Raw genomic sequence first — 282,436 nt, forward strand, 5'->3', positions numbered from 1 at the left:
TCCCCATCCCCATCCCCATCCCCATCCCCATCCCCATCCCCATCCCATCCATCCCACCCCATCCCTTCCCATCCCATCCCTTCCCATCCCATCCCCTCCCCATCCCATCCCCTCCCCCTCCCATCCCCTCCCCATCCCCATCCCCATCCCCATCCCCATCCCCATCCCCATCCCATCCATCCCATCCCATCCCATCCCATCCCATCCCATCCCATCCCATCCCACCTCATCCCATCCCATCCCATTCCCATCCCATCCCATCCCCTCCCCTCCCATCCCATCCCATCCCATCCCATCCCATCCCATCCCATCCCATCCCATCCCATCCCATCCCCATCCCACCCCACCCCCATCCCCATCCCATCCCCATCCCATCCCATCCCATCCCCATCCCATCCCATCCCATTCCACCCCACCCCACCCCGCCCCCATCCCAGTCCCAGCTGCCTGCTCTCTCCCTAGGAAACCCGCTTAAAAACCCGGGATAAACCCTGCATAACCCATTGGGAGGTGGCTGGGGTTGTGTCCCTTCCACCCCAGGGACCCCCTGAGTCTCACAGACCCCTGTGCTGCCCTAGCAGGAGGGGTGGCGGGGCCTCTGAAAATGTACTTTCCATATTTTCTTGGTGTGGAAAACTGGCTGTTCTCCAGGAGCATCCTACTGCTCCCTCCGGGGCTGGGACTGTTCCTTATCCCCAGGCAGGTGACTGAGCAGGTGACAGGCAGGTGACAGGCAGGTTGGGCTGAGCTGGGGGTGGTTCACAAGCCCTCTCTCACCAAGCAACTTCATGAGTCAACAAGCAGAGTCAGCTCTAGGGCTTTTCTCACCTCCCCTGTGAGCTCTGTGTCACCTCTGTAGCTCCCCTGTGACCTCCCTCAGCTCCCCCGAGCTTCCAGAGTGGCTGCAGTCAAACCCTTCCAACTGGGAACACCACATGTTGGGCTTAGTAAATGCATTGGGAAATTTGGGGTTGAATTAAGTAAACAGCCTGGAAAATGCATGCAGCACGTATTACACACAGTGGCAAAGAAATCATTCGGATGTGTGGGGCTTCTGCACATTCATTTTGGCTGGGAGGGATCTTTAGCTACAGATTATTGAGAAGGGCATGACTGGTGGGACTTCCCAGGTGCCAGATCCTCTTGAAACCAGCCTTCTGATACGGGAGATCACCAACAGACCTAAAACTTCCCAGAGGAAAGGTTTTAACCCCTTACTGGGCACAGCCCTGGGGCTGGCGGAGAGCAAGGCTTGTGCCAGAGGAATCCTTGGGAGACACGTGGTCCAGTGTGGTGGCCGGAGGTCCAAATTTCTGCTTGCCCCCACTTTTCCTCCCCCAAAAGGGTCAGCTTGACCATTTCTGCCTCCTCCTTTGCCTGCAGCTGGAGGAAAGTCTCCAGCTGCCCCTCAGCTCCTCTGTCAGCCCCTCAAGGCCCTGCTCAGTCCCTCACGGCTCAGCCACTCACGGCCCCTTGGGCCCATCATGACCCCCCTGAGCTTGGCCCTTTTTGGGCCCTCCAGCCCCTTTCTGCCCCTCTTAGCCCCTCATGGCCCCTTTGGCTCCTTATGCTCCCACTCAACCCTGCCTGGCCCGTCACGGCTTGGGCCCCTCTTTCCAAATTCAGTCTCCCCTTATACACCAACAAAATCACATCCTCCTGCTCTTCAGTCTGCCTGCATTTAATACAACATCCTATTACTCCATAGGCAGAGCAACACCTTTTGAGTGGTTTCTTATCCTCCTTTTCTAATGCTAGCACTATTGGATCTCTAGGTACATGCATAAATCATTCCTTCCACAAACCAGGATTATTCTGCAAATCGAAACATAAATCAGCACAGAGAGCTTTGGTCTGTTTTCCTTCCCTCCTACAAAATGGCATTAGTTGTAGAATGTACTATAATTTACAGTCCCATTAACAGGCCACTTTTTGAGGTCATTAAGCTTATACATCAGCCACCAAGAATTACAATATTCAACCAGTTGGTTTTGCATCAGGGCACTGCCCCCCAGCTTTTACCTGTTCCTTAAAATACAACCTGCAGGGGAACTTTTTTGGGTCTCTTCTCTTGGGAATTGTGAAGATAGACCCCCTCCCATGTTTAACACCTCAGGCAAAACCACCCTTTCAGCATATTTCCCAACATTTCTCAACCTTTCTCAATGCTGAGATTTCATGGGTGTTCCGTAAACAACACACAATCTTGCCCGAGCCCGCAAATTTTAATCTGTTTTTCTAACAAATGCACATCCTCCCGAACTTGTCCATCATCCATTGTCTATCTCACTGACTAAATCTCTTCCCAACAGTTTCTCCTCACTGCTGCATGGGCTCCTTTTTTTCAAGCAATAGAACTTGTTCCGTAACAGGCCCAGTCCTGTTTGATATTTTTATTGGGGATCTGCATGAGGGGATTGAGTCTTCCATGAGCAAATTGGCAGAGGACCCCAAGCTGGCTTGCAGTGTGGATGTGCTGGAGGGCAGGAAGGCTCTGCAGAGGGACCTGGACAGGCTGGACCCCTTGCCTGAGACCATGGGCATGAGGTTGAAGAGAGCCTTTGGTGCCTTTGGTGCCTCTGGCCACAAGAACCCCCTGCAGCTCCAGGCCGGGGGCAGAGGAGCTGCAAAGGGTCCCCGTGGGAGAGGCCTTGGGGGTGCTGGTGGACAGAGGCTGAACCTGAGCCAGCGGGTGCCCGGGTGGGCAAGAAGGCCAAGGGCAGGCTGGCCTGGATCAGAAAGAGTGTGGCAGCAGGAGCAGGGCAGGGATTCTTCTGCTGGACTGGGCACTGGTGAGGCCACCCCTGGAGTGCTGTGTCCATTCTGGGCCCCTCAGTTCAGAAAGAACGTTGAGGGGCTGGAGTGGGTGGAGAGCAGGGCAATGGAGCTGGGCAAGGGTCTGCAGTGCATGGCCTGTGAGGAGCAGCTGAGGGAGCTGGGCTTCTCCAGCCTGGAGAAGAGGAGGCTCGGGGCTGACCTTCTCCCTGTCCTGACAGGACACACAGCTTCCTGACAGGAGGGTGCAGCCAGGTGGGGGTCAGCCTCTTCTCCAAGGCGATAGGCCATAGGACAAGAGGACATGAGGACCTGCCAGTCAGGGGGTGTTTGTCAGGGACAGGAGCAGGACTTTTGAACATAAACAGAGATTAGGTATTGAAATGGGCTGCCCAGGGAGGAAGCAAACAATAGTCCTTCCACCAAGGAAAGCAAGCCCTTAGCCTTGGCCTCTCATGTGCAGTTTGTGGGCTCTACATGCATAGCCAGAGCTTTCCATCGTAGCTCCTGCTGTCTGGGCAGAATCATCATCTGCATTCAATTTTGGGAGTCGGACTGGCAAGTTCAGCGCAGGACTCCTGCAAGGGAATGACTGCCCTTCCACCCAGGGCAGAAAGCCCTTACACTCAGACTCTCATGTGCAGTGTGTGGGCCACTCTTGGCACTGCATGGACACACAGAGCTTCCTGTGCTGGCACCTCTTGTCTGGGAGGAATCTTCGTCCGTATGGAATTTTGGGACTCGGACTGCCAATTCCTGCACAGGGCTCCTGCAAGAGAATGACTGCGTTTCCACCCTGGAAAGAAAGCCCTTACCATCCGTCTCTCATGTGCAGTTGGTGGGCCAGCCTGGGCACTCCATGGGCAGCAAGAGTTTTCTGTCCTGGAACCTTTGGTGTGGGAGGAATCTTCGTCCGTATGGAATTCTGGGAGTGGGACTGGCAGTTTAAGGGCAGGGCTGAAAAAGTGAACAATAACCCTTATCCCCAGTAAAGAAAGACTGGAAGCTTTGGGTTTCAGGTGCAGTTATTGGGCCAACCTGGGCACTCCATGGGCAGCAAGAGCTTTCTGCTGTGGCATCTTCTCTCTGGGAGGAATCTTCCTCCGTATGCAATTTTGGGAGTCAGACTGCCAGTTCCAGAGCATTGTTCCTGCAAGCGAATGACAGCGTTTCCAGCCAGGAAAGAAAGCCCTTACCCTCCATCTCTCATGTGCAGTGTGTGGGCACTCCTGGCACTCCACGGACACACAGAGCTTTCTGTGCTGGCACCTTTTGTCTGGGAGGAATCTTCCTCTGTATTCAGTTGTGGGAGTCAGAATGGAAATTTCAGCACAGCTTGTGCTGGAGCAATCCTTGGGAGACATATGGTCCATCATGGAGGTCCAAATTCCTGCTTGCCCCCACCTTTCCTCCCCAAACAGTTCACTGGCCATGAACCCACTCTGACCCCCACCATCACTTCCACCACCAGTCATTTCAGCCTGATCTGATGAAGGGAAAGATGTGCAATTACACATCTACACTTAGATGCTGTTTAATTAAAACAATGTGAAAGAGAGAAATGGATAAACTCCACCACCACCCCCTCCCTCCAGGACTAGTCTCCCAACAGGATGTTCATCTGTTCTCACCACTGACTTCTGCTCACTCTGACCCCTCCCAAACCACCTCAGAGCTGGGAGCTTTTGGGCCCCAAAACACACCACTGGGCACAAGGCAGGCAGCAAACCTCATTATCCTATTTTTTTTGTGGGATGTGCTCCCCCCTTTCCCCAGGCATTGCTGCTCTGCCCCAGGACTCATGGAAAGCCAAGTTACTTGCCCTGTGTCTCGGAGCTGACATCCCACCCTGCCCACCTGCCCTCAGGGGTTTCTCTGCTCAGCACCTCAGAATTAAGAGGATTTGCCTAAATGCCAGCAAAATTTTTATAGGGTTTACAAATTAAGGTTTTTGTAGAGCGAAAATGCAAAATAATGATCGAGCCCACCTGCCTGTGTGGTGTGGATCCCACTAGTCCCACTGCTGGTGCCTCTGGCTCCCTGGGTGTGGACATGGCACTCCTTGGTGGGATGGGATCCACCTCTTTGGAGACGAACTCCTAATCCCAGAAAGCTTCAGCACTGGCAGCAAAATGGTTTTGGAGAAAGGGGAGGTTATTCCTAGCCTTTTATTCTGCTCTTTCAAGATACAACTCATGGAAATATTTCCATGCACAGCCCAGCAAAGGGTAGAGCCACTGTGACTCCAGCCTCTTCCATGGAGTATTCCCAGCATTCCTGGTTATGTAGCAAAACCCCAAAGCTCTCCCAGGCCAGAGTGAGCTCATGGTTTTTCATCAAGGGAATTCTCAGTAGTTTGGATGTTGTTGAGGTTGGTTTTGTGGCTCCTGGGAGAAAGCATCTGCAGCTGGGGAAGTGTCCATGCATGGAGCATCCCACAAGGACAGACCTGGCTGTTGCTGCTGGGAGTCAGGGGGGCTGTGGGCAGCCATCACAATGCTGCTGGTTTTCAGCTGATAACTCACACTGATTTGCATAGTCGTCAGCCCCAGGCTGACAGGAAGGAAGATCAGCGAGACCCACAGTGCAGGAAGGAGCGAGGAAAGAACGGAAAGAAGAAAAGCCACTGGGCTGGAACTGGCAGAGGGTGGTGGGGAACCCAGACCCACCTTCCCTGGGTGCTGCCCCAAGCATTGCCCCGGCCACTGGGTCCCACCGGCTCCACGTGTCCCCAGGGACCATCAGCTGGAGGGGCTTCCACTTTCTACCTTGACCTTGAGCATCCCCTGAGGAGGAAGCAAAGTTTGGAGGATAAAGAGCCGAGCAGGGCACGGAGGGGTTGCATCCTCCCGCTGCCACGAGGATGCCCTTCCCATGCTCCTGCTCCCACGTGGAGCTGGGGAAGGCAGCACAAGGCCAAGGTAAGGGTTTGGGAGGGCTTTGGAGGGGTATGGGGAGAAGGGGAGGTATCACTTGGTTCTCTCGTGTGGGGGGACAAGAGCTCTTGCTGTGATGGCCACGTGAAATGGAGTCACTGGGCCAACGTGGCAGGGCCAGGAGCTGTTTGGGGAGAGGTTCCTGGGATGGGCAACATATAGTTAACTGCCAGCAGCACCCAGTAGGGCAGCCTGGCATGGCATGGTCATGGGTGCCTGGCAAGAGCAGGTGGAGACCTGTGGCATGGTGCCAAATTGCACCAAAGAGCGAGGCAGGGTCTAGGAGCAGGTTGGGGAGCTGGAGCTCGGTGGGGACACATGGCCCTGCACCCAGGTTGGCACAGAGCCTGGGCACGCTGGGCTGCCTAAGGGCATTAGGCTTAATCCTGCCCTTGTTTGAGCACTCTGAAGTTGTTATAGGCACTGCACATCCCATGAATACAGAACTGCTGGAGAGAAGGACCAGCTGGAGCATGGGCTGGGTGCTGTCACCCACTGGGATGTCACGAGCACCAGGGCTTTGGCCCAGCACATGGAAGGGTTTGCCAAGGCCAGCCATGATTTGTTCAGGGCCTGGGAACAGCTGGCACAAAAACTGCCCATGTTGCATGAAAATTTCTTTCTGAGGCTGCTTTTTGGGATGCTCTGTAACCCAGAAAGCTGGGGCTGACCCTGAGCAGCAGAGCCCAGAGGGTGCTGAGGCAGGTACCACATCTGTCAGCCTCCCTGCAGCCCCAGGGCCAGCAGCTGTGATGGGGGCAGGCTGGCAGCAGCCTCTTCCCAATTTTCACGATGACATCCTGAGATCCTGTGGGCGAGAAGGGCAGAAGCTGTTTGCTGGGAGGATCTGCTTTTCAATCAGCATATCCATGGAACAATGTTTGAGGGGCACAGCCAGGTCAGTCCAGGCACAGCCAGTCCTTCATTCTGCAGCCTGTGAGGTACAGCAGAGCCCTGCAAGGGACCTCCTCTCTGAAATTAGCTTTTTAGTTGCTTGGAATCACCCGTAGATGGATTTTTTGCTTTTTCTTCTGGTGAGATTTGAGGTTGGCACTGCTGACATCCAGCCCAGGGGCCCTTCACAGCTCCTCACCTCCACGACTCACCATTCAACCCCTGCTGTGTCTGGGCCCTGTTACTGGGGTTGGGGTTCAGGGAAACAAAAACCAAACCTCGCAGAGGTTAGATTTGACATAAAACAGATTTAGCAATGAATTTTGCTGGCATTGAATCCAGATCAAAAAAAATGAGGCTGCATCTGAAAGTCATATATAAACCTAGATAACCAAGTTACCTGCAAGTCTGCAAGTGTCATAATTGGGTATAATGCTGAAGATACTTTATTGCTTCATTTAATTAATAGAAATTAATGATGTGAGATCTCTTCGATTCTGCCAAAAGGTGGCAGCCTGCATCCTGGCATCGGGATTTGCTCTGCTCAGAAGGAATGGCTGGAGATGCTGGCTTGGGGAGTGTTTTCATGTATCTCACTGACCTCTGAAATGGGATCAGTTCAGGGTGGATATGTGGCAGTAAAAATAAATAAAAGCTCCGAAGGTGTGTTGGTAAAGGACTCTGAGATTCGCTGGAGGAAATCCACTGTACCAGGAAGTGGTGGAAAGGTCTGGCAGGGCTGGTTTCTCTCCATCCCTGAGTCTGGAGGAGGCAGAGCAGTGCTGAGAAGGGGCTGTGCTGCCGAGGCTCCCGTCACCCCAAACTGGAGAGCTTTGCTGCACAGACAAACCCTGCAGTGATGGGTCAGGAGAAGGCAACAACCAGGGTGAGGTTTCGTGTGTGTTGGGGGCACAGAGCTGAACTGGAGTGGGTGCTTCCCTGCTCCTGCAGGTGCTGGTTAATGATGCAATTTTTAGCTCATATAAAAAGCTTTTAAGCTTATTTCAGTACTGTAGATCTGCCCATTTTCTGATGTTTTCTGTATGTGGGTCCCTGCAGCCATCCAGGGACTCTTGCCCAGCACTTTGGTGCCTGTCTAGTCTTGCCACCACTCAGCCCTTCCCCAGCCCACTGCAGCAGGTCAGGTCTTCCAGGCTCTGTGAGCTGGTGCTTGAGGTGCCAACCACTGTCCCCTGATGCTGCAGGTGAATCTGCTTACGAGTCCCTGGGAGGTGTCAACCACAGATTTCCGACTGCTGGGTGTCACAGCCTGATGCAGTCCAGGTGCTGCTGGCAGCTGCTGTGACAGCTCCTGGCATGGCATGGTCCCGAGTCCTCAGCAGATTCCCACAGGACAGAATGATGGATCTGTCTGAGGGGAATGTCTGCAGGAAGGTCTGAGAGGCCAGGTAGAGCAGAGAGGCAGTAAATACCTGTTGTCTCCAGACAGCTTCCTGCTGTGGCCACCTCCAAAGTGTCCCTTCATCTCAGATCCCACGGTGAGCTGCTTTAGTCATGTTGGACTTCCAGGAGAGAAACTGTGTGTACATAATTAGAGCCAGAGATGAGCTGCTTCTAGGTCTGTATTCTTTGGTGTCGATGCCAGGCAGTTTGAATCCTGGAACAAGATGGACACAGTGAAAAGCACAGAGGCTGTTTGGGAGATAATTGTCTGTGCTGGAGGTCAGAGACCTGCCAGTATGGTGGTTGTGGCTCCCAGGAACTGACTGTTTTTGGGCAGGGACACTCTGCTAACAGGTGTGGTGGGATGTGAGGATGGTGGGATGCGGGTTTGAAGCTGCTGGAAGATCAGTGTTGACTGGACAGTCCTAGACAGAGGGATTATCCCCTGGGCTGGGCTTTGGGACCACACCAGGCAAAAAAAAAAAGGGTTAATGCCAAGTTCTTGCCAAGAAAATCCCCCTTTTCCCTCCCTGGGCCTTGCAGGTGCCAGTCATCAGTTTGACTGGGCAGCCTCTCACCCTCCAGCCTCTTGTCCCGGTGTCCTTGGGCACACAGGCAAGGCAGGGCAGACACAAGACATTGCTGGATCACTGCTCCTCCAGCTGCTGGTGGGACACTTGTCCCTGCTTGATCCTGGCCAAGTGGTAGCTACACTACCAGGCTGAGATGCACGAGTGCAGGATTGACTTCTGAGGCACAGAGGAGTGTGGCAGAACATGACTCATGCCAGCAACCTTGGAATGAGCTGGGTCATTCTGGAAACCCCTGCAGGGGTTATAAAGCCTGGCTTTGGCTGGCCCTTACTCTTCAGACAGCTCTTGTGAGAGCTGATTATGTCCTTCACCCCCGTAGGATGCAGCCTCCAGCATCCCTGTGTGGTCCCGGAGCTGCACCTGAAACTTTGCTACTGGAACCAGAAAAAAAATGGCAGCACCTGTATTATTTCTTCTGCTGCTTTGTCTTCTGCTGCTGTCATTCTCCTGGTGAGATGCCTCTGCATGAGTTGGCCCATGGCTGCTGGTTTTTGATGTAGCCCTGGAGGACACCGTTGAATATTCCCTGGTGTTACGGCAGGTTTCCCCCATCAAAGGGCTTTTTCTTGCCAGCCACGTTTCAGAGGAAGGGCTGCAGGGAACATCCCTGCAGGCAGCAAACCCCCTTTCATTCTGGTTGTGCTCTGGACTGCATGGCAAAGAGGAGAGACCTGGGCACTGCAAAGACTTAATTGAATTTTCCAGGCTGGTTAGAGGCAAGAAGACATAAAAGGGTGAACATTTTGCTGTGAATTGCTCACTGAGCTCCTTTAATTGATGGCATCTTAATTGACTGGGCCACTGCCTGGGGGGTGAAAAGCAAGAGCAGCTGTCAAAGCCCTGCTCCTCCCTGTATGGAGAAAAGGCCTTTGCTGTGGGATCACCACCATGCCAGGGGCATGTGGAGCTCTGACACTGTAGAGTCAGGGCTGGGCAGCCAGGGAAGAGCAGAAGGACTGGGGTTTCCCTCCTGGAGAGGAAAACTGTGAGAGAAAAGCTCAAACTGTGAGAGACAAGCTCAGACCCAGCTCCGACGGCACCTCCCACCCCTATGAGGGCTTGTCCAGGAACCACTGGGGCAGGTGGGGATGGGCTGGTGCTTTGTCACCCAGCACCTCTCTGTCACTCACCTCATCCCATGGGATGCACCTCAAAACAGCCTCAGTGAGAGATCCAGCCAGTGGGGTTGTGAGGGACTCGGCCCTGGGAGATGCTGTGCCTGGTCCCCTCCTGCTCCATCCGCACAGCTGGGCTCGCATTCCTGGTGGGAGAAGTAGATCTCTGCATGCACACCCAGGCAGGAGGGTGAACAGAAGGAGTTCTGTTCCAAGCACCTCGACCTTACACCACGGACCAGAAACTCTACCAAGCTACATCTGTATTTTCTCCCTGGGAGAGGTTGAGTTTGACCCAAGGAAACGAGTGTTACCTGTACCTGCTGTCGAGGCTGCACCAAAGCCCCCACGGTGTCCACATCTCCCTCAGGAGTGGGTTTGGCAAAGGTAATGCCTGTGGGCAGGGACCCCCTTGAAATGCCTCTGACTGGCCTGCATGGAGGTGTTCACGTGGATCTAGAGCATCCTGGGAGCTCTAGGATGGAGGGGAGGACAGGATGCTGTGCCAGGACACAGGAACACTGTGTGTGCATCACTGATGTGATCAGACATCCTCTGGGGCTGAGAAGTTCCCACCTGGACACAGCCAGCAGCTGGAGATGGCTTTGGGGGCTGGTGGAGATGTCCCAGCACAGTGCCACCTGCTAACACAGGTGAAGCTTGGAGCACTCTCAGGCATTGAGGCATTGCCCTTTCCACCTCTGCTCGAAGAACAACAGGACTCTGAGCAGATACACTTCTTAAAAATAAAACACCAAGCCCCCAGCGTGGTTTGGCAGCAGCTGAGCAGGGGGAGCAAGTAAATGCTCCTTCCCTGGCTGATGATTCACCAGTGCTGATGAAAGTGGAGCAAATTCAGAGCTCTGCAACAGGATGTGGTGTGAGCCACCCTCAGCAGGCCCAGACAGAGGCTCTGGGCGGCAGCAAGGTGAGTTTGAAACCAAAACAGGCCCTTCATCGCCCTGCCTGCTGCCCCACAACTTCCTCCACGACACAGAGAAGGATGCACGAGCAGTTCACAGCCCTCCATCACTCTGCCTGAGGAGGGTTCTGCCAAAAGCAGTGGTGGTAAAGGCACCAATCTGTGGCACATGAGGTCTGCCAGAGATGCTGCAGCAGGATGGCACAGTCTCTGCCCCTGCCAGGCCCACAGGGGACTCTGGTTTTACCAAAAGCTGATGAATGGACCCTTGGTGCAACCACAGCCAGCACCAAACTGGCTTCTGATGCTCCTGATGCTTTTCCTCTTCTTTCTCCAGGAACACGGATAAGGGCTGAGAGGCTGCAGGTGATGCTGTGAGCTGGTCAGGGGTGTGGGATGGTCCATGGGACAGCCACGCTGCTCCACAGCACTGCTCGCCTGGGGATCACCCATGTCACGGGAGGCCTCTGATGGAAGGTGAGCTGTGGATGGGCAGCCAGAGATCCATCATCTCTGGGGAGTTCCAGTCTCAAAAATGGGACAAGCTGGGGCACCCAGACATGAGGGTTGGCAGCAGTTCCTAGTCCAAGGGCTTGGGGAGTGCTGTGCTGGCACAGGTGGAACAGCTGTCTCTGAAGAGAAATTGTCTTGCTCAGACTTTTTTCTCTGCATGGGCTTGGTTTCCCAGGAGGAAATGCCTTTTCATGATTGTGTTCTTCGGTCTCTTTCAATAACTGCTGCCTTGACCCAGCAGCTCCTAACAAAACACCCTCACACTTTGGCTTCGAGATGGCATCATCCCAAGGAGGACTTGGCAGGTAGCTCTGGAGGGCTCCAGTTTACTCCCTGTTACCTTCAGAGTCAGAGGGAGCTTTCCACTGCTGCCCTTCCCTGTCACCCATCAGCAACATGCCCGGGGCTTGCCAAGACCCAACTGTGCCACTCTCCTCTCCTGCAGAGGTTTGGATCCACCGGTACCACAAGCAGCTGGTGAGGTCCATCTCGCCGCAGTTCCTGGAGGAGATCATCTGCCACCTGGGGAGGCTGGAGCTCCTGACAGCAGAGGAGGCCAGCCAGGCACGGCAGGAGGGCTCCCTGCCCGAGCAGGTGAGGGCCCTGGTGGATGTCCTGGCCAGCAAGGGCAGCCACGCCTGCCAGACCCTGCAGACCTTCATCAAGAACACCAACTCCCAGCTCTACCTCCACATCACTGTCTATGGTAGGCAGCACACTGTGCACCCAGCCAGGGGGGTCTGCACATGTGGCCTGGCTGTGGGCACTGGCTGGAGCACCCCAAGATGTGCACGGAGCTGGGTGGCATTGGCAGATCCACTGGGGGCATCTGTGGATGCAATGGTGCCATTGCAGGGTCTCTGCTGGGGAAGGACACGGCTGAGGGTGACAAGGGCTCTCTGCCAGGTCTGAGGGACCCTCCTCCAGTGCTCTCGCTGCCCTCAGCACACCTCTCTGGGCAGCCTGAGGGGCCTTTAAGGTCCTCAGTGCCCAGATCATATCAGTCAGTCCCAACAGCTGGGCTGGGAACAGGGGGGTGGCAGGAGGATGGCTGGGCATCCCTGACCACATCCACTGGTGGCTGCCCAAACTTCAGGCTCTCTTTGCAACCCTCTTGTTAGGAGAGGTTTCCCTTGTTTCCCTCCTGCTGGGGAGGCTCCAACCTTGGCTGGTGTCCACTCTGAATCTCTTGCAGCATCATTCCCTGCTTGTCCAGTCTTTGCTGGAGGGTTTAATTTCACTGTACCAGTGCTGTGATACCTTAGCCAGGTGAGCAGGACAGGTCCAGGTGGTCACCAGGTTCAGCCAGGAGTCCAGCTCTCAAACAAGTCCATGCTGATGAGGCAGGACTGAGGTCAAGCCATGAAGTCAATCCAGAGGTCAGGATCAGGTCCAGCAAGGGAACCAGGTTTAGACACAGTCCAGTGATCACCAAGCAAGGGCAGAGTGATGAGGTCCAAGACCAGGGTCCAGATCAGGAAGGTCCACCACAGCAAAGGCATGATGGGGCTGTAGCCAAGTGCTCCTACAGTGTAGCTTAGTCAGGGGCTGAAGGCCCAGACCTGAGCTTCAATGGGCTCCTGGAATAATGGCTGAGGCTGTTCAGGGCCATTTAAGCCTTTTAGTGCCCTCTGAGCCCTGTCATGTACCTTCCTGCCCAGATGTAAAACCATGAGGTTTCCCCTCTGCATGGGCATGGCAAAAATGTGAAGCAGCTTCTCTCATTTGTATCTGTGACTACCATCCTCCACCTTCTCCTCACCCCCCTTTTTCATTTCTCTGTGCAGAGCCCATGGTGCAGAAGCACCTGGAGAGCCTCCAAAGCTGCTATGGGAACGGCTTGGAGACAGGTGCCCTGCAGCGACTCACCAACCTGCTGCTGGTGGAAGGACTGACCGATATCCAGCAGCAGGAGCACGACATCCTGCAGATTGAAACCACCAAAGGCCTACCAAACACATCCAAGAGCATCCCTCTGGAGAAGCTCTTCCTGCCTCTCTCCAAGGTCAGCATCCCACCACGGATCTCTGTCACCATTGGAGTGGCTGGGATTGGCAAAAGCACGCTGGTGAAGCTGTTTGTCTGCACCTGGGCAAAGGGGGAGATCAACAGGGACATCATGTTTGTGCTGCCCCTCACCTTCCGGGAGCTCAACACCCACGAGAAGCTCTCTGCCGAGAGGCTCATCTGCTCAGCCTTCCCTCACATCACGGAGCCCAGCTGCATCCTGGCAGGGGCTGCCAGGACCCTGCTCATCCTCGAGGGCTTGGATGAGTTCAAGACTCCTCTGGATTTTTCCAATGCAGTGGTGTGCACTGATCCCAAAAAGGAGATCCCAGTGGACAACCTGATCACCAACATCATACGGGGCAACCTGCTGCAGGAGGCTTCTGTCTGGGTCACGTCGCGGCCGACGGCAGCCAGGCAAATCCCTGCAGGGCTGGTGGACAGGATGACGGAAATACGAGGGTTTGGGGCTGCAGAGATAAAGGACTTCCTGGACCAGATGTTCCTTGATGACAGAGACCTGTCCAGCCAAGTCCTGCAGCACATCAGAGCTAACAGGTCGTTACACGTCCTGTGCACTGTTCCTGGCTTTTGCTGGATTTCTGGCTCCTCAGTTGCCTATTACCTAAAAACCAGCGTGGGTCAACGCCAAGAAACAACCGTTGTCCCCAGGACCCTGTCAGAAATCTACTCCTATTATTTTAAAATGGCTCTGGTGGGCAGTGACTGGCCAGAAAAGCCAAGAGAAACCCTCAGGATCGAGCAGGCTGTGAGCAACAGCAAGAAGATAGTGTGCAGCCTGGGCAGACTGGCCTTCTACGGGCTGCTCAGGAAGAGACACGTGTTTTACGAGCAGGACATGAAGGCACACGGCATCGACCTCTCCCTGCTGCAGAGCAGCCTGTGCACTCGCCTCTTGCTCAAGGAGGAGATGCAGACCTCCACAGCCTATTACTTCTCCCACTTAACCATACAGGAGTTCCTGGCAGCTCTTTATTACTACACGGCGGCCAAGCGGGCGATATTCGACCTCTTCACGGAGAGCGGGATGTCCTGGCCCAAGCTGGGCTTCCTCAGCCACTTCAGGAGCGCCGTGCAGAGATCGCTGCAGGCAGAGGACAGGCAGCTGGACGTCTTTGTTCGTTTCCTCTCCGGGCTCCTCTCTCCCCAGGTGAACAAGCTGCTCTCCGGGTGGCTCCTGGTGAAGGACGAGCAGAACGGCTTCAGGAGCCAAGCGACCACCTTCCTGCAGGGCTGCCTGAACACCGACTACGCCATCTCCCTGCGCACGGTGAACACCGTGCGCTGCCTGCACGAAATCCAGCACATGGAGATCCCCAGGGCTGTGGAGGAAGCCATGAAGAACCAGAGCCTGGCCGGGATGCTCACCCCTGTGAACTGCTCTGCCCTGGCTTATCTCCTGCAGGCCTCTGACGTCTGCGTGGAGGAGACAAACCTGTCCAACTGCCTCACCTACAATGTCTGTAAGAGCCTGCTCTCCCAGCTCCTCTTCTGCCACAACCTCAGGTGAGCCCTGGTGGGGTTGCACTGGGAAAAGCAAGCAGGGATGCTGGGCTGTGACTCATAATCACAGAATGGTTTGGGTTGGAAGGGACCTTAAAGATGATCTCATTCCAATCCCCTGCCACGGGCAGGGACACCTTCCACTAGACCAGGTTGCTCTCTTGTCCAGCCTGGCCTTGAACACTTCCAGGGATGGGACAGCCCCAACTCTGGGCAATCTGTGCCAGGGCCTCACCATCCTCAGAGGGAAGAATTTCTTCCTAACTTCTAATCTAAATCTCTCCTCTCTTAGTTTAAAACCACTCTTCCTTCTCCTATCACCATCTGCCCATGTAAAAAGTTGCTCTCCCTCTTTTTTATAAGCTCTGTTTAAGTCCTGGAAGGCTCCCCCCTGACTCAAATGTGACTCCAGGGTCTCAACTGAGACATGGGCCCACCAACAACCACTGAGTCAGCTCTGCTTCTGTCCTGGAGTTTCTCCACCTGTGATGGGTAGTTGTCATGGAAGGGTTGTCTTTCTCTGCTTTTTTCTCCTGTCTTCTCCAGGCTGGACAATAATCAGTTTAAGGACAATGTGATGGAGCTGCTGGGCAGTGTGCTGAGTGTGAAGGACTGCCAGATCCAGAAGCTCAGGTAGGACCTGGCCCAGGGCAGACTGATTGTCCTGGGGATGCAGTGTGGACTTGGGGACACCTCATACCAGTGTGAGGGTCCTCCAGGAGTGTCTCCCCACTGGCTCCCTGGGTGTCTGCTGACAAGGACAGCCCCACATAATCTCCTGCACCAAGGCATAGTGACCTTACCCCATGTCTTCATGGTGGCTGGGCAGGTTGTTTTGTCCAGCCTTCCTGAAGCTTCTGCCTCCTCAGGCTATCCCAACAAACTGCTTCCTGAGGTCACAGCAGTTTGCTGGACACCTGAGGCTCTGCAGGGAGGATCTGATGTATGGAGGGGACAGGCTCCTGACCCCCATGCAGGAAGATCCCTTGTACTGGACAGAGGGGTCCCCACTTTCTTCACCTCCCTGCCCTTCCTCATGGCTGCACAGAGTCCCCCATGCTGCAATCTGAGCTCCATTTCATGACACAGATTAATTTTAAGTCTAGAAACTCCCTTTCTACTCTGTCCTTGCAGTCCTCTGCCTGGTGTTCACTCCAGAGAGCAGACATCAGAGCACCCACAACTTTGGCTGTACCATGGGCCAAACGTTCCACATGGCTTTCCTCTGCTCACACATCCCAGTTGCACCCTGGGATATGCCAGAAGCAGTGAAAGTCTCTTTCTCCTCCAGAAAAACACCTGATTTTTCTTTTTCTGGGCAGCTTGGCAGAAAATCAGATCAGCAACAAGGGAGCAAAAGCACTGGCCAGGTCGCTGCTGGTGAACAGAAGCCTGATGGCACTGGAGTAAGTGTTCCCCCTGCACCAGCTCCTGCCATGCACATGTTCCCCACTGAGAACCATTCCCATGGCTGCACTGGGGCTGGATCCCACCCAGCCTGACTGAGCTTGGAGGGCTCTTCAGCCCCTAAAGCCACCAGCACTCAGAGGTGAAGGTAACCCTCGTGAGCTGCCAGCCTGATGTTCCACCTCAGCAGTGCTACAGGAGGGCATCTGGCTCAGACAGTGTGTGCCCCTGCCTTTGCTAACCTTGGCTTCTCTGCCTGTCCTGCCCCAGCCTGAGGAGCAACTCCATCGGCCCCCCCGGAGCAAAGGCACTGGCTGATGCACTGAAAAAGAACCAAATCCTGCTCTCCCTGAAGTAAGTCCCAACTTCTGGGAACAAAACCCCAGGATAAGCCTCCTTTCATCCCTCATCAGTCCCACTGAGGTTTTCCCAGCCTCCAAGGGCCAGGATGTGGGGAGGCCCTGGACGTAACCTGGTTCTGTTATGCTGGGCAATAGCATAAGTGCAGGGGGCTGAGGAGGTGACCAGGCCAGTCCTGGGCCAGAGATTTTGGGATTCTCCTGCCTCTCTGCCTCAGTGGGCCTGGGCTGAGGTTGAGCTTGAGGTTGAAGCTGAGATCCAGGTCAAGGTCCATCCCTCTCATGGGAGCTCACAGAGTGCTGCTGCATGGATGGAGGCATCTCCCAGGGGAGGGGAGGGAGGGAGACTCCTGGGCAGGGATGATTGGGGACCAGACCCTTTCTCATGCCAGGGACCAGGGCAAGCAAACACCAGGGCTGGTGGCCACTGCCCCACAGCCCTGCATGGCCCCTCGCCCCGCTGCAGAATCATCTGTACACGGCTCCATTCCTGTCTCCCTGCAGCCTTCAGCACAACACCATCAAGGAGGACGGGGCCACCTTCCTGGCCGAGGCCCTGCTGACCAACCACCGGCTGGTGACCCTGCAGTAAGTGACCAGGACCTCCTGTCCCCCCGCTGGCCACCCAGCAGACCGAGGTGGCACTGACGGGGACGCGGCACCTGCCGCTCACAGGTGCCCTCCTCCCCTCTGCAGCCTGCAGAAAAACGCCATCGGAGCCCGGGGCGCCGGGAAGATCGCGGAGGCGCTGAAGCAGAACTGCAGCCTGAGGGAGCTGACGTGAGCACAGCTCGGGGCACGGGGGGGGGATACCAACACCACATCCCCCGGGATCTGCGGGCAGGACGGGCAGGAAGGGGGCTGGGCCGTGGATGGACAGGATGGACACTGCTGGCTCTGCCCAGGGCGGTTGGTGTGGGTGAAGGGGGCAGGGACTGCAGTGCTGCCTGTGGAGATGCTCTCCCTATCTCTAGGGATGCAGGGAGACGTAAAGAACAGAGAAGCCAAGCCTTCCCTCTGGCAGAGGCAAGCAGCAGGGCTCCAGGCCCTGTGGGAACATTAAAAGCTATTTCAGCTCCAACCAGCCACAAGAACAGAGGTGTAAATAGGTTGGGAACGAGATGACAGCAAGTTCATGCTCATTGCTGGAGCAGGGAGAGCCTGGGGGAGGTGAATCCCTTGCTGGCAGATCCAAGGGTGGTAACACCAGCTCTTCCTCTTCTATCTTAGACTCTCCAGCAACTCAGTGGGAGACAATGGTTCCATTGCCTTGGCCGAAGCTCTGAGGGTGAACCACAGTCTGCAAAGCCTTGAGTAAGTTTCCCCTCCATGCTTGGACTCCTTTTCTAACAGAGCTCACCCTCCTCCCTCCAGCTACACCTCCCACCCCTCAAGGCCCTCGGACTGCTCCAGACTCTCCCCATGTCTCTCCCAGTCCACATCCCCTGGAGGGGCACAGGGCTGTGGATGCTCCATGCAGGCTGGAGCACCTTGTGGAAACTCCAGCAGCAGCCAGGCTGGCCCTGCCTTCACCAGGAGAGCACTGACAAAGACCTCAACCCAGGGAGGATTTTTTTTTCTGCTTTGGAGGATATTAGTAGCTTTGAGTCTTCTTTCTCTCTAAAATGATGGGAATTGGCTAAGGAGGAAGTTATCAGGCCAGAGCCTGGCAGAGTCAGAGTTGGATGGTGCAACCTTCATTCCCCTTGGGATCAGCAGCCAGAGACCTCTCCTGCCTGGCCTGCTGGCTCCTGGTGATGAGTGGCTGTGCTCTGGGTCTGTCTGTGGCTTCCCACAGTGTGGTAAGGACACCAAAACTGCAGGAAAGCACTTGCCCAGCTGAGCTGGCAGCTGTGGTAAGAGCCAGGTGGGGACAAGGCTGCCCCTAAGTGCTGGCAAACCCCATCACCTCTGCTCAGTGGGGCCAGTGCTGCTGTGGTCAGCAGGAGATGCTGAACCTGCCCTGACTGTTCCCAGTGTTGGTCCTTCTGCCTTGGCTCCCCCACCTCCTGTAGCTGGGAGATGCTCATTTCTCAGTGAAATGGGCACTTTTCCCCCCAAACATAACCCCACAGCTTACCTGTGATGCCAAGGCTGTCCTGTCCTCACACCTTCTCTGTTTGTCTCAGTCTCCAGAGCAACTCCATCAGCAGCACAGGGGTCACAGCACTGACAGCAGCTCTCTGTTCCAACAAGGGACTCATCAGCCTCAAGTAAGTGAGTCTTTTGAGCCACCCTGGCCAAAAGCTGCTGCTGGGATGTGGGAACCTTTTGTCATTCTGGCTTGTGCCTGTTTTTTTCCACAAGTGCTCTGGGATGCTAAAAGCAGCTTCTGTCCCTCCTCCTGCTCTGAGGATCTTCTCTCCATCATTAGCTTTCCCCCCTTGGGACAGTATCTGTTCAGCCATGTCTTGGAATGAAGTGATGGCAGCAGGGATGGGAGACTGGGAAAAAGCCCTGATGGGCCACCAGTGTCCACGGGATACACAGGGAATGGAGATGCAGGGAACGAAGGTGCTGATGCTAATGGAGTTTCAAGTCAGACAGACACACCTCAAAATAGGTGGTGTCAGCCCCAGAGCAGGGGGCCAAGGGGGCTGTGAGGGAGCAGCTCCTGCTTCTGCTGCTCCTCCCAGCCCCACGTCTTCCCCCAGCCTTCGTGAGAACTCCATCAGCAAGGAGGGGGGCCCTGCCATCGCTCGCGCCCTGCGGACCAACAGCACCCTCAGGAGGCTGGAGTAAGTCCCGTGGGCCCCAGGAGGGCACCCAGGCTGCTGCACGGTGCCCCTGGAGTTGCCCCAAACACTGTGTGTGTGACCTGTGTCCTCTGTCCCTGTCTCCAGCTTGGCAGCAAACCTGCTGTGTGACGAAGGCGGCAAAGCCATCGCTTTGGCCATCGGAGAGAACAGGGCACTCACATCCCTCCAGTGAGTCTCCCCCTGGACCTGGCCTGGTTTGAAGCCCCTTGCGTGGCCACAGAGCAGGGACACTGCTCCTGGCCCTCAGCCCCTCAAGGCTGTGGGAGTGGCACTCCTGGGTCACCCTCGGTGGGAGGTGTGCTCTGCCATCCCGGACAGACCCACGGGGTCATGCCCAGGGGTCACATCCCAGCCTCTGCTGTGCTGGGTGGGTGCAGAGGGGTGGGGAGCCTGGAGGGATCAGGGCACGCTCACAGCTCCAGGCTTCACCTCCCACTTTCTCCTGTTTGCAGCTTGCAGTGGAATTTCATCCAGGCAAAAGCTGCCATGGCCCTGGCACAAGCACTACAGTCCAACAGCAGCCTGGCCACTCTCGAGTAAGTGGGGACACGGGCAGATGGGTCCTGGGCAGCACTTTCCTGCTGGAAGGGCCCTTGAAGATCATCTCATTCCACCCCCCTGACATGGGCAGGGACACCTTCCACTAGCCCAGGTTGCTCCAAGCCCCGTCCAACCTGGCCTTGGACACTTCCAGGGATGGAGCAGCCACAGCTTCTCTGGGGAACCTGTGCCAGGGCCTCCCCACCCTCACAGGGAGGAATTTCTTCCTAATATCCCATCTAACCCTGCTCTCTGGATGTGGGAAGCTGTTCCCCCTTGTCCTGTCCCTCCATGTCCTTGTCAAAAGTCTCTTAGAGCCCCTTTAGGTACTGGAAGGCTTCTGTGCCACCACTGTTTGTGCCTGTCTGGGTCTGCTCCGAGTGCCTGGTGGCCTGGGGTCCCCCAGGGCATTTGGGAATGGTGGGCACACTGTGCCCTGTGCTCGCTGTCCCTCTCCCTGCTCCTGGGTGCAGAGGCCACGGGCAGAGGCAGCACTTGGGTGTCTCAGCTTGCAGGAAAATGCCATTGGAGACGAGGGAATGGCTGCCCTCTCTGATGCACTGAAGGTCAACACGACCCTGGCAGATCTCCAGTGAGTATCCAGACTGCGGCGGGGCCCTGGAGCTGCAGCCTAATTAGCTTGTGTAATTAGCACACCACGTCCACCTCACAAGGTGTGCTGAAGGGTCCCTGTTCCCTTGCAGCCTGCAAATGGCTTCGGTTGGGACGGCTGGTGCCCAAGCCCTGGCAGAAGCTTTGATGGTCAACAAGAGCCTGCAGATCCTGGAGTAAGTGCTCAGGGGGGCCATCAGTCCCCACGGCTGTGACACTGATCCCTGGGGTGTCTGAGATCCTGGTCCTTACCTCAGCACCACTTCCACCCTTGCATCCTGTCCAGACTTGGCTTGCTCATCCCTTGGCTCGCTGGTGTGGGACCACCTCTCCCACCTCCTCCCACCTGGGGTCATCCCAGGCTGTCCTTCCTCACCTCCTGCCTTTCTCCTCAGCTTGCGGGGGAACTCCATCGGCGTGGCAGGGGCCAAGGCCATGGCCAACGCCCTCAGGGTGAACAGCAGCCTCCGCCGCCTCAAGTGAGTATCCCTCTCCCTGGGGTGAGCCAGGAGGAGCCTTTCCAGACCTTCCTGGAGGGAGCAGCGAGGGAATGGCCAAGCCAATGGTTCTCAGCGGGGCAAACCCCTGAGGGGGTGGCTTTTCACAATGTCCGAGCCACGCATTCCCTCCTGGTGGCCACTTCTCCCTGGCTGGTGCTTTCTGACCCTCCTGCCTTCCTCAGCCTGCAGGAAAACTCCCTGGGCATGGATGGAGCCATTTGCATTGCCACCGCCCTGAAGGGCAACCACGGCCTCACCTACGTGAAGTAAGTGGCTGCTGCACTGGATGGTGAAAGCAGAGATGGGGGAGACCATGGGAACCATCCAGGACTTTCTCCACCCGGCACTGCCCATTCCTGGCTGTCCCACAGGGACCTCCCCAACAGGGCAGGGGCATCCCATGCTCCTCCAGGCACGAGAGCCACAATACCCACACTGCTCCTCTTCAGGGATGCCTCTGTGGCAAAGAACCACCTCAAAAGCCACACACTCCCCAAAATATCACAAGGGAGAAGTGGCTCAGCCCCTCCAGCTCCCCAGGGCTTTCCTCCAGCTCCTCACCTTGGCCCCAGCCTTCAGGCTCTCAAACTCAGAGTCTCCTGGAAGTGGAGTCCCAGAAGAGCTTCTGGATGGGGTGGGGAGGGTGCAGGTGATGCTGGTGCAAAGCTGGGGAGCATCTCTCGTGCCCACCAAGGATGCTGCTTGATCCAAGCCTGAGCTCCTCTTGCCTTTGCTCCCAGCCTGCAGGGGAATCGGATCGGCCAGTCGGGAGCCAAGATGATCTCCGACACCATCCGGACAAACGCTCCCAACTGCGTCGTGGACGTGTGAGGGTGCCTGGCTGCAGTGAGGAGTGTGGCCAGTGTGACCACACAGGGAGCTGCTTGGTCCCCATCTCAGGGAAGAGAGCTGGGGCAAGGAGAGCTCCTGAGCTCCCTGGCGTGGCCCAGGAGGACCGAGGGTGTCCAGATCAGCAGTGCAGGAGGGTCGAGACTCGCTGGCGTTGAAAGCTGAGGGATGTGTGCCTGTGTCCCTGTTCATCCAGGCTCTGGGGGAGCTTCAAGGAATGAGCAAAACACAAAAAGGAGGGAGGAGGGGGCAGACCCCACATGCCAGACCTTGGTTTCATGGGTGATTTATCCTCAGGCAGCAGCAACCCCTCCTGTGATCTCCACAGGGTTACAGTGCTGTGCTTGGACCCTGACTCAGACAAGATGCATCCTGGACCTCTGCTCTGTCCCAGCCCAAGTCACTGTGGGCAAATGTTGCAATACCCCTGATGGGGCTCCAGGGCTCTGCTCCCAGTGCCAGCTCTTCTCTGTCTTCTGCTTCTGGCAAAGATCCCAGAAGAACTGGGTGAAAAGCAGACAGGGTTCACAGCAGCCCCTTCTCACCTGGTTAAATCCAGCCTGGTCCTGCAGGCTCCCCTTGAAATGCCATAAGGACACAGGAGGTTTGCTGATTCCTTGCTTGGACGAGGACAGTGCTGTGGACCTGGGCACTCACAGCAGGATCCTGGGCTGTTGCTGTGCCCTCAGTAACAGGTTGGTGCTGATCAGACATGCCTGAAGGGTTTGGTAGAGCTGTTCTCTAGTGAAGAGACAGGCAACTCAAGGCATAGGAGCAGAACCATCTAGAAAGACCTTTGGAAATTAAAAGTCCTCAGGAAAATGGGAGGAGTAGGAGGGTAAACGTGAGAGGACCAGCACTGCAGGATGAGCTGTCTCCAGCACAGTGTCTGGGTGCTACACCAGGACTGCCTTAGCTCCCTGCCCCTCCAGCTCAGGCTGCAGTTCTTGGGTCTCCTGCTGTTGCCATCAGTGACAAGTTCTGTGGCCTTGGGATGTGTCCTCCCCATGTCCCAGCTGTAGGCAAGGTCTGCCCCAGCAGGTCACCTTTTGGGCAGGCTGCTGAAAGCAGAGGTGCCAGGTGATGCCTTAGTGTGCATGGCACAGTGGCTCTCCAGAAGGTGCCAGGTTTGCAGGTGAACCAGTAGCCAAACCATGAACCTCCCAGAGCCCCCTCCAGCCACTGCCCCCCTCCCCACTCCAGCCCAGCCAGAGCCCACTCTGAGATGCTGCCACACTCGGGGCAGTGACTGCTGCAGGGACCTCGGGGCTGACCCCAGGAACGCTGGGCTGAGCTGAGGGTATGTACATACTTGGAAATAAACTGGTTCCCAGATGAGAAGATGCTTTGTGCAGCCTTCCCCTTGCATTGCACGACACAGGGGGTGAGCTGTGCTCCACTGCCCCGGCTGCAGATCCTGAGCTGGAAGCTCAGTTCACTGGCACAGGGGTGGCTGCTGATGGTGCTGCTGTTCTGGCCTGGCACAAGGAGCTGCAACACAAACTGTGGCCTCCCTAAACCTGGCTGGCCATGCTGGAAGGCTAGGTGGCAGTGCTGCCTGAAGACAGGCTCTGGCTCCGTGCACACAAGGTATGAAGTCTCTTTTTTACTCGGGCCTATAATATAGGAAATAAACACAGAAAACTGTAACTCTAAAACTGCAGCCCAGACTGGGAGACTGGGCCCTGTCTCGTAGGATGTCATTCCCATGGGTCAGATACATCACAGAATCCCAGAATGTTTTGGGTTGGAAGGTTAAAGCCCATCTCATTCCACCCCCTGCCATGGGCAGGGACACCTTCCACTAGCCCAGGCTGCTCCAAGCCCCATCCAAGGTGGCCTTGGACACTTCCAGGGCTGGGGCAACCACAGCTTCCGTGGGCAACCTGTGCCAGGGCCTCACCACCCTCACAGCCAAGAATTTCTTTCCAATATCCCATCTAGCCCTTCTCTCTGGCAGTGGGAAGCCATTCCCCCTTGTCCTGTCCCTTCATCCCTTGTTCCAAGTCCTCTCCAGCTCTCTTGGAGCTTCTTCAGGTACTGGAAGGGGCTCTCAGGTCTCCCTGGAACCTTGTCTTTTCCAAGCTGAACAGCACACATGGAGGACCAGAGTGGATTCCCTGCATAACATGGGAAAACATTGTGGGAATGGGTCCTAAAATCAGCACCTTCCCACTCTTTGGGAGAGGGATGTGTTAAGCACATACACCTTCACCCTGGCTGTCACAGGACCACCCTAGTGGCTCTGAAGTAGGTGTTTGCCATCTTCTGTATCTGCCTTCTTTGAAATAAGCTGCAAAAAGCCAACTAAGAGGTACAAGGAAGCATCCAAACTGTCAGCCAGTCAGCTCAGCACATCACTGCACCCACACACACCCCATTACCACCCAAAAACGGGCTGTATTTACCTGTCAGCTTTTCTCCCAGCTTGACAAGACATTTCAAGCTCTGGGCTCTGCTGGTGGGGCACTTCTTTGGGTGTGACAGTTCCACCCTTGGGGTCAGAGATGAAAAACCTCTCAGTTTTTCAAGTAACTTCTGTGCACTCCTTCCTTCATTAATGGAGAGACTGGACCCAAGTGCAGACTTCAGAAGGGGTTGAAAGCAAAGTACCTGCTGGTGTAAAAAGGTGAAGGGCAGGAGCACAGCCAGGGCTCTGACTGCCCTGATGAACACACACCCCAATGAACTCTTCTCATCAAGCACTGATTCCTGCTCCTCTGAAGACAAACTGTGATGCTAAAGCAGAGCTAAAAGAAAAGAGATAGCCCCCAGACAAATCTGAACACACCTTCACTGATGGCATCAGCACTATGTACTGAACAAAAGCCCAGATTTTGGCCCATCTGAATGCCTAAAATCTGAGCCTACCCCAGTAGCCCCAGTATAATGAAAGGGTTAATTTAATATGGATTTGGTTACAGCACATCTCTCAGGCTGCTCTCAGGGCACTCAAGCTCAGCCCACTGAAGTTTGAGACAATTCCCACTGACACAGCTGAAATACCCTTGGTGGTATTTGAGGACCTCTTCACTTGTTTCCCAGTTTTAACTTCAGTCCTTCAGTCTAATTGGAGCTGCTCTTAGCAGAGACAAGACCTTGATTAGGTAAAGGATATGTTTAGGATAAATAGATTTAAGCCAGATTTAAAATCAATTGAAATGCATTCCCAGAGTAGCTTTTAATCCAGTTTTATTAAGCAAAAAAAACCTGTTTGGACATAATAAAATGCAGGGAAATCAGGTACACAGTGCTCACTGGAGTGAGACTTCTGGCACTGCAGTGCACGAGAGCCAGTTTAGTGCAATTATGGAAATAACATCACATTACTGTGATTGTCATTATGGATAAACTGCTCATGCTTCGAGAGTCACAAGCCTGGCAATCCGAGTTTAATTTTTAAGTTTAATGACCATTATTCACCAACTCCTAAATTCATGCTGACACACTTTTCAGATGGCAGGATATTTGCTCCTGGCCTGCATTCTCTCCAAAGTTCCTGTTTCAAGATGCCTCCTGCTCCTGAAGAGTCAGAAGTCATTATCACTTTGCTCCAGTGGCTCTGGCTTCCTTGCTCGGTGGCTGGATTTGCGTGGGGAGATTTCCATGCTGTCATCTTCCAGATCATCCTCCTCCTCCTCATCATCTTCATCCAGGTCAATCTCACTATCCCCCGAGTCCTCCTGAAGGAAAGGAAACAAGAGGACCAGCTGTCCCATGGCAAGGCCTCTTTGCCAGCTCAGCAGGAGGGGATGGCAGTGCTGGCTCCCTCCCTGCACTCCCAGCTGACTGTAAACCTCCCTCCCCACCCCACAGAGCTGACAAACGTGAACTCCTTGACTTCTGCTGGATCTGGGGTATTAAAAACCTGGCAGGGTGTTTAACTTTAAAGTGATACCTTGTGAGAATCAAGGTGAAGTGGAAGAAGATGAACTGCAGGAGAGGAACCCACCTGTGCCTTGGTGGTGACCTTGTGCGAGCCTGGCCGTGCTGGGGCAGGTGTCCCCTTGGAGAACCAGAGTGGAAGGAACAAGAGAGGCAGAGCAGGGAAAAAAAATGTACAAGAACATAAAAGAAAACAGAAAGTAACCCAGGTGGGAGCAGGGGAGAAGGCAGCAAAGGCAGGCACAGCTCTGGCATCATGCACCACACCAGCAAGGGACAGAGGCTCTGGGGCAGGCTGAAGCCTGCTCTCTTCCCAACTGCCTAACTCCATGAACTCCTTGAGGGGTTCAAACCAGCCTCATTAGTTTCCTTCCCTCATCTTGGACACACAGAAGCCTGTGAGGGTTCCTGAGTGAGCCTCTCAGCCCCTGGGCCTCCTGAGAAGATGATTCCAAGAGCAGAGCCATGAGACAATCGCAGCTGAGGGGCTCCAGCTGAGGGCAACTGGAGGCTGAAGGCCTTGGCTTTCCACACCTGGATACAATGGAGCTGTGCCAACAGGGAGAAAGCTGTGAACAGGAAAGTCTAAAGGGAAGAGAAGCAACACAGGATGACTATCCAAATCTGTCATGAACATGGTCAAGGACAATAAGGTGACATCTTTACACACAGCACAGGCATTCCTGACCCTCCCAGAAACAGGTCAGAATGCCAAGGGCATAAATCATTCCCCAGGAGGCAACAACAGCCTTGACTACACCCAGTCTTGCAGGAGCAAAGAGCAGAGCAGGGGCTGCAAGTTACTCTCCAGAGACAAGGTGAGGGTGCCCAAGGAAGCTGTGGCTGCCCCATCCCTCCAAGTGTCCAAGGCCAGGCTGGACAGGGCTTGGAGCAACCTGGGCTAGTGGAAGGTGTCCCTGCCCATGGCAGGGGGTGGAATGAGATGAGCTTTAAGGTCCCTTTTAACCCAAACCATTCTGGGATTCAAAGAGATGTCTGAACTGCCCTCCTCGAGCCAGGCAGCACTGCAGGGGTATCTGCTGGACAGGGAGACAGGAAGGCTCCATCCACACCAGGAATTAACAGCAGCACAGGTTCAAACACAAGGCCACAATCATCATAGCTGTACTATCTTCTAGCACAGTTTTGGCCTGTGCCAACTAGCACTCTTCAAAACAATATTCCACCACCATGAGGAGAACAGGACAGCCCCACTGCTCCCAGGATGCCAGCAGGTTTTTGGGAAGATGGAAAGAGCTTCCTGTATGGATGCAAATCACACCACAGCAGCTGGCTTCAGCTGCCTAGTGCAGATGTAGCCACTCAGGTGTGCCCAGAGGCACAGAGAAGTTGTCCACAGATGCCAAGGGCTGGGCACAGACACAGAACTAGTGCCTCCTGTACAAACCTGTGTGTGCCTTTTAGACTCTGCCTGCTCACCACATAAACCACAACCAGATGCAAAGCCAGGAGCCCTGGGACAGCAGGAATCCCAAGGGATAAAGCTCACAGTCCTGCTCTCATCCCTGTCCCATCATCTGGGTGACTGATGCCTGATGCTGCCACTACAGGCCATGGAGAGGTCCCAGGCATGTGTTTTTAGAGCAACAAAAGGGGATTTATGTCCATGTACCTAACCCCTGCTGCCCTGCACTGATCCCTCTTGCCAGCACTCTGCCCCCACAGCTCACCAAAACAGCATTCCTGCAGCCTGTGTGCCACGAGTTGTGCACTGCAGGACAAGGTGAAAGCACACAGAGCACACAGGAGCAAAGGAAAAATAGGGAATCTGTGTCTATGCTGATGAGAGAGCACAGTTAAAGGAAAGGAGGGGAAAAGCAGGCCTGGGGCATGAGGATGCAGTAGATAAAAGGTGTTTCTCTAGCTGAGGAGAGGGCTGGCACTCTGAAGCACTGTCAGGGAAGCTCTACAGGCACATGGGATGGTTACTCACATCTTCCTCCGTGTCTCCACCTTGCATTGTTCCCACGATCCGTGTGCCAGCTCTTCCTGCAAGAGCAAAGAGAGTCACCATAAAGCCTGGCTCATGGTTACAGGGAGGCAGAAGGAAGGACAAAGCTCAGAGTTTACATTTTAAGGACAAGTCAAACAGCAGTGAGAGGATGAGATCCCAGTGCACTTGAGGTCCCCCCTTGTTAAGCCTTCAGAGCTCAGGAGACGGTAGAAGAGGATATGTCTGACAGTAATTCCAGTCAGGATGATAATTCCAGAGCTACCTTATAACAGTTCTGACAGGACAAGAGGTGAGAGACACATTAAGAAACAGGAAATTCTGTCTGAACAAAAGACATCACTTTTGTTTTACTGTGAGGGTGGTCAAACATGGAGACAAAGTTGCCTAGAGAAGTTGTGGAGTTATTCATGGAGATACTCAAAACCCAACTGGGTGTGGTCCTGGAAAACCAGCTCAAACCTCCTGTTTGAGCAGAGGGGTTGGACTCCATGATCTGGAGAGGTCCCTTCCCCAAAAATCTGTGAATTGACATATTCCTTCCTCTGCTTTGGTAGACAGAGAACAAAAGCCTGGTTTTTTGCATGTGATAAGCCTCCTGTCCTTTAGAAAGCTCAGATCCTTTCTGATATTCCAGGAGGGACTGACTGACACCTCACAGGAATTCCTGGCAGTGCCAAGGCAAACCTCAAGAATTTCCTGTTGAGAGTTTGATGTGTAAGTCTGAAGGGGGAGGTGGAGATCTCAGGCTTGCAGGGAGCTCACTGAAAAGGGAGACCACACTTGTGCTTTGCTGTTTTTGGCAATGCAGAGGCCATAGGAAATGGGGAAGATGCTACCAAGGTCTCCTTTGCTAGGAAGGGAGCCTGGAAGGTGTTGGGAAAGGGGAAATGCTGTGTGTGGGATGCCTGGGTGATTCAGCCCTGCTCCTGCAGCCCCCAGGACGCCCTCAACACTGACCAGATCCTATTTACAGCCGTGCTGTGACCATCCCATTTCACCATCTGCCATCACCAGCTTCCTCTATGTTCCAATCTAGACAATCTAATCCTTACTGTTTTTAGCATGAAAACAAAGCAGCTTTAAAATATATCCTGGCCAACCTCTTTTGTACCTCCCAAGGCACAAAAGATGACAGGTCCCTTCTGTCCCACGCAGATTGATCTGAGTTAGTGGCAGGAAAAAGCTGCCTAACTCATCCACAACTCACCAAAAAACCTTTGTTGCATCAAGGTAGATAATTTAAAGGATTTTATGTCTTTAGATAAAAAGCAATGTCCTCTACTGACTGGACAGGGGAGATGGAACTGTAAGATTTCCAGACAGAAGATCTGCCTTCAAGCTTTTTGGAGATTTTTGCTCTAATTTATGCAAGACTAAACCATATAAATTTGAAGCTGATTACAACTCACATCATTAGACAACAACAGAATCCTCTTTTTGCCCAGCCTACAGACGGCTCTGAGAGTTGCAAAACTGAAATTCTGCTCTGTAGAAGGCTCAGCATGAAGTGTAAAATTGGGAATTATTGCCTCAAAAGGAGAAAGCTGCAGGGAGCTCCTAAAATAAGACAAAGCTGAGAGAGATCCCGAACATAAAAGAAAATCAAGATATCACATAAGGAGAGTTGATGGAATAGGACAATTCCAAATGCCATGGGAAGAGCTCAGAGATTCCTCACAGGTCTGGAGGATGCTGCTCTTCCAGGACATCCTGTGTGCATCTAACTCCTTACACCTGGAGGAACAGGAGAATCAGGTGCTGCCCAGACTTGGATCCCTCCATTGTTTAAGCCAGGAGCACCTCTCTGAACCAGGGACTGTGGGACTGGCAGGATTAGATCCTGCAGGCACAACCCTGGGACTCTCCCAGAAGAGACCCCAGGATGCAGAAGGGCTGGAGTACAACCCTGGGACACTCCTAGGAGAGACTGCAGGATGCAGAGGGGCTGGGGCTTCCCCTGTGCACCCAGCTGTGAAGAGGACAGCAAGCAGATTTTCCACGCTATTTTAACTTTCACATCACAAACCCCCAAGTTTGTGGGAGCACAGACAGGCAGATGGCCACGGAATTTCCATGTGTGCTGGAGGAGAGGCAGGAAAGAGAGGAGTCCCGTGCAGGGGGCAGGGAGGGCTGGGGAAGCTGCCACTTGATTTCCTGGGTTCAGCTTGGCTGGGCTGGGCTCCCAGCGCCCTCAGAGCCGTGTCACTCCGGCCACGGGAGCTCCTGCAGCTCCCAGGGGGGTGGGAGCCTGTTGTGTTTGCTCACACATAATGTGGCTCCAGCTGGGACAGGCTGCACCAAGGGATAATTAGGGAAAATGCTCGTAACGACCAGACTGTAATTCACTGCAGCTTCGGAGTCAAATCTAATCTCCAGGCAGCACCACAGTTCACAGCCACCAAGCATCCATGATTTGAAGCCTGTGAGCATTTGCCCTTTTCCCTCTGTGTGATATATGCCATTGCACCAGCCTGTGCAGCTTCCTACAACGGAGCCACAGGACTGGAATGATTTCCAGCTTCTCACTGGGCAGTGGGTACACATTACCCCTGTGTCTGACAGCAAGAAGAGATGTACAACCTGTGGGGTCCAGCCAGCCTATGGGGAGGGGAGGGTGGATTTGCAGCTGAAACATTTTGCTCTCAGTCTGCAGATCTGAAAGGCCAGAGCTTCATGCAAATTCACAGCAGGAGCTTGGAGAAGACACTTCCCTCCACAGCACATCCCCTTCCACACCGAGAAAACTGGGATAAACCTCTGGCCTGAACTTTCTAATCTGTGTGTGCTTTGGGCACTGTGTTCTTAATCACAGAATCATGGAATGCCCTGAGCTGGAAGGGACCCACAAGGACCATCGAGTCCAACTCCTGGCCCTGCCCAGGACACCCCAACAATCCCACCCTGTCCCTGAGAGCATTGTCCAAACGCTCCTGGAGCTCTGGCAGCCTTGGGGCTGTGCCCACTGCCCTGGGGAGCCTGTTCAGTGCCAACCACCCTCTGGGGGAAGAACCTTTTCCTGATACCCAACCTAACCCTGCCCTGGCACAGCTCCAGCCCTTCCCTGGGTCCTGTCACTGCTCACAGCTCGGAGCTGCCCCTCCACTGCCCCCGTGAGGAAGCTGCAGACGCTGTTGAGGTCTGACCTCAGTCTCCTCTTCTCCAGACTGAACAGACCAAGAGCCCTGAGCCACTTCTCAGATCCTTCCCCATCCTTGTGTCCCTCCCTTGGACACTCTCCAACACCTTTAGATCCTTCTGATATGATGGTGTCCAGAACAGCCCCAGGAGCTGAGGTGAGGGCACTTCGGGGCAGAGCAGAGCAGGACAATCCCCTCCCTTAGCACAAGGCTCTGATCTCAGCAACATCTTCCAGGCACTGCCAAAATACAGGGGCTCTTTAAGCTCACCACAGGGGAGCTGTGGTGCTGCCCAGGGGAGCACACTTTACCTTATTTCTTACACCTCCATGGAAAGGAAATCCACTTGGAAGTGAGGGACCTGTCTCCCACCATTTAAGAGCTACAGCCCCTCCCTCCTCCTTCTCCACCAGGTCCAGTGTCATGATGGCCTGGCTGACAGTGCACAGCAACACCTCCTTCCTCCAGGAAGCACCTCCTGACACAAAACCTACAGCCAACGACACCTCTGCAGGGAGCAGATGCCAAGGAGGAGGAAAAAAGTTCAATTTAAGACAAATTAATTTCTCCGAATTCCAAACACGGCCCCTTTTCAGTGTTCCCAAACACACCTGACTGCCCCCTTTCCCCAGCTACATGAGCCTAGTAATATTGCCCAACAGCTGCCATATCAGGGAACTAAAGTCTGCAAAGACTCTTATCTGGGGGACAGGAATCTGCAGAGATCCACACAGAAATACAGGAAAATAAGTGCAGCTGCACCAGCCTTCTGGGTTGGTTTCCTCAGAGCACTGACAATCAGATCTGTGGCTCAAACAGTTTTTCTCTCCCATTTGACCTGAAGAGGCAAGGAATAAGAGACTAATCTGACTGCCCAAAATGTTTTTATAAGGTTTACAATTAGGACTTGGTTTGGTTTACCAGAAAAGTATATTCCCTCCAGGAGCACAGCCACAAGAACCCACACATGCCATGTGCACAAAGCCCCAGTCAGAGTAAAATTGCCCTTGAGGAAGTTCACAAGGAAGGAATTTATTTTTAAGTTCTAAAAGCAGGATCAGTTTGGTGGAGTCCTCTGAGGTGTTCTGAGCAGGTGCACTTTTGCAATTTTCCCCCTTGATTTCATGTATCACCTTCAAACAGCTGGAGAACCTGAACCCTGCCAATGCATGGCCAGACCCACTCCCTGTGCCTCAGCCTTCTCCCTCTGCCACCACCACGGAGTGTGTGAAAGCCAGACCCTTTCACCTCACTTCCCCAGACTCTGGATTAAGGCAAACACGTGCCAGGAGATGCCTGCAAACACCAGGGCTCCTCAGGAGCCATCAAGAAGAGAGTGGCTGGCCAGGGCAGAGGAGATTTTGTTGTTGCTCTGTACTTTTTGATAACTGCCAAGAAATCAGGCAGGGATTTTCAGAGAAGCTCTGGGGTTACAAACAACATTCCCAAATCCCTGATGGACTGGAAAGGTAAGAATTCAGTGCCCAGTAGAGCCTGTCTCACAGCTGCTGTTCCTGACTCACCTCTGCCCACCTGGTGCCAGGCGGGGTCTAAAGCTCTCCCTTCTGTGAGGATACCCAAATCTAATTTGGCCTCTGAAAAAGCACCTGCAAGCCCCACTGCAGATTCCTGATGTTTTTAAGACTCAGGCCTTGCCATGCTGGCCCTGCTGGGACACCAGGAGGACACCTGAGTCTGTGGCAGACGTTTACATGTGCAGCACCCTTGGCAAATCCTCCTTGGAGGCACTTTAGCGTGGCATGACTCTGAACAAGACATTTTCTTCTGTTCTTTTTCAAAAACACAAGCTCCAGGCACTCTGCAGCAGTGGGCAGAACCTGATGGCTGTTTCTCAAGGGTTTCTGAACAGACTGTTGGGGGGAAAGACTTGGGAAGGGAGACAACATCCTGCACTCAGCTGTGTGCTGGTGAGAGGCAGCTGTCCCTGTGATGAATCTGAGAGATCAGGGATGGGATCACACAGCATCTGAGTGATGCCCACACAGCTGCAGTGGGCTTCAGATTATTTTTTTTAAAATAAACACTCATTTCCACAACAGAGAGGAACGCAACATTTTGAGAAAACCTGCAGATTTGTTGCCACCCTGTATTTGTAAAGATAAATGTACTTGCATATGTCTCTTGGTCTTGGGCTCAGAGATATAACTTCCTTTAGGAACCAGAGGGAAGGAGAAAATAGACTATTATTTAACATGTGGCTTTAAAAATTAGGCAGGTGACAGCCACGGGAACTCAATGTGAACAAGTTATCCATCAAGAAGCAGGCAGCTGTTGCACATTCCCAATTGAATCCCTCCACTCTCCTGTGTATCAGTCTCACACCTCTGGTTCCTACACACCTAGGGGAGTTAAAAGGGAAGGAAAACAGTCTAGAAATTCTGTGGCAGAAATGTGAACACGGCCACAAGCTGGAGAAAGAATTTGCACAAGTGGAGTCTGACAATTTCCACTGAGAGCAGGACTTTCCTGCTTTTCAGCAGGAGGGGCTTGGAAACAGGGCTGTGTAGGCTCACCTGAGAAGACTTCTATGTCAAAGCTTCCATCTTCCCTAAAGGATTTAAAAAAAAAGAGGGGTAATTCAGCCTCTGCAGCCTTCCCCCAGCATCCAGGGTACCACAGGCATTCAGTGCCCTCACTGCCCAGCTCCTCAGCACATCATCATCACACTGATTCCCTGGGTCAGGGCTGCCAAAGCAAGAGGCTGCAAGAGAGCTGCTCTCACTGTGTGGCTTTGGACTGATTGTCTGCTTAAAAATAGAGTTTAGCAAAGCTGTCTTCTTACAGTAAAGACACAAAAAAGGCTGAAGTTGTTCCTGTCTCAGTGGTGAAATGGTCTCTGTGGTCTGGACGGGACAAAAATTCCCCTTAACACCAACATTATAAAAGTAAACAAGAGCTGAAGCATTCAGATAATTGGTTTACAGGAGCTGAAGGACCCTGGCAGTGTGGAATAGAGGGTGATTTACTACAGACAGGCACAGTTCTACAGACCTGCAAGGGCACACTATTCCAGCTTCATTCTGTAGCACTGCCCTGTGTGCCAGCTTGTGTGTCCCAGTCTGGCACTGCTGCCACTGGGAAGGGGAGAGATCCTCATGATGCCAAAATGCATTTCAGACTGGTCCAAGAGGCTGCAAAGATGGGTCTGCACACATAATCACAACATCACTTCAAAATCTGCCACTTCTGATAGTATTGATGACAAAAATCCAGTTAGTTCAAGGGGAGACTGGACAGGTTCTTAGGAGAAAATAAATCTGCTGAGGGTTAGATTAAATTTGTGGAAGCCACATCTGGCTCAGGAAATACTCATGGAGGTTGAAACAGATTGAGAGCAGGAGGGAACCTGAGGGAAGTTCCTACACTCTTCCCTAGACATTTTCTTTCAGACAGTGGTGGGGAGAGAAGATCAGGCTGGATGGACCCTCTACCTGATTCAGCACAGCAGGTTCTGCATTCCCAGGGCAAGACTTTGCACTGGTGCTTCTTCTGGTCCTGTCCCTTGTTCCCTGGGAGAACAGCCTGACCCCCACCTGGCTCCACTCTCCTGTCAGGGACTTGTAGAGAGCAACAGCAAGTCAAGAGGATAATTATCTGCCAGTAGTAGTTTACTAAACACCAGAAGGAGACCCAGAGGAGCACAGAAATCAATCTAAACAGCACAGCAGAGAAAACATCTCATAGATTTGAACTGCTTAAGTCTGACAAGCTCATTTTGAGTCTCCATTAAGTGTAATTAATGATAACAAAGCTCTTCCTAGAAAAAATTCTACTTGTCAAAAAATCTCCAACTTTTGTAATAAAGCTTTTTACTCTTAAAACTGGTATTAAGAGATGGCTGACATTGCCAGGGTATGGTGCCCTCTGAAGTTACAGACAGTTACACACTCACTTCCAAAGCTCTAAAATCCGTGTACAAACCTTTCCCTGAGAAATGGCAATGTAAAAATCCTTAGGGAATATCAGTGTTTCTAGCACTTATCAAGATTTCTCTATTTTTATGAAAAACAGTGGAAAGGAGGATAAAAATGCTGGAATTACATTGACTTGAGAGTGTCAGCTTCTTCCTCTGGTCTCATAGAGGGGAGAGAATTCCACTCAGAAAAACTCCACATATTTGCAGTTTATCTAAGGAACAGGTTCCAGAAGAAGTGGTGGCACATGAAACTCCCTACACAGGCACTTCCTACAGACCCCAGAGAGGCTTTGGCTGGCAGTTCAGGATCCCTCACTGCTAACACAGACCACTAACCTGATTTCCTGGGTGCATTTTGCTTGACTCCAGACTAAGCAGAGCAATTCTTTTCCCACATCAGTGAAACACAGACCCCCCCCCAGTAATTCCTCTAAGACCAGGACCTGTAACTCTTCTGAGCAGGGCTCCAGTGGGATCACACCAGAGGCTGCAATTCCACTCCACATGAGCTAGGATAGAAGCCAGACATCCCTCCCTGAAAGCAGCAGCTCAGGTGTGTTACCCCTGTGCCCATATCAGTGCAGGTGGCTTTATGGACTCACTGAAGGTCTCCTTTTGAAAAAGACTCTGCCAGAACAAGTGCCAACAGCTAAAGGGAAATAAATGCTTTGCAATGAGAAATGGCATTGCTTTCCTGAGGCTTTGTATGAAGCCACTTCAATAATCTCTAAGACAATACCAAGGCAGGTTTTTTCTCACACAGTGATTTTTTCCCCCACTAAATAATCCTTAATTTGCTCCCCCAAAACCACTGTTTTCTCCACAAGGCTTTATCCTTCTCCAGCTCCTGAGAACTGAGTGGTGCCAACGTCCTGAACTCCAACAGGGTCTTCTCACATCTGAAGTGACTCAGGTAATTCCAGCATATCCTTCTGAATAAAGGCAAGGAAGGGTGGGTTAGGATACCTTGCAGCAGAGCTTCTGTGCTGGTGTGCTGCTTCATGATCTGCCCTTCCAGTTCACTGTCAGATCCTTCATCCTCCGGAATGTCGATGTCAGAATCATCATTACCTGGTTAAAAACACAACCAGTTGGTTAATATCACTAAACCAACCCCTGACTCAGAGCAGCAGCTGGACACAGGAGATACCAGCAGTCTCTACCTTTGTTCAAGCCCAACATTAATTAAAAATGCAGCTGCAGAGAGCATTGGCTCTACTGAAGAGTACAGGAAAATAGCCAATGTCCACATCCTAAGGAGAAATCCTTCTGCATGTAAGTGCCAAAGCAGCACACACTATAAACAACTGTCTTGGGACAATCCCAGATTGTACCATAAATGTACAGTCAGAAGGTGCTATTTCAGCAACTGATTTAAAGATAAAACTCTTTTAAAAGTTTTTGGGAAGTTATTAACACATCTGGTCTTTACCCTGGCACAAACAATATCAAAACCTGTCCCCTTAGTCTCTGCCTTTCATTTAATCATAGGTTAGAAAAGCACAGGGAGACATCCCCAGATATAAGAATGCAGCTACAGCCAAAACCAAGATGCCTGGAGAGACAGGAAAGCTTCCCAAGATGCAGGAACTTCTTCAAATATTTCCATCTTCTGCCTTTGTTTCCTTCTCCCTATCCCAAGTAAAGCCTATTTAGTCCCTTAGTCCCAGGTCCTCTGTCACCAAACTAAAGGAATTGTATTAAATTGTCCTTCAGATGTTTCAAAAGATGACAGAAGTTTTCAGACACTTAGAAGTGCCTGCAAGGACAAGAGCAAGACTCTTCTCCAGGTCAGTCCCACCTTAAGGTCCACATGCATAGCCAACCAAACTGATCCCCCTCAGAGCCTGGTCTGCAATAAAACAGTGGATGGAAAGTTGGTGCAGAAATGTGGGGAAAGTTTGGAGCAGGCTCTGCTCCACTGAAATCTTCTATCCATGAGCTTCTTCCCTCTCTCCTTGCTCATGCCAGCCTGCCTGTGCAAGCTCCTGCTCACCAAGACCAGCTACTGCCACTTGTGATTTACCTCCCCCTTCAATCATTCCACTGACGTGCTGGACCCTCATCTCCCCTCACATCTTGAACTGTCCTCACTCGTGTGGAGATCAGGAAATCATGGAAGGAACTCACAAGGACCTTTAAGTCCAACTCCTGACTGCCCAGGACACCCCAACAATCCCACCATGTCCCTGAGAGCATTGTCCAAACCCTCTCTGAGCTCTGGCAGCCCTGGGGCTGTGCCCACTGCCCTGGGGAGCCTGGTCAGTGCCAACCACCCTCTGGGGGAAGAACCTTTCCCTGAGATCCAACCTGACCCTCCCCTGACAAAGACAAGTCCCTCCACACCAGCTGATCCTACACCCCAGTGCTGCAGGAGCTCATGGAATTACCAGTGCCAGCCCAAACCCAACAGGATCCCATGGGAGGACCCAGCACAGCAACATTTGCTGCTGATTAGTTAGAGAAAATAGGCAATTCTTTCCCAGGTACATTTAATTACACACATGTCTGAGATGAAAATGGAAATAACTACTTTAATTAGGATTAGTAAAGAGCTGACACATCTTTGCAATATTTAATTATCAAATATTAGACATCTTTCCATCATGTTTTTCATATTCAATATTAAGTTAATGACAAAATAATAATGGCAAGGGAAGTATTTGATAGCCTGGTAAGATTACAAGGCTCCAGCAGTCTCAGCTACAATTTCTATTTGTATTGCACTTTATTTTTTGGCAAGTGGGGGAATCACTCACTGCTGTGTGACCTCAATGCTGCTTCTGTTTACCTGGCATTTAAGAAAATGAGGTTTTGTTCAGCCCTTGCACAGGCAAACTCCCTGGGAAGAGCCATGAGGATTCAGGTTCATGCTCTGTATATGAAATAATGAGTTTATTACACCTGTGATGGCTCTTACTGCTACTAAAGTGCTCTCATTCTTGTTTTTTTTTTTTTTTTAATTTTTCTTTTTTTAGGAGCAATTTCTCCCTTCCAGGCTTTGTCATTTGTGCTCCTGTTAGCCAGCCCCGCTGGCCAGAGCTTTTTTCTCCTCGCTGGGACCTCCTGAGCATGAACTGCCAGCTGAGCTGGGACTAATGGCTTCCCTCTGCCAGAGGGCAGAGTTAGATGGAACAGTGGGAAGAAATTCTTCCCTGTGAGGGTGGTGAGGCCCTGGCACAGGTTGCCCAGAGAAGCTGTGGCTGCCCCATCCCTGGAAGTGTCCAAGGCCAGGTTGGACGGGGCTTGGAGCAACCTGGGCTGGTGGAAGGTGTCCCTGCCCTTGGCAGGGGGTGGAATGAGATGACTTTTAAGGTCCTTCCAACCCAAATAATTCCCTGATTCTACAACAATGCAGCCAGAGCTCTTTGCTGACAACCCAAGTGGCAAACCCAGCTAACACCCCTCTGGGGACAGGACTGGGACAAGGGCACAGCTTAGGCTGGGGCACAGCTGGAACAACATGGAGCTTAAATTTTACTTTCATGGAGCTTCACCTTTCTGAAAACCCTCTTTTTTTTAACCTTTTTTTGTCTCAGACTCTCAGGTATAACATGTCTCTTGACTGTAGAACTTGTAGTCAGTAACAATAAGGTTGAGTGCCTGTGGATCAGAATCAGGGGGAAGGCTGTGACTTTGAAACAAATCCTGTTACGGATCTATGGCAAGAGTTTGGATTTTCCTTGAACAGTCAGGCTGAAATCCTGAGGCACAGACCCCACCTGGAGCATCACTACACTGAACTCAGGGCAGGGGGTCAGGAAGGTGCCAGCTGCAAATACAAATACAGCAATAGCAAAATTCCTGCCTCCTGCTCACTCCTGCAAAGACATTGAGCACCTTTTTCACTTACAAAAAAAAATATATTGCTCTAATCCAGCCCAATGGCTGCTATCACCTAACCCATATAAAATCTGAGTTATCAGCTCAACAGAATCATGCTGAGCCAAAATCCCAAGGACACAGAACCAGAACACAGAGCTAAAAAATTAATTAAATACACAAGGTACATCAGACCAGTCCAATGCTGTGTGTGACCCACCCCAGCTAGAACACTGCAGGGTTCACCATCCAAATTGTACATGCCCAGCGTGCCCAGTTTTCACCAAAATATTCAGGGTATTGATAAAAAGGTAAGAATTCAGAAAGTTTTGTACAACAACAGATACAGAGAAGCTACTTGTTGCCCTAGAAGAAGCCACAATCTCATCAGTGTAACACTGCATACAGAATCTACAACCACTTCTGGGGAGACAGGAACATTCCTTATGGAGAAAACACAGATTTTTCTTAGGACCAACATACAGCAATGAAGATAATAAAACATACTGTCACAAACTGCCATGTGCTAGTACATGGAGTGTAAAACCCACTCCAGTGGAGCTGGCTTATAAGATTTATATGGTTTTAAGGAGGATTATTTGAATTTTCACAACAAACTTATTTATTATTATTCAGCAATCCATGTACCCAGATTTAGGGCAAGCTGGCTGCCTGCAGAAGCTTCAGGCTGGGGTTTTAAGAAGCTCCTGTATTTTCATCATGAAAAGGTAATCAGCAGAACAACTCTGTAAATTGTGTTTGGCCCATGTCCCCACTGCTGTGATTGACTCTACTGCTCAGAGAACACTCTCAAAATATCAGCCCAGCTGAGAGAGAACATACTGGGATTATAAACCCCACTTGCCTTTCATTTCTATTTCATAAGGGTGGGTTTCAGTCAACTCAATTAGTTTCCTTTAAAGCTGTCCAGGGACAAAAAGTACATCCTGGTTCCACTGCAAAGCTCTCCCAAGTGGGTTATTTGTTCCAAAGCACACCTACTGCTTCCACAAAAAGCCAGAGCTGATACCTGGACAGACAACACTATATTTAAATGATTTAATTTTTGGTAATTTGCAACACTTGAAGAAAAACCAGCATGATTTAATAACTTAGCAGTGATTTCATTACACAGTGGGTAGTTTGCATCAATATTCAAGTAAATGTATCCAGCTGCAAAATAAGAAGCTACTGTGGTGAAGGCAATGAGCACAGACAACACTGTTTATTGATATGCTTTGGAATTAGATGTCAGTGCTGTTCAGCATGTTCAATTTGATAACAAAAACCACTGCTTTGAAAACACAGGCAACTGGCTCTGCAGCAATTACTGGATTCAGCAGGATATTCATTTTGGTGAGAAAAATCAAGTGGGCAACTGACAGCCACTTGATCCAAAATAAACCCCAGTTAATAAAAAGCAGGAAGTAATGGAACAGGAAAAAACAATGGGGGTGGCTCAAGAGAGAAAGAAGCTCAATACCCACTTGAAAGCCTCAGTTCTACCAAATCCATACTCTTGTCCCACCGAAGTCAAGAGCTTCAGGCTCTGCATCAGCCTGAACACTCATACACCCACAGCTCTGCAATTTGAAGGGAAAGATATAGAAATTCCAGGAGGGTATATCCTTTGTCCTTAGCACAAAACTGAGATGTGTCATCTGATCTCCAGGAAAAAATCATCCTGGTACTGAGAGCTACTGACAGAGGTCTGGAAAGCCTGGATATTCAGCCCTGTGCATAGAAAAACTGGGTAGTAATGGCAACAAACAGCAACCAGGAGGTTGCAGAGGTTGGTCCAAGTGACATTTTTGACCTTGCTTGGTCATTTTAACCTCACAGAATCTCAGAATAGTTTGGGTTCAAAGGGACCTTAAAGCTCATCTCGTTCCACCCCCTGTCATGGGCAGGGACACCTTCCAGTGGACCAGTTTGCTCCAAGCCCTGTCCAGCCTGGTCTATCCCATTTTAGGAAGGATGATTAACCACTGCCTGGAAAAGCAATAGAGCTCTCTCACTTGAAAGAATTAAAATTAACTCCTGATGACAAGCTCCATTTAAACTGGGATGTGCAATCTTGGCACAGGAATAAGTAGTTATTTTCTGACCAATTTTATCAAGAGGGCATACTTGGTGACCATAATATTTCTAACAAGCCAAGAACCCATCAAAGTACTATTAAATTAGAACGTGAATTTGCAATTATCTGACAAGCACAACACAAGAACTCCTGTGGACTAGTTCCAAGTGTCTGTTACAGGAAGATGGATGATCTGAGCACCCTGCAGTGACAATGCTGAACATCAGCAATATCATCCAGGAACTACCCAGTGATCCACAGCTACACCTCAAATCCCACAGCTGCTGCAATGGGGCTTTTTGTTTTCTGCTGTCAGATTTTAAAGCACCAAACCTGGAGCACAAAGGGTGGACCCAGGAGCATCAGTTAATCCCATGGCTATGGCTGAACAAGACTGAAGTAGTGCAGGTTTCCAAATTCTGTGGAACATGGATGTTTATCCATTCTACACACCAAGCAAGAGGATGCAGGGTGGGCTGACTGGAGCAGCATAACAGAAAGTGGCATAGTCAGTGAAAAATTTAGTTTTACAGCAAATACTTTTGCAAATTAAAATCAATCCTGGGCACAGCACTAGCCAAAAGAAAGAAAGGAAATATTTTGAAAAATTCAAAGAGGTTTTTTTTTTTAAGATTTTCAAAATAAAATATTTTACTTATTTAAAAATATAGTTTATAGAGAAAAAACAGAGAGCTGGAGAGGAACTTTGCACAAGGGCCTGGAGGGGCAGGACAAGAGGGAATGGCTTCCTGCTGCCAGAGGGCAGAGTTAGATGGGATGCTGGGAAGAAATTCTTCCCTGTGAGGGTGGTGAGGCCCTGGCACAGGTTGCCCAGAGAAGCTGTGGCTGCCCCATCCCTGGAAGTGTCCAAGGCCAGGTTGGACAGGGCTTGGATTCACCTGATCTAGTGGAAGGTGTTCCTACACATGGCAGGGGTGGAACTGGATGGGCTTTAAGGTCCCTCCAACCCAAACCATTCTGGGATCCTGTGATTCTACACTGTCTGCTTTTAAATTGGAAAAAACCCCAAACCTCTTAAAGAATGTGAGAAAATGCATGTGAAAATATGTGTAAAAAAGTGAGGAAAAAAAAGATCTGTAAATGTAATAATTTGATTATTCTGGAAAACTGTATTTCAGTCTAGTAACATTCACACTTGTTCCTTTTTGCTCAACAAACATGTTTTCCAAACTTGGGTGAGCCTGAGAAAACATCCTGAAATTTTGCTGTGGTCAGTGACCTTCCTTGCCCCTTCTCTCACACAATCTGGTGTCAGGGCATCCAGTAACCACACCTGAACTGGTTCTGCCACCACCCTGCACAGTGCTCACCCCAGCACTGTCTAATACAATGTTTGAAGAGTCACTTCACCATTAACTGCAAGGAAACCAAGCCCTGAGTTTCAGGCAATTGGATTTTTTTATTTGGCACCAGCCCTGGATGTGGCACACGGGCAGCAGGTGTGTGAGACACCACATCCTGTCTCAGCTTCTCTGAGAGCAAAGATTAGAAAAATAACAGCAATTTCCTTACTGCTCAGCACAAAAGACACTTCTACACTGCTGCAAATACTTAAATGTGTATGTTTTCATCATGCAGGTAATACTCAAAGCTTGATCTGCATTTAGAGTTCAAAATCTTTATGTCATTTTCATATTTTTCATATAATTTAGTGTTGGCTTTTTTTGTTTTTTTGTGCAGTGGTTTTATCGAGATGCTCAGTCAGAAATCAAAGCTGATTTGCAATGCATGCTAGCAAAAGAAAAAAAAGAACCAGACTGTTTATCAATTATCCTAAACATTTTTGCCCATTTTATGTGATGCCATGACATATCCCTGGACTTTTTACATCCTTAACACAGACCTGCACAACTCAACCTGCATTCCACAGCTCTTCTAGATGACAAACATGGTTTAGGCTTCTCTGCTGTTAGTTCAGCCTGAAACTCTGTAACACAGAGCTTCCAGGATTCCTGCAGCTGTACTGCACAGAGAAATGAACTGTTGATTTGGAACCCTTGCTACCAAATTAGCAGGAGATAAGGTCAGGGGATGCAGACAATACAAGAACTGCATCAATTAGCAGGCAGGCAAAGAGTTCTTACAGGGGCAGGATGGATACTGACTTTTATCAGTTAATGGCAACAAATTTATCACCAGGTGCCAGCCCAGGCAGTTAGAAGAACCTCATTAAGTGTTTTGCAGCTCTCAGGGGTGAAGTGTAATGAGAGAGAGAGAACCTTCCCTTTCCCTTGCAGAAGGTGCTGGCCTGTGCTACCCCTCTGGGTAGGAAATCAGTGAATTTGTGCAAACGAAATTCATTTCACCACCCTGGACCAAGATTCAGCCAGAGAATCCTAGGACACTGGGAGATGCCAAACCAGCCTGCCCACCCTGCAGTGAGCAGAGCAGATGCTCATCCCTCCAGCTCCAGAACCTGCTGCAAGAGCAAGACAGAGTCAGAGCAGGGTCCACTTCAGCTGTCCTGTGAACAGGCACAGTGTCTTTGTTGGGCTGAAGGCCCAGACAGAAAAAGTCTTAAGTTTCTCAACAAACTAAAGATGGAAGAAAATTCAGGATAAAAGCACTTTGCTTCATGTGGGAGGCATTACTCAAAACTCCAAGTGGAATAATGAAGTATTTAGCAGGGTCTATTGCAACAGGACAAGGGGTGATGGTTTAAAACTGAAAAAAGGTCAGTTTAGACAAGATATTGGGAAGAAATTCTTCCCTGGGAGGGTGGGGAGGGCCTGGCACAGGTTGCCCAGAGAAGCTGTGGCTGCCCCTGGATCCCTGGAAGTGTCCAAGGCCAGGTTGGATGGGGCTTGGAGCAACCTGGGCTGGTGGAAGGTGTCCCTGCCCATGGAAAGGGGATGGAATGTCCCTGCCCATGGCAGGTGAAGCTCTAAGGTCCCTTCCAACCCAAACCAGTCTGTGATTCCATGATTCTGTGAAGTAATTTCCCCTCCCAAAACCTACTTTAGAAAGATGTTTCTGACAGTGAAGAAAAGCCCTTTTTTAATATTCCCTGTGACTGGCTCGATACAGGGTATGTCCTGTCTCAGGAGGAGGATGTAGCACTCAAAATCCAAACAGAACTCAAAGAAGGTTTAAGTGCTCATGTATGTAGCACTTCATACCACTTCCTCCCATGTTCCCAGTCCTCTTGATAAAATCACTGCCACATCAGGCTGTAGGTCTCCTGTGAATCCTCTCCAGCAGAAATTCCATCTCGCTGCTTCCTATTTTTGGAGTGCATTGCACTATTAACCTTGGGAGAGGCTGGACAAGCAAAGCTGCTCAGTGATGCTGCAGTGATTCTGCTGCTCTTTGTCTTGTGCAAAACAGGTATTTTTCTTGTGATTAGGATCCTGGGATTAACACAGCTCTTCTGTAAACATATCCCTAATAGGACACTGTGCCACTTAAGACACTAACCTCTGCATTCTCTTAGCAGGGCAAATCCCTTGGGTTTGAACTGTATAAAGGGTATCATTTAACTAATAATGAGAACAGAGTGGGGTTTGGCCTTCTAAGTAATTTTTTTGAATTCTTTCCACTGCCCTGGTGTTTCTGGGGACACCTGTGTACCTTACTTTACATACCTGACTGTTCCATGTGGTCTCAGGGAGCTTTACAACCTCCCATAAATTACCCTCCATGCTCATGACTGGGAAACAGCATCCAAGAGCCAAATTTACTGTCTCAGTTACAACTCTGCAAACTCCCACAGCCTGTGCAGACAAAGGTAGGCTGGAGCTGACAGAGATGACTCGATTGGCCAAGGCTATGGGACAGTCAATAAATGAGCCAGCTCTGGAAAACAGGTTCCTGGTGCTCTTTATCACTAAAATGAATACTCATTATGACAATTAAGTACTTGAATAAAGATGTGTTATTGTAATATTTTCAGCTCATTGGAAGTCATAATCACGTTCTGAGGTGGCAGTTAAATCATTCACTAAAAGGTAAAGTTCCTTTTATTTCAGAGCTGCAAAATGACAGAATAGTTTTCCAAGTAAAATCCACAGACAAAGAGAAAGGAGTTTGGCAAACTTTCACTTTATACTTCACACTGCCAATTACTGAGGACTGATGACAGAGTCCTCTTAAACCTACTTACCTTGGAGACTATCAGACAGCAGGACCTGAACTTTTTCACTCAAGTGAATCCTTGACACAATTCCACATTCTTGTAATTTATATTACAAATCCTATATTTCAGCTGAGATGTCTTCACCTTTCACCTCATTGATATGAGATCAAAGATGGGCAAAAATGAGTGAAATTCCTCTTTCATAAGCCTGCTCTGAAAATCTCAGCCACCAAGGAAACTGTGAAGCACAATTTTTATATCTTTACTCAGTGTCAGCTTCTGTGAACTCTCCCTCTGATCCTGAGAATTAACCTTCCTTCTAGTTTCTCCCACTATCAAGTAAAAGTGCACAGACTGCAATATTAAATTCACAGGGGCAATCAAGGAGGAAGTTTTTGCTGATGTTTAGCTCAAAAAGAGCAAAATCTTGTTTGTGAGCTTTCTACAGAACCTCAAGAGTTTGTTACTCCCTTCTGATCCTCAGCTAGAATTCTAATTAATTAAGAGTAAGTCTGGGGGGAAAAAAAACCAAACAACTAAACTTCTCTACTGCCACCAGAGGTGAAGAAATGCCACTTACCTCCACTCTTTAGCAGGTGTTGCTCCTCTTCCTTCAGCCTGTTCTGCATAAGACGTAACATGTTTGCTGCTTCCTGCAAGAGGAAACAACAACTGGATTGGAAAAGCTGCCACACTCAAGGAGCCAAGTGGATGATCCCACCACAACAGTTAAGGGCACTCACAATGAGACTACAAAATGTCAGCATTGAATAAATTTTATGTAAAAAAGGTCTTGTTTGAAACGTGGCAGCTCCTACCTTGACTGTGAGGGTCAGGATATAAAGTGTGTACCCAGGTCAAATAAAGCACTGAAAGGCAACTACACATTCCCACTGGGTGAAACATCACTTATTGCATGGAAAATGAGTTCATTTGTCTTTATCCCACTGAAAACTACTGCTCTTACAGCAGGCAAGTGGCTTTCTTTGGAAAGCAGGCTTTGGCACCTGTTTTCAGCCAATACTCCATTAAAAACCAGAAGTGGTTTGTGAAATGACTGCAGCTTCCTAACACACATCCAAACCAGAATGAATTCACACATTTCCAAGCATGCAAACAAAATTGGAGCAAATAACCCTTTCAATAAGCTGGAAAAGTACAGTCATGTATTATACCACACTGTAGTATTTAGGTGCAAAGGAGAACCTTCAAATGAAGGTCAATGACATGAGAAAATCACACTATTCCAATTGCAGCATCAGACAGAAAAATGTATTTTTAATGACCTCTAGCTTAAATTTAAATTTTGAATAGCAAACTAAACATGAAACAGCAGGTAAGATATGAATGCACAGAATTAGGTGCAGATAAACCTACAATACTAAACAGGTGGCAAGAGCTGATTGAAGCCACAAATTTTCCTAATTTTAATCTCTTCAATTCCAGTCAGGCAAAGGAAAGCTAATTAACTGTGGACTGAAGTAAGATTTTTCTGAGCCTTTGATTTTTCTGTGCAAAACACCAGTTGCTTTGACATGATCACACCTCCACACTTACAGTGCACTTGAGGAAAGGAAAACATGGGCTCATCTAGAATATCCATGGGACAGAGGCAGGAAAGCAAGAAGAGCATCTGGAAGTGGTTGAATTGAGCACAACCTTTGTACACTTTCAGGTGGAAATGTGTCTCCATGGAAGCTGGGAAAGGAACCTTCAAGGCCCATCCAGCACATGAGGAAGTTGCTGGAAACAGAGGTCTGGGGACAGACTGGCATGAGACATCACAACTTGGCATAAATATCTGACTTGGGGGTTGATATTCATGCTGGAAAAGCCTGTAGAGAAGATGTTTACAGGTGGTAAGAAGAAGTGAGATGTCACCTGTGCCTGGTGAGAAACCAGCTCGCTGCCTCTCTCAAGGGAATAAATTCTGATCCAAAAATCTGCTTTGGACAACGACACAAATTGTCTGCTCTACAAACTCTCCAATGCTAATACAGACATCCATGGATGCTGGGAAGGCTGCTAATGAATCCTCTGGACCTGCAAAACTGAAGCAGGTGTGACAGTGCCCAGGGTGACAAAGCTGAAAGGACAGGATGCCCAATCACATGGAATGAGACACTCCAGCACAACCCACATCAATATAAATCACTGAAACCTCCAAACTGATGGGAAAATATTCTGCAAGGAGAAGCTAATTCCATCTGCAGGAACAAGGAAGGAAAAGACACAAGCATGTTGAAACATTCTATTGAGGACACTGTTCTTTATGAGTTCCTTTGTAAAGGAACAAGTGACAGTGAGGACAGAAGAATGGGGCCAAAGATTAAAAGAGAGGGAAGGTGCAGGGATGCTGAGGATGGTGTGATTATGGCAAGTGGGCCAATAAAGGTTCCTGTCTCCTTGATCCAGGCTGCTGACCATGGTACAGGTGACCTCCTTTCAAGGCCAGGTTGGGTGGGGCTTGGAGCAACCTGGGCTAGTGGAAGGTGTCCCTGCCATGGCAGGGGGTGGAATGAGATGAGCTTTAAGGTCCCTTTGAACCCAAACTATTCTGGGATTCTGTGATTGCACGACACAGCAGCCACACACCTGCACAGCTCAGTTCCACTGAGAAGGGTAACCACCACCAAGGTCTCCTTTGGTCTCCATGAACATGCCCAGTCCAAGGCCTCCCTCTGTAACAGTGGGTCACAACATTTCCTGACTGAGCCTCACAGTTGCTCTCTTCTTTCCCTATCTCTTCCTCCCAGTCAGTCACAAGATTTAAAGATGGCCAGTGATTTAAACCAGTCTTGCCCCTGCCCCAGCAAACATTCCCAGTGCAGCCTCCCCACTGCTGTGTCTTTGGGACAAATGCATTTGTGAGGAATCAGTCACCCATCTGAATCCCAACCCCACTGGTTGTTGCAGTTTACACAGTGCATATGGCAGAGAAAGGAAAAAAAGGGGACAGAAAGAAAAGGACATTTCCCAAATGTCATGGGGACAAAGTCATGAACCCAGAAAACACATTTAGAATGTTCACAGCCCAGTGAAATAATGGGCACAGAAACAACCATTGCCTGATACTGTAATTCCTGGCACACATTTAGACAGCTGAAGCTGGCAATTCCAGTTCAGACAAATAAGCAGCCTCCCTGCTCTGCTTCCTGCTCCTTCCCTTCTACCATTCCTGCTCTGGGGCAGCACTTGTGCAGTGACACAAAAGAAACCTGGTGAAAACTAATCCATCCAAACAAAATTAAGCCAGGCAAATTCTCCACTCCAGCTCAGTATGTGTCTACCCAAACTCCTGACTGGCAAGAGGGAGGATGGGGTGCTGCAGTTGTGGGGAGAACAGCAGGGCTAAGAAGATGGGGCTTATGAACTCGAAAAACAAGAGAAATGAAGGCTAAAAGAATGTTTCACCATACAGATGAGCCCTTCTCCCCCTTTCCTCCAGCCTCTTACTTGTGCTGCTGCCAGTAGCTGAGCTGATCTCATCACAAGCCAGTACAGGGACTAGATGGCAGGAAAAAATGTTGATTTTCTGCCAGTTTAGATTTCTGAATAACTTGATGCATGGCCAGTCAAATGCCACTGTCAGCCCAAGGGAGCTGCTGAGCCTGTACATCATCCCTTCCAACAGCTCCACCACTGCCAGGCTACACCCTGCAAAACCTTACTAAAAACTGCAGCAACAAAACCTGGTTTAAAAGGGAAGCCCTGAACCCCTCAGAACCAGGACAGCATCAGCCAACTACTGGTTACTGTCCTTAACAAGTGAGATCTTCAAAGAGGGCAGAAGGGATGGCAGATCAAAAATCTAGAAAGTAAACAGAATTTATCACTTAATTTTTTAAAGGTTTTGAATGCCTGCAATTATCAAAGCTGCATTTTTTGGCCTGATCAGCTTCCACCTTCAACACAGACACCACTCCCCACACATCACACTGTTTTAACAGATGTGATTTATATCAGCTCAGCAAAACCAAGACTGTGACAGTCAGAGATGTTTTTCTGTTTTAGGCTTGGCACTTCTGTGTGATCCAGGGCTGCTGAGATGTGACAGGGCAGAAGATCCAGGGGGGTGATGGACTGGAATGCTGCAGATGCTCTTCCAACACACAACACTGTCCACGGGTCCAGCCCCACTCTCTGTGCAGGGACAGAGTGACAGCCCTGCAGAAAAAGAGACGTGGCCTGGACTGCCTGGAGCTCCTGCAGGAACCATCTGGCTACCTCAGGATGCTGGATGAGCAGGAGCCAATATTTAAGCCCCCCTGTTCAGCCTCTCCAGTGCACAAGCAGGACTGAAATGCAGCAGGGAAACACTCTGTGGATCTTACTCTACAGGTGAATTTTACCCAAAGGAAGTGGCAGCTTACACTGTGGACTCACAGTGGCAAATTAATATAATTTAAATACCAATTAACACAAAATCTGAACAGATCTGCCCCCCCAGAGGGGACTCCCAGGCCTTTCAGGGTACTAGAGATCAATGCTGCTTTAGGGGCAGACAGATCTCTGCTGAGATGGAAATTCTCCTCTGCCTCATACATTTTGCAGCCTCCCCAAGGTCTAAATCTGCCCAAAGGAATAATCAGAACAATCCCTTTGCAAACAGCCAAGGGAAATGGGCAGCAAGGCAGGATTTGCTGCCAACAGAGAGCACCAGAATGACTCCAGCTGCAGGGGACCTTCAGAAGTCCCAGCCCAACCTCCTGCTCCAGGCAGGACCAGCAACAGAATCAGATCACAGTGCTCAGGGCTGGAGTTGGATCATCAGTCCCTCCAAGGGAGAGACTGATCAGCCTGTCTGGGCAACCTGTTCTAATGGATGACTACCCAAAGGGTGAAAAAGTTTCCTTATATCAAGTCAGAACTACTTTTTATTCCCAGAGATTTGTCCATGGCCTTCAGCACCAGGTTGAGATCTCCTTAGTCACCAGCCCTTGTCTGGTGACACATCAACAGCCCAGACACAGTAAATAGCAACAGGAATTACAGAGCCTTTCTGGTGACATACAGAGGCTTTCAAAACAAGTAAGTCTGGGGTTTTTTTCATCCCCCTTTCTGTTGTTAAAGAAACGTTACCTGTCTCTGCAGCACACTGAATGCACTCAGGACAAATGTCTGCTTTTTGTAGATTGGAATTTGAATAAGGCAATACAGATATTCTGTGCCTCAATCTTCTTTAACTAGCAAAAGTACATGACTGAAGACAACTCTGCCCCTGCAGAGAGCAAAGCAGTAAAGCTCAAACTGAATAAGAATAAAAATGATGCATTATTTGATCCTTCAAAACAGCTCAGAGGTTTTGTTTTAAGTTCACTTCTAAGTTTTCTTGGAAATGGTGTGGGGAAAACACCCAAGTACAAAGAATTTATGCCCTGCAGCCAGCTGGCAGACCTGGTTACCACTAAGTAGGAAGAAAAGGGAAAGAAGTGGGTGAAGTAAGAAGGGGATAAGTCTAAAAGCACAGGACAACTGAAGCTCATTGATTTTCTGCGCTTGGATTCAAGCATTTCAATTTTTGCCTAAGCTACTCCTTCTGTCTCATATTCTCCCAATACCAGAAGTCTTCTAGACATCTCTATGTCTAAAGTTTTCATCTTAGCAAGGGAAAACAATGTTTCTTTCTGTTTTTTTCTCTAGTGATTTGCTAGAGAACAGTGGTGTTCCTACTGCCCTGCCCTACACTTGGGGCAAATCAATTTGCTGCTGGACTGAAAGCCTGGCCCTCACCTTGACTATTCATGTTGACAGCTGCTCCTGCTTTGTTACAGAACAAAGCAGCTGAGATTGGCTCCTGCCACACTTACACAATGGCAGCTGTTTTTCATAAGAGGGTGTTGTCATTCCTTCAGGAGGAGTGAGATACAAGGACAAGGAGAAACCCTGGGGAATGTGAGAGCAAACCTGCCAGGGACAACAGACAGGGGAGGGACTGAGTTCATGGAAGCACCAAGTACCAACCTACCTGGAGCTGTTCTTTCTTAGATGTTGAGCTACTGTTAAACACCTCATCCTAAATTCATGTCCAGTTTTAAGTTCTGAATTGGAACGTGGCTGTAGTTACACTTGACTAGACATGACTGCATTGCTCCGGGGTTTGTTCCTTTTTATTCCATTGAGGAATGAAGACTGGGGGAGAGAGGGAAGATCCACCTAATCTTCTGGGGCAGAAGAACCTTTAGCATCAGGCTTGCTGACCTGTGAGGGGGGCTTCAAACAAGGTCTGTCAGGCAGTGATGATGATGATGGTGATGATCAGCCTGACAAGAAATGGGGCACTGTGAACACTGAAAGGGAGGCTCTGGAACGTTCCCTGTGAAGGCAGCACAAGCAGGATCCCACCTCAAGTGCCTGACCATAAGTTCATAGAATTATAGAATCATAGAATCAGCTGGGTTGGAAGGGACTTCTGAGATCATCCAGTCCAACCCTTGATCCAACCCCGCTGTGGTTCCCAGCCCATGGCACTGATGCCACATCCAGTCTGTCCTTAAACACCTCCAGGGATGGAGAATCCACCCCCTCCCTGGGCAGCCCATTCCAATGGCTGAGCACCCTCTCTGTAAAGAATTTCTTCCTGATATCTAACCTAAACCTCCCCTGGCACAGCTTAAGACCCAGCCCTCTTGTCTTACTGATCGCTGCCTGGGAGTTCATCCATCGTAGGAAACAAAACAAGGAATTAAGAGTGCACAGAGCTGTGATCCCACTGGGATTACAGAATTGTTCCCACGTTTGGAGGGTTGCTCTCAATGGATACAGACATCCTAGAGAGGACAGGCTGGGAGGTGAGAAGGAGTGAGTGCTCCCTCTACAGAGGAGCAGCCTGAATGCCCTGAACATTCCCTTCTGAGGAGGGAGGAGCCACTGAGTTTTGGTTTTTTTAATCATAGAACAGTTTGGGTTGGAAAGGACCTTAAAGCTCATGAACAAGATGAGCTCTAAGGTCCCTCCCAACCCAAACTGTTCTGTGATGTAAGAAATACTGCTGAACAACACAGGAACCACAGGTCAGAGCCAAGCAAGCAGAACATCAGAGACAACACAGCACTGAACTCTGTGCTGAGGATTTATGTGACTGCCCACGGCACAGCCCAGCTCAAGAGGACTGAGAGACAGGATTGGGAAGGCACTGGCAGAGACTGCAACATAAGACCAGTGGAGATGACAGGCCTTTAAATCACCTGCCAGCACTGAGAAAAATCTAAACAGAACTAAGAAAAAAAGAAGAAGGGGGAAAAAAAAGACCAGACTAACATTTTTTGCCCACAATTTTCAAGTCAAAATCCTTCTGAGAAGGTTCAAGTCAGCAATAACACTGACAAATTCCCAACTGCCTAAAATAACCTGACAGAGGAGGACTTTATCCTGTGAATCAAATGTGTTCTGTATTCATTATTACATAAAATGCAAATTTACCATAATGACGACTCTCCATTTTTCCTATTTGCTTTTGTGGAAGAGATGAATTATAATGACTCAATAACAGCTCATTAAACATTCCCTTCAAGGATTACATTTTTATTGTAGCGAGCTCACAAGTGATATTGTTTGGATGTGTAATTTATTTGAATTAGTGCATGATCCTTTAATGTAAACCTGAGGTCAGTTTGCAGTGTCTGAAGAAATCATCATCCAAATTAATATTGATTGGAAGGTGGTAGCTGCAGTGGTGTCTTGCTCACCACCACAAAGCAGCCACTGCCATGTCCCTGCTAGAATGTGACACCTGAATTATCCTCTCCCTCTGTCAGAGGTAGCACAAAGCCTCAAGGCTCGAAGGAGGGTCAGGATTAGTCACTCTTTTCAAGGAGAGTGTTTATTATATTAAAGAGCAGTTGTTCTTGGTGAACTTGGCAGTTCCAGGAACTGATAATGGAATCTGCTGCCTTCTATCTTGAGATCAATTAGCTCAATACAGCACACATTTCTTGCAGCAAAGAACCTCTTCAACAGGTGGCTGATGCACACTTCAGTCCATTTCTTATTTCTCACCCAAATTAAATGGCAGCACCATCAAGCCCCTCTCTGTGACTTCTCAGAGCCCAAGCATAGGAACTACAGACCTGTTTTTAACAACTTCTCCAGCCTGAAAACGTTTGCTCTCCTAATTTCTGCTCACCAGGACAGTGCTCTAGTTAATCCTCAGATGACTGGGATAAAGCTATTTTAAAGTATCTCATTGTGGTGGGTTAGAGAAGGAGGAAGTGCAGATGACTAATGATGCAGACAAATCTCTTTTGAAAGGGGATGACAAGCACTGTTTCCAGGATTGTTCATGCACCAGGCTCTGATTCTTTAACACAAAAGGAGCAGGTGATCATCTTTGGGCCACCAGCAGCTACAACACCACCAGGTTTCACCTCACCCATCCTGCTTCTCTAGTTTCCATAACTCTGTGTTCTTCTCCATGTAATAGCAGGGACACTGCTTCATTCCAGTTTACTCTATACAGATTCAGAAACAGGAGCTGTTGGCTTAAATATTCTTGTGGCTGAGTAGGAAGAGAGATGCAGGATGCACTGTCTGAAGTTTCCTCATTACACAAGGGCTGGCAGCAGGTACTTACAGGGAATGCTGCACTGCCAAGGGGAGTCAGACCCTGATTAACAGGCCAGGCTCTGACCAGGTCAAACCACCACACCAGGTCAGGTTTCTCCTCAGTCCTCTCAAAGGTGGAACAAAGCTTGAGAAGGAGACAGGCACACAGCTCTCCAGGTCAGCAAATGTAAAAAAAGAGGGTCTCAGAGTGCAGTGGCCTCCACTGGAGGTTTCCACTGATTTCAGGACTACATCACACTCAAGAGAGGCCCAAGTGGGAATGGAAGTGGATTTCCAGCAAAATAAATATGACTCACAGCCCCAGGCCAGAAAGGTGTACAGTCTGTCCTGGGATTTCTTACTTTTCCTTGTTCCCAACGTTTGACCTGCTGCAATTCTTCTGAAATGCACAGTTTGGCCCACTGGTCATTCCAACACCCAAATCCTCTGCAAAGGATTCCAGCAATGTCCTGGAGCTCTCAGAGAGGGCAGTGTCCGTGCACAGAGCAGTAACTCACACTGCCAGGCCCTGCCAAGGCTCTGCCAGGACATTTATCCAAGCACACACTTGTTCCACTTTCTTATGTGTCACAGAACTCAACTAGAAATTGCTTTCACACAGCCAGAAAACTGAGAACTATTTTACTATTTAAAACTCAGCTCTTACTGTTTTGCCCCTGATGGGATTATGCACGTTTGTGCACACGAAAATGCCAATCTCACAGCTTCTCTTTTCCACTAAGCACCAGCAGCAGAGCATAAAGCTCCTCAATTTCACAGACATCATTTTAACATTACCTACTTATGTCATTTGGTGCAAAGCACCAAACATCAGTCCCAAATTAAGAGTTATTTCAGCTTTTTCTTTCAAACAATCGCCCCATTTAAATGTTTCTCAATGATTTAAACGTCGATCTCTGAGGAGGAAACATAAATTGACCTGTTCAATCAGTGTTGCTGCAAGTGATCTGATTGTCTCCTATTCCCAGGGAATTTCAAGTGGTTTCTGTTACATAATTCAGACATTTAAAGTCTTTGTGAATATTCAAAAGGATTATGCAGGTTGGCAAGGAAGGCAGAAAGACCATAACATGTACAAGACACTTATTCATCTTCTTACAAAATGAAGCTTGATAAAGAGAATATGTAAGACTTAAAGGTAGTACATTCAGAATGCACTGATGGTTTTTCTTCTGGAGTGGAGTCACTGCACAAGAAATTCAGTGAGACAAGCTAAAAACTGAATTCATTAGAGATCAGATCGTCGGGTGAGTTTCTGTGTCACAACAAAGAAACCTGCCTGACTGCAAAACTCAGTAGATCCTTTCCCTGTCTTCCTTACCCAACTGCAGAGTATTTAATTTATAAAAGAATTAGCACAGATTTACAACAGCAGCAAGAAAGAACTAGACTGAGTAGCCTGTGCAGGGGGTTCATATCCAACCACAGCACTAAGCCCAGAGGCACAAGGAACCTCTTTCCCTCTCCATGGGCTGCTGGAGGCAGGATGTGAAGATGTGAATCTTTCCATTGCTCAGAAAAACTTGTGATTAGGGTTTCAATAATTTCTTGTCTGATCTCCAGCTCATGATAAAGTAAGTTCTAGAGTCTGTCAGACATGAACTTGAAGCTGTGAGTAAAATGACTCCAAATCTGGGATCCTATGACAAGTTTGTCACCCACCTGGCACATCAGATGTCAAGATATTCCAGACGAGTACACAGATCTTTGAGCACTGAGGGGATTGATCTGATTGAGGTAAACAGAACTCATCTCAACTCCTTTCATTTCCCAGGAAGCCTTCCTGTAGCTTTACTGGGAGACAGCACCAACACAGCACCAGGAGCAGGTAGGCACACACCTGTCCAGGGCATCCAGAGGCTCCTCTGGGAGCCTGCAGCCAGTTGCCATGGCATTGCTGGGGGACTGCAGGTTTTTGCTTCACTGAAATGAGTGCACACAGCAACATTTCCATCTTCCCCAACACGCTCTCCACACGCCCTCCCACCTTCTCTGTATCTCCAGCTTCTCCTTTTAGTGATCACCATTTCTCTGCCAATAATTTCTCTTGTCCTTTTCTCCTGTGCTCCCCTGCCCCTACTCCCTCTCTGTGCGTTGCCTTCTCCCTCCTCTATTTTTTTTCCCACATTTCTCCATTATGGGATTTGTGTGCCTCAGTGCACCAATACTGTGATCCTTGTACACTGGACTAAAGGTCAAAATAGAAGCAATCAACAACTCACATGCCTGTGCTCACTTTTACATCTGATATTCAACACAATTCAGCAACACTGGAGCAGCAGTGCTCTCCTGGCACACCTAAAAATGTTTAAACCACTCATAACTCAAATGTACATTAGTTAGAACATTAAAGACTGTAAACAACCGGTTTTCATATTAACCTTCTGCTGGTTATTTCAATAAACAGTAGTTTATTGAATTATTCATGCAGTGGGAATGCTGAATCCAATATTCTAAGTGGGACAGCTCAGTGCCAAAAACAAGAACCAAGGGGTATCTCAGATACCCCTGCTATGTGCATATTCAGAAGCTCTGATATCAGAACTCTGAAAAAATTTAATGAAGAGGGGAGTTTATTTGGAGAGGGTGGGTTGCAAAGGGAAAGTCACAATACAGTCTCTTTATTTGGCTTTTCCTTGTTTAGTCATGAAGCACTGTTTACTGAGAGCCACATCATGGAATCAATCATGGAATGGTTTGGGTTGGAGGGACCTTAAAGCTCATCTCATTCCACCCCCTGCCATGGGCAGGGACACCTTCCACTAGCCCAGGTTGCTCCAAGCCCTGTCCAACCTGGCCTTGGACACTTCCAGGGCTGGGGTAGCCACAGCTTCTCTGGGCAACCTGTGCCAGGGCCTCACCACCCTCACAGGGAAGGATTTCTTCCTAATATCCACTCTAAATCTCTCAAGTTTCAATTTAAAGCCATTCCCCCTTGTTCTATCACTACACAGCCTTGCAAAATACCACCATGATGAAAAGAAAAATGGTTTAAGCAATCCCAAACCAAAGATAACAACTGAGTGGCTCAGAACATCCTCATCCCTGTGTCCACCACCTCATGGTGGTCCCTAGTTGAGATTTCACAGTACCAGCATAAAAGCAGCCTGAAAACACCTTAGAAGAAAGCAGCTGTAGAAGAAAGTACTTCAGGGGTGTCCTCTGAGAAGCACTAGAAAGAATAAGCATGTTCTCTCTAGGGAAAAGGCAAATGCTAAAGGATATTGCCAAGTTATTCTGGCATGACACAAACTAATTCCAAAAACACCTTTTTGAACTGTATTGTTCTTTAAAAGAGAGGCATTCATTTAAAATCCAGAGACAAGTTCAATACCCAAATCTGAAAACCCCTGAAAATTGTTTTTTTTTTTCAGAACAGCTAAAGTTCTAATAGCTTTTGTGTCTAAACATCCAAAACTATTTCATCTTGGAAATGGTAAAAGTGAACCAAGTGTGCTGAATCCTTTTACAAAGCAGAAAAATAAGTGCAAATCTTTGAGGAGACATGGCACATAAATCCCTGCCTCAGCACAGAGCTGCAGGAAGATGGAGTAATTCCACAAAACAACAGAGGCAGAATAAAAGAGGTGGCTGGAAGTAAAAAAAGGTGAAGGAAACTGCAAAGACAAAAGGCCCTTGTTCAAATTCCTCGGATCCAAGAATAAGTATGACATGACCACTTGTCAATAAGTGTGAGAAACTCACTCTAAAGAGGAGTCATGTGAGGATTTCTGCCATCTCCAGTTGATAATGGACAAGTAATTAAATATTTTTCATAAATTTCAAAGGGCTCCTACATCAGAGGTGCTCTGCAGGAGTGAATTTCATCAAATCAACTGTTTGGTTCACTCAACACCTTTAAGTTCCTTTGAACACAGAGAGTTTCTCAGCCCAGTGCCTGGCAGGAGACTCCCACCAATGGCCCTCCAACCAGCACTCCTTATGAGCAGGAGGCAAAGGAGCACCAGGAGCTACAAGGCTCTGCTCTCCATGTGACTGAGCACCCACAGCACGAAAAACAACCCTAAGGAATCCACACCAACCGCCAGCACTGCAGGCTGGAAGGGCTCAGTGTCACTTAATTAAAACTGTGTGCCTGGGTACAATCTTTAAATCACTTTTTCTAATTAGGAAATGCACTTTGGCCCAGCTCATCAGCTGTGTGACAACAGCAGGGTGCCCAACCAGGTCTGAGTCCAGCTGCAGGGGAGATTAATCTCATTATTCAGAAGGGTCTCTCAATCAGAACAAAAATTCCTCCTCAAAACGTGCACCAAGTCAAGGAGAGGGGTCCAGGAATCAGTTCTCAGGGCAGCACAGGGAGTGCTGGATTAATCTAATTACACTGCCGTTGCTTTTTGCTGGCAAGCTATTTAGCAAAATGCAGAGAGAGGATAAAAGAATTGCCTCACACTGATTCTGCAGAAGATAATTAAGATTTGTTTGGTGGAACAAAACACAAATCAGGGTTGGGTTAAAAATCAACATAATTTTCAGTGTTTTCTGACAGCTGAGAGAGCGTGTACTAAAATGGATTAAATGTAATTATCCTCATTACTTTTTCCCATGTTGATGCTGAAAATGACACAAGATTATAAACTTTAGGACAACATTCAGCATCGTTTTGGAGCAAATTGTTCTTTTTTTTCAAGCAAGTAATAAACAACCCACAGTTTTGCTTCACCAACAAGTAGCTACAGAAGTGAAGCATCACCTGAAAAGCAGATTGAGACTGACAGAAGTGAGAGATCTACCATTGTGTTCCAGGCTGGCAACAGACTAATCCAAAATGGATTAAACAATGCATTATCTTTCAAAAATAAAAATAGCAGAGTCCCCTCACTGGTTTGGAAACAGCAGTGCACCAGCAAGTGATTTAGCTGGGACCCAGATTAGAATCATAGAATGATGGAATGGTTTGGGTTGGAAAGGACTTTAAAGCTCATCCCATTCCACCCCCTGCCATGGGCAGGGACACCTTCCAATAGACCAGGTTGCTCCAAGCCCCGTCCAACCTGGCCTTGGACACTTCCAGGGATCCAGGGACAGCCACAGCTTCTCTGGGCAACCTGTGCCAGGCCCTCACCACCCTGACAGCCAAGAATTCCTTCCCAATTTCCCATCTAACATTCCTTCCCACTATCCCTCTGGCAGTGGGAAGCCATTCCCTGTGTCCTGTCCCTCCAGGGCCTTGTCCAAAGTCCCTCTCCAGCATTCCTGGAGCCCCTTCAGACACTGGAAGGGGCTCTACAGTCTCTCCAGAGCCTTCTCTTCTTCAGGCTGAAATTCTTCATCCTCTTTCAGTTCCCAAGTCCTGGAGTTTGATTTTGAGGACTGACATCTCATAATGACTTCAAGTAACAGTTTAGACTCCAGCACTCCTGAAAGTCTGGCTGTAAGAGACACACACAACCTCCTCTCCTACCAAACCTCCTCTCCTACCAAAGCAAGAGCTTCTACAGCAGAGCAGTTGTGGCTGCCTGAGTCACTGTGTTGCTGCTCACAAAAAGCTGGTCAGAGTTTCATCATTTATATATTAGAAGTATTTTTAGGCACAGGTAACAGAAGTGCGCAGAGAAAAACCACATCTTTTTGCCCCAAGCTTTTACACTCTTTAATTCTGTATCATGCTGCAGCGCTGTTTCCGTGCTTATCCCAGGAAATGAAAAGCCAAACCATATGGGATTCCCAGGTGCCTCACAGAAAGAAGGAGAAAAAGGAAAATAAAAAATGTTTTCCATATTCTAAGCATGGCACAGCCCTGAATGACAAAGGCTTTTTCCTTGTCTTATTATCTTTTAACAAAAATCCCCCAAAGAGCCACCAACTCATTAACAAACTTCTGAACATGAATTTATAACCAGTTTCAGGTAGCTCAGTTCAAAGCATTTCTCCTTTGGCTATTAAGTCTCAATGGCATTTGAAAAGAAGGGAAAAATCAGATTTTAGGCTTCATTTCAAGATTATGATTTAATTGATGACTTATCTTTTTGGGGGGGCTAAGGATACGGACAAGAACTAGAAGATTATAAAACAAGACGTGAAAATACCAGGCTGACTACAGATATAAGGTGGAAAAATATCTCCAGAGACAGTGCTTATAAAAAGGGGGGGGCTAATGGGAAACTGGTTCACAGGGATTAACAAATTGTCAAATGCCCATGTCACCTTTGAAAAGGTAAGTTATTTTATCCCTCAAGCCAATAATGAAGCAAAATATCTGAGACTTCTCAACAGGACACAGCATGGCCTTCCCTGTGACCAAAGGGTGATGGAGGAAAGAGGAAGCATTGGTTAACAACTGGTTAACTGGTTGCACTGCTGAGGCAACTCCAATCCTGGGATCAGTTCTGGGCCCCTCACAAGAAAGACATTGAGGGGCTGGAGAGTGTGCAGGGAAGGGAACGGAGCTGGGGAAGGGGCTGGAGCAGCAGGAGTGGCTGAGGGAGCTGGGGGGGCTCAGCCTGGAGAAAAGGAGGCTCAGGGGGGACCTTCTGGCTCTGCAACCCCCTGACAGGAGGGGGGAGCTGGGGGGAGTTGGGCTCTGCTCCCAGGGAACAAGGGACAGGACAAGAGGAAACGGCCTCCAGCTGTGCCAGGGGAGGTTTAGGTTGGACATCAGGAAGAATTTCTTCATGGAAAGGGTTAAGTACTGGAATGTGCTGCCCAGGGAGGTGGTGGAGTCCCCATCCCTGGAGGTGTTTATAAGGAAGGACTGGACGTGGCACTCAGTGCTCTGCTCTGCTTGACAAGCTGGGGATGGGGCACAGGTTGGACTCAATGATCTCAGAGGTCTCTTCCAACCTAAACGATTCTGTGATTCTGTAACTCCAGGTGTAGCACACCCACCACACCCACCAGCATTGAGGTCCAAGGAGACAGGTCACTGAAACAGGTTTTCAACGAAGAACAGAACATACACAGGGTAATGACTCTGAGAAGGATGAAAAGCCAGACAACAAAACATGAAGTTACAGGAAGTTGAAGCAAAGACTGGCTGAAAGCATTGCAGTCCAGTAAACACCCAAAGAGAAGTCTGGAGCAAGAGAAGACACAGATGTAGATCACCCAGCTGGAGAATCCCACTGAACTGATGCAACTCAGCAAGCTGACAGAAAACAGAATTTCTACCAAACAAAACTGAATTCCACAGGGGAGGATCCCAGCACAAATGATCTCCTCACTGATGCTCTTTGCTGTTTCCTTTGCTACTATGAGGAAATGGAAGAGCCTTGTGATGAGAAACCCTTATATAAGTTGTTGGTAGACAGTAAAAATAAGCACCCAATATCTCTTAGCACATACACTGTATGTATGCACATGCATTGATTAATGTAGGGTAAGCAAAGACTAGAAATGCTGAGAACCTTCTTCATGTACAAAAAAACATCAACTGAAAACAACTCAGTGGGTCAGAGACTGACAAGGGCCTTAATTACACTGGTTTAACTTCTCTAACTCAGAAAATAAAGCTGTGCTGTCATGTTTGGCCAAGAGCTGGAACACCCACTGGGCTGTCCAGCACCTGCCATCACTCAGAGCTGGATCTACAAACAGTGATGTTGTTTTTGTGAAGGGGCACTGAAACATTTTCTGTTCTAAGGACAAGCACTAGAGGCTCTACAGTCCTGCTGACCGTTTCTGAGCTGTCTTACCTCAAACATCTCTTGCTCTGCCCGTCGATGATCATCCAGGAGTTGCTCCATGTAGGTCAGATTACGGAATTTTTCCAGGTAACTACTGTATTGTTTCTGCAGCTGCTCCTCAATCTTCTCGTACTCATCCATAAAAGCAGGACTGGGGAGAACAAGCACAAGCTGCTCAGTGAAATCTGCCTGGAGAACCTGTAGCTGCCCCATCCCTGGAAGTGTCCAAGGCCAGGCTGGACAGGGAAGGTCAAGTGGAAGGTGTCCCTGCCCCTGGCAGGGGGTGGAATGAGACAGGCTTTAAGGTTCCTTCCAACCCAAACCTGGGGGGTTGGGCTGGGCTGGAACCACCCAAGTTCTGTGATTCTCTGATTCTATAAATATTGCCCTGCATATGCAGAATTCTGAAATACACTTTTGGTTTTGCAGCTTCCTTTCCAAGTCTGCTAAACCAGCCTCAAAGGCCCTTTGGTTTGTAAGGTTTTACATTGCTTCAGAGACCAAAAGCTCACTAAACCATCATGCAGAAACTACATAAAGCAAAAGGAAGGTTATTGTGCACCCACTACCATGACCTTTCACACAGGCACAAAGGCAGCATTTTGACCCCTTTAGCAGGTAAATTTAAGTTAATTATGCTGTTGTTCCACAACTCCAAAAAATCAGTGTGTAGTGTGGCTGGTAAATCACATACTTTGCTGGGCACTTCCTTGCCACAAAAGTGTCCTGTGTCATTACAGGCAGAGACTTGTGTGATGAAGTGATGATGTCCTTAATACCACACAGCTAAATACTGCACCCTCAAAACCACTGCTGCTTGATGCTTCACACCTACCCAATACACCTCCTCCAACACTGACCCAAAGGTGTGTGTGAAACAATCTCATTCCTTCCACTGCTGATTTTTCTAGTATTTCCCCTTGGTTTTTTATATTAGGTCAGATTGTAGCTTGTATAAACCTGCAGCCTAATTAAGGGCAAGAAATCAACCCAAACTGTGAACCTGAATACCTTGATACCTCCAGTATCTGAAGGGGCCTACGAGGAAGCCAGAAAGGGATTCTTCATCAGGAGCTGTAGTGATAGGACAAGGAGTAATAGGTTCAAACTGAAAGAGGGGAAATTTAGGTTGGATATATGGAAGAAACTCTTCTCTGTGAGGATGGGGAGGCCCTGGCACAGGGTGCCCAGAGAAGCTGTGGCTGCCCCATCCCTGGAAGTGTTCAAGGCCAGGTTGGATGGGGTTTGGAGCAACCTGGGCTAGTGGAAGGTGTCCCTGCCATGGGCAGGCGTTGGAATGAGATGAACTTTAAAGTCCTTTCCAACCCAAACCAGTCTGGGATTCTATGATCCTAGAGATTTTATGTCAGGATCAGAGGAACTGATCCCAACAAGGGATGCAGAATGAATTTTTTAACTGGTAGTTAAACTGGTGGTTTAACTGATGGTAGAAGCCTCTGGGAACAGTTCCACCCTTTATGCTAAAACTCATTTATGCAACAGATAATCAGCTCCTAATCTTTACCGAACACTTTGGAGAGTCTGTAGCCTCTTCTGGCTTCTTTCCAGTTCCAGTTTTCGTTTTTCAATCTTGGCTTCCAAATTGCTTTCATCCAAAGCCACATTATTCAACATGTCTTTAGTCTTTCGGACTTGTTCCTAAAAGAGAAGGATGGTGAACCATGGCTGGCCCTGGAACACTTAGAATTATCTTTCAGATGCTGAACATCATTCTGTATAATCTCATCTGTGTTTATTCAAGTAGGCAATGGAAATTAAAAAGTTCTTTGTGACCAGGAGATAGTGAACTAACTGGACACTTCTAAATTTAAAATACCTTATTTTTTTCAGACATTTTTAAAGAAGAAAATGAAAAAAAAACCCCACAGCTTTAATTTTCCTTCTCACTGAAAAAGCAGTAAAAGATAGGTAGAAGCCTGTCTTTCGGAATCATTAAGATCTTTTTGAAATCTGTCTTAATGGAATCATTAAGGTTGTTTCCAACCTTAGTGATTCCATGATTCTATCTGCATAAACACAGATGACAAATGCATTTATTTTTGGTTTCTGTAACTTTTTTTTCCTTTTCAAGGTAAAGGTCGCTTTTGTAAAGAACTTACTCTATCTGAATATCTTCATCCTTTTCTAAATCTTGCTTTATCTGTTTTTTCAAACTATAGGAGGCATCCTGAACATTAACACAGGTGCTACAGGAGGGGGAAATGGGAATATTCCAGCTCATGAGGATGAGCTGAGTACAGTCAGTGTGCTCATGCTCATGGAAACCAGGAGCATCTTTTGAGGAAGAGAGAGAGAACTTCAGACTCACTGAAATTCCAGCAGCAACTGTTGGTGCTGCTCAACTCGAGCAGGTCACTTAATTAACTGGGCCAGAATTAATTAGCTGAGGTACATGTTGTTGGAAGCCAATCAGTTTACTATGGAGCTTTTAGTTCATCAGTGCTACTGCTAGAATGCAAAGGGCATGTTAACAACCTTTAATATTCAGAGAGACTGTGACCAGGAGCAGAGACATAAGATCACCTGGAATATCTACTGATTGGGCACTGGCTGTTTAAAGCTGCAACTCCACTCCTTGTAAGTCCACACTTGGACTGGATACAGTCTGCAGTTAACTAACTGATAGTAATCACTAGGATTTGATTAACCCCCCTCCTCACACAGCGCAGCAAAAGGTTTGGAAATTCAGGAACCCAAGCACTGGAGCAAGGACAGAGCTGCCATGACTGGGACAGACAGAAGTTCCTCCAAAATGAGAGCCACAACAATGCCCTGGCAGCGCACTGATCAGCAGAGTGCTACTGATTAGTGCTGATTAGCTCTTCTTACCCTTTAGCTCAGCTATCCTGCTTCCAGAGCCCAGCTTCCCAACTCCAGAGGTACCAGCATATTTTGGGTCACCAAGGTCACTCCCTGACTCTGCACAGTTTACACAGCTTAGACAAGGTGGGGGGATGTAGATTTCTGTGCTGATTTAGGCCATTTTTATCCCTTCTGTCCAGCTTTTGGGGCAAAGCTCCTAAGAGAGGCAGAGAATATGACTAAAATGTGTTTTCTCCCAAGAGAGAGGCCAAGTGCAGCTATTTGATGAGGGAATGTTTCTGCACATTAAACCAGCAGTTACATAGTGTGACAGTGCAGCAAAGAGGATCTTAACATCTTCTAGGTGCTGCTGCTAGATTTGTTCACCCTTTCTGCTGCAGGTGTGATTTCTGCCAGCTCATAGCCATCACTGTGCCCTACCTCATTCACTGTTGATAAAAAGAGCTACATCCTTCTTGCAGCAGAGAAATTATAATTTTTCAATGAAATAAATATAATTTTGCTTACCAGAACACTGTCAATGGCAATTTTCATCACCTTCTCAGCCTCATTTATCTCCAAAGGTCTGGCAATAGATTCTGTTCTTGCTTCCTACGAAATAAAAATACACCACTATATTTCAGCATTGCAGCCCAATGTCCTTAAAACCATCTCACATTGGAAAAACATTTGGTAACATGTGGATAAAGATGGAAAAAGCACCTCTCTAGAAAACAGTCGACTAAGAACCTAAAAATGCTTTATACACATTACAACAGGCAAACCCATGTGATAAATAAATAATTGTGATTCGTGAAACAAATGGGTGATTACATCAAAATAAAACAAACGGATTGTAAAACTTAATTACACCCCCATAAAGAAATAAAACAGACCCTTACAAGGTCAAGGGGCACTGAAACCTCCCTATATCCTAAGAATAAAATATGGTAGAACTTTAAATCTTTTAGGCACCTGTTTGTCCAAGAATGTGTGAATTATGACCGGTTGTAGAGATAAACATTTAGCTTTAGCTGTAAAAAAACCCATATATTAAATGCTTAGCAAAAAACTGTAGAATGTATATGTATATGATATAATTAATATGCATGAAGTAGCTAAGATAAATGCCAAATGTACACTGGAGTAGGGGTGCAGATTTGGGAAATTTGTCCCCATTTCTGTCACCCAGCCAGCTGCTTGTTTTTACCATGTAATAAACTCCTGTTCAAAAACTTACAGAAACAAGGCTTTGTTTATCACACTCCAGAATGAATTCTGGAAGTAGATACAACAACTTTGCTAAAACCATGCCAGACACTCCAGACTGCACAGGGGCAGAGCCTGCTCCCTCCCCACCAAGTCAAGTCCAAGAAACTGCAGGGTGAACCCAACCTGGGAGCTCATCCAGCCAAAAAAAACCCACCAAAACAAAATAGCTTTTTGTGCTGAGCATATTCCTCTGCTGGACCAAGTCTCTGAGCAATCCAACCACATGCTGCACAAAGGCTTTTTTCCCTGGCACAAGAAGTAGAAATATTATGTTGGAGAGAGTGACAGGAGTTACATCTGTTGGTGGCAGTGACAGCTTACACTGCCTGAAGTGCTTGTGAACATCCCTCTGTCCACTGAGAAATGCAAACTCCTAAGCAGGAGGTTAATTTGCATGAAAACAAGATACAAATAAGACACAAAGTCCTGAATAATTCCATAGGTAGATGTTTTTTGGAGGAAGAATAATGTAGCTGAGGAGCTATTCTGGACACAGGGCCCTGCACTGGGGGGTCAGGGCAGGGGACTGATGGTTTTACAGAAACTTCTGAGGATCTGCCCTTTAAAGTTGGAATAATTTGTGCAAGTTTAATCTTCTGCCTTCCCTCAGTTTCCTGTGACGTTTCCTGTACAGACACCACAGTCTTTGTCCAAAAATCCACATAATTTCCTACAACAGGGTTCAGTTCTACAGTCACAACTGCTTGGAAAAACCTGTTAGGGCATCCCAGAACAGGGGAAAGGCTGGAATTTGTATTTTCAGACTGTGGAATCGGGGTTAAAGTGGAAAATCACAAGGTCAGGGCAATTAACCCCCTCACACCCCAAGAGACAGAGAGGAGAATCCTCTGGACACCCAGCTTGCCCCTAAAACTCTGCCTTCAAATGCACATTTTCCACTTCACTGGTACAAACAGTAGCATTAACCTGACTTTGACTCTTCGGAGGAATAAGCTTAAGTGGAAAAGATATTCAATATAACGGAAAAAATATTAATATATAATGAAAATATAATGGAAAAATAAATCTATTTTGAGACTATCAAAGCTGTGAACAGATTTTTTTTGTGGATGTTTGTCACTGCTTCCCTAGGTACCCCTCACTGGGCTATTTCTTGTTATCCCATGAACACTCTCAAAGAGAAAACTTTTAGTTTTAATATCTCTTTTCAAGAAGGACCCTGCAACTGGCCATATAGAAGAGGATTAAAAGGAAGGTAGCTCACATTAACAAGCCTGGATAAACATCCCACAAAGATCAGGAGGATGTTGGGAAAAGCATTTATTCTCAAATAGCAAAGCTGGTCAGTTTAAACATTGTAAGGCCATCAGCAAATTAAATAAAATGAATTTAACACAACCACTGTGACTATCTCTGACTTCCTGCATGAGCAAATAAAATATATTCTTCTTTCAGCCCAACTCATCCTCAGTGGTATCTCCTACCCAATATAAATACACAGAAAAATGACAACTGGGATTTTTAAAAGCCTGGCTTTCCACAAAGGCACATCTGTTCTTGCTTAAATCTGTTGATACAAATAGGCTTTACCTGAAGGCAAACCCAATTTTCTGAATTTATCCGAACACCGGGTATTTCATCACCACTGGCTGCACTCACAATTCCTTGTGTTCAAAAAAAAAAAAGGTGTGCAAATCAAAAATACAGCCTCGTTCATCTAATGTACTCTTTGTAATTAGGTGTACTCATCAGAATACACATTATGATACTCCAGAGGCTTCCTTTAAATTGACTGTTAAAAATAAGAGTTCTCAGGAGAGATCAAAAATACAGAAAAAATATTAAGGCAGTGATGGAATAAGCCTGGTAATTCCAACTGCAGAAAGCAAACCTCCATGAAACCAGAGGTATTCATGAACAAGGGGACTGTTTATCACTTCCCAGAGCTTCTGTTCCAAGTGTCCAGGAGCTCCCTGGCTACAGCTTTATCTGATAAATACTGACTAAAAATCAGGGAAGCATGTGTAATATTATTTGTGATGAACTAATTAAAGAAAATACATGAAAGTACACAAAAGACACCATTGGTGGTGTTGGTTATCCTCCCTGGTTGGACTATTTGGTGCTGCATGGAAAAGCTGAGACTAATTCCTCAAGTTTTGAATCTTAATTTGGACAAAGCCACTTGGAAGTATATACAAATTATTGATTGGTTTAGACTCAAAACCTCTGTTTTCTTCGTAAATGAAAATTTGATTACAAAGCAAGATTTCTAATAAAAAATTAGCTGACTGCTCAACACAGCAGCCCAGAGCCTGGCCTGTCAGGACATTCCCACGGGACATGGAGAGTTCACACAGAAGCCAGTTCTGCACAGATTGCACCAGTTTGGGCATCAAAAGTGAAATTTCCTTCAAGCAAAAGGGAACTGCAGCCATTTCAGGAAATAACACTGATCTTAAGGCCTTCAAAACTCCATCTGTATAAAGCATTTACTCATCTCTTTTGCTGTGTCCCCACCGAGTGATGAACCCTGGGCTCACACACCGGTGAGGGACAAGGCCACAGCAGATTTGGGGAGCAGGAGCCCAAGGTTGTGTCTCGAGATATCAGATGAGCAGCCAGACTTGAGGCAGAGGCCAGGAGCTGAGGTCCTGGGGTTTGCTGCAGCCCCAGCCCAGCCCAGGACCACAAGTCACCATCACCACACTCGGGTGGGTGTTGCAGCACAGCTTCCAGTTGCGAACAGCTAACGAAGCCACTGGTTCATCTAACCAGGAATTCAATCTCACCCAGCAAACAACCATCCTGGAGGACACAAATATAGAGCTAGTGACCTTATCAAATACCTTATCAAACCCTCCTGCAGCTTCACTGCCAGACATCCAGCTGGCTCCAACTGAAAATGCAGGGAAGCAGGATTGCCTTTCCTGGCACTAAAGAACCATTCCACTGCAGCCTGAAGTTTTCTGAATGTGGAAACACAAGGACCTCTCTGCCCCTCCAGGATCCTTAGGGAATACCTATCCTTTACTGGAAGTATAAATCCTTTTAGTGTGTGTATCCTGGGCTGCATCCAAAGCTACAAGAGAGCTGTGGCTGCCCCTGGATCCCTGGAAGTGTCCAAGGCCAGGTTGGACGGGGTTTGGAGCAACCTGGGCTGGTGGAAGGTGTCCCTGCCCATGGCAGGGGTGGAACTGGATGGGCTGCACAGGAATGTCACAGGCAGGAGGATGCTTCCACCTCTGCAAATGCACCCACCACTTCCCCTGCAGGGAATTTTCCCCCAGGAGCCTGGTACTCAGTTAACAACGAAGAGCCACTGCTGCAAAACCCGTTCTGCAAATACACCCACTGAGATATTTTCAACTGGTGATGGACCAAAAATTTATAAATCCCCTTCCTGCTTGCTTCATAAATGGATGGAATTCCAACCTGCAGGAAGGAACCAAGGCAGGTAATTAGGCATGACCAGCACACAAGTGGCTGATGACAAATGTGGTGCGATAAACGTATGTACTGATGTGCTCAAGGTCTAGCAGAGGTTTCTAAACACCTTTTTTGTGGTGAAGACCAGAAATAAAAGCTTTTTTCTAACACACTGGTCTTGCACCACAGAGAATTTGTGCCCCATCCCTGGAAGTGTTCAGTGCTGGGTTGGATGGGGTTTGGAGCAACCTGGGCTAGTGGAAGGTGTCCCTGCCCACGGCAGGGGGTGGAATGGGATGAGCTTTAAGGTCCCTTCCAACCCCAACCAGTCTGTGATTCTTTCTATGGGTTTTTGACCACAGGTACAATTCTTCTTTGTTTTTCAGAAATTCTAAGCCTGATGAATGCAGAAGTGACACTGCCACTGTTCCCTTCAGCCTGAATCCAGACAGCATTACAGCCCCTGCTCCCTGCAAACAGGTTTGCCAACTCCAGCTGTCCAGGCAGGCCATAAAGCTCTCCTTTTGAAGAGTTTATTGTTCAGGGAGTTCACTAACACACACTGGGATCATATTTGGCCAACACAGGGAATGGATAATTAGGCATCATTATATAGGAACAGGAAGTCTCGTGAGGGACATTAAAAACAATCCAGAGCTTCTGAAGGAATCTGACCCTTCCCAAAACCCTGTTTTCCCCCTCAAGAAATTAAAGGTACTGATCATTGAGAATTTTGCTGCTTCCAGGCTATGCTGCTTGCTTTCATGCTCATCTCAGCAGTCCTCAAAGGGAATCCATGGAGACATCTCCCTACTCAGCAATGCAGGGTCTCGGTCACGGTGCCCAAAGCCCCGGCTATCCCAACAGGTAAGAACCACGTCACAAGGAGATCTGAGAGAAATGACAGGAAAACATCATTTTCCTGTGAACCAAAAGAACCAGAAAGCCTGCCCAGACAGATCAGAAGTCATCTGCACATGTGGTTCTGCTGAGGCAGGAAAAGGAACTTTAAAGTTTCGTGGCAGGCACCAAGTTACACTGCTCTGGTCCCTCCCCACGCACTCCACCAGGTCTCTTCTGGGTCAAGAGCTGATACCACTGATTCACCCTCAGCTCACAAACTCCAGCATGTGCTTCCTGTGACCTTCCTACACCCTCAAAATCCTCACCTTCAATTTACTTAGTGTAAGGATTGATGACACGCTGCAGTGGTATAGTTTGGATTAGTCCTCAGCACTACCAGGTGTCACTTCATGGGTCCTTAACCAGGTTTGCGGTGTCTCCTCCAGAGTATGGGAAGATGACAATGAAGACCTCTCTTCTAGAAGAGCAGAAGTGAAGCCTATGAGTGGAATTCCTAATAAAAACAGATAGAAATGGCCTTGGGCAGCATGGGCAGAGGGAGATTTGCTGGTTGTCTTCTAAAGGAAAAAAGAGGAGGGGTCACCAAGAGAACAAAACACCCAGTCAGGCAAAAATCTTTTCAGCTTCTCCTTCTTATCCACAATCTTCTGCAACAATATTAGAAATGGAATTTCCTTACCTTATATAAAAAAACTTCAGGAAGGGTTATGATTTTCTTAGAGGGAAAAAAAAAACAACAAAAAGGAGTGTATTTTTCAGGAGCATCTTTCAGACCTCAAGGACACATAAAGACATCATAGAAAGCTGCAGCAAAGGTGGCAGCAAGAACTGTCCCCCAAAGACAAAGGGTAAACTTTTCCTACAGCAAGCACTGCCATACAACTTGGGTTTCCATTCCTAGGAAAGCTCAACCAGTGGAGTGGCTGTTGTTTTCATGGAATCCTGGGATCACAGAGTGGTTTGGGTTGGAAGGGAACTTAAAGCCCATCTCGCTCCAACCCACACCTTCCACTAGACCAGGTTCTGTTTGCAGCAACAGAAATATCGGGCGGATCACTTCGGGCAGGAAAAAAGGCATTTTAAAGAGCTAAAAATACCTAAAATCATTGTCCTTATGTTTAAGTCAGCACATTTTCCTCTTCTGGAATTAAAATTTTGACATGGCTATCCTCTGTGTCTCATGAATAGCAATAATGAACAACCAAAACCTCACCAGATATTCAGAAGACAGTGTTCCTGATTTAGCTTAATTAAGTGGAACTTCTTGTAGGCTCACACAGGTTTTGACAAATGCTGTGACATAAAAAAGATGGTTCAGATGAGATTTTCTTCCTTGCCAAACCAGAATGGCTTTTTGAAACAGTCTAGAACTGAGCTATAAGAATTCAGATCTTCCAACTACCACTGCATTGACACAGCTGGTCCCCAAACCAGCAGGAGAAATGTTCCACCCATCAGTTTACAGCTGATGCCATGTCTTCAAGCTGAATACTCCTGGGAAGTTCACACAAAACCATTTCTTATATAAAATACACCCATGTAGCACACGACCATGGTTATGGACAAAGCAATCCATAGCACAGTATTAATCCAATTTTATATTAAGGGTTAATTTCCAACAAGCCCTACTCCTCATATTGATAGGTTAGGTTTGGGTTAGAAGCAGGACAGTTCAAAAATTCTGAAGTAAGCCAGGTGATTCTCCAGAGTTCTGGCAATTTCAAGACACAAATTTCCACTAGAAATCCTTCTCGTGGCAGTTTCATAACCAGAGCCCAGGAAACGAGAGAAATTAGTTTATCAGCCTCCCCCAGGCAGTGTCTGGTACCCAGAAGCAACATTTGGCAGACGGAAAAACGTTCCCAACATTCCAAATAAAATAATCCTCTCTCAGCTCAGCTCCCAAGAGCTGGGAACGGCGCAGCCACCTCCCAAATCACATCTCCCTCTCCCCCGAGTGGGCGTCCAACCGCAGCGGGAGGGGAGGGCAGGGAGGAAGGGCTCTCTTCAATCAGAAAGCTGGGAATAAAGAGATCCAAGTTAAATGTCCTCAGTGACAGCTCTCTGTGCTGTAACTAACCCTGTCTCAGCTCTGCAGCTGGATCTGAGTGCCTTTGGCTCTCCAAAGAGTTTAATTCCAGCATTTCACGGCTGGAGTCAGCAACGAGAGTCCCGGTGACTTGCATCAGTTTTGGAACAAGCTGTGGCATCCATAAAAATAACACTGGGAGCAGTGCCCTGTTCTTCCTTCAAAATTCATCCTCCAGAGACCGGGAAACACTTTATCTGGCTGTTAAAAGCTTTAATCTACAAAACTCAGAAATTACTTTATTTACATGAGTGGATGCAGAGAATAAGCACTTTGTTCAAGGTCACAGATGGAAAAAGGGCCAAGAGGAGCATTAGAAAACAAACCCTCTGCATTGCCCGTCCTCAGCACAAGCTACACACCCTAAAAAAAAAAAGATTATTTTCATTTTTCTTCAGTTTTACGGGGCTTAGAGCTAATTAAGTAAAATGCAAACAACCTCGAGGTCAGAAATCTTTCTGCCTGCCACCAGCACAAAGGCAGTTTTCTTCTGGAATTTTTTTGCTTCATTATCTTCCTTATTGTCCAATAATTCAGCAAGTCTAAGCAGAGCAGCTTCCTGACAGGCTCCTGCTAATGTGGCCACAGGAGCTCTGGCAGATGCAGGGTGGGAAGCACTCAGAGTCAGGCCAGGGTTAGAAATAGCCAGGAATTTTTCCTCTTGGATGGCCAATGTAGGATAACTCAGGAGCACCCTGAAAAGGCTCATTACTGGTTTTTTTTGGAGCTAAGGAATTATTGGGATCACCTCATCACCCCTCCTTCCCCCCAGAGGTTAATCTGGCCATTTCCCCCACTTTGCCATTTTTTTAGGATATAGAGGACCACTGGCTTTTTCAACATCTTTGTCCATGTCCAGGATGGCAGCACTCAGCTGTGGAGGTCCCAAAATCCAAAGTGAATCCATAGGGAAGCAGTGCTGCATTTTGCCCAAGTACTGACATTAATTCTCTTGCTGCTTTCCTTGATTTTGGGCTTGGCAGCCTTAATCACAGACTATTTTCAACTTCATTTTCTTCATTCATTTAGTACAGTGCAGGAAGACAGAGAAAGAAACCCAAACAAAATTTCCCATCTCCACCTCAAATCCAAATCAACCTCCACCTTCCCCATCCCCCCAAAAAAGCAGAAAACATATTACAGAAAACCAGAACTCAACATGCCTGGTTACTCTTCCAAAGCTAGATGGAAATATTCTGAAAATTAAGGTTACACAGCAATGCAATGCAGACAAAGTGCCCCTGGCAGGAAAGGAAACAATGAAGACCAAGACATATTTCTCTGTACATGGAATTTGCTTTTCATGTAGGGATCTCACAGTGTGGTACCAAAACTCATCCATCAGCTCCACTACACCCTACCAATCCTACCTGCAACTTCTGTGCTCCAAGACCTGGACCAGCAAGACTGGAAACTGAAAATTACCTTCCAAATGTAAGGTTTAAATGCATTTTAAAATAAAAATTCTGTGTTTCCTGCACTGCACTGCCACAGGACACCAATAACCTGCACTGTGCTCATTCACAGCTGGGCTGGAAACACACAGCTCCCATGGAATTCAGTAATTATATTGTGATTTTCATCTGATGAGAAGACTATAATTTGGGGGTTTGATTTGTTTTTTGTTTTCCCAAAAAATTTAACATCATAGTCTGAATTCAGAAAAAAACCTGTAGGATTTGTTTCTTCCTCTGTCCTTAATTAAATGTCCTTTTTTTACACTATAAATTAACTTTGGAAGCAGTTTGCACATACAGAAGAACTATCTATTCAGTCAGGGAATAATGTATTTGCAAAGGCATCAGAAAGGCAGAGAACCACATTTCCAAGAAAACAAAAACAGACTTAAACTCTTCCCCAAAAATATGCACATACATTTACAGCACTATCTATCTCCAATACATCTAAAAGAACCATTCCCTTAAACTCTTCTCTAGCTGAAATCTGTTTTCATTCAGAAAGTAATTTATTTTAAAAAAGTGTTTCATGACTTGAAGCAATGGAATTTATTTAATGTATAAACCCTTTCTACACAGTTCCTACACAAATTATGTGCAAAAAGACTCCAACAGAGAAGGTAAAGGTTGTTGCACAAATTAGAGTCAACATTTCTAAAGGAAATAATGAGTTTTACTTCACTTTTCCCCAATGATCCTTCCCCAAAAGCTGTTCAGACTACAAAAACAGACCTAGACAACCCATTAGTGCCAAATGCTGGCATTTCCTTCATAGTTCCTGGAAAATGAAGCCATCCTCACTTAGGATAGAAACAACATACATCATCAGCCCGTGCAAGCCTAGGTAGGAAGAGCCTTCATTTAAATATCTGCAAATGAATGGACTGGAAAAAGAAAGAAAAAAGAGGTTTGGGGAACATAAATCTCCCATGTTTTCAAATTCATGTAAATGCTATCACAGCTGTTGATGCATTTTAGTCCATGCAACAGGTACCAGGACATAAAATGGAATGAAAAAATAAACCATACTGTTCTAAACCCTTTTAACAGTACAAACCCTCTGCCAGTGCCATTTACTGTGAGCATTAATTAGCCATGCAGTGCCAAAAGAAAATAACCAGTGGAAATCAGTAATCTGCACATTAAAAAAGAATAAAAGTAACCTTAGATTAATGGCAATTAATTTGATATTGCCAGCAGAGCTCTAATTCCCTACACAAAGCCAGAATTAACTGCAGTTCTCCTACTGCCCACCTGGAAGCAGGTGGGAAGGGCAGGCAGAAGATGCCATCCCTGAGATCTTCTGAGCACCTCAGCAACCCTATGAAGGATCCAGGGAAGATGTGGCAGATGTGGGAGGGCAATTCCTTACTGCCCCCAGCACTGGCTCTGTGACAAGAAGCCCAGGCCCAACAGTGGTGGAAGAAAACAGCAGCAATGGGCTCTAAGCCTCTCCTGTGAGGAGCAATTCTCACCCTTCAAGTGAAAGGCAGAGTTGGGGGGGTTATAATTAAAGAAGGAAAACTGGAAAAATTCCATTGAAAAACTGGTTAGTGCAGCATCAGGGCTTTTTACTTGAAAGCTGTTGACTTTTTTCCAGGCTCAAGTCCCAAATTTGTCACATGCTTATATACCAAACTTGACAATTTAACACACCAGCCCAAAGTGGGTCCTTCAGGTTTAACAAATCACTGAAGAAGGTTGGAACCAGCCACAAATCACAAGAAACAGAGCATGAAAGCCTCTTCTGCTGCTCTCTGGAGGTTCTCACCACGCTGTGTCACCTTTAGCCTTCAGGAGATACACTCAGAGCTAATGACACAGAAGCAAAGGTCATCTTTCCCAGGACAGGACTTCTTAAGGACTAGTCCTGTCTGTCAAACCTTTGTGCAGAATACCTGCACAGGATTAGTTGTACTCAGCCCTTGTGCCACAAGAAACACGTGCTCACTGCTCTGTCTAAGAAACACCATCCTTTTAGAAATGGTACCTTTGAAGATTTATTAATGCACCCAGTGAAAAGTGGCTGCACTTCAGGACTTCCTCATCTCCTGATTTTTCATCCCACCCTTTCAGCACGCTGCTCTTGTGCCTGTCCCTTTGCCAGGGCCCAGTTCTAAAGGCAGTTTCCTAAAAGCCATGATTTAAAGTGGCTAAACAATGCCCAATTCCAAACCAATGCTGGAGTATTTTTTTAAAAATGATGCCTTATACTGACCTATATTTGACTTTTGAGAGGAGTTATAAGGACACTGTACCCAGAACAAAAAAGTTCAATGCTCCATAGCAAATATTAACACATCATGTACCATTTGTGTGAAAATTAAAGAATTAAGTAAAGAATACAAGATGAGAAGTAACAGTTTTGTGATAATTGTGTACACTGAATTAAACTGGCTTATCCCTTCTGTCTGTTGAAATATTAATGTCCTTTACACAGTGGCATTATCATGTACAGATCCAGCAGAAAAGGCAGTGTTCCATGGATAATCTTCCCAGTGTTATCCCCCACCATTTGAAACACTTGTACTCCGTTAGACAAGGATCTGGGAGCATTAATAGTGAAGGCTCACAGTTTACAGCTCTAAAGGGTGCACTTCCTGCAGCTCAGATACTGCAGATCTGACCATTCCCAACAACGTGCAGGGTTTCTCTTTTTCAAATGTCCATTTTCAGAAAATGAATAACCCCCAGCACTGCAGATAAGTGCACTAAAGAAAATAACTGCAAGATTTATTGGCAGTGTTTCAGGACACTTCCCTGACTTCATGCACCAGCTTGTGATCTCCCAGCTAAGCTGAAGAACATCTACCCTACAGACCTTCAGCTACTGACTCGGGAATAATGAGTCTTACCCTTGGAAAACTAAGGGCATTAATCATTTATCTTTATGAATATATCCCTCCCCACCACTACAATGTGCACATGAAGTTAGTATTTCCAAACAGTTCAACAGAGAGTATTTCAGTTTCCTGCTAAAGAGAAAATGCCAAACCCTTCTCTCAGGCTTTCTGCAATCCAGGCATGAATATAAGTGGGAAGGAAATGCAAACTGTCAGACCCATTCCTTCAAAGTCACCCAATATTCATGGCAGATGCAGCCATTAAGGATCACTGATATTTTTTTAACCTTTTCCTTTGCAGCAGTCAGTGAACACAAGTTTTTCCACACTCTCCAGTGTGTACTTACCCTTAGCTCCATTTCTTTGCCAAGTAAGTCATACAGAACTGCTCCTTTGGAGGTGATTTCAGAAGCAAGCTGTCTAGCTGCCTTCAGGTCAGCAACCTGGGAACACAACAACAGCACTGGATAGCAAGAGAATTCCCAGTGTCACAAAGAAAACCCACAACATTTATCAAGGTCAAAAAAAGCAAGAGAATTCCCAGTATCACAAAGAAAATCCACAACATTTATCAAGGTCAAAAAAAGCAAGAGAATTCCCAGTATCACAAAGAAAATCCACAACATTTATCAAGGTCAAAAAAAGCAAGAGAATTCCCAGTATCACAAAGAAAATCCACAACACTTAACCAAGGTCAAAAAACTTCCACAGTATTGAAGAAGTTGTGCAGTGGAATCTGAGTGAACCAGTCTCTTGGCTTTAAAATAGTCCAGATAAGGCACCATTCAGATATAGGTTTTGGGGTGAAACATAAGCCACTTTAGGTCAACAAAAAACCCCCAACAACTCTCCTTACAACTGTGACTCAGGCAATTGTTGGCTCATGTGCTGCCCAGGACAAAGGAAACATCACCTTTTTCATATGCAAAAGTAAAAAGTTTATATACCAAAAGGTCTGTGACCAGCATGTAGCATAAGTAATGAATATTGATCATCTACAAGTGGTTTATTTTTCCAGAGAGACACATCAGACTTACACAGAGGAAGAATCAGCTGAAGGTCTGACATCTTCTCAAGAATCACAGGATCATGGAATCATGGAACAGTTTGTGTGGAAGGGACCTTAAAGTTCATCTCATTCCACACCCTGCCATGGGCAGGGACACCTTCCACTAGCCCAGGTTGCTCCAAGCCCCATCCAAGGTGGCCTTGGACACTTCCAGGGATGGGGCAGCCACAGCTTCTCTGGGCAACCTGTGCCAGGGCCTCACCACCCTCTGAGCAAAGAATTCCTTCCTAACAGGCAAGCATGACATAGTACAGCTACAAAAAAATCAAAACCTAAATACATTAGAATATAAAAGAGGTGCCAAAGCTAACAGAAAACAGTAACAAGAATTCCTCTTATTTAGCAAAGTGTTGGGTTGTTGTTTTTAATATCTAGAGAGGCTGTTTCTTAAATATCTAGAAATGGCATTTATTTTGAGGGCTTGAACAGCATTGATGTCTGTTAGGGTAACATGAAGATTTCCCTTTCCTTCAATGCAAATGGGCTGAAAACTAACTTGCAGCCAGTATTTTGCAAGCTCCTCCTGCTGCAACAAGGTTAGTAGGGAGAAAATACTCTTTATTCCGGCCTACTCCAACATTTCTATGATTTCAACAGCAGTGGAAACCAAACAGGATAAATTCTGTGCCACTGCTGCATTGTATTATGCTTCTGGTTGAGAATGCAAATCATAAAATCCCAAAACCTCAACTACTGAAACTGAGCTCAAACCACACCTACTGCCTTCCAGAACATGCCCCACCGAAGTTCCAGCTAGAAAATGGGTTTGTTTTTCCCTGCCCAGAACAGGAGTAAGAGCAGGTTTTCCTTACCTTTGAGCCCAGGTCCAACTTGAACTTGGCCGAGTCGTCCTCCCTGAGCTCTGCCCGCTGCACGCCCTGGGTGTGCATGGCCCCGTAGAGCACCGAGGTGACCTTCAGCAGCTCCTTCACCGCGTACCCGTCGGCCTGGTACAGCTTCTTGGTGTTGAGCTTGATGTGAGCTTTGGTGGCCTTTGGGGAGGAGGGAGTGAATTCATCATCCACAGGAACAAAATCCTCCTTTACCCCTTCACTCCAAAGCTCTCTGCGGGGTCACCACCCCCGGACACGCAGAGACAAACCCTCCTGTCTGGACACACCTCGTCACGAGCCTGATGTTTCCAGAAGAAATTTTTCTGAAACCTGCACGTCAGAACACCTGCAGAAAAAACTCAAACTATCCATTATTTCTCCCCTGCACTAAGAGAAGCGAAAAACCTGTGCACCGCTTAAACTCAAATTGAGTTTAAGTGGAAAGTAAGTGCTGCCCAGGTCTTGTGATGATGCTGTAGAGAGGTAAATCTCACCCTTGATGAGTTGCAAGAATAAGATCAATTATCCTAATTTAACTGTCTTCTCTTCCAGCAGCACCTTCAAAATATTGTATTGCTTCTCTCAAATTTTTCCCTGCTATGATATGGGTAATTTTATTCCCTTGTCTTCCATCTCTGAAAAGTACAGACAGACCAGTATGGAAAAAAAAAACATTAAAAGTTACAATCTTATTTTTTTATATTTCAAAATAATAAAGGGGAAAAAAGAGCATCTGTCACAGAAAGGACACAAATGTTGCTCTTGAAATTCCTGACTAATTTATATTATAAATGGTCACAAGGAGCCAACACAAATTTCAAGGAGTCCTCCTGGTGGCATAATTAAAAAAGGAAGCAAATGAAAAGTTGATCACCAGTTACGAATACAAAAATTAAGCTTAAAAATGACACATTAAGCATAAAAATGGCTTACCATCTTCTTTTTGGTATGTTTTTAAGATTAAAGTTCTGGTAAAATGTTTATCCTATGGAATATCCCACTCAGTGGCAGAATGAATCTATCCATGAGTCACTCATGGGATTATACAGCTTTGGTATTACGGTGTTTCTGGAAGTAATTCACACTCCCCTTGGGCTCTGACAGACCAGAACCTTCAACCTGGGGGTGAGAGGCTCAAATATTACAATATTTGGCACAAGTTTTGCCCATGAGCTTCACCTTACAAGGTTCTGCACTGAGCTTCACTGAATAACAGGCTGCAGGAAAGAATTCCTGTGAAAATAAAGAGAGAAAGGGCCACATCTCAAACCATGGATTTAGCTCCAGCTTTTCAAAGGACCTGAGGGAATGGCTGGAGCTGTGCCAGAAATAAAAACAGAGGGTAGTTGGGCACTGGACAGGCTCCCCAGGGCAGGGGTCATGGCCCCAAGGTTCCCAGAGCTCAAGGTTCCAACTCAAGATCTTCTGGGATTCTGAGATTCCTGAAAACTGAAGTCCAAACTTCCAGAACAGGTTACTGGTGTTGTACACCCTCAGCTAGGGGAATATAAGACTCACAGGACAAAGATACCTAATTGAAATTTTTGATCAGAATGACCTCAAATGAGCCAACACACAAAGTGGAAAGCCAGGTGAGTTCAACTGCATTCCCTTTCAGCAGGAGAAATCTAAAAAACTCATGGTAGAAACAACAGGTATTAAATTTTAAGAGAAATGTATCATTAAATTGATATACTCTATTAAACACCCCCTGTGCAAACATAACTGATGCCCTAAATCATAAAGGACGTTGCTAAAGGCAGAAATTCTGATTTCAGCTCCACTCGAAATTCAGCTCTCCCAAGACAGAAAAATCAATGTCTAGTAAGAGGAAAAAAAATGGTTTTTCACTCAAACACTACTTAAAAAATAAAAAGAGAAAAAAAAAAAGAGAAAAAAAATAAATGGCCAAGTATGTATATTTTTCAGACTGGCACAGTGGCACTGCTTAGTCAAGAAGGTAACTTCATATTTGGAAAGCTCAAAACACTCACCTTTTTTATAACAATTCTATTTTTAAAGAATAATGAAAATTCACCTCTACTTGTTCTGATGATCAGATTATTAAAATGCAATAGAAAATATAAACATGCAGCAAGAATGGCATCAACAGCCAGAATTTCTCTCACCTTTACAAGCTGTTTTATTATTATCAGAGAGCCAAATTCTGACTGGGATGCCTGACTCTTCCAAAAAAATTTGGTACCTTGGTTTGCTAAGTATGTTTTCATGAATGTATCTCCATGAGATAAACTCATCAGTGGCTTTTTGTTGCACTCTACTTCAAGTTTGGATCCAAGGGGGCTTGAGCAGGAGCCAAGTACTGAGCCCCACTAACTAACGCTGGGGAAATGATTAAAAACCCACCTAAGACAGCCCTGCAGACACTTCAGGAACTTTTGGGTCTGGAAAGGAGACATTGGGTAAGTTCCCACCATTTGTGTGGAAAATTAACATCTCTTTGGGTCTTGTTCAGCAAAGGAGAGCAAAGCCCCAGCTGTATTCCACGATGATGAATCTACCCTGGTATTCTCTTCTCAGACAAATCTGTCTCCGTCAAATCTCACATCTGCCTCCAGATGCATAAAGCTATTAACTCCTGGGGAAGAGAACTCTGAATTCCATGGGCAGTGAATTATGAAAGAAATGATTAAAAGCTTTTCTCAACCTGAAAATGCTGAAAATCTACAATAACCCCCACGTTAACTTGTAAAATTAACTGAGTGCAGCATGATTAAAGAAATTTCCATTAGTTTCATTTTCTGAACCATAATATGTAATTCTCCAAAACCCTTGGGATTTCTTGCATTAAATCAGCTATTAAAAGGCAAATGTATGCTTGACATTAATTCTGAGTCCATACTTGTCCCTTGTTAAATGTCCTTGACTTGAATTTTCCTATAATTCCAAACAAAATAGATCTGATGGTGCTCCAGGCCTCAAAAGTGCATTCTGATATATACAGGAAAGTACCATGCTCTGAATACAACAAAATTAAGAATTAAGAGAATTTATGGTGCACACTCTTCACAAACGAGAAGGAAAATATGGTTACAATGTAATCTTACTGTATTTTAAAAAAATCTAAGAATTACAATGAATCTCTGGTATTAGCATAAAGACTTCCATTGCTTCACCTGCAACCCCAGTAAGTTCATTTTACATAATTAAGAATGTTATCTAAGTGTGTGATAACAGCAAAGGCTCACGGTGCACCAAAATAACACGAATTATATGAAGAACAATGTTATTTTACTCCCTGAGACTAAAAAATTTGATGGCCCAATTCAAGTATAATTCATGCATAAAAGGTTTGAGCTGAGAAAAACATGTGCTTTGATCCATGAGAAGGCTCATAGGACATATACCAATACATGATTCTATACCACAATGAAGGTACCAGAGGTTATGACTATTCAAGCACAAAAAAAGAATCAGGCACCCAAAGTTAGCAATAAATATGATGGGATCTCTTCTAAAACAATTTAAATGGCTTCAAAACATTTCCTATCTTCTGCTACCTTTTTATAATAGCAAGAGATAAGGATATTTTTCTAGCTTTGCAGGGAAAGTGTAAGGGGTTAAGAGAGAAAGCACTAAAGCTGACATGGAACCAGGATTTCAGATATTCATATTTTTAGGATTTCAGGCTGTTCCTGAGCAGACTCACCATGAACTGAGCCACAGCCTTAATGAAGAAAACCCGGTCTTGTTCTGTCTCCACATCAGCAGGAATATCAGTCTGAGGTTCATACCTGCAGAAAGAAGGGGGTGTAGATTCTGACAAGAAATACACGTGCAATGTTAATGAGACTGGTCCATTTGTGAGGCAAAAATCAAACAAAACAAGCATGGACAAGACTGGTAAACAAATGTTTAGTTCCTGCTGCAGAATGGGGACCTGGGAATGCACATGGTGGGTGTGGGTACAAACTGCAAAATCTGTAAAACCTGACACACCACCCCAGTTCACACTCAGACATCATTTCAAACACGTTACTTTCGCAAACAAAACTTGCAAAAAAGCAAACTGAAAGACTGTAAAATGTTTTAAAAACACCACGAGTGAAATGCAGAAAGTCTCCAGCCTAAAGGAACAAGGGAGGAATAAAAGCAAATTCAGAATTTGGACCCTCAGGGTAACATCAGCATTTTAAAGACTATTTAGGTAACTTAATGCGAGTCATTTTGAATGGTTCTAAATATTTCCCTATTTTGTTACAACAGTATTCAGCAAATTTCAAACAGCTTGCTAATTAAACTTAATGGATACTAATGAGTAGGATGAACCCAGGCCAAAAAATAGCAATCAGGCAAAGGGTTGTGTCACTGTTGTGTTTTCAACTGCAATATTCTACCTTATGAGGAGCTTTAAAAAAAATAGCAGGGGAGAGAAAATAATGTATAATTTGATTAACATGTCAAGATTCAGAAATATTTAGCTGAAGTCTGTCAATGGGTTAAGTGGGTGTAAAACTACAAGTGGGCAGTAGTAGATTAGGATGGAATCATTTTATTTCTTTTAAACATGTTGTGGATGTGGGACAATACCAGGCTGAACCAATAGTTGTAGCAAAAAGGCAAGAACTGGCTGTATCTTGGGAAGTTCTCACTACAGATTACCCTGTTTGGGTACATGGGCAGGATGGTGATGGAGTCTGAAGAATACAGGAGAGAGATACAGATACTTTTGAATCAGTGCTCCCACTTTCTGGGTGAAACCAGCACTGAGTCATCAGATTTTCTACTCCAGGCTCTACAATTAAACTAAAAACCTGCTAACTACCACACTTCTACCTGCTATTTAGAAGAGTAGAGCTCAAAGAGTGAGTACATGTCATTATATTTCACAGCAAACCATCAGCTCCAAGGCCACCCTCCACATCCCAGCATCAGCCCCAGCATCTGTCGGCCTCATCACCAACCTTTTCACCAGCCACAGGAGCACTTCTGACACCAGCATGAAGTTTGGGGTGTGGAAATTCTCCATGGATATGAGTCGGGGATACCCCAGCGCCCTCATCATCTCAGTAAAATCTGAAAAACAAGCAAGGGATTCCTTCTAAATATCAGACTGGGGCTTTGCCAGGAGCTCCATCTCCCACAGCGTGCTGCTCGGTTACCGTGAGATCTGCCCCGTGAAGAGCACTGCTCAAAAAATAAACCTGAATAACTAAAATAATATAATTTCAACAGAAAACACGGCTGAGTGAAAAGGTTTTTAACGAGAGTCACCGGGCTGAAACGATGCTGAACTGCTTGTCTTTACAAAACACACTTTAAGCGACGGGCTGGGGGCCCCCCCAGTGCAGGGCTGTGCTTCCCCCCCCAGCGGGGACCCTCCCAGAGAAGGCTCAACCCCCCCCCCCCGGGGCACCGCGACCCTCCCGCCCGCCCGCAGCTCCGTGTGCGGCCCGGAGGAGCCGCGGGGCCCGCTGGGGCCGTGGCAGGGGTGCCCATCCCGGCCCATCCCGGCCCATCCCGGCCCATCCCGGCCCTCGGCCGCGCTCACTGCGGAGGTCGCGGAACGACATGGCCGGGCCGGGACCCGCGGCCAACGCGGCTCCGGGGCAACGCGGCTACGGCGGCGCGGCGGGGCCAAACCCCGCGGGAAGCGAAGCGCGGCGGGTGGGCCCGGGAATCGCGGAATGCCGGAATCGCGGAATGCCGGAATCGCTCAGGTGGAAAAGACCTCTCTGCCTCCTGACATCATCGATTCCAGCCGACGGCCCGGCACCAGCATGGCAGGCAGACCGTGGCACCAAGGGCCGTGTCCAGTCTTTCCTTCAACGCCTCCGGAGACGCTGCCTCCACCACCTCCCTGGGCAGCACAGTCCGATATCTAACCACCCTTTCTGGGAAGGAATTCCTCCTTGTGAGAAATAGAAACCCAATCGGGCAATTTCCAATCAGAATTTATTATGTGATAAAAGCAAACTCAGCGCTGGGTGATCAGGGAAGGGGTTCAGCAACTCCCAACGCCTGTCACACCCAAAGAAGACATTTGTTCTACATTTATTTCCAGCTACTACATGAATATTCATTATACATAAGTATAAACATTACACATTGTCAGGTACATGAGTTTAAACATTACACATTGCTAAATCAGACTTTCAGCAGATGTTCGCTTGTTATCTATACAAAGTTATAAATTTTAAGAAAGGTGCTATTACCTAGCTAACTAAACAAAATTCTCTCACTACAAATCCTACACAAGGTAAAAGGGAGGTAACTTGTTTTATCTCTTTATAGGGGCCCAATTAAGTTTTACGACTTGTTTTTCTTTTCTCTCCAGATCATATTGACCTTACACTGTTTTCTCTTAATTAGCTCGAATCATTTTCTCAGTTTATCACACTCCTAATGGCCAAACTAAACCTCTCCTGGCACAACTTGAGGCTGTTCCCTCTCCTCCTGTCCCTTGTTCCCTGGGAGCAGAGCCCAGCCCCCCCTCATATCCCCCCTCCTGTCAGGGAGTTGCAGAGCCAGAAGGTCCCCCCTGAGCCTCCTTTTCTCCAGGCTGAGCCCCCCCAGCTCCCTCAGCTGCTCCTGCTGCTCCAGCCCCTTCCCCAGCTCCGTTCCCTTCCCTGCACACTCTCCAACTCCTCAATATCTCGGTCCTGTTGGAGTCAGGGCATCTGCCTTCCACATGCTCTGCATGGGAGAAGAAGGATCTCTCCAAGTGCAGGAGCCTGGTGTTTGTGCAGCAAAAATCAAACAAAACAAACGTGTACGAGAGTGGAAAATAAATCTCTAACTCCTCCTGCAGACTGGAGTATCCGGAATCTGGAATGCACACCACGGGTTTGTGTACAAACCCTAAAAAGTGTGAGACCTGAGACACTTCTCTGGCTCAAATTGCTTCTGTGGGGTCCTGAAGACATCTTTTCAGCCAGTTTGGATAAGGAGCAAAATTTAGCTGGCTCAGTCAAGGCTGTGAAATACCGATTTTCAGAAGGAGATGAAAAAATAGCTGCAGGAAGGTCAACTAACAGCATCCAAGATCCTCATGGGTGTCTTTCCCACTGTCACACACACGCCATAAACACAAAACACAAAATTCCTCACCCTGCTGCAATGTTCAATGTATATTCTCTCAGGTTGCTATGGTCAGGCCTCCATTTCTCTCCCAGGCTTCCCTCTTTGCTCACACCAACACTCAAGCTGAGTGCTGCTCTGCCTCATCCTTGACTCAGAACTCTTCAAGTTCTTTAGAATTAAAGTCAGTTAAAACGGACACGTATCTTTTTATGGGAAGAACCGGGAATACCAATACTGGAAATGTTTTATTGACTACTTCTTCAAATTATCTTTTGCTCTGTTACTGTCTATATTGTGCCAGGAGGGGATAGCCAGGTGGGGGTCGGCCTCTTATCCCAGGTAACCAGAGAAAGAGGAGGAGGACACAGTCTTAAGCTGTGCCAGGGGAGGTTTAGGTTGGCTATTAGGAGAAATTTCTTCCCAGAAAGGGTGATTAGATATTGGAATAGGCTGCCCAGGGAGGTGGTGGAGTCACCCAGAAGGTGCTTACACGACCCTGGCCCACCAGGGAAGGGGCAGGAGCACCCCTGGGGTTCTCCAAGAGACACACAGAAGCACTGCTCTTGCTGGTGGGCAGAAATACCCACAGAAAACAATATCCCAAGGCCAACCAACACGTCTTTTTGTGACCTCCCAGCTCTTAACCACAACTGATGCCAACTGATCCTGTCAGCAGCTCCGTAACAAACTTCTTCAAGGCTCTCAGTGTCCCAGCTTTGCCCCTACAGACATAACCCAGGGCAGTTTTCATGTTGGTGCTCCAAATAAGAACAGCTTGACAGTTTCTGTGCTGGCAGTGGTGATGACAGATGGACAGAGGAACAGGAGCTGTGACCACGAGGCTCTGCAGGAACACTGGATGAAGCACCTGCAGCTCTTCCTGACAGGGTCACCTCAGGGTGGAAGAAGTTGAAAATAATCTCGATGTCAGGCTGATCTGTGGGTGTCTCAGGACATTTTCAGAGCAATCCACAGTTTTTCAGTTCTAACTGCCTGTAGTTATGAGACACACAGACATGGACTCTGTACTGAGCAGTGCCCATCCACCTGATTGAAACAGTAATCAAAAGCAAGAAAACAGCAATAAATCGTGGAAGAATCAATATTGAAATGAAGTAGTTACATTAGAAAATATGAGATGTGATTAGAGACTGCAAACCTTGAATAATTCACTACTTCAAGAGTGTATCAGACCTCCAAAAACTTGTTCAGGGGCATCAAAGAGGGAAGGAAACATTCCCCTGCTCTGCTCCTGGGTTATGTTGACCAGCAGGTGGGATGAAATATGTGGGGAAAAGCCAAAGCTGTAAAAGAAATTAAATAAATTGAAGAGCTGAGATAAACACTACACTGGCACTTTATAATATAGAAATATTAATTAGGTTCATAATGTTAGGTGGCACAAATGTGGAAGTGTGTTGGATGTAGCTCTGAACTAAACAGGGACCCAGAGAGGAGCAAACTGCATCCATACAAACCAGGGTGGGATCTCAGACCACATCCATGAAAAATAAACCTTTCTCCCTGTCCCCTTCCCATCTCTAGCAACCCACACCTCTGCTTATTCCCTAGACACATAAACCCTCCATGGAAAAAGCTCCCCATTCCTCATCCCACACTTGAGAGATGGGTTATTTTGCCCTGCTTTATCGCTGCAAAAGTGGAAATTTTTCTGGAAAGGAAAGAAAACTGGGAGTTTTGGTGCAAGTTTCTGTGGCAGTGGGTGAGCCATCAGCTGACACTGCAGGCTTTGGGTGCAGGTGGTCATATCTTCCCTGCACATCAGCAGTGCCTTGTCTCCATCCAAACCTCGAATTTAATTTAGATGAAATTTCTCTTCTTTAGGGCTGTAGGAAGCCACAGCTGCTGCAGGGGTCCTGGCAGAGGTGTAGGAAGAACCCAGTTGGGGATGGTAACACCATCCAAGGGTGTGCAGACATCCAGCAGCACTAACAGGCTGGTTTCTAGCAGAAGGGGGTGACCCCACTTTGCAGCCTGAGCATTCCCAGCCCTGTGTTTGCTCTGAAACACAGCTGGGGATGACAGAATCAACAGCTGCTATTTTCTAGAATCACAGAATTGTTAAGGTTGGAAAAGCCCTCAAAGATCACCCAAGGCCACCACTAAACTGTGCCCCCAGGTGCCACATCCTTTTAAATCCCTCCAGGGATGGAGATTCCACCACTGCCCTGGGCAGCCTATTCCAATCCTGACCACCCTTTCTATGAATAAATTTTCCCTAATGTCCAACCTAAAAACCTTGTCTGGTACAACCTGAGGCCATTTTCTCTCATCCTGTTGCTTGTTACCCGGTGGAAGAGACCAACCCCCATCTGGCTCCACCCTTCTGTCAGGGAGTTGTAGTTTAACACCTCATGGAAAATAATACCCTCTACCAGTTTCCTGTGCTGTACATGTGGATTTGGGGGCTCCCTGCATCACTTTAGGGCTAACAATCCCTCTGCATGTTGCAAGTGGTGCCAGGCAAACCCTTCCACGTGCAGGCTGTTGGCATCATCCTATTTATGGCCTCCACTCTGGTTTCAGGACCCTTTTAGTCCCTCTGGCTCCCATCCCTCCCCAAATACACGACTGAAGTCACCCTTTGCTTCATGAGCATCCATTAATCAAAGGTTTCACTGAGGAACAATTGACCTGGGCAGTTGAACATCACTGACATGCCATGGGGACCCTTTTGGCTGAGAAGAGAAGGCTCTGGGGAGACCTGAGAGCCCCTTCCAGGGCCTAAAGGGGCTCCAAGAGAGCTGGAGAGGGACTTGGGACAAGGATCTGGAGGGACAGGACAAGGGGCAATGGTTTCCCACTGCCAGAGGGCAGGGTTAGATGGGATATTGGGAAGGAATTCTTCCCTGTGAGGATGGTGAGGCCCTGGCACAGGTTGCCCAGAGAAGCTGTGGCTGTCCCATCCCTGGAAGTGTCCAAGGCCAGGTTGGATGGGGCTTGGAACAATCCTTCTGCAAAATGGACTGCAAAGCAAAGAAAAAGAGCTTCAGGATTTTCCTGCTCTTTTTCTGATGTTGTCTTACCTGGTTATTCTCACACTTCAAATTCCACCCTCAGTCCCAGGAATGGCAGGGCTGTAGCTCTTGGCTGGGCTGGGACAAAATGTGCTGTTGAAAATATGATCAAGTGAGAAAGCAAGTAATTTTTAACCTGATTTCTCTAATGTTTTTTAAAGTAGGAATAAAAAAATTGAGTCGAACAGGCATTCTTCAGAATCTTCAGGCACAAAAATCAGAAAACAGTCATCTGTGCCCTCCCTGTTGGGGAAAAAAAAAAGGGTTATAAGTCCTCAGGTTTCTTTTGCATCCCAGGAAAACCCTCATGTGAATCTTCTGTACACTTCAATATATTCCAGGTCACCTTTTACATACTGTGAAAAAAATGAGAGTGGTCACAATGGTGGAGATAATATGACCTGTTTCTGCTGGGTTGTTTCCCAAGTTGCCTGTTAGAAGAGATATCAGCTTTGCAAATAGCTTGAGAGATTGGGAAGGGAATCTCACAGAGCCATTTGCTCGGGGGGGGGTCGGTGCAAAAAAAAAAAGACAGGGTAGGAAATGATGAGGTTTTAATTTGGTTGGTACATGAAGTTGTCATACACCTTTTTGCATCCCTGTCTGGCTTTTACTTGCAAGGTGGGCACCAATTTTTTGCTCTTCCAATCTGAGCCTCCCCTATTTCCCATCTGGGATGGATTAATTTTCACCAAAAATCTATTTTCATCCCTGGCCTGCACCATTTGTTTCCTCATCCACAGGACCTGAGGTTCTGTTTGCTGCTGAAGGGCTGGCTCAGCTTGGAGATTCCTTGGTCTTTGGAGAGTTTTGGAAACAAACTTCTTCCTTCCCACTGTATTTAACATTATTTAACATTAACCTCATCAAGCCCAGAAATGAGGAAGGGAAAACAACAGCTCCCAGGAGGAGGGGAAATGGCTGGGGATCCTTAGGGGAAGGTGAAGTGCTGTTTGTGCTGAGGAAACTGGGGAAATCTGAAGGTCTGGGGAAGCAAAATATCCAGGATATATCCAGGATAATTCCCTGTAATTACATTGCAGAGCAACACTCTCTGTTAAAGAGGTGGCATTTGAGAAGAGCTGGTACCCAGGATAAGCCACAGCCCATGTATCAAGCAGAAGGGGTAATAAATCAACAGCTGCCCTTTAATCACTGAGCAGAGAGGCAAGAGAAGCTACTTAAGATGAAAAAGCACCCCCAAGCAAGTAGATTTCCAGATCCATCTCAGTCTGTGTCTGACAAGTCAGAGGAGATTGGGTTCTCACTTATATGCAGTGAAAAACAAGATTATATTCCCAGCCTCCACTAGCTCCCTGCAAAGCAAAGCACCATTTGATCCACCCAAAGCCAGCACTAAGTGCTGATTTCCCTGAATCTGCCTAATTTCTGGGTGTTCCATTTCAGTGGCATAGCACAGATTGGTTTATAGCCAGCACAGCCCTCCTGGTGTCCTTGGGAGCACAAAGTCCAGCACATCTTCATTATGATGCAAAAGGATCCAAAAATCACTGTTTTCTTATTGCATATCCTGAGTTGGAAGGGACCCACATGGATCATGAGATGGTGTGGGGTGTTTTTCACCAACATTTTGATTCTTGGCCTACCTGGAGGGAAAGGTACAGAGAGCAACAAGCCAAGGTGACAAGGATAGAGTCAAAGCAGGCTTGGAAGGACACTGTCACAGTCACCCAATTTTACCCTTTTTGCTAAGGATCACCAAGAGAATGTTGCTGTCCTGGGTGAGGAGCTCAAGCCCTGCACAGCACGAGGGTGAGTCAAGCTCTCCTGGGCAAGGTTCTCTTCTCCAGGCTCCAATCTTGGCCCAGCCCCCTTATTTAACTAATTGCAATCACAGGATCATAAGGGTGAAAAAGCCCTCTAAGATCATTGACTCCAACCATTCCCCCAGCACTGCCAAGGCCACCACTAAACCATGTCCCCAAGTGCCACGTCCACTGCATGAAAATGGATAGGCTTAAGTACAACTCCAGAGGATTTCCCCCCCATTGTTAGATGTTTTAAATATTTATATTGATTATAATCAGCATTTGGGCACCACCATCAAAACTAGGGACATAAATGATACCTCTTCCAGGATTATCCCTAATAATGCCTTATCTTTGCCTAGTTTTCAGCCCTCTCTGAGTCTCAGCTCTCAGGGGGAGTGGGAGTCTTGGATAAACAGATTTTGGGGCTGGGCCAGTCTGGGAATTTTATGTCTCTGTGCTGACAGAAACCTGTGATCTCAGCAGCAGAATTAAGTGTTGCTCTGTTAAAAGGTGAGGGGAGTTGGTTTGTGTTCAAAACACCTAAAAATAGGCTTGTGTCAAGGAAATGTTTGGAGTGGAAGTGATGGAGGGGCTTTGGGCAGGGACTGGGTGTTTTCAGCCAAGCTTGTGGCATCTATTGACAGCTTTAGATACAACACACAAACCCCCATGTTTTTGTGAAGATTTTGTACACACAGAGAAAACTGATGCCAGGAAGAGCCCAGAACTACAGGGTGTGCTGAGGCCCTGGCACAGGTTGCCCAGAGAAGCTGTGGTTGCCCCATCCCTGGAAGTGTCCAAGGCCAGGTTGGACGGGGCTTGGAGCAACCTGGGCTGGTGGAAGGTGTCCCTGCCCATGGCAGGGGGTGGAAGGAGATGAGCTTCAAAGTCCCTTCCAACCCAAACCATTCCATGATTCTGTCACTCCTGTTTGAGCCTCCAAGGAGAGCTGTGTCTGAGCAGAGAAGCATCTCCCTGCAAACACCATGAGAACAGCAGCAGCTGCTCTGCTACCTCCAGGCTGCCACCCAGCCTCAGATCCTCCTGCTCCACCAGCTAGTTAGGAAGCTCCTACTGGAACACATGCAAGGAGCTAAGAAACCAGGGAGTTGCTTTTTCCCCAAAGTGAGGGGGAGGAGGGAGCTTTCCCAGCAAGCTGAAGGTAAACAGCTAAGAGTACAGCACCTCCCAAACTTGTGGGCTTTGGGCAATTCCCATGAAATAATGCTGGAGAAGCTGCATCCTGACATCTCCTCCTGTGGGTGGGCTTCCAGCATCCTTCAGTCCCGCCTGGAACGTCCTGCCCCGTGACAGAGCACAGCACTTGCACTCTTGATGCCTCCTTTTTCCCACCTCTAAGCCATGTTACCACGAGAGGGGTTGGAAGCCTCAGAGTAGTTTTTTCAGAGCCTTTTCAGATGTGCTGACAAGAGGGAAATGCAGAGCACGTCTCTCCCCTGGCAGATCCGAGCAACTCGAACGCTTTGCTGAGCACAACAGAGCCCCAACAATTGCAGTCCAGGGTAAAAATACATTTTCATCCATCACACAGTGCCATAAGGTGGCAAACATCCAACATTTGGGACAGCTGGAAGGCTGGGAAGGACCCACAACCCACTGCAGGACAAGGCAACTTCTTAATCCCTCGGTTTTACAGAACAGGATGTCAAAGGTACAGGAAATATGTCTGTTCTCAGAAGAGCTGGAGAGCACCCCAGTTTTGGGGCACACAAAAGTTCTCCTGCCACAAACCCCACAGAGGATGTTCCCCTTCTCTCCTCTGCTTGCACAGGGGTGGAGATGCCCCCAGGCTGGGAGGAGCTGGGATGCAGCAGCGTGGGCTGAGCATTCACAGGCAGGACTGAACCCTTTCTTCCTCAGAGCAACTTTAAATGTGTTTTGGCAAGTAGCAGAGGAGATCTTCCAGGCTGCCCAGCTTCCCCTTGGAAATCTTAGGGACCAACCTCCCTCCTCCCCAAACTGTGAGCACATAAATAGCCAGTGGGAGGCTCTGATGAAGCTGCCCTTCAGTGATTTACACCTGGGGTTAACCCTGACTGTGCACACTTTAATGGTGATTAAGCTAAATTATTTATTGGTTTATTTTTTATATGTTTATTTATACTATTTATATTATATATTATATTTATATTATATTTATTTATGTTTATATATATTCTATTTATATTAAATATGTATTATAAATATACATTTTATATAAATATATAAAATATATGTTTATACTAATATTATCAATATATATTTTTTATTTATTTATATGTTTATTTATATTATTATTTATAGGTGTGTATATATATATATCTATAATTATTATTCATTTTTTATATGGAGGTGAAGATACAGGTCATTGCCCAAGCCCCGTGGTGGCTGCAGGGGACAGTCCCTGCCAAATATTTTATTGAGTATCGATTCATTGGGAGGAAACTTCTGGGTTCATTTTTCCTGGGATAAGTCATCTTCAGGGCTGTGTTTCAGCTTTGGAAAGTCATCTGGAGTTCCACCACGGGGCTGTAAATGCAGCTGGGTGCAAAACAAAGCACAGCTCCATCCCCATTCCCACCCTCATCCCCATCCCCTCATCCATCACCCCCTGCAGGAAGGTGTTGGCCACCCTTGTTTCCACACCAGCAGGTGAGATGCTGATGTGGCTGAGCCAGCCAGTCTGGGCAGGAAAAAAAGACAGGCAATGGATAGATCACCAAATCCCAGGCTGGTTTGGGCTGGAAGGGACCTTAAAGACCATCCAGTCCCACCCCCTGCCATGGGCAGGGACACCTTCCACTAGCCCAGGTTGCTCCAAGCCCTGTCCAACCTGGCCTTGGACACTTCCAGAGATGAGGCAGCCACAGCTTCTCTGGGCAACCTGTGCCAGGGCCTCACCACCCTCACAAACAACAATTCCTTCCCAATATCCCATCTAACCCTGCCCTCTGGCAGAGGGAAGCCATTCCCCCTTGACCTATCCCTCCATCCCTTGTCCCCAGTCCCTCTCCAGCTCTCCTGGAGCCCCTTTAGGCCCTGGAAGGGGCTCTCAGGTCTCCCTGGAGCCTTCTCTTCTCCAGGTGAACACCCCCAGCTCTCCCAGCCTGGCTCCAGAGCAGAGGGGCTCCAGCCCTTGGAACATCTCCTTGGCCTCCTCTGGACTCATTCCAGCAGCTCCAGCCTGGTTTTTCTTGTGCTGGGGGCCCCAGAGCTGGATACAGATAAAGCCAAAATCTTCTTAAATAGGTGGTAACAGAATAAGTTTCAACCAGGCTCCTCATAGGCAGGGAGGACATAAAAGATGCATCCCTTTATTTGCCCTTGAATTCCAGGTCCCAGGGTTATATGGATGCTGTACTGCCTGCCAAGGCTTTACATATGGAAGAAGGGAAGCTGTGCCCTTCAGCAGAGTGTGGGTACAAAGAGTCCAGCCCTGGGGCAGGATGTGAATATAGATGATGTTCAGAGAAGCTCTTGATCTTATCATTTAAGCCTTCCAGCTTGAATTAGGTGAGGATCCCCCAGTGGAAACCAAAGAGACTTTGAATGCAGACTCACAGCCCTTGTGCCCAGGGGCTCACTGGAGGGCCAGCAGCTGCTGAGTCAGTGCCAAATCCAGTGTGCCATTATGAGCTGGGAACAGTCATTGATCACAGGGAACAGCAGCTTGGAAGTGCCCTTTGCTATGGAGCAGTGTGATGGAGTGGGGTCCCTGGCTGTCATCTCCTGAGGGGATGGAAACAGGATGGAAATAGGATGGAAATGGAATGGAAATGGATGCTCCTATCCTGCAAACATTGTGCAAAACCCCAAGCTCAGAGCTCTAGGTCTTGTACAATCCCTGCAAGGTGCTGGCTGGGGCCACCCTCCAAGGCACCTCCTGGGATGTGACTTGCAAGCTTTTTCTTTTTTGACTCAAAACAGCATCTCTCTCTGTCCCTCTGAAGCCCTTTGTCTCTCAGTATCTCCTAAAAACCAACATTTTTCGGGACTAAATGTCCAAGCAGCTGATTCCCTACAAAATCCAACTGGTCACATTGGGTAGGCTGGCAGCAGTGGTTGCCTGGTTTCTGGCTATGTTGACATTGTCATGACAGGTTGACTTTATAATCATATTGTGGTCATCAAGACAACTGCTCAGTCACATAATGGAACACTCAACATTACATTCCTCATGGTCTTTACAGGAATAACCTCAAAGCAGAAATCTAGAGGTGAGATGGGGTGGTCCAGCCCCACAGTGATGCTGGAGTGACTCAGTGTCCCCCAGAAGGTGATGTCCCTGTCACTCTGTCTCAGGAGACAGACTCATCCCAACTCTCTGCCCTGCAGAAATAGGAAGCACTTTGTGGCTGGGCACAGCTTGAGGTCATTTTTCTCCTGCATCAGAGAGGTTCCAAGCAGGAAACAGATTTTTCTGAGTTGCAGGGAGCAGCTTCCAAAAAGAGGAAATCCCAGGGCAAACAGCTCCGTGCTCCCGTGGGTCTGCATCTCATCAGGCTGCACTTTTGCAGTAACCTTAAACAGCACCATCTGCTGATATTAAATATATTAAAAACACTTCGTTTTTTAGCATCTCCACAAGTCTTTGTTGCCCTTGACCTCCCAGCAGCCTCTCGGTGGATCAGAAAGTGTTGCTGAATCGATCAGCAGCGCTGAGCCCTGCCCCTCCTCACGCTGGTGCCGGGGCATTCACATGCTGATGGATTTCTCTACCTGGTAACTGCTCAGACAGGCTTTTCTGAGAAGTTCACTGAATAATTGCAGGTCAGGATGTGTTGTTGATGAGCGTTTCCGTTCTGCGAATTGCTTCTGTACGGGGAGAAAAGCAGCTTGATTAGCAGAGCCTGCAGTAATACTCACGGATGGATTTCCCCATTAATAATGGATAGATAAAGTGAAATCTGCCTTCAGGAGGTGTTTCTGCTAGTAATGGTCCTTCGAGGAAGGGATTTAGCCCTGTGGGGTTGTCTGGTTCAATGTCTAGCCCATGGTGACACTGACTTTTCTCCCAGGCAACAGGTGACAGGACCAGAGAAAACAGCCTCAAATTGTGCCAGGAAAGGTTTAGATTGGATATTTAAGAAAATTTCTTCACTGAAAAGGTGGTCAGGCACTGGCACAGGCTCACCAGAGCAGTGATGGGGTCCCCATCCCTGGGAGTGTTCAAAAAACAAGTAGATGTGGCACTTGGTTTAGTGGTGGCCTTGGCACTGCTGAGTTAACAGTTGGACTCGGTGACCTTAGAGGGCTTTTCCAACCTAAACAATTCCATGATTCCATGCTGGAGGACCCTGGAAGATGCTCTTCCCTTCCTGAGCACCCCTGCAGCTCTCAAGTTGCCTAAGAGGCACCAACACCTTCAATGCATGAGACCATTCTGGGGTGATTTTCCCACACCCTACACCTACACCTTTAACACAGAAATTTGTCACTTGTGCCTCCTCAGTGTCAGCTGTGTCCCAAACCCACCCTGGCAGAAGAGCAGCTCCTGGAGCACAGAGGGCTGTCCCAGTCCCCTCCCATACTCACAGCTGGCTCTGCAGCACCCCAGGGATCAGGATTTGGCCCCAGCTGAGCTGCAAGTGCTGCAGTCACTATGGAGACCCTGCCTGAGGTTCATCAATGTGGAGAGGAACAGCTCGTTCCTCATGTCCCCATTCGAAGGACCAGTGAGAAAATCCCACCCAGATGGACCCTCTGCCCTGGTGCTGTTTGGGAGGGTGGTGTCTGGAGGACTGTGATCCCTCCCTTGGGAATTGCATCCACATGCTGCAGCCCTGGGCTGTCCTCCAAATCCAGCATCCCTGTGAGATGAGCCCACCCCATGCTCCTGCTGGTATTAGATGAATTCACATCTAACATGAGCACAGGGATTTCTTTAGGGTGAAGATGTAGGATGTCTGGGTCTGGGAAGGGGGACATGGCTGGAATCATCCTCCACAGGTGCCACAGGACAAAGTTATTATAGAATCATGGAATGGTTTGGGTTGGAAGGGACCTCAAAGCTCATCTCATTCCACCCCCTGCCATGGGCAGGGACACCTTCCACCAGCCCAGGTTGCTCCAAACCCTGTCCAACCTGGCCTTGGACACTTCCAGGGATCCAGGGGCAGCCACAGCTTCTGTGGACAACCTGTGCCAGGGCCTCCCCACCCTCACAGGGAAGAATTTTTTCCCAATATCCCATCCCTGCTCTGTGTCAGTGGGAAGCCATTCCCTTTTGTCCCCTTCCCAGGCCCTTGTCCCAAGTCCATAATCTGGTAATGAGCAAACACCCCAGTGCTGGCTTGTGCTGAAGGAGGTACCTGAGGGCTTGTTTTCCCCCAAAACAGCAAATCATTACCCTGGGCTGCTCCAAAATGCGTTATTTGTCACTTGGAGTAACCAGACAACGCTTGCATGGCTGGAGCAACAGATGTGACTCCTCATCCATCTGACTCATGTGTCTGCTCTGAGCCCACTGCAGCAGTTTTGAGGCAAAGAGCATTATTTTTGCAAAATAAATGCTTTTTTTCTGATGCATTCAGACAGTTTTGAGGTATGAACGTGGCATTCTGCTGCAGGGCAGGGCCAGCACCAGCGTGCAGGGGTGGAGGGGAGCATGGCTGCACTGGTGGGAAGGTGGGAGCCCAGAGGGGCTGCTGGTATTTGGGGGTCTCCAGAGCAATCTCCCCCACCTGTTCCACTGAGGGAAAACCACCTTCCCCAGCTCTGCCTGTGGTGGTGGGTCAGCAGAGACCCACTCCCTCCCCACTGCCAGGACATGACCAGGGCCACCAGGCTTGTCCCATGGCTTGTCCCTGCCCTTGAGGTTTCCCTGGATGGATGATGGGAGCCATGGGCTGTGCTGGATCCAGTATTGTCCCCAGAGCCTCTTGGTCCCCGGGAGAGCGTGGCCCCAGCAGCCCACCCTGCCTGCACAGGGGATGTCACTGTGCCAGCACCACACAGTACTCTGTGAGGGAGAACACAGAGTTCCCTGTCCCAGGGAACAGCCAGAGGGGCAGCAAGTCCGGAAGGTGAAGGACCCCCGTGACTCTCCCTGGGGCTGCACGATGGGGAGGACAGGGCTCTGGGGGAGACTGGAGGAGTCCGGACCCTTGGGCTGATCCCTGTGACCCATCGTTTGAGGGCTGGACCCCCATCCCTGTCCCCATATCATGCAAATAGGAACCCTCAGCTGGGCTGGACCTGGACCCCCATCCCTGTTCTCCTGTCACTCTGCTGGGGACTCGGGATGGGGCTGGACCTGGATCCCTGTCCCCGTTCCTGTGCGATGCACGGGGCGCTCCGTGGGTCGGTGCCGGAGCTCCGTAGGTGCGGGGGCAGCGGCACCGGGACCCCGCGGATCCCCTCGGGGCGGCCCGAGCCCCCGGGGGCGGTGCCGCCCCCAAACTCCCCCCTAAACCCCCCGAAGCCCCCCCCGAAACTCCCCCTGCGGTCGGGGCACGGCGCTGGCAGGAGGTGGCTCCGCCGCAGACACCGCTCGGTCACCGCCGCGCTCACCTCGCGGAGCGGGGTCTGCTCCGAACACCGGGAACACCGGGAACACCGGGAATACCGGGAATACCGGGAACACCGGGAACACCGGGAATACCGGGAACACCGGGAATACCGGGAACAACGGGAACACCGGGAATACCGGGAATACCGGGAACAACGGGAACACCGGGAACGCTGGGGCTGCAGGGCTGCCAGAAACACCGGGAACGTCGGGAATACCGGGAACAACGGGAACACCGGGAACGCTGGGGCTGCAGGGCTGCCAGAAACACCGGGAACACCGGTGCTGTCGGTAATACCGGGAACACCGTACCAGCTGCCGGTAACCCTGGGAATACCGTGACACCGGGACTGCCCGGGCTGCCGGTACCGCGGAGTCGGGTAAGCGGGCGGAGGAAGCGGCGCAGCCCCGGCGGAGCATCGGGACCCGCATCGGGACCCCCGCGGACACCGAGCGGGACCTGATGGGGATCCTCAGGGGGACGCGGACCGGCGGGGCCGTGCTGGAAGCGGGGGCCCGGGCTGGGGTCGTCCAGCCTGGAGCGATGGGGAGGACGAGGGAGTCCCGGGGGGGACTGTGCTCCTCCTGTCCCCGAACCCCCCGGCTGGGCTGCGAGGGGTCTCTGCGAGCAGGATCGGGGCGGGAGGGGATGGGGAGCAGCTGGTTTGGGCCGTCCCATCCTCTGGCCGGCAGCGGGGCAAGGGTGTCCCGGGGAACCCCTGGAGAGGACTCCCTGCCTCCTGGCCCTGGAGCCATGGCCCCTTCCCGGGTCACCCAGTGCCACCTGCTGGGGTGGCAGCGGTGGCACTGGGGCTGTCACGGTGGCTTTTGCTCCCCCGCGGTTTCACCGTCGCAGCCCGGGGCCGGCAGTGATGGGTAGAAGCTGGCAAGGCTCATCCAAGAGGTGTGATCCAGTTACAGCCCGGCTACTCTGCCTGGCACTCCCCGAGGTTTTGTCTCCAGCAGGGAAGTGATCCGGGGCTGTGGCAGCCCAGGACATGCCCAGGATCTTCTCTGCTGCCTGAGGAGAAGCACGTCTCCTCCTCCACACTGGTGTGGGTGGCCGGCAGAGCCGAGCCATGCTCATTCCTCCACCTCTTCCCCAGGATCCGGGTCCCCAGCTCAGCCTGAGATGCACCTCGGCACTGGGAGCACTGGTTGCAGGCTGGTGGGAGCAGCCATGAGGGACATGCTTGGATCTGGATGCCTTGGGAGCCTTGTCCAGCTCGCCTGGATGTGCCTGTTCTCCGTGCCGGTGAGGGCCGAGCTGGGGCCACGGGGCAGCAGGGTTGGCACTGCCAGCCTCTGACCCATGGCCAGCAGGCTCCATCCTGGCTCTGTCCTGTGTCCCTGCCCATCCCGAGGATGCAGCACACAGTAGTTTGCCAGGGGGATGCAGGTGGTGGGGCAGGAGGCTCTGACTCAGCTCTGGACTTGCAGCACGGCGGGGCCAAGGTGTTGGAGAAGACCTTTGAGGAGTGGCTGCGGTACCGTGACGAGTGTCTGAGGAGGATGGCGAGCGAGCCCTACCCTGCAGGTACCCAGCTGTGCCCAGCTCAGCATCAGACACAGGGGACACAGAGCCAGGGCTGGGCTTTATCCCTCCTCCAGCATCCTCTGTGCTGGTCGCCCTCATGAGCAGGAGGACTGACAAGGATCTCCATATCTCAGATGGGATGCCCAGGGCTGGAATGCCCAGGGGAGTCCAAGGCTGGTGTGGGGTGGGGTACCACGGCCCCTTCAGGGTGACACCAGCCCCTCAGAGGTGCTGGGATGGCAGGGCTGGATGTGGCCGTGCTGGCAGCATGTGACAATCAGCTTTTTCCCCCTCACTGTCATTGCAAGGGCTGTTCTGCAACCGGACATTCGACATGTATGCCTGCTGGCCCGACGGGAGCCCTGGCACCGCTGTGAACGTCTCCTGCCCCTTCTACCTGCCCTGGTTTGAGAAAGGTGAGGATCCCCTTCTGCCATCCCACTGCTGGGAGCCAGAGCAGAGCCGTGCTGGGGGGGAGAGGCTCTCAGGGTTCCCCTCCTGCCTGATGATGGGGGGAGAGAGACCCACAAGCACACCTGGAGTAAGGGGACACTTGGGGCACAGAGCACAGAGCACAGCCAGCTTATGCCCTGCTCATGCCTGCCCTGGAAGAGGGCCTTTGAGGCTGAGCAGGGTGTGACCTATCATCCCAGGAGAGGGGTTTGGGGGAGCCCAAGGGGAACGTGCTGGTGCTTTGTGTCCGCAGTGAAACACGGGCTGGTGAGTCGCCGGTGCGGCGCCGACGGGCAGTGGGTGATGATGAATGGCAGCCAGCCCTGGAGGGACTACTCACAGTGCGAGGAGGAGATGGAGGTCACCGCTGAGGAGGTGGGGCCCTGGCCCAGGCACTGGGCAGAGGTGGACAGGGCACCCTGGCCAGGGAGGGACAGGCACCCCAACCACTCGGCAGGTGCTGCCCACCCGGCTCAGGGTGCTGTGCTCCCTGCAGGAGGGTGCCCGCAGGCTGATGGTGAGCTTCAAGGTGCTCTACACCGTGGGCTACTCGCTGTCACTCCTCACCCTCATCTCTGCCCTGCTCGTCCTCACCGTCTTCAGGTGGGAGAGCTGGGGGGGACACGGCCCTGGTCCCTGCTAGCTGGTGACAGCTGAGCCCAGGGGTGCCCTGCCTGACCCCTGGCGCTCGGCAGGAACCTCCGCTGCACCAGGAATTACATCCATGCCAACCTTTTCGCCTCCTTTGGCCTGCGGGCGACCTCGGTGATGGTGAAGGACGCGCTGCTGGAGCGGCGCTGGGGCGTGGAGCTGCTGCAGGTGGCTGACTGGGAGAACCTGCTGAGCCACGAGGCAAGTGCTGCCCCGGGGGGACCCTGATCAGTGCTGGGCTGGAGGTGGGGTGGGGATCCTACCCCTGGGGAGGGGGAGCAGGGGGTGTCAGTGTCTGTGCAGCCCTGTGTTGGTGGGTGAGCCCTTGGGGTGCTGGTGCTGGGTCTTGGGGTCTTGGGATACCTGTGTGTGTGGGTAGGCAAGTTCTTGGGTGCTCATACACCCAGTGGACAGGCTTCTGGGGGGCCTGTGCTGCCCATGCCCCCGTGGGTACCCCTTGGGGTACCTGTGCACCTGATGAGAGAGCTCTGGGCCTGTGCAGCGCCCTGCTCCTGAGGGATGAGCTCTTGAGGTGACTGTGCACCCAGTGGCTGAGCTCTCAGAGAGCTTGGGGTGCCTGTGCAGCACCTGAGGGATGAGCTCTCAGGGTGCCCATACAGCCTCTGGGTGAGCTCAGGGCACCTGTGCTCCCGTGGGTGAGCTCTTGGGGTGTCTGTGTAAGACCACACACCTGATGGATGAGATTCTGAGGTGCTCACACACCCTCGGGTGAGCCCAAGGGTGCCTGTGCCTGTGTGGGTGAGCACCTGGGGTGCCTGTGTAACACTGTGCACCTGATGGAAAACATTTTGGGGTGCCTGTGCATTCCATGGGGGAGCTCTCGGGGTGCCCGTGGTGCTGTGGGTGGGCACTCAGCCAGCCCCACGGGGGCTCTCCTGTGGCAGGCTGCGCTGGGGTGCCGGGTGGCGCAGGTGCTGATGCAGTACTGCATCCTGGCCAACCACTACTGGTTCCTGGTGGAAGCCATCTACCTCTACAAGCTGCTCATCGGGGCCGTGTTCTCCGAGAAGAATTACTACAGGCTCTACCTCTACCTGGGCTGGGGTAGGGGCCACCTGGGTGTGTGGTGGGGAGGGCACAGTACCCAGTGCTGAGGGGCACCATGGTCCAAACCAGCCCCGGGAGGGTGTGGGGTGGGGGCCCTGCTGACCCTGGGTGTCCCCACGGTGCCCCTGCCCTGGGACTGGTTTCTAATCTCAGGAGGGTGCTTGGTTTTACAGGGTTTGCTGTGTGACTTGCAGGGACCCCCGTGGTGTTCGTGGTGCCCTGGGTGGCTGCCAAGTACTTGAAGGAGAATGCAGAGTGAGTGAGGATGGGTGGGGGTTCCTCGGGGATGCTCAGCCCCAGGCTGGGACTGGACAGAGGCTGCTCAAGGTCCCTGAGCCACCTGGCTGGGGCTGGAAAGCTCTTGGCCTCATCCTGCACCCCTGGCATGGGCTGATGGTGCTGCTCTCCGTGTCTCCCCGGGTAGGTGCTGGGCACTGAACGAGAACATGGCTTACTGGTGGATCATCCGCATCCCCATCCTGCTTGCCTCCCTGGTAGGGGACACCTGCTACCCCTGTGCCTTTTTGGACAACAGCAGCTCAGCCCCTGGCTCCCAGCCCTGGGCAGGGCTGTGATCCCTTGGGGGAGCTCCCAGCAGAGTGCAGGAAGGTGGATTGGCCTCCAGGGATCAGGGAAATGGACACGGGGTTGATTTTTTACCAGCAAATTGCCAACCCCCAGGCTCTGTGCAGGAAGCAGAGTGTTTAACTCCAGAGAAAGGGACTGAGGGTGGTCCCTGATGCTTCCTGGTCAGGATTTTGGGACGGCAGGAAGGGAGGAAGGGCAGCAGCAGCCTTGGCAGCACAGGATGTGCCATCTGCTGCAGGCCCTGAGGGTGCATCTCATGGCCAGGGTGGGCTGTGAGGGGTGGGGGTGCTGGGCTCTGTGTGCCCCTGCACTGTCTCCCCCTCCCCAGATCAACCTGCTCATTTTCATGCGGATCCTCAAGGTGATCCTGGCCAAGCTCCGAGCCAACCAGAAGGGCTATGCTGACTACAAGCTGCGGTGAGCTGGGAAGGAGGGAGGGGGTGGCCACTGGCTCATCCCTGGGCCCGGGGTAACACCACATCCCCCTCCCCCTCCCCATCCATCTCCACCCTGCTCCTCCACCCTTCACGTCCTTAACTGACCACCCTGACTTTAACTAGAAGATTTAGGATCCCTTTACACTCTTCCAGGCTGGCCAAAGCCACCCTCACCCTCATCCCTCTCTTCGGTATCCACGAGGTTGTCTTCATCTTCGCCACCGACGAGCAAACCACGGGCATCCTGCGCTACATCAAGGTGTTCTTCACCCTCTTCCTCAACTCCTTCCAGGTGAGGCACGAGTGTGACACGTCCTTGCTCTGAGCACATAATGGAGCAAAGAACTCGGGGGGCCTCTTCCAGCTTGCTCTCCCCGTGGTGCCTCCATGGGGTGGGGGACCCCATCTCTCTCACCCCCTGCCCCGGTGCCTCCTGTGCTCTCTGGGGCAGCGGTGGCAGAGGGACCTCAGCCCTAAAAGCACCCAGAAATGGTCTGGGGGGAGTCTAAGCTCACCCCAGCCCCAGGAGAGGGATGGCAGTGGGGTCTCACTCCCTGCTCTCCCTGCAGGGTTTCCTGGTGGCCGTGCTGTACTGCTTTGCCAACAAAGAGGTACGTACCTGTACCTGCCACAGCGTCTCCTGCCTGCCTTACCCATCCCATCCTCTGCCTGCGGGGAGGGCGTGGCCAGGGACGAGCCCCCCTTCTCCCCTCCGTGTCAGGTGAAGTCTGAGATGAAGAAGAAGTGGCAGCTCTGGAAACTCGACTACCCAGTGCTCTGCTGTGCCCAGTGATGCAGTGACTGCCCGCAGAGCCAGGGCACAGGGGCTGCTGTTCACAGCGGGCACGAGGGCCCAGCTGGAGGGTGGGGGGCTGTGGGGAGCTGTGCTGGGCAGTGCCCACCTGGGATGTCCAGGCTGGGACCAGCCTTTGGCTGTGCCACACTGGAGCTGCTGGAAGGGACATCCCCCCACTGTGGTCCAAGGGGGAGATGGGCACCCCAGACATTGCCAGGCATCGTTGCCTCCTTGGGGGCCTCACCTTGCCTGGGCTTGGGGGCTGCGTGGGCAGCAGGAACTGCTTCCTACCACCCCCTGTGCACCATCAGCAACCCCTGCCAGCACCCACCAGCCGTGTGCAGGGGAACCCCCTGCCCACCCACACCGCCCAGGCACATGTGGGAGGGGATCACGGCAGCTGGAGGGAGCCTGACCCTCAGCAGTGGGAATGGGAGACTTTGTTCAGCCTGGCACTGCCTCATGGACCTGCTGCCCCTCTGCCCAAACCCTCCTGTGGCACCAACACATCAGGACAGGCATCCCTGTCCTCCCCTCCTTGTCCTACCCAAGGACCATCTCACCAGTCCCCTGACAGCTCCCAGACATCCACAGTCATCTTGTGAAGCTCTTCACAGTGAGGTGCTGCTTCTGCACCTTCTCTCCATCCTCATCACAGACACAGAACGTGGCTCCAGCACCCACCTCCTCCTCGCTGCTCTTCAGCTGCACACACTGCTTGGTTCCTCCTCTCCAAGCCCCTTCTGCAGCAGGTCCCCCCTGCTGTGGGCAGAGCCAAGGATGGAGCCTCAAAGTCACAAGGGGGTGAAGGATTTGAGAGCAGCAGCTTGCTGGAGCTGGAGCCAAGCCCAACCTTCTGCATCCCAGGTCCAGCATCCAGCCCAACCACCCCCTCCTCTGCTGGGGGAGAGCTGGGCAGACCCAGACAGGAGCCACGCCCTGTTTTGGTGGCAAAAGGCTGACTCAGGGAGTTCACTTTCCTGTGAGGTGCCAAAGCATCAGCCCACCCTCTCCAAGCAGCCTGTGAAGCCCAGGAAGCTCAGGAGCACTGACACCTCTGCCTTGGCAAGGGAGGCATCTGAGGCAGAGTGATTTGAGTGGGGCTGCAGGTATCTGGCTTCCAGCTCCTGTCCTGGTTCTTTGTTCTCCTGGAAGAGCCAGGAGCAGCCACAGTCACCACCATCACCTTGGGTCCTTGCTGTTACCCTCAGGAGCAGGACAGACATGCTCCCAAGTACTTGTTCCTAACCAGGTTCCTTCCTTTCTCTTGCAAAAAAGGCCCCTCCAGGCTGGAGGAAGCAGCTGGGACTCTCCAGCACATGCACATGGACACAGAAGGTTCTCCAGCTCCTGCCCCTTCCCTGACAGGCTGGGGGAGCCTCTTGCAGTGTCTCACAGAGAGGCTGACTCAAGCACACCAACAAAAGAGGTTGTGCCATGCTGGAGTCACACAGGAGTTGTCCTGGATTGATGTAGCCCCCATGAGACCATTTTACACATTAACTCTCTTTTCAGATGTAAATAAATGTTTATTTCTCAGCAAGCAGAGCCTGCTGCTTCTGTCTGCTCTGAGGGAGGGAGGGACACAGCTCTTGGGCACCCGGAGCTGAATCCCAGAATGGTTTGGGTTGGAAGGGACCTTAAAGACCATCCAGTCCCACCCACTGCCATGGGCAGGGACACCTTCCACTAGCCCAGGTTGCTCCAAGCCCTGTCCAACCTGCCCTTGGATAATTCCAGGGATCCAGGGGCAGCCACAGCTTCTCTGGGCAACCTGTGCCAGGGCCTCACCACCCTCACAGCCAAGAATCTCTTCCCAATATCCCATCTAACTCTGCCCTCTGGCAGAGGGAAGCCATTCCCCCTTGTCCTGTCTCTCCAGACCCTTGTCCCAAGTCCCTCTCCAGCTCTCCTGGAGCCCCTTTAGGCCCTGGAAGGGGCTCTCAGGTCTCCCTGGAGCCTTCTCTTCTCCAGGTGAACCCCCCCAGCTCTCCCAGCCTGGCTCCAGAGCAGAGGAGCTCCAAGTCTCAGAGCATTTCCATGGTCTCTTCTGGACTCATTCCAGCAGCTCCACAGGTCATTCCAGCTGCTCTTTGGTGGGTGCTTTGGGGTCCCAAGGGATTCCCACATCCCCCACCCAGGTAGTGCTGCAAGGATGGCACCTCTGAGAGGAGCCAGGGCAGGGCTGGGAAGCCAGGGATGAGGCATTCCCAGTCCCTTGAGCCTGCAACCACCTGGGAGAGGAAGCTGGAAAGCACTGTATGTATTACCCACTGCCCCAAATAAATCAGGAAACTAATTCATGATTCCACAGTCCAGCACCCTCCAGAGAAACCCACACACCACAAATAGGTTCTCAGTTTTTATTCTTTTATCCCAAGTTAGCAATTACTATTTTCCTCAGACAGCTTGCCTTAGGGTAGCACCAGGCTCCCTGCTGCCTGCACAGCCCCCCTGGCAGAAAGGAATGCTGGTTAACATCCTCTTTAAGGAATTGCCTCCTCAGGGAAACACTGTTCTAGAAAATTCCCACCCCAGTGTCCCCTTTACTGCTTTCACACCCCTTGAAGCCTTTACCCCTGGGCTCCTGCAGCACCTTTTCTGGGGCCTCTCCTTTTCCTTCACTCACACACTGCCCCATCTTTCCCCTTTTCCCAGGCTCCCAAGCCTGGATGTACCATCTTAACCCCTCCAAACCCATGTTTTCCACTCTTAAGACTGAGCAAAGCCAGACCTAAACCTGTGTAGTCTCCTTCCAGCCGTGTCCTGCAAAGCCCACCCAGTTCTAAGGCACTGCTGAGCCAGAGCTTCCCTTGCTCTCCAGGTGCTCCCAGGCCCCTTCCCTGAGTTTTTTGAGGTGGTTTTGCCTTAAATTCAAGGGACACAGTATTGATAAATCTGCATAATGCAGCTAGAGGCACTGCCAAGGCTAAGGAGGCCCCATTCCTCCACTGACAGGGAATGAGAGACAAAGCACAGAATACTCTTCCCAGCACAACCTCCTGAAATTCTGAGGAATTTCCAGGGATGCTGCCTTAGGAGAATTAGCTCCACCTCATCAAAATTCTTCAGGATGAAGCTCCTGCAGCCTTGTCCTGCAGCTGGCACTGGGTGCCATGTGCACTATGGCATTTGCTAAAAATGACAAAATAGTGTGTTGTGATGAATTTAAGAGTTAAATGTGAGCAGAAAGCAGCAGCACCCCCAGCACACAGGAGCTGCCAGTGGGGCAGGGGCACAGCAGAGAGGGCCACACCTGCCTGGTTTGGGACAGTGGGTGCCCCGAGGCTGTCCCAGGAGGCAGAGACCCCCCAGTCAGAGCAGATGTCCTTGTTACACAGGCAGACCAGCTCTCAGCTCTGCCTAAGGGGACTCCTGAGGCAGCTCATCAGAAGGGGTGACCAGCTCAAAGGATGGAGCCAGAATGGATTTTTGTATTTTGGCATTATTTTTGGACCAAGGTCCAAAAATCAGAGGAACAGTTTCATCCTCTTCCCCAAGAGACTTTTCTCAACTCATCAAGGCCATCACTCACAAACCTCGGGTTTTCATTGTTGTTTTTCCCCCCCTCAAAAGACTCGGTAATAAATGGGAACAGAGTTGCTGGAAACCATGTTACACCAAAGTCCCTGTCACCAGAGCCCCTGTGGTCACTCTCAGCTCCCACAGGAGGGACCTTTTCCTGCACTGCCTGTCCTTTGAAAATGCCCTGCCAGAACTATTTCAATGAAAGGCAGGCAGTGGTGAGGACCAAAGCTTTGCACCACAGCTCCATCTGGGATGTGGTTTCTTGTGCCCATCTCCCATGGGGGACAGAGCCATCCCTCAGTTCCTGCTCTGCTGCCCTGGCATTCTGCTGCTTGCTCAACAGTCCTGAGCTCTTCCTTCTCTCTCATGCACTTCCAGGGGAACATCTGCCTTGCAGCCACTTCCAGTGCTGGGATCTTGGCATGGACAAACCTGACCAACAGCCTCTGCTGCAAAGTGGCTACAAAGCATTTACCACAAAAACAGGCTTCTGGGGATGGAATAACCAGGACAGGGTTAATTTTTAGAGTAGCCAGGAGGGGCATGACCAGGACCAGGAAGTTATTCTGTACTACCTCCTGCCACACAGAGGGGCTGGGGGAAAGGGGTGCCTTTCAGTCAGGGGGGTAAGAATTGTTCACCTCTCTTGTACCATCTGTTGTTAATATTGTTGCTGTTACTATTTGTTTTCTTATCTCATTGCTGTTCCCAGTAAATTGTTCTTATCTCAACTCTTGATCTGTACCCTTTGTGCCTCCAGTTCTCTTCTCCATCCCACCACAGGGGGAGGGAATGACCATGGTTGGGAGTGTTTCAGGGGGAGCAGTAAATTGGGGAATTCCATTCCTAAACTACAACATGTGATCCCAAACAACCCCTGAGGAGGGCAAGAATCTGAAGAGAACCAGGGTGGGCTGGCTGAAGGAAGAGGTTTTGAAGCCCAGATCTGGGATGGCAGTAGAGCAGACTTTCCAACTAGGAACAGAGCTTCACTGCAGCTCAAAGAGCCAAACTTTATGAACTTCACTCCTCCACAACAACCCGTCTTCCTTATGGCCTCAGATACATCCTCTGTGCCAATCCACGTGGCACGGGAGGAGCCAAGGACACGTTTCAGAGATGGTGAGGAGGTTGGGATGCATAAAAGGATAATTAATTGATTGCTGTGTGTAACTGCCAACTTTCTAACACCACACAGACCTGAACAACAAGGGCTGCAGGAATCTTAAGGCAGGTAAAATCTCTGAGCTCAGAGCTTCTCCTCCTAACCCAAACCTTCCGGCGTGAACAAGGATCCTGGGAACCCAGGCAGCACTCAGGCCCAGGATGCTGCTGGCTGTCGTCTTCTGCTGCCCCTTGTCCTCCCACGTGTGTTCTCTGGTGGCCCAGCCCTCCTGCCAGGCCCCCTGGCCGTGGTGGTGCCCGGCAGAGCCGCGGTGCTGGCACAGCTCCCGTGCTCCTGGCACAGCTCCCGCGCTCCTTCAGCTTCCGGGTGGAACAGTCACCCGACGTCGGTGTTCCTGCGGCCCCCGGGAAAGAGAGGACAGTCACCCCTTGGTGGGACAGAGACGAGGGGACTGAGGGCTTTCCAAAGGGAAAACCAACCAGAGGGCACGTAAGGACTAGTTAGAGCCCAGCCCTGGTGTGTGTGCCCTGGTTGGGACTGGCAGCGAGGGGTGATGTCCCTCAGTGCCACAGCCTGTCCCTGTGGATGGATGGCAGTAATTCCCACTCACCCTCCTGCTTTGTTATGGCTCCAGCCAGCTCGGCTCGCTCTGCCCCGGGGCTTGGAGCCTTTGGAGGTTTTGAGTCACAGTCTGCAGAGCTTTTCCTGAGGACAAACCAAAGGGAAAAATCAGCGTTAGGAACAGGGAAAACCAGGCTGCACTCAGCCACTGCTGTGCTGTCTTCCTGCTGCCTGCTCCCCTGCAGCTTCCAGCATCCCAAAAAGAGGGTGTCTCTCTGTCTGTGGCTGGGACAAGTTCCTGTCATCAGGAGAACAGGACACAGGCTTTGGGAACCACTTCCCAAGCAGCTCTGACCACTGAGCAGGAGATGCAGGAGCCATCTCTCAGCCTGGGCCTCTCAGCAGAGGATGAGGCAGAGCCCCAGATCCGCAGTGAGAAGATGCACGAGAAAATGCCTGCACCAACCTCAGAGCCTGGAGCCTTCCCTGAATGAGGAGGGATTGTTGGGTCCCTCTCAATTACCATTCCAAGCCATCAGAAACCCAGCCAGCCAGGCCTTCCCTTGGCACAACAGCCCCTTCACCTGCCCAGAGTCCTTCCCTCCTTACCCATCTCTTCCACACATTCCTCCAGCACAGCTGACAGCTCAGGCAAGCTCAGGGACTTCAGGGAAGGTGGCCACCCTTCCAGCACTGCAAGGACAGAAGCCACACAGTTATTCCATCTGCATGCTCTCTGTGACAGAGCAGAGACAAAGGGCTGGTGTTGTTGGGAAGCATCCACACCCAAAGTGGCTCCAGTTTGGAATTTTGAGTCACATGGGAAGAGTGCTGGAACTGCCCGTGCCAAACTGAGGGGGTTTTCTGACAATTCTACCACTTTGGAATTTAGGTTTTTATACTGTCTGGGTCATATTAAAAATCTCAGAGATTAAGTGGACAGAATTCAACAGGATCTCTGTCTCACTTTTAAAACAGGAAGCAAAGAGCAGAAAGAAGCATGTCATGGGCAGCAGGATCACAGATTCACAGACTGGTTTGGATTGGAAGGGACCTTAAAGACCATCTCCCTTAAGGGACCTTAAAGACTCCACCCCCCTGCCATGAGCAGGGACACCTTCCACTAGATCAGGCTGCTCTAACCCCAGCCAACCTGGCCTTGAACATTGTCAGGGATGATTTGCTAACTCCTTGCAATAAGGAGCTGCTAGCCAGGCCTACCCAGAGGTGTACAAGTGTTTGCCCCACAAACTGAATGGGACAATCCCCCAAACTGGGATAGGGAACCAACCACAGTTTCTGATTGAGCCCCTGCTCCAGTGCACAGTGCAGTGACACACCCAAGGTGCAGCCAGAGGCCCAAGAAGCAAGGTTGTCAAAGAACACCTGTCTTAGACCTCTGCATTTCTACCCACAAGCACTTGCCAGACCCCTAAACTTCCCACTTGCTGAGAACCAAAAGTTGCTGTGAAACTGCTGCAGTCAAACTCCCAACACCCCGAGTGCTTTAAACGCTTCTTCCCCTGAGCATGTTTTACATTCAGTGCAAGGGTTTGGCTGCTCATCCATTTCCAACTCTCTGACTTCATCCTTTCATCAAGGAAAGACAAGCACGAGGCTGGCTCTGGGGCCTCCTGTTCCCCCCTCCTTGCACCCATCTCTGCAGTGTGGGGTGCTCCTCACCTGGGCGCTCGCCGGGCCGCCGACTCTCTCCAGTGTCGGGCACTGCGCTGCCCGCCCGCTCCGGGGCGAGCCGGGAGGACAGCTCTGCCTGACAGCTCCTGCCAAACAACACACAGCCCATCAGCAGGGCACAGGGACTCTCCTGGCAACAACGCTCTGTGTGCTCCTGCAGCCTGCGTGGGGTGCCCAGGGACAGCCTCTAAGGCCCTGGGTTACAAACTGCTCCTTGCTCCTTCCTGGGAAGAGGAAGATGTGCCCCAGCCAAAGCTTGGGGTGCTCATCACTGTGCCCCATCTCCACCCACAGCAATCTCTGCCTCATTCATAGAGGAGCTGAGGGGGGACAAGAGAAGGAGGGGCTGGGGTGAGCAGGAGGAAGCCCAAGCCAGGGGCTGTGCCTGGTTGGTGTGAGAATCAAGACTGATCCAAGGTTTTTAATGGGCGAAGGAAGCGACCTTCGGACAGGCATCAGAAAGGCACAGAAGTTCTCTGGCTGTCATCACCATCCCATCAATTCAAGCAGTGTATCCTCAGAGCATGGCAAGGCCCTTCTACAAGGGAGCCTCAGCTCCTCAGTCAGGGAAAAAGCCATGCTCTGCCTCTTGCAGCTGGGAATATTGCTCTGCTGTCCTTCTGGATCCAACCCCAGCTCAGTGAGCACACCCTACTCCCTGCTGGGATACAGTTCATAAGCAGCAGGATTAATGCCACTTCCAAGGATGTGCCTGATCTACCAGTGGACAGAACAGGGCCTGTGACAGGAGTCCAACTGGGGCTGAGAGAAAAGCACCACAAAGTCAATAAAAAGGTGTCTCAAGAGGTGGGGGTGAATGGACAGGGCAGGATTTTCTGCTGGTTGTCAGACTTGCAAGGAAAGTGTTCTTCACTAGCCAGGGCAGGACACTGTGAGTCCTCTGAAAGGGTTTGGAAGTTAACTCCTTTCTGCATTCACCTGATCACCAAGGTATACCCTGGGTAAGCACAAAGCCCTCAGCCTTTTGGTTCCTTCTAGTTGAAACAGGAGCACCCAGCACTCCCCAAAAGTCAGGCCACTTACAGCTCGTACATCTGACTAGGGCTTTCACATCTGCTCCCATGGCTGTGGCTTTCCACTAGGGAAAGTCAGGCAGGATCCAAAATGGGTTCAGGTTCCATTCCAGGTGAGCTCTCCTGCCTTACCCTAAACATCACCTGTAAGACTGCCAATATGACCCCAAACCCCATTTCCCAGTAGCCTCAGTGTCATTTCCTGGGAATCACTTACTTGATCTGATCCAGCAGCACTCCAGCATCCTTGGTCATGGCCTGAGCCTCTCTGAGCTGGCACTGGATGGCATTCCAGGTCTCATCCCGCTCCATCAAGCAGCTCTCAGCCACTGCACGCAGCTTCTGCTCCTGGCACACCTGGCCCTTCATCACCTCCACCTCTTCACACCTCTGCAGCAGAGCAGACCAGGGGATTAGGCTGGGATTACTGCACATCACTCTCATTCCTGCCACTCTGGCATGGCTCTGAAGTCATTTGAATGGTTTAGGCAACCAGATGGTTCCTTTCCAGTGGGAAAGGAAGCTGGATAAAGCTTGTACACTGAGTACAGGTTCTCTCCACACCAAGCCCAGCCCCAATTCCACCTTCCTCTCCATTTACAAATATATTCATTAGGGCAAATTTCCCAAACCAACACAAGTCTGTTCATTGATGGCTGCACAACTTCACCATAAAAATGACATTGCTTGAAAAGAGCAGGGATTCATTTCCTGCCCCAGTTCCTATGGTTCTCAGTTGGATGGGAAGCAGATACAAAGGCTTCACAAGCATGGAGCACAGAGGATAAGGAGGACCTGAGGAAATAGCCTGAAGTTATGTCAGGGGAGGTTTCAGTTGGATATTAGAAAAAGGTTCTTCCCTCAGAGGGTGGTTGGGCACTGAACAGGTTCCCCAGGGCAGTGGTCATGGCCCCAAGGTTGCCAGAGCTCAAGAAGTATTTGGACAATGCTCTCAGGGACAGGGTGGGATTGTTGGGGTGTCCTGGGCAGGAGCAGGAGTTGGACTCAATGATCCTGATGGGTCCCTTCCAACTCAGCATATTCCATGAGTTGATAAGCTGTACCTGACCAACTGTTATCTGACCAACTCGACACAAAGCGTGTCCACTAAAAGTTATGGCCTGGGGTAAGGGAAAAGACATTAGAGGCACAACACAAAAACACACCACCGATCACGTTTTGCAGCGTGTGAGGCCCTGCTCAGGTCCCAGCAGGCTCACCTTGTGCAGCTGAATGGCCAGTTCCTGCATCTCGGCCTCCAGCCGATCGGCGTAGGCCAGCTCCAGGGCATCGCTGGGCGGCCGAGCGCTGCTGTGCCACCGGGCGATGGCAGAGGTCATCTTCCTCTTGGGTCCAAACAGCCTGGGGGGACAGGGCAAACCCTCAGCGACCAAGCCCTGCACCATCTGTCTCTAGGCCAAAAGGGAGACCGAGGGGAGACCTCACTGCAGGCACAACTTCCTCGTGAGGGGAAGAGGAGGGGTGGGCACTGATTTCTTCCCTGTGGGGACCAGTGACAGGACTTGAGGGAATGGCCTGAAGTTGTGTCAGGGGAGGTTTAGGTTGGACATTAGAATGAGGTTCTTCACCCAGATGGTGGTTGCTCACTGGAAGTTTAGGTTGGATATTAGAATGAGGTTCTTCACCCAGACAGTGGTTGGTCACTGGAACCGGCTCCCCAGGGCAGTGGTCACAGCACCAAGGCTGAGTTCAGGAAGTGTTTGGATGATACTCTCAGGCACACGTGCAACTGTCCTGGGATGGTCCTGTGCTGGGCTAAGGGTTGGACTGAATGATGCTTGTGGGTCCCTTCCAACTTGGCATATTCTGTGGTTCTGTGAATAGCAGGAGTGTGCTACAGCCAAGAACTAGGGGGTATCAAAATTGTGTAGAGGCAGCCAGAAGAGAGCAGCACTCACTAGCTAAACTTTCCTGACCAGGTTGTGCATGGTTTGTAAGGGTAAGATGAGAACACCATGACAGACACTCACGTGATGCCTATTTCCTTCAGATCACTCTCTGTGAGGGTCAGGAAGATCCGCAGGTCAACGTCTTGCTCCTCAAACACTTGCAGATACTTCAGGCACCCAATCTGCTCAAGGAATGTTGCCAGGTCCTGCAGTCCATCCAAACCAAACTTATTCATACCCTCACAAACAACAAGTATTACCATTTCTCTTAATCATAAGTATCTGCTTCCTCGTGCTGTTGTAACACCTTCCTGGGTTCCAGCAGCAAACACAGCTTCCCCTGGTTCCCTGCCCTTTTACACAACAGGGCAAGATTGGACCCTCTGCTGCAGCCATGGCCTCTTCTAGCAAGTGCAGAGAAAAATGACACACTAACAGCTACCCCAGCCCACACCACTGCTAGGCTTGGTAGCACACCCACAGGCCTGAAAGGTCTAGAAAGCCCCTCCAAGCAAAAGTAACACCTAAGTAAAAAGTTTCACAAGCATTTAAGTTTGGGCAGAGGTTTGGAATCAAAGGTGTTTTGGTGACAACTTCCCTTTTATCCAAGAGAGCAGCTTAGGCAACGTTGGAAAAGCCTCCCAGGCCTGTTACAGTGACACAGGCTGTATGACTGACTGTGTGCAGTTACCTGGGGCCCTGTGTAGGCAGGGGGCTCAGGAAGGACCACGTGCTGAGCAGAGCCCCCAGCCTTCCCTGAGCAGTGGCTCCACTGGCTGTCACTGTTGCTATAGCGGTTCTTGACCTTAAAGCTCTTGGCTTGTTTCCGACTTGGGGGACTGTTTGCATGGTCAGAGTCCTGGAAAGAGAAAACACCCACAGAACATAAAGGCCAAGGAGGAGTGTGCACAGATGTCAGGATCACTAGTACAGACTCCTTCAAGACCTAAGGGCACTTCTATACATCAGCCCCAGAGCTGCATGTGAGCTGTGAGTTTAAACTATGGAATAACCTCCAACCTCTTCCCCTTCCTTAGTTTTCTTGTCCCTGTAGTAGTACCTTTCCTCACCTCCCATGGAAGTAGAGTCACAGCAGGCTGTGTAAGGGTGACAGCACTGGCCAAGCTGAAGGCAGAGAGAGGATATTTGAAGACCCTACCTCATTGCTTTCCAAGGAGCCTTCACTGCTGACTCCCAGGGCTCTGGTCAGGCATTCGCTGCTGCTGCTGCTGCTCCTGATGGTTCCCAAGTTGTTGTTGGAGAAAACATTATCCTCTGTAAAGGAATAGGAAAAAAATGTTTAAGGTCAGCTTCAACTTCTTAAATTCTGTTTTTGCTACACAATTGCCAGCAGAACCTCCTGGAGGTGTAAAGGAAGGAGAAATCCAGAGCAAGGTTTCACATGCAGCACTCATCACACAAGACAATCCTGAGGCAGAAATATCACATCTGATCCCAGATGTTAATCTTTCCCCAAGTCTGTTTAGTACCACAGACACCACTGGACAAAGCCTTGCTCCATCTCCTTCACACCTCCTTTAGATTATGTGTACAAATTGATGAGATCCCCACACTGAGCTTTGTCTTCTGTAGCTAAACCATCCCAGCTTTCTCAGCCTTCCCTCAGGAGAGATACTGCAATTTCAACATCTCAGTGGGAAAGGAACATGCAAGGCAAGGGCTGGACTCACATCCAGGTGTGCACTGCAAGCTGGCCCATTTTCTCAGACAGTGACCTACCCCGGCTGCTGCTGCTCTCCACATCCTGCTCGTTGATCGGAGAGGTGACGTCCCGGTTCCGGATGTCACCTCCTTCGCAGCTGCCATCGTCACTGAAGGTCACGTAGCCCTGAGGGGGGACCTGCTCTGTGTGCAAGAGGAAGGGAGAACACACTAAGATTAGGATACAGGTTAGCAGGGAGGCTCCAGCAGAAAATACAACCACTCAGGGAATTCAAAACAAGAGGCTGTTTTCTCAACTGGCAGGTTTCATTCTGAAAGGCACAGAGAAAACCTGAGAAATGCAGGTGCTCCCTCACACAACCCCATAGAAGCTGTACTTCCATAGTTGCATTGAAAAGAAGTCAGAGGAAACAGTCTCATAACAGAGATGCACCTTAGATAGCAGCTTAAATAAATAACCCTCTTCACACCCAAATTATCAAAGGGCAAAAACATCTGCTCAAGAGAGCAAGGTGACAACTGTGTCCCATCCCCAGCCCAGCACACCCTGCAAAACCAACCCTTTTGCAACTGTGCTAAAACACCAGGAGCATCCCACTGCCATTTAAGAAGCTCACAGTATCATTTTGATACAGACAGTGCCTGTGGGATAATACATATCTGTTTTTGAGAGAAGGAACTGATCTCTGAACATCCTTTTGAAGTCCATATCCTTTGTTATTTCAACCAGGTAATCGACCTGACAAATACCTATGACACAGGAATACAAACTTTATACCACTGCATCCAGGGATTGAAGCCTGAGTTGGTATTGTCTGTCTCTTGGCCTATTGCAAAGGTTTTGTAATCTCATTTTTAGCAGTATTTCAAGCATCAGGGAAGGTAAAAAACCTGACAGGTCCAGGAGCAGCAAGTTCACTTTCATGATCAATGATTTTCTGGCCTGTGTGACCACTCCCTCTGTCATCAGCTTGAGAAGAACTCCAGCTTTTGAGCCTGCCTCAAAAAGGGAAGCTGGGAGGGGAGCAGTCATTGAGGTAGGAGCAGGGAAGTGTCCCACTCATCAATATCCAGCCTTGACAAAAGAATTCAAGGGGTTTTCTTTCTAAACCAGAGATTGGATAGCCTTGTATGATGGCGTTTACTGCCTCTGTTCTGTACAAAACACACACGAATCCCAAACGAAGAGAAAAAGAATTGCTGGCCCAGAAAGACCTCAGAGGACTCTCAGTCAGGCTCCTAACTCTTCTCACCATAGCAAGACAGCTTCTTGCACCCGATCCCAACTGCTGTGATCTTTGCCAAAGCCTGGGGCCCATCATGGATGCTGGGACCCTTCATCCTACGAGCAGGTCTCTGTCTCTGGGGAGTAGAACATGATTCATCTGAGGAACTCAGCTCTTCATATTTTCCTGTAGTTCAAACACATGTTGTTAGCAGCACAGTAAGTAATTTACCTACTTAATTTGCTACTGGTCCTGAAAACGCAGCTGAAAGAAAAAGGAAAATGTTAAAGAGGGAGGGTGAAACAACTAAACTAGGTCAGAAAAGGGACAGCAGACAAAAATTGTTGGATTCATGACTCTTTCATCCTCAGAAATGCTGGAATTTCCAGGATAGACCAACTAGCACTACCCCTTATACACAGTAATATGCTTTCAAAACATCAAACACCTCACTTCAGGTTCCATCTCAAAATGAACAAGGTAAAACATCTGTTACCTGGACCCCTGCAGAAGACCTTGGGCACTGGGGCTGCATGCAAATCTATCAGTCCCACAATCTTTGGATGTCCATACTTCATGGCCAGTGTCCGTGCTGTGGCTCCAGTGTTATCTCTGACATCTGCCTTCACTCCCTGCAGAAAAAATACCTGTTTAAATGCACATAGCAGAAGGCACTATATAAAAAAACCCCAAGGACTGTCTTGGTTCCTCCATCAGAAATACAGGCTCACCTTTGACAGATAATTCAAGCTTCACTGATACACTGATGCCTTTCTATTCATCCACAGTGTCCCCAATCCCTGAATGCCAAATAGCCCAGGTATATAGATCTTGTGCATGAGGAACTTGTTTATCTGAGAAGTGTTTTGTATTGCTGCCTCCTTCTGGTGGGAAGCTGGACAACTTAAATGGGATGTTAAAACCAAATTGTTTAAGAGGCATGCATGCTAATAAAGTTTTGGAGGCAGAAGATGCCCACTAGCCTGAGCATGCAAGTCTTTAAACACAGTAGAAAAACTACAGCTTTAGTTGTTTCCTAATTCAGTCATTATTCAATTAAATCTACAATCAGGCCTCGCTCCTGTTCTTGCAAGGCCAGTGTAAAATCACAGTACTAGTCTGCAGAAAACAGATGCTTTGAAAGCAATCCTGGAAGTCTGAGACTTCTGACTGTCATCAAGGATCAAACATAACACTGCAAAAAAAGGTTGGTGTCAAACTTGTGGTTCTTCCTCTGAGGGCTGGAGGCAGAGACTTTCAGCTTTACAGAGAACTGTCACAACACTTACATGATTGAGAAGGTACTGAACAATTATCTCATGGCCAGAAGCAGCTGCTTCCATCAGAGGTGTATATCCATACACTGGCTCCCTAGAGAGAGAACAAACACATGGACTGGGATAATCACAGCTGGACTGTGCTGCAGTTATTGCCATACCCTGACAGAACATCTCCATCCCTCAATCTTTGCTGATCATAAACTGTCAAATACTGGTTGTTCTACTGCACTCTGGTCTATCCCAGAAAAACTCCCCGTGAGATTCAGTGTTACTTGACTGGCTGCACAGCAACAGATGACTCTTCCAGCTGCAGATCTGCCTTCCAGAGGCAAAATCAGTTTTGCAGGAGCTAATAAAGCACGAATGTCTTGTTGACCTCAAGCAATTCCATGTGCATTAATGTACAGCAGTTCCCAAGGCACAGGAATGCACTGCACACTTCAAAAATCAAACTGCACTCTGAGTATATAGAGAATTCAACAGGAACACTTGCAAAGTGCACTTGTGTTCAGAAGGCGTTGCACCTTTTGCTTTCAGAGTTCAGCTCATAATTAAACAAGCAGTAAATATAATTTCTCTTGATCTTAGTAATAAATAAACAGTGACAACATGGGCAGATAACCATTCAGTGTAAGTTTGTCCTTGTATCAGCTCTGCCACACGTCCTAAGGTACAGAGGAAGACAAAAGTCTGTGTTGGAGTATTTTTATGGGCCAACTGCAGCTTTCACATCTGAATGAGAAATGACAATAAAATGACAGATTCCTCCTTACTTGCAGTTGGCGTTTGCCCCATTCTCCAGTAAGAACTTGACCATCTGCTGGTGCCCAGCACTGGTGCAGTGGAACAAGGCAGTCCAGCCATGGATGTCCTTCATCTCCAGCTCTGCACCTTGCTTCAAGAGAAGAGACAATGTCCTTTACTGTGCCCCCTCTGCTCGGGCTTTTACTACCCCTCTGTGCTGGGATACCAAGAGTTTAAATCCCTGCACAGAGCTGAACTCACAACACAACACAACATGGCAGCTTGTGGACAATCCTGCCCCGAGCATTTAAACCACGTGCCCTGGCTTTACCTGTTTATCCTGGGACACACACCTGCAGAAGGAAGTAAGCCACGCTCTCGTTCCCACAGCTGGAGGCCAGCATGAGCGGGGTCTGGCCCTCCGGGGTTGGGATGTTCACGTTCACTCCTGCTTCCAGCAGCAGGTGCACGATGTTGTCATGGCCAATGTAGGAGGCATACATGAGTGGAGTCCAGCCCCCATGGTTCCTCTGGTTTAAATCCAGGTCTCCACTAGATAACAGAGGAAAGAAATCAGCTCCTCTTGCTACCATCGTTGCACTGAAAAAAATTCTAGCACTGAAGCCTGCATGGAATTCCTTCCAGCTCTAGCACAACTTCCACCAAACCACAGATTCATGGAGCGGTTTGGGTTGGAAGGGACTTTAAAGACCATCTTGTTCCACCCCGCTGCCATGGGCAGGGACACCTTCTGCTAAATTACTAAGGAAATAATTTTAATCAGCAGACTTGCCCCTGAAACTTTGTGCCCCAGAACCCTTTGGGAGTGCCAGGGACGTGTCCCTGCTGCACTGACCGGTGTGGCAGCCAGGGAGAACCACACCTGGCAGAGGTAACCCCAGAGTTGTGCCCACCCCAGCCCCTCTCACCGCTGAATACACTCCTGCACCACTTCATACTGCCCAACAGAGGAGGCTGTGTGCAAGTCCAGAGGGACATCCAGCTCTTCCCGACAGATCATCCCGACCCCGTGCCACATGGACAGACTGCGGCTCAGCAGCTCCGACTCGCTGGCTTCGTCACTCAGCTCCGACATCCCGCCCTCAGGAACCAAAGCAAAGCACAACATTTAGCTCCTGACCCCCATTTTCCATAGATCAAGGCATCACCCACTGGAGCTACAGCTCCAAGGTGCCACAGGCATGGAAGGTGAGGTCAGCTCAGAGCTGCGGGGTTTCAAATTCCTACCTCTTCTCTGATCCACTCCTCAGCCCGAGGCAAGAACAGCTGCTGAGATTTTGCTGAAAGTTCTCTCTTGCTGCAGGGGACTCTGGGATTTGAATACACTGGAAAAATAAAAGGCAATAATGCTAAACTCCACATCTTTCAAATCCTATATTAAGATTTCAGAAGCACTGGCTTTATTTCCTTCCCTTCTAATCCGAACATGCCTAAGGCAGCTTTGGATACCCTCATCAAGACAAGACTAAACACCTATTTAAGATGCTTAGTGTTATACAAAAGGATGTAACTCTTGCTCTGCATGTTTTATAATGCAAAGAGAGAATTAAGAATGCATGTGTCAGACATTCCTGGGTTTTTTCCAACTGTCTTATGTTACAGGATGGCCCTGCTTAAATTAAGACACAGTCACTAATAATGACGACTGCCCACTGCTCCCAAAGTGGTTCATGTCACCTAAATAGGGCTCACACTTCACTGTCATCAGGTTGTAAGGAGAATGTTTCTACCATTTATTGTTTCAGCTCTTCAGATGCAGCTCAGCCCTGTCTCTGTGAATCCTGGAAACTGCTGAAACACTTGGAGCAGCAGCACCTGCCCATTCATTATGGGAGCATGCCCACCATTCTGCAGCCATAACCTAATTACACAGTTCCTCCAGTTCCAGCACTGCCTGCAAGGTTGATTCCCAGCCTTAGGGAGCAATCACAGATTAATCACTATAACCACTATAACCACTCACAGGAGTGCTCTTGCTTGGCACTTCATAAAGAGCTGTTCAACACAGCTGCATCCATCAGCTGAGGGCTTCAGCTGCAGCTCCAGGCACAGAATCCTGGAATGGTTCAGGTTGGAAGGGACCACTGGAAATCATCTCACCCAACCTCCCTGCTCAAGCAGGGTCCCCCTGAGCACATTACTCAGGGCCATGTCCAGTGGGTTTTGAATATCTGCAGGGAAGGAGATTCCACATCCTCCCTGGGCAGCTTGTTCCAGTCAATCCCATGGAAGAGCTTTCCCCTCCCTGTAGCATTTCTGGGCTTTGCTTGGTCCCACTACATGTTCTGCTGGGCAGCTAAGCCAACGTAAAGAGGTCTTTCTTCTTCCTGATAATTTCTTGACAATTTAATTCCTCAGATTGATTCATTCTGGGGTCAGGCAAATGCCAAATCTGGCATTGGGGAGGAATAAAAGAGAGTAGAAACAGGCTTTTCAGGAGCAGTTGCTCTTTAGATTCCCTCAGCTGTAACATTTCAGAACCATATTTATATTTTCTGATCAACTGTGAGTCTTTGTCTTGGAAACACCAAGAAACATAAGAAACCACCTTTAATTCCTACCTCTTCACTCCCCACCCAGATCCTTTCTCTCACACATTCCTTTTCTTCCCCTCCTTCAGCTTGTTAAGACTACAAAAGCACCATCTATTCTACTTAATCAGCTGGTGATAAACATTTCCTTCCTTAAGATATGTGCAAAAGCACTTATTTTACTTAATAGCAGCAGTTTGTATTACGCTGGGCAACCCAGAGCTCCCAGGCAAGAATATGCAGGGCAGAGCACAAATGAAAGGCCTGAACACCTCAAAACCAAAATATGAAGAGATAGAAGTGGATTTAAGTTGCTCATAAGGAGGAAAATAGAAATGTTTCTTACTACAACAGATTAAAGCTGCTCCTAGAAGGCAAAAAGGCATGAGAAAGGAGGTAAAATCCAGGGAGGTTTGCAGAAGCATATTCAGATGCAAGTGAAGCTCATTGTCTCTGCAGCCCTGCTTATTAATTGGATACATTAATTATAAACCACAGAGGTGTTTGGTGTTTGTCAGAATCAGCCCCACACAGGTACAAGTTACCAACACAGCCTTGGTGAGGTGATCACAGTCAACAGGGCAATACTGACAGGACAGACAGGTTATGATGGACTTCAGAATATTCAGGGCACTCAGCCTCACTCCTACCACCTGCACTGTGCCCTGCCTCCATCTCTGCTTTTTTATTGTTTTTAAACTCTGAGATTTCACCTCAAGACTGAACTGGAGCATGATGTCAGCTCTGTAAGCACCTGAGGACAGTGGAGCACAATCTACAGAACAACAAAAGTGATCAGAGCCCTCAGGGCTGAAATGAAAAACCTGGGTGAAATAAAATCAAGGTTGTCTGGTCTGAAAAGGAGATGCCTGGAGGGGACATGTGACACCAGCCTCAAATACACAACTGGCTGCTGCAGAGTGGATGGCAGCAATAATCCATTCTTTGTGGCCAGGGTGAATATCATGGAATCACCAAATGGTTTGAGCTGGAAAGGACATTAAAGCTCATCTCCTTCCACCCCCTGCCATGGGCAGGGACACCTTCCACCAGCCCAGGTTGCTCCAAGCCCTGTCCAACCTGGCCTTGGACACTTCCAGGGATGGGGCAGCCACAGAAAGACTCAAGTCATAGCATGGAAGATTTCAGTTAAAACCCACAAAAATCCTTGTAAAAGTACACTCAAGAGTACTGAGGGAGATTCAGTTACTAAGAATAAGCTTGACAAAGACCTCCTGAACATTTACAGGCTGTTCTTTTGCTTTGGGGCAGAATAACCAAGGCAATGTTTGTTAGAGACCTTCCCCAACCCTGTTATCCTAGTTTCAGCTGGAACACAGTTCATTTTCTTCCCAGCAGCTGATGCAGGGCTGTGTTTCAGATGCAGGATGAGAATAATGCTGGTAACATACTGATGTTTTTGTTGTTGCTGAGCAGTGCTTACCCTAAATCAAGGCCTTCCCAGTTTCCCATGCTCTGCCAGCAAGGTTCCAGAGAAGCCAGGAGGGAGCATGGCCAGGAGAGCTGAGCTGAACTGGCCTGAGGGATATTCCATACCACAGGACATCATTCCCAATATATGAACTGGGGAGGTTGGCTGGGAGGGGCCAGTATTGCTTGGATATGGGATAGGCATCAGCCATCAGGTGGTAAGCAACTCTGTTGTGCATCACTTGTTTCTGTTGGATTTATTTTTTCATTATAATTACTATTATCATTATATTTTACTTTGCTTCAATTATTAAATTGTTCTTATCTCAAGCCATCAGGTTTTTTTCTTTCTTTTCTGATTCTTCTCCCCATCCCACTGAGATGGGGAAGGGAAGAGCAGCAGCCTTGAGCTTATTCACCAGTTGGAATAAGCCATGACACCTGTGAGGCTGCTTAAATTATTATTAAATTTACTCCATCAACACCCAGTTATTTATCAGGATCAGAACTCTACAGAGCTGAGGCTCAGAGCAGGCAGCAAACCCCACACTGACCTACATTCAGAGATTGCTGCTTGAGCAAAAAGGAAGGCAGAAAGAAACCCTAAACAATATAAACTTAGTACTTAATGCACCTTTTTGGAGGATAAGCCTAAGGAACATGAGACAGTAGATGGAAAGTGATGGAAGAGCCACAATAAAATAAATGAGAGGTGATTTGAGAAGCAACTGAGGCAACCACTCCCCAGCACAGAACAAATCCAACTCTGCTCATCAATCAGCCCTCACCAGTTCAGCTGCACTGGTTCTGCTCAATTCTTTCTCTCACATGCCCTTCCACAAGCACAATGACACCCACATGGGTCTTTCTGTCACAAAACACACATGACTCTCAAGACAGCACAAGTGTGGAGGCTGTTGGAGCTTCCAACTGAGCCATCAAGCTGATAACAGAGAATCATGGAATCTCATGAGCTGGAAGGGACCCACAAGGAGCATCAAGTCCAACCCCTGGCTGTGCACAGACTCCCCAACAATCCCACCCTGTCCCTGAGAGCATTGTCCAAATGCTCCTGGAGCTCTGGCAGCCTTGGGGCTGTGCCCACTGCCCTGGGGAGCCTGGTCAGTGCCCAACCACCCTCTGGGGGAAGAACCTTTTCCTGAGATCCAACTTGACCCTGCCCTGACACAGCTCCAGCTGTTCCCTGGGGTCTGGTCACTTGTCACAGGGAGCAGAGATTGGAGCTGCCCCTCCCACTGCCCCTCATAAGGAAGCTGCAGACCCCAATGAGGTCTGACCTCAGTCTCCTCTTCTCCAACTGATCACACCAACTGCCCTGAGCTGCTCCTCAGACCCTTCACCATCCTCACATCCCTCCTTTGGACACTCTCCAACAGCTTTAGAACCTTGGCACACAGAACTGCTCACAGGACTCGAGGTGAGACTACACCAGAGCAGAGCAGGAACATGCTCCACTTCTGCTCCTTAGTTCTATCTCCCCTAAATGCAGCAACAACCTACTGGAGGGAGTTAGAAGCCCTGTTACCTCCCTGTACAGCTACAAAGAGTTGTTACCAGCTCAGCCACAACAACAAGAACCGAAACATCTCATCTTTGCACTGCTGACACACATCACAGCTGCAGGAACCACATCAGGTTCCAGACCGTAGTGGTGTGACAGAAAGTGTTCCTGGACACATCACACCTGGGTTCAATTCTACTGCTGAAAATACACCAAGTTCTTCATCTTTTAAAGCTTGGACTCAACGATCTTAGAGATCTTTTCCAACCTTAGTAATTCTAGCACGAGCCTGGCATTCTCGGGCACGTTAAAGCACACAATACAATCTTAGAAAAACGAGATAAGAGGCACAAAAGCACTTCAGGCGCAGCGTCAGGGAGCACATATCCCACGGCAGGGGCTGTGCCCAAGGCAGCCGGACACGGCACCGCCAGGGCTCGGCGCGGGCCCAGCGCGGCTGGAGCTGTCCAAGCGGCCGCCCCACGGCCGTTACCGAACGGCTCCCGGCAGACGGTTCCCAGGCCCGTTAATCGCGCACCTCCCCCGAGGCCCTGCTGGGAACGCGGTCTCAGCGCCGCGCGCCCGGCTCAGCGAGCGGGTCGGAACCGCTGAGACCCGCTGAGGCCCACCGAGACCGGAGAGCGCCCGGAGACAACCCCAAGGGGTTCCCCCCTCAGCACCGGCCCCTCCGCCCCCTCACCTGCCCCGGTGAGCGTCCCGCCGGAACTGGCCCCGCTCGCGCAAGGCATGCTGGGAGCGCCCCGCCCGCCAGCGCTGCGGACTACAACACCCAAGAGCCCCCGCGGCGCCGGGCCAATGGGAGGGGCTGTGCGAGGGGCGGGGCGAAGGGCGGCCGAGGGGGTTGGGGCTGGCGGTTGTAGTGAGGAGTTGTCGCGGTCCCGCGGTCTCTTGGCGCTGCCGCTCGGCCGTGCCGCTCGTCCCGACTGCCGGCAGTTCGCTGTGTCCGCGGCCCGGCCCCGGGCCGGGGCTGAGCGGGGCGGTGGGTGCTGTGAGTGAGGGGAAGGGAGCGGGGCCGCGGGGGCGGGAGCCGCGTTGCCATGGGGACGGTGCGCGTGCGCCGCGCGGCCGCCATTGCGGGGGCTCTGAGGGGGGTCCCCTGGGGTCCCTCACCCGGGCCCGTCCCTGGGCTGTGACCGGGCTGCGGTGGCTCATCCCCGGCCCCGTGCCCCTGAATGCAGCCCGAAAACCAAGCTCTGTCTCCCACCATTGCCTGTCTTCTCAGCTGCTCCCTCCCAGCGACGCTGTCGAGGTGGATGTGACAGCAAAAGTCAGTTCTAGTGACACGGAAAGGATCTTATGTCTCAATTAGAATCATAGAGTCGTTAAGGCTGGAAAAGACCTCGAAGATCATCAAGTCCGACCTAAGACCTAATAACCTCCATGCCCAAGCTCTCCAGAAAGTGCCTGTTGTGCTTATTGCTGACAAGTCTTTGTTTTAAACACTGCTTGCTCCCACTGAAGATGAGCCGTTTGCTGACTGATAAGTCAGATCCAGCATAACATCCATAACTTTGGGATACTGACCTCCCAAATAATCACAGAGTACCACACCAGGCAGTTTATTTTATCCTCATGGGACTCCTATTTTCCTTAACATCCTCTGCTCACTGTCAGAGCACTGTGCTCCAGCCATGGAAGTTTTCCTCCTCTTTACTTAAATCAAATTCAAGGGCTGTCCCAACAAAACCACTGTGTGGATATGGACTATAAGGTATTTACAGAGGCAATTGCAAGTTATAAACATCCCAGGGCATAAGCTGAGTTTAACCTCATGTTTTGAGGATCTTTATTGCCTACATCAATGCAAATAATGGTGACATCACTTGAACAGTTATTTCAGTCCTCAACAACACACAACCTTTGATGATCCTTGTGAGTTTCTTCTGATTCTGGGTCTTCTGTGATTCTATGGAACCTCTGAACCTTTCTTTCCCAAAAAGAAATCATTTACTCTCATGTTTAATTGTCCAGAAAACCATGCAATTGTAGCATAAAATGTAAAGGTTTTCAGTGAGGATTAACGATCTGATTTCTTAGTACAGCTACATCCCCTTCTGTGTTGTCTCAACTCCTCATGTACATTAAGGAAAGAATCCACTTTAGAAACACTTTGAGAGGTCAAAATCCAAGAACATGCTGACTCTCAACTATTCTTTGTTTAAAAATCCAGTGAAAACAATAGCAAACACAAACCAGTGTTCAAGGCCAGGTTGGACAAGACTTGGAGCAACCTGGTCTGGTGGAAGGCATCCCTGCCCATGGCAGGGGGTGGAATGAGGTGAGTTTTAAGGTCCCTTCCAACCCAAACCATGCTGGAATTCTGTGACTCTATGATCATTTTATCTGTCATTTGAGCAGTGAGGAGAGGAACATTAGGGAAATAGGGAAGACAAGTGAAATCCAGCTGAGAGCAGAGATGTCAGCCTGTCTTTGGTGTGTTCCTTCCCTCTCCATGCAGGCAGAACATGGGAACATGCTTTAAGAGAACACAGTTACAGCAGTCTGCCTAAGAACCCCAGAGAGTACTCTCTAAATGAGAGGCTCAGCTGCCTCTGGGGTGTGTGTGGTAAGCAGGGCAGAAAGCTCATGAAGCTCTGAACTCAGGTGGGAAGGAACAGCTCCAAAAATGCAGATTGTATCATTCCCTGGGAGTGCTGAGAATTCCACTGCCCTTACTGCACATGCTGTGCTCTTGTTTTGTGCTGATGTTACCCCTCGTTCTTTGGTGACGTATCCTTAAGCTCATCTTTCGTTTGTTTGAAGGGAAGCTGTTCCAATGGCCTCAGAAGGGCAGAGTGAGGATGCAGCACATCCAGCTGAGCCCCCTGCAGCTCCTGTGCAGAGTGAGAGACCATTCCAGTGGGGATCCATACTCGCTGCAGTGAAAGACCAGCTCCCATCTCTGGACTCCGAGTCCTCCACAGTAAGCACTGAAACCTGCCTTTCCTCACACTACCTCAGAAAAATCTCTCAAAGGAAGAGCAGGTGACCTTAGGCAGGTGTTTCAGAGTGGCTGGGGTGGTGTTCTGAATGGGCTGCCTGTCCTGGCTGTGTAACACTGTGCATTAATCCACAGCCTTTTGGATTATCCTCAGTTGTCAGTCACTGCCATCTCCTCTCCCTGTATTCTTTGGAACCTACCCCTCTGCTCAGGTGAGACCCCACCTGCAGTGCTGCCTCCAGCTCCAGGGTTCCCAGCAGAGGAAGGACATGGACCTGTGAGAGAGAGTCTAGAGGAGGTCACCAAGATGATCAGAGGGATGGAGAAGCTCTGCTGTGAGGAAAGGCTGAGAGAGTTGAGATTGTTCAGCCTGGAGAAGAAGAGGCTCTGGGGAGACCTTAGAGCCCCTTCCAGTGCCTAAAGAGGCTCCAAGACAGCTGGAGAGGGACTTTGGACAAGGGCCTGGAGGGACAGGACAAGAGGGAATGGCTTCCCACTGCCAGAGGGAAGGGTTAGATGGGATATTGGGAAGAGATTCTTGGCTGTGAGAGTAGTGAGGCCCTGGCACAGGTTGCTCAGAGAAGCTGTGGCTGCCCCATCCCTGGAAGTGTCCAAGGCCAGGTTGGAGGGGGCTTGGAGCAACCTGGGCTAGTGGAAGGTGTCCCTGCCCATGGCAGGGGGTGGAATGAGGTGAGCTTTGAGGTCCCTTCCAACCCAAACAATTCTGTGATTCTCCAGACAAGAAGTATTTCCAGGGAAGAGGAGAGTAGAGGGCATCTTACAGAATGAACCCAGATTTCTTCTTAGTTTGTTCAGTCAAAAATTTGGTATGAAAGCAGCATCCTGCTGATTTACAGTGAAATGATAATGTTTTATGCTTGGCAGTATTATGCTATTCATTCCAACAATGTACTTGCAGACAGCAGGCCTGTTGGTATGTTTTTTGTATCTATGAGGATCACAGGAAAGTGATAGTCCTAAAGACTTGGTGATCCACTGGAAAAAAGCATTTGGCAGATATTTCAATCCTGCATTCTGCTTTTTTTTTACTGCCTGTAATTCTCCACAAGCCCTGTTGCCTTTCTGTGCTTCAGTTTTACGTGCAAAGAATGAGACTGAGAGATATTGTGCAGAATTCTTCAGTGTGATACATTTTTCACTTGCTGGGGCTGGGTCAGCTTGCTCTTGGCTGCTCAAGATCTCTGTTCATATGCAGCATCAGTCTGGTGCAAATAAAAAAGTGCCTTCCACTCTAGTCCAAGATGCTCTGGCACTGACTTTCCTGAGGGGATAATGTGTTTCAAGACTATTATTGGTGGCCTTTTGCCCAAATAAAAATATTTTGTTAATTTTCAAACATGTATAAACTTGAAAAAACAACTTTGAACACACAAAGGATATATTTTATTCCATCTTATTGTGGCCACTAATGGTACAAGGGGAGTCCTGTGGGCAGTGAAGGAAATGCCTCCAAGGGCTGTTTATCACTTATCATTATCAATGATCTGAAGCACTGTGATCTAGTGGATTGAGTGCTGATAGAGATACTATGACTTGATTTCTGCACCTGGATCTGTCACTACCATGGTGGGCAAACCATTTTGCCTCACAGTATCTCAGTTCCCCTCTACCTATTTAAAACAACCATTGCATTTTAATATGTGCCTGTATGGTCTAGATTAAGGCCCAGCACTGGAATTATTTGTAGGCTTTCTTGTTGTGTAAGTGTACAATAAGGTTAAGAAGGAGGAAAAGCTTCACACTTTGGGGCCAAATACCATTGTGTCACTCTAAATCCCACTGAACCTTTCTTTTTGCTTACAAACAGTCTCCAATTTCTCTGTTTCTATTTAAAAATTCCTGCTGAAGGAGCCGAGGCAATCTATTTGGCACTAAATTTGCATTCCAAAGATCTGGTTGTATAATCCCTGTGCTGCTGAACCTGCAGTTCCAGTGCTGCACCTTTGTCTGAGCGATTCCCACGTGCCTGAAGATCCATTTATGCATCCGAGATCTGTGACCTGAATGTGCTCTGCTCCTGCCTCTGAAAATGGCACTGACAAATGTGTTTTATGCCCTGAAGTACCTTCATTACCCTGATATGCAATTTATTAAGAGGAAAGGTGTTCTGCTGGAGTTTTCTTCATGTTAAGGAGAGTTAATGATACCAGAAAGAATGCTCTGCAGTGAATTGCCAAAAATGCACACTTGCAAAACAGAGGGACAAGCAGGAAAGCTGTGTCCTGACTGCTGAGGAGGTGCTTAATCTTCCCTTGGTGTCCATGCATAAGTATTCATCTCCAATATATATCTTATGTTTAGAAAAGGGATTTTCAAAGCTGTTTAAATGCTGACCTACCAACCACAGATGCTGTTTGCATTCTGAAGAGTGGATGTCAGGGTCCTGGTTGCAATAAAAAGCTTTCATGGCCCTGCCCATCCTCAACTGGTGCCCAGCAGCTCTACTTAAGCTCAGCTCGGGGCCTTCATTCTCTGTCTGAGCTGTGTTGGAGAAGTGCTGGTTTCTGGTTGAGCTGGACTTACATCTGTGAATTAACTTTCAGGCTTTACCTCTGACCTGCCTCATCACCACAATATTGCCTTATCATGTAGATTTTTTTGCTCAGCCTCGTTGCTACCCCTGGTCTGTCCTGCTTGTTCCTCTTGGGTATTGTGAAACTGGGCTTGGCCTGGTGGGGCCTTGCCTTTCCAGTCATGAGCTCCCCTTCCCTTAGAATCACAGAATCCCAGAATGATTTGTGTTGGAAGGGACCTTAAAGCTCATCTCTTTCCAAACCCCTGCCATGGGGGTTGGAAACTAGGTTGCTCCAAGCCCTGTCCAACCTGGCCTTGGACACTTCCAGGGATCCAGGGGCAGCCACAGCTTCTCTGGGCAACCTGTGCCAGGGCCTCAGCACCTCACAGGGAAGAATTTCTTCCCTATATCCCATCCAGCCCTTGCTTGTGGCCGTGGGAAGCCATTCCCCCTTGTTCTGTCACTCCAGGCCCTTGTCAATAGTGAGCAGCTCTGCCCTTGCCACTGATGGTGAGTGAGGTAGGCACAGAATCTCTCAGGAGTTAGAGAACTTCCCACCCTTTTCATTGCTCTGCTCAGCAGGATGTTTGTCATCAACCTTCGTAGAAATTCAGTGTTTTACATGGTTTTTACAGTTGTAGCTTGCTCAAACATTGGGTGGCTGTGAGACAGCCTGGGCTGGTGACTGTTGGGCTACTGGACTGTCTGTTGGGACTGCAAAGAAACTTCTTGGCCCTGCACTTCGAGGGGTGACAGCATGGGAGCTGTCACTGCAAACCAGATATTCAGGCAAGTATTACAGTCACCTGTTTAATTTCTCTTTTTTTGTTCTTGTTTTCAGTCTGACTGTGAGAGTGATGAGGAACTTTTCATCTTCCAGCGGGAGCCGCCCAACTTAATTCCTGACCTTTCAGAAGAACTGATGATGTTTTCCCTGGAAGACTCCAACGTGCAGGTTGTGACTGTTGTGTGGGGGCTGTACTGGTGTCACCCCTCTCTTCTGGCTGTCTCCAGTGTGGGCACCTCCTGGTGTTGGACCTATTTGACTGAACTGTGTGATGGAAAAGCTTAGTCTCCAGTACTTTCTCCCACTAGAAACTGGATCTTTCATTCCCTTTATACAGTGACTCTAAAGTTTTCTCTGTTCTTGAAATTTTAGAACTTTTTTGTCCTGTCTCCTGGCAGTTTTTATTGTCCTTTTACTGTTTGTTTTTCCTGTGCACTAGCAGTGCACACTAACCCTGCAGATTGATGCCTGAATTTTTCAGGGTTTTAAATTGTTTCAGCTACCATTTTATGTGTCTAGAAAACGAAGAATTATTTAGGACAGTGCAGAAAGGGGGACAAGTATGAAGTTTACTCCTTGAACAGCTTTTCTGGGAGAAAATTTTTACTTTGCTCCTGTAGTGATGAGTTCATAGAATCCCAGAATGGTTTGGGTTGGGAAGGACCTTAAAGCTCATCTTGTTCCAACCCCCCCTGCCATGGGCAGGGACACCTTTCACTATCCCAGGTTGCTCCAAGCTCCATCCAACCTGGCCTTGAACACTTCCAGGGGTGGGGCATCCCATTCCTGGAAGATAAGCCATCATGAGAAGCTGGAAGAGGAGCCAGCTGACCCTACTGTTCCATCATGGGAAGACTAACTCCCCATTGTTTATCTTGGTGTGAGAGATGTCCTACAATGAGCACGTGTAAGGAAAAGAAATTTCAAGGATGTTTAGCACTTCCTGAAATTAAAGTTTCTGGAAAGTAAACAGTCTTACTGTTTTCCGTGGTGGATGTGGTGTGGGTTGTTTCCATATGGTGTCTGAGTTGGACTTGTTGTCTTCTAATCACTTTGTTTTGGTTTATTATCTGCTTCTAAAGCTCAGGGAGATATCACTTTCTGCACATGTGTGCTTTTTCTACCTGTAGCAAATCCAGGAAACAGAAAGACAACCATGGGAAATCTGGAACGGAGACCTGGAAAGTTTTGGCTTTCAGGAAGAAACAGATGGTACCCAAATCATTGCAAAAGAAGATGTACAAATGATTAAAGATGAGACTTGCAATCTTGCCAGGCAGACTGAAGAAATGCCAAACCAAAAGGGAGCTGTTCTTGAAGAGTCTCTTGCAGATTCCACAGATCACCTTGAAGAGAAAGAACTGGGCAGGAGACAGGCCAAGGATACAGCATTGTCTGTGGAAGGGCTGTACAGTAAAAAAGAGAGAAAAAAGCTGATAAAGACAAAGATACTCTCCAAAACCATTCTGGAGCCATCCCCAGGCCACCCAGAGCAGGATGTCAAACCTCCCTCCTGTGGCATCAACAACAGTCTAGAAAGAATTGCAAAGGGAGAGACCTCCTCAGATGAGCATCTTGGAGAAGTGACCCATTTGTCACTGCAGGTGAGTGGCCCCAAGAACAAACTTTGGGGGCTGGGGGCACAGTGTATTGCTTACAGAGTCCTACTAAAGCGAGGAACTGAAGTGCCAACTTCTGCACATACAGAGGGTATGTGTTCTATAAGCTACCAAAAGCTGTCTCAGAGCTGTCATTACAAGTCCATCTTGGTGGCTCCTGGAACCTCAGGAGAGCCAACCACAGCGTCTGGCTCTGGAAGCGCAGGAGACTCTTCTGGTTCCAGGCAGACTTGGCACTAAAACAGGGACCTTTCTGGCCTTCCAGTGTCTGATCTTTCCTGTAGTGCTGGAGGTGAGAAGAGAAGATGGTTAGGATTGTTCCTGAAATCCTAAATCTCTTCCTTAGTTCTGTGGGATGACCAGCTTATGTGTTAGCTGGGATGTGGCCCAGCGTGGAGAGATGGTTCTCTTCAGTACTGTAGTTATAGGTCTTCCTTTATTGATTTTTGAGTTCATTAGGACTTAATCAGCACAGAGCATGACCTGATATTTCTGTTCAGAGCCTTCCATAGGTCAGAGTACAGATATTTCCTTTCCCTTTCATCTACATTCACAAATATACATTTTAATGTTAGAGCTGTTCCAGTGCAGGCAAAGAATGCAGCTGCTTGCCTGTGTGTTAAATTGTGTTGCCTCATTGGAGGGGATCTTTTTCAGGTGGTTCTGGGTTTAATTCCCATTTCACCTCATGTACATCAGTTGCTATATTAATTCAGGAGGCATCATTTGCCTTTCAGAACCTGTTTGATATCAGTGACTTCAATTAGCTGATGGTTTTGGTTGGGTACTGAGACCAGGCTCAGTGTGTTCTCACTTTAATTTGGAAGGTGGTTGTTACCTGCCAGCTCAGCAAAGTATTTCATTTATGTCAAGTTGTTAAAACTCATATACAGTTGCTTCCTGATTCATATCAGTTAATTTGATTTTTTTCCCTTAAATTCCTTTCCGTGTTAGAAATGGAATTGTGCAAATCTTAAATTCTTTTCTTCTGGACCCTGTCCAGTACCTTCCAACAGTGCTGTTCCTAGTAAGACTAAGGAGTCTAAAGCTTTAATAAAGCAGGTTAGATGATATTTTGATCTTTGTTATTATAATGGTTTGTACTTCAGCACTATTATTGGAAGAGAAGCTTAGTTCTAACTGCATCATAATAAAATAAATGTATATATTGTCTTTCTCTTCGGGCTTTTTGATAAAACAGAACCTGTGATGTAGTTCTCAGTTGTCAGTCCTTTCTTGCTGTTCCAGACCAATAAATAATGGCATTGTTGAACCAGTGTCAGCTTTGTGTTGGTGAGAGACTTCAACTTGTGACTCTCATCAGGCTTTTATCTTTCATCAGCTGCAGTGTGTAATGTTAGAACAGAACTAGTCAGGGTTCAGGTGTGTGTGAAGATTTATTGCTCAGGAAGGACGGAGAGTCTTCTCTGAAACAAGAGGGGCAGCTGACAGAGGTTTTACAGGGTGAAACTGCTGGGTTTGGAATCTGCTTCTGCTTTCTAAAACCTGGGAGTGGTTATGAGAAATGCATGTTTGCTGTAGTTGTGACATTGTCACAACTGACACCCCCCTTCCTTTTAATAAAACTGATGAGTACTTCTAAGTTCTGGTGATGATATTTCAGATGGATGTGAGTATTTTTAATTAAACTTTCCATTTCAGCTGTTGTTCAGGGGAGAAGCAATCAGTGTTTTAAATGCATGTGGATTTGTCATGGCAGCCTGGTTCTCATACCTGAGTTAGCAGTGTGAGTGTGCCCTCAGCCAGGTGTGTGGGATTCCTAGCAATGAATCCTATATTCACTGTGGAATAAGCAGCTGGGAGATTGCATCTGTACCCAAGATTGCTGACTGTACCTAGGGGAATGGGAATTTACCCTGGTCAGGAATTGGAGAGGGAGGAAAAGGCTCAGAGCCTCATCTCAAAGAAGGGAAAAGCCAGAATTTCTTCTCTTATGAGTGGCAGTGAGAAGTTCTCAGCATTATTCAGGATCAGAATACATGTACTTTGTCTCGGATCAGGCCATTTTTTAATCTCTTTCACTGTCTCCAGGGATTTTTTGTAGCCTATTTCAAAAGGGTTCGTGATTGTCAGTGAAAAAACCTCAGCAGAAGGAGATGAAGCAGCTGGAGAGATGCACTGTCCAAAGGGATATAATAAATCATTCCATTCCTTCCAGCAGTTCCTTGTGGAGCTGCTGAAAGCAAGCTGGCAGTGAAGTCAGGGATGGTCTTTTGGGAGTGAACTTTCCATCACATTTCTATTGTCTTCTTTCAGAATATTGAGAAATGGGATCTAGACAAGAATCTTGAGGAGCTGGAGCAGCAGAGAGATAACACTCATGCAGAAGTTGCTTTCTTCTCAGCAGATTGTGGTAATATTACTAAATTAACACCAGCTTTGCTGAAAGTGTATAAAAATAAATAAGACTCAGGTTCCTGTGTTTAAGTCATTCCCTGCAGCATGATTTTGAATGTTGAAATCATAGTGGGGGTTTTTAATCCCTGTAAAACATGTTTAATTAGCTTCCCTCAAGATTTCATCTGGTTTTCTTAGTCTGAGGTCAGTGCTTCGTGGCCTGCCATGGCCTAGGAGTGGATCAGACAAGCTGGATGAAGGTTTGAAGGGAGTCAGAGCCAGATGCCAATAATATCTTTATCCTTCCCCTTCTGACAGGCTGTAGGAAAAGGGACAATGTGGAAATGAGGACTGGGTGTGTTGGGTGATCCTGTGGCAGAAGACCACAACTGGTGATTCCTTTTGTTGCTCTTCTGTAGAGACCTTCAGGAGGAACTGTGAGCTCCTGAAAGAGCTGGAAGAGCTGTGTGCCAGGCAGTCCAGGACAGTGTCTCCTCTCTCCAGGTGGCTGCCAGCCAAGCCCTTCTCCTTTCAAGAAGAGCAGGACAATAAGTAGGTCCTTTTCTGTCACATACCCTGGGTAATCCTGGCTGCCAGTAGGGATACTGGGAACTCCCTGTCTTCTGGAGGTGCTGTTCCCTGTGGCCACTGCAGAAAGCTGATTCCATGGTTGCAATATGCTACAGGGATGTTAATGGGGAAAATTAAGACTCAGTCATTGCTATACATTTGATGATAAACACCTCAGCATTATCCATCAGCCACCACCTTTGTCTGGGCCTTACTTGAGTCAAACGGGAAAGGCAGGAAAACGAGGCTGAGCTAATTATCATCTTCACTTTTTTTGTCATCCAAGCTACCAATTTCTTTTTATTGGTACTTCAATTTAGGTAAAATATACAGGATGGTTTTTTGTGGGTATCAGTGGAGATGTCAGGGCAGCATGGAGGGTTCTGTGTGAAAGAAGTGGATTTTCAGGCTGTTCAGAGCAAACAACATCAATGGTGTAGGCACAGAGGAAACAATAGTGAAAAAGCCTGTGGAGTGGAAGGTGGGAAGTATCCTCATTGCCAGAGCAGAGAGAGCCATGAAGATGATTTGCACTTTGTGTGCTCTGAAGGATAAAACAGAACTGCCAAAAGTGGCAGAGAGGAAAAGGGAGACCTTTTCTTTCACATTGACACAGCTAATTGGTACCATAACTGCCTGCCTTTGTTCTACAGAACTGTTTGATGTTGTCAGATTTTGAGAACTAAATATCCCTCATCATCCTGCCTGTGATCTGTATGCCTGGGGGAAGCTGAATCTTTGAATTAAGCTTTGAAAGGTGGTGGATAGTAGACAGAAGTAGAGTTGGAATCTGTATGGTAGCCAAGCACAAAGCTCTTTTCTCAACCAAGTTTTGATCCTAATCCACACTCTGCAGGACTTCTTGTCTGGATAAGGCAGAGGACATGCTGAAATGGTGTTTTCTATATGCAGGGATGTTGCCTTGCCATCATCCTGTCTAAGTTCTCTGAGAAGGAACATTAGATTACAGAGCCTGCCAGAGCCTGCAACTGTGTACTTAGACTTAAGAGATGATGAACCACAGAACTCGGTGACATTCCCTGAGGAAGAACAAAGGTATAGTCTGGATTTATACCACTTTATTGGTAGTGAGAAACAAGTAAAAAAAAGTGGGAAACTGAAACCTCCTCTCTGCATTGCATGGTTGTGAAATGTAACTTTAAAACTGGTCTTTTCTTCCACACTGTCATCAAAAGAAACCTTGTAGTTAATAAACAGCTAATAGATAATAAACAGGTAACACATTTTGATCTGGTTGCTTGAATATTTTAATTTTTTTTGCTAGAGTAATAGTGTGAAGAACTATCTATAACACCTGGAGTTCTTCTCTGAAAGTCTCTCCCTTTTTCTAATTTTCTAAATTTGTATTATATATATATTTCATATATATATTCAGTATAATTGATGAAGAGCCAACACCCATTTGGAACAGAGTTAACTCATGTGGTCTGATTTGTTTCACAAGTTCAAGTGACAGCTCCACCGAAGAAGAAGAAGAGACTGTGACAATTAAGGATGAAGCAGAAAGCAGAATGTAAGATTCTTTACCATGACCCCAGTTCAAGTGATAGGATGTTGATTCTTTCTGGAACTAAAATCATTGCCCTAACAGTGATTCAAGTGAAAGCTTGTGTACTGAAATCTCTCCATTTCTGGTCTTTACAGCAAAAAAGCCCAATAATGAAAGTGTTTGTCTGGCCCCAGGAGATCACTTTTTCTGTTGCATGGTAAAGGTACCAAAGGTAGAAAACAGTTGTTGATCCTTGAGGCAGTGCAGCCCTTGCACCTGTACAGCTGCAGGGGAACAACTCAAAACTCAACTGCAGTAGCCCTGGGGGGCTGGGAAATGTGACTCTTTCTCCAGACCTGTTTGAGTGACACAAGAACTGTCCTTTAAATGACTCACAGTCAGTCTTTGAAAGTGTTGTAGGGAGTTGACTCAGACAAACCTTTATTTTTTAGAAAAAATAAACCAAGCTAGAATAGATAGAAATTAAAAGAGGATGTTGAATACACTGTGTGGGCAGGGATGCTCCCAGTTCTCCTTAATTGGAGGGGGAAGGGGAAAGAGTGTGATGGATGGAATCCTAAACTGTAAATTCCTCAATAGGCACAGATGTCAGCCTTTTCCTGTTACTAAACTCAGGGCTTGATTCATACCCATAAGTTATGAGACATTTGTTTAATGTGAAGCAGAGATGTCAAACCTTAAGGATCCTCCTGCATTTATGCTGTGGATTCATTTCAAAGTCTGCTGTGTGTAAGTTCACATCACAGCAGTGCAGAGGACCAGCAGGACACATGTATTGTTATGCCAGCCAATTATACTTTTTTTCTGATGGTCTGAAAGAAGAAATGATTTGACAAAGAGCAGAGCCTCAACAATATCATTTAGGACATCTAATCCAAACTCCAAAAGGCAGGGATGAGGTGATGCTTGGGGAACTCTCCCTGACACTGACTCAGATTCAGCAGTTGCATCAGTGTAAATCGAGTGATGGAGAGCAGAGCTCGGCTGATTGGATTTTGATTTGCTTTAATGTTGCTAAAGAACATACCCAACTGAAATGCCTGGCAAATATTGCTCAGTTCTGTTTGTAAATAAAGAAATCCTCTTGGTCTCAGCAGGGCAAGATTCTGATTTCCTTCACAAGGGGTCAATGCCATTTTCACTCTTCTCTGGATGGAATTATTAAACATATTCTATATATTCTGTAGTACAATATACCTATGATGCTAAGTGCTCATACACACCACCAACCTACAGCATTACTGTCCAACCCAAACCAATGGCTCCTCAGGCTGTGTACTCTTCAGGTACAACTAAAATAAGGTGTTTTATTTGCTCATAATCACCAGATGAGGTACAAATTGATTTTAGCAGGTGACTTGGGAACAGAACTGCAAAATCACCATATCTGCCCGCTAGGTCATGACCAGACTTTCCACAACAGAATATATCACAGTAATGTAATTGCTGACAGTTTAGCAGTCTTGTTAACTTGGAGAAGACATTGGTTAAGCCAAACACTCAAAAATTCTTACAATTACTAGAAAAAACTTTTCTTCTGTATGTATTTGAATCCCAACCCCTGTATCCAAAGGGGACAAAAATCTGTAGGCTCTGATTTCCTTTTCCAATGATATATTTGTTGAGGGCTCTTGTAGTAGGTGTGTGTTGTGCCTGAAATACAGAAGAGGTAAATAAATTGTCATTAAGATAAATTCTGTGTTCTGCCTCTGTGGTGTTTTGTGTCACCTGAGTGCTGTTGCTGCTATTACCAACACTTATCATTCCTGTAGATGCCCAGCCCTTGTTTCATAGCTGTTACTCATATGAGAAGTTCCTCAGAGATTGAATTTATTCATATAATGCTTTGTCTTGCATTGAATGAGTTTTTTATTTCCTTTTATAGGAGGAATTGCTCAGGGAAAAGCCTGTTACTGCAACAACTCCGAGCAGCCCGTAAAGAGACCTTGGAGCTTCTTTGTAAAGCATCTACTCCAACTGAGAAACTGGATCCAGAAAGTCTGGAAGACAGAGGTTCCTCTAACATAAATCAAACCCAATCTTGTAAAGTGAGGCAAGAGACAAATAAGGTGGTTCCCAGGAAACTAATGAGATTGGAACCAGAGAAGAAAAGTCCCCCTTTGTCAAGCTGTGGGGACAATGAAGCTGACATAGAAAAAGGAAACAAAATGGAAGCTGAGAAGGTTCAGAATTCAGGAAATGCTCCAGAGTGTCCTCTAATTACAACGGAATTGCCAAGGTATCCCACAGGAAAAGTCATCACTGGTTTTGATTTTTGTGTAATTGTCCAAGATTAAAGAACATTACTTACCTGGTCTGTGAGCTGGAGCAAAAGGGTGTCTGGTTTTGTTACCTGAACAACAACAGTCCTGGCAGCTCCTGCTGCAAGGTTTAGAGGAAACCTGAGTGGATCAGTGAAGTGGCCTGGGATTAGTTGTGCTATGGCACTTCTGACATTGTAAATTTAGCCTTTTTCTTTAGTTTTTATTCCGTAGAAGAGGAGGATAACAATATTGGTTTCCTTTATGAACAAGAGCACTGGGGTTTCATAAGCACAGCATCCTAGAAAATAGGTCTGGAAGGGTCAATCTCCCTTTACCAATACAGAGTGAGGTAAAATCTAATCCTTTCCTGGCAGATCTTCATATAACTTGGTCTTGAAAGCCTCAATGTTGAGGATTCCTTGACTCCCAGGTAGTACATTTTCCTACTTAATTATCTTTACAGTTGTAAAAGTTTTCCTTAAATTATCCTCTCTCCAATTTAAGCTTGTTTTTTTGTGTTCCTGGAAGGAATGGGAAATGGTTTATTTCTGTTTCTCAATATCAAACACCTTTTACAAACTGGAAGATGTACCAGCCTCCCCTTGTAACATTTTCTTCCAAACAAAGGAATTCTGGCACTTTGTCATCAAGGAAAATGCAAGACCTTGGAGGGACAAAGTACACCCATGAGGAATACCAAAGGAATACCTTGAAAAGCTTTAAAAAGTAGAAATAAGAGTGATATCAGTTGAGGAAATAGCAGAGTTATTTGGGCCTCTGCCTCCTTGGGCTTAGTTTAATGTTGTGTATTCTGCAGAAGGTCTAATTTTAAAGTGAAATCAGGTGGTTGCCTTGTGCACCTGCCCAGCTGTTTGGGAGAGCTCCATTATACTGCCTTTTCAAAGGTTATATTCTGCCTGCTATTTTCAGACTGAAATGACTTTGACATATGAGCCCTGGAAAGAATTAGGATGTGCCTGCTCTGGGGACTGGGACTGTTTCAGAGTTAAACAGTTGCTGGCCCTGCCACTTAAACACCTCAGCTCCTGTGTACTTGCTTTAAATGGCAGATGGTTGGTTCCAGGGTTTTTTCCTCTATGGAATTCCTGACATTAAAGCTCATTGCTTCCATCAGGAGTATAAAACTCCATTTTGGCTACCTGTTAACCTGCCACAGAGATGGGAACCCACAGCTAGGCAAGGATCTGGGTTAGTTATTGCCCAAGTAGTAGCTCAAAATGATTTTAACTGATTTCAGTTTTCTTTCTTGCTATTCTCATTATTTTTGGGGCACCTGGGGCTGGAAGAATTCAGAAGAAATTGAACTCCATGGCAGAGGAAATCTTCCTGCAAATCAAAATGTAGAAAGATGGAAGGTCTTGGGTCAGGGAAACTTGTCACTGTCCTATCCTATAGCAGATAGGAAAGGAAGGGGGTTAGACTGAGAATTTTGGTGTGGAGATGGGGAGTGAAATGTCACAAACACATCTCTGCTTAAAGGAATTTTAATCTCCAAATAGATCATCACCACTTATCAGAGATTTGAGCTCTGCTGCTTTGCTTTGAGGTTGGGTGTTTTTCTCAGAGAGATGATTTCATCCAATGACAAGTTCTTGTGGCCCCCCACAACCACCTAAAAATCTTTCTAAATCTATTTTAGCCTTTCATGTCGTGTTTGACTCTCAAGTGTGTGGTATAAATACAAGAAAAAAAAAAGAAATGCAAACAGATGAACAAGTGGCTTTTTCTCCCAAGTGAAAAGCTAAAGCAAAGCAGAATCTCTATATTTTTCAGGACACAAGAAAGTGAAAGAGAGCTATCCCAAAAAGAAGAGCAGATGAAAGAGAGACAGAGGAGACTCAGATTCCAGGAGCAGCTGGAGGGACTGCAGCCTCAGCAGTCAGTGTCTGGGAAGCAGCCCATGGCAGAGAACACTCCTGTTCTGTTCCACATGGTCAGTGGCTGCCTGTGCCTTTCACAGTGGCTTCCTGGCTACGGGCAAGTGTGATCCTAGAGCAAAAAGTCATTTTCGTTGCATTATTTAAAATCTGTTTGTTATGGAGCACCATTACCTGATGAGATGAGCAGTTCCACAGCTCTTCTCTCACACTAACTGTATTTTTTCCACTTTCCTGTGCAGGGAGTGCTCCCCATGCAGCTGCCCATGAGTTTTAACCTGTCACAGTATGGCAGGAGCCCAGCTTGCTGAAATCAGTGTGCTCAGTGTCATCTACTTCGTGGGAACCAGGCTCTCCCACATGATTTTTCATAACTTCTTCTAAAGAAGTGAAACATTTTTACTGTCATACTCCTAAAGCAAAGCTTATGCTGAGTCCTGTCTGGTTGTCTGCCCCCAGAAGCTTTATAGGTCAATTTAGTGGGTAGGTTTTGAGGACTGTGAATTTAGTAATAGATTTTGCTCCTGATTAAGGGAGTATGAAATTATCCTGATTTTTCCCAAAGCCTAAAATAAGGCTTGGAGGACAGGGCTGGTTTTCCTCCTGAGAATGTTTGCTTATGTCTTCTTGGAATGAGATGGTCTTTAAGGTCCCTTCCAACCCAAGTCATTCCATGATGCTGTGATATGCAGTCCTGCTTCATCCTTTCACTGAGTTCACTGAGCACAGGGCCAGCTGAGAAGGTCAGAGGAGATGAGAAACTCCAGAATTTATCTGTATTGATTTATTTGGGCTGATAGTGATAACAAAGCTCTTCTGTCAGTACAAAAATTGAAAGACCTTACAACTCTAAACTGGGGGCTGGACCATTCAGGTTTGTTTTCTAACTTGATTACTGTGTTTCTGGAGATTTGAAAGCTCATTTTATTTAGCACTGGATTAATCACTGATGAGGAGTAAAGGACTAACAAACTGCCAGCTGACTTTCCCTCCACCGGCCTGCTTTGACAAGGTCAGGGCACTGCCCAGAGCTCTGTTTTGGGGGTGTAAGATCCTTCAGCCTCTTGCTGCTGTCAGGTACCACCCAGTTCCAGTTAGCCCTCATTAAGATGCAGACACTTACTTGCTCATCAGGAATCTACTTGAGCCTTGCTATCTCATTCCTGACAATGCACCAAGCAATGCGGAATTATTCTGTATCGTGGTCATTTCCCATATTTGCTGTGCTGAAGCCAATAAAATGAAGATAACAGCTTGGTAATGGGGTTTCTCTGGAGTGCAGCTCAGGGTGTGTCTCTGCTGTAGCTGAATGTCAGTGTGAATATGCCCCTGATAGATTTGGTGATGCTCCTGCCAGCCAGTCATGGCAGTAGGATGTGGGCATTGCTACCCAGGGTTTACAGCCTTCTGCTGCCCATGGAAACTGCTCTCAGCACCTAAAGGGAGAGAGAGGGACTTCTATACAGGCAGAGAGTGACAGGACAAGATGCAGTGGTTTTAAACTGCCAGAGGGCAGGGTTAGATGGGATACTGAGAAGAAATTCCCCCCTGTGAGGGTGGGGAGGCCCTGGCACAGGTTGCCCAGAGAAGCTGTGGCTGCCCCATCCCTGGAAGTGTCCAAGGCCAGGTTGGATGGGGCTTGGAGCAACCTGGGCTAGTGGAAGGTGTCCCTGCCCATGGCAGGGGGTGGGACAAGACTTCTAAGGTCCCTTCCAACCCGAACCACTCCATGATTCTAAACTAACTGCCAGCCTGCCTGGGGGAAGCCTGCCTGACCTCCCGAGGCACTGCTGGGCAAAACAAGCCAGCACAACCTGGAATAACTCTGTTCTGTGGGCAACTTTGCTCTTAGTTCTTCTTTAGGAATATTCATTAGTAAAATTAAGAATGAAAAATGTGTCAACATCATATATCAAATGTAACAGTCCTTTATAAGATAACTTGAAATCCCCCTTGATAGCAGCTTTTTTTTTTTATTAGAACAGGGTTTTCTTTTCTTTCTTTTTTTCTGAACATAGAAAAACTTGAATGTTTTGACATTTAAAACTAAAGAAGCTATAATTTGGCAGCTATGTCTCAGTGAAAATATCTAATATCTATATATAAACATGTATATTCAAAGAACAAGCCCCAGTATTTGACAGAGTAGCACACTTTCAAATTTGTTTTGTAAGTCCTTTGTTTTGGCAGTGATAGATGTTCAGATCTGGAACACTTGTCATAGTTTCCAGAATTCCTCTGACCATTTATAATGTACATAAATTATTGAATTGAATAATAATCAGAGAGAAAGTTTAGAAACTCTGCAATTACTGTAGCTGAGATGCTGAAAAAGACTGGCAAAGGAAATTTTAAAAGCTGCATTAGGGTTACATTAGAGTTCTTGTCTAAAATATAAAAGCAGTGAAACTCAGATTTAATGTGCTTTGGTTTTTTTCTTAACCTAGTTCAGTCAGACTCTGTCCTCAGCTTCACTTTGAGAGTCAGGGTTGGGGATAACACTTTCCAAACAGTGCAGGTATCTTGGGAGACTGAGAACTAACTTCCAGGACCACTTCAGCTACTGAGGAGGGGGCTGAGATCCAGTGTATTTTCAGGTTATGCAGGTACCAACTTTCCTGGGAAATCATTGGGTTCATTCTAAGAATTCTGCCTGTCACATCTGTGTCTTTAGGTGTCAATACTTTTGCCATCTGTCCCACCTCTTTGTTTTAAAAATAACACGTGGAAGAACCTGTATTTTTTAATGGTTTAGGTTTTTTCTGCTCCCCTTCACCAGGCAAACTTTCAGTGAAATTTAAGACTGGCATGAGTTGATCTCTTCTGAAACTGGGCCCCTTGACCACATTTGAATCTTTGGACCTATTTCAGTTCCCACATTTGGATCTTTGGATCTGATTCAGAACTGATGTGAGCATCTAGAGCCCTGTGAAAGCCAGCAGAGTGGTGATGTGATCCTTGTTGTAAGGTCAGGATGAATTAATAGTTTAGAGTAACAGGCCCAGGGTTTGTTTCAGTGTTTGAGCAGAGTGTTATTGATGAGGGAGGGAGAAGGAAAGCTGCACAGTACATAAACCAGTTAAATAGGGATGTAAAATGAAATGGGTTTGATCTGTCACTTCATTCATCTTGCTTATTATGATGGAGTAACTTTGTACTGATGTTGTTTTCCATATTACATTCCCATTAGGTGGGATCCAGATAATAGCTTTTACTTTTGCCAGGCTCGTAACTGAGATTTATGTCTGGGAGCAGCACAAGCGGGTTACTCTAGGAATTGTAGAATCCCAGAATAGTTTGGGATGGAAGGGACCTTAAAGCTCACCTTGTTCCACCCCCTTCCATGGGCAGGGACACCTTCCACTCGCCCAGGTTGCTCCAAGCCCTGTCCAACCTGGCCTTGGACACTTCCAGGGATCCAGGGGCAGCCACAGCTTCTCTGGGCAACCTGTGCCAGGGCCTCCCCACCCTCACAGGGATTAATTTCTTCCTAATATCCAGTCTTACCCTGTCCTGCCTTTAGGGAAGACAAAGCAGGAACTGCAGGTGAGAGCAGGGCAGGGACCTCCCCAGCAAGGAGTGCTGTCCCACAGTCCCCAGACGAGGAGCAGAGCAGCTCCATTTGAGGGTGGCCAGTTGGGAAGTCTGTGGGAATGAGGTGGGTCCAAGATCAATGCCAGAAAGCCAACCCAGGGACAGGAGTGGGTCCAGGGACAGGACACATGGTCAGCCAGTGCAGGGATGCCACAGGGTGTCTGTAGGGATGAAACCAGTCAGTGAAGGGTCAGTTCAGGTCAGTGAGGTGCCAGGCAGAGGTAGAGCTGCAGTGTAGCTTGACAAGGACCAAGGGAAATGTCTCAGCTGAAATGCAGAATCTCATAAAATATGCTGAGTTGGAAGGGACCCACAAGGATCATTGAGTCCAACTCCTACCCCTGCACAGGACCATCCCAACAATCCCACCCTGTCCCTCAGAGCGTTGTCCAAACCCTCCTGGAGCTCTGGCAGCCTTGGGGCTGTGCCCACTGCCCTGGGGAGCCTGGTCAGTGCCAACCACCCTCTGGGAGAAGAACCTTTTCCTGAGATCCAACCTGAGCCTGCCCTGACACAACTCCAGGCCATTCCCTGGGTGCTGTCCCTGGTCCCCCCAGAGCAGAGCTCAGTCCCTGCCCCTCCTCTGCCCCTGCCCAGGCAGTTGGAACTGCACTGAGGTCTCCCCTCAGTCTCCTCCAGCTGAACACCCCAAGTGCCCTCAGTGTCCTCACACGGCTTCAAATCAGGGCCCTTCCCCATCTTCCTTGCCCTCCTTTGGACACTCTCCAATGGCCTCATATCTTTCCTATACTGTGGTGCCCCAAACTGCCCCAGTGTTGAGGTGAGGCTGCCCCAGGGCAGAGCAGAGCGGGACAATCCCCTCCCTCCCCCAGCCTGGTGCCTGCTGTCCCGGGAGAACACAGCTGGCCCTCCTGACTGCCAGGGCACTGTTGGCTCATATTCAACTTGCCATTGACCAGGACCCCCAAGTCCCTTTCTGTGGCAGCTCCTGAGCAAAGGGGGAAGGGCCCAGCACCTTCACACGGTTCCTTCCACAGCAGCCCCACATGACACCCCTGAGCTGCTTCAGCACTGGCCTTAAACCCAGGCAGCCAAACCCCTGCAGGGGGTGGTGCTCATGGCCCTGACACTTTTCCAGCTTTGGAATTCATCTAACAGGGAACAACTAGGATTTCGCTTGTATTAAGCTCTTTTATTATGGGGACAAAGTGGGTGTTTTCAGCAGGGCTTCACCTTGGTTGTCTATTGCTTTATCATGATATGGCAGAACAAGATAACGTCGTTTGAAAGCTATTAGGAACCATCTTGTAACCAGTCCCTTATAAACACTGTTTTATCTGCCTTGCACAGCCAAACTGTTTGGGAAATGAGTGTGTTGACTCATTCTGAGGCATCTCATTTTTCTTGGCATACACAATCACTTTGGCCAACCTTGTATTAGTAATTATATTACCATAATCCTCATCTCCTTGCAACTCAGCCTTACAACTGGCTTACAAAACAAAAACATACAGGCACAACCAAGTCATTCTGCCTTAACAAATAGATTATGTGAATACTTTCCTTTCCAGCTTGTAAACACAGACTCTATAACCTTTCTGTCCAAATCAATAGGTTCTTTATGTTAATACAGCATTGACTCAGCTTACTGATGTCAGGTAGAATTCTCAACCACAAGATTTTCTACTTGAATTCCCACAGAATTAACACTCTACTATGGTCAAAATCTTCCTGCCCTTTTTATGGCCTTGTTCTCTCTTTGATAACTCTTTGTGGGAAAATCTGTGACAAAATCTGTATTTACCATCAAGAGTGGTGCTGAAGTTCTGTATGTTTAGTAACTAGGAAAGTAAGGATTGATTTCCCAAACTTGTAGAAGTATTTTTAGTTCAATTGGTGGCCCTGTAAGTTATTTTTATTGAGGAGGTGCCTTGATCTGCACAGTTGTCAGTAAAATGCTTTTGATTCTTTACCTGCCTTACTAAAATAGGTGCCTCTATTGCTGTTCTATGGGTGTTTTGATCTTTTTAAGGCAGTAGTGCTGACATCAACATTGGAAATTGCCCTTTTCTTACATCTTTGGGTTGTTCAAGGACATTGTGGATCTCAGGATCCCAAACCAGCAGTTTACCAGCTGGACCACAGCACTTGGGCATCTCAGCAGCTCACATGACTGCACTTAGGTGATGTCCTAAGCAATATTTAAAAATATACCCTTTTTATTGCTGAGTGGAAAATGCATAAAGGAAAAGGACTGTAAGAAACTGAAATTAATGTCTCAGTATAAAGAATGTACAAAGGGCTGATGAACCAGTTATGAAGGAATAGGTTTTATGCCACTGCTGTATAGAAATGCCAGTTCATCCCCCAAAATGTGTTGCAATACACAGATTTAGAGAGGGTGAGGAAATCTATTAAATCCCATTACTGCTATAATGGGTTTGTGACACAGTAGTTGAATTTTTCTATATCTGTATTACTCCAAAACTGATCCTGGTTGTATAAATCACCTGTGACCAGATGTTTTCATTGACACTGAACCAAAGCTACGTTTGCACAAGTGTGAAAGTAATTAAAACAGCATTTAGCACGTACTGTTATTTTAATATAGATTATAAAAAGCTGTTCATTGTAAATATCGCCAAATATTTCCTACACTGAATTATCAGGCATCAGAGCTGAGTTTGGGTTGTGCTTGGCTCCCAGTTTTCTCCCTCCTGGCCTGTCAGCAGAGTTGTGGCCACAGTGCTGTGCCCAACAGCCAGCAGATGGCCCCTGAATTCCTCCTTTTCCTTACAGCAAGGTACTTAATGAGTTCCTGAAACAAGATTAAAATCTCTTGTACTTAATGAACCTGCTGCCTCGACTGGAGAAATGCTTAAAAATAAACTAAGGCAATTAGAGATGGAGTTAAAGTTAGCACGCAGAGACAGGAGGCCAAGGTTCCTGTTTGTGCCACTAGTCCAGCACAGAGGATTCGGAATAAGGTGGAAGTTCCCAAGATAATGTTTTTCCAGCATGTCAGCTGGCACAGAGCCTGTGTCTCTGGCCTCCTCTTCATCTACCCACTTGGTGCCAGGGAAAGGAGAGGGGGTAGGATTTCCTGGCACAGAGCTTCATCCTTCTCTGGGTGGATGTGGCTGGTCCTGGTGTCTTTGGCTGCACAAGCCAGAGGGTTGGGGCCTCGGCGTGGCTCGGGATGGCACGGATCTAGCCTAAGGATTTGCCTTAATGAGCAAAGCAGAGGATCTAGGCCTTACATGTCTGTGTTATAAACAACTCCCTCTGCACAGGCAGAGCTTGCTCTCCATGTTCCCCGAGTCAGGACTGTTTTGGAATGTGTGCTGGGCACTCTTAGGGCAGGCTGTACTTATCATCCTGGTGTGCTTTACATCACTAGTTCTGCTCACACAGCCAGAGCAGGTCAAAGTGCCATACAGAAATGCTGCTTTGCTGACCTGGTGACTGCTTTAATAGGTTTTTCAGCCAAATTTTTGTATAAATGCCCAGAATCAGGAAACTCTCCTGTCCTGAATGCAGCAGGAGCACTCAGAAGCCATGGAGAACCTTGCATGTGAACTGCTGCCTGAAGTCCCAGTCTGGTGGTTCACAGGGGCTCCTACTTTTGGGCACTGCACTTTCCAGCTGTGGAACCAATTGAACAGTCAGGTCTTTACAAAGCAGTGAGTGCTTCCAGTGCTGTTTCTCTGATTGGAGTTGGAAGATGCCTCAGGATAATGGGGAATGTTTAATCCTTTATATTTCTCGGCATATCTTGGAAATGATTAAAATTAGTTTAGGCTTATTCTTCAATATACTTATGCATGATCTTGACAGATGGGAACATTGGTTGCTGTTGCTTAAGGGAAAGGTTAATATAAGTATAAAGAATTTAGTTTCCAGGATTACATGCATGAACTTGCTGCCAGTAGAGGTCCTGAATACTCCTCCTTTCACATTAGGAGGATGTTCAGATTAAACTTGAAGAGAAGACAATAATGTAAAACATCCATGGGCTAAATTCTAATCCTGATTTAGAAGTAGGCAGGAGAATGCAAAACCATTTCTGTGCTTTTTGTCTTACCAGGTCTTGCTCTTTGACAGGCCCTGTGTTTGTTGGCAGAAGGAGTAGCTGCCCTGAGTTTGCAATGTGTATGAACAAGTGCCAGTCACTGTAATTATACAGAGAAATACTTTCTGCCATGAATCTCTCTCTTGGAATCAAAATAGAATTCACAACTCCTGGCCTTACCTCAGGGCTGTGATCATTGATGCTATTTGTAGATGAAAGGAGGCTGATTCTGCCCCTCTGTTTCTCAAAGGGTATGTACAGACTTGCCTGACACACCACACTGCTGTTAAAGAACCTGTATAATTTGAACTGGATTCCTGCTTTTCCTCATGCCTTCTTGTTTAGCATTGACTTAAGATGGGCTCGTGTTCCAAATCTTAGCACACTGGGGGGTAAGCTTGGTCACAACTTGTAAACACATTATTACCCAAATACTCATTACAGAGCATTATTCTCAGTGGCAGGGAATGGAATTTATCTGAGGTTATGAAGTGGAAGAATCATGCAGTTACTTTTCTTTTGCAAACACTGAGCTCAGTCCAGCTCTTGTGCCAACCTGCAGTTCCCACAGGCTTCAGGGGACACTGTAAGCACTTAGCACTTCTCAGGATCACAAACCCTAAATTCACAGGTCTGAGGGGTTACCTGAAGGGTATTTTGTAGCTGGAGGGAATCTCACAGAGCCTGGGACAAGCTGGACACAGTCCATTTAAACTGGAAGCTGACAGGCTGAAAAACAAGGCACTTTAGCTCTGCTGTCACTTCCTGATAAAGCAGCTGAGCATAATTTCCTTCCCCACACCCCTGATTTTCCTTTATTTCTGTGGGGATTTCCATAGATTATCAGGGGAAATACATGAAAAGATAAATAAATGGGAAGACTGCCAAAAAATGAGGCATTACCCAAGTTGGTAAGTATATGTTGAGTCATAGAACCAATCACAGAATGGTTTGGGTTGGAGAGGACCTTAGAGATCACCTCATTCCAACCCTCTGCCATGGGCAGGGAACAGGGAATCTCCTGGAGTACCAAACCAGAGCCATTTCAGTTGGATTTCAAGCCAGCTTGGAGCATGTGCCAAATCCCAGCCTAGATTTTGGATGGCTGAGGACCAATTCCATGCTCTGTCACAGCATTTCTGAGTGACCATGGACAATTCCCTTCTCTGCTAGAAATTGTGGCATATTTTATTTGGGAGGCAGTTTGGAATCATTTGAAGAACAACATTGTGGAAGATGCAGACAAGATATTGCTGTTTGGGTTTTAGAGGCCCTGACACTGTTTCAGGAGTGTAAAGAAAGAGAACAGATATGACTTTTGAAAGTTTGTTGATAATCTTACACTCCACCTCTTCAGTGTACTTTACAGGCTTTTGATAATTAATCCAGCTGGACAAGGGACTAGGAGAAGGGAATATTATCCTCACTTTGCAGTTCCACAGAGAAATACTTCATGCCAGAGCTGAGCACAAGACTGGGAATCAGGATCTTGTGCTCACATGAAATGTGCAAGTAATTAAACGTCCTTTACTCATTTCAGCTGCTTCTCATTAACCAGGAGTATAAACTCATTAGAGGAGGAACTTTTTGTTACATGTGCTCAGAACACTGGCACAATGAGGCTGTGAATTCTTCTGAGCCTCTCCAAGTATTGCTGGAGTGTAAACACCAATCATGGAAAAGGCACTTCTCATTTTTAATGATTGTGTCTCAGAAAGCAAACAGTGTTCAGTGCTACTTTGATTTAAATTTTAGTGCAGTTTTCAGGCCTTTGTTTACCTGAGTTGAGCCTTTGTCAGGAAATCTTTACCCTTCTAAAAAATAAAGAAGAAATTGTATGTAAAAAAAAAAAAAGCTGTTTGTTACCAGTTATTTGAGGGGTTTTTAGCTGAATTCAAACTTGTTGAGTTTCAGCCAAAAATACTCTGTGCCTGTGTGATCCTGATCCATAGTATGGGCCATGGAAGAGGGTTTATCCATATCTTTGAGAGCACAGATGAGTTGTTAACTCCAGGGAAGCAGCTCAGAATTCCCTTGTGTGGCACAGAGCAGTGGAATTCACATCTCCCTGTTGCCTTTGGTTGTGCTGAGAGGGTTTACAGAGAGGATGAAGAGGGATTTTTGTTGCAGTGTTGTGGTGGCAATAAAACTACTTCAGGGTTGCCCATGCTCAGCTGGCAGCAACACCAAAGGTGTGCCCAGTGGATTCTGCTGTCCTTGGTTCCTGTGGCAGGCAGAGCTCAGCTCCTTCCATGTCTCACTGCACTCCTGAGTTCAGGAATCTCTGGTGACAAGCAAGTGTTTCTCTTTGTCACTTGCCCTCTTTGTGCTCCAGCAGAGACACTCTCTGGCTTAGCACACTCCTGCTGCCAGAGATGGAGAAGTGGCTTCTTCTGAACCAGGAGAAGTTTTATTCTTCATGCCCAAGACTAAGAATAATTGCCCAGAACAAAAAGATAACTTTCAGCCAAGAAATTTTCTCTATTAATTATATTTTTAACTTCAACTCACATGATCTGTAATGCCCTGAATTGAAAACTAGAGAGATCAGAGCAAATAATGCTCCATTATACAGCTCTTTGAATTCCTGCAATCCTACTTGGGCAGAGTTATCTGCTTTGGAGGATCAGAACTCCTCCATTTGAGCAATCTGAGGCACAGTTCACATCAGAAATTTCCATAACATCTTGCCAATGTGGTGTTTTTCAGATCCACGACCTCAGCATGTCTGATACTCAGAAAGCCAGTGGTGCTATAGAGAGCAAATTCAGTACAAAAATGCATTTACAGAAAGACTATCCAGACCATTAACATCAATTGTACTCTCTTCTTTGTCATTAAAAGTTACCTTCCTAATTAGTGTGTTCTGCTAGTTGCATGCAGGAAATGCAGATACTCTGCTGTTCTTACCCATTGCTTCCACTTTGCAATGATAAAGCAGTTCTTTGATTGGTTTCAGGGTTTATTCCATGCTTTAATGTGGAATTTCAAATAATCTAACAGATGGCATTGTCATCATTTCTCCTTCCCCACAGAATGAAAATGAACAAACACTTGACATTTCCAATATGTCTTCATCTAATGCGAGAATTTTTAGAAGCCATGGAAGAGCGATATCTGCTTTGCCTTAGGTGGCCAGAATTGTTCAATGTGTCCTAAAAATCCTGCAGGAAAAATAGGTATATAAGAACAGAATCAACATGGTTGTGTCATATTACCAGCTCTGCCCATAACAAAGCAGGAACGTGCAATGGCAAAGCTGCTGCAGCTGGAGAATGAGTGTGGAATGTTCATTAGAGAAATTAGCTCGAGCTGCTACAGTGCTTAGAAATCAGCTCACATTTACAAACCTCCAGCAGATGCATCCTTTGGCAAAAGATCCTGCAGGCAGTGATTTGCCATTCATCAAGGATTGCCTCTTAAATTTGGGATCCAGGCGAGGGTGCAGATGACACAGAAGGATAAATTTAGAGATGGCTGAAAACAATTATTTTGATTAAGTCTCCAGCCAATGAGAGTAAGAGTCTTCCTATTCCTCCCCTTCCCCCTCACTCACCCCCCTCTGATGAAGGAGGAGGAGACTGTGTGAGTATAACTTATCTCCCTTTTCCATGTGGTGGATGGTTGGATGTAGGTCTTTCTGCTGCAGACTCTGCTCAATGTAGTAGGGAGTGTATTTTGTGGGATATGATGCCTGGCTTCTGTGTTAGCATCACTTAGTGTTGGAAAAGGAGCTGGAAGGGGAATATGCAAGTTTTCTTTACCTGAAAAGGAGAGACTATGCCTGTTAAAATAAAAAAAAATTGGCTTCTTCTTGACCTCTCCTGCCACTGGGGCAAGCCCTCAGACTGGGTGAGTTGGTTCTTGTGGGAAATCTTTGTGAAGTTGTCACCAAGCTCCCCTGGCTCCTGAGCTGCTTCTTGGTCATTCCAGCCTCTCACAGCTTTGATAATATTTTCCCTTCTTAGGAGCTCTTTGTCCAAAGGCAATGCCCGCTATTCTTTTAAAAAAAAATCAACAAAGGCATCATTTAACCAATTTGAGCTATTTTATTAGAAACAAAATGATGTTTGTCTGGCTGGAAAACTTGTGTCCACTAAGTTTTGGCTTGCTGTGATTGTAGATCTCTGGGTTTTGTTTTAAAAATAATAATAATATGGAGATAAAATGCCACTTTAAAAAAATTATTGTCTGTACAGGAGTCTTCACATTTTGGGTTTTTTGGAATAGTAGTTTCCTTTGGGGTTATTGCAGACTGGTTGGGGTCAGAAGGGACCTTAAAGCTCATCTCATTCTACCCCCTGCCACGGGCAGGGACACCTCCCACTAGCCCAGGTTGCTCCAAGCCTTGTCCAGCCTGGCCTTGGACACTTCCAGGGATGGGGCAGCCACAGCTTCCCAGAGAAATCCATTCCAGGGCCTCACCACCCTCAATTTCTTCCTAATACTCAATCTCCCCCTGACCTCCTTCAGCCTGAGGCCATTGTGCCTCTATGTGTGTAAGTTCAATGCCACTGTAGCTGAAGGCTGAAGTGTGTGGTTACCCTTAAGTTATCTTGCAATTCCTTTTTCATCATTTCCACGTGGATTTGAAGAGGTTCCTCCTCCCCTGCTTGGTGTAGTTACTGCTCCTCCTTGCACTGTTATAGCAGGGTGGAAAAAAAAAAAGCCAGAGCTGAGAGTGGTTGGAAAACTGAGCTGGAGAGCTGCAACTTTTAACACCATAAACTATAATTGCAAAATAAAATAGCAAGTGTGTGGAAAAAGGAAATTTTATCTTATTTACTCTCTGGTAATCGTTGGCCCTTCACTACAGTCAGCTGCCTGTCTCTGATTGACAGCACAATTCCAGCCAGAGAAGCCAAAAATATCCCAGCATTTGAGTAATTTTAATCTTTTTATAGCCTAATACTGTCACAAATAAAAACCAGTGGAACAAGTAGGCAAATGAAACTCTCTTCATAGGTAAACTGGGTAAATTGGGCAGTGCTGTGGGAAGATAAACCCAGAAAGCACTGAATCTTACTTCAGTAATTTGTGCCCAGAATTAAACAGGATTAGTTCCCTTTTTTTTGTTCATTAGACTTAATACTTCTGGTATTGGTTGAGTTCTACACCTAGATTCTTGTTGGGGTGAGGAGACTGGCAGAGGAAGGAGAGAGAAGGACCAACCTTGCTCAATACCTCACTCAGAAGGAACCTCAATAACTAAATTTCTTACCTGATCTTTGTCAGAAAACCTATTGAGCCCTCCCTTGCTGCTGAGCTAAGCAAATTTGGAATAATTGGAAATTTCCTGCTGGAAAATTAGTAGTAGACAGTGTTTTTAGCTTTAGCTCTTGAGTTACCTCCTCTTATTTATCCCCACACCCTTGAGAGATGAAAAAAGAATCAATTCTCCAATATAGAGTAGAAAAGGACATCTTTTCTTGATGATCTCCAGGTTCCTCTTCCTCAGAGGGAGTGGGGTGAAAGCCTTGAGGAATTCTGCTGGCTCCCCAGGAATAGTAGCATTAGTAATGTTATTCTGCAGCATCAGACACTTTGGTGTGACTGTTTTTCCTTTATTACTAATTGCAGTTTTTATTTGGTACTTGTAGGCAGTGCTGAGCCTGTGGCAGATGTTTTGGCAGCAAAACACTGGGTGACACAGTAGATCTGCTTGGAGATTTTTGTTAGTTTTTTGGGTTTTGAACTATTTTAAGCAGCTGTCTGATTTGAGGACCAACACACAAGTCAAGCTCCATTAACTTGTGAAGTGGATTAGTCATTATACACCTTTGTGGACGTTTTAATTCAGAATTAAAGTGGCTTTAATTGGATTTAGCTTACTTTGCTTTCAAAGTAAATTCAGGTAAATCAAATTAAGGCTAATTCAGTGTAAAGGAGTGGGCAGACATCCTCATTATGGGCTACAGGAAGCAACTGAAAACATGAGACCAGGCTGGATGGAGCCTGGAGCAACCTGGTCTAGGGGAAGTTGTCCCTGCCCATGGCAGGGGGTGGAATGAGATGAGCTTTAAGGACCCTTCCAACCCAAACCATTCCATGATTTTATAATCATAAATGTTGAGGAGCAGTACTCTTCAGTGGACTGGAGAATCTTTGTGATTTTAGAGACTAGCTTCTTAATTTAGCAAAGAAATGTCAGGGGCAACAAATTGAACATAGACAGGAAGAACAAGCTGTAGCTGCTGCATCTTTGAAAGGACAAAAAACTGTAAGTCTACAATTCAAGCTTGAAGTTGGTTCTTGAACAGATCTCTTAGAGGAGTGGGAATTTGCATCCTAAATAACCAAGTATCAATACTAAAGTGAAAAAAGAAGGTGAGTTCACTTAAATGGGACATCATCTATGAAATGAGGAATGATAGGTGAAGCAGAAAATCATGAGTTTTCACACTATCAGGCTTATTTGAAGGTTTTTCAGGGATAAAAAAACAAAAAAAGAAAAGCCAAAACACTGAATCTTAAAGAATACAAAATAAATTCAATCACACTTTTCCAGCTGTGACCACAGAACCTTCCATTCACCAAGCAGTGTGTTACTGAATGAAGAGCCAGGTGACAGCTGTCCAAGAAAAACCAAAGTGCTCAAGGAGGTGTCACTGATAGAATGACCTGGCTTTTATGGCTCTTTGATAAATGCTCTTTGGGTATTAATTGCCTCTCCTGTGATGGCAGCAAATGTAATTAATTCTCGATGATGAAACAGTTCCAGTAATCCAAATTACTTCCATTTTAATACTTTTTTTTTTTTTGACAGGAAGCCTCTTATTTGCCAGCTATTGACACATTGCCTGGCCCACAGAGTGTGAAGAATGAGGTGCTGCTGCTGACCATTAGGCTGACAAGCTGTGGCCAAGTGGCCACAGATCAGTGTGATGGGCAGGTGCCTGACAAGGTGCTGGGAGCAGCCAACATCTACCAGGCCCTCGTGACGTGGCTGCTCTCTCTGGTGAGTACATGCAGTGCCAGGGCACAAAAGGTTCTGAGTGATGAAGGCTGTGCTTTGACCTCCAGTGAATGTATAATCACTCTTGAAATCTCCTCTCTTTACAACAGCTACAAAACAGTGGCTGAACAACGGGGAAATTATGTTCTAATTCACCTTAGAGTCAGTAAATAGAAGTCTCTCTGAAGTCAGTGGGAGTTGCATTGTGTCTGTAGTTCATGAAGAAGTAAAAAATTGTTGGGCCAGACTCACAGTTGTTAAAAGCGGCTGCTGGAAGTGTTTGACTTTTGTCCTTGGCAAAAGAAGCTGATGGATACAGGTGCCTGCTTCTAACCACTTATTCTAGATAAGAATAGATCCTTTCTGGTAGTCGAGAGGGCTGTAAACAAGTGGGGGACTACTTCATCTTAATTGTCCTTTGGTTCGTGTGGTTTTCTCCTCTAAAAAGCCACCTCTTCCTCTCTCCTTCCTCATCCAACCCCTAGGAAAACAGGCAATGTGTATTTTCCCTCCCCACCCTGCATTCTGGCCTTGTTCTTTTCCCTGGGATACCAACACTGATCCATGCAGTCAAGGTGGATTTCACCCTGAGCAGCCAGCCTGCACCAGGCTTTTAAATCACTTAAACTCCACTTAAACAGAATTAATTGTTAATGATGTTCATGCTTCCATTAAAACATTGCTAACATTCTTTAGTGTTAGTTCAGTGCTAATGAAAATCACCACTGGAACAGCCCCAGAGCCTGGATCTTCTATTCAGAGACTGGTTAGCTCATGACCAGCTGCAGTGTGAGCTTGCTTCCCCTGTGTTATTCCCCTTAAAAAACCCAGAACTCTGAGGTGTAGTAGCTCTCTCCAAGCCTCAAAGGATAACTCAGTTTCCAGGGCTCAGTGTCACTCTGCTGAGTGTCAGGTCACATGTTGAGATGGACTTTGTGCCAAAGACAAATGGGGGTAAAATCCATCAACTTATTGCACACAGGTTCTCAAACAGCTGTTGCATAGTAATGGAAAATTCTGTGTTTCTTTCATTGGAAGAATTGAAAATGTTGGGGCTTTTTTAGACCAAATTCTTATCTGGTAATCTATGTAATTCCACTGATTCCCTGGCTTGTGTAAATCAGCATATCTTTATTGATTTCATTGGAGATGTGCTGGTTGGTGCCAGTTGAGAGCATCCTCCAGGTGAAAACATTCCCCAGTGGCAGAGCTGCTGCAGAATTTCCCATGTGAAACCAGTGCTCAGAGCACTCAAGGGCTGGGTACTGGTGTTCTGAGTGATCCAGCTGACCTGGAAAATCCACCCAGGTACTGTGTTGAGAACATATTTCTAAAGGCCTTTATCTCACTGTAAATAGTTTGGGCTTATATGTGCAGTAAATAGCAGAGCTGATAATCCATCTACAGACTGTGGTGGTGGTATAAAGTGTGAGAACAACACTTATCCACCAGAACCCTGGGAAGGAATTCCAGTCCTGTAGCTCAAACTTGCCTGTCTTCATCCACAGTGTGTTCTGGTTCAGGCATCTCTGCCTCGCAGGGCTACTCTTCTCTTCTCCTGGCTTTGCTGATTCCCTGTGCCTGGCTTTCCCATGGCTTTCTGCCCTCTTTCACCTGTTTTGCAGGTGCTCCAGTGCCTCCATACTCTGTTTCAGGTGTCACTCCTGTCTTTTTTCTAACCTGTAATAAAATTTTTCGTGTATTCTGCATGTTGAAGTGTATCATGTTTCTTCTGACTTTGAGCAGCCTGAAGAGCCAAGGAGTGGTCTCTCCTACTGGAACCCTGTCCCTGTGGTATTTACAATAATCAGTTATGTCCAGGGTTCATCTTAGGATTGGCAGAAGTCACTTCTTAGCCTGTTTTGTTTAAATCAGATGTGTGTAGTGGAAAATAAGATGTTTGCCTCCCACACACGTGTGCACAAAAAAATCCATCAAAAACAACTCACCTCAGTCAAACTGAACAGGGATTCAGTGGATGGGGATTGATGGGGTTTGGGCTATTAGTGAACACCAATGGGGAAAAGAAAGGCTTATTAGGGAAACCTCCATTAGCTACTTGGAATTATATCATCACTTTGCATTGATTTTTGAACTGGGACTGGTCTCCTTATCGTTGATGAAGGCACTCATGGTGCTGCTCTGACAGGAATGTTCCGAGCAGCAGTGACAGGGACTCTGTTCTCACTCCTTGCTGGACTAGGGAAATAATGTGCATTTTTGCTGTCACATAGTGAAAAACGCACATGTTATTTAATTTGGTCTTTATTGATTTTTCTACTGGCTAAACCACAGCTAATCTACTAATCAAGCTAGAGTGCTCCCTGGATTGTTGTATGTTGGGGGGCTCTACTCAAAAGCAACAGAAAAAGATAAAGGGTTTTTTTTTCAGTCCATCTAAAAGTCAAATTCTGTTCCAATGGATTTACAGGTGCCTTCTTTGAAAAGGAACAATGGCCCCAGAGCTCCGTTTGAGGTGGTGGGGCTGCAGCAGGCCTGGAGGGAGGAAGGCTTGGCCCTCTGTGCTGGTCTGATCCCAGCAGATGAGTCTTCAGCCCAGAGCTGCCCCAGGACCCACGAGACACAAGTGAGTAGCAGCATTTCCACCTGCTGGTTGTGCACAGCAGCCGTAGCAGGTACCAGTGTTCTTGACTAAGCACCAGCCCTGCATGTGCCAGTTTGAGCTCAAATTTCAGCAAGGCAGGAGAGAGCAGCATAAGTGCTGCTCTAAATTGGAGTGGGGGACCAGCCCAGTACTGTGGGAACTGAAACATTGCTTACAGCTAATTGCCAACCCCAGCTGTCCTCAGTGCTGCTGAATTTAGTTTTCGTGCAGACAAGAAACCAGCTCTCTATGGCACAATTTTTTTCTCTATTGCTCATTAGCTGTAATCTCACACTGCAGAAATTTAACTGGCTTCAGAGGAGACACATCTTTGGGACATATAATGGTTTTTCCTCTTGTACTTTAACCATGTGAAGAGTGTGGCATAGGAGAGGGAATACTGTCTTGCTGTTTGGCTCCCAGGAATTAGGGCCTGGAAGCACGACCTGAGACTCTGTTCCCTCAAGTCTGGAAGACAACAGGGCCTGTACTGTGCAATAAAACACCAAGCTGGAAGGTCTTGCACACAAGCACATGCAGGTGGCACATGGAATATAGAGCATGATATGAATCTGTGTCCTGAGCACAGCAGAGCTACATAACAGCAGCTGTGGGCTGTGGTTTGTTGGTTCTGTCTTTTCATGGAGCTGATACAATACAGGTTGGAATTCTGAGCATCTTGGTCCTATTTCTTTTTTGGAGACAGTTTTTTAGGTGTTATTGCTACTTTTGCCTGGTATAAATACCTATCCTACCTATGGAGTGTAGCTGACTCTTACTGGAAAGTGTACCCAGGTATATCTGGGGAGCAACAATCTGTGTGTACCTCAGATCTCCTGAGAACCACTTGCTTGAACAACTGTCCTATCACTGAGTATCCTTTGAGGTGCTGCCCTGTGCTCTGCTGAGGCTGCTGAGTTCCTCTCAAGGGGCTCAAAGCAATACTTGTGGCTTTAGTGAGCCAACAGTGGAATTTCTACTCTATTTTTGCCTGTTACACCCCAGTCACGTTAACAGATATACCCCCAGGTATCTGGATTATACCTGCTGGACACACTGTGTGAAGTTTAAATGGAATAGAAGATGTAAACAAGTTTTAAAAGCTCAATTAACTTCCCGTACTCAGCTGCAGCAAGAGTTCTTCCCTTGCCTGTGAGCAGCAAAGGTTGAATTTCCCATGATGTATCATAAAGCCTGGAGTTTGACAGCTGTGGCTCCAGTACTTCTGCAAGTAAATGATTGATGCTGGCACCAAAATGTCATGAATAAAACAACTGCCAAAAAACCCCCAAAACAATAAGCATTAGTGTTTGGACAGAAGTGCCCACGGGCAGAGGCTGATGAGAGGAGGCAGTCTGTTGGACTGGACAAAGGTTTAATGCTGATTTCAGTCTCAGGCAACTGAATTCAAGATGTTTCCTCTATGGAGCAAAGCAAATGGAGGAACAGAGACTGACCTGCCTCCTGCCTGCTTGCCTGGTTGCTCCCTGCTGGTTTCAGGTGAGGGGTTGGGCAAAGCAGCAAAATTATTGAGCACTGTGTACGTTCAAAATAGGAGCAGTGATACACAATTGAATGAACTTTTGGACTCAGGCTGCTCTGAGCATTTGGTTGGAGCTGGGGAGGGTTGAATCACAAGTTAGTGGAACAAGCTGTACAGTTCCTCCAGTCCATGTCATACAATCGTGGTATGTTTAGGTTGGAAGGGGTCTTTTCGAGGCCATCTCATTCCACCCCCTGCCATGGGCAGGGACACCTTCCACTAGCCCAGGTTGCTCCAGGCCCTGTCCAACCTGGCCTTGGACACTTCCCATGATGGGGCAGCCACAGCTTCTCTGGGCAACCTGTGCCAGGGCCTCACCACCCTCATCATAAAAAACTCCCAGAATCACAGAATGTGTGAGTTGGAAGGGACCCACAAGGATCATTGAGTCCAACCCTTATCCCTGCACAGAACCAAATGTTCCTTGAGCTCTGTCAGCCCTGGTCAACCACCAACCCAACCTCCCTTTGGGGGAAGAACCCCTTTCTAATATCCAGCCTAAACCTCCCTGACACAACTTCAGGCCATTCCCTTGGGCCCTGTCAGTGGTCACCTCAGCTGTGCCCTGCAGGTATTGGGACAGTTCCCCCAAGCAGGGCTGTGGGTTTAACTGAGTTTCCTCTTGTTAGAGGCTCTACCTTTGTGGTTCCACTGACTTTTGTTAATTTTGCTTTCCTGAGGCATTTGTAAAGCTGCTGCTTTCCCCAACAGAGATCTAAGCTGGTAGGAACAACACAAGTCCAAATGTCAGCCACAGCAGAGACAAGAAAAATAACAGCAAGTGGTCCTGTCTTTCTGTTCCTTCCCTTGGGCAGCTTCAGCTACAGTTGGAGAGAAATGGGGTGGATTTTGTTCCTTACACTGAAGTCCTCAGTCTCTCACTGTACTGTTAATGTGGAGGGATTTAATGGTTGAATAACAAAATTCTGTTGGGGCACTTACTGGCTCTTGTTCCAGTTGTCTCCTATGGGCACAAAGAGAACCACTCATGAGGGCTTACCTTCAGACTATGACTGGCTTTCCAGGTGCTTTTGTTGCATCTGTTTGCTATAGGAATGTATGCAAATGAGACATACCTAGTATATGTAAATGTCTAATATTATGACAAATTGATGTTTTAATGTTCCTAACATGGAGAGGCCAGAGTCCATTTTCAACCCCCAAAAGGGGGCTCTGAGCCATCAACTTCTTATTTACTGTCATCTGTGTATCTTCTATTATTTATCACATTTTATTTCCCCATCCACAGTTATAAAAGGAAGTGTAATAGTGGTCTCTCCAGGCAAAAACTCCTGTTCTCAGCAGATCAATAAGCCTTTTGGCTTATTCAACTAGGATGACATCTATTCCTATATCCAGTAGTTCTGTTTCCTCCCATTTTTGTTGTTTCTTTGGGTTTTAGTTTGGGGTATTTTTATTCTGCCCTTCCCCAAACAGCTAATAAAAATGAGGCAGATTTGAACATCCCTGCATGGTTTTGGTTTCTTATTATCAGAACAAATGCTTAAATACAGACCTCTTGTAATCCCTGCTTGCTGATAGACAAGCTGCAGTTCCAAGCATGTCTGATGGGAATTAGATTTGTAAAGCCTCTGCTTTCTAAGAATCTTCCAGGCATTCCCAATTAGGCACGCTGGCACTGTGCAGAGCTCTGTGGCTCCTGTCTGTCACTTCATCTTCTGGTGGCTCAGAACAGCTCACAGTCATTAGATTTGGGGCTTTTCTGCAGACCTTTCTTCCTTGGGCTCCACTTTCTGTGTGCAGTAATCATAGACTCATAAAATATTCTGAGCTGGAAGGGACCCACAAAGACCATGAGTCCAACTCCTGGCCCTGCACAGGACCATCCCCAAGAGTCACACCCTGTGCCTGAGAATGTAGTCCAAGTGCTCCTTGAGCTCTGGCAGCCTTGGGGCTGTGCCCACTGCCCTGGGGAGCCTGTTCAGTGCCCCACCACCCTCTGGGGGAAGAACCTTTTCCTAATGTCCAGCCTAACCCTGCCCTGACACAACTCCAGGGTCCTGTCACAGGGAGCAGAGATCGGAGCTGTCCCTCCACTGCCCCTCGTGAGGAAGCTGCAGACCCTGATGGGGTCTCCTCCAGCTGAGCAGACCAAGTGCCCTCAGCCACTCCTCAGACCCTTCCCTATCCTTGTGTCCCTCCTTTGGACACTCTCCCATAGCTTTAGATCCTTCTGATATTGTGGCCCCCAGCACTCGAGGTGAGGTTGCCCCAGCTCAGAGAAGGATGGAACCATCACTTCCTTTCAATAGCTGGTGGAAAGAAGATGCTTTGCATAATTGTTGTCTGTTTATTTCTAATTAGGTCTCATTGAGGTCATCAGTTTTGTTCTCTGAAAGTTCTGCTAATTAAGAACCAACCTGAAGAACAATGAGGCTTAGAGGGGAGGTTAAATGATGGAAAACTGTAATTTAGCAGTGGGGTATTCAATGTCAGTGTATTAATATTAGTCTCAGTCTTAAAAAAAAATCATAGAATGGTTTGGATTGGAAGAGACCTTAAAGCTCATCTTGTTTCACCCCCTGCCATCATCAGGGACACCTTCCACTTGACCAGGTTGCTCCAAGCCCCATCCAACCTGGCCTTGGGCCAGGGATGGGATGTTAATATATTCATTCATATCCCTATGAAACCCTTTGAAAATAAATGTTTCATTGTACCGAGCTGGTTTATGGTCCTGTTTATGGCATTTTCTCCCTCTATAAGTGTGGTGTAATCTGCCTTGGAGTTGTATTTGTGAGCTGATGGATGTCATGAGCAGGGTGTGATGGTTTGGGAGGCTGTGGGGTGTTATGTTAGGGATTTGGTTTGCAGAATCTGAAGTGCAGCTGTGTGGAACTGGAGTCTGGGATGGCTGCAGACAAAGAAGGAGCTGTTCCAGGTGCAAGGTACAGAGAGAGAGCTCCTAAGGCAACCACCAACTGATTTTTAACCATTGACTCTTTGCAGAACACAGAAGATCTACGAGGACCATCTGTGTTTTACCAGAAGATTTCTGCATTTCTTGCCTCTACATGGCTTCCAGATGTTATTTGGTGGAGGGCAGAACTGGCCAGTTGCTTCCAAAACCAGCCATGTCCACTTCTTCATGATATTCCCTCTGTCCTGCTCAGTAACGTTGTTGCTGTTAACCCCGACCCCCAGGTACTGAACAGAAAAGCTTGGAATTCTGGTAGTTGCTTTCTCAGGTCCAGAAAAACTTGTTCTTTCAGTGTCAACAGATATTCTTGTTTACTTTAGCAAAGTATTTAAGCAGACTTTGAAAACAAATGCTTCTAATATCAGAATATTTTATGATTCTGTGATTTTAGTATCTGTAGATTTGCAGGGAAGTGTGTGAGTTACAAGGATGGAGCACACCTCAAAATCAAGTGCTTCCAATCTCTTACCTGCCTGGAGTTGTCTGCAAGAATACTCTCTGCTGTATATAAGTAGAATAATAATTAACTTTTCACCTCTTTCAGCTTAGCAAGTGCTCTGTAAGAAATATTCAAGTGTATGAAATGTTACAAGGATTCATTATACTTAGAGGGGGATTTTATTCCTTAAGGGCATCCAAGCTTGCTTTTAGGCCTTTACAAACTTTCCTACCTTAGTGTAAATATTTAGAGTGGGTTTTCAAAGCCAATTTAATATGGCCTGATTTCTGTATCTTTTGAGGGAATGTTCTACTTGTTTCTTCCCCATGACTTCACCACAGTCCTGGTCTTTTCCCAACATTTCTAAATCGACAAAACTCTTGAGACACAATTCCAGGGAATGGCAAAACCTGCAATTCTAGTTACACAGTGAAGTTTTTAGTTTTGAAAATAACGTGGCAGGAGAACCTTTCTGCAATTTCAACCAGATTTGAGGATTACTGTGACTCTGTGAGAATCAATGTAAAGCTTAGGGGCTTAACAGTGCACTTAGCAATTTGCCTAAAGGTTTATCCCACTTTCTGTGGAGGAAAAGGAGGCTTAGTGTTGTTGATTTGCAGTCACTGTGGCTTTCAAGCAGAAGCAAGTGCCATAAAGCAGCCTGACAGACTCGTAAAAGATAAATCTACAGTAGCTTTTAAGGCATAAACCAAGGCATCATTTAAAACAGGCAGGGCTTTTATGCAAATCCCTTATTAGGGGAATTATAAGTCATTAGGAGTTGAACAGCAAGATAGCAGACACTTTCTGGGGGTGGATCTTTGCCTTGATGCCACAGAAAACCTGAAGTCAATTTAAAAGCCACATTCACTTCTCAAGTTCAAGTCCTCTGTGCCACTCAGGTTCCCAGGCCTGAGTTAGGGTGAGACCACTGCATGTTCTGTCTTTTTCATGGAATCATGGAATCACAGGATGGGCTGGCTTGGAAGGAACCTTACAGCTCATCTTGTTCCACCCCCTGCCATGGGCAGGGACACCTTCCACTAGCCCACCTTGCTCCATGCCCTGTCCAACCTGGGCTTAAACACTTCCAAGGGCAGCCACGTTTTTTATAGCTGTTGAAGCAGAAAAGTTGATTTTCAAAGCAGGGCTCAATGAGCCACACTCACAGCAGGCAGCAGCTACCACTGATGTGTGCCCTGAAGCTTTACAAAGTGGTACCAACTGAGAATGTTCCCAAGTGTCATTACAATACAACCAAAAAGTGCTGCATAGAAAATTCAATATCATATTCTTTTAACTTCATTGGTTTGAAGGTTTGGTGCAAAGCCAGTGATCCATGCTTTGCTTTTTATATATTTATGTTTGTTTTGAGGCAGTGTATGCAAAATAAGCAGACCAAAGAACCTGCTCCCATGTGGAGAAGCATTCAGTAAGTACCTCCTTTTGCTCCAGGTAGATTAAAGACAGAAATCATGCCAGGCTGATGGAACAATGCAGTCATTAAACCCCAGGTTAGGTTAGGAGTGACAACATCCCTGTGGAAGTTATTAATGCAAGGTCCCTTGTCAGCAAAAAGAGGATTCCTTCATATTAGCATAAAATAAAAGTACTTTCTGCTGTTAAGCCTTAGGATGCATCAACCTTAGGGATACAGGCAATATATGTAGTGTTGAAGCTGCTTTTCCTCTCCCTGTTTGTTCCATACTGAAATTCTCTTCCTCTCCCTCAGCTGTTCCCTGCACTGGGATATTTGCTCACCATCTTTTGGTCTCCTTCCAGAGCATCTCCTTGAATTCCCAACCTGTGTGGGTGCCTGCCAGGACAGAGCAGTAAGGGCATGGCAGTGCTGTATGGGTCAGTGAGGTTTTTAGGGATGGAGGTTCCCCCTTTTTCCTCAAGTGATGAGATTTTTTACTTTTAGTTCCAGAAAATCCATTTTCTTGCACCTCCAGGTGATCAGTTCCCTACATGCTGCTCCTTTAGTAGATTCCCTTCTTTGACATGAGGGTTGTGTGTTCTCTTTTAAGACAATAGTAATGATTAAGGGCAGGTCTACACAAAGTTCCCTCCTTACTTTTCACTTAAGCAAAGCTCCCTTTTTTTTTAGTTAATTTTTTTTTCTGGCTAAGCATAGCTAAGAATTCCAGGACTGGGTCCAGGGAGCTGATACTGTCACTCAGTCCTGCCAAAACCATCAGCCAGCACAGACTGACCAAACAGGAAGGCTGATGGGTGGGAGGAGGCTGGCAGAAAGTAGAGCAGTTCTTTCCTGTGGTATTTCAGACTTTTGGGTTTCCCCTGCTGGAGTTGACATTAACTGTGTTAGCAGAGGAGCCTCACAAACACAAGCTTTGAAAGTTGCAAGTTTTATTTCAAATACTGAAAGAACCATGTAGTCAAGAAGAGCTGTACATTGCTGATGAAATCCAAATCCCCGTGGATGCCATGGAAAAGCAGAGCCTGGATGCAACACTTGTTGCACTTAAAGGACCTGATTTAGAGATGTGGTTGCCTGAGCTCTGTGTGCAGCCTCTGAAGAGGGAGTGGGAAGCAATTCCAGAAGATCCTTCAGGTCTGTGAATCTGTGTTTCAGCATGAGCTTTAGAGTTTGAGTGCTGTGACATTATTTCATTGGCAGGCAGCACAGCCTTGGTGCCTTCAGCATCTTCCACTGTCTTTTACTATAACTTCATTTGACTTCCATGCTAAGGGAGTCACGCTCAGGGAACTGTTACTTACTACTACCTCAGCTTTTCACCCAACTCTCTTCAGGCTGTGGCTGTGGGGACATTGCCTTTCACACATCCCAAACTCTAATAACTGGGATATGCTCTGGTTCAGTGTCTGGGGGGGGCAATTATGCTGGTTTGATTTGGGGTTATTGCCCCATGTGTTCTCTGTTTGTCCTTTCCTGCTGTGAGAAGCAGCTCTGAACAGCACCTAAGCTGGGCCAAGCCACGTTTTGTTTTCCAGCCCGAGCTTCCTGGAGTGTAGCACAGTTTGCCCAGCTCTGAGACCTGATCCACAGATTGCTGTGAGCTCTGTTTTACTATTGGATCAGGGCTGTGCTCTCCTCCTCCAAGGCTTGAAAGAGTTGATTGCTGTGCAGCTGAACTGGGCATTAGGGAGGGATAAAACATCCAGAACAGCTCTTCCACATCTGCTTCCCAACCCAGACCAGCAGGATGAGGCCTGCAGCATGACAGGAGTCCAGCAGCTTGGCTGTTTGAAATCCAGGCTAAAGGTGGAAAGCACGAGTTTCAAAAGGACAGGTTTATCCTGCCCTTTGCTTTCCAAATCTTGCTCATGTCTTGACTTTATCTGAGTTGGTGCAAAGGGTCTGATCTTGTATGTCTGGCACCCTGAGTTTGCTGTGCAGCCTGATAAAGTATCAACAGCTTTGGTAAGAGCACATCATGTGACTGATGATTCCACGTGGATATGACTTGTCTGTGGGTGAAACATTTGTCCTGGGACCTCACCTCTGTGCATTTTTAGAAAATCACCTATAGCTGCAGCACACAATAGCTGCATGGCTGTGCCCTCAGGAGGCAGAAGGGAGAAGGTGACATCCTGGCCCCAGCTGAGTCCTGCTGGAGTCTGTCATTGATTTTCCTGGAGCCAGGAGTTCAGGCAGTCATTGGTATTTGTAAGTAAAAAACCCCTAACCTTTAGAAGCAGGAAGGACTACAGTGATGTCTACCAGAGCTGGCACAAAGATGAAGGCATAGCTTGGGGAGGAATAAACCGTTACAGTTTTTCATTCTTCCTAAAATTTGATAGCTCACATTTAAATAGGGCCCATTGCTCATTATTCCAGAAAAGAGCAGCTTTAAAGAGCTCTTGAGCTAATGTGCTTTGCCATTAGTGCTGTGCATGATGGGCACAAAGGCTGGGAGTTACTGTCTCACTCTCTCTTCTGTGTTTAAAGATATCCCTTTCCCTGTCCAGAAGGGGAACAATGGGAGGTGAGATCCACTGCAAACTGCCTGAAATACAGTCATGTCTTCCTTGATTAGCCACCTTTTTTCCAGCCTTTTTTCTGCCTGGGATCTTCCTATGGTGCCTCCACATTTCCTATAGAATCTTTTCTTTCCTAAAGCATCCTTTCACTTATTAGTCAAATAAAAAAATTATTAATATTAATTAAATATATCCTCTTTCATGAGTTCATTCAAATGAGAACCTAAAAGGCAAGAATTGTCTCCTGCAAATTGCAAGCTGAAGAAAGCTTCCAGAAATAGGAAAAAACATGGGAATTTCCCATACATTATTCAGATGAATGACTGGTTCAGAATATGGAGAAGAATTATGTCAAGGAGATCCTGTGCTAAATTCTGTAAATACTAAATTCCTTAGCCATCTGAAGAGAGTGTGCACAGTGGGAGGGAAGATGTGCAGGGAACATTGTGTTAATCTGGATCCCCCTAGGAATATTATGTTAATTTATTGGGATTCATGGCAGTGGGGAGAGGAGAGACTTTGAGAGCCACGCTGCCTAAATCAGGGGCATGATTTGGTGAATCACATCAGACACGAGCTGTGCTGCAGTGAGAGAAGCTGCCTTTGTCACCCCGATGTGCTCAGTGGGGCTGGAAGGGAGAAGTTCTGGGATTTCAGTGGCTCTGGAGGTGCTGGGAGATGCAGCATCTTCCTCGGAGGGGTTTGCTGCTGCCTCGCAGCGATAACGGCTGAGCACATCCTTGCCTTGGGAAGGACCTTGCGTGTGAGGAGAGGAGATTGTGGAGTACATGGGGATTCTTTCTGCAGTTTCTGTTTTCCTGCTGTGGCTGGGAAGCAGCCTGGAAGACTCATTGCAACTTTAAAGAGCCTCTTAGATCATCTGACAGCAAAAGCTATTTCTTTGTTGTCAGAGATGGGAACAGAAACACTGGAAGCACAAAGAAGAGATCATGGGTTTGGTTATATTTCTGGATGACAGTTAAATATTTATGGGTTTGCTGCACGCAGCTCCAGCCTTCTCTGAAATGTGCTTATTCTTGTTTCTGCTCAGGATTTTACAACACATTTTTGTTCTGCTGCGAATTTCCTTCCCATAACTATCTGGCTTCATCTGGGTAATATTGCCTGAAACAAAGCAGTAGCTCAGGGTTTCTTCTAAATGCTTTTTGAAAAACTGGTTAATGTTCAATGTTAGTTATGGTCCAAACTGGTCTTTTTCAGTGTTGTAAGGTAGCAGATATTGGAATTTGGCACTTAAATCAAAAAAGAACAAAGATTATTGACAAAAAGGAATAATAAAAATGGGATGTTATGGACGTGCCTTCCCTTCCTGCTCTTCCTGATTGTGGCAGTTTGGATGGAGAGGATTTCAGTGCTGTAAGAAGCCCTGAAGACACAGCATGGCAATGGTCATGGTTCTGTGAGTCTGGGGTTTGAAACCTGTCATAGCATAGGTCAGAGTATCCCTGGGGCTGTGCAGCTGCCATTGGCTGATGTAGGGAACTTTCCTCCCTGGGATAATGCCTTTCCCATGAGATGTGAGGTTGTTACAGTGCTGAGTCTGCAGAGCCTCACAGGAGAGGGATTTTCAGGTAGTTATCCTCTTCTTTTCTTGTGGGGGAATCTCCTCTCCTCCCACCAGGAGACAGGTCCACTCAGAGGTGATGGATCCGCTGGCCTGGGAGAGGCTTCCTCAGATGCTGTGTTGGCACAGAAGTTTTACAACTGGTGTGATGTTGTTGGAGGTGAGAGGAATGAGCCCTGAGGTGAAACCAATACAATTCTCACACCTACACTCTTGTGGAACATTAAAAGTAGCACTAAAGTATCATAGGTAGTGTGGAATTTGCCAGTTATTTCAGTGACTGTAAGGTCCTGCAACTGCCTGTGGAAGGTTGCTCTGTGTTATGTGTTAAACAGGGCTCATCTCAGTATTATAATGACTGACTTCATGTAATTCTCTCCTACATGCACAGGGAAAGTGACTTTCTCCCTGATTTTCCTGCTCATGGATAGAAAGGCTATGCCAGGAGTTTGCCACTGGTGCATTTTAGCCAGATTGGACAAAGCAGGGCCCTCATACCACAGCCATCTGTCTGTTCCTAACTCATGAGGAGAAGGACTTTCTAGGAGAACTAAGACTTTTCAAACTTCATTTTCTGCTGCTTTGTGAACTCACATTCGGGTTGGTTGTTAGAAAACAGAATCTGACTGATCTCAGTAACAATTTCCCACAGGTGTGAATTCCCAGGTGTGGCCAGATCCCTGCTCTGGCAGGGAGGAGGGCTGGCCTGGGATCACCCTCATCCACAGCTTACACCGTGGTCCTTCCTGAAGGGCAGATTTTACCTTGGATTTCCCCACGTGTCCTGACTGGGGCTGGATGATTACCTGGAAGGTTTCTATGGAAATAGGGGCTGGTGTTGGTTTGACTACATTTGTCTCTTCTCTTCCTTCTTCTTGAAAGTTCAGAGATGTGAGGTTTGTTCAAGGAATAACTTGAATAAATAGAAGACTGGGGTCTTGCTGCATTCCTCTTTGGTGCATTGGGAATACTGTACCAGTGTTGCACGTGGGAGCTGACATCTTACACTGGAAACAGAGGTGATCTTCTGTCTCCTTGAATGCCCTTTCCCTCTGATGATCTTTTCCACAGCAACCAAGTGTAATTGCACCAGTGGAAGCAGGAGAGCGATGAATTGCAGGACAGAATGGACAAAGCCACTGAGAGATGCCAAAGCTCTGAGTTTGGGGTAGTTGATTTGATTGAAAAGCATGAAAAGTGAAATCCCCGGTTCCGCTTTTAGGCAAATATCTCATGAGGTGCAGGAAATAGAGGAAAGAGACAACATAAAAGGTTACTGAAGTGGAAAGGCAGTTGTCAGAGGGGTTTTAATATTCCGATTAATTTGATTTTCTGGTTGTTATTTTTATAACATTTGTAGAATGCTGTGAAGTGCCTGTCGTAGGCCAAGCAGCACACACAGGATCTCTCAGGTGATTACACAATTAATCAGCATTATATGTACCTCAGAATGCACAATGGATGCTTCTCCATGCACTGATAGCCCATTTTCTCTCCATAATAAAAGTCCTGATGAGACCATGTTGAAAACTAATTTCTTTTTCTGCTTTTTGGAAAGGTCAGTCCACATGAGATGAGGACAAATTAATGACTGCTGTAAATCAGAGTAGAGTCTTTAAAAGTGAAACCTCACCTGAGCCTGTGTCTCAAAAGTGACAATTTTTTTTCATTCTTGGAATGAATCCTGCCCGCTCTGAACTCTGCCTAAATGCATCTGTGTTTCTGGAATCTTCAATATCAATTCTTCCCAAGCCAGAACTTGACAAACATGACTTTCAAAAGTTCTTTGTCCCTGGACTATGGCCTTGCTTACTGAGCATCCAGTCACAGCACATTCTCATGAGTGACACATCCTTACACTTGCACTTGTACAACTTGCTTGCTTGGCTGCCCAGAAAATGTATGAGAAACAAAATAAGGTGCTGAGCTGGGAAATGCTGCACTGTGACCTAAATGGCAGCTTTTTGCCTCTCCCTGAGCATGTGACACAGTAAGTCTCACAGATATGTGTCACTTGTGGTGACATGAGCGCAGGAGAAATGTCCTATTTTGGTTACAGGCATGTAAAAGTTCATGAAATTTCTTCCCTACCCTTCCATTTGATTAGTTAATTAGAGCATTGCTTTCACAAAGTCCTTTTCTGCTGAGTGCTCAGCACAGTCGAGAATTGAAGGCTCTGCTCAGGTCCGTCTGCTATGGATGGAACTCCTGGTGATACCTGTGGGTGTTCTGTGTGCTGGGGAGTCTCTGGATTGGACACTGGGAATGCTCAGGCTCCCAGGAAGTGGTTGCAGATTCATATTCTTGGGATATCACTTAATTGGAGCAAGAGGAATGGTTGTAAGAAAGCAAATGACATGTTAACAACATTGGACTAATGAGTTTAACCCACCCATGTGCATCCTTGGGTGGTCTCTAGCCATAAAATACTCTGTTTTTCCAAGCCCTTTATTTTGAGAGACCAAGATAACATGCAAGTGAGAAGTGTCCTTTGTGTGTTTCAGGCAGCAGAGAAGGTGTTTGTGGTGCCAAATGGATTTTACTGGCAGACAGTTGAAAGTGGTGACAAATACTTCCCTGACAGCAGTGCCATGGAGGCCTGCAGAGATACAGACACTGAGGTAAAGAACAGCAAGCACACCACTCCTTCCTGGCTTGTGGGATGATGTGGAACACTGAGAGACAATTAGGTGACCTGGAATATTTCAGTCTTGAGGTTTGGTATAAATACTGATCTTGAAGTATTTTTCACTCAGACCTAAATGTACCAGCCGAGTGTTTCATGTCATCAGTATTGATGTGCTGATTGCTCTGAGCCACAGGAGATTTAACTTTGAAATCTGTGGGTTGAAGAAATTGCTACCAACCAGGTGCAAATCAGTAACAGTAGACAAAATTTTGATAACCTGAAACCACTTGACTGTAAGCCAGCATACAGCACAGCTTTGATTAAACTCGGGCTCAGAAAAATTCAAGGAAGTTGCTGAAGGTTCTGGTACTACCTGACTTACAATAACTGTGTGTTGTGTGAACAAGTAGGAAGTAATTCTATTTGTTTTACTCCAGGTGACTTAAATTAGCTCATGTTTCCGTCTGTTTAGGAGTGCCCATCAAAATGTATGTGACCTACTCCTGTGTAAAGTAATTTGTAATGAGAAGAGCAGAGCAGGTCCAGCAGCAGTAACCAGAGCCAGCCAAGAGTCATGGAAACACACAGTGGTTTGGGTTGGAAGGCACCTTAAAGGTGCCTCCTTTCTGTTAAGGGTGGGATGGCCCTGTCCCATGGGCAGAGACACCTTCCACCAGCCCAGGTTGCTCCAAACCACGTCCAACCTGGCCTTGGACATTTCCAGGGATCCAGGGGCAGCCACAGCTTCTCTGGGCAACCTGTGCCAGGGCCTCACCACCCTCACAGACAAGAATTCCTTCCCAATATCCCACCTAACCCTTCCCTTTGGCAGTGGGAAGCCATTCCCCCTTGTCCTGTCCCTCCAGGTCCTTGTCCCAAGTCCCTCTCCAGCTCTCCTGGATCCCCTTTAGGCCCTGGAAGGGGCTCTCAGGTCTCCCTGGAGCCTTCTCTTCTCCAGGTGACCCCCCCCCCCCAGCTCTCCCAGCCTGGCTCCAGAGCAGAGGGGCTCCAGCCCTTAGAACAGCTCCCTGGCTTCCTCTGGACTTGCTCCAGCAGGTCAAAATCTTTCTTGTCTTGGTGGCCGCAGAGCTGGACACAGTGTCCAGGTGGAAATCCACAGTGACAAGGCCAAGCCAGGAAATCCATGGGTTTGGTCAGTGGCCAGAATTGGTGACATCCAAGACTGGGCCAGGCCCACCTCAACAAAGCTCTGACAGAGAGAAAAGCCAAGTTCCAGGCCCCCGAAAAGAGGGGAGATGGGCACTTCCTGAGGTTTCCTGATGCTGGATGGCTGTGTTATCACAGCTGGCCCCAAGCCCAGGCAGCTAAGCTCCAGGGACTGTGAGCAGATACAGAAAATACTCCCTTCCTGGCTGCTGTGAGTTCTGGGTTGGTATCTGGAAAGCTTGAGCTAAACAAACATAAAGAAATAGAGCTTTTATTCCTAATTAGCCTACTTTTATATGATTTGAGTAAATGTATATCTTCATTTAGCATGCTGGTATGAGCCTCACAATGTCTTTATGGGGGAGTAGCATTTCATTTCAAGTGTCCAGTACTGATGAATTCATTTGGCATTTGCTGCAGCTGTAAACCTTGGTCTGGGCAAATCCTCGTGCTGCTCTGCATCCAGGAGAACCGTGCCCAGATTGGGGCCAGGGCAGTCAGCTTGTGTGACCTACAGCAAAACAGTGTTATCCACAGCACCACACCATTCCCTGTTTTAAAGCACTTGCTTTTTAAACCAATTTGTTTCTCTGATGGGAAAGTAATAATAATTTGCTTCCCTTTTGGGTATAGACGTTCAGAACATGTTGCTGTGTGTCTTCCTATGTGCCAGAATGGGCTGAATTGGATTAGTCTGGTAGAGAAGACTTCAAAATGTAAATTTGGGAGAGTACCAGTCATGTGTTTGCCTTTTGATCTTTTTTTTTTAATGTTGATTATGTCGCTTTTATAGGTATAAAGAAACAACCAGTTAGTCTATTATTATTTAATCATCTAGAAATATGGGCAAATGATAGTACACAGAGTTAAACAGCAGAGGTGATGTGCTTTGGTCTCTGCCCCAGAGACCTTGCAGTTTTTTACTAGTAGGTTTACATGACAAAAGGCACAATTATATCAACAGAAATAGATTAAATTATAATTATCATTGATAGTTGTGATTCAGCCCAAAGCTAAGAGCCTTCTTGTGAACTGCACATAAACATAAACCAAAACCAAGCCTCTTTGTAGCTCCTGGAGTGTAGATCCATCCTGGGAACCAAAGGTGAGCAGAAGGGATGCAACTGTGAGGTTGTTGAAGGCTTGGAAGCATTTGCCTCATTTTCCCAACGTGCTCCTTCTGTTCAGGTTGCCATGGTGCTGCTGTTTGAGAGGCTCCTCCGAAGTCCCCTGGCTGCCCATCACCTGCTGCAGCTGCTGCTCAGCTCTGGCCTGGATGTCTGTGGCCTCCGCCTGCTCTATCCCCAGCAGGATGTGCTGCTCTCCAGCTCAGGTGAGCTCTGCTTTTCCTTCAGATCCTGTGATGGTGCCGAAGGGAAGACAAAGATCTGTAAATCCAAAGCTGAAGGGTGATGTGGTGCTGTGGGCATGGGCAGAGGGTGTCAGATTTGCTTTATAAGTCCCAAAAGAAATTATACAATATCTTGGGCTGTTTCTTTCCTTCTGTTCCCGGTGTTGAGTATCCACGAGTTGAATTTTTAACCCTTGATACATTTTTGTGTCTCAGAGTTTAGTTGTTCCTTTGCAGCAAGCTCTCCCAAACTGCAGTGCTCTAAGCTCCAGGGTTAGAATCATGTGAGTTAAATATAATAATTTAGTTCCCCACTATGTTGCTGAAGGTTTTAGCTGCAGAAAATCCAGCCTTCCTCTTCCACAATTCCCCCATCTCATTGCCTGTGGGACTTCACAAGCATGGGCAAAGTACTGATCTAGCTGTCCTGTAATTGCATTGGCTGGTAAAACATCCACAAAATGTCATATTGTTTAATAGAATCCCATGATAGGATCCCATCTGAGATGGGAGGCCAACAAGATAAGGTAAATAAAAATGATCTGGGTCTCTGAACTCAAATCACAAAGACACCAATGTGTCAAATGAGCATGTTATGGTCAAGTCTTTATTTTTTCCCATTTGGGAAACAGAGATGATGAAACCTGTCTTAAAGCATTATGGAATATTATTAGTTGCTAATGCAACATAATTCCAGAGCGACAGGTGTTGCATTAGCTGCAAAGTTTAGAGATTGCCTCTGTAATACAGCCTGGCTTGTGCTTTCTTTTAAACCAGGCAGTTCTCCTGGAAGGTTTGTGTATGACACCACCTCATACAGACAGTCTATTTCCCGTGGGAAAGATATAGGCAGGCTGAGAGTGAGGGAAATGGGTTTGCTTTTCCTCTGGCAGAAGGTGAGTGAAGACCAGCTTCATCAGAGAAAATTCTCCAGTCTCCCTGCTCTCTTTTTGCATTTGGAAGCAAGAGGAGCAGACTGCCTTAGGAATGGGGTTGCAGTTCTCTCAGGGCTGTGCACGTAACACATTCCTGGTGATAGCTGGAGAAATGAAGGAGGACTTCAGAAATGAATAAGGAAACCATAAAATCACCAGTCATTAGGAGCTGACAGGCAGCAGATCTGCTTCAATGCTCTATACCAGGCAGTATTATTTAAGAACATTTTGTATGAAGAGACAATTCATTTGAGCTGAGAACTGCTGGGTGAGTTTGTAAATTAGACTTTTACCCGTTTGAAAACTTGAAAATTATTATTTTAAGTATTTACAGCCAGTTGCTTCATCATCTACCTGCTCCAGAGACTTATGTTCTGGTTTCTGATTCTTATGCAAGAAATTATGTCTTTGAATATGCTTTTAAACCTAAGGGAAGCCTTGCTGCTTTTTCTAACAGCTGCAGTAAGAACTGTAGAGAAGCCAAATTTGTTTTTTCTCTTTGTTTTTACTTCCTGGACCCAGCTATGCTGGGAGACATGGGAAAAGGTTTACCAGAGACATGGGGAAGAGTTGATGCAGCTGATCTTACAGCATTGTACAAAATCTGTATTTGATGCAGAAGGAAACAATGTAGAAAAGAAGTCTTCAAATTTCTAGTTTGTGATCCCTTTCCAAAACATCCCTTTCCACAGGACCTTCTTCTTGTCCTGTCTCTACTTCAATCCCCAGCCTTGTGGTCATGAACAACAGACTGCACAGGAACTTAAAGTGCTGAATTTGGGTTGGAAAAGACCTTAAAGACTGTCTAGTTCCAACCCCCTGCCATGGACAGGGACACTTCCAGTGTATCACCTGCTCTGTAATCACTAACTCTGTGCTCACACCTTTCCACAGCAAATATGAGGCAACCAATTCCTCTGTCTTTAATTGAGCACCTTCAGTAATCTCAGATTTAGCATTAGGTAAAAATGTGCAGGTGCTGCCTGCATGGGACCCACAGGGCAGGTAACCAGGTGGTTCCCCTTTTGAGGTCTGGCTATGACAGAGCACTTGAGTGGGATGAATGACCTTGGGGCTGGTTGTTCCACGTTTTACTCACACGTATGTTTGTTTCCACAGAAAAGCTGCCTTCTTCCTACACCTCAGAGCTTGGCAACGTGCCACCAGTGCTGGCACTGTGTGTGAGAGGGCCTAGAGCACGTGGCACCTTGCAGGACATCGTGGGGCCATCTGACCCATGGCTGGCCAGAGTGACAGACTGTGGTTCCATCAATGCCACCTACAGCGAGAGCCAAGAGGAGCCTCTCATGTACCTGCCCTGCCTGGACAGCCACAGGGAGCTGTGCCTCTGGTTTGGAGGAAGGGCTGCTGGGATCCTGCACCTGCCTTCCAGGTGATGGTCTGATGGTCTGGAAGTGTTGTTCCCACAGGCAGTGTGTTCTTTACATGTCAGCCTTCTGCTAAAGGTCTGGGGAACAGGAGTGCAGGGTGGAAGGAATCTATCTACTTTTGTGTTTCCAAACCAGTTATACAGTCTGCAAAAGTCCTCCTCTTTTCTGCACCAGATCACAGAATCAAAGAATATGCTGAGTTGGAAGGGACCCATCAGGATCATTGAGTCCAACTCCTGGACAGAACACCCTGACAATCCCACCCTGTCCCTGAGAGTGTTGTCCTTGAGCTCTGTCAGCCTTGGGGCTGTGACCATTCCCTGGGGAGCCTGGTCAGTGCCCAACCACCCTCTGGGGGAAGAACTTCTTTCTGAGATCTACCCTAAACCTCTCCTGACAGGTCCTAGATGTATCAGGTGTGGGACACTTGTGATTGCTTTCCATCCCCTGTTCCCTGGTAGCGAGCCTGGTAATTCATGCACTTGCAGCAAGATTTGGAGACTTGGTGTTGAAGAAGGAGTGGCCCTTTCCTAGGAAACATGCTCTAGCTTTGCCCTATGTCCCTCCATATCAATTGATAAGGGGCTTCAGAGGGAAAAGGTTCTTTGGAGGATGATGACAGATATGTGTGAAAATGAAGGGTGGCTTATAAACCTTTAGCTGTCAGCACGAGGAATGCAATTTAGGAAGTGATGGCATAACTATAGGGTTCCAAAGAGTGCTGGGCACAAGTGAGGTTCAGGAGTCTGGAATGTCGTGCTTGGATGGGTCTGGGAATGGCTTTTAAGCATCCATTATTCCATCATGCAGCCCTGATCATCCCTGTGCTGCTGTGCAGTGCTGCAGGGAGGGGCCTGCAGCTCCCAAAGGCTCCCGGGCAGAAATGGCTTTACTGAGTGGTTTTTAATCTGAAAGTTTTTAACACTGACAAAATACCTGCTGTTGGCCTCACCCAGCGGAGCAGAGGAGGGTGAGGGAAAGGGGAGGACAGGGAGAAAAGCTTGAGCAGCTCTGTGAAGTGACACTCAGCAGACCTTGCACACCATCTGCACCCAGACTCCCTTGCACTCCTTATCAACACTCTCTTTCCCAAATCTCTCTGCAGTTTTTCCTTGATGGAGATGAGTACTTTCTATGGCACAAAACAATCTCTTCCCTTCCTGACAATCTTGCAGCTTCCTGGACAGAGGCTCAGACCTGAGGGCCCAGGGAGCACATTTAATCCTCTGTGTGAGCATAGAGCTCTGCTGTGCTCAGAGGGCCCTTTCCTGCTTGTTAGGGCAGCAGAGGTTGGAAAGGGTCTGGGACACAAGTCCTGTGAGGAGCAGCTGGGGAGCTCAGCCTGGAGAAAAGGAGGCTCAGGGGGGACCTTCTCACTCTCTACATCTCCCTGACAGGAGGAGGGAACCAGAGGGGGCTGTCGGACTCTGCTCCCAAGGAACAAGGGACAGGACAAGAGGAAACAGCCTCAAATTATAGCAGGGGAGGTTCAGGTTGGATATTGAGGAAAATTTCTTCACTGAAAGGGTGGTGAAACCCTGGCACAGCTGTGGTGGAGTCACCACCCCAAAAGTGTTCAAAAAGAGAGTAGATGTGGCCCTTCATAATGCAGATTAGTGGGCATGGTGGTGTTCAGTCAAAGTTTGGACTTGATGATCTTGGAGATCTTTTCCAACCTTAATGATTCTGTGATTCTATAGTATCAAACTGCAGCTCTCCCCTCCCTGGTGTCATGTCTGCCACAGCCCTGTGTAAGCACATGGGATGCAGCCTCTGCACTGGGGTTTTTGGCTTGTGGGCATCTCCTTTTAGCATTGCTGAACAAATGATGCTGTGGTGAAACTGCTGCAGAAAGCTCAGAGAAGGCCCTGCACCTACAGGCTGTGGACAGTTCTTAGGATCCTGGCTGCTCCTGGGGGCAGTGTGGCACAGTGGCTGTGGCAGCAGGCTGGGGGGAGATCAGCTGCAGTGCTGGCAGTGCTTTCTGCAGAGTGGCAAAGCTCAGCCATGTGGAACTAACCTGGTGCTGGGGAGGGATTGTGTGTCAGAGTTCAGCTCTGCTTGGCCATCAACAGCCGCTCTCATCATTTTTATTTTTAAGATGGGGAAAAAAATCAATGTGGCAAAATTTTAAAATTTACTTTGATTTGTTACCTGACATGTGTACTATATATAGTAATAATATATACTATTATTTTATACTATTATATAAGTTTATTATTAATAATTCATATTACAGCTTTGTATATACATTTATTTGCAAACATAAATATATAATTTCTATTTATAAATTTATGATTTACATTTAAAGATTATGTATCTTATAAATTTACTATACATATATAAATATACATTATTATATGAATTTATTATTATATCAATTATATATATATGATATATTATTATTTAGTTTATTTATTATTTGGTTTCTATTTTTATTTTGTTTGTTTGTTTATTTTTCCTCTTACAAAGATGATGAGTTCTGCTCCTGTGGTATAACTTAGTCTGGTGTGGCACTACATTCTAAACAATACACTTGTCTTTCTCCTAACGCTGGTGATTTGGTCCACTGGGAGACAGGAATACAAACTGCAGCTCAGATGGGCCTTTGCAGATTATCCTTGCAGATGCCATGGGCTCCTGGGAGTGAGCGAGCAGGATGTGTTCCAGAGAGCAGGATACATTCCAGCCAGCTCAGAAGGGCTGAGGCAGGTTTGCCTGAGCAGCCTGTGCTCACAGTCCCAGCCAAACTGTTCCCAGACAGTCCTTGGCTCCCAAACCACACCTTCTGTTCACCCTGCCCTGATCTGGGCCTGCTGGATATGCAGGGAAGTTGCAGAGGTTTCCCTGGCACATCTCTGCCAGACTCGATCGTGCTTGTTGCCTAACATGAACCTTCCAAACTGCTTAAACTCAGGCTAAAGAACCCCATGTGAACAGCAACTATGATGTGTCTGTGGGTGGGAATAGCTCTGGTAGTGCAGCCTAACATATTTATTGATTCCCAGATTTCTTTGCCAAGCTGGGTACTTTGCATTAGCTACTTTTAATTGAACACAGAGAGCCTCAGGGGGAGTAATATAAAAATGTTCAGTCAGAGAGACCTCAATGCAGCTCATGTCAGGGACACGGGATTGAAATGGCTTTTTCAGTAAAGCAGTTTTACCAGAGAAGCTTCTGTGGCCCTGGATTTGCTGCAGAAAGTAGATTTGAGTCAGAATCTGGTGTAACAGCTTTTAATATTTATCATTTTTCTGTAGCTCTCAGGGTCCTTCATCAGCTGGGACAGAAGCAGATGAAGAAAAGATTGATCTCCAGAGCATGATGCTGCCTCGACGTCCAGCCATGCTTGTCTCAACTACCAAAGGTCAGCGTTGGATTCATCTGGAGGTTTCATGGTTCTTCTTCACTGGCAATGTCACTTTACCCCAGCCCATCTGTCTTGGGAAATTCTGCTTCCCTGGATTGCTCAGGGCTGTGACCTGGCCAGTTCTAGAGCCAGCAATGAATTTCTAGTGGAACATTTTTCCTGTAATGAAGTGGCAGAGAAGTGTTACACATCAACCTCCTTGTGGAGGCAGCTGCTGGAGTCCTCCAGGCTGCTTAGATGTCACTGAAGGGGGGGGGAAGAAACAAAAAACCAGTGCACAGGAAATCTCTGCACAGAGGGGCCTGTTCATCAGAGAAATAGTGAAGGCCTAATAGAATCCTTAAATTGCTTGTTTATCTGATCAGAGATCATCTGTCTCTCCTGGTGAAGAGCTGAATATAATCATCAGGGGAATTAAATGGTTAAGGCTTCATTCAGGGCAGGGTTGACCATGCAGTCAGAAAGGGGAGCAGTGCATTAAGCTGATTCCACTCAAATACCCCTTTTCCCTTTGTAGGAGTTTTCTTCTCTTCTGAATTGGTACCTAACTAGCTGCAGGCTGTGTCCAAGGGACACCTGCCAAGGCCTCACCTGGCTAAGAAGGATCCCGTTGGTGTTGGGGTACCTGCTGTAAGGGCCAATGTGCTGACAGACTTCTGTAGTGGGGCCTGGCACAGCAGATCTGGGGTGCAAGGGATTTTTGGACAATGTTTAGAGCATTGGTGGCTGGTTTCTGCTCCCACAGTTGATAGTTTCACAGGAATGGAACCTGAGGGGAGCAGAAGGTCAGTAGCTGTCAGGGAGAAGGTGGCAGAAGGGAGGCAGGATTGAAGTGACAGAGAAAGAAAGCATGGGAAATTACATTGCCAAAGGAAAAAATCCATGAGAAAAGGGTGAGAGCATAAGCAAAAAGATGAAAGGAACACAAAGAGACAGAGGGTGATGGGAGGAAAATGGAGAAGGGAGAAAGCAAGAAAAAACAAGTCTCAGTTTTGAAATACTCTTTGGTACAACAGCGCATGTTAACTCAGGTACTTTGGCAGCCAGCCATTGGCTCTGTTATTTGGGATGGGGATTGATGGCAGCTGGTGGCTACTGATGGAATGAGTCACATATTCTGCCTCCCCTTCCTTTTATGGCCATTAATGATTCACAGTTGCTGTGGGCTGCTGAGTTACACCACACCACGTTCCATGTATATTTGGGCTCAGGAAGTCACTGTTGAGCTTCATTCCTAAGATAGCTGGATCATGGCTCTTGGAAGGGAAGCTGAAAATCTGGTCTGGGAGCAGACACACTGTGGGGTTTTAAGGAAAGGAAACATTCACTAACTCCTTCCCTCAGGGTTCCAGCAGCTTCTCTTGGAGACAGGAATATTTACCCATACAGAGCAGATGTACTGCATCTCCCACCAGGTAGATCTGCCTCTTCTCAATAATCCAAGTTTTAGTCCCCCTAGCAGGTATTTTTGTTGATTTGGGTTTTTTATATGCAAAAATGTTTTTTAGAACTGTTGTCAACTAGAAAGGAACCAAAATTTTACCACCCATAACCCTGTATTTTGACAGTTCCCATATAATGAATGTCTGCCTTAAAGTCAGTGGTAAAGCCAAATAGAAATTTTAGGCAAAGAAACACCCTACCTGTCCCATCCTTAGTGCTAAACACAAGGTTTGTCTTGTTTTGGTACTGTTGCTTTGAACTACCAGTCTGAGCCTTGGTCAGATTCTTGAGAGGATGGTTATTCATACCACAAAATCTAAAATAAAAAGAAATAGTCGCTGTCCTACCCACCAAAACAAGCGTAATTAGGACGCAGAGACTGAACTCCTCCAATCTCATATCACCTGATTAGAGCTAAGAGAAATTAATGGGGCAGTGTAGAGGAAACCCATGGAGAAGTGGCACTGAGGCTTCGCCCTCAGAGGTCACTCTTGGCAGGTTATGAGATCTGAATGTACATTGTGAGGGATAAAAAGCTGTGTTAGAGCTGGGAAGGTGTGATAATGAAGGTGGTGGTAAAAACAGCCAAAATAAGATTAGAACAAAGCAAAGACCTCAAGTTGATCAGAAGCTTCAAGGAAAAGTCTTGATGTTGTCTTGTAGTGCCTAAGATGGGGCTTAGACTGCTCGGGAGATCTTGTAGTCTCTTTTTCCTGGTCTTGCCCATAGCATGTGTTGGCAGTGAGCTTGGGATTCAACTCACAAAGCAGGAGTCTAAACCCCAAGGTGCTAACCCAATGGAACCTTATCTACTGGGGTGAGGGGCACAAGAAGAACTCAAGCAGCCAGACCCAGTGGATGAGGATCAGGTAGGACAGAGCAGGCTGGTACCACTGTCATGATGACCAAGGAACCTCTGAGGCCTCAGATGGTTTCCAAACCAAAGAGTGAGGTGAAATCATGATCACAGGCTGGTCCAAAGCTTCAGGAGACTGTACCACAAGGCAGGTTCTGGGATGAAGGTTAGAGACAGGAGTAAAGGAGGGTCAAGAGGAAGCAGGAGGTGGTGCTGAGCAGGATTGCAGAAGCAGCTACAGGCTGGGACCACCAGTAACAGCAGAGAGGAATGGCTGGGGCTGCTTCATGCACTTCATAGTGGAGAAATTGTTCAAGAACAAGCTGTTCTTGTTGACTTTGGTTACTCATCATGTGGCCAGGCTTATCAGGCCCCCAGTCACCACAGGGTGACACACTGCCTGCACGTGAGCTGAGCCACATACCCCCCAGACCTGATGAGACAGGCTATCTGGAGTGTATGATTCATAAAGAAATTACTGATGATGCCATAAGCTTTTCCATCCTAGGGTGGCACTGGCTTGCAGTCATTATGAGCTGGATATAGCAAATAAACTGTAAAACACAGTGTCACCATTTGGGATGTGCTTCAAGCTGGAACCACCCACTGTGAGAGCTGCCTTGCACTGGTACCACAGCTTCTGTGACAATAACACGCTGCTTTCCTTGCCCTCTCTTTTCTGTAGGGGACATCATTTTGCTGGTGTCGCCTGTGGTGTCTCCTCGTGCCTATGGAAGGGTGATGTCTGTCTGTGCTCGTCGGGGGTTTGTCCTGCAAGGCCTCAGGCAGCTGCAGCTCTCACCCCAGCAAGGCCTTGTGCTGAGCATGACAACAAGGCAGGTACTGGACAGAACACAGCGAGTTGTATACCCTGTTACCCCTTGGTCTGGAACTAATTATGCCAATGCTCCTCTAGTAAGTGCTCCAAGGACTCCCATTCCCTCTTTTCCAGCTACACAGCACTTGTGTTCTCCCTGTTCCTGGGAGCGGCACTTGGGTTGCTTTCAGTGCTGGCTTTTCTCTAGTAGGAAAAATCCCTCTGGGCCTTGGCCTCTCACTAGGAACAGGAGTGTAAATTCATCATTGGGCCTCCTCCTACTAAAACAAATATGAATTTTACCATTGATCTCAGAAAAGCAAGTAGCCCCATGAACCAAAATAACACTCACTGATCTGCAAAGGTGTGTTCAGGAGATAGTCTTCACTAACAGGCTGATATTTGGTGCTGTACTTCACAGTCCATCGGGGCCTTTCAGCAGGAAGTCCCCTCATTCAATGCACTCCAAATGCATTGCAAAAAGAGCTTTCCTGTTATCAAAACTAACTTTTTTTTCTTTGAACCTCTTTCTAACATGGTGATAGATTTGAGTTAAAATGCAGTTGGCATTTTGACAAGTCAGCCTAAGGAAACAGCAATAATCATAAATGCAAGACTGGAGTCAAACTTAACATGTGCAAGAAGTCCAGTGCTGCACTTCGTACATTATAAATCACACAGAAATCTTATGGCACCTTCTCTCACAAAGGAGCAGATCCCTGACTTCAAATTATCATGCTGAGCATTGTTTGCTGTGTCAGTCAGCAAATACATCATTTTGCAAATTAAACTGTACAAATCCCCTCTTTTCTGCTTAAGCCTAAGGAATAATAATGTCCCTGGCCATGATATTTGTTAGGATGAATATAACCTATTTATGGAATACCACAGACCAAATAACCAGGTGTTTGGAGCATGATCCTGAGTGGCCATTAAGAAGTTAACAGCAGCAGCTATTGCTCCAATGTGCTGTTTGGAGCTAAAATTTCTGAAAATCATCCCTTCATTTGGGACTCAAGATCATTTTTGTATGAGTGACTTAAAGTGGTACCACATTTCAGCTCTGTTACCACTGTTGTGGTTTTGGTCCAGCCCAGTTCCAGGGCAGAATGTTTTTATGTAAAGCCTCTTCCCTGAGGTTTAAATTAAGTTTCTCTGCCTCATGAATAGGTGATGCATGAACACCTAGATATTGAAAATTCCTGTGCCTCAGTGTTGAGCTGTATCATGTTATGCCATCGCAATTTATCTATTTGCTGGAGTGCCATAGTAATTACATGTGGATTTAGCAGTCTAACTTGCCCTCATTATTTCAGATTGATGTATTTTGCCCTGGAAAGAGTTCAAGCTCACCTGATAGTCCTGCAAGGGGAGAACTCCCAGCTGAACCACGGGGGCACTGCCTCGTTTTGTTGCTGAGGAAGGAGAATGCAAGTCATCACATTCCTGCCCTGATGAAAGGTAATGCTTTCCCTGCTCACCAGCCTGGGGGAAGGAGGTTTGCATTTCACTGTGTGTGAGCTAAACATTAGCAGTCTGACCACAGCTGTTACAGTGCAGGGAATAGTTATGGACAATATCAAGGCCTGCTAGTTTTCTGTACGTTTCCCCAGACCAAGGTGTGAATCAGTCATGACTACCCATTCAACAGAGCAGGCTGATCTTTACCAGGTGTTTGATTTTAGCACTGGAATCCTCTTGAACTTAGAATCACTGAGTAGTTCCTTTTGGAAAGGACCTCAGAGGGTCTCATCCAACTTCCTGCTCAGTACAGCATCAGCAGTGAATTCCAGTCAGGATGCTCAGGGGTTTCCCTGTCAGGTCTTGAAAATCTACAAGGCTCCCCTGCCTTTCTGGGGCTTTGTTCCAATGCTGGGCCATCCTTATGAGAACTGTTTTTTCTTTATGTCAAGTTGAGCCTCCCCTGCTTGAATTTGTGAGCCTTGTCTCCGTACACCTCCATACTGGGCCTGACTTGGTCATCTCACACACATGGCACGTGGTGTGGGATTCTTGGGATTGTCCTGTGCAGTGCCAGGAGTTGGACTTCGATGATTCTTGTGGGTCCCTTCCAGCTCAGGACTTTCTATGATTATATGACCTCAACAACCTCCTCTCAGATATTCTTATTGCATACAGAGGTAGGATAGCCAAAATGCAGATGTGCCACTGAGCCTGAGGGCAGCATCTGATCCTACCAATACCAGCTCCAAGTCCTGCGTACTTGTGACTTCCAAGGACCTGAAAGGTTACTCATTTTATATTAGGGACTGCCAAAAACAGTCAAGTTGCTGCCCCAAATCTTCTTACTTGAATGAAACTATGCTGAGGCTCTGGTTCAGGAAAAACATGATTTGGTTTTCTTAAGGATGAGTTGACACTGGTCTCAAGTGGGGAAGATCAGAGTGATCAGGAGGGAACAGAAATCCTGCCCTGCCCAGCTCTTCCCAAGAAGGGGGTCCCTGTGACTGACCCCTCCATTAACACCACCACAGATAGCCCATGAGGAGGACATTCATCCACAGCCCAGTCACTTCCTTTAAACTGTCCATTTTAGAGGTTTGGGAAAAAAAAATGGCAATTCAAAAAGTCCTGGGCTTTTTCTCCTGAGACTATCACAGACTGTTCTGAAAACAAGTGCAGACACAGAGGATTAATCATGGCAGAATAATTAGAGCCCTATGTCACCTGCTGCCTCTACACCCAAAGGAAGTTGCTTATTAAAAAGTACAGTTTCTGCTCCTTTTCTCAGTGCCACAGAGGATGTTTACAGTGTTGATGTTTTGCACAGGGAAATTTCCACTGGAAATATATAGGTGGGACTGGAACAAAGCAAAGTCTGGAAAGGTAAAATGTTTTCCCTCATTGTAGAACTCAGGGGTTTTTTCCTTTGTTTCTAGACAGATTTTGCAAATGCCTCTTTCCATGTTTTCTGTGCTCTTTGCATCAGTCCTGTGCTTCAGAACTGACCTTAGTCCATGTTCCAGAGCCCTGGAGAGGGGAAGCTAACACTCTTGCCACACAAGCTTTGGTTTGGCCTCTTGGAAGTGAAGAATAGCACTAGGATTTGAGTAGGATAAATACCTCACTAAGAAGTTTTGCATTTATAATCAGTACCTCTGAAAAGCAGTTACCCCTTTTAGATCTTGAACACTGTTTAATTTTCAGAGCAAGAAAAAGTTCAACAATTATTCCTGAAATAGAGCAGATAAATAGGTGGTTTTGGGTAAGGATCTCTGTCTTGAGAATCAAACACTATATATTTATGTCCAAGCTTTACTTTTTGCCATGCCCCGAGTTTGAACAAACAGCAGGTAATGCTGTGACAGTGATGGCACATTTTTGGTTCCTCTTGCCTGCTGAATTTCGAGAAGCAGAGGTGATTGTCAATGGCACATCTGACACCTGAGCTTTGCCATCAGCCTCCAGCACCAATAATCCATTTCTCATGTTCCACTAGAGTGAATTTTTGACAGCCTTGTACGGTAGAAAGCAATCAAATGTGTACAAAGTAATTTTAAAAATAACAAGCCTTTAAAACTGTGGTCTGAAATATTATTACAGAAGGCTGAACTAATTGTTGTGGAAGTGTAGCATATGCCAGCCCCTTAATGCACTGCCTGTGTGCAGCCCAGCTCTTTGGAGCAGCAATGAAGCTGAGAGATTACTGGGTTTAAGCACTTAGTGTCTGTGAAAGTGGTGTGGAATCAGATATTTTCCAGGCTGGGAGTTACACGAGCAGAACATGATGTCTCTGTTCAGGTCTGAAATCTCCATGTTCACGTGGTGCCATGTGGGATGCAGGACGTTGGCCTTGTGCCTTGGGGTGTCAGACACCTTGAGGGCTTCCACGTGAGCGCTGGGCTCACATTTGTGACTCTTCCTAGTGGATACCAACTTATTTAAGATATTTATTCTAATTCAGCTGTGTGGTAGCATCTGTGCATTTGTTGCACGTTCACAGCAGGAGTTAGAAGGCGATAGAAACAACTGGGGTGCTGCTCCCAAAGCAGAGGTGTCTCCAGAGAAAGCTGTGGCCCAGCCTCAATTCTCAACAACTGCTTGCCCCACTGAAGTGATTAATGTGATTTGGGGGAGAGGAGATGGTTCAGGTGCATTTCGTGTCTCGGGTAAGCTCAGCATGACCCACATTAACGTCTCGGTAATGGAACTGTGTTCGTATGGATCAAACATTTGATAGCAGAGGCTTTTCATGTCAGAGCTCTGGATCCCTCATGTTTGCTGCTGTTCCCTGCACAGGGCTGATGGATGAGCTGGCAAAGCCAGGCCTTGGCAGTGGGCAGAGCAGCCCCCCTGTGACTGCTGGCCTGGATGCCTCTGTCTGCTTCCATGTGGCTCCGTACGCCGAGACCTCGCTGCAGGCCCTGGGTAGGTCAGAGCTGTGGGAAATGCATTGTCCTGGCTTTTATTGGATCACAGACTCAGAGAATGGTTTGGGTTGGAAGGGACCTTGGAGACCACCCTGTTCCACCCCCTGCCATGGGCAGGGGCACCTTCTACTAGACCAGGTTGCTCCAAGCCCCGTCCTTGGACACTTCCAGGGATGGGGCAGCCCCATAAGGTGTTACAACCTTATTAAGGCATTTTCCTGCAGAAAACCATTAGGAATATGCTTTTTGTATATGATAGCTCATTTACTGTTCTGCTCTCCATCAATCATGGTAATGCTCATTTGGCTGCATTCTGCTGCTAGGTAATGAATGGAAGAATCAATAGAAAAGCAAAATGAAAATACTTTTTAAGTTAATTAAAAAGACATGCAAAAAGAAATTATTTAAATGTGACATGATAACATCCAATTAAGCCTTAATTAATATATTTAGTGAAAAGATTAATATCCAGTCTATTGATATTTATTGCCATAGTTTCAAGAGAAGTCAAAATATTAAAATGAGATAAATCAGTGGTTGTGTGTAAAACTGGAATGTGCTGAAGTGATAAATGCTCTTCTTTTTCTGTAGGTGCAGAAAAGGCACTTTTCAATTTCATTTTATTCAGATATTCTTAATTTCAGTTTATACAGTTGAATTCACTTTAGTAACTCATTCATTCAAAGCTGGGAAATTGATAGGATTTGAAACAGCAAGTAAATGGGTTTTCTGCTTTAAAACTGTGACTCACATGGGTGGGAGAGTCTTAAACTTACTAGTTCTGTGCACTTGAAGGTCCTGGTAAACAGATGTTTATTTCACTAACTACAGGTTTCTTGCATGTTAAGCAGGTCCTAATAGATTTATTTAATTAAATTATTTGAATTTTTGGATGTCAGGACTTTTAGTTGAAATATGTTACTTTCCAAAACTGAATTAGTACTAAATAATAAGGAAAAATAATAATCAAATGCATGTTATTCACCATTCTCTAGCATTATGAAATGTTAAGGTATAGGAATAACTAAGTAAATAAATGTTTATCAATACAATGGTTTTAATAATTAGGTAGTGAAACAGTATGGAATCAAACACAGGCTATACCATTCCCAACAGGATCGTGGATACAAGCATGGTGTTGCAGTAGTCCCCAAATTAGCTCTCAGTTGTGTGCCCTGTAATCTCCTTGAAAGCAAAATGAAGTATTGATTTCATGTGAAGTCAAACACCAGTTATCAATCCAAAATTGATGCCTTCAATCACTTTGGTGTAGATCTATCAACTCTGCTTAAGGAGGTGAATAAGGATATCAAAATTACATGTGAATATATTTGCTTTACAAGGCAAACTGTAATTCCAGGGAAGGAGTGGAACTAATTAGTGGAGGTTTGCTGTGATAACACTCCTCATGCAGGAACCTTTTCCTGGCCATGCTGAGCTGCAGCATGAGGAGACAGTGAAACACTGGCCTTTGCTTGGTTGAGAATTAATTCCTTCACAGTAAAAAAGACCTGAGATTTGGTTTTGTGGGGTAACAGTTTTGGTTTTGATCATCTCCCTGGATAGGAGGAAACCTCAGCGCAGTTCCAGAGCCCCACAACATTCCTCTGGATTTTTTCTGCCAGCGAACGTACGCTGCTGATCCCGGGATGGAGCAAGTTGTGACGCTGACAGTGGTTGGAATGGAGACCATGAAAAGTGCTGGAGAGCTCCTTCACCAGATCCTGTTAACTGGGCTTAACAACCAGTCTTGGAGTGCAGGTGATCCCAGCTCTTGGGGAGGGCTGGGGAACTTGGTCAGGGAAGTTTATCCTGGCCAGCTGCTTTTAGCATAGCAGGAACATCATGGAAAATGTGGTGAGTGGAAGAAGAACAGGTTTCTTTGTTCACCTGCTTAAAAAGCTGAAGAATTTGTCATGACTTGTTATGGGCAAGGCCACATTTCATATCACAAACAGCTCAGGTGGCCATAATTTTCTTCAGAGACTGTCAAATTAGTTTAAAGATGTGCTTAGAATTATTAAGCTTTTATGTAATTCAGAGCATTATGTCTCTCCCTAAGTACTGAGAGATCAGGCAACTGTAACTGGGGCACAGCAACAGGAATTTGGAAGTCACAGCCTCTTTTCTGTCCTCTGACATCCTTTGTGAGCAGAACCAAGACACTTCACTGCTTCATGCTTTGATTCCTCGTGCACAGGAGGAAAACCGATGCCATCCCCATGTTAAATGCTCACACATGCATGAAGAGGGCTGTCAAGCCCTAGGCAGGATGATGATTTTATATAATTTCATGATGCAGGTTGCACTGAAGTGTAATAATACAGGAAGTGTGTGCACGAAGGGCAGAAGTCTGGCCCTGTCTTATACTGTGTCACATCCTACTCCTAAAACTGTGCTGAAATACTACTTGAAATACTACTAAGTTCTGTCCATGAGACCCCAGCTGACAGAAACTTCATGGATTAAGTCCCTAAATATTTTGCTACATTGCAGTAAGACTACTTTACAAACACAACAACATTTAAACTAGAGACAAGTCAGCATTCTATTGTAGTTTATTACTATAATGAACATTGCTTGAAGTGGAATGTTATGAGAGGTGCTAAAGGATCTATAATTATGGATTATGCTGTGGCAAGCCACATTGTTGTCAGTGTATTCTCAGGAATTCCCTTTCAACTCTTCTCCATTAGCTGTGCTCTCTAATCTAAATCATGGCATTTGCTCCCTGTGGCTCCCTGTTGATTTCCCAGATAGCCCATTTTTTCTTTTCAATGTAATGTTATTTCCTAGCATTTGTATCTTGTGGGTTTTCCCATTGTGTTCCTATATCTGCATTACAGTCCATTCTGGATGGGTGGTGGTGAAGCAGCTTTGGAACTTGTCTAGTGAAAAAAATCAGTGTGAAGTCAGAACACCTGTCTCCAAAAGCAAACAGAGCTCCCATGAAACACTTGCTGCTGTCTGATGCTGAACACTTTTCTCTTGACTTGCAGAAGAGCCTGGGTCAGGATTAGAGCTCCTAGGCCTGAAGTGGTTGCCCCACCTCACTCGATGGCAGGCCAGAGAGATAACCCCCTTTGAGGCTGGGGATACTGAGTGGCAGAGGAGCCTGGATACACTGATGTCCAACCCCGTCCTCGTGTGCCTGTTCCGGGGGATCGATGCCTACGAAACTCTTGCAGGAGTCTTGGAGGGATTAACACAGTGTAGGGAGAAGCTCACCACAAGTGGAAGTCTCCCACAGGCAGTAATGGCCTTGACTCCAGAGGTGACATTCAGACAAGCCATCCTCTTCTTCACAGAGGCTGATTTTGTAGCCGGTAAGACATGTTGTTACTATTTATGTTATCCTCAGGGATAAGGTGTTTGGGAATTGATTGAACTTGGACAAAGGAATCCAATGCTATGGGTTTTCTCAGGCACAGAAAAACTTAATAGTTTGGGGCTAAATTCTGTACTTGGCTGAATTATGATGAAGGCTATGAAATCAGCAGGAGCCAGCTGAGGGCATCTGCTAGTTGGCTTTTTAAATTAATGTGGCTCTGCTTGGCCTGGTGCCCTTTCTGAAGATCTCGAGGTGCTCCATAAGTACTGAATAGATATCAGAGCAGTTGGCAGGACCAGTAAATAACACCATGCATTTTACATTTCTATAGTAGAGAAACTGAAGAACAGGGCCAAGACCTTTTCCACCTAAAGAGGACACTGACTGTGGTACCAAACTTGTTGGGGCCTGATGCCTCGGCCTTGCCCTGTACTCAGGGGGATGAAGGTGTGACCAATGTGCAGGACCTGAAGAAAGCAGATTTCTTGAGAATTTCTTTTTAGCCTGGATGAGAATGAACAGAGGAATGGAGACCTTTGTTGTCAAAAGCTTCTCAGGCTTCAGTGATACATGCCAGCATCGATCTTTCAGCACAGTAGACTTGCTCCTGTACCAAGAGATGTATAGCCATGCCTCTTAAAACTAAATCACCGTGCAGACTGTGGGGTTATTGGTATTGGATGTTTTGGAGCAGCAGACTACAAGCTCCCGCTCTTTTCTTTTAATGTGAAATATTTTGCCATGTCACCTCCATTTTTGGGCTGCCTGACTCCTCAAACCCAGAGATAAACAGCTCTGAGCCTGCCAACTTCTGAAGGTTGGCAGGGGGTTGGAACGAGATGGCCTTTAAGGTCCTTTCCAACCCAAACCATTCTGTGATTAGTCAGAAGCAGAGAGAAATCAAGATTGTGGTAACACCATGTATCAACTGCAGAGCAGTGACACAGTTCCATAAGTGCATTCGTGCTTTGAATTTATAGCTCTTCCTTTATCTTTCCTTGGGGAAGAAAGGTCCTTTGTTGTCAACACAAACTTAGATGCTTGTGTCAAACACTCTGTGCCTGTGTAGTGTGGAGTAACAAATTGGCTGTGAGGAATAGAAAGAAGAAAATGTGATTTGTCTGGGAAAAGATCCTTAGCTTAGTCTCATAGAAAGTTAGATTTGTTAGTGATCTATGTGGGAGTTCTATGTGAGATTGGTGAGCAAGAAGAGGAGGCCTCCAGAAATGGAGGCATCAGACATCCCAAATTAGTGTATAAACTAGTAAGAATTCATGCACTGCAGCCCTTGATTAAAGTCATCTTGAGATGAAAAGGCAGGATAAGAGGGAAGCAGAGCTGTGAGCTCAGTTTATTGAGGGAGGTTATAATGGCAGTGCCAGCCTTTCCCACCAAAGCCATTGTCAGGAACAAAGGAGCACAGCTAGACATGACTTCCACACCCTGCACTCTCTCTTTTATAGGATCATTACATTTTTCCTCTTGTTTTTATTGTTGTGGGAGGAATGGAGAGGCCTTTGTGCTAGAGAACAGCTCTTTAATACTTTTGTAGCAAGTCAAATGTCTGCCATTTCCACTGCTAAATAAACTTACCTTTGTCACCCCTTACCCCCAGACAGTGAAGGTTTCCCATCTGTCAATCCATAAAAATACATCTCCTTCCTTTTACAGATGCAGAACACCGCCCTGCCATGAAATACCTGCCACCTCCTGGCAGGAGGTCCAGGGCTGAAGGTAAGACCAGAAATACCTACCAGTTGCCTCTTGGATATGAACAAGTTAACTTATGCTCTTAAATAGATTGAAGGAAACCATAACTGTCCTCTGTCAGAGCCATTAAAAGGGGATTAGTAAACCTTTGGTTAGACATCCTAATCCCAGGAAATTAGGGCCAGATGGGTCCACTTGGTGCTGGGAGAAGATGGACTGCCAGATCACCTTTCTCCTCTGCAGTTCTCAGAGTGACCTGTGTAGGGTTGCTGTGGAAATTAGGCTGGAAGAGTAATTAATGTCTGCTTTTTAGCAGCCCTTTTCAGATGTTGCTCTCAAAAAAAGATGAGTTGCATTATGTTTTAGAGAGGTGAAATGTCTTGATCACCATTGCCCAAGTGAGTGACAAATCAGAGCAGAATGGGCATTCCCTGTCATGTATATCACAGTGCCACCCAGATCACCATGGAATTCACAGATCCTTTCAAATAACCCCAATCCTAAAGAAAAAAATTGGTACTGTGAGGATGGGAGCTAAAAAGTTATGAGGAAAGGATCTGGGAGCTGATTCCACCGATTTGTGCTCTTACAATTCCGTCAAAATAAACAACAACCATGTGGAAAGAGAAAGAGGTCTTATTAGAAGAAAAACACTTTGGCTAGACACCTTCCAGCTACGTTGTCCTGGGAAGTAGAAATACATGGATTTTGGACAGTAATAAATACCCAAAAAATGGTAATTTTGTTTCGATGAACAGATTGTAGTTTTCTGTTGTCACACTGGCTGAACTTGCCAGCCATTGGCAAAGGAAGTCTTTTATTAATCTGATGCAGGATTCTCCTCATTGTGCCCTAGATTTAGATAATTTCTCACTTCACATGAAGTGCCTTAATTTTCCTCACCTCTCCAGGTCACTGCAGGTTTTACATTAGACTGAAGGAAACATTTTTCTCTAGGCTTTTGTCCTAAGTTCTGACTCACCAGATCCTTTCACCCTGCTCTGCTCTGATGAAGAACCACTGGAGCAGTCGTTCCTGGCTGTTTGGGGAGTGTCAGTGAGGTTTTATCAGCAGAGCTGGGCTCAGTACTCAGAATCCACAGCACTTCTTGGCTTCCAAGGGCACAGGAGAGGATATCAAACAGAACACCTGAGCTTCTGGGATTTACACTGGACACAAGGCTTCTAACTTGACTCTGGAGTACTGGGAGCACAAAGGTGGCTTAAAACCACTGTTAGCCACTCCCTGAAATCCCAGAAAAGGTACCCAAGAACCCACAGGACTTGTACTTGCAGTCTTATACTTGCAGCATGTGCCCTTGGGCTCAGTGAAGAAGGGTGGAAATGTGACACTTCCCAGGGTGTCCCAGTACATCTGAAATCAAGCCATGCATGCCCCAGTATAACACTTTTGGCTGCATTATGTAGAAATGATGGCAACATCCTCCAGTTACTCTCCAGGAATGCACAGACCACTCACTCCAGTCTCTCTGCTTCTCTTTTTCAGTGGGTGAGAGCTGGAGAGGCCGTGCTGAGTCCCTGTTTGCCTACCTGCACACAGGTGAGAGAAGAGCAAATGGAAAAATGTCATTTGATAAGGACTTGGTGGAACTAACTCAGCTGGATGTACCAGCCCAAAATAAGCAACAGGATTATACCAACATTTTCCTGAGGCTGGAATACAGGCAGTGATAACCTCCCTTTCCTAAGCCTGCCAGGAAATCTAGTATCTGCTTCTCCTGAGTTTACACTTATTTGAAGTCACACACCTGTCTGAAGTATTGTATATAAATAGCATATAAGATAAACAGTATTTTTGATATGAAATGAAAACCTATGTAATAATTTTTTTTTTTTTGGGGGGGGGGAAATCACTGGCTCTGAGGAATGGATCTAAAAAATATTAATATTAATATTAAAAAGTAGAAAAACATAGTAAAGACCAGGAAACTGGGATGGCCACTGAACAGCCAAACTGGAGGTAGAAATCAGGCAGGTTTTAGGTTGCCAAACAGGTACCTCTGGTAATTCCAGAACAGCAGAAATTGTTGCAGTGGTTAGTGATGTTTTGTCTAACTCTTGTCACTTATAATCACTGAGGAGAGGAAGCCAACCCTCAGTGACAAGGTGCCCCACCTCTTTTCAACACTTGTCTTTGACCAAACCAACCTGGCAAAGTGATGTGAGACAAATCCCTCCTGAAGCACCTGAAGTCCATAAATATGCAGCAAGTAGTGATTCACATAAGCACATGAATGAGAATATTTACCCAAAAAACATAGCAGATGGTGACTAAAAACATCTGGAGGCCAATGAGCACTTCCAGAACATCAAGATAGCCAAGGTGGATCCCAGCAGCTCAGCAGATCCAAGCAGCTTCCTGCACTTGCAGGCTGTTGCTATGGCATTTAAATCTTTCTGTTCAAGATGGATGTGAAGAAAATAGCACATCTTTAATAGGAGGGCTCCCTGCACGACAAGGGTTAGGTTTCCATCTCAAGTGGGAAGGCAGGAATCTTCCTTTATATTTTTAATCCTGTATTTCCCTGCCATGAATCTTGTTTCTTGGCACCTGAAAATAACAACATTCAATCACAGGTAGCCTTGTTGATGCTTTGTTGCATTGACATCTGTATAATGAGTAGTGGGGTGTACAGGAAACATAAAATGACATATTTTGTACACAGATAATCTTGGATCAGTTTTACCACCTGTCACTTCCTTCGTGCTGATTGACATGGTTAAGCACCAGCAGTTCCTGGGGCCTCACAAACTGGTTCTGACCCAACAGTTGCCAATAAATCTTCAAGAGATGTTATTAGGATAAAATATTAACTATGCTCCTAGTTGTAAGTACTTTAGCAAAACTAAAAGCTCGAAAATGCTGTCATTAAAAATGGAATTTATGTATTTTCTGCCTTTACATCCATTTTCTACCATCAGACAGTGAAGTTATCTTGGTCTGGTTTGTTTTCTGCTTCTCATAGTGCTGCAGCTCTGCTGGGAGAGCTTTGCCAGAAGCAGAAAGTTTTTGCTGAAATGTCAATTTTGGTAAACACAATTCTATTTATAATGGGTTTATGACATTAATGGGGACCTGTCAGGCTTGTTAGTGCCTCTCTGAAACAGAGCTCTAACCAAGATACAGAACACAGGGATAAGAATTTAATAGCCGCCTTAAGGATTACATCACATAATCTCTACAGTTCACATGAAAAATGTAAAAGGGAATATTTTATCCCTCTTAAAACATTAATGTATAATAGAAAGGTTTGAGTCTTATCCTACAGACCTGCCACATAAACTTTTTGGACTTGGAGCAGATTTCCTGGGGGGGGGGGGAAAGAATCTCCAAGCCTTAACTGTTTTAGATGTATTTTTAAACTAAAAATCCAACAAAAGAATAAATAAATAAATACATAAATAATCCTTGATACATGGGGCGTTTTATGGACCTGTTTTGTTCCGATTTTTATGAACTTCATGCCAGCTTTTCCATAAACCTCATCTCCAGAGGTCCATCCAGGCTAGTAAACAACTCCTGCTGTGTGTTTCACGGGAGTGCTTTGTTCCAGGAGCCCAGGTCCTCTGCACAGTGCTGCTCATCAAACCCAGGGTCTGGAGCCAGAATCTTGCCAGGATCCTCAGAAACCTAGACCTGGAAAAATTCACCCTGGTCGGAATGAAACACGTAGACCTGGAACCAGCCCTTGCTCTGGGACTCCTTCCTGCTGAAGTGAAACAGGTTGGTTCAGAATCAGGTAGATCCGTGGCTCTGCTGAGCTTTAGAGTGGGGAAATGTGTCAAGTGGTGAATAATCCACTCCTGGAAAAGGCAGCAGTTCCCACCCGGGATTTCGGAGGTGTTGTTGGAATTGAGCTGTACAGAACAATCAGATCTGTACCTTATCAGCACAGAGAGAGCTGACATGCTCAGGGTTCCTTTTATCACATGCCATAAAGAAGCAGACCTGGTTTCTCCCAGATGAAACTGTGGAGGATATGGGGAATACAGACCTCCCAGGAATCTGTACAGGGCTGACTCTTTACCTGCCAAACAGGTGTCTTCTCATCCTTCCCCGGGGTCATTCCAGGTAGGGCACATACCTGCACGTGGGCCTGGTTTGATTCCATGTGTTTAAACCTGGGAAACACTCATTGCATTGTCAGGGAATATGGATCTCTGGAGTGCTGTTACCTTAGATTACATCAGAGACACAGCTCCTGAGTTCCAGGAGCCTGTGAGCAACTCTGTAAAAATGGCCTGCAAAGAGAGAAAATTGTCATTGCTGAGGTCTAAAAGACAATAAAAAGGCTTCTTAAGTTTTGGGGCATTATGGGTGTTAATTACCTAAAAATAGATATGTTTCTGCTCTTTATAATATTAGAAATTATTTTTGTCCTCAACCTGACATATCCTGAGTGTTCAGATATTATGAAAGCCTGGAAACTGAACACTGGGCATTTGAGAGGAGTTAGATTATTTATTTTTTTTTTAATTTCCTTGAGGGAAAAAGAAAATCTGTGTTATTTGATTGCTTTCATGAAGACATGTAACCAATTAACTTTAGAGAAAACAAACCTTTGTAATTGATACTGTTGTTGGGTTAAGTTGGGAAAGTTTATAGCATTGTCTCCAAGAAATTCTTGATAGAGGCTTTCAGAAGAAAACAAGAACGTGCCAGGGCAGCACTGTGGAACAATTAATACTTTCTGTGTGATAGTAGTGAGCACAAGCATCTGATTTTTAAATATTTATACTGGTAAGAGGGTTATAGTTGCTGTTGGAGTGGATGGGGATGTGCTTCCCAATATGTTTTTTAATACAAAACCAAATACAAAATGCTAAATACAAAATGCTTTTTTGATCATCTGAAACAGAAAATGTCTTAAAAAGTCCAAATATCCTCAGGAAATAATGTATATACTTGTGGGGTAAATGTGAGGAGAGGTTGTTTCATGAAAAATATCTTGGGTTTGGAGTTCTCCAACACACCAGAGCAGCTGTTGAGCACTGATTTAGTTTTCTTGAAGAGCTGGTAACTAATGAGTGTAAAAATTACAGATTATTGGGGTTTTGTTCATGGAAAAAAGAGCGGGTTTCGAAAGGGAAAGCAGAGAAATAGTGTGCCTTTGGCAAGGGGGAACTGACAGTAGGAAATGCTTTCTGCTGTCCAGGGGCTCCTTCTCGTTCTTAGAACATGTCAGAAAGTCTTTCACTGGTGAGGGCTGGGAAAGGCTGAGCTCCCAGCATAAGTAGGGAGATTTTCAGAAAGCCTCAGCAGGCTCCAGGGCCTGGGTTATTTGGAAAATCCAGCTGGTAAGTAGCACAATGGCAGCTGTGGGAGCAGGGCTGGTTTTCCAGCTGAATTTCTTATACAGTGTTTGGATGGGAGCAATATCAGTGTTGATCTGTTCCTCAGTTTACAGCACAACAGGACACAACAGGATACAATGCTGGTTTTAAAATGAGGCTCTTCATGTGGGTGGCAATTGCTGAATTTAGCATGTCACAGAATCCCAGAATAGCTGAGGTTGGAAGGGATATCTGGGGATAATCCAACCCTCCTGCTCAGCAGGGTCGTCTGGAGCAGGTGACACAGGGAGGTTTGCAATGTCTGCAGAGAGGGAGACTCCACACCCTCCCTGGGCAGCTGTTCCAGGGCTCTGCCACCTGCCATGGAAAGAAGTTCTTCCTTATGTTGAGGTGGAACTGCTTGTGTTTTATTTATGGCCATTGCTCCTTGTCTTGTCTCTGGGCACCACCGAAAAGAGTCTGGCACCATCCTCTGACACCCCTTGGAGATACTTATATGTATGGATGAGACCAATGATGATGAGATGTCCTGTTGAAGAAAATGGAACCAGTGTTTCTGCCTCTTCTAGAAATTTTCTCCATGGCTTTTATTGCCTCACCTGGAGCCTCATCCAAAATCCACCTCTCGAAAACTCCCAAGTGCTCTGCGATGTGCCAGTTTGTTGTGTGTACATAGTTTTTGTGAGCAAATTTGGGTTTTATTCACTGAAGCCAGACTACCTCACATCTCCTTTTTCTTTCTAATGTATTATTTACATGCACTTGACAAATATCCTCAGCAGCCTGATCTCAGCTACGTGATTGCTTTTTCAATTTAAATACTAACACTGAGCTCCGGAGCAGCGCGTGGCCTTTGGCATGTGATAAATAATGGATTGCTCCGTTCTTCCACGAGGTTATCGAGTCACAGGAGCCACAACAGTGTGTTTTATCTGAAGTTTAAGAACACTTATAAAAAACAAAGGTCAGGTAAATAGAGCTGACATTGTCTTCCCAGTTTTTTGGCACGACCTGATGGTGTTCAGACAGTGAGAAGCGCCTGCTCCCAGGAGGAATTCTGCCCTTGGAGGCTGGATCTCCTTTCAGTGCTTACCCAGCAGATCCAGCCCCGTGGAGATTGGCAGTTTTAGCCTGATTTTTACAGTGGGACCTGATCCTGCTTTGGGGATTACCTGATCTGATTGCCTGCAGTAGCAGGTCACTGGACTCAATACTCAATGATTCTCTCCAACCCTATCTTGTGATTCCAGCAGTAAAGGCAGAAGGATAATTTTGCTGCTTGTTAATCCCGTTATCCTCCCGAGCCAGTGCACAGCTGGAACTTCCTCTCAACAAAATTGCTCACTGAATTCAAGGCAGCTGCACATGTGCAACCTCTCCACAGCTGCTCGAGGATCCACAAGGACACAGCTTGGAGAAAGCAGGATGGAAATAAAGGAGGATGGGAGAAAAAAGGATGGGAATAAAGGCAGCACTGGCCTGGTGGCATCTGAAGTGGATGTGAGGAGCTGTATCAGAAGGAAAGGATTGCCTTGACTCACCAATTAGAAACAACATCATCTTTAACTCCAAGTGCCTGGATTTGCTGGGGAAGAACTGAAAGACAGGAAACAGAGAGAAGAGTTTTGTTATGTAGATCTAAAATCACTGTTAAGAAGCTCTGGAGCAACATAATTTCGTTTATTCTGGTCTAACAGAAACTGAATGTTTTCTTTGCAGTTGTTTCTGACATGGATGAATGTTGATATGTCACATCAGTCTTTTTGAAAGTTTTCATGAAAATCATCACTGTTTTTCATCCCCCAAAGAGAAAACCCATAGAAAAGTGAATTATGCACATTTCTTTTTAACTAACAAAATTTTCAAGCATGAAGGGATTATTTTGTATTATGCAGAGCCGAATGAATGTCACAATTTTGCAGCACACTATGCCATGCTGAAATTCTTTATCCTCACCCAAACAGAGCTCTTGTCACTGGAGATATGACCCTTTGCCCATGGGGTAGAAGGACTGACAAACACCACAGACAGTCCCTTACATAACTCAGCACTTTAGGAACAGGAGGGCTTTCTCATGGATCATTTTGCCTTTGCAAATAGAGGGGAGAATATGAGGCTTGAGCTCATGGTTTTCAACTTATAACCTAATTCTCAGAGATGCAGTTTAGGAGGAAGGCGAGTGTGAGAAGATTTGGGTCAAAGTCAGTGAATGGTTTCACGTGATGGAGGAGCAAAAGAGGCCTTGAAGTGTTTTATCTCCATATTTTTAAATGAAATGGTAGGATTTGCTTTTAGAAATGTTTTATCTAGAGAATTGCTATCCTCTGCTGCTTTTAGAAGATTAAAAAATAGAGGAATTAAAACCTCTGTGAATGACGTGATTCAGCTGAATCAAATTCCCCTCCTGTTTTTATTTCCTCCAAAATTAGAAAAGAAGTAAATAACCATGAGTTGGTTCAGGCAGGGAGCTGGAAATGCCCTTGTTTGTAACGTGTGGAGAACATCCAGTGCTGGCTGTCACACCGTGGGGTGCAGGGAAGCAGCTCCTGCCACTTTACTCAGATGAAGAGGCAGGAGGAGGGAGGCTGCAGCTGCTTTGGGCACCCTGATCTTGTGTTCAGCCCAGACATCTGCAACAAGCCTGGTTTTCCAAGGTTTTCCTTGATTAAAGCAGTCAGCAAGGCCATGAGCTCTCTGTTGCCCATGGCAAGTGCCCCAGGCACTCGCTGCCTTTCCATCACTGTGTCTGTCTCCAGCACTCAAAGCAGATTCCTCTCACCAGTACAGTGGTTGCTAGTTGGCATTTCCACTTATCCTTAGGCAAAATAAGATTCCCAGGGTCTTGTGACCAGCACAGCTACAAGAGGAACAGCTTTGCTCAGGAGTGGTCACGGGCTGAACTGACCATGCTTGGAAAAGAAGCAAAAGTAGAGAAATTTGCTATGAAGCAAAGAAATTTTGGGTGCAAGAAAAAGTGCTGTAAAATCACAGCATCAGTGGCAAAGCCAGGAGGGCAAATGGTTTTCTTGCAGGCCCTCTTCTGACCCTCCTGCTTTTAATCTCTGTGGTCCTGGTCCTAGTGTCTGGAATTCTACCATCTTCCAGGAGAAGCTCGGCCCTGGCAGCAGAGTATGTGTGGGTGTGTGTGTGGGGGGGGGTGTCTTGCCTTTCATGAATACAAAAAGAAAGGGTCTGCTATTTGTAATCCATCATTTTATATTGGCTGAACAATGAAATGTGGCTTGTTATCCCAGGGCAGTTGTGACCCTGGTGATACTGCCCGTGTCCGTGCTCCCACCTGACCCATGTGAGTTCCTTCACGCCAAAGGAATTAGACCTTCTGTAACCTGGTGGATCTCACAAGTCCTGCTTGGTGTCTGTGGTGTATATTTTGAAACTCTGCCTTCAGAGACCACTAGCACGTATCTCAAAGAGGACACAAAGCAAGGAGTAAGCAAGATCTGCTTACTTCCAACTTTTCCTAGCCAAAGGAAAGCTGAGATATACCCAGTGCTTTCCAACACTGTTCCTTATAACTGTCCCATCTCTGTTCTTTCTTTTCAGGATCCTGCTGCTTTAGAAGCTCACTGTACCTACCTCACCTCAGGCACTGCTCTCGTGCTGTGTCTGCAGAGGCCAAATGCTGTGAAGAAGCTGGTGGATCTCCTGGGGCCAGAGGATCCTGAACTAGCCCAAGCAGTAGATCCCTGCCTCTGGAGGGCTCAGTATGGCACCAGCACAGTCCACAATGGATTTTATGGTAGGTTTTTGTAAAAGAAAAGGCCAAAGACTCAGATATGCAAATGGCAAATAAAAAATGTACTGTTCCCTCCTGCACTGTCACTACAGATCCAGCCTTGGCAGGCAGTGAAGACCATTATTCCCTAGAAAGCTTTCACTGTATTCTTGATGGCTGAGCTGAGTGTGTCTCCAGATATAAAATATTCTCCTAGAGGATATATTTCAAAAAGGTTTCTTCCCAGAACAGCCCTAGATCTGTGTTCCATCATAATAGATTTCCTTTGATCTCTTCCCTGCTTGGTCACTTTGTACTTTTGGCTTGGTTATTTTGTAATTACCCCCAAGAACCCATCTGTCTTCTCTGCTTGTATGTGTCCTGATGTCTCCATAACCCATTGGCCCACTCCCAAAGATTTCACAGAGGAATTAAAGACTCTAAGATACTGAGTTTCTGTAACATCTCAAAACATTGAGGACCAATACAGAGGTGATTAAGAATTTCTCTGACTGAGGAAAGCAGGTAAACTCAGCTGTTTTCCATTGGGAGAGGCTCTTTCCAGCTGGCACCTGAGCAGAGCACACAGTCAGCACCCTCAGAGTGCTGAACCATCACAGCTTATCTGCCAGCAGGGAAGGACTGGGATGCTGCACTCTGTGTGTGTGTGAAGGATGAGAAAATGGGAATCACCCCTGGAGAGAGTGGCCTGTAGAGAACAAAGGGTATTGCCACAAGGAGAGAAGGATGTTATTCCAAAAATTGTAAGGGTTAAATCACTGCCTGTGAGTAGTGTTTTGTCCTGATTGGGCTCTATGTAGTTAAACAAATATAAAAATAATAAAGCAATAATTTCTTTAAACCCAGGTGAGCTGGTAGGCACTGTATGCCCTCAAGTCCCAGAACTTTCCTTAGATTATTTGGCTCTTTCTGTTGTATTCTGTGCTGTGAAATCACTCCCTCTTTTCATCCATATCAAGTGGTCTGTTGAAAACTGGTAGGTAATGAAGTACTACCATGTACAGCTTGGGGAAGAGAACCAAACCCTTGATCCAGAACATTCTTTTATCAGATTGGAATCTTGAGGACCAAGACTGAGCCAAGAGAGCTCTCTCACCATGATCCCATAGGATCTCATCTGTGGGAGGGACTGAAGAGCAGGATGTACCTACACAAAAAGAGTGGTCAGGGCTCTTTAGCCAATACTTTTACATTATTGGCCCCTGCTTCTTTTGCCCTTAAGGTTAATGGATTGTGTATCCAGGTTGCCTTGAGACTGAGAACTCCTCAGTCATGACTCAGAATGGGTGCTATATACCCCAAACTTCAGACACCTGCTACAGTTGGAGCATCCCCAGCATAACTCAGTGAAAGATGACTTTATATTGACTAGAGAGGCTGAGTCTCACCCTATTAGGTTGGGAGTCACAGGTAGCTCACTGTTTTTGAGAAGCCCTCAAATGTTCTGCTTTGGGATTCCCTTCAGATCCCTAGGCTGGGACTTGAAGTCACCTTTGAAGTCTGGGCTGAGCTGAACTGGCCACCACCTGCTCTCAGACCAGACTATGTGCATTGTGTACAAAGCCATCCTGGCACACATTCCAGGAAAATGGATGTAGCTGTAGCTAACTGATGAGTCTGACCCAGCTGCTCTGCCAAGGAGGTGTCTGTCCATAAGGAAAGGAGTGTTCCTAAACCCTTGTACCTCCAAGAGCTTGTCCTTCAATACAGGTGAAACATTTACCTACAAGTTAAGCAGGAAGAGCTTTCCATGAGTAATGTGGGGGACTGTAAGACCATCTTCCTTTCCTAGGAGGGAATACTAAGCTTTCTCAGTTTTGCTCCAGCCTAGGAAGAACTTTAGTTAATGCCTGAAGCAGAGCAAACTCTCACTGTTTCCTCCCAAAGTGACTGGGGAAATTCAATTAATATGAAGACTGGGTTCCAGGGAGACCATTGAACCAGGTAGTGCAGTAATACAGCTTTAAAAGTCTGAGGCTCAGCTGCAGAGTTAAACCTGCCTTACTTTCATCTCTTCTGGAGCCTGGAAAGTCATTGTACAGTGCTTTTCCTTGCATCCAAAGAGCTCTTAGGTGTATGCACCTTACACTGGGTTATACCTTGAGCAAAGCAAGAGTTTTACGGTTGCTCACTTTGGGAGCATTTGTGTCCTCTAATGGTATCAGTGATTTAAACATGGAAGGTACATAAAGGATCCAGCACAGCTCAAACACAGGAGACTTATACAACCTTAGGATTGTAAAGTGCTGTGTTAAGGGCTCTGGCCATACAAAGCTGGAATTATGGAGTTCAAACAGTGCCCTCAGATGGGATTCTTTCCTGGGTAGCCTCAAAGGTGGGAATATTTCAGAGGATATTTGTGTATTTGTATCCCAGGAGTATGGATCTGTGCCAGCACATTGACAAACTATGTGGACTCCAGTTATACAGAAATAGCTTTTCCCTCTCTAATATTTTCCACCCACGAATCTCAACACATCCTGAGTAGTGCTTTATAACGCTGATGCTTTATAGGGAAATATTCAGCTGCTAAGCCTGGAGAGACCTCTCAAGTCACTGAGATCAGTTCATTCCCTCACAGACAATCCCATCACACATTCCCTTTCATAAGCATCCACCCCACTTGTCTGGTTGTCTGCAGCTTCTCTGCTCTGATAGCTAAAAATCTTCTTACATTTTCAAACTTAAATATAGTCACATACAGTTTGTGCTCATTTGTTCTTCTGCCATTATCTGGACTTCATTTTAAGTAGTTCTTTTTATACCTCTGACCTTTTCTACCCTGGAGTGTTTATCAGAAATCAAATTGCTTCTCAGCTTTGGGTCATGTTGGGTCAAACAAGCCAAGGTCTTTTAGCTTTAACTCTTCAGATGATTCTCCGTTCCTTCCACCATCCTCATGTCATTTCTCTGTACCTGTTCTAGTCTCAATTCACTTTTTTTGACCCCGGGTGAACAGAAAATACACTGCCATTAGCAATGCCTCGTGCTAATTCTGATTTCTGTTAGACCCCCCCAGCCTATTTAGGACCTGCATTATTGTTACTAAGTACATTTATTTTACTAACTAGCTCTTTTCCTTCAGTAAGATCAGCCTGATGTGATCCAGAAGCAAAGGAACAACAATGGGATTTAGAGCTGGTATTGAAGGGCTTCACAGGCTCCTTAACATGATTCCCTTGACTATACTCTTAGGAAATAGGAGTCTTGTTTACATGAAGAAGCTGCTGAGTGATAATAGGACAGAATCAAAATACCAAGGAGGCAATGAAACTGTTCTAAATATAATGGTTTTAAACGTTTGCTATTACTGTACAGAACAGCTGGCCTTTAAAGCAATTACTTCAGTAAGTTGCACATCATCAATCTCTCCAAAAGATGAGTGTGAGTCTAGAGAAAATGTTTAATTCAAAGCCTGAGAGAATCTTCTCATTTTATTTATCTCTCAGGCTCCAAATCCTATCAAATGGCTGTCCGGGATATGAAGCTGTTTTTCCCAGAAGGGCTGTGCTGTGCCAATTGTCAGACACTGGAGGAAGAAGAGGTAGGATCTGCCCTTTCCTGGGGTTTATCCTGCTGTGTCAGAGCAGTGGCTTTGGCCTTGCTGTCCCATGACTTCTTTCCTATTATGTTTTAGATAATGCTGCCTGTGATGTGTTTTACCAGCTGCTGAGTTTTCCTTCTCCTGTGGATGTTCCTACCACACTGTGCTCCCTCTGTATTGACCCAGAGAGCTGGTGGAGGAGAGCTGGTTCAGATCTGTTTGTTCAGAACCCTGGGCTGAAAATTCAGGAGGGCTCAGGGTTTCAGGAGCAAAGCTCCCACATGGTCAACATTGATTTGGAAGGGGGATATTTGCTTTCAGCAGGGATAGCAGCATTATCCCTGACTGCTAAGCACAGATGACCCAGGGGCTGATTTTTTACCAGCTTTGTGTCGTTCAGGAGCGGAGCTGAGGTGGGATGGCTGCTGATGGAATAATGATTTGGTTATGCTCAGTGGAGTGATGGAAATGTTTGAGCCTTGCTGTGGCTCAGAGGTGACCCAGCTGAGTTAGTCCAAGGAGATTAGCTCTGGAGCTGGATGCTGCTGGCCACATCTGTAACAGGCTTCACTAATGTGGCTGCTGTCCCTGTGCAGCTCAGCCCAGGGCATTGTGGCTCTGCTGGGCACTTGGATGTGCCAGTTCATTCAGAGACAGGAAGGAGCTGCTACACCCCAGCTTTACTTATCCACTGGATAAAGCTGCCAGCCTCACAGATTTTGAGAGTCTCCCCTGGAAAAACTGGGAGCAGAGACCTTAGAAAGACTTTCAAAAGGATGACAAGATCCTGTATTGAATTAAGCCACAATTAAGAAGAAAAATGCATGCAAAATGTTCTTGTATCTGCAGACAAGCAGGTGTTTTCTGGGCTGGCAATTACAGAAGTACACAACAGCAACAAAAGCTTCACAGCTTGCCTGAATCAATCCTTCAGAAGTGTTAGCCCTCCTGATTAGGGAGCAGTGTTCATGTGACTTGCTTCTCTCTCCCTCCTGCAGATTTATAACCTGAAACGTGACCCCATATTCAGTCTGGAAGTCAGCAAGGAGCACAAGATCCTAAACTGTGAGCCAGGAAGAAAACCCAGTGTTCTGGGCTCTGAGCAGCTATGCAGTCCTGGTAAGGAAATCTAACTCCTGGTACAGATTGGGACTGCTATTGATTAATTGGACAGCAAGACAAACCATCTGGTGGCAGCAAGATTTGGTATTGATGTCCTTTCAGAAGGGAGAGACAGCTCTGAGCTGCAAAGAACAGCTCCAGGGGAGTGCAGCCATTTAACTCTTTACCTGCTGGGCCTTTGCACTGCCAGTGCTTTAGGGGTTAAATATGGAGTTGACCTTAACAGCAGCAGCAGAACAAGCACTGCCAACACAGCTGTGGATGCAACAGCACACGTTCCTCTCCTGAACTTTTACAAGGTGTCTCACACCACTTTGGCCACAGTGGTTTGTGTGTCCATTCAAAGCCTCCCTGGGAGAGGAAGGACACCAGGACATGGGTGGGCTGGGTGGTGGTGAGGCAGTCTGTTCTGTGAGTGGATGGATAACAATTTATGCAGGGAGTGCTGCTGGCAGCACAGCCATCAAACTCTCAGAAACTGGACTGAGAGCTCATTCAGTTCCTACTGCTGCTGAGCAGCTGCCAGCTCAAAATGACTCCCAGCTATTGCCAGGCTGACTTTGATGTGGAGCTGAAGCCTCAGCAAGGCTGTCAGTTCCCTTGGATGCAGCAGCTTCTCTGAGCCTTTTCTGTTGATTTGCCTTGATGGACAAGTGTAAACACAGCTGGGATACAGCATCCTTCAGGTCACGAGGTGTCACTAACACAGGGGGATGCTGCCATGTTGGGATGTTGGGGATTGATCCCAAGCCTTTACAAACAAGCAGTGATCAAGTAAAGCATCCCTGTGGTGTTCACTGGGGAATAGAATCGTTTGGAACTGGCTCATTCTCATTCCTGTAGCTTGAGTTCTGGTGTGACTGATGTGGGCAGCTCAGAAAATGGTTCTGTGCTGCACCTGGTCACTGTGGCCATCAACAGCAGCAGTGGAACCACAGGATTGTTGTGGACTTGAGAGAGGAGTATGACAAAAATGCTACAGAATTACAGACCATCACATCTCTCCTTAAACCCTTCCTGACACAGGACTTTGGGGCACTAGTCCCATACCAGGAGGTGCATGAGGCAGCACATGTGGAAGTGCAGAGAAAGGGTGGTAAGTCAAGGCCTCTGCCCTCAGGACAGCAGAGCTGTCACTTTGGGTAGGGGGTCTCTGAAGGAGGCTTTTTCCCAAGGTATTTGTTACTTGGTATTTCTCCCATTATCTTACTGCATAATGGGAAAGAACTGGGCCTATAGCACAGGTCTGCTGTGACTGAAGCACTTCTTGATTTTTATAAGAGATTGCATAAAATAAAATAAAATAAACAAAATAGCTTGTGGAGAGAGCAGAGGTATTCTGCAGGCTTTGCACAACCCAGTGTTGGAATCAAATCTCAAAATATGTGCCCTTAATTTCTTGCTACATGAGGATCTCTGCTTTGAAGATGTCTAAGCAGAGTAAAAAGGAAGCCAGTGTACAGCCTTGATGTTTTTGTGTCTCAGAAAATGTATTTCAAAGAGTTACTGTCCTGGAAAAGCAAGTCCACGTGATCCCTGAACTGTCAGGCAGGATATAGTAAGTGCCTCCAGCAAGGCAGACACATCACTCACGTTCTGGGCTCATCTTGAACACTAGAGGAAGCTCTTGCACACAAGGAAACCTCCTTCCAGCAAATAATTATCACAGAGCTGCTGCCTAATGGACAGACAGATTTATCATGAGGAAAATATGAAATACATTAAGTCTTACGTATGTTGAGCAGAATTACATTAGGGATTATAAAAGCAGCTGGATTAACAGATTTCTTTGCGTGGAAAAAAATGAAATGGAATCATGTCTCCTGTAGCAAAGCAGCAGTTGTCCTTGTCTGACTCCTGAAATGGGGTCAGTACTGCTGTCTTGTGATCTCCAGATAGGGACACAAAGACAGCAGCAGTCCAGCAGCTTGGGATGAGCATCCCAAACCACATCACAACTCCTGAGTGCCTCCAACATCCCACTTCCATGTCCGTGGCAGGGAAGAATCACTTAGAGGGGGAGAAATACCCAGTAAGTGTTTTCCTCTTCTCCCATCAGGTCAGCCATTGCTGGACACCCGCTGCCAAAGCACTTGCCTCGTGTTGCCTGGGATAATCCTGCGGGGTTCAGAGCCCCCACCTTACATGGACCTGCTGGATGAGCTTCTTGGCAGAGGTTTCGTGGTGACTGGAGCTCGTCTCACTGTGCTGGACATGCCACAGGCTCTCTGCATCTCCAGGACACTCAGCAGGGCCAAGGGCAGTGTGGCAGCAAAGGTATGGAACAGCTGGAGCTGGGCTTTGCTTCCTTCCCCAAAGAAGAGCTTTTTAATGCCCTGCTGTGCTAAGCTGGCTGTTTGCTCTGAGCAAACTTGCTTTGGTAGCAGTGTTCCAGCACTGCCTCTGAGCTCTGACACCTCTGGTGAGTAACTTGGGCAGTGTCCCTCCCTGGTGTTCCTATATCCCTGCTGGTTCACTGACCCCAACCTCAACATCATTACATGTGAGTGTATCCTTAGTGGGAATTGCCCATCCGTTATTTATTTATTGAACATTTAATTCCATTCACCCATTGGTGCACTATTATGTGTTCTGCTGCTGTCTCCTGTCTTGTTTCTCCATATAAATACAATTTCTCTTTCCCTTTCTCTAATCATACCTCATTAATCCTCTACTACAACGCTGAACAACTCTCTCATGTTTTGGACTGTGCCCTGGAGTCCTAGGCAGGGATTTCCCACCTGCAGTGCTGCCTCCAGCTCTGGGGTCTCCAGCACAGGAAGAACATGGACCAGTTGGAGCAAGTCCAGAGGAGGCACCAAGGTGATCACAGAGATGGAGCAGCCCTGCTATGAGGAAAGGCTGGAGAATTGGGATTGTTCAGTCTGGAGAAGAGAAGGCTTTGTGGTGACTTAATTGTGGCCTTCCAGGACCTGAAGGGAGCCTTCAGGGAAAATGGAAAGAGACAATTTACAAGGGCTTGGGGGGACAGGAAAAGGGGAATGGCTTCCCACTGCCAGGATTAGATGAGATATTTGGAAGGAATTCTTGGCTGTGAGGATGGTGAGGGCCTGGCACAGGTTGCCCAGAGAAGCTGTGGCTGCCCCATCCCTAGGGCTGGATGGGGCTTGGAGCAACCTGGGCTAGTGGAGGGTGTCCCTGCCCATGGCAGGAGGGTGGAATGGGATGAGCTTTAAGGTGCCTTCCACCCCAGGCCACTCTGGGATTCTCAGTTAGTGGGTGCTCAGGCTCCAGCCCAGTGTGGGGCTTGTGCAGGTGCTCACGAGGCTGGAGCACGGGCTGTGCTGCTGGGCTGAGCAGGCCTTGCCTCACAGCAGCCAAATATTGGGCCCAGACTGTTTTGGTGTAGGAAAAGCCCACCATGTCAGGAACCTTGCCAGGGCAAAGCATCAAGGTGGAATGTACAAGGAAGTGCTGTCAGCAGCACAGGGTAAACCAGGGGCAATAGCAAATCAACAACCACCCAAGGGCTGTCAGACCACAGCAGCCCCTCTGCAAAACACATTTGTGCTTCCAGCCTTTCAGTTGTAGGTGTTATCTGTAATAACAGCAGCTAAGACCTTTTCAGGTTGTGATTTTTTAAACTGACATCCCTTTGAAGCACATCTATATGGAACAGCAATTACATCTAGCAGCCAATTACTGTAAGAACTGCTTCCTTTTCCCGAGGGTCCCCCGAGGATCCATCCCCCTGCACGTGGAATGTGCAGCTCTCTAGGAATGACAAAGTGAATCAGTGTGTGTGGGGCAGAGCCATACCTCCTTCCTCCTGTCAGAGATTAATGACTCTGGGCAGAGCTGGCGTGCTTCCAGAAGGATCTGGCACTGCTGAGCTAAAGGTGAATGTTACAGCCTTTGCTTTCCCGTGCTGGAAGGGAGGTGGGTTCCTTCAAGTAATGAATGCTTCTGCTACAACATCTCAACATTTACCTTATCTCCCTATTCCTGCTTCCAGCAGAGCTAATGACTGAATAACACCCCCTGCTTATTTTCACTCTGAGAGAGGGGAGCAGGAATAACAGTGAGCTGTAGGAGCCGGATAACAGCTCAGACACGATCCTCTCAACTTGGAAGAGTCTGTTGCTTTGTGGCTCCAGCCCCTCCCACAACACACAGGTGGTTATTGGTGCTGTCAGTGGTTCATCAGCCAGAATTAGACTCATTTGAGTGAAGAGCAGCACCAAAGCTCTGTTCTTGCCTCTCTTGCAGTGTTCCCTCCTGAAGGATGGTTTGTGCCTGGTGCTGGCAGCACAGCGGGACAATGCTGTCACCTGCCTCTGCTCCCTGCTGGACAGGTAAGAGACGACATGGCCCTGCCCCACACCCCTACAGAGCTTGTGCTCTGAGGAGGGGCACCTCCTTCCTGTAATTCCAGCTCTGATGAGGGCAGGTGCCACTCAAAGGCAACCTGTTCTTCGCAGTTACCTTGTTAATCATCGAATCATGGAATCACTAAGGTTGGAAAAGACCATTGAGATCATCAAATCCAGACATCAGCCCAGCACCACCACCATGTACTACACTAAGCCAGGTCCCCAAGTGCCACATCCATGTGTGTTTTGAACACTTCCAGTGATGGTGACTCCACCCTGGGCAGCCTGTTGCAGTGCCTGACCACCCCTTCCATGAAGGAACTTTCAAGTATCCAACCTAAACTTTCCCTGACATAACTTGAGGCAGTTTCCTCTCATCCTTTCCCTTGTTCCTCCGGAACAGAGCCTGACCCCCACCTGGCTCCACCCTCCTGTCAGGGAGTTGGAGAGAGTGAGAAGGTCCCTCAGCTGTTCCTGGTGCTCCACCCCCTTCCCCAGCTCCATTCCCTTCTCTGGACACGCTCCAGCCCTTCAATGTCTTTCTTGTTGTGAGGGTCACAATACCTCAGAGTATCCCACACTTTCCAAGTCATGTGTCCTCTACTCAGGACCTTAAATACTAAGCTGTGTTGTTGGTTAAGGACCTGGAGTGTCTGTGAGGTTTGGCAGCGTGGTTCCATGAACACAGGGGATTCTGAAATAAGGACTCACATTGGGAATAGACCTGCTGAATCAATAAAATTTCTTGGAGAAATATCTTAGCAGATTTTATGTTTGCTATGAAAAAAATACTGAAATGCCAGAGAGCAAAATCAAAATTAGCCTCTTAAATAAATCACCAGAAACGTTGGATAGAGAATGTACAAGGCTGGAAAAACAAACAGAACCCCTCTGCAGGGACTGATTAGTGAAACGGAGTGATTAGCAGGGCAATTAACCCTCTGTTCCCCAGAGGGAAGGTTTGCCTGCACAGGGGCTGGTGTTTGGCAATGGGATGTGTAGCTCGTGCACATGGTTCCTCTGGCAGGGGAAGCAAGGAGGGTGTTTTCTGACAAATTCAGTGAGGAGCAGGCCAGGAGCCACAGTGATAACACTGCCCTGACTTTGGCTGGACCATCTGGAGGACTTCCAGATGATGCTGTCAGTGGAACAGGAATAAGTATCCAAGGATAATGGAGTTTACAAGCATCAAGGGGATCAAAGCTGAATATCCACGTTTGTAGGCACCTCAGACTTGTCATACTTTGATGAAATGTTTCAGGGCCACACCTAGGAAGAATGGTTGGAACAAAGTTCAGCAGTAAGTTTTCAAAAATGTGTTTAAGGTAATTGCAAAAGATAGACTTTGCTCCTATTCATTTAAAATCACATCCTTGGGATCCACATCCCAAACCTTCCACCCTGCAAGGCACAGCACTAAAGGGAGGCAAAGAATAACTTCCCCAAGACCTTTCTGCTTTGTTTTCTTCCACTTTTTTTCCTGGTTTACAGGGGAAAATTGAGCTGTTGGGAACCCCAGAGATCACTGGGGTGATTCTGGGAGAGTGGTTGCCAGTACAAGGCCCCCTACCTCTCTTTTTTTCCCCAGAGTCATGGGTGCTGCTTAGCAGGACCAGCTGCAGCCCAGCACTTCCCTCTCCTGTAGGCTTGACATGTTTTCAGCTTCAGTCTCAAGGCAGCACCTCCAGAGAAACCTCCTATGGCTTCTCCTGTCTTTACCAGGGAGCCCAGGGGCTGAGAAGGAAGTGGGCAGGAATAGGTTCCAGTCTCACTGTGCCTTCAGCTCTCATCCTGCTCTGTACAGAGCCCCTTGCTGAACTGCACAATACATGTGCATGAGTTATGGCTGTCAAGAGGCACTTCAAGTGGCAGCATCCACTCTGCCTCTCACCCTGGTGCCAGAACCAGTGATCAGGCAGCCATTTCATACAGAAAACCCATATTTGCCTTCATGATCATTGGTGCCTGTGGAAGGGAGGGGCAGGAGAGTGTGTCCCAGGATGGGAGGAGGGAGGCTCACATCTTCAGGTAGATCAGCTTCAGCCAACAGGAGCTCAGGGCCTTATTGTCTCACAAGACATTGCTTAAAATCTGCTTTGCCAATATGTTTGAAAACCCAGCCTGACTTCACTAAGGACACTTCATGCCAAGACATCTTCAATTTAAATAACCCCTGAGGTTAATTACACTGACAACTCCATCAGCCCTTTCTGTACCGTGTAAGTCACTGGGTATTTATTTCCCTCTCTCTGCCACGACCTGCCCAGGTTTTGGCCTGAATTTGAGCTGCACTGCTGAAGCACCACGGTGGAGGGATTATTTTACAGCCCTGGGACTTGACTCACAGCTGAGGCACATTTCTTTGTGCCAGGGGAGGAATGTTGCCATCTGCATGAAAGCCTGGGATGTGATGTCGGAGATGGGTCTTGATAAGAAGGAGGAATCAGGTGTTGAGAGGAGCAAAGTGGTCTTTGCCAGTGTAACTGCTCCTAGTTCTGACTATTAAAGCTTCCCTAAGCCAGCTCTGGTAGTGCTGGAGAGACATTCAGTCCCTGGGGGGTTTGAAGACAGACCCAGACCCTCCTAAGTGTGATTAGGAGCTGCAGAAAGCAGCAGGGCCCACTCTGGCTGCTTTCTGGACATCCATGAAGGAATTATTTCTGCACCAAAGGGCAGGAAGAACAGAGGGAGGGACAAAACCAGTGCAGGTGTGGACACAAAAGCAGCTTGTGAGTTTGGTTGCCTGCCAAGAGTGGAGCCAGAGCAGGAATCTGGGAGAATCTGGGCACGTGCCAAGGCTAACTCGTAGGGCAGAGTGAAGTCAGTGTTTGGAAGAGGTGAGGGGAAGCTGCAGCTCAGCCTGGGAGCAGTGGGAACCAGGGGGAGAACCCAGAGAAGGAAGTGACACAATCCAACCCCACAGACAAGGAAAAATTATGTGAGACTTACCTTTCTAGTTCTGTCAGCATCCGGCTGCCTGGATATCTCACTTTAAAGCATTTGAATTTTCCCTGCCATAACTTGTTTTCACAGCCACATTTCCTGGCTGCAGGGTGGCAGAGGGAAGAATGTGCAGCAGTGGATTCAAAGCAGCTCCTGGAAGGAAGGCATGCTCTGCTTTTTATGCATGACAAACCAGATTTAACTGCCTTAATAGGTGATGCTGGTGCCATAGTGATTACTCCTCTATGGTTTTAAGCATTTAAAAAGTACTTTCAGATGCCTGTAAGATTGTTAGGACCTATATACATTGTGCACAGACTTAGGAGCTCACCTGGTTAACATTGTACTGAACTCAGGAGGCAGGTTTTGGGTAAAAAACACCCAAAACACTGCAGCAGAATAAAATCAGAGTTTAGGCCAGGCTTTCTGCCTTTCTGCCTTTAAACAATGTAATGCAATCAGAACAGAAGGCAAGTGTTAAGGAACTTAGCTGGATGTTATTCTTCCTGACGGAACATTCTTCCCAGTGTTAATTGCTGTTAGCAGGGAGTGATGTTATCCCTATAGGAAGCTCATCCCGGGGAGCTTTGGAGGGGTAGGAGGTGTAGAAATAAAAAAAAAAATGAACACATGGGGTGTAAAATCTTAGAGCAGTTGAAAACCACTGAAAGGAAAACTGTTGCCAAGCACAATACCTGGATATGGGGGCAGGGAGCAGGGAGTGGCGTCCAAAGACTCTGGAGAATTTTCAAGCCTGAGGCTCCAAGTGTGCAGAGAGTCAGTTTAAAAGGCACTTTTGAAATTTGTACCATGCCTTTTGATTTCTCTTGGATACGTTTTAGGATCAGCTCGTGTGTGGCTTGAGGAGGAACAGAGCAAAACAAGGACTAGTGAGGCAGTCCCTGCAGCTCAGAAAGTCCTGGGTTTCGTGTAAAACACCCAGATTATCTTTGTGGAGAACAAGACCCTTGCACAGGGGTCTTGCACAGAGCTAACTATCTACACTTACATGTCTGCCCCAGAGCCCCCATTATGCAACTGTTAGTTTGAAGGTTTATATTTTAATAGTGCAAAGCCATTTATACAAAGCTTTGTAAAACCCAGGATTTAGCTGTGTAAAGAAGTTCAGTAGCAGATGCCCATGGCTGGAATTGCTGGCACAGAGCACAGTCCTCCTCAGAGCTGGGTCATCTGCACTCCCTGACAGCTGACAGGGCAAACTAACACTGCCTTCCCTTCCTCTTTCCCCCCAGTGCCTGCTGGCAGAAGCAGTCCATCCTGAACACTGCAGAGCATCTCCTTTATCCCCAGAATGAGAATCAGGCAAGTAGAGAAGTTTATGGTACAGATATGTGTCCTTTGTGCCCCTGTGATGAATGGAATTTGTCAATATTGGTTGAATTTTAGAAAAATTATAAGCTCTCTGAGACAGAGGTGGTGTCTTGTGGCAGCCCCAAGCCTTGGCTTACACTGAGCCCAGAACCTGGGGAAGACAGGACCAAAATCCTGTCAAACTGTCTTCCAAATTACAGTGGTGACACAATTTTCAATCAAAATACTTGGAGATATTGATAAAGAATCTATATTTTCCATAGAAATTCAGTTATTTTTTTCTCAAAAATCAACACTTAAAAAAATATCACAGAATCCCAGAATGGTTTGACTTGGAAGGGACCTTAAAGCCCATCCCATTCCATCACCCTGCCATGGGCAGGGACACTTCCACTAGCCCAGGTTGCTCCAAGCCCCATCCAACCTGGCCTTGGACACTTCCAGGGATGGGGCAGCCACAGCTTCCCTGGGGAACCTGTGCCAGGGCCTCACCACCCTCCCAGGGAAGGATTTCAAATAGCTGTGATATTTGTCAAAAATTAGTGACAGGAAATGTTCACTCAGGTCTGTGGCCAAGCTGGCACATGTCCTATGTTCTGGAAGTTATGTTTCAGAAGCCCAAATCCAAATGGAAGAAGAGAAATGAAGCCATTCCAGGGATGGGTTGGCTGAATATTTTCTCAGTAGTTCATCCCAAGAAAGGAAACACTGAACTCCAGACATGTGGGCAGCTAATGGGAATAAACTGCATAAATACTGGCTGTATAAAATTCTGGCTGTAATCATCAAAGTTTAGAACAAAACAAAGGAGAGGTTTGGATAGAGGAGGCAGTGCCTGAAGAATTGGGATTAGGAGATATAAACTCCTGGTGGAAGGGAGTGTGGGATGACATGGCAGGGGTGTGGGATGAGATGATCTTTAATGTCCCTTCCAATTCAAGCCATTTTGTGATTCTGTGATAAAAGAATTGGAGGGAGTGAGAAATTACAGCAAATGCCCAAGCCTCTCCTCTGGATCCCTTTTGCTTCTCCAAAAAAACCCAGCAGGAGAGCGAGGTTGTGCTTGTAACCTCATATAACACATGAGAGCTGCTGCCTTCAGGACTAGTGCTTTAAGGACTGAGCCTTAAAAGACACAGAGCCCTCTTTGAAGTCTGTGTTCCTTCTTTTAACACAGTCAAAACTACCCCAACTTCCCCAAAGTCCTTCAGCTGCTGCCTTCAGCCTCTTTCCCCGTGGCACAGTGGGATTCTCCCAGCGTGGCTGGGATTGCTCCCGCTGCAGTGCCTGGGAGCTCTGCCTGCACAGCTCTGCAGGGCTGTCACAGCTCAGTGCTGCCTGCTGCCAGGGTGCCAGGCTGTTGCCAAGGAATGTGACAGGGCAGCAAGTCCAGGCTGGCTTCTGATTTGCTTTGAAAGGACATTACATATCCCTGCCTGACATAAAATCCTTTCTGCTTCCCGGCACCGGGGAATCAGCCTATCAGGAAAAGGCTTAGAGCACTTCTGTGCTGAGAGGAGGAAAAAGCAAATATGCTCAGCCCTTCTCCCTGCTTCTGACAGCCTGGGATGTGGAATCTAATCCCTCTGGGGCTGGTGGAAGCAGGGGCTGCTCTCAGCAGCTCAGAGTTTAGATCAGGACTGTAGTCCTGGGACAGTGGTGGGTGCAGCACATCTTGTTGGGGGTACAAACAGCAGGTTTGTTTTCCAATGGGTCTTTGGCTCCCAAATCCGGGGTAGGTTCAGGAATCAGAGTGAGATCTGAGGAGCAAGCACAGCAGGGAACCTGAACCTCAAAGGGTGGCCCAAGGAATGATGTTTGAGCCTCTGATCTCTTGCTAATGAGTTTATGAAATACCAGCCAGGCTTTCCAGGGCAAAGCTAATGAGCAACATCCTGATACCAGGCAAAGTTCAGGAGGGTTAAACGAACATGGATTTCAAATCCTCGTGGTCTGAGCAGAGCTGCAGTCTTTACTGGTGGAGTTGAGCCATGGAAGTGAAAAGGAACATCATCCTTTCTCCCTGTGAGATTTGGGATTAGGCAATAGGATGGGAAATCAGCTTTCCAAATGTGGACTGTGTCAGTGCTGACATCTGGGCCTGGGCTGGTTGTCTGCCTGCTTCTGCAGCCCTTGAGGTAAGTAAGCCTTGCATTGCTGGAGCACCTTCACCTGCCTGTGTGAAACATCTGCCTTAGGAGCAGACAAATCCACACTTTGGAAGTTCCTTATTTTTACACAGTGACCCTGAAAATGCCGTGCAGGCTTATCCTGGGCACACACAGACCAGTTCCCATCTGGAAGTGTGACCATGGTCACACCAGGGAGCCATGGCCACCATTGGGGGCTGTTGAACTTCCATGGACCTCCAGATGTCCCTGCCCAAACTGGAATGTCTCCAGCAAAAAGAGAGTAGTCAGGGTGTGCTGTGCTCAGCCTCAGGACTGGGCTGTCCTGGGGCTGGATGTTTCCCCTCCTGCAGCTGTGAGTGTGGCTGGGATGAGCCCGTGAGGCCGAGGTGGCCATCCCTCGGTGGCAGTGCAGGACGTCACTGACGTGCAGGGGGTGACACAGTGTCTGCACAGTCACCCTCAGTTAGAGCCCATGGATGCAGCTGAGCCTCCACTGGCAGGCAGCACTAATCCCTCAGCTCTGCCCCAGTCTGCTCCAGCATCTCCCTCCTTGCAGACACCTGAAACCTGGGACTGGAGCAGAGGGACGGGCGGAAAACACATCCCAGCCACTCTTGGCCGCTCTGCCCCTCAGCAGCAGAGGGGCTGGAGTCTATAACAGAGATTAAAAAGCTGTGAGGAGAGGCAGAGCTGGCAGGAGGGCCCCAAGGGCTGTGTAGGGTGGGTGTCAGCACAGCATCTCTTGTGCTTTATGGGACATGGTGCTCATTAGCACAGCCAGGATTGCAGGATTGTCCCAGGGCCCTTGGCAATATCCTGGCCTCTCCAACTTGGAAGCAGCCATGCCAGAGCTGTTCCAGAGCAAGGTTTGGGAAAGAGAGGTAGAGCAGCTGGGGGAGGGAGTAATTTCCCACTTAGCACTCTGCATATTGTTGCTATTTGTTGTTCTTTGAAAACATGACTCCTGAGAACGGCCTAACAGTGGCCACAACTACAGGTTTCCCAGCCATCTCTGTACTGGAATTAATCCAGCCTGGAAAATAGCCTCTGCACGAGAAACCTGCATCTGAAAAGAGGTTTCTTTGCCATGCACAACTCACAGCTCTGCCCCAACCCTTTCCTTCTTTTCTCCCCAGGCCCAGGAGCTGCTCTGTGGCCTTTTTGACTCACTGACATCAGAGAGCATCCACCGGATTGAATCCCAGGATTCTTAGCCAAGGCAGTCAAGGCCTCCAAGCAGCCTTGGATGCCACTGTGGAGATGGACACATGGGGACTCCCAGCTCTCAGAACACTAATATTTGTTTGGGATTAAAAAGCAAAGTCTGAAGTGTGGCATTAGCATCGCTAAGATAAATGAGAGTGGTGGGAGAAAGGATCAGAGCCCCAAAACAAATATTTCTGAACTGTAGCCATGGTTTCTAATGGAATGCATTCAGAGACAGTCTGCTTGTGTCCATGGAGCAAGGTTTGGAGCATTCCTCTGACTGGGAAAAGTTCAGTAAGTGAACTTTTCAGCAGTGTTCACTGCTATCTGTCTCTCAGGTTCTTGGGAACTCCATCTTCCCCAAGCCTCAAAGACTTCATGGAGAGATTCAGTAGCTGCTGCTGCTAGTGTGTTCTCTGAACCAAAGACAAAACCACAGCAAATAAAATGGAAATAGTCTGAGAGAAGGTTGGATCCCTGGAGGGTTCAGTACACCAGGTAGAGCCATTCAATAAGATTAAAAGCTGGACAGCTTAATGTTCACCTGCCTCTGTGCAGTTCTGGGTGCCACAATATCAGAAGGATCTAAAGCTATTAGACTCATAGAATCATAGAATCAGTCAGGTTGGAAAGCACCTCTGAGATCATCAAGTCCAACCCTTGATCCAACCCCGCTGTGGTTCCCAGCCCATGGCACTGATGCCACATCCAGTCTCACCTTAAACACCTCCAGGGACAGAGAATCCACCACTTCCCTGGGCAGCTCATCCCAGTGTCTGATTACCCTCTCTGACACAGGTGGAGCTGTGGCAGGGGAGGATTAAGCTGGGTACTAGAAAAAGGTTCTTCCCCCAGAGGGTGGTTGGCACTAACCAGGCTCCCCAGGGCAGTGGGCACAGCCCCAAGGCTACCAGAGCTCAAAGAGACAGAGTGGAATTGTTGGGGTGTCTGTGCAGGACCAGGAGTTGGACTGGATGATCCTTGTGGGTCCCTTCCAGCTCAGGATATTCTGTGATTCTCTGTGCATCATCTGGTTCCAGGCATGGCAGAGGTAGCACAAACAGTCCCTGTGCATTGTCCCAGTGGTGTGAAGGCAGAGTCATGTGCCACCCCACCTCTGGGTGCTGCTGGGAGGTGAACCCCTTCTGTCACTGGCCTTTCCTTCCATGAGAGCCTGGGGTGAGTCCTCCTACTTCCCAGCTCACCCAAACTCTGAAAAGGCAACACCTCTGAGATCTGTCCCCTTTCAGATGAGGCTGAAAGTGCCCAGTAAGTCCAAAAGCTGGAGGTCTGGCCCTACAAGCTGTGCTGCCTCTGTGGGTAACAGTCCTAATAGAGCCTCTCCTTCTCCAAACCACCTTGAAACAGCCAAAAGAGATTGTCACAGCCAGGGGGGACATGGACAGAGACCAGTCCCAACCCCACACAGCATTTCAATGTCAGAACTCAAAATCATTGAATCCCAGACTGGTTTGGGTTGGAAGGAACCTTAAAGCCCACCTTGTTCCACCCCCTGCCATGGACAGGAACACATTCCATTAGACCAGGTTGCTCCAAGCCCCGTCCAACCTGGCCTTGAATGTGGAAGTACCCTCCAAACCTCTGCTCCCCAGCACTGTTCTGCCCCTTAACCACTCTCTGAGCTTCGTGGTGGGACCAGACATCTCCTGAAGAGAAGCTGCAGAAATGCACTGGTGAGGGAAGCAGGCAGCTGCTCCAGTCCCTGGGGAGGACGAGGTCCTTGGAGTCAGCGTGCCAGAGAAGCTGCTCTGCTCCTGCAGCTAAGTAGGCCATTTCCTGCACTCCAGGCGCATTTCTGTCATGCTTGTAAAGCCATGTACGGTTTGAAACAAATGAAAATTATAAGGATCCACCCCCAGCACTCGGGGAATTTGATCTGAAAAAGGAGCATGTGGAATAAAGCACAGGCAGGCAGCGACTGAGGGATGAGGCTGTGGAGCTGTGCACAGGGAAGGGCACACAGGACCAGCAGCAGCCCAGCCTGGGGGCACGGGGGTCACCACAGCCATGTCCCACAGAGCTGTGAGAGTGGGGTAATGGGGAGCTGCACAGCAGGAGGTGATGCTCTGGGGACTGTCAGCAGCCAGCCTGGAGAGCTGACATCCCAGTGGGACACCCTCAGCACATCTAGGCCTGGCAGGAGCACTCCCAGCTTTGCGGCAGGAGTTGAGACCACGACTCTAAATTCACAAATTAATTCATGGAGTCATAGAATTATAGCAGGTTTGTCTTGGAAGGGATCTTAAAACCCATCCCATTCCACCCCCTGCCATGGGCATGGACACCTTCCACTAGCCCAGGCTCCTCCAACCCCGTCCAACCTGGCCTTGGACACTTCCAGGATGGGGCAGCCACAGCTTCTCTGGGCAACCTGTGCCAGGGCTTCACCACCCTCACAGGGAAGATTAATTTACCGTGTAGCAAACCAGGGCCTGGCACAAAACACATCCAATATCCCATCCCCTTCCAGACATCCCACTGCTGAAGCTTGAGCTCTGTGAGCCTCCATCCACCACCATCTTTGCCTCACCAAATGGAGGTGACAGCTCTGCCACATCCCCCAGACACACCAGCAACACCCCAAAAACGGGGCAGCACCCAGATATCACCGAGCAAGAAGCTGCTGCTCTGCCTCCTATTCCTATTTTAAAGCCCAGCTAATTAGTCTGAGCGTAACAAACTAACACGCCCTGCGTAGAGCAGGGGGAAGAATCATCCTCTGGTATTTCCAAAATGCCAGGATTCCATAAATAACCCCGCCAGCCTTTTCTCCTAGAGAATACCCCACTCCTCCACGGAGAACTGACAACCAGGAGCACCACGGAGCCACCCGAAATCGATGCTGTCAGCCGGCCATCAGCCCCGGCTCCTGCAAAGGGAGCTGCAGCTCACACGCTGCTTTTCCCTGGAAACTGCCACAAGGCAGCCAGGATTAGCTAATCAGAGCTGAGGAGCTAGAACTGGGGGAAAGGCAGATCTGATCCAAGATTGCCAGCTTTGCAGCTGGCTCCTACTTGCAAACAATTCATTTAGATTATGAAAGCAAGAAATTGAGTACAAAACCCCCTAGATTGTTTGCTTCCTGGAGAAAGAAAAGAAAAGAAATGGAATTTAGATTAAAAATTATGCAGAATAGTATTAATTCCCCACCCTCTCGTGCCTCCCCTCTTGCTGGAAAACCAGAGCTAATCAGAATTTCGCATTGTTCTGCTGCCACTGTCAGAGCTGCCTCAATGGAGGAGAGATAAAATACAGGAGGTGGCAGTTGGTGTTAACTCCTTTGAGTCCTGGCGTGACAAAAATGGGAGCATGGTGCCTGGTGCTGATAGCCCATTTTCCCAGCGTGCTCTGGCCTGATCCCCTCCCTTTGACAGGCAAGTGTTGGGCTGCAGAGCTGCTCTCCATGCCCTGCAGAGCTCACTGCTCTGCTCTGGCACTGCCAGGACCGGGCACGTTGTGTTTATTCCCCTCAGGGAAGGCTCGGTAGCTCTCAGGTGAGCTTTGCCTCGGGGGGATTGGTGTCCCGAGGGATGGGGAGGTGCTGGATGCTTCTCCTTATGTAGGGCACAGGCAGAGCCACACTCATGTAGCTTTCCAGCTCGCTGTGTCCTGCTTTGTGCCAAGAACAGAGTTAACTAATTACCCATCAGGACTAAAATTCCCTACCTGGCTTCCCCCAGCAGCAGTGGGACACTGATACCCAGCCAGGTGAGCAGAGGTGACCTAACCCTCCCCTGAGCAGGGCATGTGGAGGGGCTGAACTGGCAGCTGAGCCACTCTCCTGCTCTGCTGTGCCAGAGAACTGCAGGAGCAGCTCGTTCCTGGTGAGCAGGGACTGGCTGTGCCCTTCTCCAGCAGCCCCGGCCCAGGGGCAGCACCCAGACACTGCCAGAGACACGGGGACATCTCTGCTGACCCTCCTCAGCCACCAGTGCAGAAACAGCAGCTGCTCAGCACTTTCACAACCTGGCCAAATGCCTCCATCCCAAAAATAATTCCTGTTCCAGCCCCGTGCAGAGGAGCCCTGCTGGGTACCGGGAACGTCCCACGTCACCGCTCCGACCTGCCAGCCTGGAAATCACTGCTCAGCAAACAGGATTTACAGCCTTCCCAGCACAGGCATGGCCTGGAAACTGGGCACTGGTTTTCCTCTCCAAGGGTCTATGTCTGGTTCAGGAAGCAGGAGGAGTTGATGGACCTGCTGGAGCTGTCCTTGGATCATCCATACCCACCAAACTGGATAATCCTGGTCTGCACACTTCCCATACTTTCAAACATTTGCCTTGCTCTTGCTGGCAGAGCCATAAGCACCTCTCTTGGGCAAAAGCCACCACTGCTGGATATCCAGGAAGACCTCAGAGCCTCTTCCAGTACCTAAAGGGACTCCAAGACAGCTGGAGAGGGACTTTGGATAAGGGCCTGTGGTAATAGGCCAATGGGGAATGGCTTCTCACTGCCAGAGGGCAGGGTTAGGTGGGATATTGGGAAGAATTGTTGGCTGTGAGGGTGAGGAGGCCCTGGCATAGGTGGCCCTGAGAAGCTGTGGCTGCCCCACCCCTGGAAGTGCCCAAGGCCAGGCTGGACAGGGCTTGGACACTGATACCCCATTGCTTGGAGCAACCTGGGCTAGTGGAAGGTGTCCCTGCGGTGGCAGGGGGTTGGGACAAGAAGAGCTTTAAGATCCCTTCCAACCCAAACTATTCCATGGTATGGCAGGGGTGGTGGCTGTTCCCTGTCAGGGGACATATTTTCCTTGCCATCACCTTCCTGGAGTGGGATAGGGATCTGGGCTCTAGTCCCAGTTCTGTCCCATTGGGAAGGCAGTGGCCTTTCTCCATTCCTTGATCTCCATCTTCCCAGGGCACCATGTCCCAGGCCTGTAGCAGCAGGAGCCAGTGATTAATTGTACTTGGCAATTCCCCACTGGCAGGGGCTGGAGGAGCACAAAGGGCGCTTTGTCTGTGGCTGCGAGTGCTGATAAAGCGGGGCCGGGATGACTCAGCCGTGGGGAATTAGACAGAGAACAGCTGATGTCTCGGGCAGGAACACCAGCCCTGAGCACGAGGAGCTCCCTGGACGCCTCTAACTGGGTCATGCAGGACACCAGCCCCTTGTCCAGGCTCACCTGGCCCCGGCGTGGCCACGGCCCTGCAGCAGCACCACTGCCCATCCCAGAGCGTGGCTGGTCTGCTCCATTAAAGCAAGGCAGGAGCTCTGCTGGGACAGTTCCACAGTGTGGGGTCAAACTGAGGGCTGCTGGTCCTGCAAACACTCCTGGGGAGCTCGGTTGAAGAGCTGTAGGGTCGGTCTGTCTCCATTCATCCATCCATCCATCCACCCACCCACCCGTCAATCCATCTGTCCATGCATCCATTCATCTGTCCATCTGTCCACCCACACACCCATCCATCACCCATCCATCCATCCATCCATCCTTCCATCCATCACCCATCCATCCATCCATCCATCCATCCTTCCATCCATCCATCCATCACCTATCCATCCATCCTTCCATCCATCCATCCGTCACCCATCCATCCATCACCCACCCATCCATCCATCCATCACCCATCCATCCACCATCCATCCATCCACCATCCATCCATCACCCACCCATCCATCCATCCATCACCCATCCATCCATCCTTCCATCCACCCCTCTGTCCTTCCCCATGCCTGGCCTGCACATCCACCCCAGCTCAGCTCCTGCAGGACCAGCTGGGCTCTCCCTCCCACTTGTTGTACGACCCCCCACAGGCTGGGATTGGGATTGGTCTGGGCTGTGGGGACTCCTGCCCTGCTGTCCCTGGCCAATCCCTCATTTCCCTGCTCCTGCTGCAGCTGGGGGGAGATGTAAACTCAGGTGGGGCTTTGCTGGGCTCCCCGTCCCTGCCTTGTGTCCATGTGTGGCTGCTCTGTGGGGTGAGTGGATGGATCCGACCCCTGGAGCCTCCTACTTGCAGGCCTGGGTGATGTTGGCCATTTTCTGGCCATCAGGAACCTCCCAAAATCTTTGTGAGTTTTCAAAGATCCTTTTGAAGATGAAAACTTGTCTCCAGCAAGATCATTAAGTTGCTGCAGCTGGTTGGGATCTTCAGGTGGCTCCAATTGACCTGTTTGTGACCTAAGACAGTGGTGGGGGGACTTGAGCATCTCCTTATGAGGAAAGGCTGAGGGAGCTGGGCCTGTCCAGCCTGGAAAGGAGCAGGCTGAGAGGGGACCTCATCCATGTCCTTCAGTATCTGCAGGGAGATGTTAGGGGCTGGACCAGGCTCTGCTTGGGAGTGCCCAGCAACAGAACAAGAGGCAAGGGGCAGAAACTGATGCCCAGGAAGTTCCACCTGAACACAGAACCATTAGGGCTGGAAAAGACCTCCAAGATCATTGAGTCCAACCTTTGACCAACTACCTCCATGGCCACTAAATCACAAACATGAGAAAGAACTTCTTCCCTGTGTGGGTGACCAAGCACTGGCACAAGCTGCCTAGGCAGGGTATGGAGTCTCCTTCCCTGGAGACACCCAAAAGCCATCTGGACACAATCCTGAGTAACGTGCTCAGGGGCACACTGCTTGAGCAGGGAGATTGGTCCAGGTGAGCTCCAGTGGTCCCTTCCAACCTGACCCATTCTGGCATTCTCTGATCTGGACGCTGGGATGTCCTGGCTGAGCTGCCTGATGCTGAAATCTTGGAGAATTCAAGTGACTTAGAAAGGGAAGGAGGGAGCAGGGCAGGGTGGAATGGCTGTCCCTGTCCCTCTGAGGGAACGTTATCCCTCAGCTGACAGCCACTGCCTGGGGCCTGGAGAATGCATTTGGCTTGTGCCCCACAGCTGCTGGCACTGATGGGGCTCTGGAGCTCTTAATGCCCAACAGCTGGGATTCCATGCCCTGAGTGGTGACTTTGGGTGTAGGGCTCCCCCTTTCCAGAGCTCTTGGCAGAAGATCCTGAGCTCTTGGTGGTTGATTCCCTCTCACAGCAGACTGGCTGGTGAATGTCCCCCAGAAAGCTGGGGAGTAGCAAGAACAAGTGGCTCCCAAGAGTTGCTGTCTCCAGTCAACTCAGAGCCAGGTGCCTTGTCCTGTGGGGAGTTTGCTGTGAGACCAGTGTGACTGTTGTGCTGGTCCTAGTCTCTGAGCCCAGCCTGTCCTTCCCCAAGATCCAGCCTCCCTTGGCAAATCTGGAAGCCAGCCAAGATGGTGTTTAGCTCCTGACAGACAACCTTGGGCTGCTTCAACCATCCAAAGTGCTGATGGCAGCCAAAGTGCCCTGGGGTCCTGTGAAGCTGCTCCTCTCCCCTGAAGGCAGATATCCAAACTCATGGGTGTGACCATGCTAAACCGTGGTCCTGACCACTAAACTACCACAGTCCATCCATCCACCTGCTGCTGAGCATCTCACACAGCCACAGCCTGTACTCAGTTGCCCAGCCTCCAGAGTCTCCCAGCCAGCGTGTCTGGCAGCCTCCAAATATTGGAGTCCCCTTGGATCTGAAGCCAAGTCAGTTGTCTGGGCACCCTGGGGGTCAGCCAGACAATCAGTCCTGGCATGTATGAGCTATCCTGGCCAGCCTCATGGGGCAGGCAAGGCCCAGGAGCTCTGCAGAGCCAGCAATGCTCGTGGGGTAAAGCAGGACTTGGGAACTAGAGCTCCATCCTTGGGAAAGGCTCCTGGCAGTGCTCCTGGAACCAGGCTGGGAAGGGCCAGTCCCTCGGGTGATGGCAGGTGTGCCACAAGCTGGAGTGAGGCCAGGAGAGGCTGAGGGAGCTGGACCTGCCTCGGTGTGAAGAAGAGAAGGGTGAGGGGTCTCAATCACTGCTCGGGATTGGGCGGTGCTGGAAGCAGAGAGGGTGGGGAGGTGCAAAGCAGAGGGATGAAGTGGCAAAGCTTCAGCAAGGGAAGTGCAGATGGGAACAAGGCAAAGGAGGTGCAGCCCAAGAGAGGGACCCAGGCCAACTGCAGGGTTTGCCCACTCCAAATGGTCCCCAGTTACCCCTCCAGCCCCTGCTCCGTGACTGGGGGGTAGCTACACTCCAGGTGGGATCTGGCCATCCCTTATAGACTGGCCTTTCTTCATTGTGGCTCCTGACTCTGCCCTAGCCCCAGAGGCACTCAGGTGACCCAAATTCCTCTGCCTGCCTTCCTGTCAGGGCTGGGGTGGGGGAAACACTTATAAACCCCCCACTCCTAAGTGGTCAGAGTGGTGAGGCAGCACTCCTGGCTCATCTGCAGCTTTTTCTCCTAAAATTTCTTTCCCACATGGCATCTTCGGGGCTACAAGGTGATTAACACCCCCTTTAAGCAAATTCTGGATGCCTTTAAGCCCCTGAGGTGTTACACATGGCTTACAAGTTGGGCTCCATTAGCACTTGATTTGCTGTTTATTAAAGCCTCAATTAATCTTGTATTAACGCTTTTCAAACACAACTTTTCCGGAGGTGTAGCAGCCTCTGAGGCAAGGAGCTTAACTTCTCCCCAGCCTGGTGTCACCGATGTCAGGGAGGATTTAGCTCTGGATCTCTCCAGGCTGAGAGCTGAGGAGTTGGGAGGCTGCAGAGAGCGAGAGCCACCCATGAGGATGCTCTGATTAGTGTGGGATAACACCACCCCAGAGACACCTCTGGCTCTGCTGCTCCCTAATCTGGGGTGACTGGGGGAGTAGGATCCACGATCTGGGAGCCCACTGCCCACACTACCACCCCAGGGGAGAAGGGGAGAGGTTTGGGGGCAGCCTGGGGGTGTTGTAGCTGGCAGAGGGAAGATCTGCTAGCCAGGATCCTGCAAAGCTGGAGCAGGTAGAGGGTTCTGGAATGGGAAGATACTCACCCGAAAAGCAGAACCCTTTCCTGCCCCTGCCCTGGCAGCCCTGTGGCTTTTGGAGGGATGTGAAAGAAGGGCTGGATTGGGAGGAGTGTGGTCAGCAGGAACAGCACCCTGTGCTCCTCTGTGGGCTTGGGGTGCTGCCCCGGGCACCCTGAGCAGGCAGGGCAGGGGTGCTGCCTGTGCTGGCATCCAGACCCATGTCCTGGCGAGGCAGTGGTGGGATGGAGGAGATCTCCCATCCCTGCCAAGCTGGGATGCTGCTGTTGTCATGGCAACGTGGGAGACCTGTGAGCTGGAGCCCATAACCCACCCCTTTGGGTGGTGGGGGAGTGTGCAGGGCTGGGGGTGCTCTCCATCCCCTCCCTTGAGCCCTGGCATCCCCCCACACCCCAAAACTGCCATCAACCCCTTCCTCCCAAAGCTGACACACCCACCTCTCTTTCAGCTGAAAGACCCTGGTGAAAACACTGGGTTTTCCACGGGGAAAAAACACCTTTGGATGAAAAAATGTGTCCAAACCCATTGCAGGGAGCACAAAGCCAATGCAGAGATGTCAGCAGCCTCCTGCTTCCCTCTGCCCTGTGCTGAAATCCTCCCGGCTGGCTGAGGCTGGAGCAAAGGCACTTAACACCCAGCAGGGTTTGGCCCAGAGCTGTTCCCTGTGGGATGCTCACAGGGCTCTTTCCACCAGGCAGGGATGTACCTGGGAACTGGCTGTGGTGGGATGGGGCTGGAGATGCAGCCAGCTCTGCTCTCCCTCTTCCCAGAAGTGGCTGGATTGTCACACAAGGTCACCTCTCCCTTCTTCCACCAGCTGTGGCCCTGCTGAGACATCTCACGTGGCACAGGCTGGATTTTTCTCCACCTCAGGACAGCTTTTGCTGTCTGGCTCCAGCAGCTCATCCCCGCTGGGGCCCTTGGCAGCTGCCAGGCTCTAACTGACATCTGTCCATCATTCCCAGCAGCTGGAATCACGGACAGCAAAGGGGCCCCGAGGGAAGGACAGGCAGGGATGAACCTGAGCTGCATCCCCTCCGTGGGCATTCTGCTGCCACCAGAAAGGGATCGGAATGCCCTCGTGCCTCCTCCCACGGCTCCCATCCCTCCAGCATTCCCGCTCAGCCCTGTGCTCGGTTCCGCTGGGGTGCCGGGTGGCACATGAGTCACATTTCCTCCCAACGCCCATTCCAGCTTGGTGCTGCCACTATTTTTGGAAATTCTTGGAAGCAGATCAGCCCTGAGAAGCACATTTAATGGGTCCTCACCACGCCAGGCTCACGTCCCCCCATGTCCCTGTGCCAGGCTAGGGAAACCCCCGCCAGCCCGGATCCTGCGCTCCCCTCCCAGTTTGGGATGCGTGAGTGGGAACTCACTTCTCATCCCACAGCCCCTCCTGAGTCAGGGGGGAGCTGAAGCACCGTCTCAGTGGCAAAACATTACCTTTTAAAGGACCTGCTTGGGATTGGGGTGGGACTTCCTGCAATGCCAGCTTGGCATGGATCATTGTGCTCCCATTGAGTGGATCATTCCCAGCTATTTTTACTCTCAGCCCCTGGTGTTTTAGCTGGGGCTGCAGTGCCTCACTTGGTGTCTCTGAGCAATCCAGCTCTGGAATCAAAGGGTGGATGAAATGAGAGGAAGGTTCAGCAGCTGAGTGTAACAGCCAGGCCTTTCCAGCTCGGGAGGGATCTGGTTTTACACATGCACCCACATCCATGCCACCCCACACCTGCCACCCTGCGCCTCTTCCCTCCAGTCCTCCAGGATCTGTACAAATCCAGGAGTTATTTTCCTTTCAGAGCAGAGATTGTGCTGCTCATCCTTTGCTTGGAGCACTGCCCAAGGTCAGTGGTCATGGCCCCTGGGATGTCCGGCTGCCTTCCTGGCCAAACCTGGGAGCAAACTCGGGAGTAATGCAGGGATGTGGTGGTTTTGTTGGGCAGGTGGTGGCTTGGTAAACTTCAGACACGTTTTTTGGGTCTGAAGGTTTTACCTGGAGACAAGCAGCTCTGGCCCTCCTGGCGCTGCCAGGCTCAGCATCCCGACCTTGCCGGGATAAAATTACCCATTTCAGTTTGAATTAAAGGCAGCTCCGCTGGAGCCGCGTGAGGTTCAGCTCGAGGACGTCAAATGGCAGCGTTCCCTTTTTTCGTCTGCATCGGGGAGGGGAGGGTCCTGCCAGCCAGCGCCTGGTGACAATGACATTGATTTCCTAGACCTCTTGTCGTGGCCAAATCTGTATTTTTAGCTGGGGAAGAGAAAAATATAAATCACGTGTCGAAGCAATGCTTTCCCTGCCCTGCTGGGAGCGAAGGAGACAAGAGCCGTCGCTGCTGGAGCTGTGGATGAACGGGGCTCGGCGCCCTGTCCCTGGAGCGGGGCTGGGAATGCACCAAGGAGCTGCATCTTCCCGGGGTCCATCGCAGGCACCGCTCCCAGCTGTGCACCACACAGCCCCGCCCCGGGCTGGGGACCCCGAGCCCCCCGCGATGGGGGTCCTGTGGCAGGGAGCAGTGGGACCCCCACTCCCCAGGGATCCCATCCATCCCCTCGGCATCCCCTGTGACTATTTATCTTCCGGGGCGGGCGCTGCCTTCATCTCCTCTTCCCTGCCACCTCCTCCTCCTCCTCCTCGCTCTCCCCCATCCTGTTCTCATTTCCCCAAGAAGACTTTAATGAAATCTGCCCTTAATTAAATCCACATTCATTTGCATAATTACCAGGAAATTGAAATTAGCCTGTGGACGTGGCTGGAATACATTTGGCATCAGGCAGCCCTGGCTGTTCAGAGGGGGCTGCACCAAGGGCAGCTCGGTGCCCCCCACCCAAGGGAGCTGCTCCCCGTGCTCCTTCCCTCCCACCCAGGGGTGGCCACGATGGCCGGGCATGGAGGGGACGTGGTGACAGTGGGGGGACAGCGAGCCCCAGGCAGAGGTTGTGCTCCCCGCCCACACCAGCAGCATCGCTTTTGCTTTATTTAATAAAAAAAGTCTTCACCGCCATTGACAATTTTTTTGTTGCTTTTATAACTATGTATTTTGTAATTTTTTATGGTTTCAGTTGTGGTTTTTGTTTTTTGTTTGTTTTTTTTTTAATCCTTTTCAACAGTGACAAACTGAGGTAACGTCTGTGACACTACAGCCTCTCCTACGGGAAGAAGGTCTGAAACCCGACAGCTGAGGGAACTGGAAATAAAAACCCGACAACCTACCGACACAGCGACCTCGATGGGGACAGAAATCACACGGGGCACCCCCCGGGACAGACCCCCGGGAGGTGCCGCCGAGCCCTCGCAGAGAGGCACCGCCGAGCCCTCCCGGGGCGGCCGGGATCCCTTATCTACATTATTGCACGAAAGATTGAGGACATCGAGGGACCTAAGGCAAAAAGGAGAAAAACCGGTGCCTAGAGCGTCTCTACTTAGGGGCAATGCTACTTCTAAGGCCGCCCGGGGCCCGGCACCGCGGGCGGGGGGCGGAGGGGCCCGGGGGCAGCAGCGGGGCCGGGGGGTCCGCCCGCCTGCCCTGTAAACTGCTGCTGCTGCTGCTGCTGGATAGCGGGATAGCCCTTGGTGCGGGAATTGCGGTGCCGGGGGGCACAGGGCACCCCTGGCACCCACCCGATGGGAGGGAAGCCCAAACCATACCAGAGTGCTGCCGCCTTGGGGTGCCCCCCACCCTCTCCGGGTGAGCCCCCCACTCCTCTGGGTGCCCAAAACCACGAGGGGAGTCGTGTCCCCCCCCCACACACCCGTGACCTTGTCACTAAGGGACACCAGCGGCTCCTGCCACCACCCCCTGCCTTGCTGCAGCCAGCCCCGGGGGTCCATCCCACCGCCTCCTTGCAGCCAGCCCCGGGGGTCCATCCCACCGCCTCCTCCCCGCCAGCCCCAGGGGAGAGTGACAGAGTTTGGGGAAGGGGTGACAGCGAGGAGGGGTGATGGGATGAGCACAGGGAACCAGGCTGGCTCTCCGGAGGCTGCTTGGAGCCCCCTCCCCTGCTCCCGGGGTGTGCAGGCCAGCCTGGGGCTGCACTGCTGCCACCTCTTCCAGTCCCCGGGGACAGAGAGTCTGCAGAGATGCCACTATGGCAGAGCCAGCTTGGCCCTGAGCATCCAACCTGCTGGATGGCACTGTGGCCATGAGCCACAGCCCGGAGCACAGCTCCCGGCTGGAGGGACCTGTCCCTCCAGTGGGGTCTGGGGCCATGTGGGGCAGGGCAGGGGGGGCAGGGGCTGCCAGTGGCAGTGGTGGGACACACAATGACACACAGACAGGGACACTTGCTACATCGATGGCTGCCAGCACCTCCCACCACGGGGAGGCAGCCGGGGTTGCCAGGGGTCCTGGGCTGCCTGAAACCCCCCAGCTCCCCATCACCAGCCTGGTGCCCATCTCCTCATCCCTTCCCGGTCCCCACCAGTGGGGCAGGGATTGGTGGAAGGGGACAAATCATCACCCACCCAAACCTCCCCAGAGGCCTCCTCCATGGTATGGGGTCATCGGCCTTCCCGCTCCCAGTCCAGGGATCAAGCACAGGGTGGGGGAGAGCCAGTGGGCACTGCCTGCCCCGGACCTCCCATCCATGACCCTCCCGACTCTTCCTCCCTGTACTGGGAGACCTCTCCCCATGCCACCCTGTGGGAAGCCTTGGAGGGGCAGCATGGCCATGGCAGGACCGTGGGCACCCCTGTCCTCCCTGGCAGCGCGCGGTGCCCTTGGCTGGGCTCCTGCCGCCGGCCTCACCCAGGCAGGGTGGGGGCATTGGCATCCTCGGCGCTACGGAGCGCAACCAGTTCTGTCCTTTTCCTCTTCGTTTGTGTTTCTTTTCCTTTTTTTTGCTTTGGGAGACCCAGAGCCTGGTCCCGGCTCGTGCCTCCACCACGAGCAACTCCTCCCATCCCTGTTGCCGGGGCGGGGGGACAGGACGGGTCGTGCGGCCGCTGCCGCGGCGCCGTCAGACGCAGATCTCTATTGCTGTGGCCAGGACCATCTGTCCTTTGCCTTTGTCCTGCCGTCCATCTGTCCTGCTGGCCGTCCCCGGGGCGGCCGCGCTGGACTCGGGGCCGCGCGCTCCGCTCCCTTCTGTCAGGACGGTCCTCTTGAGCGGGGCGGGGGTGCAGGACCCGGCGGCCTCGTGGCAGTGGGAGCCGGCCGGGAGCTTGTCCCTGGTGTGTTTGCGGGAGCGGTAGGAGGGCCGGCACCGCACCTCGGCCATCAGGTCGCACTTGATGAAGTAGAAAACCTCCTTGACGGGGCAGCGCTTCTCAGGGTCGAGGGCCAGCAGGCGCTGGAACATGCGCAGGGCACTGTCCGTGAAGCGCCGCCACTGCGAGGGCAGCCCCCCCAGCCGCCCCTTCTGCCACCGCACGAACTCCTCGAAGAAGGCATCGGACGCCACCGCCGCCTCCCAGGGGAAGTTGCCGGTGAGGACGCAGAAGATGAGCACCCCAAAAGCCCAGACATCGATGCTGGTGTCCACAGCAAAGCCCTCGGCCCGGCCGGCCTGGCACACCTCGGGCGCCGTGTAGGGGATGGTGCCACTGATGCGCTTGACCCGGCAGCCCACCTTGCGGGTCATGCCGAAGTCGGCCAGTTTGACGCGGCGGCAGTCGCGGTCGAAGAGCAGGACGTTCTCCGGTTTGATGTCCCGGTGCACCAGGCTCTTGCTGTGCATGTAGTCGAGGGCCAGGCCCAGCTGCTGCACACAGCGCTTCACCAGCTCCTCGGGGAGCCCCACCTGTGCAGACACGGCGTCAGCCACCGAGCCCTGGGGTGTTCCCACCCAGCTCGGGGACCCCATATATATCTGTTACACATCCAACATGGTCATGGATGGTGTTATTTGGGTGCTTTCAGAGGCAGGGAGATGGGTGGTGGGCCCTGGGCCGGCTGAGGGATGGGTGGTGACTCCCCATAGAACCCCAGGATGGTCTGTGTTGTAAGGGACCTTAAGGGCCATCTCATTTCACCCCTTGCCATGAGCAGGGACGCCTTCCACTAGACCAGGTTGTTCCAAGCCCCATCCAACCTGCCTTGAACACTTCCATGGTTCAGGCAGCCACAGCTTCCCCAAGGGAAGGGTGATGGGAAGGCCACTCTAGGGATAGGTAATGGGCCTTAGGCCATCCTAGCAATGGGTGATGGATCTCAGACCACCCAGGGGATGGTCATAAGTCCCAGGCCACCCTACGCATGCATTACAAGGCCCAGATCACCCTAGGGACAGGGGATGGGTCCCAGGGTGGCCTGGGGATGGATGATGGATCTCAGCCACCCAGGGGATGGGTGATCAGTCCCAGGCCACCCTAGGGATGGATCTCAGCCACCCAGGGGATGGGTGATCAGTCCCAGACTTGCTTGTAGGTGCTTGTGTTCAGGAGTGACCCACACAGGGCTGCCCAGTCCTTGCACCCACAGCCCCCTCCCACAGGGGCACCAAAGCACCACGGCAGCTTTGCTCAGAGCCCTGGGGATACTGAGCCCCCACATCCCAAAAAGGCTCCCACGGGAGGGGCGGGGGCTCTCACCTGTGGTGGGATGATGTCGAAGAGGTCCCCACCAGGGGCATACTCCTGAGCGAAGACGTAGCAGTCCTCAGTCTCGAAGACCACGTCAAAGACCTTGATGATGAAGGGGCTGGAGGAGAGTGTGTTGGTGATGCTGAACTCCCGCAGGAAGTTCTTCAGCTTCGTCTTGCTCTTGTTGACGAACTTCAGGGCCATCTTGGTGCCTGCGGAGGGCAGGGGACGGAGGTGAGCCCGGGGCACGGCTGGGGTGTGCCAGGCACTCTGCTCCCAGCACGGCCCCCTGCTCCACTCACCTGTGCTTTTGTGGGACACCAGGTCCACCTTGCCGTAGGTGCCCTTGCCGAGCTCGCGGATGAGGTCGTAGTGCTTGCTGATGTCGGTGCCTGAGAGGGTGCGGATGGCCAGGGACTGCATGTCCTCGGTGATGAGGGGCACCCCGCAGCAGGCCAGCTTGCGCGACGGCTCCTGCTCAATCGAACCCGCGCTCATGGTTGCGCTGCAAGGCAGAGGCGAGGCAGCATTTCAGTGGGTGCTGCAAAGCCACCATGTCCTGTCCCATTCCATCCCATCCCATCCCATCCCGTCCCATCCCGTCCCGTCCCATCCCACCCCCAGGGCTGGAGCAGCCCCCACTGAGTGCCACCCCTCTGTGCCCTGTGGCCTCCAACCAAATTGCTCTGGAGAGGATGCTCCAGTCCCTGTGGGGCTGCAGCCGTGTGGGTCAGTGGTCCCTGTGCCACCAACTCAGGGGGACGTCTGGGGGCAAAGGGAGGGCTCAGGGCATGGCAGAGACAGGAGGGCAGGGACATGGACACACACATGGACACACACATTTCCTCAGCCCTGGTGTGTTCACAGCCACCAAACACTGAGGCCTTTAGGGGCTCCCCACTGCTGCCACAGTCCTCAGTGGGAACCCTGGCAGCCAGCCCTGTCCCCTCCACCACTGCAGCCCCCTCCAGAGCCGAGCCTCACACAAGCCAGTGACACTCCAGAGCAGAGCCAGGGCCATGCTGCAGGAACCAGGCGGGATATGATGGCTCTTCCAGAAATCCCTCCATCATATCCCTCTGACTATCCATCAGCACTGACTCTTGGCCTCCCCCTGCCAAGGTGATGGATGCCCTGGTTCAGAGAATCACAGAGTCCCAGACTGGTTTCAGTTGGAAGGAGCTTCAAAGCTCAACTCATTCCACCCCCTGCCATGGGCAGGGACACCTTCCTCTACACAAGGTTGATCCAAGCCCTCTCCAGCCTTCAACACTTCCAGGGATCCAGGGGCAGCCACAGCTTCTCTGGGCAACCTGTGCCAGGGCCTCACCACCCTCACAGGGAAGAATTCCTTCTCAATATCCCACCTAACCCTGCCCTCTGGCAGTGGGAAGCCATTCCCCCTTGTCCTGTCAGTCCAGACCCTTGTCCAAAGTCCGTCTCCAGCTCTCCTGGAGCCCCTTTAGGCATAGGAAGGGGCTCTAAGGTCTCCCTGGAGCCTTCTTCAGGCTTTAAAATCCAGATTCTCTCAGCTTTTCCTCATAGCAGAGGTGCTCCATGCCAATAATCATCTTTGTGGCCTCCTCTGGACTTGCTCTAACAGATCCACATCTTTCCTGTGCTGTGGACCCCACAGCTGGGCACAGTACTCCAGGTGGGATCTCACCAAAGCCGAGCAAGGGGTGGCCCAGCCAGCAGTACATGGACAACAGCACCAACATTCTTCACTCCCATCAAACCAGTGACTCTTTTTCCTCACTCTGACCATCCCTACAACAAGAGCTTGGAGTCACTCACCACACTGTCTTCAGGGTGCTGCGTCATCTTCCATCACCCCCTGAAGCACCCACAACCCCCCAGGGTCAAGATCACACCCAACCCTTTCCCAACAAGACTGAGACTGATCTCCAACTTCTTCCTCCTTCCCTCCCTGCACCATGCTGCCTCTCATCCCAAAGCAAAGCTCAGCTTCTTCACTTATTATAGTTATATTTTTTTTCCCTGGGAAGTTGGGGAAAAAATAGAAAAGGAACTTCAACATCATGATGTTCCAAAAATGTAACAGTTTGACTCATAAGATCTCCAAAGCAGCTCATCTCCATAGTGTTTCATTGGCCTCCTGGCAGAGGAGCACCATCTCAGCGTCTGGGTGCTGGAGGTGGAGGTGGATCAGTGCAGCAGCTTGCTGGAGGCAGGACTGAAAACAGCCCCCAGCATCCTGCAAGAAGAATTCCGTCTACACTTGGATTTACAATCACGCTCATCGATGTCTCTTAATTAACCGGTGTTGAAATGCAATTATTCACGTCAGGAAAGTTGGGCTTTGAGGAAAAAAACCTGTTGGTTGAATGGGAGAGAGGAGGGGAAGGACTGATGCGTTGTGGAAATGCTTTCCAAGTCAAAGGCTGTTTGCTTTTCCTCTTGGCTCAACCTGTTGGGGTTTCCAGGTGTCTCTGACCATCAGACGAGGAAAATCCATGAGAAACAGAGATCCCGCCAAGCCCGGTGTCCCTGCTGTGGTCTGCATGGCTGGCACAGGGGTGTGCTTCCAGGGATGGGGCCGTGTCCGGGATCCTGCCGCAGTGCCGGCCCCGCACAGCACACCCCGCTGTGCCAGGGCTAACGGGAACACGGAGCCATCAGCGATCCCGGGAGAGACCCAGCAGCAGCGGTGACCAAAATACCAGTGTGCCGAGACCGAGGGAAGCGTAAACACAGAAGTTTTCATTAAAAATTGAAATGCTTTTGAAAACATGTTGGGTTTGATGTGAGCAGCAAAGCGGGGCAGCAGCGGGTGGGAGCCAGGGCTCATTTCCAGCTCTGCACGCTCACAGGGACAGCTGGGATGGGGGAACAGCAGGACACGGGGAGATGATGGTGCCGATGCGGCAAGAGATCCCGCCAGCCTGGCACAGCTGGGGCTGAGGCCTTGTATCCTTGGCTGCCCTCTGCGCCCAGGCCAGGCCCACCAACGTGCCAGATCGGGACACCAAAGCCGAAATGGGGCCTTTTCTCAGCGCACCAGCTCCTGTCCTGCCCCTAAACACTGGAAGATCACCATGCCCAAAGGAAGCCAAACCCGCCTTCTCCCAGCTCAGTTGTTTCGGGTGTTCCTGAAGGAGCTTTCCCAAGAAGGGAGTAAGGATGCACATCCCAGCTGAGCCCTGGCAAAGGCCCCCACCACTCTGGATCCTGGGAATGGCAAAGGGGCAGCAAAGCTGCTGCCACGTGGCACCGGGACCTGCCGCTCACCACAGGCAGTTCCTGCCGTCATCTCCGCATCCTGAACCGTTTCTCCTACTATTCAGACTAAAATTGTTCTGTGTTTAAGCTTCAGAACCATTTATCTCATTGAGTGAGGAGGATAATCCACCCACTTCTTCCTTGCTCCCTGGCAGGTATTTATAGGCAGCCACTCGTCTCCGTCGGCAGCTGCTGCTCCTCTTCCCAAACCTCACCAACATCACAGAGCAAATCCCGGGAAGACATAATCCCATATCCAGAGCCCAGCATCCTGCCAGGTACTGAGGCCAGCACTAACAAACCATTGCCACTCTGATCCTTAGAAGGAGATGCTTTGCCCTGCTCTGCATCCTGCTCCACATCCCACACCACTGCACACCCAGCCCTGGGCACATCGGCTCTGCCGATAACTAGTTGCAAACTCATTAAGAGCTCATTGAGAGGAGCAGAGGACGCCCGGGAGAGCTGCCCCAGGCTCCCCTAGAGGAGGCTGCTGGAGCAGCAGCTGCTTGGAAATTAAGAGGGAAAGGGGGAAAAACTCCCTCTGGTCGCATCAGAGACTGACAGAAAAACAACCCATTTATTGAGGGAGGTTAGAGGAAAAGGGTTTGGGCTGACCCCAGTGCAGGGCTGGGAGCCTGGCCAGGGGATGGGACTTGCACCATGGGCTACTCTGGGGAAAGGAATTGGAAAAACAAAGGGAAAACCTATGCAGGGCAGGGGCAGGACCTTGGCAAGACCCCAATTTCTCTTTAAAGAGGGGAGAAATGAGAAACATGCAGCAGTGGGATGGACACAGGCCCACACTGCTCTGTCCCTGCACTTGGTAGGTATTGGGCAGAGCTTTGATTTCTCCCTTTGCCATCCCCAAATCCTTAGTTATTAGCAGGTAACACTGATTCCCCTCCAAGCCCAGCAGGCTGGAGGCCAAGGCACCCATCAGGAGGAAGCTGCCTCCCTTCACACCCTAACCAGCTCCCAAACCTCCCCTATTTTCCCCAAACTACCCACTGAGCCAGCACAGTCATGTCCAAGGGGGGTTGGCCCTTTGCTGCTCCCGGTCCCCCTCCTCCCACCCCACCCTGGTGCTGGGGTGTCCCCGGGGCAAGGGGCCAGTGCTGCTTTGGCCGTGCCCCGAGCGGAGCCGCTGCCTCCCAGTGCCCCGCTCCATTTCCAGACCCCACTGCCTCTGTTCCTGCCTGACCCCGTTCCAGGGACATCCTCTCCTCTCCTCCGCACCGCTGGGACCCGCACAACAGATAACAGATATGAGCTGTGCTTCCTGGGGGCCGTGGCACGGTGGAGCCCAGGGAGGGCTTGCAAAGGCACCTTCGCCTAACGAGGCCGTCTCTGCAGGCACGGGGGGAGGACAAGCATCTCACCGGGGCTCAGAGCCACTGGTACCTGCCACGGCTGGGCAGCCTCCACCCCGGCCAGCCATTGCCCCCCACCTCGCCAAAAGCAGCAAAACGTGTAGGGAAAGAGTTCCTTCACCCCTGTGCCATCCCAGGACCATCCGAAACCGCTCGGGATAAGCTGAGTATGTCCAGGAAGTGGTCGGTCACACGTGGCTCAGGGACATCAGCCTGTGGCAGCAGTTTGGGAACAGCCCCTCTGCCAGCATCCCGCAGCCTGGGAGGAGCAGCCACCCCCAAAGAGGCCACGGATGGGGCACATCTACACGCTCTCTGGCTGGCTCTGCTGGGAAGTGCTGGAGCACCACTGACACCACTGAACTAGCACCAAACCTCCACCAAAGCACCTGCAGCAATTGGGACTTCCCAGTGACCCCAATCTGGGACTGAATTGGCACTGAATTCCAAGGTATCCAACAATTCTCATACCAGCTCCTTGCCTAGACTAGAGCAGCCTTCTCAGCACCAGGATTGTCTTCAGCAAAGCCAATGAGTGCCCAGCCACGTGCAGGATCCCAGTTGGCAGGAGCTGCTCTCCCGGTGGGGATGTCCCAGCTGTGGGGCAGGGTCAGGCCCCCTCACACCCATCCGTAGTGTCTCCCGCTGTGGGATCCATCTCCCATCCTGACTATCAGCCTGTGACAAGATTCCTCAGCCTCTGGTCCCGGGATTCAGGTTTCGCAGGCAAATTTGTGAAGAGCAAACAAAGCAGCACCAGAGCTCTCTCCTCCAACAGCTCCTGGGGAGCCACCACTCTTCCTTCCTGCTGCTGTCCTCCGTGCCCTCTGCACTGCTCCCCCGGAGCTGCCAGCAGGATGTTCCCCGCCCTCATCCACACTGTGCTGTGCTGTCTCTGTCCATCAGCCCTGGTGACAGGACCTTGGCCACCTTTCCGTGCTTCGGCCTCCCGGGATTTCTGCTGCTGAGCGGGATGGTTTCGTTAGGACCTCAGCTCCTCCAGCCTCCAGCTGCTCCCGCCTTCACCGCCGGCACCGGGGATTTATGATTACTTCATTGTTTGATTGGTTTCATCAGCCTGTCATCATCTCCCTCCCAAAACTCTTCCACCAGCGCCAGCAGCACCGCACGGTTGGGATCTGCAAAGACAAATGCCCCGAACGGCACCTGCCCATTGCCTGCCCACCGGGTCCCCAGGGCAGGGCCAGCTGGCCCTCAGCCCTGCTCACTCCCGGGGGCAATGGGGGCACATCACCCCACCACAAAAACCAGAGCTGACACCACCCAAGAGGCTGCACAGCCTGTACGTGCCCCACGCAGCCTGGGCATCCCCCCTGCCTCGGCCCCGGCTCCCACCGCTGGGAATGCTCCCAGGAAGGAGGGTGCTCCCACCGCCACCGTGCCTCATCTCCTCCCGCGGCATCCCGGGCAGGGCACGGGCACACCCCGCTCAGGGCCACTCTGAGCGCCGGGCGGGTCGGGGGCTCGGTGTGTGGGCACCCAGCTCTGAGCTTCCCCTCCCCGTGGGTGACACCTCCATTCCGGTCTGGCACAGAGGGGTGCTGAGGCTGCACCACCCTGTCCCTGTCCCCGCTCCCGGTCCCCGAGCTGTGGTGGGGCTCCCGGCTGGCGTCGCCTGCCCGCGGCCACAGCGGCAGCGGGGCCGGACCGGGAGGAAAGTGGGTCACGCTCCCCCTTCCCCGCCGCAGCCGGGGAGAGGCTGGGATGGGATGGAGGGGGGGTCCACACCCCTGCCCGCACCGAGGGGACACGGGGGCACATGGGGGGGGGGAAAGGGGGGACAGGGCAGGTGATGAGGGAACATAAGGGGACATGAGGGGACACAATGAAGGGACACGAGGGGAGATGACAAGAGGAGATGAGATGGGGAGATGACAAGAGGACAAGAGAGGACACAATGAGGAGACAATGAGGGGACAGGAGGGGAAATGGTGAGGGGGCTTGAGGGGAGATGACAAGAGAACATGAGGGGACAACGAGGGGAGGTAAGAGGGAAGACAGGAAGCTGATGAGGGAACACAAGAGGAGATGAGGGAACATGGAAAACAAGGGGAGATGACATGGGGAGGTGATGAGGGGACACAAGGGTACACAATGAGAGGACACGATGGGAGGTGATGAGGGGACACGAGGGGACATGGCCTGAGCTGCCCCCGAGGCCGCCTCTCCCTGCTCTCCCCTTCCCCTGCTTCCAGCTGCCTTTCACCTCAGCGCATCCCTCCAGACGCCCCCAAATCCATGGGGAGCCCCCGGGGACCAGCCCCCCGGTCCCCCGGCCCCGGCTCCGCTCCGGTGTCGCTCAACGCCCCGCCGTCCCCGTCCCTCCTCCCCGTCCCCCCCGCGCCGTGCCGGGGCCGCCCGGAGCGCAGGTGCCATCGGCCGCAGGAGGGACCCGGGCCGGGGAGGGCGGCCGAGCCCGGGGGCAGCGCCCGCACGGCGCGGTGCCTCTGCCCGCTCCGTTCATCCCGGAGCCCCGGCTGTACCGGGATGAGGGGTTTGCCCCCTCCCAGCGCCGTGCGGGCAAACAAAGGGCGGCCTCGGTACCGGGCGGGCAGCGTCTCCCGCACCCCCACAGCCGCACCCCCATCGCCCCACCTCATCCCCGCACCCCCGGCCCCGCACCGCCGCCTTACCGGAGGGACGAGCCGCCGCCGCGCCCCGTCCCCGGCGGGAGAGGAGCCGCCGCTGCCGCCCTCCGCTCGCCCCGCCGGGCTCCTCATGCCGCGGCCCCGCCGCCGCCGCCGCCGGAGGAGCGGAGCGGAGCCGAGCCCCCCGCAGCCCCCGGCAGCGCCCGCCCCGCGCCGCGCTCCGCCCGCACCGGCACCGGCGCCGCCCTGGGGAGGGAGCGCGGAGCGGGAGGAGCGGGAGGAGCGGGGGGAGCGGGAGGAGCGGGAGGAGCGGGGGGGCTCCGCCGCCGGCCCCGCGGGGATGGGGAGATGCGCGATGAGGGATGCGGGGCGCTGCTTGTCCCCGCCCTCCATGTAGCTGAAGGGATTGAGAGCGGGAGTAGCCCTGGAGAGGGGGGTCAGGGATGAGCCGCCCCCTCCCCACCGCGTGCGGAGCTCCGGTACCGCGGGTTCGGCACGGAGCAGACCACGGGGCTGGGGACAATAGAGACGAGACCGGTGCTCCTCAGGGGTCAGCTTCACACCCCTCACCCACCCAAGGACCCCGATAGTCCGAGCTTGGAGCATATGGGGGTCAGCAGCACTGGCACCATGCAGCAGGAATGCCCAGGCACAGCATCCTGTGGTCCCCCGGGCACTGCTATCCCTGAGCCCTCCAAGGCTTTGGTCCCTCTCCCTTGGCACAGGTGATGTCCACTGTGGTGTGGGTGATGCCCGCCATGAATCCTAGAGTCACAGAATGGTTTGGATGGAAAGGGACCTGCCATGGGCAGGGACACCTCCCACTAGACCAGGTTGCTCTGAGGCCCATCCAATCTGTCCTTGAATGCTTCCAGGGATGGGGCAGCCACAGCTTCTGTGGGCAATCTGTTCCACCACAGCACAGGTGATGCCTCATCATAGCACAGGCTGCTCCCCAAGAGCTGCTCCTCAATACATGCAGGACATGAGGCTTCCCACAGATGGTAAGACCCTTTGGGCTGAGCTAGGGAATACCAGCTGAGGCAAAGGCAGCACAGAGGCTTTCCTTCAGCCTCCTTAAATTTGGCAACACACTTAGCAAGCGATGCCAGAGCTGGGCACCAGGAGCTCCCAGGTACCTCCAGGCCAGGGGACAGTGACAGTTTTTCCGGAGGAAGGCGAGGGGTGGGCACCGTGCTCTTCCTTGGAGCACCCCTGGGCAAATCTCCTCTTCCTGCATTTCCTTCTGTTCCCACAGACGTGGAGCAGGGACGTTTAACACAGACCACGATTTGTTTGACTCTCAGCTGGGTGCTGTGTCCCTTTGCTCCCCTGATGCCACTTTGACCTGACCCACAGCCATGGGGCTTCCTCATGCTCTGAGGGGTGGCACTGGGCTGCTCCCACACACCAGCTGTGCCTGCTCTGCTGGGATTGGGGCTGTCCCATTGCCCCCTGAGCCACCCAACCCCTGGACAGGGCTGGGGAGCCATCGGCACTGACTCACTGCCGGCGCTGATCTGCTCCTGTAGAGGACGCAGAGCAATGAATCTTTTCATGAATGACTTTAAAGCAGGAGGGTGAATCACACTCCAGCACTGTGCTTTAATTTGTGTCAGGATCGGCTGTGCCACTGTCACCCTCTTCCCTCTTGGCAGCTGCACGGGGCACTGCCAGCCCCAGGGTCTGGGCCCTGGGAAAGGCTCACAGTGCCAGTGCCCTCAGTCTCCCTCCACTCACCAGTTCCTGCAATAGCTCTGGCACCCGTGGCTCGAATGCTCCAAGTGTGGGTGATCCCCACTGGGATGTGGGTGATCCCCACTGGGATGTGGGTGATCCCCACTGGGATGTGGGCATCTGCGTGGCATGAGAGCAGAACTGCCAGAGCCCAGTGCCCCAGCAAGCCAGGGTGGGCTGGATGGGGGCTGACGGTGCCCAGAGCAGCTGCTGTGGGGCTGGGAAAGGGGTGGCACAGGGCAGGAGAGTGTCGTGGGGTGAGGGTGCTGGGAAAAGGGAAAGTTCTGGGAGATGGGGGCAGAGCTATGGTGCTCCCTGCACCATTGGGCCAGCAGGACACAGGCTGGTGAAAGCCACACCTGCCTTCCCTGCACACCCCACTCCATGGGCTGCTGGGGACAGAGTGGGTCCAGCCTCACCCCTTCCCAAGTCCCATGTCACCCTGTGTCCCCTGCCTGTCCTTGCCATGCCATTCCAGCTCCCACAGCCTCCCGCTTGCAGCATTCCAAGCTGCTCCTCTGAGCTCTCCTTTGGCTCCCGCCCTATTTATAGCTCAGGGCTGTTTCTAGGTCAGGTGGGAGGTGCCAGTGCCCAGGGAGCCAGCCCAGGGACCACGGCAGGCTGCGGGGATGGTGTCACAGGTCCTACACATGGATCATCTCCGAGTGTCACCCCCCGGTGCTGGAGGATGGGGCTGTGCTATGCTCTGGGTACACACAGGCTGAGCTGGCAGTGAGGGACCAACTGGGCCTGGCAGGGCTCCGTGGGACTCTGTGGGACTCTGTGGGACTCCATGGGACTCTGTGGGACTCCATGGGGCTCTGTGGGATTCCGTGGGGCTTGGTGGGGCTCAGCAGGGCTCAGTGGAGCTCTATGGGACTCCATGGAGCTTTGTGGAGTTCTGTGGGGCTCCATGGGACTCATCAGGACTCCATGGGACTCCAGGAGGTTCACCAGGTCTTCATGGGGCTTTGTAGGGCTCAGCAGGGCTCCATGGAAGATTCCACAGGGCTCCATCAGCACTCTGTGGGGTTCTGTGGGGATCTCTGGGGCTCCATGGGGTTTAACAGACCTCTGTGGGGCTCAGCAGGACTCCATGTGGCTCCGTGGGACTCTGTGGAGCTCCATGGGGCTTGTCAGCTCCCTTTGTGGCTTCCAGGCTGCAGCCCGGGCCCTCACCAGCATGTGGGTCACACACACTGAGTAATAGTAACACCAGTAGTACCAGGGAGCGTTTGCACCGAGCTTGTGGCCTTCAAAGCACTCCCAGAATATTAATAACTAATTAAGATTAACGAGATGAAAGAAACCGGATCAAATATGTTTATCACCGCATACAATCCCAAACCGTGCGAAGATCCCCCAGCTCCCCGAGGGACAACGAGTGTCCCTGGGATTTCTGCTCAGAAAGGGAATATCCAGCTTGTGCCATGGGATGTGCTTGGACAGGGTGGGTGGTGGGAAGTGACCTGGAAAGCCCCAATTTTTTTCAGCAAGCCAAATCCCCTCGGAATTCAGCGAGAAGGTCGGTTGTCCCTCCGGCGTCGCTTGGCCAGAGCAGGAGCCCAGGGGCTGAGCCCCCCGCGATCGGGGTTCCACTGCCACCCGCAGCCTGTCACGCACCGGTGATATGACCCAAAACCTGCCGGGCTCGCTGCGGGGATGCTGGGAAGGAGGAGAGGGAGGGAAGCGGGCAGGCTGACGCGGGAGCGGAGCACGCCGGGAGCCGCAGCTCCGGCAAAGGGAACCGCTCGTCCCGGGGGGCTCCGCCGTGTCCCGGCTGGGGGCCGAGCAACCCCCACCCCGCCAGCCCGGGGGGCGCTGGGTGCCCCCTCCGTCCCTGGGACAGCGCCCATCCATGGGGAATTCCAGGGGAAAGGGGATTGGTGGGAGCTGGTTCCCGGACTGTGGACGGGGGGCTCAGCGCCCCCCACCTCGGTGGTCCCCCCACGCGTGTGTTGCCATCCCATGTGGTGGCAGCCGGGATGAGATTCCCGGCGGCTGCTCTCAAGGTCGGGGAGGGGACACGACCCGGGAGCTGTGGGGCAGCGGTGGGCACACGCCAAGCCCCTGCCAGCGGCCCTTGGGGTGATGTCCCTGTCCTCGGAGCCCCAGGGAGCTCCGTGCTCCCGGGGGACATGAGAGGGACCCCAGCAGCCGGGCGGGGGGCACAGCGTCCTGCGGGCTGGGTCAGGACCTGCAGCACCGGCCGCACTTGCCGGGAGCTTGGGAATGGTGTTGGCTCTGGAGCCGAATGATGTCTGTGCAGCTACCGGGCTGGAAGGAAACAGAGGGGGGTTCTTTTGAGTGGGTTTCCCGGGAAAAGAGGCAGAACGTGTTTCTTCGGGGAGAGGGAGGGACGGAGCTGGGGGCACGGGGAGAGCCACGGGGTCTGCCCTGGCACCCGAACACCTCGGCACCCCGGTACCCAGCACCATCCAGCACCGCACGGCGCCGGCCGCCTCCGCTCGCAGACCGTTCTCCTGGCACCATCTAGAGGCTGCGGGGACAGGCACGGGGGGACAGGCACGGGGGGACAGGCACGGGGGGACAGACACGGGGGGACAGGCCCGGGGGGACAGGCATGGGGGGACAGACACGGGGGGACAGGCACAGGGGGACAGGCCCGGGGGGACAAGCACGGGGGGACAGGCATGGGGGGACAGACACGGGGGGACAGGCACAGGGGGACAGGCCCGGGGGGACAAGGACGGGGGGACAGACATGGGAGGGGACAGGCACGGGGGGACAGACACGGGGGGACAGGCACGGGGGGACAGGCACGGGGGGACAGACATGGGGGGACAGGCACGGGGGGACAGACCGGGGGGGGACAGGCACGGGGGGACAGACATGGGGGGACAAGCACAGGGGGACAAGCATGGGGGGACAGACACGGGGGGACAGACACGGTAGGACAGGCATGGGGGGACAAGCACGGGGGGACAGACATGGGAGGGGACAGACACGGGGGGACAGGCACGGGGGGACAAGCACAGGGGGACAGGCATGGGGGGACAGACACGGGGGGACAAGCACAGGGGGACAGGCACGGTGGGACAGGCATGGGGGGACAGGCACGGGGGGACAGATGCTGCCACAGCATCCATGCGTGGGCCCCGCTTCCTGGCCCTGGCGCAGGTGGCAGGACCAGGGAGCACCCTCTGATAGCACCCTTTGGTCACCCGAGAGGAGCTACCCCACTGGGGCTGTGCTGGAGGTGACATGCAGTGACAGCCATGTCACCATGGGATGCAGACAGGCTCAGGGACAGACTGGTGACAACTAAGAGGGGGGTTCGGACCCCCCCAGCGTAGCCCACTCTGGAACAGGGCAGGACAGGCACAAGCCAAGGATGTTCCTCCTTCTCCATCCCCCTGTGCAGGGAGGGGTGGTCCCTGTGGCCACCATTCGGGACTCTGGGCCACCACACTGCCACCCTGGGTGCTCCCTCTGTGGCTGAGAATGACAAACTTGTGACACCTGTGACCCAGCACAGTGTGGAGGCTGCCAGTCAGCTCCAGCCCCAGGCTGGGCCGTGGGATGGGAGCCCTGGGAATTCTGTGCATCCCTCAGCCAGCAGCACCCACACCCAAGGCCCCTCTCGATCCCTGGTCTCCCTGTCCCCCCCCCACCTGGGCAGTGACTCACGGAAACCAAGGCTCTAAAACCCCAGGATTTACACCAAAACAAATCCTACAACTTCCCGCACACCGGGAGGAAGGACAAACTGCCTGGATTGTCCCACACCCACAGCCCAGCCCGTGGCCCTGAGCCCCCCCCAGCCCTCGCCATGGGCAGCCAGTGCCTGGCAGGCTCCTGGCTGGAGCGGGTGGGAGCTCTGCTCTGGGGATGGAGGCATGGCACAGGAGCCGGCAGTGGCTCAGTGCCACGGAGGAGCAGTTGGGCACAACGTGTTCCAGCATTCACACCTCGCATCCTCACCGGCTGCCCGGCTAATTCCGGCACATTCTCCTTGGCTGCCGCTCAGCAGCGCTGATGGCAGAGGAGATTTTGGGGAAGGGGGAGGTGAGTGCTGGTGCAGCTGCTGAGAGGGACAGGCCTTGGGGAGCCTCGTGGCTGTCCTTGGGGACCCTCAAACTGCTCTGGCCCCCTGGCCCCAGCCAGCCAGGGAAGAGGAGAGATTGGCCAGGGACCCTGCTCAGGTGGGCAGGAGTGGGTGGGATGTCTCCTGGATGGATTTGGGATAGCTCTGGAATGCACATCGCTGCCCACAGCCCCGCTCCCATGAGCACACCAGCATGTCATGGCACGGCACAGGATGCCCACTGGGTTCCCCAGAGTGCTGCTGCCAGGGAAGCACATGGCAGACACTCACACGTGCTGTGCACTGCAGCCTCTCTGGGCGCTGCACGGCACAGAATGGGTCTGGACTCCTCCGGCCGGGAGAGGATGCACCTACTCCAAAGGAAACTTTGGCATGGCCCACGCCAGGCTCTGTCCCCCAGCCCCGCTCGGTGCCCTGCTCCCATGCCATGCCCCACCATGGGCTCATGGCACAGCCCCACCAGTGCTGTGTCCCCACCAGTGGTGTCCCGGGACCCGCAGCACTGACCTGTGCAGGTGCAGGGGCTGCAGCTCCTCTTTCTGGAAGCAGACGAAGCAGAAGGAATCCATCGCTCTGCTCCAGTGGCCGCCGTGCCCGGGCTCGGGGGACCGCAGGGCACGCAGTGCCGGAGGGGTGTTGGCATCTTCCTTGCCGGCGCCGGCGGTGGCCGGAGGCTCACGCTGGCCCTGTCGGGGCCATGGTGTCGGGGGGCCCGTCACACGGCCGGGCTGAGCACCGGGACCGGCCGCTCACCGGGCACGGGGGCAGCGCTGGGCTGTGTCGTGTCCCACGTCGCCCTCGCTCCGGGGCTGAGGATGCCCGGTGCCGCCCCGGCACCCATCGTGCAGCCCGGCCGGCGGCAGTGCCATTCCTCAGGGGCTGCGAGCAGGCACCTGGGATGGCATCACCCGGGCGAGGGGCCCGAGCCCTGCGGTGCTTCAGAGGCCGCGGGAAGCGGCTGCCCCGCGGCACCGGGCGGTGGACGGTGCCCGTGTGGCTGTGAGGGAAAAGTGTCCCCTGCAGCAGGTGGGGTCCAGCAGGCTCTGGCAGGATGCAGCGGGGTCTGGAAGGGTCCGGCAGGCAGGCGGCCGGGTCGGGAGCCCAGCACGCTGGTGGAGGAGGAAAGTTGTGTCGTCGTGGAGCGGCGGCTCCGCGGGTCTCGTCTCACCGGTGGAGCAGCCGCTCGCTCTGACAGCTGAACCAGCGGGCGAGTATTAATAGCTCCAGACTCCCGCGGCGAGGCTGGAAGTTAACTCCTCGCCTGCCGCCTGCCCGAGCTCCAGCCGCCCTCTCCCGGCGCCTGGAGGCTCCCTCGGGGCTCGCCAGGGCTGCAGCTGAGACCTGGCAAACTCAGCCAGTGCACGGGGTGTCACCGAGGGACCCATCCTCCGTCCCCACTGCCCGTCTGACCTCCCAGGCTCTGACACAGGAGACATTGCACAACCCGGGGGGAAATCTCTCAGCCTGGGTGCCCGTGGGTGCCCTGGGCCCTGCCAACGGTGGAGTGAGGAGGATCCATCCTGGAGGATTGCTCCCCACTGCAGGGCACCTGACAGGAGCACCACGGTGCCCTGTGAGGGGTGTCCCTGTCCCACAGTCTGTGTCCGTGCCCCACAAGTGGCATCTTTGCCCCACAGTTGGTCTCCCTGCCCCAAGAGGGACCACTGGTACAAGGCAGGGTGGCCATGCCAGCAGTGTCCAGCTGCTCCAGGCCGATAAGCCAGTCCAGCACCCTGGGCCAGGCGCCCACGAGGCCCCAGGCACTCACCATTACCCATCCACCGGGACCAGCTCAGGGACCAGCACATGTCCCCCAGATCCCTGAGACCCAAATCTGGTCCATCACCCCAGCCCACATCCCGAACCCTGGGACAGAAGCAAAGGGCATGTCTTTGGGAAGTGGGAGCAGGAGGACATGGAGAGGTTTCCCCAACTTGGCCCATGGGCTTTGTCATCTCTCACCCTGAATTATTCAGTGCACAGCTCTGCCTGCAGTGTGTCTGCTCCAGCCACACCCCCAACTAATGGCAAAAACTGATGGCTTTTTAGCTCCTCATGGCCAGAAAGCTCCAGTCATGCTGCTCTGGGTCCTGTCCCCCAGGAGAGAGATGGAACCAGCCTGGAGGGTAGTTTATCCCAATTTCATCTCATAGAATCACAGAATCATGGAATGGTTTGGGTCAGAAGGGACCTTAAAGACCATCTCATTCCTCTGCCATGGGCAGGGACACCTTCCACTAGCCCAGGTGAATCCAAGCCCCATCCAACCTGGCCTTGGACACTTCCAGGGATGGGGCAGCCACAGCTTCTCTGGCCAACCTGTGCCAGGGCCTCACAACCCTCACAGAGAAGAATTCCTTCCCAATATCCCATCTAACCCTGCCCTCTGGCAGTGGGAAGCCATTCCCCCTTGCCCTGCCCCTCCAGGCCCTTGTCCCAAGTCCCTCTCCAGCTCTCTTGGAGCCCCTTTAGGGACTAGAAGGGGCTCTCAGGTCTCCCTGGAGCCTTCTCTTCTCCAGGCTGAATGTTCCCAGCTCTCCCATAAGAGAGCATAAGAGCTGTGCAGAGTGTTTGCAGTGATCCTGTTTCCATGCTGGTCCCTGGGAGCCCCTCTCCTGCCCGTGGGATGCAGATGGGTACCCCCACCACAGCCAGACTCCCATGGTCCCCCAGGTCCCCCCAGTGCGGCGCCAGGGCCCTGGCACCCACCCAGGCACCCACTCACCAGGAACAGGCTGCAAGGAGCAACAAAAAATGTTAAAATTTAATGCCTCAGCTAATGGGCCGAGTGGAGCGGAGCAGAAACATGGAATAAAAGGGAACTGGCCAGTGTGTCCAGTCCCTGGGAGCCCCTGATCCCACTCCATATTATACTTCCTGGAAGAAGGGGAGACCTTCCCTGGCTGATGGGACCCTGCTGCCCCCTCACTCAATAAAAACCCAGTAGTGTCAACCCAGAGAGGCAGGTCATGAACACTTGTGGCTCCTGATGGATCCCCACAGGAGCTCGTGGTTGGTGACAGACTGCTCAGGGTGGGACCTGGCTCATGGGAGCCCAAGCTCCATCATCCTCCTCCACCACCACCCGCACCTCTGCTGGTGTCCCCACAAACCCCATGGGAGGCTGAGAGCAGGGAGAGGTGTGGAAGGGTAGGTCAGGACATCCTGTTGTGTTGTCTGGGTGGGATTTTGAGGTCTGGGAAGAAGGTTGGGACAGATTCTGATCTTTGTGTAGGTTTGAAAGAAGCCAGAGCCCAAATGAGTCCTCTCTCCTGCCTGTAGGAGAGTGGAGGAATCTCTCATTGGAGGGAGCAGGCTGCCATTGCTGCCCCTCTCCCACCTGCTTCTCCGGCTCTGGAGCTGTTGGAAGGGGTGATTTGGACACTGGGATGAATTTCCAGGGCTCCCTTTCAGATACATGCAAAACATCTGACTCACAAAGCCTGCCTGGAGCTTGTTCCTGCCAGTGCTCCCCCACACCTCCCCCTCAGTGCCCTGACCCGGGGGCTTCTTTGGTCCCAGTCTAGGAGCAGCTGCCCTTCACGGGCTTTGGAAAGCCATTCCTAGGGGTACAATCAGTGTGCCAAAAACCCAGCACCCACATAGCCCCAGATGAATCCCAATGGGGAGCAAAGCAGGAGGCAGGAGGACCTGGCCAGGAGCTGTGGTGGCCACAAAGGTCCCTTGCCCACCATGGCCACCCTGGGTGGTCCTGACCGGTCTGCCCAGCACAGGGATGTGGGATGGTGTGGGATAACAGCCCCAACTGACCTCTCTCCATCCCTGGGACACCAGGCTGTGGGTTCCTGTGCCTCACACAGGTGGAGGAGGATGAACACTCCTTCTGGAGAGAGGCATTTTGGGAGCACCCCTTCCCCAGAGCCCAGGCTGCGGTGGGTTTATGTAATGAATTACCCACATTTGTACTTTCTGCAGGAATTTGTGCTCGGGAATTTTACCTGCTGGGTTTATACATCTTGCTAAATGAGCAAACTCCTTGCCAGGGAACTCGGGAGACACGGGGAGTGGTGGGGGTTTGCAGATAAAACTTTTCCAAGCCGCTTTATTGGACTTATAAAACACAGCTTAACCCTTTTCATTAAATTGCTTTACATGAGGTGGCAGGGCAGTAAAATGCTCACTTATCCATGGCATTCCAAATGAGTTACAGCTCAGTTTGTGGCAGGAACAATGAAGGAGATGGGAACAGAGAGGTGGGATGGGAGGGGAAGCCCCGCCAGCGGCTGGGTTGGCACGAGGCTCAGACTCACCCTGACAGCAAAACCCCAAATGCTGCAAAACAGGAATAAAGCAATTAAACGTGATGAATATTCGAATGTGGGATTGAAGGGGCTGCAATCAAGGCTGGAGCTGTGCAGGAAGCTTGGATAAGAGGGCTTCAAATCACCTTCCAGTGCATTTGAGCGGCTGGTTGTAATAAAAATTAAGTGATAAACCATGCAGAGACAAATTATTTTCACAAATCCTGTTCCCTTGATCTCCCAAAACAGCTGTTCGGCTCCACAGTATTTCCCTTTCTTCTGTGTTTTAAAACATAAAGTTACATAAATAAAAAAAGGAGGAGGACTTCTCCTACCTTGTGGCTAGTCCAGGCACGGTCCAAACCATGCTGCCTCCCAGTTTGAGGAGCCCCAAACTCAAACGGGGGCTGCCACACTCAGTGATGGGGTGGATTCTGTATTTTCTTTCAGATATGGCACTTGCAGCAATGGGCAGAGCTCCAGAAATGGGATAAACCAGACCCAGGGTCTGGCGTGGCCCCATTTCCAGGACACAGTTCTTATGCTCCAGGGATGCTGGTGGCAGAGGGAGTCCTTGCACCTTGAGTTTTGAGGACCTACAACACCACGATCCCCTGATGGGATTGTGTGAGACCTGTTATTGCCTGTGTGAGGCACAGGGACACTGGGGACACCGTGCTGTGTCTGTAAGATCTACAGGAGGCCTGGAAGAAAAATGGGGACAGACTTTTTATAAGGGCCTGGAGGGACAGGACAAGGGGCAGTGGCTTCCCACTGACACAGGGCAGGGTTAGATGGGATATTGGGAAGGAATTTTTGTCTTTGAGGGTGGTGAGGCCCTGGCACAGGTTGCCCAGAGAAGCTGTGGCTGCCCCATCCCTTGAAGTGTCCAAGGCCAGGTTGGATGGAGCTTGGATTCACCTGGGCTGGTGGAAGGTGTCCCTGCCCATGGCAGGGGGTGGAACGAGATGGGCTTTAATGTCTCTTCAACCCAAACCATTCCATGCTTTATGATCCCTTTGCCTCGGGGCACAAAGCAAGGACAAAGGCTTGCAAAGCTCAACAATCACCCTCAGCCCCACATCCTGTGCTTAAAAGCTGTTCCACCTCCTTGGGCTTTGCAGGGAAAACAGGAATAGAGAAGAAATCTCCCTGTAGGGACCCAGAAATCTGGCAGAAGGTTCTCTTCCTTCTTTTTGTTTCACCAGCTGGCTCCGTGCCTGCAGATCCCTCCCACCCCAGCCCAGGGAGATGGGGCCACTTCTGTTTTGGAGCCCCCAAGGATCCCACACCAGAACACAGAGGGGTGGAAGCAGCGGGTCCCCCCTGGCTCTGGAGGCCGATGTCCTGGCACAGCATGTCCTGGCACAGCAGATCCGTGTCCCTGCTTTCCCTGGCGCCTCGGAGCGTGTGTCCACACACGGCCCTGTTGGAATGACAAGTGGTGATAATGAGCTTATCCTTTTAATGATCACCATGGTAACGTGCCAGCACAGCCCCCATCCTAATGTGAGCCCTGATCCTAATGTGAGCCCTGATCCTAATGTGAGCCCTGCTGAGGCGGCAGATCCAGGGGCTCCGGCCTCACTTCAACCCTCTGCTGGGCACAGCACAGGCCTCGGCTCAGCTGGGGGGTTGCAGAGGTGTTGGAGGGGCTTGGGAGGAGTCAGAGGAGCTTTGAAGGTGTTGGAGGGATTTTGGAGATGATGGAGGGATTTTGGAGATGTCGGAGAGGTTTTGAAGGAGTCAGGGGGGTCTGGAGGTGCTGGAGGAGTTTTGGAGGTGTCTGAGGAGTTTTGGAGGCATTGAAGAGGTTTGGAGAGGTTCCGGAGACACTGGAAATATTTTTTTTGAGAGTTTAGAGGTGCTGGAGAGGTTTTACGGGTTTTGAAAGAGTTTTGGAGGTGTTTTGGAGGAGTCAGAGGAATTTGGGAGGTATTGGAGGGGTTTTGGAGGCGTTGGAAATGTTGAAGAGGTTTTTTGGGGGGGGTTGGAGAGATTCTGGAGATGTTAGAGAGAGTTTGGAGAGGTTGCAGGTGTTTTGAAGGTGTCAGAGGGGTTTTGGAGGCATTGGAGAGGTTTTGGAGAGGCTCTGGAGACACTGAAGAGGTTTTTGGAGATGTTGGAGATGTTTTAGAGCTGCTGGAGAGATTTTGAAGGGGTTTTGGGGGTTGGGGGGAGTCAGAAGGGTTTGAAGTTATTGAAAGGGTTTGGAGGTGTTGTGGATATTTTGGAGGTGTTGGATGAGTTTTGGGGACGTTGGAGAAGTTTTGGAGGCAATAGAGGGTTTGGGAGGAAATTTTGCAGAAGTTTTTGAGGTATTGGAAAAGTTTTGGAGGTGATGGAGAGATTTTGGAGAGGTTGGAAGATGTATGGAGGTGTTGGAGGGATTTTGGAGGTGTTGCAGGAGCTTCAGGGAGATTTTGGAGAGGCTGGAGATATTTTGGAGCCATTGGAGGATTTTGGAGGTGTTGGCAATATTGTAGAGGCTTTGGAGAAGTTCTGGAGACAGGGCAGCTTTGGAGAGATTGGAGGAGGTTTGGAAGTGTTGGATTGATTTCAGAGGTGTTGGAGAGATTTTGGAAGCACTGGAGTGTTTTGGAGGTGTGTTGGAGAGGTTCAGGAGGTGTCAGAGGGATTTTGAGGAGACTGGAGAGGTTTTAGAGATGCTCGAGGGATTTTGAAGGTTTTGAAGGGGTTTTGGAGATGTTGGAGAGATTTTGAGGATATTGGAGGGTTTTGGAGGAGTCAGAGAGGTTTGGGAGGCTTTGGAGGGGTGGGAAATGTTGGAGAGGTTTTGGAAAGGTACTGGAGATGTTGCACAGATTTTGGAGAGCTTGGAGGGGGGTTGGAGATGTTGGAGAGGTTTTGGAGAGTTTTGAGAAGGTCTGGGGAGGTTGGAGGGTTTTTGGAGGCGTTGGAGAGATTTTGGTGATGTTGGAGTGGATTTGAAGGCATTGGAGAGATTTCGGAGGTGTTGGAGGTGTTTTGAAGGCCTTGGAGGGTTTGGGAGGTGTTGGAGGGTGTTTTGGAGGTGTTGGGGGTAGGTTTTGGAGCCAATGCTCTGCCTGGGGTGCACACAGTCATTTATCAGCACGTGGCAGCTCACGGCCATTCTCTCCCGTGTGTCCAGGCAGCGTCTCCTCACCTGCACAGCTCCTTCCTGGGGAGTTCCCTCGCCCTGCCTGGCCCCTCTGGGGTCAGTGCTGTGCTGAGAGTGCGGAAATAAAACCTCCGTGACAGAAAATGTGCCGTGGAAAGGCCCCAGGACTGCTCAGCCCTAAGCTCCTTATTGAGCCCTGGGGACAGGGACAGCCCCATGGAGGGTTTATTCTCCCTCCTCCCGGTGTTTAATCCTCTAAAGTAAGTGCCAGCCTCTGCAATGTCCCCACAGGGGCATTGGCTGTCCCCTCAAAAGCCAGTTAAGCTGCTGGTTTCAGCCACCTCTTGTCACTGCAGGTGCCACTGAGAGTTTGGGAACCAAAAGGAATGTTTGGATCTGTATTAACTTCATTGTTTTGGGGCTATGGTTGGTCCCAGCTTCTTGATTCTGTCAGGCAGCAGTTGGGGACTGGATTTCTCTTTATTTGACATTAGTTCACTGGATGAATGGATCTGGATCTCTCTGTTAACATCTCTCCCAGCCACATCAGGCACTGCAACACCCACGGCCACAAAGAGCTCCAGGTTGTGGCAAACCTGGGAGATGGGAATAGGAACGGGATTCTGCGTTGTGCAGCTCTGTTGTCCTTGCTGAGCAGGGCTGGCAGGGTTGGGGGTTCCCCCTGTCCCAGTTAATTTAATTACTTAATTAGTTACATGGGAAGGAAGTCAGCAAACACAGAGGGTGTCCTTGGAGCTCTGCTGGGGGGTCAGGAGGAGCTGGGAGCACAGGCATCCCTGCGGATCCGGGGTGAGGCCCACATCCAGTCCCAGGGCAGGTCTGGGACCAGCACTAGCCCAAGGGTCAGGCCCAGCTCCGGGTCCCATCCCCATCCCATCCCCTCTCCGCCCATTCATCCCATCCCATCCCATCCCATCCCATCCCATCCCATCCCATCCCATCCCATCCCATCCCATCCCATCCCATCCCCTCTCCGCCCATTCATCCCATCCCATCCCATCCCATCCCATCCCATCCCATCCCATCCCATCCCATCCCATCCCATCCCATCCCCTCCCCGCCCATTCATCCCATCCCGTCCCGTCCCGTCCCGTCCTGTCCCATCCCATCCCACCCCACCCCATCCCATCCCCGTCCATTCATCCCATCCCATCCCATCCATCCCATCCCATCCCATCCCATCCCATCCCATCCCATCCCATCCCATTCCCTCCCAAGCCCCGCCCCCTCCGCGCGTGCCCACCCGTAGTCCCGCCCTTGGCTCCTCCCCGGCCGCGCGCGTGCGCAGTCCGCGAGCCCCGTGCTGCCGCGCGGGAAAGGGCGTTTCGCGCATGCGCTCCCTCTCGGGGGGCGTGGCCAGGCGTGCCCGCCCCCTCCCGCGCCCCGCGAGGCGCCGCGACCTTTTCCAAGATGGCGGCGGCGGCGGCCGCGGCTGGTTTGCGCAGGCGCCGCACCACCGCCCGGGCCGTGATTGGCTGCGCGGGCGCGGTGAGCGCTTCCGGAGGGGGGCGGGGCGGGTCCGGGATGCGCCTGGGGTAGTCCCGGTACGGACCCGGCGCGAGCAGCGGCACCGCCTCACACCCGGCACCGGCACGGGCCGCGCCCCCACCCACCGCACCGTCCGACCGCAGCCCTGCCCAGCGCCCCGGGGCTCCCCGTCCCCGCCAACGGGGGAGGCCCGGGGGCTGGGCGCCGGCGGCTCTCCGGTGCCCGCGGTGCGCGGCCGGCGGGGGCTCGCCGGTGCATGGGCAGGGAGGCCCCGCCGGGCCGCCGCCCGCCATGAGATGAGCGGAGCGCGGCGTCCTGCCTAGAGCCGCCCCGGAGCCGCCGCGGCCATGGTGAGTGCGGGGAGCGGGGACGGGACGGGCGGGGGGAACCGGGACCTGTCCCTGGGGCTGCACCCCCAGAGCCGCCCTGGTCACACGAGGGGAAAGGCCGGGAAGGCAGGAATTCCTCCTGAGAACGCTGGTGCCGGAGCGTGTTGGGAATTACAGGTTTTCCGGCCTCACACCCGGGGAGGGAGTGCCCGGAGAAGCTGTGGCTGCCCCATCCCTGGAAGTGTCCAAGGCCAGGTTGGACGGGGCTTGGAGCAACCTGGGACAGTGGAAGGTGTCCCTGCCCATGGCAGGGGGTGGAACGAGATGAGTTTTAAGGTCTTTTCCAACCCAAACCGTTCTGTGGTTCAGAGTCTCCGAGTTGCCGTGTTGGCCTCCAGTTTGGCCTTGGATAAGCTGCAGGAATGTCCTGGATTCTCTGCTGGAGACAGTGGCCTTCAGCTGCCTCCCAGCAGCGTCAGCCCTGTGCAATCCCAAGGAGAGATACAGAGAAGATACAGCACAGTCTGATTTGCACAATCTTTTTTCCTCTTGATAAAGGAGCCAGAGGAGACATCTTTGATCTTTTGGGTGCAGGCAGAGCCAGGCTGGGAGGTGGGAATTGCCTCCAGGGGATCGTGGTGCTGCTCACTGTCACCATACCACAACTGCTGTTCTGATTTCTCCCTTGTTCTACCTCCAGGGAAGCCTTCTCTCCCAATGTTTATTGGGCTGACAAAGGGAAGCCACAAACATACCCTTTGCAGTTGGTCAGTGAGTGGAGAGATGTTTTCAGCAGCTCATGGGAATCTTCCTGCCCTGTCTCCCCCAGAGAGTCCCACTGGGCACAGATAGTAATTTCTGATCTAATTTTCAACCCCTTTCTTGCTTAAACTGACTTAAATGCTGCAGGGTCAGGCCTTGCACCTATTTTCTTCTGGAGTTTGGGTCTTGGTTGTGAATTTCTTCACTTAAGAACTGAAATAATCACATCTGCTCATTGTTTGATGTGCTCTCTGCTGGTTTATTGAACCCTTGCTCTCTGGAGCCCATTTAAGTTGAGCTTCGTCAGTGCCTTTGAGAGGCTTTGCTGCTCCATATGGGGTCTGCTGGGGTGGGATATGGTCTCAATAAATACAAGTAGTAGCCTGTTGCTCTTGGGTGTGTGTGGGTGAGGGAAGTACCTGCTGTGCCTGCCTGCTCAAGGTGGGCTCCTGACGTGTCTGCCACGTGCCACAGGTCCTTCTAGATTTAGCTTCAGCCAAAGGGGGGTGTTTTTGAGGTGGATTCATCTTAGTGAACCCCCCAAGTTCAAAAAGATGAATAAATATTGTGGTTTGGAGGATTTGGTAGACCACTTAAAATTGCAGGTGGCAAAAGGATTTCTTAATTCTTCCCCTGCCTTGTGATGGTCACACACATTTATCCTCCTGAATTACACCATGTTTGCTTCCTTTTGCCATCAACATCCACCATTTGGCTCAGCCACAAGCCCTGCCTTGGGAAATGGAAACAGCCACCGGACTGTGCTGCACCATTTACTGTTGTAACTCCTCATGTGACTCCTGGGCAAGATTTTCCTGCTGTTTCCATTTCCTTGGAGCTTACAGATGGGCATGTTCTGCTGCTAGTGCACCTCCTTCCTGGAAACAGTTGGAAAAGGGGGAAGATGAGCTGCTGGAAGGCATCCTGGGAACAAATAAAACATAATTAAACCCTGCTGTCAGGAATACAGGCTCATGTAAGCAGATTTTCATAGTGGAGTTGAATTGGCTTGATCTGGAATGGAGTGAGCAGTGATGAATTAGAGCTTGATTAACTGGGAAGGAATTTTGAGAGGAAATTGTGAATTCTGAGTGCCCAGCAAAGGCAAGAGGGAAACCAGTGATGCACAGTGAGCTCAGAAACTGCACATGCTGTAGAACAGGTGCCCATTTGCTGGGCTTAGGTGCCACTAATGGCTCAGAAATCTTAATGCCACTATTAAAACTGAGTTTCAGAAGCAGCTTGAATCATCCTTGGCTTCCAGAGGTGAGCTCTGGTCGTCCCTGTGTGGTGGTTCTTGTGGCTGCTCGTGCACGTTGTGTGCAGTGTCCAGTTTGGGGCTTCCTGGGAGAAAGGGGGGTCAGCAATGAGGATGTCACGGTATGTCCATAGGGAAAAGAGTCTTGCAAAATCAGGTGGGTTTCTGGGGAGTTAAATCTCTAAACACAGAGGAACTAAATCCAACTTCAAGCTTTTCTCTTCCTGCACAGGCCACAAATTATTATATAGTTTCATGCTCAACTTTTAGGATCTTTCTACGTGATTTAGTGAACAGCTTCAGAATAAATATTGTTTGTGGCACTAATCCTTGAAGGCATTTGTTTTGTCTCATCACTCATTCCTTCACCTTTGTTCCCCTTGCACTGGTGCAGATAAACAGTCTCTGAGGCCCTCAGAGCTCAGTTAGGAGCTCCCCAGCAATCCTGTCACCTGGGAATTGCATTTGGAACTCCCATGTGAGGCTGAAGTCGGGTGATTGCCTCCTAGGGAATGTGTTCTTCAATTATGTGGGATTTGTGTTCTGCCAGCAGCGAGGCCAGCTTAGGAAAAGGGACTTCTTGCAGGAAATGCTGCTGTGTGAGGTGTGGGATCAGAGGGGTTGGAGAACAGGCTCCTCATGGAACAAGTCACGCTTCCCTCAGGTTGTCACTGAGTGTGGAGCCACACAGGGAGCAGACAATGAAAGTGGCAGCACAGATCCCAGGAATCCTGTGTCCTGGTTCTGTGTGTGACAAATATAGCTGCAGAAATGGGAGTAGGCAGTGGTTGTCTGTAGCCTGGATCTCTGAGTTTCCCACAGCAGCATCCTTGCTTTTATTTTACAGCCTCTATTATCACCTTCCCAGTTTTTTGGCAGTAAGTGCTGTCGTATTCTTACACTTGAAGCTACCTTGGTGATGGTTTAGGCCTTCCATTCACTAAGGACAAAAGAGTGTGTGGATTGCAGCACATGCAGCCAGGTAATGCTGGTGAGCCACAGGGTATCTGGCACTGTTGGTTGCCAAGGAGCTCCTGCTGAATTACCAAAATAGCTCCTGTTGATTCTGTGTGTCAGAGTAGCTGAGCTGCTGGCCTTAGGCTGGATCGGGTCTGTGGGAGGTGAACCAGAGCTGGTTTTGGGATCACTGCTGATGTTGGCTGTGCAGATGGCTGAGGATGTTGTGACAGGAGGCAGCAGCAGCTTCTTGCTCCTGCAAAGCCCCCCTGCCTGGTTGTCCCATCATGCTGGAGACATTCAAAGTATGCCAGGGCTGCTCTGGCTGTTGGTGAGACACTTGAGCTGCAGGGATGGCAGGAGATGGAGAGGATGCTGGTGTTGCACAGGCAGGAAGTGCTGGCACGTGGTGAGGTGGGCTCTGCCTCAGGGAGGTGTTTGCATGAGGAGGGAGCCGAGTGTCCTCCCTCCCCCCCTGCCCTCAGTCCTGGCTGAAGTGCAGCACCAAAACTGCACCACTGTGGTGGAGCCTGAGCTTCTGTCTGCTCCCTGTACATCTCCCTTGTGTACAGCTTACCACTAAAAGTAAACCCTTTGTACAACCATTCTCACTCACTACTGAGCAGAGAGAATAGGAACTCGGAAGTTCTGGCCTCAGCTCCAGCATCTGGCTTCCTTTTTGGACTGGCAAGTCATGTTATAACTCTGTACCCCCCAGTTATCTCCAGTTATTAAATCATTAAACTGGAGGTGAGACCTAATGCTGGTGATTTTTCCCATCTTCTCTATCTCTGCAGCAAAGTCTGTGCAACTCTGGAGAGGAACTGAGGCTGTAGCAGGAGAGCTGGTGTCTGCCAAGGATGCTCCCCCCAGAAGAAAAGCTTTTTCTCTGAGGAACACAGCTCATTTAGCAGAATGTTTGTCCATAATACCTTTCAGGATCTATAATAACTACGATCCATGCATATTTCAAAGACTTGGGTAGCTAAACTTAGGCTACCCTGTCACCAGGAGAACTAAAAGGTGTCCAGGTGAAATTATTGAGCCTCAAGGCTGAGTAAATGAGTTTGAAAAGCTCGTTTCATAGATGATGCTGAGAGATGGGTGGTGGTGGTTGGAATTATTTCAGTGGGAAAGCATTAAAACCTGGCAGGTACTGCCAAGCTCATGCCATGGGGTTCAGCACTGCAACTGGTCCTGAAATCTCCAAGGAATTTGGGTTGTGTTTGGTGAATTTAGTACACATTATTAGATGTTGTTGTTTAGACCAGGGAGAATTAGCTACTATTGATGTTGTTATATTTCCAACAGGTGTTAGTGTATGCAAAGTAGAAGAGAATGGAGCTTTTATGTTCAGGCTGATATGTGTCTGGTAAAATGTGTCCTAAAATCCTTCCAATATCCCTTTATCAGTCAGCAGATATTTCAATATTTCCTGGTAGTAATTATATTTGTATTTGGGTCACTGCTGCCTTGGCTCTCTCTGCATCCCAGGTGTTAACATGGTAACCTTCTCCTTTTAGAGAATTAAAAACCAAGGCCTTTGCTGCTTTGTTTTATCAAAATAAAATTCTTACAATCCCATTTAGATCAAATAATCCTTGGAATCCCATTTATGAAGTGTGCAGCATGTGCCCGTTCTCCTGTGAAGGCCTCACTGTTCCAACCCAAGTGTAAATATTAACAGTTTGGTAGAGGAAAAACAGTTTTCCTACTGATTCTGATGGTCAAGGACTTGCTTGCTCGTCCAGGGTTTTATTTGTCAGTCTTCTGAGGAGAGCCTCTGTCCTCTGGAATTTTGGGAGTGACGCAGCTTCTCCTGGGCTCAGAAGCACCTCCAGCTTATGAAAGGTGTTCTGGTGGTGAAGCAACTCTTTACCAACCTTACCTTCCCTCCACACACATTTTATCCATGTGTCTGCTTTCTGTTTGCAGTCAGGATACTCTCACTCCACCAGAACTGTTCCAGCCTCTTCTAGCAACACCACAAATTCCTTAATTTTTTTTTTTCCCCAATCCCTTCTCTGTGTGGATCATGCCTAGAATTCCATTTCTTTTCCAGTTTCCCAACACTTTGCATTCATGCTCCAGATTACTTTTTATTTGCTTCAGCATCTCCAAGTTTACAGCTGGATCTCTGGGTGTATTTTTAGCAGTTTGACTTAATATTTTATTACAGCTCTAATGAAGCATGGATTTCTTCCCAAGAGGGATTGTCCTGATTCCTTTTTGTCCCCTCTTTGGAGAAGGAAGCTGCTCATCTGTTTTGTATACTGCCTTGTCAGGATGCCAAAGCCAGCACTGGATGCAGCTTTCCAGAGGAAAGAGTGAGGGTTTTTTTCCTTAGGAGAGATAATTTTGCCTGAAAAAGCTGTGTTGTGCTTGGTTGGTTCTCTCCTGCTTCAGTGGGTAAGAACAGAACAAGGTTTCTTCTGCATTGCAATACCACCCAAATTTTTTGGGATTGAGGGCAGCTTCTTCCATGGAAGTTTGTCCCAGTGATGATTTTCCTGGAGTAGTAGCTGGTGCTGGAGAACTGGATGTTTAAAATCAAGGTCTGGAGGGGGTAATGTAAAACCAGCTGCTCTATATGGCTGGATTTGTTGTTCCCCATGCTGTTACCCTGTTCCTTTGCTTGCGAGGGATAAGATGGAATTTTCTACAATTCCTTGTCTTGCTTTTTGCAAGTGTGAAGGAAACAAAGAGGAGGAGGATGTGATCCATGACCTCTGACGTGGAAACATGAGGTAGGTGCTCAGGAGCAGCACAATTCCTGCTCCCATCCATGGCTGGGGGCTGCACCAGCTGCTCCTCTGATCCCACCCCAGGAGTTTTTGGGATTGGGGAAAGGTGGAGGAGGAGAAGGAGCTTTGGTTTGCAACAGCTGCTCTTTCTTGTTTCCTGGTGCTTGATGAAGTGGGTTGGGTTGGGTTGTGTTGACCAAAGCCTGGTTGTGTGTTGGTGCTTTGGATTCTCCTGGCCCCAGGGCAAATATCCCTATATTGGCCCACTGGAATCCCCTCAGTTGTGGGGCAGGTCCTGGAACCTTTCCCAGAGGCTGAACACACTGGTTGTCCCAGCAGGAGATGCTGTTGTGGAATACCACAAAGTGCAGTACCACTGCAGATACCAACATCTTGTTTTTCTTTGATTGGACTGGGTGTTCTCCCTGCATGAGCTGTCCTTTGGAAACATTTTAATGGATAAAAGGAATGTTAGAGTTATTCCCATGGTGTTATCCATGATGGTTTCATTGTACACTCTTAAATGCCTGACACAACTTGCTCTTGCCAGGAATTAAATTTGGAATATCACAGTCTTTTTTTTTCTTCACTTTGGCAGGGGCAAAGGTCTAAAAATTCCATATTTTTGTGTAGTGGAATCATTCCTCTTTGGCAGTCAGGTCTGCTGGTGTCATATACTGGGTGAGGTATAATCCTGCCCCCAGGTTTGCCCCAAACCTCACACTGATGTCACTGTGTGTAGCCAGGTGTTGGGACAGGTTTTTCCCTGTGGCAATGGGCTTAATACTGCCAGGCAGAAGTGGATGTTGGAAGTGGACTTGGAAAAATCCCAGGAGGATTTGCCTTTCTGCAGCTGCATGCTGAATAATTGTTTTTTCTTACATTCACTTTCTTTTTGGCTTGTCCTAGTGCTTCCCATTTCCAGCTCCACATATGTGCAGACTTCCAGAGACTCCTTCACTTGGGGCTGCAAACAACTGTGATCCAGGGTGTCTCTCTGGATGTTATTGTACGTGTCTGTAGTTGAGATAAATAAGGATTTCTTTGCAGCTTTGCAGACGGTGAAATATCTGAGAAGTGTTTTTAAAAATCTGTTAATGCATCTTGGACTCCTTAGAACTGATCCACAAACATGTTGGGTTCACCATTCCTGTCACTTGGACATCTCTTTTTCTGCTCTTCTCTCTGGTCAAAGGACCTGCCACACTTGAACAAGTGATGAGGAGCAAGTTTTTTAGCATTTTTAAGTGTAAAACACTCATCTGTAAGAGCAAGAATAGTGTTCTCTGTAGGAAGACTCATTAAAACCACAGGAAGTACATAGACCTGTTGGAGTGAGTCCAGAGGAGGCCACCGAGGTGCTCCGAGGGCTGGAACCCCTCTGCTCTGGAACCAGGCTGGGAGAGCTGGAAGGGTTCCCCTGGAGAAGAGAAGGCTCCAGGGAGAGCTGAGAGCCCCTTCCAGGGCCTAAAGGGGCTCCAGGAGAGCTGGAGAGGGACTGGGGACAAGGGATGGAGGGACAGGACAAGGGGAATGGCTTCCCACTGACACAAGGCAGTGGATGGGATATTGGGAAGAAATTCCTCCCTGTGAGGGTGGTGAGGCCCTGGCACAGGTTGCCCAGAGAAGCTGTGGCTGCCCCATCCCTGGGAGTGTCCAAGGCCAGGTTGGATGGGGCTTGGAGCAACCTGGGCTGGTGGAAGGTGTCCCTGCCCATGGCAGGGGGTGGAACGAGATGAGCTTTGAGGTCCTTCCAACCCAAACCATTCCATGAGTCTGTGATAGTTGTGGGGTTTTTAAGCAGACTTCAGCTAAAATGGCCATACTTGGTACCTTTTGTAAGTTCATTTGACACATTGCTGCTCATCTTTTGCTGTTCTGGGACATTTGAGTATGGCCTTTTGCCACCTGCCTGTTTAGCAGTCGGGTTAATTGACCTAAAACTGTGAAGGAAGTGTTCTCTCAGTGGGTGAAGCTGCCTTTGGGGCAGCCCTGTGGTCCTGCTTGTGCAAGCCTGATTTTCTTATGCAGGGAAAAAGGAAGTGATTTGAACCCTGTGACCATGGTTGCAGAGCTCCTGCACTAGCATTGCCTTACAGGAAAGGATGGGACCCCTCTCCAAGGTGCCACAGGCTGTGGGACATCCCAGGAACCCAGCAAAAGTTAATGGATAGACCAAAGCACTGAGTTTGCAAACCTGTTCTTTTACAGAGGTGTTTCCAGGCTCCACTCCAAAATTTTACATTAATTCTGAACTCTGGGAGAGAACCAGAGTCACCTTGCAGTGTTTTAGCATCTGGAAAGTGGCACATGCCCAGCTGGTCACCCTTGGCAGATGCTCAACCTTGTGCTGTGTCTGAAGAACAGGTTTTGCTTGGTTGCTTTTGCTGATAACACACAAAGCGAAAAGTTATTATCATTGGTGGCTTAAAAAGCAGTGGACAGCAGCTCAGAACCGTGTAAGCTACTGAGGAAGATCTGGTGGCTGTGGCTGGATTGTCAGATTTAAGTTATAAGTCCAAAAAGTAACTCGAGAGGCACCTGGGCCTGTTTTGGGGATGTGCAGGATATTGATCTTGAGGAATCTGTTTTGGGCACTTCTGCATTTCTCAGCTGTATATTGCTATTTTAGCAACTGCTTGTTTAGGAAAATACTGTGTTGCTAAGCCTTTTCCAGCAGCTAAACCACAAGAAATCAATTAGGAAGTCACGGGCACATGACCGAGTGCCGGGGACCCAGAAATCGTTCTTGGGCTCATCTTCAGCGAGAGTGTGGCTTGAAACAGCACTGCCTCAATCTGCCTTTGCTTATCCTAGCTTGCTGTGATTACTTTATTCCTTTGGTGGGTTTCTGAGAACATTTCTAGGTATTGAAGCAAGTGGAACTGCTGGGTGGAGGGCACTGACTGAAGGGCTTGGTTATGTGGGTTAAGAGTTACTAGTGTAGAAAGAATCAGACACTTGAGCCTGTTAATCAAAGTTCAACCTTAAAACCTGATGCCTGGTTAACTGAACCTGCCTGTCCAAGAAGATTTAAGAAATAAGATCCCTTGGGTATTGAAAAGGTGCTGATTACTTGTGGAGCAGGCAGTGTTACAGGGAAGATGATCTGTGTCCTGATCGACACATCAGGTTCTCTGTCACTGCTGGCTCTCCAGGGCCTGTTCCACGGTGCTCAGCCTGGGGTTGTGTTTAATCCTTAGCTGATGATTCCTGAAGTGCAGCCTGGGGTTCCTGAATGGGCCAGTTGGACAGGCAACAAGACTTTGAGCAGCTCTGGTGCTGCCCTGAGCTTCAGCGCCGCAGGGAGATGGAGAGGAGCGTCGTGCCTTTATTCCTCTGCCAGTTACCTCGAGGTACAATAGCAGTCTATGAATTTTATCCCACAATTTAAGCAAAAAATCTGCTAGAACAGAACTGAGTTTGCAAAATCCCTGTCTGATCAGTGAACTGTTGAAGTCGTGGCCCTTGAGTGACCCAGGTAAGGGGGTCAGTTCTGCAGCCGGAGATCTTGACACGGCACCAGGAGCCTGAGCTGTTCTCAGAGCACAGAGTGAGGCCAAGTCTAGTTTCGGTTCTTTAAACCACAAAAACATCTCCGAAATGCAACAAGGAAACTGAGAGCAAAGGCTGAGCCCTGTCTTGATACCATCAGCAGTGCACTGCGGGGGAGCACAAATACTCTGGGCTCCTCCTGTAAGACCCCTGAAAAGGAGATCCTGGGAATTGGTGTGAAACTCCCAACTTCTACAATTATTGGTAAAAATGATTACATACAAAGAGTAACGCTGCCTTTGAGCTCAGAGCTCTGCCTCCCCCCAGCGTGTGTTCATCCTTTCTGGAGGATGTGTTGAGTGCCCTACAACTCTTTTAAAAACACTCCATAATTCTGCTTTTGTTGCTAAAAATAGTAGTGCGCTTCTGCCACAAATTTCAGTGTGCTGAGTGACCCAGGGCTGTTGCAGGGATTCTCTGGAGTGGTGATCCTGCCTATTGTCACCCATAAAAGAAGGCTTGAAATGATCCCCAGGCTTTCTGAGAGGGTGATTACTGATTTCCTTGTTCATTATCGTGTTAGGGTTGGGACAGGCAGGGGCTCTGAAAGACACCCTGGTAATTCTTAAATAAATAAATTACTACCTTAGCAAATATGCATGTTAGTAATACTAATAATACATAGGTGTATTATTAAGATTATAAAAATACAGAAGGAAGAAAATTCAGCAGCTGGAGTGTAGTTGTTTGTATTTTTATGTATGTGACTGCTATTAATTTACTGTGCAACATGGGAAGCAGAAGGGTCTGAAGTGGAAGAGGATGGGACTGTAATTAGCAAAGGCAGGGTGATAATGAGTTATTTTATACTGGTGCTGTGCATGAATTTTCTTAACCCTATGCACTGTCTGCTGGTGGCATTATAGCAATTCCTGCTGGGAATGCATCCAACAGCCAGGTTTCACTTGGTGTCCCTCCTCTCCTGCAGGAGTTGCCCACAAGCTGGTAGATGTAGCTGATAGTCATTTTAGCAGATAAATGTGCTAAGATCCAAATCCTGATAACCAGGAGGAGGCTCAGGTGTGTGTCTTGCTGGGCTCTGTGTCTTGCACTGGAGATGGTAGGAGAGGGGGTGGCTGGGATTGGGGTGCAGGAGAAGGCTCCAAACAGTGAGGAAGCCAGGGAGAGATGTGCATTTGGTGTCAGGACATGTTGTAGGGGGGTTTGGGGCTGGTGGGTGTGAGATATAGTGTGAAAAGGGCCTCAGCAGTGCAGGTACGGAGGGGAGGGGTGGAACAGGAGTGGGCGTTGGAATTAAAACCATGATGGGTGCAGAGGGTGGTGAGTAACAATTCCCCAACAGAACTCCTGTCCTCTTTATCTGGAGCTGTGGAAGGGATTCAGTCTGCAGTGACGTGCAGCAGTGCGAGGGTTTTTCCCACCTGCCACTGGAGGAGGTGTTTGGACGCTTTGTGTGGTGTAAAATCCATTCTTCCACATCAGGAAGGTGTTCCAGTGCTGCCTGGAGGATGAAGTCACCTTTGTAACGTTGCAGCTGCAATTAACATCTTACTAAAAAAAGCTTTGGGGAGGGATTGCCTTAATTTTGGCTTGGAGCGATACCCATTTCCAGACACATTAGGAAAAACCTGAACTGCCATAACCCTCTTACAGTTGTCACCAGCCTGAGTTGCCATATTTAGAACGTTGATGCTCTAATGGCAAACATTAAAAGGTTAACAGCTTGTGTTTTTATGGCAAAGCATTAGAGAAAAGCTTTCCTCTAAACGAAACAATCCCCTCGGAGAATGTAAAATGAAATAAAAAATAGAAGAGGAAGTGAACTCTTTTAAAGTGCTGGTGGAGAAAATGGAAATGGCTTTAGAAAGCACTTCTTCCAGAATGATCAGGTACTTTTCTAAGGGGTAGATTGTCTCTGGTTATATACAAACTTAAATTTAGCATTGAATTATCCATTAGTGTAAATGTGCAATGTCTAAATTGAAATCCAAAGATCATTCCCCTGTTGTTTGCTGGAGTTGGATGAGTAACTCGTTCTACCCGAAGACTTTAGTCATAGTCTGCAACCTAAACTAAGCTTGTTCTGGAGTCAGCAGCAGGGGATGAAGATTTTGCTTCTCCAGAGCCTTACTGAGGTGCAGTCTCAATACTGAACAGCCTGAATGCAGTAAGATGGCAGCTATTTTTTCCTTAATCAGCAGAAATCATAAATGAGAAATGACTCACACAACTTCAAATGTAATTGGAGATAGCCCTGAAATCAGCTGGTAGTGTAGATCCTTCTTTTTGGTGCTCAGGTGGATGGAGAATCACTGCATGTGCAAGTTCTTGGTAGCAAATCTTGTGTTTTCTGTCAGAGTGGAGCTGTTTGAGTTGTGAGCCTGTGATTGTTCTGGTTGTACGATGAGGGCACGGAAGGTTGGAGTCCGTAGATAAATGGAATGAGTAAACAGCTCCACACCTCCCTCCTGATAACGTGTGGAACACCTTTAGCAAACTTAAAGAGGGGAAATGGGATGGGAAGGACAGAGGTTGACAGTGGCTCTCTCCCTCACTTGATCCATATCAAGTCGTGCTTGGGTCACATGGGACAATTCCAGGAGGAGCAGACCTGTGGCACAGACCCAATCCAGCACAGCAGCACTTCACAGGACTGTTCTGGGGAGAATCAGCTGTGACACACCTCTGAGATGTTGTTTTGACCCCATTGCCAGGCCAGAGTGTGGATATCCTGTTGGAACATGGACAGTAGCTGTGGGGGTGTTGGCATTTAGCCATGTTTGCTTTCACCTCTCACTGCCTTGTTCCCCTAACGGAGCTGTGATGAGGACATCACCTTTGCCAGAGGATCTGCTGAATTTGGCAGCCAAGATCCTCCCTGTGGCTGCCTGTGGGTCAGAACTCAACTGTAGTGTTCAGGCAGTGGAGCTGGTGTGGATGGTGACGTGTCACATCTTACCTCAAATACTGTTAGTGAACTGCACAGCTCTCCTGGTAAGGAGCTCACATTACTTGCTCTGCAAAGACAAGTCACAGAACTGAGTGTATTTCCCTCAAATGGTTGGCAGAAGAGAGGAATAGTATTTCCTGAGGGTTTGATCCAGCCCTGGGAGGCACTAGGGGTAAGAGGGGTCAGATTATACACTTTGTGAAAGCAAATGGGAAGTATTTCTACTTTAACAGTTGAATATTTAGTGATGCCTTATGAAGATGAGGCAAACTGCCATTACCCAGTATGTCTGTAGTAAATTCTGCTGCTGAGGGTCCTGACTTTCCTTGGAAACCTTTAAAAATGGAAGTTGTGCATGTCCCAAATGGCTGATTTTCAGAGCAGAAACTGAACTGCACCTTGCTGGTTCTGGCTGCCCATGGGATGGGATCTTGTCCTGAAGCAATCCTTAGTACCTGTGCTGCTCCATGCCAGGATTCATGGCATTCTCTTCATGACAGTGGTGGTGCTTTCCTGCCCTCTTCCTCAATGCAGACTAAACACAGAACCCTAGAAGAAGGCAAACTCACAATAACATGAGCAATAGCAGAGAAAATATTCCAGCAGGTACAACCACAGGTCCTCCAACAGCCCTGCCTTGATTGGAGTCTCACTCATCTGCTCTCTGGGCTGTCTGGGTGCAGGGATTTTCCCCTGCAGCTCATTATCTCAGTGGCCTCGTTATCAGGGCCTTTGCTGGCGAGGTGGGAGATGACCACGTGCTCCAGGATCTGGTTAACTTGAGGAATCCCCAAAGGCATCAGCAAACACAGATCCTTTGTAACCCAGCCCATGGCTAGAAGGGGATGTACGTGCTGTGCCCACAGGTAGGGAAGACCTGGGAGGCTCCTGCTTGCAGAGCCAATCCTGGGCTGGGTTTTGGTTACTTCAGACAATTTCTCCTTCACCTTTGGCCTCTGGGACAGCTGGGAGAAGTCAGACAAGAGAAGAAAACAATCTTGGAGGTCATGCTGTTTCTTTGTGCCCAAGTTGGCCTTGGCTGCTGGACAGCCTGGGCTTTTTGCATTGAATGTTTGTGTTGTGCTCTCTGGTTTGTTTTTCTGCTTTTGACACGTTGAACATCACAATGGTGGTGTTCTGCTATGAAAGATTAAGTGTGTTCCTAGGAGGAGGCTCTGTCATCTTCCAAATCTCAGTGCTGAAGTCAATGGAGAACGTGGCGGATGCTCAAGATTTATGAGAACTCTGTAATTTATTTCCAAAAGTAGGAAATAAATCTCAAGTCTTGGAAAAAAATCGACTTATCTCAACTACTCTTCCTGAAGAAGGATTCAATTAACTCTCCAGAGATGATGGAGCTCTGCCATCCTGTGAAGAACTGAGAGTTCTCTGTGAATTGAGGTGATCTTGATCTTTTCTGGTGGAAAGTGGAGTGCGAGAGCAGGGGGGATTTGTGTCAAATTGATCTACCCAAGGTTTGGAAACTTCTCTTGGGGGGTTTGCTATCTCTCTGTTGGAGAGCTCTTGCTTGAGTTGGTTTTCCTGGGGGCTTAATCTAGTGGGGAGAGTCTCCTGCTGCTTGGCCCTTGGGAAAACTGCTCTGTGTGGAAGTGGGAACTAGCAGGAGCCTGGAGTGTTTCTCAAGTTGCCTCACATGCTCATCTCTGCTGAGGGCTGGCAGGCATGGTTTTTGTTTCTGTTTTGGCATTTTTTGAGGCAGAACTTTCAGTTTTCTTTAATAGTTGACTTTGTTCCTGTGCAGAGAATGGTTGGGGCTTGAATCTTGATGTGTTTATTAGCAATAGAATGAGTTGAAAACATGAGAAGCACAGCTAATGGTGTGGTCTGTACTGTAGTAGGACTCTTTCTAAGGCTGGTACCTTGCCAGAATAAAATCATCCCAACTCCAGAGAGCTCCTGAACTATAGTGACCCTGTAATGATTGTGTGCTAATCCTGATAATTTTATTTAGAACTTAAAACCACTGAGCTATAACTGATGATTTCCAATAATAAAAGCTAAATTTGAGGATGGGGGGGATGTTCCTCTGGTATCAGATTGCTGAATACTTGTATATTGCTTTTCCCAGTGTGGGAAATTCCTTAATCTTTCAGGCTTCTACTTCCTGAGCAGCGGGATGGCACCAAGGCAAAGACAGGAACAGGTGTCAGGGGTCACAGAACCACAGAATTGTTGAGGTTGGAGAAGACCTCCAAGACTGAGTCCAACCTGTGCCAAATCCCCACCTTGTCACCCAGCCCAGAGCACTGAGTGCTGCGTCCAGTCGTTCCTTGGACACCTCCAGGGATGGGGACTCCAGCCCAATCCAATGCCTGACAACCCCTTCTGTGAAGAAAATTCCTCCTGATGTCCAACAAAAGTCCTTTCAGAGCTCATGCTTCCTGTCATGTCATGATATTTATTATCTAAACATCTGAAAGGATCTTTATTTGAGTTTGCTGTCTTAGTGAGAACCACTTAACTAACTTGAAATGACTAAATGCCACCAAAATAACAGGATTGTTGCCATTAGTTAGTGGAGCTGAGCAAATGGTCCTTCACGTCCAAAGCTTTCACTTGCAGTGGACGAATCTTGTTGCTACTTGGCACCAATGAGCAGTTTGAGTTCCAGGTTATTTCCACCCTGCTCCTGTTGGGTTTTGGGTGCATCTATGGCACCTAATGCCCATCTCCTGAGTCAGAGTGGGAGTTAGTTTTAACTCTTTCCTTACAATGTCGTTCCCAGGCGTCGGAAGAGGCCTCGCTGCGGGCTCTGGAGAGTCTGATGACAGAGTTCTTCCACAACTGCACGACAAACGAGCGAAAACGCGAGATAGGTGAGTTCATGGGGCTTCTGGGCTGGTCCCCTGGGTGTTCTGTGGGTGGAAGAGCTGGGTCTGATCTGAAGCCTCTCCTGCTGATGTAGGACTTGAAGGCAAGGTTTGTCCGGCTTGGGTTTCAAAGGACCCGTGGCAGGTCCTGTAAATGATATGTCAGTGACATTCTTCTCTTCCTGTACGTTGTTGGATTCTGTGTCCTGGAAAACCACTGCACAGAGGTGGAACATGGATTTCAACACTAGGAATGCAAAGGAGAAGGCTGTGCTAGTTAATGGGAAGTGACAAGCAGGAATAAACAGCGAGGTTTCACTTTGGCTGGTGTTGTTAAATATGTCCTGAAAGCCAGCAGAGGTCCTGCAGGTGCTCTGGGTGTCAGTGGTTGGTGGCTGTAAAGAGTCAGGTTCCTTTTATTCTCAAACAACCATGAAGATGCTCCAAGGGCTGGAGCCCCTCTGCTCTGGAGCCAGGCTGGGAGAGCTGGGGGTGTTCACCTGGAGAAGGGAAGGCTCCAGGGAGACCTGAGAGCCCCTTCCAGTGCCTAAAGGGGCTCCAGGAGAGCTGGAGAGGGACTTTGGACAAGGGCCTGTTGGGACAGGACAAGGGGGAATGGCTTCCCACTGCCAGAGGGCAGGGTTAGATGGGATATTGGGAAGGAATTTTTGGCTTTGAGGGTGGTGAGGCCCTGGCACAGGTTGCCCAGAGAAGCTGTGGCTGCCCCTGGATCCCTGGAAGTGTCCAAGGCCAGGCTGGACAGGACTTGGAGCAACCTGGGCTAATGGAAGGTGTCTCTGCCCATGGCAAGGGGTGGAACAAGATGATCTTTAAGGTCCCTTCCAACCCAGACCATTCTGGGATTGTTTTGTTTCTGCTGTCTTTACTGCCAAAAGTATGATCAGCATGAATCCTTGTCCCAGAAATCGTTCTCCCAGAAATCCTGTAAAAAATAAACAACTAGGCAAGGATTTTGTTTTGTTGTGTTTTTTCCCGTGGTGGAGATCTGCTGTGGAAAAGGTGTATCCCTCATTTTCCTGCTTAAATTGCAGGAAAGAAGCAAATTGATTAAGCTTTAAATTTGCTTAGCCTGTAAAACAACCCCTATGGCTTTTCTTTCTGGCACATTGTCACTGGATGTGAGATGACCAAATCCTTACCTGAGTGTTCAGAGAGGTTCTTGAAACACTGACCTTGCTCTTGAAGCAATTGCATTTAGAAAAGGTGGTTTTAGAACACTGTGTGTGATCTAACATGTTCCTACTCTTCCACAGTGCTCTGAAATCACAACTTTTGGCTTTTATAGATAAAATGGTAATGTTCCTAATACAGTTTTTGTGTGATTTGTTTTAATATTCAGCTCTTAGTCTACTGTGGTAGTTATGTCAAAACTGCTTCTAAAATAACACATCTATTTTGTTTTCATTAAAGTCTCTCATTAGATTGCTTTTAATACTTTAGAGTGTGATTTTTATTATGTTTTTTTCCTCCTCCAGATTGTTTGAACCATTCCCTGAACATGGAGTCTCTTCAATGCTCAGTGTGTTACTGTGCTGTCACTACACACTGTTAGGGATTTGTTTGCAGCTTAGGAATTTTAATGTAATGTTTTACATTGAAGTGAAAATTAAAACTAAAGTACATTTTAAAACAATACTTTATTTTTTTGCAGAGGAACTTTTAAATAACTTTGCCCAGCAGATTGGAGCCTGGAGATTCTGCCTGTACTTCCTGTCCAGCACGAGGAATGACTATGTGATGATGTACAGTCTGACTGTGTTTGAGGTGAGCTCTGAGCTCTTGCCTGCTCAGTGCATCTTCTGCCTGGTGCAGTTTTATCTGGCAATCGATTTTTTGGGGGGGGAAATGTTTGTCTAGAATGGCAGCCCTGGTAAGTACAGAGATAAAGAATGCTATTATTGCTCTCTGCTAGAGAGGTTGCTTAATGGCAGGCTAAGAGTAGGGGAAGATGAATCTTTGTACACAAATTGAAGAATTCATTTCCTGGCATCTCTAAGTACAAAATTACCTCCAGTTTCAGAGGCTGCTTGAGTTTCTGCACGATGCTTTTAAGGGAGTTATTGTTTTTATACCCTTTTTATGATCAGAAATATGTGTGTGATTACCTGCTGCAAGCTCCTGCAGACTTTAATGCTGAGAGGGAAGACAAAGATGCTTTTATCTTTCTGACATTTCATTGTTGTGGTTGATGGTCTTGAACTACATCCTGCAAACTTGTGCTGGTTGTAGAGGTGAGGTCTCTCTTAGGTGGCCACATCCCACCCTTTACCTATTTATAAAAGAACAAAATTAGGGTTAGAAGCCTTGATATTGATCTCTGTGTCTACTGGAAGAAACAGAAGTATTCTGTGAACAACTCTGTTGTATCAACTGATTTCTCAAGTGACTTTCCCCAAGGATATCCTGGGGTTTGGTCCACGTCACACCTCACCCTGGTCCAGTTGTGGCCTCTGTTGTGTTCCTGCTGGGTGGGCACTCTGAGCTGAGCTTCTGAATCAGAGCTTGTAGCCTTTGCAGTGAGCCACTTTTGAGGTAAAACAAATAGCTCTGCTCTTAAAGTTGTGTTGGTTTGACAGATTACCTGTGTTGTTGTTGACTTCTTTACTGAAATATTCCCTTTATTTATTAGGGGTTGCATAGAGAGTCTGGACTCGATCTGCAAAATCAATCTGATTTGCCTTCCCCTAGAGAGGGCTGAGGGAGACAAATGGCAAGGGAATTGTTCCCTGCTCTGGGATGGGTGTCCCACAGCAGCCTGCAAAAATTAAACTGATTTTCATGAAGAGGAAAACAAGTGCAGGGCCAGGAGTTGGACTCCAATGACCCTTGTGATCATCCTGTGTGGATATCCCTTCAACTTCATAGTTGAATTTTATTTACTGAGCCTCTGCTTCCCTGGAAGGGGAAAAGGAAATAGTACTGAAAAAAACCCTAATTGTACCCAGAATAAGGAAACCACTGTCCAAGTATAGAGTGAGGGACAGAAATCCACAGCCCAGGTGAGGGATTAGGATCTCTCCATGGAGGAGCTTGAATTTCCAGAGTTAACTGCTGTAGTGCTGCACTACAGCACTAGGACAGAGCCATGGTCAGTCCTAGTCTGCAGCTTCATCCATCTCCAGCTGTCCATGAGTGCTGGGTCAGTCAGAGGGTGTGTGGAAACACCAGGATCATTCCCAAAACTTCTTGAGGATATTGTATTTTCTAGACTGTTTAGAAAGTTACCAGTGAATCTGGAATAAAACTCCTCCTGGACCCCTTCCAGATAAACCGTTTTCACCTCCTGCTTTTGGAAAAGAAAACATCTCCCCCAAAACATTTGTAGGTGGAGAAAGCTGCCACTGTCGGGTTAAAGGAGTAGGACAGAACACGGTGATCGTTGAAAGATAGATATTAAAGCTAAGGCAACATCCAGTTTTATTGGGGTTTCTGAAACTCTCCTTCTGGGCTTGCATTGAGGAACCCTCAATTGCTTGGGTCATCGTTGTTCTTAAACAATCCTTTTGGATCTTCTCTGCTAGAAAACCCCAAAACCAACTTCTCTGAGGAGTTCATGTATAAATATCCCTGTGTACCTCTCTGCTGTGAAGTGGTGCCTTTGTACAGAACATCCTACTGTGGATGTGCCTCAATAAAAGCCTTCTCTGTAGGTTATTCCAAGAGGCTCAGCTCCTAATGCTCCAGAGCCCCTAAATGGGATTGTAGTGTGGCAGGGAAGCAATCTGCAACTGTGCCTTCCTTTGGAATTTTTCTGGCTTTAAGTGGACTAAAAGCTTTTTGTTCCAGTGGTGCCTTGTCACTGCCAGGCAGTCACTGCAGTGACCTTCCAGCTCACCTTCAGGACACCCAGGTGGCATCAGAGCCATCTGAAACAGAACTTGCTTTACTCTTTTCCTGCTTCATAGGAGGCTGTGCTTTCCCCTTTAAAGGGGAAAATCTGGATGTTCAGGGTTAAAAGATAGTGGAAATAGTTCTATGACTGCCAGTTAGTTCTGCTTGACCAAAACCCAGTTAAAATGGTGACATGCTAGTGGTCTGTCCCTGCATGATGTTGTTCAGCCTCAGGAGAAGGCTCTGGGGAGACCTTAGAGCCCCTTCCAGGGCCTAAAGAGGCTCCAGGAGGGAAAGAATTCTTCCCTGTGAGGGTGGGGAGGCCCTGGCACAGGTTGCCCAGAGAAGCTGTGGCTGCCCCATCCCTGGAAGTGTCCAAGGCCAGGTTGGACAGGGTTTGGAGCAACCTGGGCTAGTGGAAGGTGTCCCTGCCCATGGCAGGGGGTGGAACAAGATGAACTTTGAGGTCCCTTCCCATCCAAGCTGTTCTGTGATTCCCTGATTCTGTGTGTCCACGTTCTCTCACTGAGTTCAGTAAAGCACGTCCAAGATGAGCTTATCTGGGAGCTCTGTCTGTTCTTTTCCAGAACCTGATCAATAAGATGTGGCTCGGGGTCCCATCTCAAGACAAAATGGAGATCCGCAGCTGCCTGCCCAAGCTCCTGCTGGCTCACCACAAAACTCTGCCTTACTTCATCAGGAACAAGCTCTGCAAAGTCATCGTGGACATTGGCCGCCAGGACTGGCCCATGTTCTACCACGACTTCTTCACCAACATCTTGCAGGTAGGATGTCCATCCATGAACCAAACCAATTTTTCCCTCTGGAAACATAATTTTGTTTCCTTGAGTAGTGGCTTGCCTTGATGAAGATGAAGTAACTACGTGAAAACCAAACTTACTTTTTAAATTCCTTTTCCTTTCTAATTTTGGGGTAACGTTTAAATTCCTACAGGTTACGTGTCTTTCTAGTTATGTGAGTGAAACAAGTATAAACTTTGAATTTCAAATATTATGAGGTAGTTCTTGAAAATAAAGAAGTTGTGGGTCGTTCTTTAAAGAAACAAGTCAGTAAAACTATGGATGTGTCACTGGGTGATTTTCAAAGATGAAGCTTCTCAACGTGGCTGTTGGAGATTTCTCACCCAATAGCCAAAGATACCCTAAAATCTCAGGTACCTCACTGTGTAAAGTCACTAATGGAATATTGGTGGGGTGTTTAAGAAGGTTCTTGCAGGAAGATTCAAATATAAATCAGAGGATCCTGACTGAGACAGTGCCATTAATTGGAATTTTGATTGTAATTCAGCATCTTCCCAGGGAATCCTGAGCCATGTTAAGAGCTCACTGCTGATGGAGCTTGACCAGGCTGGTGTAAACCTCTTTGGATTTGAGTATTTTGTCTCCAGGTTCCTTAAAGTTGTTCCTAATGAGCTTAAAAAGGCTGAGTGTAAACTGAATTGCTGCACGTTTTTTTTCTGCTGACATAATGACATGATTTGAATGCAGCACAGCCCACAGCCAAGCCACGAGACAGTGATCTAAATCCAGGTCCTTGAGTGTCAGGAGTTTATTTGTTAAGGGAAATGGCTTTAGTGTTAACTGCAAAGTTAAAAAAAAATACTGACTTGTCTGCAGAACTTGTTAGTAACTGGTGTAATCACTTCTCAGACAGCTTCCTGTGGTGTAACATGCTGCAATTTTTGCCTGAATTGTCAGTTTGACACTAAATATTTTGAGATGACCGTCCATACTTGTTGTTTTGGCTGTCCTTTCACCCGGATCTGAACTGAATTGCTTCCTGAGTTCCACTGGCCTTTCTAGCACTCTGAGGGTTATCTTAAGGGATTGCAGAGCTCACTTTAGGAGTCTATTTATCCCTAAGCCTCTCCTTGTGAACTCAGCTATGGAGGGAAATGTTCCCATAAATTAATTTATGTAGCAGACACATTCCAAAAATGTTCAGAGGAAGTGGAAGAAAAGCACTAATAGTGAATTCCAAGGCCTGAAAACAATGAAGAGGAGCACAGGAGCAGCATGACTTGCTTTTAGAATTGCAGATGAGTCCTATCTCAAGACTTTTTTCTGAGATCATTTGAAGCAACTGTTTGATTATTTAGCATTAAATTGTATCTCAGTACTCTGAATAGTCTCCATACCTTTTACTGAACCATTGCAGGGGTGGAGAAGAAAAATAAATTGGACTATTCTGTTGTCATTATGCAAATCCAGTCATTCTACAGAGAAAGTGCTGCTTCCTTAGGGGTTTAAAATTTGTTTTAAACAGTGTCAGGGCCTAGTATTGCTCAAACTTCTGGGATTTGTCAGAAATTATTCAGAGAGATGATGTTCAGCCTAGTCAGAACTGACCAACAAGTGGTGTGTTTCGTTTGGTTCTTCACCTGGCAGCTCCTGTGCCATGGGCCTTCCTTTCCAAAAGCCAAGCTCGTGTACCTCTGGATGAGGAACTTTTAGATGAGCTCTTTTCTCCCCAGATATTTCACCAAACTGTGTCTTCTTAGCAGTGTTAACTCAGCCTGGCTCTGCTTTGGTGGGTCAGGGAGATTAGGACCAAAGTCAGCCTGTATTACAGAATGATGACTTTAAGGATTAGTTTCAGTAACTGTGGTTGGCTTTGGAGTTTTTTCTCCCAGAGGGAGCGGTGCATAAATCACTGTGGATGTTTCAGGTTAGCAGTGGAGAGCAGAGCTGTCCTTCAACTGGAAATAAAACTTTGTCCCATTTGAATGAGTCTTTCATCAGTGGCTAATGAAGGCAAAAGTCATCTTTTTTCCCAGTCCTATTCCAGCATGTGGTGGAAGTTACTCTTTGCAGAGTAAACACAATTCTCAGTTTGAGATGCAATTCAGGTACAAGGAGAGGTTGGGTCCTCCTGCTGTGTTCTGGTGGCATCTGATCTTGGCTGCAGCTTTTGGTGTGTGTGGGGCTGGTATTTTTAGTGGGAAGCTGATGGTGCAGGCTCCTGAGCTGCAGTGACAGCCCTGTTGTGTGGTGACACTGCTGGTGCTGAGGTGACTCTGAGGAGTGATGATGTCAGCAGAAGGAACAAACTTACTGGTAAACACAGAATGTGTGCAATGGCGTTATGAAAGCTCTCTTGAAACCCCAAGGATTCCCACGGGGCTTGAACTGTTGCAACATCACAGATTACTGTCTGGGGAAATGGACTGCTTGCAGTTCTCTCCCCTCGACATGCAGCTCTGCCAACTGCAGGGGCTGAGACTCCCCAGTGTCGAAGCACTTGTTCACTGTGCTGTGTGTCAGCAGTGCTGTGTGCCAGCTGGGTGCTGTCATCACTGTTGCACTGTGTGTTCCTCAGTTAATCCAGTCTCCTGTGACCACTCCCCTGGGGCTGATCATGCTGAAGACGACGTCGGAGGAGCTGGCGTGCCCGCGGGAGGACCTGAGCGTGGCCCGCAAGGAGGAGCTGCGCAAGCTGCTCCTGGACCAGGTGCAGACGGTGCTGGGGCTCCTCACAGGTACGAGTTCCTGCACCAACCCCACCATCCCAAGAGTGCTGCTGAGCCCACGCTTTCGGGGTGCAGCGAAGCAACACGTGGGCTGCTCCTGCAGTTTGAACACTCAGCTCTACCCTGAGGCATTTGGGGCAGCTTAATATGAACCAGCTTGTGTAGCAGAGCAAGTGCAGGGCTCCATATGTCCTGTCTGGGAAGAGGGATGGAGGTTGTCTTCTCTTAGTGAGCCCAAAGAAATTTTTACACACGATGTTCCTTCTCACAGCGCTAAAGGAGTGTTCTACTGTGGTTCTCTGAACTTCTCTGAAGTTCTCTTGCGCTCTGTGCCATGGTTGTTAGACCAGTTTGTCTTTAGCAGCCTGTTCTGAAAAATCTCTCTTTGGCCAGGTATTTTGGAGAGCATCTGGGACAAGCACAGTGCCACTGCTGCCACTCCGCCACCATCCCCGACTTCAGGAGAAAGTGGTAAGGAAAACTGAGCTACAGGGTGGTACTTCCATGTACTTAAACCTGCAATATCACACACAGATTCCTTCCTTTACTGTCTAACGTCTTGTAATAACCCTTTCCTAGAGCTTTTCATAGGCCACAAAATTCCTGATTGGAAAGAAAAACCCCTTAGAGGAAGAAGCAGTTTCCACTGCAGGAGATGCCCCACTGCAAATGTCACCTCAGTGAACAGGACACAGAGAGCTGCTTGTTGTCCTCAGAGGGCAGAAAGCTTTGTGGAGTGTCAGTGCAAAATACTCTAGTGCCAGCGAGTTGGAATTGTGAAATCATGAAGGTTGGAAAAGCCCTCTCAGATCATCAAGTCCAGCCATTCCTGAGGACTGACACTGAGTAGCATGTGTACCCAAGTGCCACATCCACATGGCTTTTAAATCCCTTCAGGGAAGGGGACTCCACCACAGCCCTGGGCAACCTGTGCCTGACCACCCTTTCAGGAAAGACATTTTCCCAATATCCATCTAAACCTCCCCTGGCACAACTTGAGGCCATTTCCTCTTGTCCTGTCCCTTGTTCCCTGGGAGCAGAGCCCGACACCCTCCAGTCAGGGAGTTGGAGAGAGCACGTCATTGTGCAAGTTTGTTTTCTACTTATTCCTGTTAGGCTTTTGTGTGGGTGTTTATCTGATCTAAACTCATTTACATACCTATTTCTTAGTTACATTCAAAGTGGAGAACATATGTTTGCATCCTTGCACTTGGCACACATTTCACTTATGTTTGAGACCTTAAATGGTGAATTAGGAGTTCACACTTCCCTGTGGCCAGATTGCACCAGTCAGATTTAGACAGTTGTTGTGAATGTTTTGGTTGGTATTAAAACGTTCACATTGAAGTTTGAGCAAAATTTCAAGTGCTTCTTTCCTGTAGAAGAGCTTAAGTCACTTTTATATTTATATACAAAACATAAACTGTAAGGGGAATAAATATTTCTCTGGGTTGGGAGGGGAGTGGATTTTGCTGTAGGTAGGAAGAGTTTGAACAAGAAATATTAACAGAATAGATCAAAGCTTCTAGTATCACTTGGCAGTAGTGAAAGTGGTGCTGGGAGAGGACACTAGTGGAACAAAGTCTGGGCTGGTTGTCGTTGAAGCCTGTTTGAGATGTCCCTCAGTCCCTTGGGGCTTGTGCTGAGGCAGCTTTTATCCACCTGTGTGTTCACCTCGTGACTTGGGATCGTATTTCTCAAACTGAAACTAGGCTGCATTTCTGTCCTGGGCCTTCCCTTTCTCCCCTCTCAGGGAAAACAAACAAACTTTTTACTCAGAGTGTTTTCAAGATAATTGCTCAGAATCAGGACCACACTGACAGTTCCTTTAGAGGTTCAGGTTTCGTTTCACTGGGTCCTGCCTGTGCAAACCTGTTTGTTTGAAACTCTCTGTTTTATTTTTCTGTGCTGTGTCTTAAGCACTTTCTCCATGTTAAAACTGTTGGTGCTTCAAGTTCTTAAAGTCACAGACTCATGGAATCATTAAAATTGGAAAAGACCCCTAAGACTGAGTCCAGTTTTTAACTCAGCAAGGCCACCACAGACCACGTCCCCAAGTGCCACATCCACATGGCTTTTGAACACTTCCAGGGATGATGATTCCACTACTTCCAAAAGGAGCACCAATTGCTTCCCTCTCATCCACTGCTTGCCCACTTTCTGTGTTCCCTGAAGGACTTCATTCATGCAGCACAATCCTCCTGTTTACTGGTGACTCTCCAACTTTTTCATTGCTTAGGTGAGGGCACCACCCTTTTCTCTATACATTCAGGTGAAATTAGAGCTGTTCCAAGAGGCAAAATAAGCTCCAGAGTCCTTATAAATGTTTAATGTCTTCCATCAGAGCCCAAATCTCTTTCCAAATCTCTTGGAAAACCTTTCCTTGCTTTTTTTGCACACAGTGAAATGGTCCCTTGCAAGTCTTGCACAGGGTTTAAATAGTGCTTGAAGACAGACTCATTTCTCACATCACTTAAGCAAAGGAACTCTGATAATGTCCCACGTTGGAAAACATTTGAGTTATTGCTTCAGTATAGCATTTACTCAGCAATGATCTTAGCTTCCAAATGTTGTCTTTGCATGATTTATAGCACATTTTGTGATGAATCCCTGCCTTAGGCGAATTCACTGATGTATGGCAAACAGATGAGTAACAGAAATGTTTGGTGCTGCAGAGCCAGGCCCTGACAGTTTTCTCCTTGAGCATGAGTGCAGCTGATCCTGTAAATTTGTCACCTTTTTGCAAAGACACTTAAAATCCCTTAAAGTCAGAGCTTCAGTAATTTAACTGGGTGCAAAACTGGGAGTTACAAGGACTGAATTTTTTTCTGGTGTTAATGGATTAAAAGGTGAGAATCTTTAATTCTCATTGATTTATTTGGAGTTTGCTTGACATTTAAAACAATCACAGAATCCCAGACTGGTTTGGGTTAAAAGGGACCTTAAAGGGACCTCGTCTTGTTCCACCCTGTGCAACAGGCAGGGACACCTTCCATTATCCCAGGTTGCTCCAAACCCCATCCAACCTGGCCTTGGACACTTCCAGGGATGGGGCAGCCACAGCTTCTCTGGGCAACCTGTGCCCTCACCACCCTCAGAGCCTACAATTTCTCCCCAATATCCCATCTAACCCTGCCCTCTGGCAGTGGGAAGCCATTCCCCCTTGTCCTGTCACTCCATCCATTGTCCCCAGTCCCTCTCCAGCTCTCCTGGAGCCCCTTTAGGCCCTGGAAGGGGCTCTCAGGTCTCCCTGGAGCCTTCTCTTCTCCAGGTGAACCCCCCCAGCTGTCCCAGCCTGGCTCCAGAGCAGAGGGGCTCCAGCCCTTGGAGCATCTCCGTGGCCTCCTCTGGACTCTCTCCAACAGCTCCACGTCCTTGTGCTGTTGGTTCCCCCATATCTGGAGGCAGCTCTGCAGGGGGGTCTCACCTGAGGGGGCAGAGGGGCAGAATCCCCCCCTCCCCTGCTGCCCACGCTGTGGGATCAGCCCAGGGCACGGGGGGTTTCTGGGTCCCAGCACACACAGCCAGGGCATGTCCAGCCCCTCACCCACCAGCACCCCCAGATCCTTCTCCCAGGGCTGCTCTCCATCTATTCTTCCCCCCCAGCCTGGATTTGTGCTTGGGATTGCCCTGACCCTGGTGCAGCACCCGTGCTTGGCCTTGTTGAACTCCATGAGGTCTGTAAAAGCACAGTGTGAGCAGCTCCTGCCCTACAGCATCTGCAGAGGTGTGAGTGTCACCATGGGGCTGCTTCAGGGAAAAGATTAAAGTGCAGGGTTGTCTCATTCAGCCAAAACCACGTGATGCCTTTGGTTTCTGGAGAAAGAAGCAAAGGTAAGGTATGGCAGGGAGTTATGAATTTATTGATGTGCAACATCAATCTTGATGAGAAATGGAGATTGGGAGGAGTCTGTTCATCACTCAGGCCCTTGGGTACTTTGGAAACAGCTCAGTAAATCATACCTGTTATTTTTGTACTGCTCTTTGTTGGGTCATTTCACTTTCATGAAAGAATCACTCAGATTTTCTGAGAACTTCAAATTCTGTAGTGTAGGAAATGCCAGATTTGTACTCAAGAAAGAGAACTGTGTTGAACAACCTGAGTTGTGAGTTTCCAGCAGGTGGAAGCTTGGAGATGATGGGCAGCATCTGTGGGAAGAGCAGCCTGGCTGGTGGTGGCCCTTGGATTCCATAGAATTTTCAACAAGGATTCTCATTAAAAGCTTTTGAGAAAGCAAAGGCCATCGGGGTTAAGGGAGTGTCTGGGTTGCTGATGGGTTGGTTAGAGGAGGGAGATGAAAGGTGAGTGGAAATGGTGCCCTCTTGCTGTGAGGGGGGAGCTCACCCTGGAGCAGGCAGGTTTAACTTCTGAGCGTCACACCAGATCATTCCACAGAAAATTTGGATCAGTAGCAGTCAAAAATAGGTACCTGCTGTGGTTCTCTGTGGAATTAAGGCTGCACCTCGAGTAGTGGCTGCAGTTCTGCTCTTCCTGTATCAGTAGGTGCAGAGTGGCAATGAAAGCTTTGTAGAAGGGTGGTGAAGATGATTGAGGGGTTTGAGTGGCTTCCCTGTAAGTAACAGCAGAAGTAGAACCTCCGTTCTGTTGAACTGAGAGTGAGGAAGTGTAGTAGGAACCTAGAGAGTGACATGTAGAAGATGAGTACAGAGGTTATTTCTGTTCCCTGTTTGGGTGCAGGAGGTAGAAAATGAAACTAGCACTGACATACCCCAAACAAACCAGCTTTGTAGTGAAGCTGTGGAACTGTCACAGGATATTGCAAATATTCAACTTCTGTGGCTTCAGTTGGAGAGTGGAGAAAGTCATGGAGGATAAATCCTGAGGCTGTGTCGAATTTTTCCGAATTTTCTCTTCCTTGGGAAGCCTTTGTCACAGGGTGGTTGGAGGCTGGGGAGTGTGATCTGTGCCTGCTGGGGGTTTTGGTCACTGGGAGAAGGTGCTGCACCGAGGGAGCTTTTTGGTCTGACACCAGAACATCTGCCTTTACATCACCCACAAGTGTCACAGGGAAGCAGAAGCCTCTCTGCCAACGTTCAATGTAACGTGGATGTGCCAGAGAACTTGTGCCAAGCTTACACCAGGGATGCTCAACCTTGTGAGGGGGGAGAATTTTATAATAGATTTTTAAAATCCGCCCCGTGCCTTTGCTGTTTTCCAAAATACTGTGTGAGTGTCCTTCCCAGTGAGGCCAGAAGGGTTGTGTGAAGCTAATTCCTGAATACAGAAATCACCAGTTCATCTCAGACCAAGTCTTTGTGACTTGCTGACTCGTGCAGTGTTCTGAGTTGGAAGGGATCCACAAGGATCATCAAAGTCCAGCTCCTGGCCTTGCACAGGGCAACCAGACACTCTGGTGGGTTTTGCTTTCCAGCTGTGTTCCCAAACAAGTTATGTTTCTTTAAAAAGTAGTCTATGCAGCAGGGGGGGGAGATGTTGGAAAATTCTTTTAACTTTAGCAAAATAGTGTTTGATCCCTAAATCAGTGATTAATATGTACTAGCAGATGCCTTAGTTTTGAGAACAAGGATTGTGTGTCAGGGCAAAGAATGATAAGAGGAGTACATCCTGACCTGACCTCATACTTGAGATAGTCTCAAGGATCTTCATTAGGAGATCTGTAACCATAAAAGGGAAATCTGGCAAATGGGATGTTCCTAAATGACCACCAAAGACCCTCAAAAGACCCTTGCTTATATCTAAGTAAGTCCACAGAGATAATTAGCATATGTGCATGTATTCAGGAATAGGATGAATATGTAAGAGAAGTGAAATATGTACACGTTTCTTGACTATAATCTGGTGTGCTTGGTTGCTGACCATGCACGTTTTGTGGAGCTGTGCCCCTGCTCCCAGCACTGAATAAAGTAATGGTGGCTTTCTAACCCAGCAAACTGGTCAGAGTTTATTATTCCCTGGTTGGTTGTGACAGCTGGGACAGGCAGTATGAGTGTCCATGCCCTGATTTCCATGTGTTTCTCCCCCAGGTGACCTGTTGAGTAGCCTGTTGCAGAGTCCCAGTGCAGCCAAACTCTTGAACCAGCCAATCCCCATCCTCGATACAGACAGTGAATATATCTGTTCCCTGGCTCTGGAGTGCCTGGCACACCTCTTCAGCTGGATCCCTCTGTCCACGAGCATCACCCCCTCCCTCCTCACCACCATTTTCCACTTCGCCCGGTTCGGCTGCGACACCCGCGCACGGAAGATGCCTTCGGTCAACGGCAGCAGCCAGAACTCGGTGCTGGGGCAGGAGCGGGGCCGGCTCGGGGTCCTGGCCATGTCCTGCATCAACGAACTCATGTCCAAGAACTGTGTGCCTATGGAGTTCGAGGAGTATTTGCTGCGGATGTTCCAGCAGACTTTCTACCTCCTGCAGAAGATCACCAAGGAGAACAACGCGCACACGGTGAAGAGCCGGCTGGAGGAGCTGGATGAGAGGTGAGAGCAGCCAAGCAGCCCAGTGCCAGGGCCTCATGCTTTCTAAAGGACTGTCTGGATTATTTTGTGTGTCTAATG

At 49.0% G+C, this 282,436-nt stretch overlaps 7 protein-coding genes across 22 annotated transcripts in view; 4 read left to right on the forward strand and 3 right to left on the reverse strand.

Moving 5' to 3' along the window:
* Positions 1–5,609: 5,609 nt before the first annotated feature.
* NLRC3 (NLR family CARD domain containing 3) lies at positions 5,610–22,148 on the forward strand. The gene is made up of 19 exons (XM_051780331.1): positions 5,610–5,696; positions 10,977–11,116; positions 11,598–11,858; positions 12,940–14,686; positions 15,230–15,316; positions 16,006–16,089; positions 16,361–16,444; positions 16,954–17,037; positions 17,146–17,229; positions 17,680–17,763; positions 18,579–18,662; positions 19,104–19,187; positions 19,293–19,376; positions 19,661–19,744; positions 20,257–20,340; positions 20,453–20,536; positions 20,756–20,839; positions 21,043–21,126; positions 21,601–22,148. The coding sequence occupies exons 2-19, from the start codon at positions 11,110–11,112 to the stop codon at positions 21,689–21,691; spliced, it is 3,285 nt and encodes a 1,094-aa protein (XP_051636291.1). The 5' UTR covers positions 5,610–5,696; positions 10,977–11,109; the 3' UTR covers positions 21,692–22,148.
* A 2,736-nt stretch (positions 22,149–24,884) lies between these two features.
* CLUAP1 (clusterin associated protein 1) lies at positions 24,885–83,111 on the reverse strand. 2 transcript variants are annotated; one of them, XM_051781164.1, is made up of 13 exons: positions 83,005–83,111; positions 82,418–82,529; positions 81,163–81,247; positions 77,472–77,651; positions 75,938–76,033; positions 64,204–64,287; positions 62,378–62,511; positions 60,862–61,003; positions 45,222–45,294; positions 35,610–35,714; positions 27,549–27,604; positions 25,662–25,715; positions 24,885–25,392 (listed from the first exon to the last, which is right to left on the reverse strand). In XM_051781164.1, exons 1-13 carry the CDS (start codon positions 83,024–83,026, stop codon positions 25,240–25,242), a joined length of 1,296 nt encoding a protein of 431 aa, XP_051637124.1. In that variant the 5' UTR covers positions 83,027–83,111; the 3' UTR covers positions 24,885–25,239. The 2 variants fall into 2 exon arrangements, with proteins under 2 accessions (XP_051637124.1, XP_051637135.1); XM_051781175.1 differs by lacking the exon at positions 25,662–25,715.
* Positions 83,112–96,788: 13,677 nt separating this feature from the next.
* Positions 96,789–104,255, forward strand: LOC127468584 (glucagon receptor-like). Its single transcript, XM_051781906.1, has 14 exons — positions 96,789–97,236; positions 97,963–98,111; positions 98,297–98,393; positions 98,702–98,809; positions 99,100–99,221; positions 99,343–99,449; positions 99,542–99,698; positions 100,403–100,562; positions 100,760–100,820; positions 100,990–101,059; positions 101,482–101,570; positions 101,744–101,882; positions 102,160–102,201; positions 102,312–104,255. The coding sequence occupies exons 2-14, from the start codon at positions 97,989–97,991 to the stop codon at positions 102,381–102,383; spliced, it is 1,347 nt and encodes a 448-aa protein (XP_051637866.1). The 5' UTR covers positions 96,789–97,236; positions 97,963–97,988; the 3' UTR covers positions 102,384–104,255.
* A 480-nt stretch (positions 104,256–104,735) lies between these two features.
* On the reverse strand, positions 104,736–123,453 carry ANKS3 (ankyrin repeat and sterile alpha motif domain containing 3). Of its 4 annotated transcripts, XM_051780708.1 has the most exons (19): positions 121,170–121,280; positions 119,756–119,824; positions 118,422–118,519; positions 118,103–118,275; positions 117,527–117,725; positions 117,203–117,324; positions 116,439–116,520; positions 115,646–115,781; positions 115,177–115,335; positions 113,981–114,106; positions 113,400–113,515; positions 112,932–113,099; positions 112,322–112,446; positions 111,551–111,692; positions 110,548–110,720; positions 109,285–109,382; positions 108,211–108,294; positions 107,651–107,745; positions 104,736–107,434 (listed from the first exon to the last, which is right to left on the reverse strand). In XM_051780708.1, the coding sequence occupies exons 4-18, from the start codon at positions 118,267–118,269 to the stop codon at positions 107,663–107,665; spliced, it is 1,980 nt and encodes a 659-aa protein (XP_051636668.1). In that variant the 5' UTR covers positions 118,270–118,275; positions 118,422–118,519; positions 119,756–119,824; positions 121,170–121,280; the 3' UTR covers positions 104,736–107,434; positions 107,651–107,662. The 4 variants fall into 4 exon arrangements, with proteins under 4 accessions (XP_051636668.1, XP_051636643.1, XP_051636658.1 ...); XM_051780683.1 differs by lacking the exons at positions 119,756–119,824; positions 121,170–121,280 and adding an exon at positions 123,379–123,453; XM_051780698.1 differs by lacking the exon at positions 119,756–119,824 and having other exon boundaries at positions 121,170–121,285.
* Positions 122,647–216,063, forward strand: DNAAF8 (dynein axonemal assembly factor 8). 8 transcript variants are annotated; one of them, XM_051779912.1, is made up of 32 exons: positions 122,647–123,386; positions 125,463–125,622; positions 129,018–129,134; positions 130,094–130,567; positions 132,860–132,956; positions 133,360–133,492; positions 134,423–134,566; positions 134,976–135,044; positions 136,927–137,280; positions 139,082–139,259; positions 153,597–153,788; positions 156,217–156,372; positions 160,904–161,098; positions 169,369–169,485; positions 171,849–171,993; positions 174,066–174,339; positions 177,598–177,704; positions 180,692–180,846; positions 182,140–182,284; positions 185,084–185,212; positions 186,781–186,975; positions 188,214–188,540; positions 190,217–190,279; positions 191,762–191,815; positions 193,830–193,999; positions 199,135–199,330; positions 202,777–202,871; positions 203,870–203,990; positions 206,053–206,270; positions 208,224–208,309; positions 212,524–212,593; positions 215,871–216,063. In XM_051779912.1, the coding sequence occupies exons 2-32, from the start codon at positions 125,476–125,478 to the stop codon at positions 215,946–215,948; spliced, it is 5,001 nt and encodes a 1,666-aa protein (XP_051635872.1). In that variant the 5' UTR covers positions 122,647–123,386; positions 125,463–125,475; the 3' UTR covers positions 215,949–216,063. The 8 variants fall into 8 exon arrangements, with proteins under 8 accessions (XP_051635872.1, XP_051635862.1, XP_051635910.1 ...); XM_051779902.1 differs by lacking the exon at positions 122,647–123,386 and adding an exon at positions 123,535–123,687; XM_051779950.1 differs by lacking the exon at positions 122,647–123,386 and adding an exon at positions 123,535–123,687 and having other exon boundaries at positions 139,100–139,259.
* Positions 216,064–229,181: 13,118 nt separating this feature from the next.
* SBK1 (SH3 domain binding kinase 1) lies at positions 229,182–245,511 on the reverse strand. 4 transcript variants are annotated; one of them, XM_051781184.1, is made up of 5 exons: positions 238,575–238,691; positions 236,392–237,059; positions 231,607–231,809; positions 231,314–231,516; positions 229,182–230,523 (listed from the first exon to the last, which is right to left on the reverse strand). In XM_051781184.1, the coding sequence occupies exons 3-5, from the start codon at positions 231,800–231,802 to the stop codon at positions 229,741–229,743; spliced, it is 1,182 nt and encodes a 393-aa protein (XP_051637144.1). In that variant the 5' UTR covers positions 231,803–231,809; positions 236,392–237,059; positions 238,575–238,691; the 3' UTR covers positions 229,182–229,740. The 4 variants fall into 4 exon arrangements, with proteins under 4 accessions (XP_051637144.1, XP_051637142.1, XP_051637154.1 ...); XM_051781182.1 differs by lacking the exons at positions 236,392–237,059; positions 238,575–238,691 and adding an exon at positions 244,843–245,511; XM_051781194.1 differs by lacking the exon at positions 236,392–237,059.
* Positions 245,512–253,290: 7,779 nt separating this feature from the next.
* The window catches only part of XPO6 (exportin 6), a 54,531-nt gene continuing 25,385 nt past the window's right edge, over positions 253,291–282,436 (forward strand). For both annotated transcript variants that reach the window (XM_051780288.1, XM_051780297.1), the window contains exons 1-7: positions 253,291–253,559; positions 268,472–268,562; positions 270,229–270,341; positions 272,996–273,193; positions 275,748–275,907; positions 276,292–276,369; positions 281,905–282,358. In XM_051780288.1, the coding sequence (XP_051636248.1) occupies positions 253,557–253,559; positions 268,472–268,562; positions 270,229–270,341; positions 272,996–273,193; positions 275,748–275,907; positions 276,292–276,369; positions 281,905–282,358 (1,097 nt within the window). In that variant the 5' untranslated portion in view covers positions 253,291–253,556. The remainder of the gene's footprint in view (positions 253,560–268,471; positions 268,563–270,228; positions 270,342–272,995; positions 273,194–275,747; positions 275,908–276,291; positions 276,370–281,904; positions 282,359–282,436) is intronic.

The sequence above is a fragment of the Manacus candei genome, unplaced genomic scaffold (assembly GCF_025592945.1).
Source record: "Manacus candei isolate 608988 ecotype Guabito, Panama unplaced genomic scaffold, ASM2559294v1 h1tg000002l, whole genome shotgun sequence".
Lineage (NCBI taxonomy): Eukaryota > Metazoa > Chordata > Aves > Passeriformes > Pipridae > Manacus > Manacus candei.

Excerpts from the sequence above, each read along its gene's own strand:
- DNAAF8 (XM_051779912.1), top strand. The coding sequence starts at position 125,476 with ATGGCCTCAGAAGGGCAGAGTGAGGATGCAGCACATCCAGCTGAGCCC. Across the intron at positions 203,991-206,052 it reads TGAGCAGCTATGCAGTCCTG|GTCAGCCATTGCTGGACACC; the intron begins GTAAGGAAATCT and ends TTCTCCCATCAG. Across the intron at positions 212,594-215,870 it reads ATCCCCAGAATGAGAATCAG|GCCCAGGAGCTGCTCTGTGG; the intron begins GCAAGTAGAGAA and ends TTTTCTCCCCAG.
- LOC127468584 (XM_051781906.1), top strand. The coding sequence starts at position 97,989 with ATGCACCTCGGCACTGGGAGCACTGGTTGCAGGCTGGTGGGAGCAGCC. Across the intron at positions 100,821-100,989 it reads TACTTGAAGGAGAATGCAGA|GTGCTGGGCACTGAACGAGA; the intron begins GTGAGTGAGGAT and ends CTCCCCGGGTAG. Across the intron at positions 101,571-101,743 it reads TATGCTGACTACAAGCTGCG|GCTGGCCAAAGCCACCCTCA; the intron begins GTGAGCTGGGAA and ends ACACTCTTCCAG.
- SBK1 (XM_051781182.1), bottom strand. The coding sequence starts at position 244,904 with ATGGATTCCTTCTGCTTCGTCTGCTTCCAGAAAGAGGAGCTGCAGCCC. Across the intron at positions 231,810-244,842 it reads CAGCCCCTGCACCTGCACAG|CGCAACCATGAGCGCGGGTT; the intron begins GTCAGTGCTGCG and ends TCTGCCTTGCAG. Across the intron at positions 230,524-231,313 it reads TCGACATCATCCCACCACAG|GTGGGGCTCCCCGAGGAGCT; the intron begins GTGAGAGCCCCC and ends GTGTCTGCACAG.
- ANKS3 (XM_051780683.1), bottom strand. The coding sequence starts at position 123,427 with ATGCCTTGCGCGAGCGGGGCCAGTTCCGGCGGGACGCTCACCGGGGCA. Across the intron at positions 118,276-118,421 it reads AGGAGTGGATCAGAGAAGAG|GGCGGGATGTCGGAGCTGAG; the intron begins GTAGGAATTTGA and ends TTGGTTCCTGAG. Across the intron at positions 110,721-111,550 it reads TGGCCATTCAGCTGCACAAG|AGGTGTGAAGAGGTGGAGGT; the intron begins GTGAGCCTGCTG and ends GCTCTGCTGCAG.
- NLRC3 (XM_051780331.1), top strand. Across the intron at positions 15,317-16,005 it reads TGCCAGATCCAGAAGCTCAG|CTTGGCAGAAAATCAGATCA; the intron begins GTAGGACCTGGC and ends TTTTCTGGGCAG. Across the intron at positions 17,230-17,679 it reads TGCAGCCTGAGGGAGCTGAC|ACTCTCCAGCAACTCAGTGG; the intron begins GTGAGCACAGCT and ends CTTCTATCTTAG.
- CLUAP1 (XM_051781164.1), bottom strand. The coding sequence starts at position 83,026 with ATGTCGTTCCGCGACCTCCGCA. Across the intron at positions 35,715-45,221 it reads ACACCTGCTAAAGAGTGGAG|GTAATGATGATTCTGACATC; the intron begins GTAAGTGGCATT and ends GTTTTTAACCAG. Across the intron at positions 25,393-25,661 it reads AGGTCACCACCAAGGCACAG|GAGGACTCGGGGGATAGTGA; the intron begins GTGGGTTCCTCT and ends CCTTTCCTTCAG.